General features: G+C 39.9%; 4 protein-coding genes and 1 long non-coding RNA gene across 15 annotated transcripts in view; 1 reads left to right on the forward strand and 4 right to left on the reverse strand.

Moving 5' to 3' along the window:
- Positions 1 to 6,114: 6,114 nt before the first annotated feature.
- On the forward strand, positions 6,115 to 22,606 carry LOC116230761 (uncharacterized). Of its 4 annotated transcripts, none has more exons than XR_016460235.1 (5): positions 6,115 to 6,870; positions 7,291 to 7,582; positions 12,044 to 12,132; positions 14,422 to 14,542; positions 21,433 to 22,606. It is a non-coding gene; the product is annotated as an uncharacterized LOC116230761 (long non-coding RNA). The 4 variants fall into 4 exon arrangements; XR_016460237.1 differs by having other exon boundaries at positions 7,460 to 7,582; XR_016460238.1 differs by lacking the exon at positions 7,291 to 7,582 and having other exon boundaries at positions 6,122 to 6,870.
- CLCN4 (Cl-/H+ antiporter 4) lies at positions 12,886 to 51,445 on the reverse strand. Of its 2 annotated transcripts, none has more exons than XM_090125840.1 (12): positions 49,372 to 51,445; positions 38,681 to 38,832; positions 38,233 to 38,332; positions 34,166 to 34,353; positions 28,663 to 28,785; positions 26,547 to 26,753; positions 26,374 to 26,454; positions 25,279 to 25,824; positions 22,798 to 22,984; positions 20,001 to 20,399; positions 17,137 to 17,353; positions 12,886 to 15,747 (listed from the first exon to the last, which is right to left on the reverse strand). In XM_090125840.1, the coding sequence occupies exons 2-12, from the start codon at positions 38,822 to 38,824 to the stop codon at positions 15,657 to 15,659; spliced, it is 2,283 nt and encodes a 760-aa protein (XP_089981966.1). In that variant the 5' UTR covers positions 38,825 to 38,832; positions 49,372 to 51,445; the 3' UTR covers positions 12,886 to 15,656. The 2 variants fall into 2 exon arrangements, with proteins under 2 accessions (XP_089981966.1, XP_089981962.1); XM_090125836.1 differs by lacking the exon at positions 49,372 to 51,445 and adding an exon at positions 39,248 to 40,333.
- A 1,028-nt stretch (positions 51,446 to 52,473) lies between these two features.
- Positions 52,474 to 151,422, reverse strand: WWC3 (WWC family member 3). 4 transcript variants are annotated; one of them, XM_090125871.1, is made up of 23 exons: positions 151,146 to 151,422; positions 116,339 to 116,448; positions 111,317 to 111,520; positions 108,553 to 108,629; positions 106,683 to 106,762; positions 100,073 to 100,202; positions 94,892 to 95,041; positions 93,067 to 93,140; positions 83,839 to 84,081; positions 80,893 to 80,982; positions 79,188 to 79,762; positions 73,232 to 73,280; positions 72,374 to 72,448; positions 71,402 to 71,488; positions 68,804 to 68,996; positions 64,462 to 64,629; positions 63,187 to 63,338; positions 62,315 to 62,474; positions 60,994 to 61,158; positions 59,548 to 59,640; positions 57,568 to 57,798; positions 56,748 to 56,875; positions 52,474 to 55,132 (listed from the first exon to the last, which is right to left on the reverse strand). In XM_090125871.1, the coding sequence occupies exons 1-23, from the start codon at positions 151,355 to 151,357 to the stop codon at positions 55,066 to 55,068; spliced, it is 3,513 nt and encodes a 1,170-aa protein (XP_089981997.1). In that variant the 5' UTR covers positions 151,358 to 151,422; the 3' UTR covers positions 52,474 to 55,065. The 4 variants fall into 4 exon arrangements, with proteins under 4 accessions (XP_089981997.1, XP_089982002.1, XP_089981992.1 ...); XM_090125866.1 differs by having other exon boundaries at positions 52,475 to 55,132; positions 57,568 to 57,795; positions 73,160 to 73,280; positions 151,146 to 151,421; XM_090125859.1 differs by having other exon boundaries at positions 52,475 to 55,132; positions 73,160 to 73,280; positions 151,146 to 151,421.
- Positions 151,423 to 179,894: 28,472 nt separating this feature from the next.
- CLDN34 (claudin 34) lies at positions 179,895 to 185,729 on the reverse strand. The gene is made up of 2 exons (XM_031596036.2): positions 185,696 to 185,729; positions 179,895 to 181,161 (listed from the first exon to the last, which is right to left on the reverse strand). Exon 2 carries the CDS (start codon positions 181,107 to 181,109, stop codon positions 180,477 to 180,479), a length of 633 nt encoding a protein of 210 aa, XP_031451896.1. The 5' UTR covers positions 181,110 to 181,161; positions 185,696 to 185,729; the 3' UTR covers positions 179,895 to 180,476.
- Positions 185,730 to 197,930: 12,201 nt separating this feature from the next.
- The window catches only part of SHROOM2 (shroom family member 2), a 121,732-nt gene continuing 31,304 nt past the window's right edge, over positions 197,931 to 288,358 (reverse strand). Inside the window, exons 1-10 of one of the 4 annotated variants that reach the window (XM_090125902.1) lie at positions 271,188 to 271,272; positions 263,407 to 263,674; positions 244,544 to 244,675; positions 236,883 to 239,532; positions 234,891 to 234,994; positions 215,190 to 215,951; positions 211,243 to 211,794; positions 210,023 to 210,203; positions 205,135 to 205,407; positions 197,932 to 200,786 (exon numbers count right to left, since the gene is read on the reverse strand). In XM_090125902.1, coding sequence (XP_089982028.1) covers positions 200,520 to 200,786; positions 205,135 to 205,407; positions 210,023 to 210,203; positions 211,243 to 211,794; positions 215,190 to 215,951; positions 234,891 to 234,994; positions 236,883 to 239,532; positions 244,544 to 244,675; positions 263,407 to 263,423 — 4,938 coding nt within the window. In that variant the 5' untranslated portion in view covers positions 263,424 to 263,674; positions 271,188 to 271,272 and the 3' untranslated portion in view covers positions 197,932 to 200,519. Of the gene's footprint in view, positions 200,787 to 205,134; positions 205,408 to 210,022; positions 210,204 to 211,242; positions 211,795 to 215,189; positions 215,952 to 234,890; positions 234,995 to 236,882; positions 239,533 to 244,543; positions 244,676 to 246,639; positions 246,895 to 263,406; positions 263,675 to 271,187; positions 271,340 to 288,358 lie in introns of those variants that run through there. The other 3 variants (XM_090125897.1, XM_090125889.1, XM_031596116.2) reach the window with 3 other exon arrangements.

The following is a 288,358-nucleotide window of genomic DNA, read 5'->3' on the forward strand; positions in this document are numbered from 1 at the left end:
TGTCCTTCCTTCCACCTCATTCGATCTTCCATCTCCAGGTGAAGACCAGGGAGAAGTGGTGTCTCTCAGTGGTCTGGTGACCATATTTAATATCTTTGTTGGAGACGTGGACAGTGGGACTGAGTGCACTTCCAGTAAGTTTGCCACTGATACCAAACTTTGTAGTGTGATCAGCACATTGGAGGTGAAGAGGTGCCATCCAGAAGGAACTTTAAAGTCTTGAGAGGTGGGTCTTTGTGAACAGTGGTTCAACAAGGCCAAAAGCAGTCCTGCACCTGGGTCAGGACTGTCCCAAACGTGAATCCAGGTTGGGTAATAAATGTATAGGAAGCAGCTCTGAAGAGAAGAACTTGGGATTTTTGGTGGATGAAAAGCTCAACATGAGCCAGAAATGTGCACTGGCAGCCTGGGAGATCAACTGTGTCCTGAACTGAATCAGAACAGGGGTGGCCAGCAAGGAGAGGGAGGTGATTGCTTCCCTCTTCTCTGCTCTCACGAGGCCCCATCTGGAACACTGTGTCCAGCACAAGAAAAACATGGAGATGTTGGAGCAGGTCCAAAGGAGGCCATTGGGGTGACCACAAGGAGAGGGCTGAGGGAGTTGGGCTTGTTCAGTCTGGAGAAGGCTCCAGAGAGACTTCATATTTGAAAGGGTCTACAAGAAATCTGGAGAGGGACTTCTCATGGAATGTAGTGACAGGACAAGGGATAATGGTTTTGATCTAAAAAGAGGTATATTTATATTGGATATAAGGAAGAAATTCTTCCCTATGAGGGAAAAATGTACATAGTGAAATAATTAGAGGCAAAATAAAACTGGAAATATGACATTTACGTAAATGGACAGATGTGCTGTAATCTTTGGGATTCTAGACTTTGGTTTTGTTTGTCTTCCACATTTAGCACAGTAGCCTTCTGGTCTGTGACTGGGCTCCTAGGAACGATAATGACATAAACAGTAATTAGATGGAAGTTAGAAACAGCACGACTGTACTGAACAAATACATGTAATTAAGATGTGTCTGTATCAGTGGGAGTGAAAAAAAATGGATATACTTCAAAAATTCAGATTTTAATACCTCATTAGTAAAAGATCACAAATATTAGCTTAAGGAATGGATTAAATGGAACTCTTCCCCTTACCCCATTTCACTTATTTCTTCTTCCTTATTTAACAGTTGATAGTGATTTAGACATCTACAGAATTTGTTGAGTCTTTGCCATTTTTTATGCGTAGGAGATTATAACTGCAGGCTGCCAATCATTAGGCTGAACTGGTGAAAGGGAACGTAGGTGCCTCATAGCAGCCTTTGTGAACTCAGTCTCATGCTTTCTGTGGCATTAGATGCCAGTCTTCCAATGCTGATCTCTTTAAAAACAGATACTTGACAGTGGGGTTTATTTTTAGCTCCAAGAATATACTTTTGATGTCTTTGAAGGCATGGAACTTTGGAACAAATCTGCAGCATAGGAGATTACAGACAAAGCACCGCAGCCAGCACTGCAGAGATGAAAAGAATGGGTGTATTTTCTCCAGTTTCTTAAACTGCACGCTAATCAAGTATTAAAGACCTGTTAAATACTGTTATCAGTGATTATTTAGGCAAGATCCAAACTTTTCTACATCTAGAGCGCGTTTGGGATTTGTGTATATTCAGTGACTTTGGTTAACTTTCAGAGAATGTAGATAACTTTTTTTTTAAATGGCTGTATCATAAATGATGCTTTTTTACTCCTTAATTGGCCAAGATTTAAAAGAAGAAAAAAAAACAAACAGAAAACAAAATGTTTCTGGGGAAATTCTTGGGAAGGGGGACTTGGAATGTACGCCTACCTGTCTTCGTTTTCTTTCCACTTTGGGTGCAGGTAACTAAAATATTTCTCTTTGGTACAGCAGATGGCTGTCTCCTTAATATTTGTTGGCAGCCTAGTTTTGTTTTTGTGTGCATAAAGTAGAGAGGAGCTATACAGGCAGTAGTTCAGGATGTGTGCTGTGTGCCACATGGAGCACTAGTAAAGTGGTAGTAAAGTGGTTCAGACACTGCTGGCAGCAGAGTCCGCAAAGAAACCATCATATCAGAATGAAAACAGCTGTCTGCCAGCACCATAAACATTAGGAAATGTTGTGGGTGATTAGTTGCTGTTACTAATGTGTGAAAGTTGGCCTGTTTGCATACAGGCAAAATGAACTCCTTTTTTGCTTCTTGCACTCTTACATAGAAATCACAGGACATTAGGGGATTGATTATGAGTCATAAAAGCCAGGAAGTCTAGTTTTAGAGTGAAAGCCATGGTAATAACTGTCTCTTTCTATTTGGATGTCATTGTATGAAAAGCTAAGGTGAAATGAAAAGGAACAGGAAACAAACCTCAAATGGAGAGTGGGACAGAACTCTAATGGGAAAAGCATCCTGGTCAGGAAGAAACACTTGAGCATATAATATAAGGCTTATGGGATCTTTCTTTTTTCTTCTTTCTTTTTTTGTTTAAGTTGGCAAACCTTAGTTGTCATTGAACAAGCGCAGCAGAACTACCCAATAAACCCCCATTCTGCTGAGTGCCACAGTCTTTTTCATCGGAGACATCCTCCCTATTTCTGCCATCAAACTGAATATTCTAAACAAATACCACTGCAATGATTCAATGAAAGCAAGAAAAAATCCAGAATAATTGCAAAAATGAGAATGTAGAAGCTTTTATTGTGAAACCTTTTGATTACATTTTTCCAGGATAAACTGCTTAGTAGGCAATTTCAAAATTGAATCAACTGTGACTGTAAATCTGGGAGTTTAATGTGGATTAAAATTATCCATGTTTTGTGCTTGGATCTTTTCTTTCTATGAGGGATTTCTCTCACTGAATTGATTATTAAATAGATCTGAAAACCAAGGGCAGAAGGTGGGGCTACTTAATTCTCTTTTCTCTTTTATACTTCTGAGCAGTCTGCTTTAAGCAATCATAACAGAGATAAATATTTACATAGCACCTGCCAGTCTGTGGCTTAAAAACTCTTAACACACTTCAATATATACTATTGTATGGAAATATTAAAAATACAGTTCTAGGGTGAAAGGTAATTTCTAGCTGATAACAATGCTGGCAAATAATAAGTTATCTGAGCTTAGAGTGAAGTAAAACAGAACTATTCAAATTAGGCACCCCCTGCAAGAGCAGAGTTAATACTTTCACTGCTGCAAAATCTGTCAGTGGGAATTTTCAACTCTGATTTTTCTTATCTTTCAGACACAGGCTGGTAAAGCATGGGCCCATCAAAACAAATGGATGGTTTAGTACTTACTCTTACAACGGACATCATTTTGTTCCTCAAATTTAGTGAGGTAAACCCTTGGAAGTAATAGGAAGATCTGTTTCCAAGAGCTCACAAGGGGTTAAGAGGGGCTGTAGAAATGACTGATGCTTTCACCCAAGCAATAAAACTAAGTTCTCAGGTGGAGGGAGACTGCAATATTTCTGACTGCTTTTTCCTCACAAAAATGTCACAAAAAGACTTTATTTCATTCCACATGATCCACTTCATTGTATTTGCAAGAAAAGTAAAGGAAATGAAGACTTTTACTCTGGGAAATGCCTTTTTTTGTTGTTGGTTTTGTTTTTTAAATGCTGTGCAGCAGCCTGGTGATTTAGGAGTCATTCTAAGGAGAATACCAGGACTTACCGATATAAAGGGAGCTTTAATTTCTTCTACTCTAACTGGTCAATGTTGACTAAATAATTAATGATTTACTAGAGAAATCTAATGAACAGCAGAACTACAGTCCTTAGGAAAAAGTCCTACAGGTTGTTCCATAAAGTCACTCTCATCCTGCCAGATGAATATTCAAGTATTCCACTGAAAGTAGGGCACCTCCGAGAGGAAGGCATGAAAGAGCCCTGCATCCAAATGCCATGTCTCACAGGACAGATTTATTTCATAAACATTAGCAAACTGCTAACTTTTGCATGTAAAACCTTAATTAAAGCAGAATTTAACATTCTTTCTTTTAAGCTAGTTAGGAGATTTTTCTGCTTACTAGGAAGAATATTTTAAGAAACAATTCAAATATCCTAAGTGATAGTGTGTATATATAGTACAAGTATGCTAAATTTGACCTTTGAAGGAGCTCTTAGCAATTCTACCTCCAAATCAAAACCAAGAGAATAAAACTTGCTCTGGATTAAAGCGATATACTCCTTATTTCAGACTCAGAAGAGAGAGATTTCTGTCCAGGTATCTGTTTTGTAATTTTTGTCCCTAATAATTTCACAGGAATTTCCAAAAAATCTTCATGATGTTTCTGATTCCTCGGAGTTGGCAGGAATCAATGCAATCAGCACTGGACACAGCCTAACAACCTTGCATACGGTAATATGTACTATGCCAAGATGATAACCCCAGTCCCTGGGAATTTTATCTCTGTAGATAGGGTACCTTCTGTTCATCTTCTCTTCACCCTCTGAGGAAGAGACAAGAGTAATGAGCATGCTGGCTGGCTTGCCCAAGCAATGAGTTGTGTTGTTTGTCGTTCTGGATCTGCTGCCTTAGAATCATTTGAGATGGGACCTTTAAAGGTCATCTAGTCCAACCCTCTGCAATGAGCAGGGACACCTACAGCTAGAGCAGGTTGCTCAGAGACCTGTTCCAGCTAACCCTGAATGTGTCTAGGAACAGGGCATCCACCATCTCTCTGGGTAACTTTTTCCTTTTCCAGTGCTTCATTATCCTTATTGTAAAAAAAAAAAAAAAACAAAATAAAACAACAACAACAATAACAACAAAACTTTTTATTCAGAGTCAGCTTGAGATCCCTAAATAAGTGTGTTTTGTGTTACTGTGACCTCTTAAACTTTTTAGAGATGTGCTGGAGCACATGGGAGAACTGAGTACCAGCAGGTTAGCTTGGCTAGGAGGGACCTTTAGGGATTGATAAGCCCTCACACTTCTTCCCAGCCTGGGCTGGAGCTCCAGCAATGCTGAATTTCACAAACTACTTATGCTCAGGTACATAACCCAAGGAAGAAGTGATGCCTCAGAAGAGCAGCAGCTAGCTCAAAGACCCTCCTCAGCCTGGCAATACCAGCAGCAGCCACAGAATCTTAAGGTACAACTCTGACCTTTGGGATAGGAGAGAGCAGAGAATAAAGCTCTCTTTGCCTTGTCTGTTGAAGCTGGCCCACAGGAATGCGTGATTTTGGCAGTACACAAAGGGAAACATGATTCTCTAGCCTAATTACTTTGACATCAGAGATGGGAGACTGCAGCTCTGTCCTTGCTCCCAAGCCTGGTAATAGGTTTTACGTTTACAAAAAAAAAGTAAGTAAAACGCACAAAGTTGGAAGAAGGGGTGGGACTGCAGAGCTTCCTTCTCTTGAGATCTGCAATATTATCTCTCTTCCCCTGCTCCCTCTCCCATGTAAGTTTTGCTGGAGGGAAATAAACAAAATGCACTGAGCCCTCATATGCTGCTTCCTGCTCAGTGCTTGAAGTGTTCGTGAGATTCAGACAGCAGCACCAGATGCATTTCCACAAGTTCTCAGGCTCTTTTAACAAGAAGAGAGTGCACAAGTAATCTTTACTGTAAGAATTAGCTCAGGCATATGGTCTGAAGGGACATGGGGGCTCCTGTAAGCACTAATGTAGGGAAGGGGAAATATTTTAAGAACTTCTATGGTGTTTCTCAGTACCTAGTATTGACTTTTGTTTCTTCTGTGTGCTGGCTGCAGTGAAACCCATTCCTTAGCATTTAATTCTCATTATACTTTTAAAAGGGTATTTAAGCACCTAACTTGGGGTTGTAAATTACATGGAAGCCTAGGGGTTACATGTGGAAATGCTGCCTATCAAGGAGTCTATGCTGTTTTCCAGAATTGATGAGATGCTTTGCAGGAAAGGCCTTTTATTCAATTCCCTAGTAGTATTTACATAAGTTTTAGAACTACTGTTACAATATAGGAGACTTCCATGCTCTAAGGGCCTCTGATTTTGCTGTGCCATGGAAAATGCTTATGCAAATAGAAATTATGGTTTAAAAAAAAAAAAAAAAAAGTGAAGGGAAAAAAAGATCAGAAGTACAAAACTGCATTTCATCTAGCTCCATCAGCTCAGCTATATTTTCTTCCTGACAGCAACTTTGAAACGGCAAAGGAATTCCTTCTTCCAACTCTTCCTGTGACCTAAATGCATAATTGATGAAAACGTATTGGTTACATGAAAGCCTCGCAGAAACCACCAGGAAAGCATTGCAGATTATTTTTTCCTCCTTTTGCCACTGTTTTTACAGATGTGATATGTGGTTTAAGAAACCAAAGCAGACAGGCATGCCTGAGCCCTGCCAAATCATGCAAACAAAGGAAAAGATTGCTTGCTTTCCTCTCCCCTTTCCCTCTGGAGATCGCAGTGCACCAGGATAAAAACTATACTTATGTATGTATTAGCTCTTAATTGGCACACCTAGGAAAATCCATGAGAGCAATCGCAAATTGAGAGCGAACAACAGCACAGCTTGTTCTACGGGAACCAGAAGTCAACAACAGCAGCCTCACGGCCTTTGTCAGCGTGAGCCTGAAGCAGCGCGCCCAAACCGAGGCCGTGAGTGCCGCCTGCCGGGCCTCCGCTGCCTGCGGCCGCCCCGCGAACTGAAACCCGGGCTGGTCACCAGGGCAATCGTTAATCAAGATCTCCAGCGAGGCTCACTGACTTCCCAAACACCCTGTAGGGCGACCAGCTCCGCAGCAGAGGATCCGAAGAGCGTTTATTGGGGTGCCCAACATGTCTTTCACCGACCAGGAGCGCACCACGGGGTGTTTCTCCTTCCACCGATAGGGATGTTGGCCTCTCTCGAGTCCTCAGGTACTTGAATGCCCTTACAGTAGGTAAGATCATCTCTTCGATCTCATAAGAAATCTAGATGTGGAGAGGACTGTGGGGCTGTTTTGGTGCTGGGGAGGGACATTATTTAAGGGCTGGTAGCAACAGAACAAGAGTAAATCATTTTAAATTGGAAAAGGGTAGATTTAGACTAGATATCAGGAAGACATTTTTTACTGCGAGGATGGTGAGATGCTGGAACAGGTTGCCCAGTGAGGTTATGGATGCCCCTCCCTGGAAACATTCAAGGCCAGGTTGGATGGGGCTGTGAGCAACTGGTGCTGAGGGAAGTGTCCCTGCCTATTAGCAGGAGTTGGAACTGGGTGATCTTAAAGGTCCATTTCAGCACAAACCATTCTATCATTCTGTGACAGGGTACATGTGGGGTTGTGGTAGTTGAAACGATTGGTTTGGTTTCCTGGCAGGTTCCACGCATCTCTAGGAAAATAAGCTAAATGTGATTCCTGATGTGGCTGTGCAGAGGGCAGTGTCCTGCTCAGAAAGCTGAGCAGGACAGATTGAAATGGCTGGTGAGACATTCTGAGTTCAGCCCAATTAAGAGGCTTCTCAGCATGGAGGATCCTCTGTTCCCAGAGCTCTAAAGCACCAGGACACCGGAGATAAGAGGAAGTGGCAGCAGCATCAGTCCTAGCTGTGTTTGAAAGGAGGTGACCACACTGCTGCTCTGATTTCTGCTGAAAGTTGCATTGGGTCAAGGTAAGATTCTGGCAATGTGCACATGGGGCTGGTGTGCCAGCGGTGTGAGGGAAGGGAATGATGTGAGCAGGCTTTGCTAGGACTGCTTTGTGGCAGGAGCCAAGTGCATGAATGCATACACATGCTGCTAAAGGAGCATATGGGGTGGAGGCATTAGGCAGAGGGTAGAAAGAGTTGGAGCCATGTTGCATGATCCAAAAGAGAGGTTCCTTGCTCTTTGAGAGGCTGGCCATCAGGCAGCAGGCAGCATCCCCCTTGCCCTAGCAGGGAATTTTAGTCTTGCCTCTCACTGCTGCTGTTTCTGTCACAGCTGCTGCCAGTTTTTATAGTAAAGAAAATACTGTTAGCAGGCTGACATGACAACCTCGTGCTTCCTATATTATGTCTTACGTAAATCTGTGTACCCACAACAGAAACAACAGAAGTTGATCTCATTGAGGATCTGCCCATTAGAAACATAGAGGATGGGTGTGCAGAAAACCTCACCTCTGCACAGGTCTCATTCTGGGCTGAATTTCCAGCCAGATCTCACAACATATGGTTTTGGCACTTACACCAGCCTTCTCTCACAGTTCCTTTGTTTCCCTGCACACACAGACCCATCTCCCTAACACAAACATCTCAGTGGTATTGGCAGTTCCTTGGCAGGCAGAGCCTGGGGTTCTGCTCTTGCTTCTCTATCCAATGAGATAATGTATCTGCTGCTAAAAAAGCATTTTCTCTTCAGTCTTTTTTATTTTCACTGAGAATGAAACAGCTTCTTTAAGAGAGGCAGAGATTGTTCAAATCAAGATATCATCATGAATGGGACAATCTGAGAAAAAGGAAGCTTCACATGGCAAATAATTCCCCCTCTCCCTCCATAGCACTGGAACATGAGAAGGAATCTGGCACTGTGGTCAGTAGATACCAGTCCGTCAGCTGGGTAAATCAGTCCTGATCCCTTGACTGGTTGTCTTTTACACTTCACCAACACTGAATGTTTATTCTTTGGAAATAAATAATGCTGGCAACTAGAATAGTGCTCATTTAATGACTTTCCTCCTTGCCAGTTTGCATTATGGCTGGGCAGCAGCTCCACTTCAACAGGAAGAACAAATGTAGCAAATATGTTGATTTGTCTGGGGCTTGGGTTTTCTGTTTTCTAAAATAATAACAATAATAAAAAAAAAGCTGCAGCAGCAGAAAGACAGAGTGGGCTGTAACTTGGGGCTGAAGGAAGGGAAAGGCAGCAGCATCCAGAGCTGATCAGGAAAGTAAGAAAAAGAGGAGGAAGATAAGAGTGTTACCTTCCATACCTATTTATCCTTAGAGAGAAAGAGCTGTTACACTTGGAATGGTGCCTTTGTATCTGGAAGGCAGCAGTCTGGCATGTTGAGCTTTACTAAACTCGAGTTGCTGTAGCTGTTGAAAGTACAGGGATTTCTGTTGCCCAAAACCAACTTGGCAGAGAGAAAGGGAATGATTTCATGTGTGTTCCCCCCGGCTTGGAAAGGAGAGGTACAGCACAGATTATGACTTATTCCTTGTGCTTCTGTGACTAGTGCTTTGTGGGAGCACTCCTTAAAAGTTGAGACATGGCCAAAACATAATTCAGCTTAAATGTTGAATGTCTGTGACATAGAAACCTTCAGCCAAACAGTGTATACTTCTGTTGTACTTCTAATTGTAGTACCATTTGAATAAGTATCTATAATACAAATACAAAACAGGTGATTAAAAGCAGGGTGGAGATTAAAAATCATGAATTACTGCAATAATTGAAATGATGATTGATCTCAAACAGTGATAGTGTAGACAAAGTTTAAATAATTCTGGTCAATAACAAGAGGAAGTTAGACGTTTTGTTCTTGGGCTTAATTTGCTAGAATTTTTTTTAGTTATTTGGGTATTCAGTACCAGAGAAGTACTTTCAGGAATCTAAAACTGTGAACCAAACGTTTAGAAGTCCAGATATACAGATATATTAAGAAGAAGATATAGTTTAGAAGTGAGTGACCTAAGAAGGTCAGTTGCCACTCAGTGCCCAGAAGAGCCAGAATGATGGGAATCAGCACATTCACCTAACATGCTGACTGCATCCCAGCCCTCCCAGAACACAAGAATCTCCGATCTCATGATCTTCTGTGAAAAAGGTAAGGTCTGGAGATGGCACCTCTTGTACTTCAGTTTTCATGAACTTAGTGCTGACTAGGACCGTGATTAAGTTTGATAGAATTTATGTCCTCTCTCTCATCTCTGAAGTTCAGCAGAGCTTTGGAGTTTCTTTAACCAATCTGGAAGACTTAAAGAATCTGGCTATCCCCTCTGATTTATTCAGAGATTTTGGTGTCTCATAGTGATTAAGTATGGGTGTTAGGTGAGAGAAATTTGTCGCAAACAAAATACAAATTTTATGTCAAATTCAGCATAGTTTATAAATCTTAGGACTTCGTAACATGAAAATATCTTTCCATGGCACCTGTTGGCAAACTTTAAAAGAAAAGAGTGCTATGTTTTTCTCTATGCACGTCACTTTAATTATTTGAAATGGGCTTTTCCCATGGCATAGTTATTCCAGGCACTCCTTTCTATTGCCTTTATCAAAGGCAACATGCTCAGTGTTTGATGGGCCAGCCTAGAAGCGTGCCACATCAAACTGTACAACAGTCACGGTTCTCACTAACAACCGTTAAAAGAAAGATCTTACTTCAAAGAGATGAAGAAAATTGTCTTTTAGTGTAAAACTGTAACATAGGTCAATAGAAATATCTACGATTTAGCTTTATTTTCCATATTATTCCTTCCTAGTGATGCAACCAGTAAATGTAGCACAGGGGATGATACTCTTGAGAGTTAGACACTGTTGTGGACGTTTGTAGATGTTTTTCCTGCACCCATTACTGAATCTTGGTGCATTAAGGCTGCTTCAGGTCCAGAATGAGTGCCGGCCCAAGTAGACATTGCTGCAAGAGCTGTGCAAGGCAGAGATGGACTGCAGGGGCTTTACAGATGTCCACAGGGAGCTGAGCACTGTTTGTTCAGGCTGCAGAATCTGTTCTCAAATGAAACACAGCTGAAGAAGCTGGGTGACACTGTATCCGTAGGAATACTGAGACTGTTTTGACCCTGACTATACAAGATTATTTTGAAGATAGCACGGGTCGAAATCATTAACTGTGCTCAAGCTGTGCTTGTAATACGCTCAAACTGAGCACATTAATTATGCTCAGAATGCAAGCAAGATGAAAGAAGGGATGCAGAGCTGCTGACTAAATCTGCAGCTACATGTCTGTATCTCCTGTCAAATTCTGCCTAAGAGCCAGTAGGTGCTTCAGGAATGTTGTCACAGCCACTTCCCAGCCCATTTGCATTCTTTGTAGATTCACCATTCACTGCTTGAGACAGTGAATATGTGTAGATTGAACCGTACAAATACAGCAACTATTTCTCTGAAAAGCTCATCTTTTTGGTATTGCACTAAGATATCAAGCTGAAAACCAATCAGAAAACTCAGTGCAGGATACCACTGTGAATAACACTACCAGATTTTCCACATCCTCAAGCAGGGACCGGTACAGAATCCTGTGTGCATCAATGACAGGTGCAACATCTTTGTGTAGGTTGCAGTCTGTAAGATAGTGTCTGGAAGGCTGAGCTACCACAGTGGGGAGGATCTGGAAGCAAGATTGCATTTGCAGCTGGAGCAGAGGAGCAGGACAGCATGGGGAATAATGCTTCTTGCAGCAAATAAATAGAGAGGAGGGGGCTCCTGAAGGAACAAAAACGCACATGGATGGCAATAGGCCATTTGGTTTAGTGAACATGAGCACCTAGGCCAGGATGCGTGGTGCATAGCTGTAACAGGGCAGCACTGCATTCCTCTCAACATCTCTTTCATTTCCTGGCTCTGCTATCAAAAGTGATGACAGGCAGGTCTAAGGCTCAGTCCCTCATGACCAGCTACAAACTAAAGGAATTATTACTGCTTGTTTAAGCTGCTGCGAGTGTGCTGCCTCCCAGCTTTTTGGTGTGGGCTTCTTGGGCCATGTTAGGGCTACAGCAATCCATGGAACAAGCTGTGGGCCCTGGTACTCCAGCACCAGCTTCTAAAGTAAGTAATTTATCTTAAAAGAGAATATTGGTGAAATGTCAGTCTTAGCAAATTTGTTCCATGGAGCATGTCTTGAAATCTCGAATACTTTTTGGAATAAACTATTTATCATTGTCTCATTTACATGAAGCCTTAGTGCCTTTCTGTATGCTTGTATTTGTCTTTTTGTTAGTATGTTAATCAGATAAATCTAACATTCTTTGCTACTAGACTAAAGTTCTCCTCTAACTAAGTTTTAAGGGAGGTTTCATACTAATAAATATGGACTTCCTAACTCTCAACTTCATTCTAGGTAACCCAAAACTGAATTAGATATCCTGTATTCTGAATCAGATATCCTGTATTATTCATCAGACTTATTTTTACAGGTGGGAAAGGAAAACATCAAAATTGTACAGAGCCATTAAGAGATACAATTCTCCAGTTATTAATGCATTGAAGCAACATTCCCAGTTCTGTAAGTCATCATTTTTATTTAAAAAATAGATTCCAAACATTGTTTTTGATAAGGTGCAACATATATACTGTTTTCTACCATAACGAAAAAAAAAAAATACAACAACGAAACAATATTCATAACTGTATTGTCATTCCAACACGGAATCAATGTGTCTTCTGTAATTCTTAAACATTCTTTTTCTGCTTCATCAAAGCATAAGAATTAAATAATTAGTGTCACTGTGACAGCCAAAGGATATGGCTAAACCATCCATGTCCTGCATTTTAATAGTGAACTTTCTGGTACAGGTTGCTTCACATACACATCAGAAACTGAATATAACTGAACACAGTTCATGCAAAACAAAGGTACAACACTGAATTTGCATCATTCAAAGGTTTTTGCTCTCTTGTTTAGTTTGACTTTATCAAAGTCCAGCTGTTTGAATGTGAGGATTTCACAGGCTGCATAAACAAAGCACTGTGTACTAATATATGTTTCAGATTAATCAGGCTAGGTGACTATTATTTTGAATTGTATCAATTCAAACACTTAAGGCTGAGGTCTGTACCTCTTGGAGTCTATTCAGTGACTTCTGAGACACATTTGGGAATATAGATGGAAAATGGTGAATAATAGTGGGCTTGTTATGGGGAATTACGTAAGATTATTACATTAGAACTGCTTTCTCTTCTTTTTTTTCCCTCTCTCTCTGTCCCTCTCTCTCTGTCCCTCTCTCTCTGTCCCTCTCTCTCTGTCCCTCTCTCTCTGTCCCTCTCTCTCTGTCCCTCTCTCTCTGTCCCTCTCTCTCTGTCCCTCTCTCTCTGTCCCTCTCTCTCTGTCCCTCTCTCTCTGTCCCTCTCAAACGAATTTATTTATCTTGTCTTATGAGCAAAAGAGATATTTAGAAGTGTTCAAGTGGGGAGAGTCTGCATACTTACTTCCCATATAAACATAAAAGGAGATGGAGAAAGTGTCCATCAAGTATATATGAATGTTAGGAGCCATAAGTGAAAAGTACAAGACAGTCTTTCAGTTTTAATTTCAGAAGAAAGTTGCCTCCAGAAGTTAGTCTATTTAGATTCTAGTAATTTGGAGCAGAACCTTACATTTGGGTTTAGTCTGGTGAAACCACTGATTTTTAAAACAAATTTTAAAATCCCTCTTCAGATAATGCAATCCAATTTTCGTGAGATTTGTGGTTAACTTGGTTGCTTTTTTATGAGTTTCATTGATGATTTCTTCATAGAAAAACAAAAGGAACAGCAACATTATGTTGCATTTCCTATTTTCAGAAGGGTTACTCAGTTCCATGGTTTATGTTTAACAATATGCCTTTAATAATACATCATGCTGCAGATGTTCAGTTAACAAAAAAAAAAATACACACTTCACTATTTATGGGATTTGGTCAGAGCTACATGTATTTATGTCAGTCTGTTGCAAACACTATTGTTAAATGCTGTACTTAGCAAATTAAAACTGTCCCTTTCTTTCTCTTAAACAGTTTGGGCCATACTTTACTTTATCTGAATGCAGTAGGGCACCTGCCAGAAGGAAGCAGGGTCACTGTAGATAAGAGTAGGAATTTGTAACTTTGGGCTTCTAACTTAGGGTGCACCTGGTTAGTTGTCTCAGTACAGGGACACAATGATCATGCCTTCAAGTTGGCTCAAAATTATGGCTTTTGTCTGGTTCTTCTGGCATAATCTTTTCATCTCTGTCCTTGAAAACCTTTTGGGTGCAATAGACTCGAGCTTCTGTTATCTTTATAATTTTGAGCAAAAATAGTAGAGGTTTTAGCTGCCTAAATCAATGGTTTCTTCAGAGACTTGGGCAGTCAGAAGGCCCTTCTGATGGAGATTCAGAGCATCTAAATAATCATTCAGTCATTATCTTCAAGCTTACAAACCAAACGCTGGGCAGCATGGATTAGGGATTACCGAGAGTAGAATTTGGTCGTCTATTACTGAAATCAGTAATGACTAAAGTGCTTGTGTATTAACACAGAAAATGTTGACTCCATGTATCTCATACAGGACCAGAGCAAAGGTTTAAGAAAATGTAACATTTTTTACCTGAGTGGCTTGGATGTCCCTATGTGGGGGTGTTAAATCATGTTTTCTTGCTACGAACAGATAAATAATTAAAGCCTTTCTATTGTTGGCTGCATCCTCAGTCCATTTGATCCCTTATTCCTTCCACAGTGCTGTGGGGAGGGATTCTGGCAGACACAGCATAAAGAACAAATATGCTACAGAATAAATATCTGTGGTTGTTAAGTTAACTTAAGCAATCTCTTGGCAGGTGCAGACAAGCGTCAAGAAAAGCCAGTGAAGGAAAGGAACTAAGTGGAGAATCAGGAATCAATGCAGAATTTCCAATTTCTGTGAAAAATGACAATTTCCCTTTACGCAAGGAGTGACAGGTGAAGTATTCAATCTCTTGTCACCAGCACTGATGAGAGTTGGACACCATTCTCCCTTTTGTGCCTTTTAAAATTCCTTCTCTTGCTCTCATGCTTTTTTCTATTGTCACAGCAAACCACATAATACCAAGTATTACAGTATCTATACGCAAAATTGCATAGAGAAATAGGAAATCACACACACACAATGGCTGAGGTTGGGAGGGACCTCTAAAGATCACCTATTCCAATCCCCCTGCTCAAGCACATTGTACAAGATCACATCCGAGTGGGTTTTGAATATCTCCAAAGAAAAGAGACTTCACAGCCTTTCTGGGCAAGCTGTGCCGGTGCTCCATCACCCTCACAGTAAAGAAGTTTTTTCTCATACTCCTTAGAAATAAGTCACATTTCCACATTAATAAAGAAAAGCTGATTGACAGAAATATTGAACTGTATACTTATAAACTGTATAGATATATAAATTGTAAAATTCAAAGGACTAAAGAGGGGAGCAGCAACCACTATATTTTAAAGTGAATTGAAATGTGCTCTTGCTCCTTTAATTTCAGTCCTGAATTTACTTAACTTTTACAAAAATAAGTGAAGGTGACAAAATGTTTGACTTTAAAATATGACTTTCTTTTTTTCCTCATGAAAATGGTATAAATCAATAGCAAATAAATAGCCATGGTTTCAGTAATAAAAACAACTGACGTTGCTCGTACACACTCTCTAGTTTGGAACACAAATCTTTGTTAACAGTTTATACAAAAACAGTGTCTGCTAGTCTTCACACCTGCCTCCTGAGTTCCTGTGAATGTTGATGCATCCCTCCGGTGCTCCTGGCTCTTTGTCTCTCAGCACCACATCACTTACACCCACCAGTGCACCAATTGAGCTGTTTGGAAACTCATTAAGAAAACACAGCTTGATGTCTGCAGCTGCTCAGAGCTCCTAAACTGCCTTCCTCATTAAATAAGTGCCATCCTGCATCCACGCCCTCTGTCAGAGACGTATTAGACCATTCCTCATACACGTTACATTTTCCTTTGAAATAAAAAGAAACACTGAACACCTCTGTGTTAATCTAGAAGGGATTCCTTTGGGATTACTTTCTTATTCCTTTAACAGTCTAGTTAAACATGATAGATTCAGGGTCCTGGTTTGCCATTTGAGCCATATGTCGTAATACATCCTTTTTAGTTATGATACCCAGCAGCCTCCTAGAGAAGGAAAGAAAAGGAAAGGTCAACAGTCATCTCATATATCATCCATGTTTTCCTATTCAGCTGCAAAGACATTTTGTTAGTGCTTCCATATAACGCTGTCCATACTCTTTATTTTCCAATGATTATCTTTTATGAAAAAACATTCATACTTCATGTATTTTTGCTACCTCAACTGTGATAACTAAAATATCTCCTTTTGTTGGGAAACACGATTCAGTGAGGAGCTACAATTACTGGTGCTTCATATGACAAAGTAATGTATTTCCTTGCGTCAGCACAAAACCAGGACACCAGTGACCTATGTAGGACATACATGGAGTTTAATAGTACATAAACTATATTAAAGTATGGGCTTTATGAAATTCTCACTGTATGACATCATAGTGACTTTAAATTTGATTGATAATTTCTCATTTATGTGATCTTAAATGAATTGTATCTATTAAGAAATATGAGGCCTATTGAGTATCTGACCCCAAGTGTAAAAAATTTCCTAACACTCAATGTTCCAGAGCTTTTATTTTCAATTCATGAAGGCAATGAGGCACTGAGTTTTGAAACTGTCATTGTTAGAATTATTCCACATTTAGTCTAATGTCCTAGAAATCGAGATCAAAATTTCCAAATCTGAGTACCTCAAATCAAGATCTAATTACTGGTCCTTATATTTTTATTGTTGAGCACAATGCATTGACAGATTATATGCCATATATTTAAATAACAGAAAGTGTTTTTGCAGAAGATTCAATTTTAATCTTCCTCATTTGAAATTGATAGCTCTCTTTTGCTATCTTGCCATAAAGCTTCTTATCACCAGATCATGTGATGAACAGTGCTCCTAGAATAACTGAAACCCCACTAGATCCATGAGATGTTATTTTTAGTGCACACTATACAGCTTTTTACTCTTCTAATTTCATGTTTGCTCACATTTCTTCAGTAGTTTTCATGAACTTTTATATCTTCATAAGCATCTAATCTGGCTGAATATCTGAGAAAAGACACATCATTTGCAAATAATACTACTTGCCAGATTTGCCTTTGTTGAATATGAAACTATAGTGGGAGTCAGAACTACTTCCTATGTATTTATCTATCTTTACCCTATCTAAAGGACAGTACACAAAGGATTTGGGAGAATGGTGTGAACACCTGCTAAAGGCCATTTTGGTTGTGAGTCTAATATTTTTTCTTCCCTGGAGAGATACCAGATGCACTTTTCTTAGTTTTTGCATCCAAAATCATTCATCTGAGTGTCTCAGAGTTGCTGATTAATTAGTTATTGTCTATACTTGAGTTTGAATGGGAAAAGGAGTGCTTTTATTAATGATAATGAAAATCTCATGAGATTCTTGAAGCATACTTGACCCAGCTTCTACTCACCCACTACGAGTGACAAGACACTGTCGGAGTCCAAGTTTCCGGAAGATATCTACCACAGTCTCCATCGGTGTGTGGTCAGTGACAGTGAAAGGGCTCAGGTTGAGAATACGCCGCAGCTTCAGAGGATGGGGACTATTGGGTGGCAGTTCTGGAGGATCTTCAGTGAAATACACAATGGAGTTGCTCACCACCCCATCTTGACGCTGTCTTGCATTCTCTGTGCAACAGGAAGATAGAGGGAGAGGGTGAGTCAGGCTTGAAAACAGGCTTAATAACAACAACAAAAAAATATATCCCTCTTTGGAAAGCAGTGGTAGTAGCAGACTTTTGTCTTAAATGTTCTGAGATACTGGGAGTTGAAGTCAAGGAAAAAACTTGAATTTCCTTAAGATATTATTTCCTTGATAATTCTGAAGCAAATGATATTTTTACAAATACATACTTCTTGTTTGAGATAATACTTTCCTAAATAAAAATGGAGCTCATTACATTCATTAACATCACTAATTCAATCTCTGTCAAATTCAAAAAATTATGTGTAATTTTCTCCATGTGAGAATCACAACAGAAACTATTTCATGCTGAAGGAGAGGCGTTCCAGTCATCTTAGAGCTGTATTGGAGCTGAGAAAATCTGGGTGTTGTAAAAAGGCAGCAAAAGACTAATTCACATCACAATGACCTAGGAGATGTATGTGTGTTATTCTAGACTGGCACAACTCTGGGATGCAAGGTGAACTATGTAATTTTGCACTTAATTCCTTGAGTAGAGTTTATATACCTGAATTTTAAAAGGACAGAAAAAATAAGCCTCCTGCTTAATGGAAAACAGCATAAGAAGGAAATCAGTCTGATACATTTTTTTCAACAACAAGTATTTGAACCTTTTCAAAAAGTCGAAAGCTTCAATACATACTTTGATCAAACTATGAACTTTATATTAGGAATTTACATGATCAATATAAGCCTTCTGCTTTGTGGTACGACTTTACAAGAATTCTTAGCACTGAAGTGATTTATTTTCTTGATAGTGTTTACCTCATTTTTGTTCATCATAACAGGTTACAATATTTGAGATGGATTTCCAAATGATAAGCAACTTCTCTCTCCTCAGAACTAGTGTATCTTGTGTTTGGCTCAGAGGGTTAAATTTTTCTTCTTTTTTTTTTCTCTCTGTAGAAATTCTTGGAAATGGTAGGAATTATTATCTTTGATTAATAGAACTTGCTTCTGTTCTTGAGAGGTACAGCAAATCAGACATACTCAAAGCATATGTATATATTCTTGGAGGTCATTTCCATCAATCAAAGTGCAGAAATCTGCTTCTGTGACTTGTAATGTGTAGACAGTAATGGTTTCCAACATGTTCCAGCTGTATTTTTTTTCTTTTAACGATCTTTGTCTTGTAATGTTTCTGGAACTGGAGCAGTTTTGGCTCAAACCTAATATCACTATATTATATGATTCTCAACCTTCTCACCCCACATATTACAAGCCTTATTGCAATTTATAGGAATGATGCTAACTTTGTCTCATCTTGTTTTGAGTCATACATCTAATTTCAAGTGTGAACATGCTGCATAGTTCTTTGATATATGATCTGTGGTAAGAGGTAACATTAATCAAAATTAACTCCCGCCTTTTGATAAAAACCCTTGACAGCTAGGTATTTCCTTCCTGAACACGCACCCAAAACAACAGGCACAAGTACTTTAGTTACCACTTTGCTATTCCCAAGGCAGCAATGACTCTGGACAACAGTGATTAACCAAAGCCATGACTTCACTCCTGAAAGCTAAATATCTCTCTAGAGAAATTTGAATGATGTAGTACTTTTGAGCAAATTCAGTGGTATCATAAAAATGGTGGACTTTGTGTGCAGTCTCACTGTTCGGAGAATTTAGATTAAAGGTGAAACAGATGAAAAGACAATTTTTGCAATCAGTGGGTAAGAAAAACAGATACAGATTAGCAGGAAGAGCGAGACAAATGGATGACGATGACTTTACAAAGTAATCTGTGCAGAAGGCTTTTGTCTTAGAGTGTGGATTAATTCTCCCAACTGTGAAATGGCCTCTCAAATTCAGGAGTTCACAGCCTATGTTAACTATGTTGCTCTTCCAACTCTGCACTGGGGCAGGTACATTATAGAGGCCACCTGGATTGTGTCCGAAACACAGCCTTTAGTACAATGCATCAAAAGTTGGCCAAATGAAAGAAGAGCTTTATAGAGTCAAATACTGTAAAGCAGAAGTCATCTAAGGTGGACACGTATATTCTCAGAGGGTGACTGACCACCTAAGTTTGCCTGACCTACCTACCTGCTCAACAAGGAGGTACAGAGGAATGCAATTCTCCTGAAAGTGCTTTGGAGCAATTAGAAGTGGTATTGCTATTCACTTTACAAGGACCAGACATTTTTAGAGATTGCCTAGCACTCCACAGTGTAAGAAAGATATGGTGTGGAAGTAGATCATGAGGCAGAGAGCTGTATGTGGGCCAGGATTTTATGCAGGACTCATAGTTATTGCCTTCATCTAAGAGGTCAGTTGTGCGAGGGAATCGGAGTACTTCTCCAGTGTATTCCCTCAGCCACCACACTGCAGATGCACAATTTGTCAAGCAAGAGAAAGCTGAGGCTTCTTAGTTGAAGTGCATTATTCTCATGTCAGTGACATGTCATTGTATGGTGGCTAGTTCAAACTGATGATGCATTCTGAGTGGCATAATGTTGAAAAGAAGACATATAGTTGTGAACCTGACTCTGCTTTTCAGACACTTCCATTTAACAGAAAATTGTGAATAACACAGTTAACTTCCCACGTTATCAAAATCAAAACATGTATACTGATACTCTCTACTCACTTATTGCAAGAATGAGCTCTCGTCTTTGTGCAAATCCAATAAGTCTCTCCGAGTCTTTTGAGACCACAACTGGGAAGCCATTGTAGTCAGTCTCCTTGATTAATGTCTCAACATCCTCCACAGTCATGCTGTCCTGTGTCAGAACAGAAAGAGGAGCTTCACCACGCCTTGGTCTCATGACGTCTGTTGCCAGAGTTCGGTGGGTGAATTCATCCTTCACATCTAGAAACGGGTAACCATTCAGATGAATGTGAGCTTCATAGATCCCTTCTTTCCCAAAGGCGTCTGCCACCCACTTGCTTGTGACAGCTGCAGCCATAAGAGGTACAATATACTCCAAGCCTCCAGTTAGTTCAAACATGATCACCACCAAAGAGACCGTCATTCGAGTAACACCACCTGGCAACAAAGAAAGCAGTCACATGTCCTCAGTTCTCCATAAGTATACCCACTAAGCAACTCATTTATCTTTTTGCTTCTTGCCGTTTAAAAGTCACAAAATTATTCATGCTGAATACTTTGCCCTTATACTTTGTGAATTATCTGGGGGCTTACTTAACTAAAGAAAGAAATTTTTCATCTGCTGCAATTTTCATCAAAAAGATCAAGCAAACTTGCTCAAGCCAAAGATGTAAACTTTGAAAAACAAAGAATTTCTGCAACAAGACTGAGCTATCAATCCAGAAGGCATGCAAAAACTTCAGCTATACTGGATACTTGGGAAACTAACACTGAATCCTTCTGTCGACTCTCTAAAATAACTCCAAGAATCAGCAGAGTTCCATGGCTGAGACAGGCAGTATTACAGCTCTGGGAGCTTTGACAGCTGGCCTTCACACCAGGTTACTTATAGCATTCATACTGAAAAGAAATCAAAGCCTTACCTTCAAGTATGTCACAGTTACAAAATTTGAGGTATGGACAGTTTAGGGCCACTGCAAGCTACTTACATTAGTTTAACACACAGTTTGAACCAAGACAACTTGGTTTCAGGCCATTTAGGCATGCAGCTCTACATGCCTAAATGTAGTTGTAGTTATATTTTTCAATTTAGTCTTTTCATTTTATAAGCAAACTTCTTACTCCTTCAGTTTACATTAAAGGATAAAAATAATCATATATCTGCAGACAAGTGTGTATGTATCACTGAATTATTAGGTAACGTTTCTTTGCCTCTGTTCAAAAGGTAAACGTAATAAATCTGCTATTTTTAGTCCTCACAATGCAACATCATTTTAGATGAGAGGAATCAGCAAACAGGTCATTTAACAATGTTTTTATTCTACAACATACATGAAAATTAGTTTTTGATTATTTAACATGACAATCTGGATATAACTTTCGTCTCAGGAATGTCTTAATGACTGAATCTGAGAAGTTGAGAGGAGATACCACTGTAAGGATCATTTAATACTTCCTTTGTTTCTTACAGCCTTTCCCTAAGCAAGACAGAACACTGGCCTTAAGAACAAGTGCTGACCGTGCCATTGTACGATTCAACATGCTGCTAAAAGCACTGCACCTTGATTTGAACTTTTTAAAGAGGAAGTGACTGTTGGCCAGAGGATCAACTGGAATACCACAGCAAAATTCGTGTTATTTATTTTATGAACATTAAGATCATTTACGGATAAGAGAAAGTGCTTTATGCTTGCTGAGACTAAGATTCATCCTAGCTGTTGTTACATGTCTGCATTGTAGCAGTCATCCAGATTGCTTTTATAGCCTCTGGAGAGAACAGTCACCATCAAGGATAAATTTGCCTGATGTCTTCTGCCAGATGAGACTGAACTTCGCAGTATTTCATTTTTAATGTATGGACTGTGAAGGGTATCAATGCATCTCAGGTGTCAGTGTCTACATTACAGAATGTAAATTTAGACAAGCAAATCCCACCTTCAGTTCCCCAGTAAATGATCACACAAACAATCCTATTTCTTTAACAGGACACTCTGAAACTGAAATGTCTCCAGCTCTTCTCTGAGTGTATCTTTCCCACTGTTATTTCATCATCTTATGATTCTATCAATGATGATAACAAAAGGAGGTAAAACATGCACATACTGAAAGGGAAAGTTGTGATAGGACAAAAATGCATTCAGATGGTATTCTTCAACATTCCTGTTAGATTTATGACTAGAAATTTAATATGTGAGGTATGGTTCAGTGACCTAGCATTACTAGTTAATGGGTCATTCCTGTAAAATCCAACGAATCCTAGCAATTTGGTGCAATCAGATGTTGGCATACAGCCAGAATGAAAACAAAAAGACAACTCAGTTGATCAGAGTTTGACACACAGCCATAATAAGACCCCAAATTTTTACTTCTATGTAGCTTAGGATTTGGCCAGACCTGAGAAGTTTATTCCCCTCACTAGAGAGAGAACACAAACAAGAAGTAGCTTTACTCCAGCTACAGTGGATTTCATTATATCTAAGGGAAAAAGCAAGCAACCAACATAAATTACCACCATCACTCATCCTTTGAAATCCGTAACCTAACTTTATTTTAGTTTTCTCATTTGTGCTCTATTGGCAGATCACAACGGGTAGGTTTGGTGACTGCAAGTCTCTCTTGTTGACTTGTCTACACTTGCAGACAGCTCTTATTGCCTTCTCTCTTGTAAACCACTGGGGAGACCCTTTGAAGAAGCTTCACATGCTTCAGCCCGTCACGTCTATTACATTCAGAAACACCAGCATGAAACCTAACACAAACACAGTACCCGCGTAAGCAATTTGTAGGTTCCCAAATATTGGTGTTACCCATGCACAATGATCAGCATGTACTGTACCCAAGCAAGCAGCCGCTCCCACCATAGCATAAAGTCCTGGTGTGACGCAGTCTGCCCCAGGTCTGCACCAGTTCCTGAAGATGATCCAGTCATGATGGTGATAGGCCAGCTGCTCTACTCCAATTCCAACCATCCTGCCAGCCATGGCTCCAACAGCCATACTGGGAATGAAAAGGCCTGAAGGAATCTTGAATAAAATACAGAAGCATGAGAGCACTGAAAAAAATGATCAGTAATGAAATTATACATCAAGCAATTAATTATTTATTTTTGGCAATAAGAAAACCCATTTCCATTAAAAGCTAGATCAGAAGGTCATAGTATTTTTGGCAGCTTGTAGTGACGTTCCTTATGTTTTCCCATAGGTTTATACAGTGACTTTGCATGGCTGCATGAATACTAATAGCTTTATATAATTCAAATGCATTTTAGAAGCCATTTGGAACTCTTCCTGCTGCATCACACTGAATTTGACAGTTAAATGGTGGTTTTGAGTCATAGCCTGATTTTAAAGTAAAGATGTTCCTGGTTTTTCGTTCATTGCTTCCTCGTCAGAAGCTGCTGATGGCTCTGTCAAGGGCTCGAGAATAAGCTTAACTGAAAATATCTTGAGATTCAAATCTCTATCACGTGAAGTATTTTACAGCTTTGTTACTAGTCTTTCAGGCTAAATCAAACCAGATTTTAAATTAAATGTCAAACAGAATAAAAATTTAAGGATAGGAGGCCGAGTGCTCAGAAGCAGATATTTCTTCATCTCAGATTGCTATGTATTTTCCTGGAAGATCTATGAATCATTTCCTTTTTGTCTGCTAAACAGAAAAGTCACAGATCACTAAAAAAAGACAGTACTGAAACCAAACCAACCAACCAACCAAAAGAAAAAAAAAAAAAAGCAAACACACAAACTACAACAAAAACAAGAGGCCATTTTTCTTCATCTAAGTGAATTTTTTCTCAGATGTCAACTTGGAGACAAATTTCCTGGTGGAGAAGGCAACTCAGAACAACTGCAAAGAGCCACAAGGATCAAGTTTGGGATTTTTAAAGAAAGATTTTTCTATGATGTTTTTACATAATTCTGAAATTATACCTTGAGCTTCCTAGAGAGCTAAACTAATAATCTTTGTCCAGATGCTGGAGCTATCTCACCCCCAGTATACCATTAATTTTTCTGATACAGTCAAATTAAGCCTTCTAAATTTGCTGGATATGGCCATTTTATCTGTTCTTTTTCAGAAGACCTGAAACTATCAGTTGCTACTAACAGCTTTTAAATATATCAAATTAAGAATTACATGCTAAATAAAGAACCAAAAGAACCAGAAGGTTTCGATAATAACCAAGTTTAGCAAAAACTGGCTCCCAGCCCCAGCACAAATCACAGTCTGTAGTGAAGGAATATCTCTTTTCAAGTCCTTCCCCTGTATCCCCTTTGGATATCTTTAATATCCAAGCACTCTTAAACTCCCACTCATTCTCCCTGCTCAAGAAATCAGCTGGACTTAGCCACCAATTCTGACTGACCTGAGCCCCACTCAGTGGTTCTTTTCATCAAGGGTGTCCCAACTGGAGAAAACATGAAAGAAATACAAAATTCAGATTTTTTTTTTTTTTTTTTTTTTTTGAAACTGGCCTTCTAAAGCATAGTTTTCCAAGTTCAAGCTCAGAATAACTTCATATCATCTGCTGCAATCAGATCTGGAATTACATGCTCAGATAATGGGAAGATGTAGACAGATATGTTTTTATATAGGCTCCAGCACTCAGATATGCAGAACTCTCCGCAATCAGCTTTGTATATACTGAAAGCTTGGATAAATTGTTCTTGAATCCTTCATCACCCATTTATGGGGAGAAGGATTGGAAGAAAAAGCTGTGAGTCTAGAATAATCAAATTATATATCCATCAGTCCTCCCACTCCCTCTTTTTTCCAGGTTAAAGTGCTTAAAGAGATTCAAAGACAGAAGTTTTCACCTACTTTTAAATCTTAGTTAGCTTTTAAATGTATAAATCTGTAAACTGAAAACTATTACTTCCCTGAGCATAGTTAGCTTGAGGCATATTAAGACATTAATCCAGCAAGACAAACAACAATGTAAACAGTCCATATCTCTGACAGAGCTGAAAGACAGCTGTAGTGGAAATCATGCTGAATTTGCTCCTTTGCAGCAGACAATTTAAATACTGTTCCAGATATCTTTTTCACTTAATAAAACTGAAGTTAACTAAAACAGAAATGCGGGAATTGTCGCTTTGCTGCAATTGTGCCCTGCAGAGAAAGGTTTTGGCAGGCCAATGGACCACTAGACATCACAATGGCCCACACATGGCTGAAGGTAAGTCAGAGGCACCCAAACCATGCGATACAGACGTGAGCTGCTGACTGCAACCCATTTGTGCCTTGGGATATATAGACAGCATCATTCAGCACTAAATGAGAAGTGCCATAGTGAGCTCTTCACCAGTCCCCAGTTTACCTTCATGCCAAAAGTGAATATCGTGATGACAATTTTAAACACCAAAGCCAAGGCGAGCTGCCACATAGCAGTGTAGACTCCAGGTCCAGCAGGTCTGTCAGGAATGTCATCCACTGGCCGTGTCATGTTTGGGTCATTGATATAGTCGCAGAGCTGGGAGGACTCCAGAGCACCACAGTCATTGAAGAGCTCTGAGATCAGCTCACTGGTGCTCCTCCGGGTGTACGGGTTGGGGTAGGCGATGATGGCAGTGATAGCTGTTATCACAATGACTTCCAGGACCGGGTATTTCCCAAGCCTGGTGGTTTTTCGCCTCCTACACCAGGCAATGTTGCAGCGGATAAAGAGGGTCCCCCAGAGGCCACCAAAGACGCCAAGAAGAATGAAGGGAAAGAGCTCAGCCATGTACCAGGGGGTATGGTACTCCACGTAGAAAAGGACCAGTCGGCTATTTCCAAAAGGATTGATGGACCTCAGTGTGAAGGCAGCCACAAGAGCAGCAAAAAATGACCTCCAGAGGGTTTTCAGGGGAAAGTAATAGCTGACCTAAAATCAGAGACAAGCAAACATTTCATTGAGCGTGTCAGAGGTTGCTGGCTTTAGTTATTCACCAGAGTACAGTAGACTGCTGTAGTTTGTTTCTTCTGTGACTTTGCATCTGACTCTACTAGAAGCACCAGATGTTACGGCAGCCAGAACATGTTCACAAAGGTATTAGAAAGGGCATTTTGAGGTTCGGATGCTGAGCAGCAATCAATGAAAAAATCAATAAATCTAAATTTAAAGTTTAAAGAAGGTAAGACAGATGCTTCATAGGTCTGCCCCTGCAGCAGTTACCTTAAAGCCATAGAAAGCTCAGCACAGTGACACATTTACAGACTGAATCATTTCACATTTTTCCAGAAAACCAGTGACCTTCTTTTATTTGAATTATGCTAAAATACCTGGCTAAATCTTATTACTAACAATCAGAGTTTATTTTTGCTTTACAAGAAAAATAAGCATATAAATATTTGAAAAATAAAAATGAATCTTAGAAAAAGGCATCAAAAGAAGATATGTATTTATTGAAACAAATGAATTGCCAGCTCTCACCTCTTCCAGGCTAAAAAGTACACCTCCAATTGGAGCCCCAAAGGCAACAGAAACTCCTGCAGCTGCTGCAGCTGAAAGAACCTACAAAACAAACAGTAATGTACAAAGCGTGAGTCCTTTGAAACACTGAATATCTGGAAAGGGAAATAAAGGATGATTTGAGCCAACCTCACCTCTCTTCTCTTTCCTTCATTCTTGCTGTACTTTGAGAAAAGGCTGCTGAAGAAGTTTCCACAGCAACAGGCCACATGGACTAAGGGCCCTTCTTTCCCAAGGCTGAGGCCTGAAGATACCACCAGAACCAAGGTGACTGTTTTAATCAAAAGTGTCCACTTTCCCAGGTAGCCCCTAATAATGAACCCACTCAAGATGGTTTTTATCTGGAAAGCAGGAAGAACATGTTGAAGAGCTGAAGAAACCTTTTCTACTCTGAATTTGCAAATTGAGTTAAAACCTCAGTGGAGTTAAAAATCAGACTGCTTGGGGAGAGACAGTGATGGAGGGAAAGAAACCTTAGTAGGGCAGCTATCCCATAGTGATATCTGAACAGGGGGGAACTGTTACTGTTATTATGAGTGCTCCCCTGAGTCGGTAAGGAGTCTCGTACAGATCAATAGAAACATGAAACTCTTACATATCGTCTTGGCTTACAGGATGAGAGTTAAACTAGACTGAACAATAAAAAAGCAGAGAAAAAAAAGCAAATAAACAATCACAAGCCATTTCCAGTTAAAACAAGAAATAAAATGTTCTAAATATTTGGAATGGCTGTGACGTAAAAGCATACAAGTATTACGAAATTAGAAAGCCCAAAAGATCTTATTTTAACACATTTCCTCTTAATTTGGCATGTAAGTGGCTAGGACAGAGCACAATGCACATGCATTAAACAGAGACTGCATGGGGATTTAGGTTTGGAAACCAGCCCTGGAAACAGACTAGAGTTGAGTGTCACTCTCACATGTGTTTCCCCACACAAAAACAATGACAGTGGGGATTGGAAAGCCATGTCCACTTTTAGCAGCAGTCCACTTTTAGCACTTTTAGCAGTGGGAACAAGAATAAAGAGTTGTACTGTCATTGCAAGTCAAATCTCTACTTTATGGACTATGGTTTTAAAAAACTAATTAAGACTGAGAGTGTTTAAATAATAGTCATTTTGGTGGATTCATCTTAACAGGAAATACAGTTGAAAGCATTTCTTGCAATCAAATATAGGTATCAAGTAAATCTGATTTTGAATGGCATAAATGGTTCTGAAATTTATTTTCTGTAAACCAGATTTAATTATGAAAACTTTATAAAACTACTTAGAGATGTATCAAATACAATACAAACATGTGACTACTTTGAAACATGGAAATTATTTAAATGTTTCAAATTATTTGCAGGATTTTTTTCCTAATTGGTTATGGAATATTTTCTTGCTTCTCCTACAAATAAAGAACTAACCTAGTCTGGCATTAGATATGGAGCAGGGGTTTGGAGCTTGATGATCCTTGAGTCCCTTCCAACACAAGCCATTCTATGATTCTATGAAAGAAAGTATGTAAAGACTTCTAAAATTTAAACTGTTGGCTCTTTTGGATATATTCGTAAGTAATAATCGCCATAGTTTTATAGCACTTTTAATGAAAGACTGCTCTGATTTCAAAAACTGTGAGTAGTTATACTACTTTAATTGCAAGGGTCCCCATTTCAACGACATCTGGACTTAAGCTCAAAACATTAAAACTGATCAGAGTTTCTGGCTGTTGTAATGTTGTCATATCAGGATGACATTGTGTATAAGGACACAATTTGCAGCCAGGCATTTTTCAGACACTTCAAATGATGGGCATCTCAAATCTTCAGTTACTCAGGAAATCTTAGGTTTGTTATCCTCTCCCTTTACTTTAGTTTACTCTTGCTTAAAGTATAACCTAAAAATTTCTGCTGTTTATACCTGGCCCAAGCACTTTCATCCAAGGAAAACACTGTATAATCTCTTAGTGAGTATATGCCTTAGCCACAAAAAGTTGGACTTCATAAACTGATGACAGGGAGCTGTCAATTTTTAATTCAATATACATTCTTCTTCACTGCCAGAGGTTAACAAGTCACAGTGGCATTTGAACATTTTCTACTATGAAAAATTCTGATTGTTACCATGAACACAGACAAAGGAATGAAGACACATGAGGTTTATTCCTATGCTGCCTCATAGTACAGTTCTGGAAGAAGAAAAGGCAGCAAATGATCTTTTCTTTGGCTCGGTTTTTAGATACTCATCTGTAAAGAGAAACTCACCTCTGGGATTCCAGAGCCGCAGGCATAGGGAGCAAACACCCTGACCAGGGAGACTGCCAGGAAAGCAAAACATAGAGCCCATAGAATGTACAGAAAATAGTTTAGAATGTAAGCACTCGCACCCTAGAAAAATAACAGCAATAAACATTGTTAGACAAATACAGGATAGTAAGACCCATGTTTGTTCTAGAGATGATGATGGCATGAAGCCTGGTCTTTTCATTTACATGCTAGTTGTTGCTTTGTATCAGGAAGGACAGATGACCTCATATGCTCCAAAAAAATTTACTACCCACGTGAAGAAGCAACGTACTAATATATATATCTAACCCAATCCATTCAGTCAGTTTGTGAAGGACATAAAGTGTATTCAAAGAGCAGCTCTCCGTACAAATGCTGATCTTTTCAAACTTTATCCCTGTGTATATTAGTGGCCAGTTCAGCTCACAGAGTAGAAGGGTGAAAACATAAATAAATCCTTTCTTTCTATATGATACCATCTATGACAGTGAAAATCATTTGAAAACACAGTATCTTGACAGACACCACTCTAACATATCCTTGATATTTTAAAAGTATTCCAGTCATTAATTAAAGCCATCTGCAAACTAAACGTATTTACTTTACTGACAGAATGGAAACAGTAGTAACCATGAGCTGTGGTTGACTGTTCAGGACCAAAGTGAAAGCACAGTTGGCAGTGACCTTCAAGTTTTCTGCCATTCTCAATGACCAAGTCAAAATCATTGTTCAAGGTTGTCAAACTACTCCTCCCTCTTAACAAGCATAATTATTAGATAAATTTCAAAAACCACACCTACACAGACAAAAGAGAACTTAGTTGAAGAAACTGGACTGATGCAAGGAGCTTTATTTTTCAAACAATCTCCAGCAACGTGACACTACAGAACAAAAAACAAGATGAAACTTGGTGCATGAACTGGTATGAATTCTTCACCTCTCAGTGAACTCTTCCTACCGGATGCAAGCCCAGCTGCTGAAGAACATCAAGGCACTTTTCTCTGCTCTTGCAGGACAGCAGAGTGGATATCAACATTGTGGTAAATCAAGTAGGAAAACAGGCTTTAATCAGTTGTTTCGTGTCTCCTGTTAATCGAGTTGGCCAGACCCAGTTTCCAGTCATAAAAAAATAAAAAAACCCTAGCACTGTGAAGCATCTCTGTTTGCAAGCTTGAAAGAAATCAACCCTTAACAACACGAATCCTTGCTAAGCCTCATTTTGCTGATCTCTATCCAATTGAAAAAAACAGCAAGGAAACCACTGCCCTTAACCTTGTGGATATATTTGAAAGAAGGGCAATTTGTTAAGTTCCTCTTATGCTTGCTGACATTAGCAGTTGGCCTTGCTAATAAAAACAGTACAAGACCATCCTGCAGTGCCCTGAGAACCTAGCAGTCATGGATCTGACACTTACAGTGATTGACATCTGTCTACAGTAAGCATGGATGTATGTTGCTGCAGCTGAAGACAGCCTTGTTTCTTCATGAGTGTTTTCTCCTAGCGCTTTCAATTACAAACAGCTATGGCAATATTTACTCTTCCTCCAAAGAAAACTCTGGATATGTTGTCCCAGGACAAAATACTGTGAACCTGGCTTAGTTCCAAAGACTAATGCCATCACTAAAATGTGGCCCTAGAACACTGACATAAAGCTGCAGTTCTGATTCACTTTAGTCTAACTTCATTTCTTCTTACTTCCACTTCTTTCACATCTGAGAAATTAGATGAAGACTATGTCAGCTCATTATTGCGGTCTCACATATACCTACTGCATTGTGGCAAGACCTCATAAGATTCTATGTGGCCAGTTCAATCTTATCCCTAAGGACAACACTCACATTTTCCAGATATCTGTTTTCCTACAGATCCAATTGCAGCAGTTTCTAATGATTAAAAATAATAAATCCTTTGGGAAGTGAAGTAGTAGTAACTCAGTATAGCAAATGGGTCATTTCTCATTCATTATATGCGTTGAACCAGAAAACATCTATACTGGAATCAGAGACTGAAAAATCTCATCAGTGGAGATGATCCTGCTAACATCTTTTCCAGCAGTGGCTCTGAGGACTCACCCTGGCAGCAATAGTGATGAAGCAAGCAGTGGAACAGAGCAAAACTTAGTATTTTAGTTTACAAATATCTAGCAAAATTTCAGATCTGGTTTCAGTCCAGATTAGGTACAAATTGAACATAATTGAAAACAATTCTCACAAATTTAAAATTTTGAAATAAAACACATCCCTCAGGATGCCATCCATTGCTGGCCAATACTTGTTTTCAGAGAGGCAAAGAGCTCTATTCTGACTCAACTTGAGATGTCATAGCTTGCAGATTTCCTCCTATGGACTTTATAGCAGTATGCATCCTTAAGGTTCAATACTGACAGATTCAAGGCTGCAAAGCTGGGAAGTGAGTCCAAGATATAGAGAGGCTTCCTTGGCTTGCAACCTTCATGACAGGAGATCCAGCAGCTTAGGCATAGTCCTGGGCAACCTGCTGTAGGTGGCCTTGCTTGAGCAGGCCTACACCAGATTGTCTCCAGAGGTCCCTTCCAATCTCAACCATTCAGTGACTGTGTTACAAGCCATATCCAGATCCAGTATCATGAGTCATGGAAGATACGTGGTCCTTCCCTCTAGCTTGGGTAGACATGAAGTGTTAGAATATAGCGCCCTCAGCTCCAGTGTAGTTGAAGGGCCAAGCTGGATCTGCAGAAGCTCTGAGGCACCAGCTGAACTGGGCATCTTATGTAATGCTAAACATCCATAGCTTCAGTGAATTTGAGTTTTTGAAACTCTCTTGTATTACAGCACTCTTTACATGCTTTTTGGAAGCAATTCATAACCAGAGGGTTGAAGAATACTGTTGGTCTACAAAACATAGCCTGGGATGTTTCTGATTCACTATTATGTTTTCCATAACAATTTACATCAAACCTGCTTTAGGCTCATTTAATAGGTCTAGAATTAAATCATTTTTCAAGAGATGCTATAGGAAATATCACAATTATCAGTGAGAGCATATGTACAGGGTTTATCAGTCATAAATCAGAAAAACCACAGGAAAGAAGTGGTCTAAATCTTAGTCCTCAGAATGTCAAATTTAGTTGGCTATGATGAGAAAGAGTCACAGTCACACATTAAAAAAGTAGATACATCTGATAGAGTACCCTTAGAGAAATTGCCCTGAGAACTTTTTGTCTGGAATGTAATCCAAATTAGTTCTGTGCATTGCTGTTCTACAGAGCAGCTACCCAAATGTAGAATACCAATTCAAGCAATATAGCCACGTTCAGTAATAACAATAATAATAATCCTGAAACTTAATAACATTCAGTATGTTATGATTCCTCTTAGAGTCCTCTAGAGATACAGGAATCATGTAGAACTTGCCCATAACCTTTTGCAATAGAACATAATTTTTACTTGCCAAATCCACATTTCTGTTGGAGTATTACAGGTCTTTGCCATGGATTTGTATATAATAGTATTAGACACTTCTTACTAATACCGCAGTATCCATTGGGTCATGGCATCCAGAAAACTATGGATCTTTGAGCCTCCTTTGCTGTGAGAATAAGATTAAAGCTAAGAAAGAACCCTTTTTTCTCACAGTGACATGATACTAGGAGGTCATAAGTCCAGTTTGGATATAAATGAGCTAAATTTTACATTGTCCATCTAGATGATACTTTTCTTATAAGCCATGGCATACAATAGTTGTGATGGCTAAGTTTGTGCAGCAGGTGAAAGCAATAAATTTTCTCAAGGAAATGCTCTGTTTAAATATTCCAGGTTCTCAGAGTAACAGCATGTCAAACACATGCACAGGATTTCTAAATCCCATAACAATTGTAACATTCTACCCTTTTTTGATTTGCCACATTTTTTTTTCACTTAAATTACAACCCTGTCCCCAGTCCTGCAACCTTATACCACGGTAATATTTCTTCACTGTTACAAAGATACACCCATCTGAACCATCTGTTTATGAAGAACTGTGCAAGCCTAGAAAACCTCTGGCAAAGGCAAGTTTGGCATTGTGGACTGGAAGCTGTACAGAGAGATTTCTGCCTGTGATTAAGTGGTGGGAATGTTCAGGAACAGTAAGCACTCCACTACCTTCGCTACAGTTAATAAGAAGTGTGGAAAATTGGGTTGTACATATTCACAGACACTCTCATCTTATATTACTTTAACTACAAACTTAAAGTGGCACTGAAGTGAACATAAATGACAATCCTGTACAGCAGTGAAGGTGCCCTCAAACATTTTTCTGCAGGGCTGGACCACCTCCACACTGGAGGAAGATCTGAGACAATGTCTCCAAGTCACCTATTCTCAGTTGCCTGGCTGCAGAAGGTTTATGCCATAGAAGTATGTATTTTCTTTCCTTTATTATTGCCTAAACTGCATTACCATTTATTTAAAAACAAACCAAAAGTTCTGTTAGGGACTTTGATATCACATAAGCCCTTTCTTTCCAATGACACATCCATCTCACCTAGACAACGTCGTATTCAATTTTGCCTCCAAGTCACCTGCAAAAATGGGGGATGTTTTTCAATACAATAATTTGAGTTTTGAAGGAATTGATATTATTCAATACACTGAATAGCTGAGGTGGAAACAAAATACCATGAAAGTACCGTCTGCCACAAGCAGGTAAGGAAGGCTACCATAGATGTCTTAAAATTCAAAACTTCCATACATTCTGCCTTGAAACATTATCATTTGTACTGAAAATAACTACAATAAAGAGAAGAGAAGAGAAGAGAAGAGAAGAGAAGAGAAGAGAAGAGAAGAGAAGAGAAGAGAAGAGAAGAGAAGAGAAGAGAAGAGAAGAGAAGAGAAGAGAAGAGAAGAGAAGAGAAGAGAAGAGAAGAGAAGAGAAGAGAGAGAGAAAGAAAGAAAGAAAGAAAGAAAGAGAAAGAAAGAAAGAAAGAGAGAAAGAAAGAGAGAAAGAAAAGAAAGAGAGAAAGAGAGAAAGAGAGAAAGAGAGAAAGAGAGAAAGAAAGAAAGAGAGAAAGAAAGAAAGAGAGAAAGAAAGAAAGAAAGAAAGAAAGAAAGAAAGAAAGAAAGAAAGAAAGAAAGAAAGAAAGAAAGAAAGAAAGAAAGAAAGAAAGAAAGAAAGAAAGAAAGAAAGAAAGAAAGAAAGAAAGAAAGAAAGAAAGAAAGAAAGAAAGAAAGGAAAAAAAAAAGGATAGAAAAAAGGAGAGATATTTTCCAGTTTCTATCACACTTGGTATTATAACAGTCCTCAATTATGCAGACATTGCTTGTGGTAATGTCTTTAAAAACAAACAAACAATAACAACAACGAAACAACAACAGCACCTATCAACCAAACAAAAAAAACGCATCCATTTCCATTCATAAGGTTTTCTCTTTCAGAGAATCTACATGGAGAGAGCATCAGCAAGTATGAAAAAGAGGCATTCCCCAGTCTTCCTTGACCCCACCCCAATCAGGTCTCCCATACCTCTGACTGGTTTACAAGAAGTTCAGACCATTTCTGCCACTGTGGACATTTGTCTCTGTCATCAAAGGTCGTTTCATTAGATGTCCAGCAGCACTGCTCGTGGCTGTACCAGAACGCAGACAGGCAGACACCTTCCTTCAGGTCTGTCATCCAATCCACAGCTAAATCTATCACTCCAGCTAACGTGCCTGGAAAAGGAAATGCATAAAAAGGAGATGTGGCATCGAAAAATACCAAGCCATGAGGTAAATACATCTGTTTATAATAAAAGCAAAAATACATCATCTGGGGAAGAAGCTGCAGTATATCATAGAATCATAGAATCATACAATTGCTCAGGTTGGAATGCATAGACATACCAAAGAAGTGGAAGAAACAGTGGGAGAATTGCAAAGAAACAGCCATAACAACGTTTGATCTATCAGCATTCTCTCCTAAAGCGTTTTTTTAAAAATACTGTTATTTTCATGATGGCTAATTGAGAAAGAGGGAAGGCCTAAGTAATGCTGGGACTGTTCCTGCAGCCTGTACCTGGCAGGCATACCATCTGATGGAGGTCAGCAGGGCTGTGTGTAAGGACTAGGCCACAGGGCCCAAGCCACACTGCATTTCAGGGGTGGATAGGAGGAGGACACTGCTACTTTCCTCTAGTCCTTCTGGTCCCATGACAGCAACCTTTTAAAAGGATGGTTTCAGTGCAAAAACGATATGGATGCCAAATTTTGACTTATGAACTTAATGGAATCAGACTCTTGATGTGTACATTCATTACCAATCCGAACACAGAGATTAAAATTACTCTTTAAATTCTCTCTTTGTGGACACAAACCCTGTTCAAACTTTCTCCCAGTAACTACACAGACCTACAGCGACATCCAGTGGACAGAAGACGCGTAAATTTCACGTGGTGTGACCCCAAGGGAAACATTGCTTTTCCATTGTATTTTGTCGGTGAATTTCAGCGAGATTAAAATATTTTGGAAAAGGTAATGGATCGTCTTTATAGTTTCAAGACTTTTATTTTTTCAGTTTCTGCTAAGTATCCAATCAGCTGAAGGGAGGATGTGTGGAGGGCTTGATCTTTTTTTCCCTTAGGAGTCAGTTCATTTGACCTGTAAATAAAGTTTCTGCTTTTTATTTCTGTGAAATAAGAAGAAAATAATAACAAGAATAATAAAATTCAAATAATTCAGGCATGCACAACCTGCTTTTTTTTTCACAGAACCAAAAATAATAGCATCCACAGGGCTATATGCATGAGCATATTTTCTCAGCGTCTTAGGAAGAGTACCTGTCACCACACAAACTCAACTACATTAGCAGTGTACAATTTTTATTGTAACAGAAGAGTATGAAGAACTATACACAGAATCATAGAATCACTAAGGTTGGAAAAGTCCTCTAAGATTATTTAGTCCAACCACCAACCCATCGCACCATACCCACTAACCAAATCCTTCCTTGCCATATCCACATGTTTCTTGAACACCTCCAGGGACAGTGACTCCACCACCTCTCTGGGCAGCCTGTACCACTGCCTCACCACTCTTTCTGAGAAGAATTTTTCCTAATATCCAACCTGAACTTCTCCTGTGCATCTTAAGGCCTTTACTCCTCATCACATACCAGACAAGACCACAATAAAACAGGCTGCAGGAGTAGTGATGCCCGGAATAGTGATTTTCTTTGTAGGCCTTGGCTTTCTCTTCCACTCTCTTTCCATTTCCCCAGATTTCTTTGGAAATGATGAAATACATTTTTAGATGACTAGAAACCATCGTGTTGTAACATCAGCATGCATAACTCGGTGAGATATAGTAAACTCTAAATTCTCCTCCAATTTTCTGAAACTTTCAGGAAATAGCACAAAGAATCCTCAGCCCTTGAGCATAAGCACCAAATGCTGTGCCTCTTACATCTGTTGGTGGACATTTATCATTCTCTGTTGTCACTCCAATCTTTGAAATACACATAATCTATAATCAGACAATTTAATATTAATGCTACCTAGTAGAACGTGCTTTTGAATATTTTTCCCCTAATCAAGTGAATAACAGAGTAGGAAAATAACATTCAGTTCTCTAAAACAAGCTTCCATGCGCCTCTGTGCCTCTAAGAAAACGTGCTTAATTATATACTGAACTAATCCCTTTTGCTACATGGGATCCACATAAAGAGGAAAATGCTGTGATTTACTACACATATATTACAGAGAAAATCACAAGAGGAGAAGACCAGTGCTTGCAGGATAATAGTACAATAGTTACTGATTAATAAGCCCAGTGACCAGAACTAGGTTTTATCCAAGAACTAGATTTTATCCAAGTTCTAAATCTTTGCAACTTCAGTTGAAATTAATGAAAGTTGCAGAGTGCTCAGCAACCCAGAAAGTCAATCCTTTAACTGTTAAGCTAGACATCTTAACATTGCTGTCTAGACATGTCAGTGCAAAACTGCAATATAGCATATGTTTATTTCCATATATTTACATCAAAGGAACTGAATTTGGCCCCCTGGTCTATACATCCTGCACCTGGAATGAAAAATTTAAGCTAACTTTAAACTCCTGGGCCTGAATAACTTTTCCAAGTGCCTTTGGAAATATGTGGAGGCTCCTGCCATCCCCTTCCCCAAAGTCCCACCTTACTGGCCTCTGTCCCCACAAAGGCTGTAGCAGGGGCACAGTCTCCTCATGCCCCACTGCTGCTGCTGCTTTCCCCCTCCTCACCATCCCCTGTTCTTGCCCCTGGCAATGCCTGGATTCAGCTGCCCAAGAGCTGCCTCACGGCCATGCAGCTGAGCCAAGGCTCCATTTTTGACAGACACAGAGTACATGTATCATTCCAAGAGCAGACAAAGTCTACAGCCCAGATCATGAGCACGCAGATAATTTTTTTCTCTTGCTGATTCACAAGTCCTTGCCCAACTAAAAAACAGACTAACCTCTATTCTTTGTGGTAAAACATGCTGTTCTGCACTTGTGTCATCACAAAGTTTGCAGAAGTTAATGCACCTCAGCTCCAGCTTACCCTGACCTGTAGTATGTAGGATAGATGTATGAGCATTAGAGCTTTAATGGAGGTTATCAATTCTGGGTTTCAATAATATTGCGTGTGCCGGAACAAGCTTTCATTGTGAACTGGAACTGAAACAAACCTTGAACTTTCTCTTTCTTCCCATGCCATTCACCCATCAAAACTACTGTGGAAACATGTATACAACAGAACCATTTGCCAAAATGTCACTTCATCGGTGTTTTCTCAAGACCTTCCCCAGCACTTCTAACACACCTGAACAGCTACGATAAATATATTAGGTTGACAGATAGCAGAAAAGAGATCCACACTGCTTGGAAATCGTGAAGCTTTGCATTGTGGTTCTACCAAGCACAGTCGCACCAGAGCACCCTGACATCACTGGAAAAATACAAAAAAAATGACAGGTGTTTCAACTTCGTAATAGAAGTATAGCTTTCCAAGTTGGAAGATGTGCTAATGTGTGCAAAAGACAAGAGCAATTCGAGCAATTAATGAATTTGCAATCTGAGTTCAAACAGGCTGTTAAATGTAATGTCTGTCTGGCTTGAAAGCAAATGCAGAACTGAGTTTGAAATTGTATTTTCCCTTCATGCATATATAAAAAGACAACCAAGTGGACGTAATGATTTACAAAGCTCCCTCTTGACTGTACATGGCCAACATTTTCTTTCCCCACATGACAACATTTACTTGCAGAATGCAGTTAAGTGAAGACAAGGAAAAAAAAATCTACAATAGAACTGGCTAGTTTGAATTGAAGACTCAGAAAGTGAAAGTAGTCAATTGAGAATAAAGTACTTACATACTTATTTTCAAAGAAAATCTCTCTATAGATTAATAATGTTTTTTTCCAAGTCAGCACTCAACAGGAGTGCTTTTATTAAATATTAAAACTGCAAGGATACATAACTATTTTTTTTTAGCATGAAACATCAGTGAACAGAGAACAAAGTAAAGGGAGAAACAAATGGTGCTGCAGCAAATTTGGGTGAGGTGGTTCCAGGAAAAAGCAATGTAACGCACACATACCTGCCAGTAGTCCTATGAGAAGCATTACAACCCATCCTGACCAAGCATCCAGCAAACTCTTGATGAATTCCCATATGGATTCCTTACTTTTGCTTGTAATCTGAAACAATATGTACATTGAGTTGTGGTTTTGATTCAGGCTAACACAATTTTAATGCATCATGGCAAAACAAAACAAAAGAATTTAATCCACTCAAATGTAGGTTAAAAATTCTTCTACTCTCTACTCCCTTCAGTCCCAACCATACTTTAGAGATGCTCTGCTATAAATTGCAGAAAACACTTCCGCATTTACAAACTCAGGATATATCAAACCTATATTTTTATAAGTTCTCCTCAAATGATATTCAAAGTAGGAACTAAAAGCATTGGAAAACTGCTGCTTGTTCTTGCAACTGAGATGGCCGTAACTCAGGGTCTGTGACACACCAAATCCAGCTGCCATTACCTTCCTATGGCGGTCAGTGTCACGCGATTTCTCTCGCAGCCAGTCAATAGTGTGGAAATCTTCATAAGTCCCAACATCAGGAAAAGGCTCATCCAGAAAATCCATGAGGTTGCCAGAACCATTCATTTCTCCTGCATTAACCATATTAGGGTCTGTATATAGAGGGGAAAACAAGTTTTTCAGTAAATTCATGCAGATTTGCCAGACATGTCAGAATCAAGTTTTCCAAAATCCTTCCACAAACCACAAACTTAAGAAAACATGGCTCAGCAATTCTAGTGGGCACTTACTGAAGTCTATGCATTACCGCTAGGAAAAGTGTACTGCTGAAGACTACTTTAAGAGTTTGGCAAACTCTTAAAGACCAGCACAAAAAAGTATAGTGCCCCAGTGTAGTAATACCACCTTTTTTTGCAAATAGTGCCCCAAAATCCAGGATGGTTCTGAGCTTCTTCTGCAAAGTTAAATGCTTATCACATGCTGGAAGAAGTGCCCTACCTGTGGTGAGGTTACAGAGAAGACAAAATTACTAGCTCAGAAGACAAATGATAATACACTAAAATTTACCATTTATCATTCCTCTGGGTTTTCAGACTGCAGAAACGAAAGCAGAGAACCATCCATGCCCATTGTCCTGAAGCCTCAGAAACTGTACCTACTTCATGTAGATATAGTTGACACTGCATAGCATAATCCTGAAGAACGTGGCAACATATAGCTTGGACAGTTGTACTCTTCACTGACTAAAAGACTGGTTGGATGACTGGCACAGTGAGAGGTGGTGAATGGAGCTCAATCCAGATGGTGACAGGTCATGAGCAGTGTTCTTCAGGGGTCAGTACTGGGACCTGTCCTGTTTAATATCTTTATTGACAAACTGAACAAGGGGATTGGGTGCATTTTCAGTACGTTCCCAGACAACACCAAGATGGGAGGAAGTGTCAATTTGCTGGGTGTAGGAAGGCCCTACAGAGGGATGTGGACTGGTTGGATTGCTGGCCTGAGGCCAATTGTATGAGGTACAACAAGACCAACTGCCAAGGTTACGCCTTGAGTACTGTGTTCATTTTTGGGCCCCTCACTACAGGAAAGACATTGACACCCTGGAGTATGTCCACAGCCCTTCTCTGTGAAGGAGCACAAGTCTTGTGAGGAGCAGATGAGAGAATTGGATTGATTGTTCAGCCAAGAGAAGAGGAGGCTCAGCAGAGATGTTATTGCTCTACAGTGAGGTTATAGCAAGGAAAGGAGGTTATAGCAAGGTGGGGGTTGGCCTCTTCTCTCAGGTAATGTGTAATCTCCAGTGATAGGATGAGAGGTAATGGAATATTAGGAAAAATTCTTCTCAGAAAGAATGGTGAGAGAGTGGCACAGGCTGCCCAGGGTGGTGGTGGAGTCACCATCCCTGGAGGTGTTCAAGAAATGTGTTGATGTGGCACTGAGGGATGTGGTTAGTGGGTACGGTGGGGATGGAATTATGACTGGACTCGTTGATCTTAGAGCTTTTTTCCAACCTTAGTGATTCTACGAGATCCTCATCAGCACAGAATGAAGTTACCTGGTAACTACTGTACTTCTCTTTTCCACAGAGACCTCAGAAACATTTGGCTGTATGCAAGAAGGACTGCCTCCTTTACAGGGTCAAGTCCCAAAGCATTTACTGATACATCAGGATACAGAAAAGGCTGACACCATTCCCAACATAAGAAACCTTTAGTAGCAAGAGAGTCTTTTAAATAAGTATTTTAGACACACAGGATTCAACCAACTTAATTTCATCCATCCAAAAGTTTGGTGTCTAGACCATAAGAACTACCTAGGCTGCCTCTGGAGACAGAGAAGGATGTGTTGCTCTAAAGAGTGATATAGTGTCATCCATCCTAAAATAGGTGTCTGGGTAATAGGGTCTTCTGGAGAGTACAATTTGCAACCTGAAAAGGTAAACATAACAACAATAATAAAATAATGGAAAACAGCAACAGTGTATTAGGCTACTGTCACCTCACAAGGAAAAAAACAACGCACACAGAAGAAAATATACAAGAAAACTAGTGACAGATGCAGACTTTGAGTCTTACAGAACTGACTCTGCAGAGCCAGTAATTCCTTGACAGACACACAGTAATTTTTGCAGGCTATGGATGAGACTAGTGCAGCACTAAAAACTGCAATCTACATTCCTCCTTCAGATATGGAGACAGTGATCTCACCTGCAGAATTTAGATCTTTGAAGCAGTGAGGAAATCTCTCAATTCTGTGATTAGAATAGGGAAAAAATGGCAGATGAGCTTTAAATCAAACATCCATGCAGTCTGCTGCTGTCCTCAGCCTGCTTTACTTACTGCCTTTTTTCCACACATTACCCATTTTCAAATGTTTTCTTTGAATCCTATCCATTTAATCTTTTCCCCCAGTGTTGACTCCAGGGATATAACAAGCATGAATACTCAGCTCCACCAGTGCACTCCACTGAGTAGGAGGACTTTTTGGACTACACAGCCAATGTGCTCAGTCCAAGCAGCTGAGAAAAACATTGTCTTACAGGCAAACAGCAGATCCCCATTATAACTCTGTAGAAGTCCTTTTAAGTGTGCAAACTGAGTATGTTTGCCTTCAGGAAAATCAAGCAAGGCAGTCTCAGCCTGGTGAAGGTGGCCAAATGCAGAGCAGGTGTCCCATGTGGTGCTGCAGAGCACAAATAAGGAGCCACAAGATGGAAGTGGTTAAAAACAGGAGAGACAGTTGAAAATAGCAGTACTTAGCAAAGCAGATGAGAGCACGCTCCTGCCCTAGTAAGGAAAACGAGAGTCCGAAGGTAGGATGCTGCAGCTGACACCAAGGAGCTGAAGCTGCAAGTGGTCTCAGGTTCAGCATCTTGTAAACCATGGCTGGGGGCTGAAATGGGAATGAAGCTGGAATGAAGAGAAAGAATCAGACAGTGCTATTATTTTGTAGCACACAGATCATTTCCTTCAACCTACTCTTCCGATGCAGTGAAGAAGTACCTGTAAGGAACATGCAGTCTGGACTGCTTGCCTGAACCCAGGCAATCCTGCTGCTTTATAAAAAATGTCTGGAAACTATTGTGTTGAAAGAGTTGGCAAGTTCTCCTTAATGCTACAAGAAAGTTACCCAATATGCTAGTTATATCACATAAAAAATAGCTTCTTAAGTATGCTGTCAATGCCCGGCACATGACAGTTTTGTGATGGATAATACCAGGCCAGACCACAGGTATGTGGGTAATTACAATCTTAGCCTGAATCTATCCTAAACATACGTGCTGTGCAGCATGCCCAGAGACACAAGAAAGTGTTAGAGACTGCAAGGCCATGGAAGACTTAGAAAACAAACTTTGAACTGTAGATAGCGTTCCAGTATTTGAAACTGCAGCTAGATGGATGATTATTTGCCTGAAACTCCATGCCAGCTGCCATGCTTTTGAATGCAGAGGTGTGATGTCAAATTAGACAAAACCTAATTCAGGCTCCAACACTTTTAATTGAGTTGCATAGAGATCCCACGATTCTTATGTGCTGGCACTAAGCACCATTAAGTACCACTGTCTTTCTCCTTATTGGCAATTATTTATGTCACCTTTCTGAGGAATCTGAAACAGTCTCCAAAGCTTCTTTCAGGATGGGTTAACTTGTCTTCTAGAGGTTCTTGCAGAGATCTTTCCATTCCTGTTAGCAAAACTGCAGCCTTACGCTAACAATTTAATTATGGATATTTTAATTTAATACACAAATGTTAAGGGCAAATGAATGTCATCCAAACATAGACTGTAGCCGGGTTCACAGTAGCAATCCACTCTAATGATAGCAAAAGTACAAATACTCAGAATATGTGTTATCTCATCTAGCATCACAAATCTGCACTAGACTCTGGACACTAGAATCCAAACTCCTTTTGTAGCTGATGAGAGAGAAACGCTATTCAGAAGCAACTTATCTCACATATTTGAGACATGTACATTATCACGAGATGATAGATTGTCCCCTTTAAGCAACAGTTTCTGTTCACGTATCACAGAGACATCAGAAGTAGCCATTCTGGCCCCATTAATTCGAAAGAAAACATTGCAATATCATTGCATACAGAATTAAAAAATAAATGCAACTCTTAGCCACTCCTAATACCCCAAAATTTGGATACTCCAGCAAAACCTATATACATTGAAAAGTGTTGAACATAATTATGGTGCTGAGTGCCTCTTGGATGTGCATGTTGTCCCTTTGTAGTTCTATGTCTCAGATGTTGTTGCTGTCCTTTTAACTACTTTTCCAGATGCTGATGAAACAATTTGTGCAGCAGCAAATGTTTCCTGCTTAGTCCTCTATTCTTTTCTAATAACTCCTGGCATTCATTTTGCTTAGGACATGCATCCAAAATTTTCCCTGAGCAATCTACTGTAACTCCAAGATGTACTCCATGAGAGGCAGAAGCCCATCATTCTGTGGGATTTTAGGGTCATTACCCCCATCATTTTGTCTTTATTGACCTTGAATCACATCTGCCATTTCATTCCCTGTGATTCAGCACGGAAAGAGCCTTGTTCAGCTCTTTATCACTGAATAGCTTAATATATCTACAACTGGAAGTTTTAATCAATATTCTGCTCTATCAACTGTAAACTGATTCTTGCTAAAAGTTGAATGAAGAAACAAATCTATTGGAACCAATAAACTTGTGAAGCGTTGCATGGGAGGAGACAGAGGCAAGGATCAAAAGTACAGCTCAACTATTAGTCCATGGGACTTGATGTTGGTATAAAACCAAATAATTTGTAAGTAATCTCTGAAACATCCCATATAAAGAAAGCAATGCATGGATTAGTGCAGACAGTCTGCAGAAGCCATGGTGAGCTGGCTGGTGGGCAGGGACATGTCCAGGAGCACAACAGGTACCATATAGACTGTAAGCATAGGTCTCTTCTGTTACATTTACTCCTTTTTTTTATTTTTTATTTTTATTTTTTAAGTAGTACTGTCATATGTGAGGTCATGCTTTTTTTTCTGCAGGTCCCACAGTAAGTAAACTCATCTTATGATTCAAATCAGCTGTACAATACACAGTAGCTTGGAGCTAAGTTTTATGGAAAAGCGATAATATTTATATTTATAATAAAAATGCTGACAATCTCTGAACTAAATGTAAAAGCTGCAGCTAGAAGGGGCTGAACTGACATTGTAGGTATTACATTAACTGAATGATTTGATCTGAAATACACTTGGACATGGCAAGCACAGTCCAAAACATCCCGTGGTTCAAAGAAGCTGAAAAAGTACACTGATGGGAAACAACGAGCTGAACAGTCATCAAAGGAAAAGTCCTGGCCCTTGCCTATTGCTACTAAATGTGCTACGGTCTCCTCATCCTGCTTTCTGTTTTAATTGGACACAACGTACAGTACATTTTGAAATGCATTTCTACTAAGTTTCAAGTTACTTTTAACAGATCACAGTTACTGAATTACTCCAACACTTACAGTATTTCTAGCAGATGAATGTTTCCCTATACACTTTCAACTTAATGCTGTTTTCTGTAAAAGTAGCAGTGTGGAGTTTGCTATGTGAAAAAACAGCCACGCAAACAGCAAAGCACACCTCTGTCAATGACTTCTCTGCTGTAGCATGAAGAAGTGGATGTGGCAAGAGGAGAAAGCAGAAACCCTAAACGCCTGCTGCAAGTTTCCCAATCTGTATTTGTTTAGAGTGACTTTTCCTAGGCACGTGAAAATCTCCAGGACTTATTTTACTTAGGATCTGACTATGAACAGTACAGTCTTACTGGCTTACCAGCTGACAATCATATAGAATGACAGATGAATTGCCACTCTCTGTGCTTGATTTTAGTACTGAATATTCCTAGTATTGAGTGCTCAAAAAAACCAAGCATGGTGCGCCAGCCTCTTGGCCGAGCTGAGTGCCATGCTGGCAGCAGGTCACTACTGCACCAGCAGAGTGAGTTGGAGAAGTCAGCATTCAGAAAGAGGCATAAGGGGATGAGGCTGAGGCCCACAATGCAGAAGAAGGGTCCCAGATCAGAGCACAGTCAAACCAGAGGCCTCCAGTATTGCCTGGCAGGAGAAAATAGGCTTGATAGAACAGGGTGTCAGCACGCACAGGCATTATGAAGTTACCTTGAAATAAATGAAAGAAAAGTATAGCAAGATTACTAGGGGCAAATATGCCTTTTGGGGAGTGGTGAGAGAACAAGGTTTATTTAGTTGGGAACCAAAAATGCCACATCCCTTGCCACATAGAAGATGACCTTGAAACAGCACATCCTACAGGATGTAGAAAGATGTAAATCATCACCCAACAGCATCTTACAAGAAAGATGTCTTCAGTAGAGGCAGGTTGAACCATGAGTTAAATGTGCAGTTTTCTTCAGTCTAAAAAATATCCATGAGCGATATAAAGGCTATTCATGAGAGCCTCAGGTTGAACAAGGCGATCTATTTATCGACCCTCTGCCTTAACAATGGTGCTTAAAAAACACTGGGATGGCCCAGGATCAGAGCAATGACTCCTTGAAAAATAAGAAAATGCTGAACTCAGTCACAGGCTTTTCTGGAAACATAATGTGGCATTAAAAAAAAAAAAAAAAAAAAGCATTGAGCAGTTAAATTGGGAAAATAAAGATGGATAATAAAATTGGAAAATCCCTTTCTTACAGTTCAAGGATTAATGGCTTGGTCCCAGTATATGAGTAAACCGTACTGTGAAACCCTGCCATCTCCCGCAGCACAAACACAGGCAGACTGCCATATCTGGAACATAAATTTAAAGCACTGCAGCACGTTACTGTATGGCCCCAACACCGCACGTTAAGGAGCTTTCTGCTGTGGTAGCATGGGCAAGCTACATACAGCCAATTTTGGATGCATGGCTTTACCCTGAGTAACCTCTATGGAAAAAAACGATGAAGACGCAGCCAAACTCAGAAAGCACAGGGCAGCAGATCACAGGGGAGAGGGCCTGGGAGGCAGAGGGGGGGGGGGGGGGAATATTTGGGATAAGTGGTGGAATACTGAAGCACAAAAGTCTCCTCCAGACTGAACCACAGTCTCCAAACACTCCCTTCAGCCGCTGCACGTGCTAAGGGTATGATCTCATCAGCAACATGAGAGCAGGCCTGGAGCACAGGGGACGCAAAGCCTGGGGCCCAGGGTGTGGGGCAGCATGGCCTGTTTGGAAGCCTGGGCACCCCATGCGCTCCACAGGTAGTGGGAACTACAACAAATAGCTGAGGTATCTTGCCCTTGTGGCAGAGGATGTAGCAGCCACAGCAGAGCTAGGCCTGTGCCCTTAACCTCCTGAGAGGCCTCTAGGCTATGGCACTAACCCTCAGCACTGGAGGCCTGAGCACCCAGCCGAACCCAGCACCCTCCCAGAGTGGGTCTGCCTTTGGAGGCAAGTTCCTTTGGTATGAAACATCACGTCTCTGGTCTCCACTCAAAGTTTCTTGGAAAATTTGAGCAAAATTAGTTCAGCTGCTGAGTTATGTCAGGAAGGGAGGGGGTCAGGGGGAACCTAATTCTTTCCCGAAAATGTCAAGTGGAATGTTTGCGCTCGCATCGCTCAAAATGGGCTCCATTGTGAAGAATAATACTGCTAAACACACTTCTGTTATTGCCAGCAAGCTTTAACATCCCCCCAGTAAATGTAGCTGCTAGCATTGATGTCGGGGCTGTGGAAACAGCACAAGCAACTTCCATAACGCTGTTATGGAACATAAGTGGTCTGCATTTCTCAAACCAAGCTGAAAAACCTTTATTAAAGGATGTCCCTCTGCTGACATCCCACCAGCACCACGAGCCCTGCACGCAACAACCCAGCATACCTTGATTTTTTGAAGAAGCATCTCCTTCTCCAGAAATATTCAAAACTCACCTGGATGCTTTCCTGTGCATCCTACTGCAGAGAACCTGCCTCAACAGTGGGTGGGACTGGGTGACGTCCCAAGAAGTTTGCTTGGTTTGCAGCACTGCCCTTTGTTTCCTCAGTCAGAAAACAATAGCATTAACAGAAATAAATTGGTTTCCAGGAGGAAAAAATATATATTCGGAGAGAAGAGAGCTGCACTTTTACTCCTAAAAAGCCATTCCCTTAAACGGTGCATTTAACAGCATTAAATAAACCTCTCACTGAAAACATTTTTAAGCTCTCAGCTTAAAATAAAGCTGGTAAACCTGCAGTGGAAAAGCCATTAATGTGTTCTGCCTTGTCACTTCTCATGATTTGAGTGGAGGCAGTGAGTCACTCCAATGCAGATGGAGGTTTGTGTTTTTCTGAGAGGGCACTGGTTTGTATGGCAGTTTGCTGCTGGTGGCCTGCGCGCGTATGGAACGATGACTTCATACCTCCAAGTTCCCCCACCTGCAAGATGGAGAAAATCTGCCCTTGTTATAATGCCCACAGCATGTTAGAAGTGCTTTAGGAACAGCAACCTGAAGGAAACCTGCCAGCCTTCCTCTGTTAGCATCAGCTGCACGTCATATGTGATTGTTGGTTTTTCTGGCCTAGAGATGAAGAAATCTGAGCAAACCCAGAACCTTCTGTGTATGTATGCATATGTGCTGAGAAAAGTGTTAAGACTCCTCATCTGTAACCTGTCCCAGTTTCCCTGCCTGTTTGCTCCATGCAGACCATCCAACACCATCTCTGGGACCCTCTCCAGTCCTGCTTTAGAAGGCCCAGGCTGCTGCCTCCCTTGGCAAGGGGATGGGCACTACCAGAAGCCAGATGGAGCAGTGCCCTGAGTGAAACATAACATGACTGGGCAAGCACAGCCTTCTGACCAGCACTATTTCCAGGGTTGCCATTTTATAAAAAATAGCTGTTAAAAGACTTGAGTCCTTCATTTCAGAGTTGTCCCAGCATACGTTTAGACTGATACCTTGTCCATTGTTGCACAAAAAAGGCTTGACTCGAATCAGGAGCCCAGGAGAACAACTGCTTTATACATATTTCCATACAGCACTCAGATATGATCAGGGCTGGTGAACAAAACAAGTTGTGTTTCTAACACTGGTGTGTGGCAGCTGGGGGGTTGCACACTTCATGAGGGCAAAGGGCCATGTCCCTGCATGCATGGCAAGCAAGAACTGAACTTGGTGCACTCCTAAGGCTAGAAAGAATTGAGCCAGCACTTCCTCTGATGCTTCAGAGGAAGTTAAAAGAGGAAATTCAGCACTGGTACCATCAGAATACAGCCTTCTATCTCATCAAATGACAGGCTTGTATTTCTACTGCTTTTGAGGCTTGATCTTGAAAAAGCAAAGAGTCTATTTCAAGAAATAATAAAAAAGGCTTTCTATTTCTAAAAACTGCTGTCTTCATTGGTTCCAGTGTTTCATTACTACTGCTGTTTGCTTAGTTTTCCATATTTCTGACACAACCACATACCTTATTACCTGAGATTGGAAACTACCTCCCTCCAGGATGTGCAGCCTACACACCAACACTGGAGATGCAAAATCTCCCCAGGTGTTTGGCTTTGACCCGAGCCATGTCACACTTCTATATTTCTCAATGCTGGGAAAAAAGAAAATACTTGAACAGAGAGGAGGATTTTCAGGAATAAGGGAACATTCTGCACGCTGTGACTGACATGCCACCTGTCTGCCTGCCTCTATGGAGCTGCAGCTGAGTCATCCTCCATTCTCCTTCAAGAGCACACATTTATCCGTCAGAATTCTTAATGCAAAAATAAACAAGCACAATTTCATTTCTCTCACTGGTATGAACTCAGAACATGAATTTAGCTTCTTGCTTTTATAATTCTACCGTTTGTATTAAGGATAATAATAATGTAATGCAAATAAGAAGCCAACATACATTTAAAAATACATCCAGAATTTTTTTAAAAGGCCATGAAAGCCACCCTCTACAAATCTGTGTCTTCATATATTTGCACTGTAGGAAAAGAAAACAGACTCTGGACTTTGCCACAGAAACACCACTGTCCAAAAAATCCGTTCAGTGGGGATTTTTCAGTCTTTTGAGCAGGTTGTATAAGAGCTGAAAATCTGCTTGTCGTCTCCTATGTCCTTTCTGGAATATTATTTTCCGCATTTATGTTGGATGACAAACAATACCTATCCTATACTACAGCAGCTCATGCAGGAAACCTGTCGGACTGGGTACTTGCAAACCACGTCAGCAAAAATTAATGAAGGAAAAGCCTCTTTCCCCAAATACATCTGCTAACCCCCTAAGCAAGTTAATCCTCATTCCTTTTTAAGCTCAGACACATCTCCCTCTAAAACAACTTCCTTTAGGCAGCCTTTAGGGTGAGAAAAAGCCCACAGCAATAAGGCACAAAACTGGCAATGCCACGAAAACAGTGCTGCTGCTCCCTCCTCTCTCTGCACGGCTGCATGATGATGGCTGCTCCCGCAAACTGAGTTCAGCAGACACATGAAGGAGCCATATCGGAATGCAGGGACAAAGGGCCTTCCTCGGCTTTAAGGCTCCAGCTGGCAGCCTTTCTGCTGGAGATGTCAGCTGGAAGAGCAGCACACAGCAGTAAGCAGCCACTGCACCTGCAAGCCCTCTGCTCGCAAAGAATCTGTTCTGCCTTCTTTTCTAGCAGCAACTGTGCCTAACGGAGCCGGAGCTCCAGGATGGCAGCGCAAAGCATCTGGCACGCTAATTTGTTGAAGAATTAATGTTGCTTACCTGCAATTCAACATCATTTAGCCCAGTCCCAAAGATTTCAAAAGCATCCTTTCTTTAGTGGTATGGCTGCAAAGCACTGATGTCATGGGGAGGAAGCAGTAACAATCATGTGACTGCATCCTCCGTCTATAGGATATCTGATAGGAGACGGGGCAGAGAGACAGAGCGAGCTGTAATCCTGCAGGATTACACTGCAAGCTTCTTTAGCCCTCTCTACCTATTCTTGAGCACTGCAATACCTGGTGCTTTTCTTTCCCTCTCACCTGAGAAGTGGTTGTTTTTTTCTTTACCGAGAGTTCACGAATCCTGCTGCAACAGCAGTAACAAACACATTTTTCATGAGAAAAAAAACAATTTATAGACTGTGTACAAATTAAGATGCATTCCTATCCACCCTGCAGCAGCACCCAGGTGTTGTAATTATCCTATTTCATCTTTTTGAAATATATAATCACAGTGGCCTGGAAGTCAGACAAACAAATTCCACCATCCCTTGCATTTTTCCTTCTCCTCACACTCCATTTCAAGCTTAGCAGATTGATTAACCCTCCATAGCCAAGCTTTGCAAAATGACCCCAGAGGCTTAGTCCCTAACGTTACCTTCAATCTCCACCCTGTTCATCCATTAAATCACCCCACTTGCAACCTTCTGCCTTTTCATCGGTGAAGGCATTCCTGCTTGAAAGATCCTCTCTTCCATGCCAGTCTCCTTTTCCTTCAAAACTTCGGCTTAAATCCTCCTATCAAGTATTTCAATACTAGCACATCATAAAATGTTTCATTCAAATGCAGTGATTATCTCTCATCATTTTGCTCAACTGTGCATTACATGTCAGCATTGTTTTGTTGCATTTTGTCCTGCTATTATTATACCCTGCAATGTATTCAGGCTCTATAGCAAAATAAGAATGTTGAAAGTTGATGGTACAAATGTTGCACTCCCCACGAGGATCATGCTGTGCAATGCAGGGTTATTACTATTCAAGAAGACAGTGTATGAACACTTGTGTGTGATACCTTATTTCAGGACACATACCTTACAGCTTGGTTCACCTTATCCAAACACTGCATAGACTGCTTGTACACTTGAGGGCATTCGGGGGTGTGCTTTGTATTACCAAGCAAGTGCACAGGTAGGCAGAAGAAGACCTTGTCCAGGCACACATGATAATACCCATGAGAGACTGAATGCACACGCATGGTTTCCACAAACCTCAAAGGCTGCGGAGCACAGTTCCAGAAGGTCCAGAAGTCCCAGTGTGTTTAGACAAATACCTGGGGATGCTCTAAGCAGACAGCCTGGCCCAACAAAGCAAGTCAGTTGGTACAGAGTGCACAAAATTTTTTCAGAATGGCTCCACAGCTCCACCAGATCTCGTCTGCAAACCAGAGGAAGTTCCTGAATTCCCTGTTTCTCATATGGATTCCACAAATAGAAGCCACATTTTCAATTTTATTATGAAACCTGAGCACTTGCTTCACCAGTAATTCCTACAGCCTTCTTGAACAAGGAGCATGCCTTTAGAAAAGAGATTTGATTATGCCCTTTACATAGCACAGATCACATTTCTCTATTGTTCGTGCATCGGTAACAGCTGCAGACCTACTATAATCACATCAGGAAAGTGAAGAAAAGTGAAAGGCCTAACTTCTTGCCACTGTCTGTTGTGCCCATTAGAAGCAAAATTAATAAGCCAGTTGAATTCTGTAGAGGAAGTTAAACACTAGCACTTAATTTTTTTCCTTGATAATTTATTTGCAATTTTCCTTGATCACTTTATGAGAGAGTGTAGGGAAAACAGCATGCAGCAATGAATTAGTCAGATGCAACCATAAATACTTAGGAACTTTTGTGTCATAAGACACATAACAGAACATAAATACCATGTCCTAGACACAAAATAGCTATTATATGCACTAACCAAATGAGTATTAACCTCCTTTTTCTTCCTTGATAGACATTCCTCAATTCCCTTCCCAGTTTTCCTCATCTTCCTACAGGTGAACTCACCCAGTCTTTTGCTGAATGCATATTGCACTTGGATAGTCTGGCTGTCATAGGGACAGAATACCTAACTCACTATAGAAAATGTCATTCTATAACCCAGATTCTTCTTCCAAGAAGATTTTAACTTCCAAGAATGCTAAGATGTTCCAAAGTGCAAGCAGGTCATTTAGCTGATACATAGAGATTCCAAAACCAAATCAATTTCATGCTTTGGTATTTTCTTCTTCTAATCTTAGTGAGTCAATCAAGTAGTCTCAAGAAAAGGGAAATAAGTGTTCACATACTGTTTTGTAAAAAAAAAAAGAACACAAATGAAACAGTTCTTCCTTTTGCTAGCTCACAGTTTCTGAAGTCCCTCTGTAAATATATTTTTCTTCTCATACTCCTATGACTCTACTCTTAGAAAAGAGATGGGAACCAAAACAAGCAATAAAACGCCCTCCTCCCTAAAAACACAATTTAAATCATAGTTTTGCATCATGCTGAAAACGGACACAAAGCATGTAGTTCATCTAACTCCTAAAAAACATTTGCTCTTTTTATACAGCTCTTACCTTGAAGTTTTGCAAAGCGCTCACAAGAATCACAGCAAGAAATATATACAAGACTTAATTCTTATATCAGAAGATCCATACCAACATACCCATTATAGCTTTTGTAGTTGATCCTGAGGGTAGCGAGACAGTTGGTATTCCAAATGACTATTTCAAGCAGAGCATTTTAAAAATAACCTTAACTCTGTCATACCCTTAACGCCTTGCAAATACTGCACAGAGAAAGGTGTCATATGTCAGTACTTCAATTCTGACTGTGCTACTGCAGCTCAGGGTCGTAGAGAGCAACAACAACAACAACAACAAAAGGTCTTTCTACAAATACTAAGGTGGAAAGCAGCAGTAAAGTTCAGCATGAAAATGTTAATGTGTGTTCTGTTGAGTGGTTTCCAGATTGGGACTGGTCATAAACTAAGATACTACAGGAATAACAGTATCAATTTATTTCAAATACAAACCTACCAAGTAAGAAATTCTGCTAGGAAAAAAAAAAAAAAAGGAAGACAATTCAGTGTGTGGTAGAGGAGCCACCCAGGAATCCAGAATATTCAACCATGAGTTTTAGATACAGCTGTCAACCTATTGTGAGTAGTAACCACATAGGAAAACATATCTGCCATTCTTTACGCCCTGCATCCATTTCAGGTCTTCAGTGTAACCTCTATAGAATTTACAGATTTCCTCTTTCTTTTATTTGAAAACATTCACTGTTATGCAAATATAAAATGTCTTTATGAAAGGAATCACAAATGTGGCAAATATAAACCCCTGAAACCATGTCTTCTTCCATGGCATTAAACGAAATTCTATTTGTTTATGGCAAATTATTTTATTTTGTAGAAGAAATACTTTCAAATAATACAAAAATGACACAATCATACAGAACTGTGACAAAAACAAGAGAGATGAATACTGAATATGATAACTCATTACCACATCAAGACAGAACTCATTACAGTAGTCAGAATCACAGACTCACGAGATAAACCGATGACGTCTCACAGCGGTCACTAATTAAAAACACCAACAGAACCCCCTAACAGAGAAGCCGCCAGACATCGTCCCTTTGTTATATGGTCAGAGATCAATTTAGGGTGGGAGGAAGGTTCCTATCCCAGCCCTTGCACAAGGTGGGTTTAATGCAACCAGGCTGCCCTGGAACATACCCAATCAAGTCCTCAATCCCTCCATGGACAGAGAGCTCATAACCTCTCCGGGCAACCTCTTCCAGTATTCAAACACTGTCATGAGAACATGGTGTTGTCTATTCTTAGCACAAAGCAAGTATTTCTGGAAGCACTGCATGGTAACTTAGGATAGATACTACTATGAAAGGGCCTCCACTGATCATGAGACATGAAATTCTGACCAACTGATCATTTCAAGCAACAAGCACTTGAAAGCTTGCTGTCCCTAGACTTTTACCCAAACACTAACAACTTCTTATGTGATTTACTTGTTTTTTATCTGTATAGTTTCTTAAGCACTAGTTTAAAATTGACTGTCTTTGCAAATCATCCTCATTGAGTAATGACTGAGATTTCTGTCCAATACCTGTGGCCTCAGATTGAGCAAATAAGAAGCAACTCAGCTTCACTTTCAGGTTTTCCTTACTTTTGACACACTTACAGAGTATGAGCTCTTGATACTCACAAAGAACGCTTGCAAAATATTTTAAAGTACTCCCATTGATCAGAGGTTTTCATGAGTCTGCTTAGTTTCTGACTGCTGTTGCTTTGGTTTCCTGGCATAAAAATTTGAAGCCAATTTGACCTGGGCATATCCCCTTGATGAAAAGAGAGCATGATCTTCTTTCTAGGCAATTCTAGCAATTTGCAAAGTTAGTCTTGTGTTGGGCACCTCTTTTTGTAGGTAATGCATAATTAGAAAAATACGAGAAGCTCTATTATAGTAGCTTAGTAAAGAAGTATTTTTACATACTTGCAGGATGCAAGGACACAAAACTGGCATTCTCGGGAATGCAGAGCGACAGTCTTTCATGACAATGAACAAGTAAAATTATTTTTACCAGATCTCAGCTCATCCAACCAGCAATCAAATGAGCTATATCTTCCAGAATTATAACTTCCTTCCTGGAAAGTGTCACTGTTCAAAAGAACTCACATGCAGTAACCTCAAAGCATATCCTTTAGAAAGAATACGTGTTTAAGCACCCTTCCTTACTGCAGCTGCTTTCTGAAATTAGCACGTATTCCTGAATCAGGTCAGAATCTTGAAACTGTAGGAATTGCTGTATCCCTTTAGCAGTTTAGCTAGCTCACAGAGCTCTCTTAACTCCCTTTCCCTTAAACAGCAAAACAAAGATCTGTCACCCTTTTCCTTCCTCCGTTTAAATTGAGCATCTAGTTAAGAATATAAAGATATTTTAGAGACAACTGAAATGAAAACATTCTATTAGTGCACAGTAAGAACATGCAAACGAATTCTGCAGAGTTTAACGTCGCTTCTAATCACTGTTAAACACATTGCAGGTGATAATATTTTGCTATGACAAAGACGCTGCTAAAGGATACAATGTACATAATAAGCTACAGATAATAAAGCTGAAAAAAGTGACAATTTTAGAACATAGTATTTTCATTTCAGGTATCAGAAACAAAACCAGCTCAATGGTTCCATTCTACTGTATGACAAATACTGAAGAACAAAATTTCAGTCTTAAAATACATCTTAAAGTAGGTATTTTCCTTCAAGGAAAAAAGGCACTATAAATAAATTACACTACAGTGAATTTGCCTGAACTCACTTTGTTTCTGTCTTCCAGCCTTTAAGTCAAATAAAACAGCATAAAAACTGTACACGCTCTTAACAGGATAGTCGATCTTTTATAAAATAAGTTGTCTTCAGAGATGTCAATTTCACAACAAGGAAAAACCAAGCCTTGTTGCAGTCGCTATTATAAAATATATATATGTATATATATTTATATATATGTTTTTGTTTACTTTTACTTTTTTTCCTTTTTTTATTTTTTACAAAATGTGTATATTAGCTTTTGCACTTTTGTTTGTTTGCTTTTTTTTTCTTTTTTTTTTTTTAAAGAAACTTGGCTAATCTAATAACTTCATTAAAATAAAAGCGATAAATACTTCATGTTTACAATGCAACATGTCATACATCATCAGCCGGCAGAGGAGGTATGTTAATCCTTGGTCTTGTAAAAAATGCTATCTTCTCTCTGTGATCGAAAAAGATGAAAAGAAGTCAGATGTACATCATAGAATCATAGAATGACCTGGGCTGAAAAGGACCTCAAAGACCATCTAGTTTCAACCCCCCTTCTATGTGCAGGGTCGCCAACAGAATCACACAGAATCTCAGAATCAGAGAATGGCCAGGGTTGGAAGGGACCTCAAGGATCATGAATCTCCAACCCCCTCTGCCACAGGCAGGGCCACCAACCTCCCCATTTAATACTAAACCAGGCTGCCCAGGGCCCCATCCAACCTGGCCTTGAACACCTTCAGGGATGGGACATTCACAACCTCTCTGGGCAGCCTGTTCCAGCACCTCACCACTCTCTCTGTATAGAACTTCCCCCTGACATCCAACCTAAAACTTCCCTCCCTGTCATGCTTTTCCCAACCCCTTGCAATAACCATTTCTTTACTCCTTTATTCATTATTTCTTACTTCTTATACACTGACCTCAAGGCTTACTTGAGTACAAGTAACTTACAAAAAGCCCTCACCGTATACTTTTGGAAGCACTCCCCTGAACACAATTAGTAGTTTTGAAAATTTAGGTGGAAACTTTATAGAATTGGACATCAATTATAGTTCACTCTAAAAAGGTTTAATAGGACGTAAGTCCTCCGTGCAATGCAAAGTTCACCTCTGACATTTTGCAATAATGCCTACAATAACTACAACGAAGACAACGTTAAGATTCATCTTGCTTCTCTATTAGACAAACAGTATATTCTGTAAAATAACTGTCATAAGAAATGGATGTGTGCACATAAGGTGCAAGAATGTATACAATCAAATATCCTTCACTTCATTCACCTCGTTTTTATCAATTTCTCATGTCATTTTATAAGCACAAAAATTCAGTCATTACCAGAAACAAATGATGTAAAAACAACCCTGAAATTCCCATTCTTCTTAATTCCTCTCCACATCTGTGAAGACTTTTCCAATATTAGAGAACCGACAAGTTTTCTGCTTAAGTATCTCTCATAAACAAATTCTAAAACATCTGAACATTGTGTAAAACAGGATCATGTAAAACTGCTGCCTACATCCACCCTAAAATTATTTCTAACAATTAATGCTAAATTCTTCCTGTGAAGTGCACACTGTTTATACACAAACTAAATCTAGTAGAGGACACACACTACATGAGCAGAGATGAACAGGAACCGAAGCCCAAAGAAAAGGTTAAAGAGAAAGCTGGAAGATTATTGAGCAATATTCAGAGAAACAGTGTCTCTAATAATGTATACGCATGACACTAAACAAACTGTTCGGGCCTAGAGGACAGCACTGAAGAGCTGAGAAATCGTTTCAACTTAACAGTAGCCAAGCTAAATTGAAAGAATCACCCAAGGTATGCTATATGCACTTGAAGACTCTTTCCTCACATGTTTTAGAGCTGTAACACTGTAGTTTTACCTTAACTTCGCCTCTTTGCACTACAAGTAATTCATAGGAAACTTTCATGTGCTCAAATCACTATGTGGTTAGAAATTACTGGCTATTTTCAAGATACACAGAATTTGAGCTAACTGCATTAGAGAGCTTTAACTTCTGTAATGAACTGTTGTTATTTCAGTGCACATTATCACTCACCTAAAAGTCTGCACCTGAATAGGCTCCTTCTGGTTTTTCCCACGCAACTGATATATTTCTTTTGATGCTTTCTTTAGCATCTTTTCAGCTGCTTGCTCCTGGTGATGTTCAAATTTGGTCTGCCGTGTCTGAAAATGAGACAAAGAATATAACGCTAATAATTATAATGTGAATAAATATAACAGAATAATACTCAGGTTTACATGATGGATTGTTTCCAATCACCAGAGTAAAACCACACCACCACACTGTCTGAAATAGCTGAACATTTAAGAACTATAAATGCAAGAGACTAACAGTGCTATTTAATTTCATAATGTTCTTCACAATGGTATGCATTAAATTAAAAAAATCTACTGCACATTGCTCTCTCAAGTAAGACGTCAAAATGAAGATAGGCTCACCCTGCTTCTGATAACCAATGGCTGTTTTGTTTGTTGTAATGCTTCTTGCATTTACTTTCTTTCCCCAAGAAGAGCAAAAATACTTAAGGAACATTTCAAATACTTCTAAAAAGTGAAATATCAAATTAGCAAAATTTCTTTCAGAAATGAAACTGCTAAAGTTCCAGCCATAAAACATCTAAAAGAAAGTGACATGCTCCAGTAACTGTCTTCAAACAAACACACAGTTGGGTAACAATCAATGCAATAATTTTCACTGTGGTAACTTCAAGAACATAGAGGCAACATGAATTATTTGAATTTCCGTAGTAAGTGAATAAATAAATCAACCAGTTCTTTAAAGAAGTTCTTATAATCAAGAAATTTTGAAATGAAATATTTCTAAACAAGTTGAGTGCTACTTCATGTTAGCTTACCTGCCTCTCTGCTTCCTTCAACAAATTCCGGAATCGCTCATCCCGAAGGACCCAGTGGGGCAGATCTGTCTGCCCCCTGAGCTGGGCATCTTCCAGACGCTGTCTCAACTCCCTTAAGACACATATCTCCTCGTTCAGCTGTCTCTGTCTAGTTCTGGATGCCTGGAGATCCAGCTCCAGGTCTAATGATGTTCTTGCCATAAGCTCAGCCAAAGATGATCTGCAGGACTGCTGAGTTATTAGGATTCAAATACAATGCACAGTACATTATTCTCAACATGGTGCACTGGTATATTTCTAGGTACGTAGTGCATACATTTTATGTATGTACTTTACACGAAGTTTTTCTTGATGTAAAGATTTGGAGAGATTATTTATACCTCACAGTGAAACGTTAACTAGCTGTAATATTTTTTATACAATAAATATACAATATACAACTTTTTTCAATTAATGCTCTTTACTACATTCCTTTACAGTCTACTTTTGGCTTATAAATATCTAACTAATTTAAGTTTATAAACTAAACTCTTATGTAATGAAAATAAGCAAAGTCATACAATATGCAATACCCATAACTGAATAACAATGCTAGAAAACAACATACTGAGCAATAGATTCACCTCAAAGGAATTTACTCAATATTAGTTTTAAAATACATTCTGAATCAAAATGGAAGACACAGTCATCTACCTACATATAGCAGCAAGTATCTGCTTACCAGGCTAAACTGTAAGCCATTTATCAACATGATATTAACTTCCTATATGTCTTTCTATACTCGCTTGCTCTGCATGGTGGGTAGAGAAAGAACTTTAGCTGTGAGAATCATAGAAAGGCTTGGGTTGGAAGGGACCTTGAAGTCTACCCAGCCCCAACTCCTGCCATGGGCAGAGCTGTCCCCCACTAGCTCAGGTTGTCCAAGGCCTCAACCAACCTGGCTTTGAGCACTTCCAGGGATTGAGCATCCACAATCTCACCCCAAAACATGCACACACAAAAAAAACAACCCACAAACATTTTTCCTGTTTTAAGGTCCCTTCAAGTATAGGAAGGCCACAATGAAGTCTCCCTGGAGCCTTCTCTTCTCAACACTGAACAAGTCCAGCTCCATCAGCCTTTCTTTACAGAAGAGGAGGTCCAGCTTTTGAGCGTCCCTGTGGCTCTTCCCTGGACTACAACAGCCTCTCATCCTTCCTATACTAGGGCCCTCAGGTCTGGATGCAATACTTAAGATGGGGCCTCATGAGGACAGAGTGGAACAGGACATTCAGCTCTGATCCCTGCTGACGATTCCTCCTTTGATGCAGCCCTGGATACAATTGGCTTTTCAGGCTGCAAATGCACACTGTTGGCTCACATCAAGCTTTTCACCCATCAGAACTCTCAAGTCGTTCTCTGTAGCACCGCTCTCAAGGAGTCTTTCTGCCAGTCTGAACATGTACCTGGGACTGCCCCAACCCAAATGCAATACCTTGTACTTGGCCTTGTTAGAATTCATTGGGTTCTCATAGGCCCACCTTTCAAGTCTGTCCAGATCCCCATAGTTCGTGAAACCTCACATGCTACTGTTGGGCCTCAAACACTACTGTTTGCTAGGCTGCATGGCAGGGGAGCAGGATGTTTTCCCATCATTCATACACACTTCTGTGGGCCTGCATTCTGTATCATAAACTAGATTTTACAAATTTAATGAAGTTTACATCTAAATCAATACAAATCTAGTGCCAGTTAAACAAGGTTTTGTCTGTCATACCTTGTCTTTTCCTCAACAATCATTCACAATAACGTTTTACTTTCCTATGTCTACTTTTCAGATTAAAACAAAACAAACAACCAAAACAAACAGAAAACAACCCTGCCACTACTGATTGCATTACAGAAGTCTTGCATATTTCCTAAAATGATCAGAACATATATGCTTACATAGAAGTACCACTGTTACAGCAACTTCAGTGAAAACCTATTTCCCAGCCATACCTGCTTATACCGAAGAGTACGCCTCTCCAGTGTATTCCGGACAAATGGTGATTTCCTTGGCAGAGTCGAGCTGTCACTGTCACTGCGATACAGCTGAGTAGAAAAGATATTGAATATAAAGCCTGCTAACATATACATTCAGAAATCAGGATTCTTCTTTTGAGTTTTATTACAAAACTAAAACACTGAAATTGTGTAGTTTTAATCAAATGATTTTTTTTTTTCCATTTTCAATCACAAGATTGCCTTTAGTTATTTATTAAAAAGAAACATATATAGTAGAGCTGATATTGAAAATGTATAGTCCACAAACACACTGTATGCAACATAAATAACAGGGCTAAACCAAGAAGATTCATAGAATCATAGAATGGCCTGGGTTGAAAAGCACCACAATGATCATCTAGTTTCAACCCCCCTGCTATGTGCAGGGATGCCAATCACTAGACCAGGCTGTCCAGAGCCACATCCAGCCTGGCCTTGAATGCCTCCAGGGATGAGGCATCCACAACCTCCTTGGGCAACCTGTTCCAGTGCATCACCACACTGTGTGAAAAACTTCCTCCTAACATCTAACCTAAACCTGCCCTGCCTCAGTTTAAAAGCATTCCCCCTCGTCCTATCACCACCCACCCTTGTAAACAGCCATTCCCCGTCCTGTTTATACGCTCCCTTCAAGTATTGGAAGGCCATTATGAGGTCTCCCAGGAGCCTTCTCTTTTCCAAGCTAAGCAAGCCCAGTTCCCTCAACCTTTCCCCACAGGAGAGGTGCTCCAGCCCTCTGATCATCTAGTGCCCCTCCTCTGGACCTGCTCTAAGAGCTCCACATCCTTCCTGTACTGGGGGCCCCAGGCCTGGATGCAGTATTCCAGGTGGGGCCTCACGAATAGAGTAGAGGGGGACAATCACCTCCCTCCTCACTGCTGAGTACCCCTTTTTTAATACAGCTCAGAACACAGTTGGCCTTCCGGGCTACATGTGCACACTGCCAGCTCACTTCCAGCTTCTTGATTCTTGGCTTAAAAATTACAATGGCATTTTCAAGCTCAAGCTCTCAGGAAAGCTACTTAGGAAAGACTGCAAATAAAGTCATGTGCATTCCACCAATATAGCAAAATCAATACTGATATAGTAATCTGCAATACTGAGAAACTCTGTAAAATGAATCACTAACTCAGCATCACAGGTTGCCAAGCAAAGGAGCTTTAAGTTATGGTGGGTTCTTTAATTTTAGCAGAAATAAATTCAGGTTTAAACTCTTACAATGATCAGGAACCAAGGAACCTTTTTCCCCCACCTCAATGTTTCTAATCAATGAAACATTCATTAGCATCAAAAAATAGTATATGTTTCTTGTAATTCAAGTTTTAAGAAGAAGTTATCACAACCACACAAAATACTCATGTGAAGGCGTCTCCTCCTGTCTTCTTTTTAAGCTTTACTCACTCTGCAAACGTATTGACTTCGTGCTCCAGGTGAGAAGGTCTGGGAACGAACAATTGTGCTGCTGCGAACAAAAGCAGAACCCCGTGGCCTGCGGCTAGTTCTCTCTTTTGGAAGGATAGCAACTTCTTCAGGAAACAGATCCTCAGTATTAGTTTCCTTATCCACCTAAAATTACAATGAATGAATTTTTCTTTTTTTTTTTTTCTTTTTTTCTTTTTTTCCCCTCTCCCTTTATTTCAACAACATCAAAAGTAAACAATTTGCCCTGTTAGCTAGGATAAAGTTTTAATGAGCCCTGAGAAACAGAGGATGAAGCACCTCATTGTCAGTAGTTTTAAAATTAGGTCATTCAAAATTGTAAGATTACTTTTCAGAAGCCTTTCCTGGAACAGTAAAAATTTTAAGATGCAGTTATAACGTGAATCATAGTTGTGAAAGACAAAGACTGCATTCACTGTTAACAAATGGGCATTAACTGAGCTACCACCTGATCTCCCAGCCTTGACAGAAAGAGAAAACTAAGCCACATTTCAAAAAGCAAGGTGACTCTGAAGCAAGTATCAACCTAAAAACTTCTGGAATTCAAACCAAGAAAAAAAAAACCTCAATAAAAGGGAACTAAAATATTGTTGAAACAATGACACAAGAACACACTTAAGATATTTGGAAATACAGGAAAGTTTTAAAATTTTAAGCATCTTTCTTCCTTTTCAGAACCGTAAGTTCTCAGAGCACTGGAATTTGATCATGATCTTTTATGTTACAATTTCAAGACAATAAATCATAGAATCCTACAATCACAAGGTTGGAAAGGACCTACAAATCGTCTAGTCCAACCGTCCACCCACTACCACTGCTACCATAAGCTACTAAACCATATCTTGTAGCTCCTCATCCAGATGCCTCATGAACACTGCCAGGGACAGCGACTCCACCACCTCCCTTGGGCAGGCCATTCCAGGGCCTGACCACTCTCTGAGAGAAGTTTTTCCTTGTATCTAATCTAAATCTCCCCTGGCGCAACACATTGATACACGTGCATATTTAAAACTAGATGGAGGTAGCATTAAAAATACTCCTGCCTTTTAATGTAAAAGCTGTTCTATTCAGAAGTAACTAGCAAGAGAACAAAGCAAAAACAAACAAAAAACCCACAAGCCTGAAGAGGACATTTTTAAGAACTCAAAAGGCACATCACTGTCATCAAAGCAGTGCTCATGCAGGACTGCTAGTATAATTTCTTTTCACTCCAGATCAATTTGGACTCAAACTCAACAAGCAGCAGTGTGCAGTTCCCGTACTCAGTGCCTTCTCTCATTACCTTTACTGGTGGAGGCTGGAGTTTTCCAGAACTGTACTGGCCAGCTTGAGTTGCAAACATGTGTCCAGCTAATGAATCCCCGCAAAATGGCTCCGGATAAGGAGGGCTAGTCTGGGTGCAATTACTGCATCCACTGTCAACAGATTCTGCTTGCCAACTCCTGAAGTCAGAACATGACAAGGATTTTGTAGGCATTAAAAAACAAAACAACAACAAAAAACCCACCCATCAAGTTATGGATAATAGTTGTACATTTCATTATCCTGCTCAGTTTATCAATTAGGAATATTTTTGCAGTAGAAATACAGAATACTTGTGTTTCTGTAGATGCACAGATAAACAAATAAATTTCGTGACAAAAAAAAATCAGCTTCCATAATTTTTTCCAAGTTTACATTCCAGTCTTTGTAACAGTCAAAGAAAGCAGTAACAAAAAGAAAAGCAAAACTCATGTAACAAAAGAGGACTAATATTACTATTGAATTAGAGCAGTGTGGCATATCTGCTCTGCAAGCATTGCAATGCATTTTTTTCATTCTCCCCTGTCACTACATATATATAACTTTTTTAAAAAGTACAGTGCCATTGCCAAGTCATTGCAGTTGCCTCCCTAACAACGTTTCTGCTTGATTCAAAAGAAGTGTTCTCCCTCTCCCCAAATTTCAAGTCCTATAAACACAGCTAGCTATTCAAATGAGGCTTTTCTCCTGCTTGTGCATCATCACATGATAGAAGAATTTTAAACCCTTAGTACTAACAGGGAGCAAATCTCAGAACAAGGATCTGCTGCTTCTCCTGCTGTATTTCAGATCATCATTGTAGTGCAAATATTATTCCGCTGTTAGATTAGGTATTTTAACTACTATTTGTACCTTTCTGATATGGCTTCTGCCTGGTCTTCCTTTCTCTCCATCTCCAGTATTTCCTCCTCAGTGTACTCCAGTTTCACTCTCTCTTCTGCCAGCTCTCTCTCAACTGCTTCCAGTTGGGCAGTCGTCCTAGCTAACAGGGCTGTTACTGCATCCTGAAAGGTAAAAACTAGACTTCAGACAAACCTGTTTGTACAAGCTCCTGTATTTAATGCACATTATCCAGAGAAAACAATAGAAAAACACAATCATTGTATATTCCTATTAAAAAAAAAAAAAAGCCGCCCTGAATGAAAATGATCAAGAAATAATGCAATGTCTCATGCAAACTGGGCCATAAGTAAACACTTCACAGAATCACAGAACGGCCAGGGTTGGAAGGGACCTCAAGGATCCTGAATCTCCAACCCCCTTGCCACAGGCAGAGCCACGAATCTCCACATTTAACACTAGGCCAGGCTGCCCAGGGCCCCATCCAACCTGGCCTTGAACACCTCTGGGGAGAGGGCATCCATAACCTCTCTGGGCAGCCTGTTCCAGCACCTCACCACTCTCTCTGTAAAGAATTTCCCCCTGACATCCAACCTAAATCTCTCCTCCCTCAACTTAAAACCATTTCCCCTTGTCCTGCAGTTGTCAACCCTTTCAAAGAGTTGATTCCCCTCCTGTTTGTAGGCTCCTTTTAGGTATTAAAGGCTGCAATGAGGTCACCCCGCAGCCTTCTTTTCTCCAGGATGAACAAGCCCAGCTCCCTCAGCCTGTCTTCATCGTTGCACTGAGCAGGAGGTCACAAGCTAAGAAGTTGAGTCAGAACCATTTGTAGACTGGGAGACTTTATCTCACTATGAAACACCATCCAGTGAGTTAGATCCAAAGTCCATCTCTGGAGGTCAGCTAATCTGACATCCTGCTCTAAGGAAGAATAGCTTTAGAGTCACAGCAGGTTGCTCAGTGCCAAAATGCTGAAAAATCTCCATGGATGGAAACTGTACCACCTTTCTTGGCAGTCTCTCCTAGGGCAGTGGCAGGTTTTTTTAATGAGTTTTAGTGAGTTGAACTGGAGGTGTGCATACAAAAATACTCACAGTATATTTCAAGATCATGTTCAGACAGGATTCAGCTTTTAATTATTCTTTTAAAATCCAAGTCTCGCCACAAGAACTAATTAATGTATCAGTTTATCTGCACCTTGCAAACAAACTGTATCAGAGATAAGATCACAAGCAACCACTCATCAGGTCAAATAGAGTTAAACAAATAATTTTTTCAGAGCCATACTGTTTTAACTGTGGTTACATTTCCAGAAGACCGGGGAATACTTTCTTCACACTGGTGTTTGTTCTTTGGTCTCTGGGGATCCGAACCAGTGAAGATTTGAACAGAATACCAGTGAAGCTGCATCTCACCGGAACTCTCCAAATCACTCAGGTTTATCTGAGCAATGCCCTGTAAACAATAAAAAGTATTCATCACAATAAGATAAACATACACAGCAGGATAGATAATTTCTCATTTAACGAGTACTCCATTTATGATGGCAAAAAAAAATGCTTTATCAGAAACTGACAGAGTCTTGTAATAAGAGACAGTTTTGTTCTGTTTTATTATGATGTCTAAGATGCTGAATTTCTTGCCTCCTCTTACTACCAAGAAAGGATCAGAATGGATATTATGTTTTTATTGAAAAATAAAATTACTACAGTTGATGTAGGTATGACTGTAACAGTCCTTAACAGTTTAAAAGCTCAGGTTTGCACATCTGATTTCTGTAGTTGCTTTAGTCAGTATTAATAAAACAATGTTACTTTAAGTTGATCAATTTTGTTTTAGCAGAATTATATTCTGAGATGCCTTTCTGGTCATTGAAAGCATCCTCTGAAAAAGAAAAAGCTGTCATGTAAAACTTTTTTTTTTTCCTGACTGTTTATATCACAAGTTAGTCAGGTAGACCATAATCTTGCTTTTCCATTCAAAGTCATCCTTGTATCTCCCAAATTCAGATGAAAGAAGGTTTAATGAAAGCTTTCCACTAAAAGAATTCCCAACTTTAAAGTAAGCCTACTTAATCAAGTAGTGTTCACATAAGAAATTTCTGAGCCACGTTGACCTGCCACTCTGTCTGAGCAGGTGTATAAAGGACAACAAAAAAAATGGAGTCTGTGAGATTAACAAAAGACTGGCATATTGGCTTATTATCAAGAATGTTGTTTTATGTCATTTGTTATTGGGTGCTACAAACAGAAATTTCCTTACTATATAAAACAGAGATCTCCACTAAATAACTAGCTGCTCTGACAGAGTATGAAAGAAACATCTACCACATACTCACACTTTGACACCAAAGTTAGAGAATGTTTAAGAGATGCTAGGTTTGTTTTGGGAGGTAGAAGGGAAAGCTGTTTCAAAAATGTTGGAAAAGACGTACTTGGACTTTTAATGTGTTTGACACTCCCTTACATGCTATATTTGTTCATCAGCTAAAAAGACACATCAAAGAAGCATTTAATTTAATATGGTGTTGAAAAATAGGACAAATATTCTTAAAAAAAAAAAAAAAGAGAGAGAAAATGTAGAACAATAAATCACAGTCACAAAGAATTCGAATAACTGGTTGGTCAGGGCCATAGAAGATCAGAAACAGTAAAGTAATGGTTGCAATAAAGGCAATCACATTTCTTTGAAGTTTTAGCATGAGCAATATATGCTAATCATGGAAAATAACAACTCCCTTGTCTCAACACTGATGAGGACACCAGGGAAGAAGCAAACCAACTTAAGGAATCTGTTTTGTAAAGCTACAGAAAACCAGGTGTGAAAAGCTGTAGGATCTTCCATCAAGACAGAGCATAAGGGAGATGAAGGAACTGGATGACATGGAAATTCAGTAGGTTTACTTCTGTAAGTGAAGTTTAGAACTATTTGCCAGAACATTTCTTCAATTTTTTTCTTCCCTGTTACATACAAATATTTGTTTGACTTATGAAAAACTCCAGCCTGGGACAGACAACCCTGGATATGAATGTACAGACTAGGGGACAAGAGGTTGGAGAGCAGCCCCATAGAAAGGGATCTGGGAGTTCCAGTTGACAGTAAGTTGAATGTGAGTCAGTGGCGTGCCCTGGCAGCCCAAAGGGCCAACCATACCCCAGGGTGCACCAGGCCCAGCACTGCTGGGTGAGGGCAAGGATGGCCCCATTCTGCACTGTGTGGCCTCACCTAAAAAAAAAAATTGGTATCTCAGGTGAAAGAGATTTTGAAAGGCAGTTGTAGAGGTCATCACTGCATTTTCAAAGTGATGATTTCTCAAGAATATAGTTATTTTTCAACTTAAAAGCAAGAAGGGCAACACTCAGACTATGAATGCACCTACCTGAAGAAATCATGACACTGCTTCTCCCTTTTTGAGTTGTATTGTTAGCTTATCCTAAAATATGTTACCAGACAAAGATATTTCTGACAAAACTACACTGACACTATGAAAGAGAGAAAAAAGTCTTACCAGAATAATTTTTTGCTAGTTCAGTAACAGCAGTTAGAACGAAAGCATCCTAAATTTAGATACTTTTGTGTCAGTATAAAATTGCTTTACACTGAAATGGCTATTTAGCTTAGAGGAACACTATACAACAGTATAAAACGTTTACTATCAGTATATCTAGCCCATTCTTGACATGCTTTCTCTGTTTTTAGGTTGCAGTAGTAACAACAACAAAACATCCTGCTGTAGACAAGATCTTGGATCTGCTTCTGTCAACATTAAGACCAGTGTTAATCTAAGACTCCTCTAGGTCAAGCATGTCCAACACACAGCCTGTGGGCCGCATGCCCCCCAACTACAAATGGCAGTGGCTCTTCATCATGGAGTGGCCCTGGGCATGCACATATCGCTCAGCAGCAACCAAACCATCACTGCATTATTAACACTGTGTCAACTAAAACCAGGGCAATGGGAGGGCAGTGCTGACTCAAATGATGGCAAATAATTTTATGCATTTTGATACAGTGGCTAAAGACAGATGGTGGTGGTATGGCAGCAGAGGCTGAACTTCTCACCAGTATCCCACTACATGCTGTTGCCATGTGACAGATGGGAGCCGAGGGGCAGACTGACAAAATAGTATCTGATATGGAAGTGCAGATGAAGCAAAGGTGTGTCACTGAATTCCTCCATGAGGAAGAAATGGCACCTCCTGACATTTATCAATACTTGCTGAGGGATGGGTGGTGTGTTTCAGCAGCGGGTCACCTCTGCTGGTGCAGATCTTATGAGCACAGCATGGAAGCTCATATTCACTGCTGCTGAAAATGCATAGTTCATGATGATGATTGTGTTCAAAACAGTATTTTGTAGCTGAGAATTAGCTCTAGTGTGATTGTGCTCTTTGTATCTGTTGTAGTTTACATGAAAATAAGTAAGACACTACTTTTGAAGCAACTTATGTATATGTAGTCCAAGACATCACTCAGCTAGGCTCAGGCAACCAAGCTCTAGGTTTTTTAGGTAGACTAACAAACACACATTCTCGATCAGATGTGCTCAAATAATCATCTCTTATCCACTGTTTAACCAGACACCGTGCTACTTGTATCTCTCAACTATGTCTAGAGGCTTAAAATAAATTAACACATTCAAATCCCTCAGTGAAATTCCAGGCCACTGACTTCAAAACATTCAATGAAGATTCATTTGAGCGTATTTACATTTGAAAATAATTAAATTAAATTAACTTTTAACATATTGAATGTTAACACAGCTAACAGATGTAAGCTATTTAAACAATATTATACTTCTTTGAATTCACCTACATTAGATGGCTCCATCAGTTTAATGTTAAGTAAAACAACCAGTTTGCCTGGATCACTGTTACCCTGCAGCAAAGACTGATGTAATGCCTATTACACAGTGACAATTGCTTTGTATTTGTTATATTTTTATTAGGAAGCTGTTTTACAGATACTGATTAATTGTGCATGCCTTACAGTGCCATGCAGAAGGGTAAGTCTTGAGCACAGTGTAGTTTGAAAGCATTCAGGTAAGGTCTCTGGGAAAAAGTTTACAGCATGTTCTTCTCACACCAATGTTTAGCCACTGCAGATTTTTCAGCTTTCCCCAAAGCACACATTTGTAGGAAAAGTATTAAATTAAAAAATAAAATAAGACCAACACCTCCTAATCTACTAAATCCCATAGCAATGAATGTAGGTAATATATCAATTTTAAATATGATTCTGCAATGTAACAGATATATTAATTGTTTTACTATTAGTTTATATTAATTATCGTTTTATTAAAACTATATTAATTATAGTTTTATTTATTATTTTTTATTATTTCAACACTGCTTAAAATACTCCAATTCTAAGCCACTAGTACTTCTAGTGCTAATTACTAAGTACTGCTAATTACTTCCAACTCTTTATGTAGTATAGAAGGTACATTCTTTGAGAGGTTGTCTTGTATTTTTTTTATAACACTACCATAACTATGCATGTGAACAAAGAGCCACAATTACTCTCAACCTAAAACTTCACACATTACTACAAAATATAAAGTCTTCACACTTTGATCGTAATTTCAGTTTCCCCAATCACAAGACTTTTAAGAAAATAGACCACTTACCAATAATTCTTCTTGTTGCTGATGGTCAACTGAGCAGATGTACAGCTGAAGCGATTTCAGTTTCAAAACACTTGAATGCACAGGGATGCGGAAAACTTCATTAAATATTAGTGGAGTTTGGAATTCCAAGGCTCTGGAGCAGTAAGTGGTTGGTGTGCCTGACTCAAGTGGTGGCAAATAAACTCTCACATGACTAAGAAGAGCAACATAGACAAATAGCACAGTTCAGATAAAGAAAGCTCTTTTCAGGTATTTTGCATTTCTGAAAATCAAGCTACACCTGTGTAACTTCTATATTAAGAACCTGCTTTGGGATCTCTGTTACAGGGATTTACTTTGCATTCTTAACACAGAAAAAGAGCAAAGCTCATTTGGAAAATGTATCTTTCTCTAAAACCAACTTTATTCTAACTTGGTGATTAAGCAGAGTCACCAAGTGCCACTTGAGATGCCCTGAGGTATCTAAGGCATCTACATGGGGCTAGCAAACATGACATAGGATCTATGGGAGAGCTACAGCTTTCCTGACAAGCAGCAGCTGGAGGCCAGGTGCTATGCCATGACGTTTCAAGTGGAAACGTATATCCATGTTTAAGCAACTGAATTGCTCCTCTTTCTTGTCTCCATCCACTATGCATACCGTGGCATCACAGAAAACCTATGTTACAACCATCTGCAACCTTAAAAAAAGGAAGTTTACATATCTGATATCATCTCATTTTAGGCTCCATAACAAAATCAAAGTCTGCAACCATTTCAATCTGACAGAAGGCAATACACCTACTTGAAATTTGTTTGTGCTCTCCTCATTCTGACCGCCTGTCAAGCCCTTGAATACCACATTTCATGCCATACCTTCTCTTGTGCTATTAAAAAGATTCATGTGACTACATTGTGAACAAGATTAGAAACCTCACCTAGGTTTACAAGCTAACCCAGAGGGAAAAAAACACTTGCAGATTAAAAAAAAATCCAGCTCAGAGGTTCACTCCAATTGACTACATCACTGCATGAACTCTTATGTCAAAAGCAGAGGGGGTGACACTGGAAGACACGTAAATGTTAGAGGACAATTAATAGAATTCCCTGTGGTGGAACCATACAGCTGGAGAGTACGGCACCAGTTAAACTGGCTCATGTCATAAAAAGGAAGTGATCCAATTCCTCTGCTCATCACTTGCAGCAAGTAACCTCCCACGTCTGCCCTCAAGCAATCCAGTTTCAATTAATATACAGATGCATGGAGGAACTCATTAAAGTGACTAAGAAGTTTCTGGTCTTGCCAAGATCAACTGTTCTTTTTTCTTTTTCACTAGTCAAATCAATAGATTTATCCTGCAGACACTGCAGACACACAGTTTCTCAATTCTAGCCCACATGGATAACTGAGAAGGCTGGGCTCTATTATTAGTGCCACTTAAATGCCTGACTGCCTTGATGACAATGTCCAACAAACCCCCTGGAATCATTCATTTCCTTGGTGACTATATTTGATTTTCTTCAGGTGACGTTCATTTCTTCTTCTAATCAAGAGGCAACATGGTTGAGCACTACTCAATATTCACACTTCTCCCCTTCAGCATGCCCTAGCGTTCATTCTGAAAACAAAGAACTGCCACTAATGCACTGGCCTACATGAAAAATTTCCACTAGAAGTCTGCAGCATTTGCAAGGTCAAGCTTTCTGCAGAAAGATCAACTCACTCAGTGAGACAGATGTCCATTTAACTCCCTCTTAATGACCTATTTTATAATAGAACAATATCATCACAATTCCATTTTCCGCAGTTTTAAAGCAACTTCACCCAGAAATAAAGACCAACAATTTTCATTATTTCCTTAAAATGTATTAAGACACATCACTAGATAGGTCTGTGTTTTATGGCAACATTCCTGCTATTTAAAAAATGCTTATTAAAATAAACTAACTAATGCTCTTTGTGGTATGGAATTTGAAGCAGTAGTACATGCAGCCAGAAGTTAAAAAAAAAGAATTAAATTGTTTGTACTGATTCTCAGCTAACATTTGTGTTAAAATTATTTTCAGAAGTGTTTCATAGATATTCCAGGAATACTGTCATGGCTATAAAAACCTGTACAAGTCTTATATTTTATATTTATTTAATTATTTATCTACTATTTTTTTTCCAGATAAAAATCAAGATCTCTCTATTACTATTATTTATTATAGCTGTTACCTTAGGAATTTAAGAAAATTACATTAAGCTTATCCTGAGATATATCACAAATAGACTGTAGATAAGTTCCACAGGTAATAATATTTCTAGAATACTACAAATATTGTAGATTTTTTCTTGTACAGAAGTCATGAGGCAGGAGAATGACTTGTGTTCTGAACTATCTTTTTTGTACATAATAAATACATTAAAGCATACATCACTGGAAACTATATTTGCTACCTTACCATTAGGGCAGAGGTTCCATAAAAAGGATGCTTTGTGACCATTAAATTATCCCTTTCCCCATGGAAACTAAGATAAGCCATAATGGCTTAATTTTGCATGAAAGCAAACAAACTGTAGCACTCAAGATTATAGCATAAAAGAAGCAACTGTCTTTTGGTAAAATGTAAGCTTACATTTTGCAGTTTTCCTTAACAACTAGACTAGTAAAATTCTTCAGCTGTAGTACATGGACTAAGAGACATTCGCTTCCACTGTCATGCCTGAAAAATAAATTTCTTATGTTAGTCACCATCAATATGTTCCTTAAGAAATACAGATGAAAAAGACTAAGAGGACTTTAAGAACATAAAAATACCTTTTGCAGTTAAATAAATCACTTACACAAATCAGCATGAATCAAAAGCACTTAAGGATATCACATTCAGAACCATAAAAGCACTAACTACATTAACAAACTTATCAGAACAAAGAGAATTTAACATTATTCAGGTGAAGAAGAACACTACCTAGAGTGACTCTTGACAGTGAAAAAATTTTATAAAACGTTCTTTGTATTAAATGTTTCCACCATAATCACACGTGTGAGTGATGTAACGTTAGACAACTCAGTCTGCATTATTTTCATGGATTAATGAAAATGCAAAAAAAAAATTCTTATCTTCTGCAACAGCATGAGTTTTGAGACAGAACTATCACACCTGCTTGAAATCTGAAAATTCCAGGCCCTGGGAACTGAAGGGTAGAGAGAATTCTGGAAGGCATCCCATCTTACACTGCTATAATCTGCCCTTCCCCACACTACTTGCACAATTAACAATAGCTTGACCTATGTACAGCACTTCAGAGGTGCATTTAGGAGCCTTATTTATATTTGTCTCCTCAGATGTGATTTTCCTAAGGTAATCATCTTTTATCTCGCATAAAAAACTCAGATCTTATACACTGAGACATATCCCTATATCAGTGCTCACATTAATAGCCCAGACAATGAAAATATTACTGAAAGAAGTAACTAAAGCCCCTTCATTAGCCAGCATTGAAAGGACAGCAAATGAACAGTGGCTGCTCCAGCAGAAAGTGGCATGCTGACTATTGCATCCAACCACTTTGGCTTTCAGTGCAAAAACAGTATTAACACTACTTACAGAAATCCAACGTGTATTTGTGGTTCTTCATTACTGGCAATATCACCATAAACAGGCTCTTCCATATCTTCATTCCTGCACAAGCAGAAAGTACTGTAAACTACATACTGATCAACAATGTTAAAGCACAATGAAATGAACATTTATTTCACGATTTAAGGATAAATGCAACTGTTCAGTAATACAGGGAGAAATTGAGATCTATTTAAGAGAAACAAAAGCAGTAATTCATATTTTTAAAAGTTTTTAGAATAAGTCTTAAGGCTAGTTTTTTATTTGTTCCGTTTTCCATTACTCTTCAGAATCATGAAAACCTTATCTTCTTCCCAGTAACTGCTTACTGTGTTACAACAATTGTATAAAATGTGTTTACCCTCCTTCAGTCACTTAATCAATCTGCACATTAAGCCTTGCAGCAATTCCTATACTTTTCTTCCCTTCATCACAGGAAGATGTACACTTTTAATTATGTCTCAGAACTTGAAGTACTAAACCATATCATTTTATTTTGTTATAGGTGGTTGAAATAAAATCACAACCTTAGAACTAACATCTTTTAGGTAAGAAGTATTGGATGTTAAAATGTTAGAGATAATCAAGTGAAAAAGACTTGGCAACTATGAAGATGACAGTAGAACTGTATGTAAAAACCTTCATCCACCTAACTTGATGATGCAACTTAACCAGCAATTTTGAAAGCATGTTTACTATATTTACTATAAATTCTTTCAGACCGTGTGGCAGAACAGGAATATTTCCAGCTTACTACACATTTTTACACCTGACCTTTTGCTTAAAGCTTCAAACACGCCACTGTCACTAGCCAGTGAATGATCTGAGAGACATGCTGAAACTCGCCTGGCTCTCCTCTCTGATCTTCGACCGCTGTCTCCTCGCAGAGTTACAGCTATCATGGAGAAAAAGCGAAGACAACATCAGCTCAAGGCAACCTCTTTAAGGATTAAGCAAGAAGCAGTATATGAGTGGCAAACAGTACAACTAGCAGCAAAACACTTGGTACAAATGCAGCTCATTGTTTTGTCATCTATCTTTAAAGACTACAGTACAATGGACCAGAGATTTTTTGTGAAAGAATTAAGGCTGATTTCTCTATGACATGACTAAACATAAGCCAATCTCATTGTTATTACAGTGTTTTTCTAGAGGAAAAATCACTCCTAAAAGCTTACATTAATTCAGTACACGCAAATGATATCCTAAACTTCTAAGATTTACCTACTGATTATTCAATAGTTTGAAAATAAACAGAGACTAATTCTTTTAAGAAGTTATCAGGCAACACACAGCGAGGTTTTGTTCTCATGTGTTTCCGTGTATGAATTTTCAAAGCATGTTGCTTATATCATCTCATTACAGCAACTTTTATTTACAGTCTGAGAGGTGTTATCCAAAAGAAACAGTGCTTTCCATCTCACTGACAGCAGTTCTTTTTCAAATTCTTGGTGAATAAACTTGAAAACTGACAGAGGGAAGAAAAAGTCAACCCTCCCTTCTACTCTAAATCACCAGCACCACCACAAATAGCAATTTAGTCACTTTCATGAGCTAAGCTTATCAACAAAAATGGCATTACACATCACATTTTGCAAATACAAGTAGAAATAGAATGTAAAAATCCTTCAAGATATGTGCACAAGTGATAATGCTCAAGAATTGCATAGGTAAGGTTTCAAGACTTCAGTGAAAGGCTGCAACTTGAGCTTTTCTTCTTTCACATCCTAGAGAGAATCATTACGTGGACTTATGGAACTGCAGTACCTTTCACCAACTTCTTCCCCCTTTTGCTTAGGATCAATGCTTGTCCTCAAAGCAGAAAAGCAATGGCAAAGAGATGCCACTTTTGAAGAAGGAGAAGTATCATACTTCTACCTGGGCTCATGAAGCAGGTGTCTTGGAAGTACTTTAGGTTTCAGCAGACACTATTGGAGTGATAGTAGCACAGCACACATCACAGGGAGGCAAGCAGCAGCTGCTTGTTTCCAGCTTACTACCACTAAGGCTGAAACATGTCTTACCTCTGTTAAGATATTATCTTTAGACATCACCAATAAAACACAGCCTCCTGAACAGCAAGTTCCCTTCAGCACAGTGTCAGCAAGTAACTGACACTTGCAAAGAGCTTCACTTGCAAAGGCCCACTGAAGGATGGAAAGGACATCAAGTCCCTGCTCTGTGTGAGCAAGGTCTTGCATCCTGTGCCAGCCCCATGCAGAAGACAGCAGTCAGGCCTTGAAGCTTGACAAAAATCCCCTCAAATCAACACATCTGTGCTGCTGCTGTCAACAGAAATGTCTGGCTTTGTCCCAGTGCAGGACTGGCAGACAGGATGCATTGAGTACTACCATCCTGCACAACTTGAGATGAGATCTTTGTCAGATAATCAACAGCACGAAACTAGAAGAGATGTTCATAAATATCACAGGCTTCCGTTTGAAGCTAAGATTCCTATATGTCTGCAGAACCAGTTATCTGTGCTTTTGGATCAGGGGCTCTATGGACCTCCTCTCCAAATTCAGTGAACAACTTAGCCATCTTCAGTTATGCAGGACATCTATTTGCTGGCAAGAGCATTCCATTCTGCATTTGTTTCTGTACCTGGAGAAAGAACTACCCTTTTTCTTCCTAATTACAGCATCCCATCTTATTGTCCAGTACATGTTATTTTGCCATACAGCTCATTTCATCCTCATTGCAAATGAGAGCCAACCTCTACCTGACTAAAAAAAAAAAAAAAAGCCAGAAAACTGTGTTTGAACTTTACTCTCCTCCTACCAGTTGTACAAAGTGGAGGATTTCATTTCAATTTGTTTTTTATTTTACTTTTTTCAGTCTTTTCATTTGGTGAGACAACTTCTGTAACTGTTGTCACTGATAAGCAAAAGAAAAACTAGCACTTTCTATGTAAGGGCATTTATGAATATAGAAGAGTTTCCCAGTACTTTCAGATCACTGGAAAATGGCTGACCTTCAGAAAAAAAAAGTGCAATTTTATGCCAGTGCTCATCTACACATTGTGTATTAATTTCAAAAAATTATACACTGATTGCTACATTTTCATAAGAAGTATCTGGCTCACCCTGCTATGTGAACACTGCATAGATCCAGGAGATGAAAAAGGAGGTTGGACCTCATGGACTCTCTACCTTGGAGGTTTCATGTTCCTAATTTGTCTGAAGGAAGAACTGTTGTCAAGCACCAACACACCATCATGAAAAACTGATGTGTTACAACACTTGTAACTTAACAGTGATTCCCTGCAGGCCATGGAAGCATTTGATTATATCTGGACAATCCCACAAATTTGGTTGAGATGCAAATGTCAGAACACACACTTAACTAGAAAAATGAATCAGTAAGAAAAATTCATCAAGAAAGAAACATCAGATTTTGACTTAAACAGAACAAGGTGTACCACAGCTATAGACCTTTCAATCCAGGAAGCTAAAGAACTGTTTCTAAAATACATACTTACCTTTTACTGTCCTATGTCAACAAAATGAGTGAGCAAAATACATGAATTGGAATTTCCTAATAGGCGCCAAAGCTTGACAAAGACTGGCCTGATTAAAAGAATATTCTCAGCTGCCACAAGCTCAAAACATGAACTTGAAAGAAAATTTTGGTGTCTAATATGCATTGGTGTCTAGTAGTTCATTAGCAAAAACTATACATTTAAAGCATATGTCACAGGCACACAAAACTACAAGTACTGCATGTCAGCTCAAAATACTCTAATAAAAGAGTCAAACACTGTCATAAAACCTAAAACAGACACAAACAGACTTTACCTACCATGATGCTGTCAGGCATTACAATGATGTAATAAAGCTGAAGCTTGCAGAAAACACTGTTCAGGTATTTAACCACAAACATGAATATATTGCTAAGTTGACATAGCCAACATTTAAGTATGCCATAATATGCCATGATTAAACAGATACAAGATTATATCAAACAGCATTATGTCAAAACCAAATGTAGCAAAATGTCCTTCTTTCACATGCAACTCATACAAAAACACTTCACACACAAAATCACACTGGGAATTACAAGCAAAAACAGCACGATTAGTAATTTTATGTTCACTTACAGTGCATTTTTCTGTTGTGCCGCATGAGAAATGAGACAAAATGAAAAGCACACAGTGATCAATCATCTTTTAGGTCTATGATTAGGTCAGTATTTTGCAAACTAGGTTACTTAGGCATTGAAGGAACTTTAACACTCAAAAAATTATTTTAGGACAGAGAAGAAGATACAGAAGATCTTTGAAGACTGGTGTTAGCACTTTTCCTCCCACTCCAGCTTTACAAATACAATGTATATGCCCCCAGAAGAGATACAGAAAAAGAAAACAGCAAATAAGCAAACAAGCATCAAAAATTCAGTTCCTAGAGAACTCCCGAGTATGTTTGAGTACTGCTTCAAAGCAGAGTATACACAATGTACTGAGTGTTATCCCTCTGGACCCCTGTAATTTGGGAAATCATCCCATATTTTGTTTGATGGAAGAACTGGTGAAAAATTTGTCTGACTTAATACTTGCTGGTTTTCCAGAGTAGCATTGCATTGCTAGACCATCAGGTGGCAGCAGCAAAGCATACAGCATGGTAATAAATTAGTAAAAACAAACACCCCTCAACATCTGGGGGATCCCAAACTGTCCTATATGAGGTTGATACTCCATCAAATTCTTCAAGAACAGTACTGAACTTAATCGATTTAAAAATTTTCAACTGATAGATGGAGACAACTGCATTACTACAGCAAACCCACCAACTAGGGAATGCCAAGCTCGAAGCAGTTGTGACTCCAGCCAAATACCAGAAAGGTTAGACTTGTTTTTCTTTCCCAGGCAATTGTTTCAAAAATCAAATACTTAAAAAAATGAAAATATCCATCAAGACAAACTGGTTACCTTTTAATCATACATTCAAAAAGGAATAGAAAGCACTAGGTTAAACACAGAGAAGAGTCATAAACCCTGGACTAGGAGCTAGACCCAGACACCACAGTAGTGACAGAGGCATCACAGACATGTTCTGCCAGAGGCCTTCAGAAGGAAAAAAGGAAAATGTGAAAAAACATTACAGAGAAGGGAGAAAAAGAAAACCAAAGCAGGACGTGACCCTCACCCTATTGCTCTCTAAGCCCTCAGACCAGACCTTCATTTCTAGGAAACACATATGAGCTATAAATGAACTACTAACATAGCTTTACTTACCACAGTGGGTGAAGACATGCTGTGGTCTGATCTGAGGTTTAAAGAAAGCCTCAGGAAACTTCTCCATGACACTAATTTAAGCACAGACTTACATGTTGGTCTCTAGAATTCTGTTTATTTTGGTCAGAATACTGCAATATGGGCATAAGAAATGTTTATGTCTAGTAAACAAATTCTGCAGCAGTATCTTCTGGCAGCATGAGCTGCGTTATGGAAAGTAAGTCTACATTCAATTCCATTTGAACAATGCAGGCTTGTTAGCATAGTAATGGCCTTTTTCTTCATAAAAATAGAACGCTGAAATCTTTTCCATAGATACTGTTGGTGCTCCTTTTCATTATCTCCTGACAAACAACATCAAATGGGATAATAGATTCTCTGCTTACATTTCCTAGTAGCCCTGATGTTCTAAGTCCAGAATGTAGTATTCAATACATATATTAGAAATGAGACATGAATTATAATCTTTAGAATATTCTCTAAAAGCCCTCCTCTACTGTAATGGCTTTATTAGAAATATAGCATGTTAACACACAAAAATATTGTAAGGAAAAAAATTTTAACAGCAGTTCTTCAGTTGATTAAAACAGGAAAATAAATTAACTGTTTCTTTATTTTTTAAGGTTTCTGTTTCATCTTTTGATCTCTTCAACTCAACTTTCTATTGCATTCTCATCTACAGCACCTCAGAAGCTTCCAACAACACAAGCTGAAGAAAGTCCATCGACTTCACATTCAAGCAGGAAAAGAAAACCCTAACAGTATGTGCCATGGTAACTGAGACTGTTCTGTGATTGCAGAGCTCATGCTCTGAGACAACAACAAAAAATCACTCAAGTGGATGCTCAGCTCCTCACACATCCCCAGCAAAAAATGCTTCCCAGCTGCTGAAGTAGTGAACTCAACTCATGAGCACAGCGTATCGTGCATTCAGCACCACTCTGCTGCTGTGGTTCCCATCCCATTGCACTGCACACAGACATAGGAACCTGATACTGGAGTGGGCATGAATTCAGCATGGAGCCAGCCAACCTTCAAGCACTACCACAGCAGCAATCACCTCATGCACCCCTTCCTTTTTTTTTTTTTTTTTTGTTTAAAAATATGAAACAAAGCAACCAACAATTTCCTCTGGGTTTGTGCTGCTGGAAATTATCAGACTAATGGCAACATTGGCAGAAATTGGGATGTAATTAAATCATGTGTATTTTTACTAATTGGTCATGCAAGACCAAAATACATACACCATCGCATGTTCCACTCCAACAAAAGTCTGTATTCCTGTATTCCTTTCCCTTCCCTCCACCCAAACTATCACAAAAATTCCTCATTCTTTCATCTCTGCCCTAATCAAATCCTAAATCAAAAGGTTTTTGTTTTTTTTGTTTTTTTTATTTTAGGGGAAGAACAGGGAGGGAAGTCCTCTCATTTTCTTTTTAAACACCTAACATCCACCATGCAATTTTTAACTGAGCAAAGTTAAATCAAACAGAGTAACAATCTCCGCTGTGCCAGTATGATGAGGGTTGTGTGCCTCATGTGACAAAACAATTAAGTACAGAAACTCACCTCCACTAGGTTGGACAGCAGTCAGCTGTGGGCCCATTTCTCGCACCCCTTCACTGTCGACAGGGTAAGAGGGCATCTGAGATGAACTTGTTCCTTGTGCATCATCGTCACCCAATGCTGTAGTCTGAGCCCTGAGCATTTCCAGAGCTCCCATGCCTGCAATCTCCTCAAAGCCTTCAGACATCTGAGCCAAGGGAGAATCTCGAGATGCAGAGAGAAATGGGGTGTCCAGAGGTGAGCTTGGAGGGGACAGTGATGACAAGGAGGACCGTGATGACAGGGATGCCAGGGACTGAGGGGTGTCCAGAGACCTCCGTTGCTTATTGAAATTTGAATGTCCAATGGGATCGGTGAACGGCACGTCCTTTGTCAGAGACTCAAAGGGAATGATGTCAAAGCGCAAATGCTGCCCGTAGTCTGTAACGCTGTCTGACTTGTCATACTGAGGAAGGCCGTAGATGTCCGTAAAGCTGACTGAGCTGAGGGAGCCTCTGCTGGAGGCCAGAGAACCTCGGCTGGAGGCCAGGGAACCCCTGCTGCTGCCAGATGACATTGTGAGGGTGCTAGCCGACAGACTACGTCAGGCAAAGGAAAAGGAAACAAAAAAAATGCCTTTAAAATATAATCAGAAGCACTGGCACAGACATAAAAACATCAGCCCATCTGGTATAAGCAATTTTATATGCATTCAGCACGTGACACAGGGAGATGATCTGGCTGTTTAGGGTCTAGCTTGTGTTTCTTGTCCTGGTCTCAAGTACAGACATGACTGGAAAAGCACGAGTGAAAGTCAAACCATAATCACATGCAAACCAGGCCAGAGTACAACAGGACAGGTCTACTCCTTCCTCTGAATTGTAAGCAGCCCTAATTTGGCAAAGAAGAGGAAATAGGAAGGCTTGGATAAGTGGACTCAGCATAAAGCCAGGAATGGTAGATTACTTTGATCCAGCCTGAATTGGTGTTAATGATGAATCATAAACGTATCAGGGAGAAGAAGCGAGAATGGATTTGGAAAGGCCTAACAAAATGCTGCATAAGCCTCACCCTCACAGGTTTTTCCAGTGCAAAATGAAAACAACTTTAGTATGAATCCTATTTCAGCTCCTTCTATCATTCCCAGATGGCTACAGAGAGAATAGCGTACGTGACGGACAGAGACGAAGTAAGACACAGCAGGAACTGAGCTTTTGATGTTGGCATGGTGTTGAGCTGAGGAATCCCTGAGAGCTGCACCGAAGAAGGCAGCTGTGAGCGTGAATATGCAAAACATTCTGGGCTTCTGTGTGGGTCTTAGCACATTCTCATATTTAAATGGCAAAATTTTGTCATCTCACCAGGGATGAAAATCACCTCTTTTAGAGAAGGTATCAGGATATTAAACTTCACAGAATTTAGAAGAATGTTATTTTCACATAAAGTAAATCTGACAATTTTACTATGGGCTCCTTTTTGTAAAAGAACAAAAGTGAGCATACAGAATTCCCAGATATACATAATAATCTACCCCAAACAACCATTACTAATGCTATTTACAAAACTCCATCGAAATCACCACATTCCACAGATCAATCTGAATAAATTCAGTAAAAATTTAATTTACCCAACACATACACACAGGAAGTTTTAGAAGATAAACTTCCATTACCAATATTATTCTCTGCTGCAGTTAAACTTCAAAACCTACTCTTTCTGCACAACTCACCTTTTCAATTGGGAGTGTAAATACGAGGTTAAACGTGTAGCTTCCTCCAGTTGCATAAGCAAACAATTTCTCTTTTCCTGTAACAGTATCCTGTAATTAAACAGATACATATTATTATTTTTCTTCATTACAGTAGTACTCAAGAAGTGTCAGGAGTTTTCCAAGTACAGAAAAATCCCATTGCATTGCAGTTTAAAAAATAAAAATAAATATTTCTTGTTTAATGAAAAGATTAAATATATGCTGTGCATATGCAGCAAAGGAAATTCCACCCTGAACATGGGAACCAAGACCAGCAAGACAAGAAAAGTTAGCTGAGGCACAGTGTAAGCATTGTGACGTCAAAAACACACTACAGAAATTGTCGAAGTCATCAAAAGTTTTAGGTAAAAGCATCAGACTCTACAATATTTTTTTCCCCTTGCATCAACATAATTGTGCCAGTAGAATACAGAAAACTAATATGACTAGTCCTGCCCTGGCAGGAAAAAAATATTCCAAATAGTTCTGTTATCCAAGCAAATTAATGTTACATTTCAAAGGTGGATGTGGCTCTGGGCAGCCTGGTCTAGTGGCTGGTGACCCTGCACATAGCAGGGGGTTGAAACCTTCATCATTATGGTACCTTTCAACCCAGACCATTCCATGATTCTATGAAAGTACATTTATTGTTTTCCTGAATGGACAATTACAAGTATTCCTGGTGCTTTAATCTTCCAAACCCAATCACTAAATTTCAAAATAGAATCAGTGCAATAACCCATTTCATGTTATACATTTGTACACTTGGAGCAGGAAAGATATTGCTAAAGACCTGTGTTCATAAGTTGACTAGAAACTGGGATTCTGATGGACAGTCTAGAGGCAGCACATCAAATGTATTTAAGAGTCATGTGTCAGACCTTACCAACTGCAGACAGCTGCTAGAACTCAAAATGCTAAGGGGCAGGATAGAAAAATATCATTAACAAGGAAAGCCTTTTGGATGAAACAGCAACATTTATTTCAGTGAAATGTGAATGGTAAAGGTACGAAAAAATATCTTTGCGATATTTTGTCAAGAGTAAAAACAGAAATCTCTCAATTTTGTTGGCCTCCAACTGCATTAATTCAGTATGTTGGCATGGAGTCTGCAGCACCACGCTCCAGCAAACCTTTCCCACCCTCCAAAGAGGTTCCCTTTATTGCAACCACACAGCAGAAGCTCCACACCAAAGCGTGTGCAAGATCAAAGCTTTTCTCCTGTTTCTGTGCATCACAGATCAGGTTAACCAAGTGGTGCAAGGAAGGCTGGAGCTCTGCTATATCACTCAGGTGATCATTGCCTGCAGGGACCTCTTTGTCATACAGACTGAGTTAGTTCTGATCCATAACACAGTACATTTAAAACTCCACAACAGCACAAAACTGGTAATTATTTAAACAGGAAATTTCTTTCTATTTCGTGACTAAGAAGAAATAGAAAAGTAGTACTGGGAATAGTTTGGGTTATTCTGGAGCCTAAACTAAACAAATAAATAAATAAAGGTTACTAATTTTCTCCAATTTGTTATACAAAAAAAGAGTGGCCTTAAATATTATTCTAACTTCTACTTTTTGCTAGCATTTGAAATATCAAATATCATACTGGAATGCTGGTTTCCACTGCATGAACTACATGGAAAAATAGCATGGCTTTCTTGCCAACAAAATGTGCAGTACCTAACGTGAGAGCCCAAAAACAACAAATAAAACTTACTACACTGCAGTGTAAAGTGAACTCCCTTCTCTGTCAGTTCACGCTGGAAAGCTTGTTTGACAATACTGCGAAAATTGCAAAATACACAACACCGAACTGCAGGGTGGCTGTTAATTTTCTGTTTTTATTGCCTGAATTTACCATCTAATGTAAGTCTGTCCAAAGGAACCGAAGCTCCGAGAGTCTGTAAGTGGAAGGTACTTCCAAATCTATTTAATATGCATAAATATTAGCCTTAAAATGGATCACATTAAATCTGTTTCATGTAATTTTCCCTCATATTAAACCTGGCTTTTTACCATTTATTCATGCCTGAGTTTGTTTCAGAAAGAAAAAAAATAGCAAGAGAAATGAAAAATCTTTCATGCCTCAAATAGAAGTATTGATCTGTTGTAAATAAATTAATTAATTTTAAAAGGCCACAAACACCTTCTCTGTATGGTTTTAAGTTAGCATTTCTGGCATTTACAAAGCATGTATGCATCAATTATTTAAGAGAAAGCAAGTCTGGAAAATAAGAACAAGTACTTTCATGCTTTTCACTAAAAGCAGTCTATGGAAACAAGAACACATGAAGAATTTTGATCCATTTCTTTGGCTAGAGGAAAAAATGTCTAATTTGGAAATAAACAGTGCTTCTGCTGCAATGTTTTTCTTTCTTTGTTTGTTCTCACACAAAACTTTACATTTAATTATATTTTCAGTTTACTATACTGTCAGAGTTCACATGTGCTCATGCTACAAAAACTGCAAATTAAAAGAAAAAAATTGATGAAACGGGTGAAAAAAAATCCTTTAACTTTCCCATTCTGAAACAGAAAGCAAACATAGGGAAAGATCTTTGTTCTGATGAATCTGAAGATGATCATTACTCCACTTTAAAATACTAGAAAAATCTTTCACAGGTGCTATCATTTGTCTTTCTTATCTGGCAACATCACTCAGACGACTTCTAAGTATCTGATGCAACCAACCTGATCTATTCTCACAGTTTAGATGAATGAACGAAAAGCTAGCCAGTCAACATCACTAACAGTCCTCTACAGAATTTCAAGACAGGCAGAATTAAATAATGGCAGAGTCAGGAGCAAAATGTCTCACTGAAACAAATTACTAAATTTTTTTGTTTGTTTCTGAAACACATGGAATTCTCTACTCTTCATTTTGAAACTACCCAGCAGTTCAGAAAATGATTTAAGTTCACAAACCTTTCAGTGGCCCCATGAGCAGAGGTTGCTCGAGCCCGCTGAATTTCATCCTCCAAACGTCTTTTTTCTTCCTCCAAACGTGCAATGTCTTCTGGGGATCGCCTCTGCTGACTGATGAGCTGCAGCTCCTGAAGAAGAGCCTCCTTCTCCTTGATGAGCTGAAGACGGTCCCTGTCCGCTTCAGCCATTCCTGGCCAAGATTCATTGTCTAGCAAGGCCAGCTGCTGTTGTATATTTGAAACTCTTTAAAAGAGAATAAATATATTTCAAAACACGGAAGAGACAAAGATGAAGACAAGTAAAAGGAAAAACATCGGAAGGTGAAGCCTGTCAGCTTCAGTGACTTTCATCTAAACTCTGAAACAAAAAAACTTAGCGGTCTTCATGAGGCTTATTTGTTTCTAGGCTCAAGGTATTTCTTGGTTTGTTTGTTTTAAATGTAAAGAATGTCAAGTATTCATGAATGTGTAACTGTATGAGAACTACAACACATTTATCACACGGTCAGTATCTGTCTTCTCAGATTGCTCATTTTATAGAAAAATCAACTGATACTTTAGAGCTCTTGAGTATGATGTTTGTACAAGCTGATGAATTTGAATAACTTTTTGTTACTCATTTGTCCATTATCATACCTTAACATGGGACTTGAGAAATGCAGCAAAGAAAGTGTTTGTCTTTGAGAAGTTTTGTACTGTCTTGCGCCACCTCAACAGAGGAACATGTCCTGACTGACAACAAAGTTTTAAGAGCATATTAATTATCAGTAAAACAAAAATGTTGGTCCAGAAAAAAAGATTTACTGGTTGCAAAATCCAGATGGCTTCAGATAGATCAATCATCAAATCAAACAGTTAGATATGCTAACTTCAATGTTATTTTTAGTAGTAGACTTCATTGCCAAAAGGAGTTTTTTATTTTGTTGTTGTTTTTTTTTTTTTTAAATCTCCATACACTGAACCATTACATTCTTGCAAGTATTGTTGTTTTTTGATTCCACAGTTGACACTGTGAAAAACTGAACTCTAATAAACACTATACCAACCCCTAAAGCTAAAAATTTCACAACTGTTTCTTTTGGCAAAATCAAAAGGTATATAACCATAACAGGGAGAACACTCTGTTACTGTTTGTTTTTTATGCTTGTCTTACAGTGATCAATTTAAGGCACTTCAGAAGCTTACTGTTAAAATGAAAAGTAAATAAGAAAATCCAGCTTTCTGATTTTTGAACATTTGTAAGAAACTAAGCTGCACCAAAGTTATGCATTCGTACACCTCAGTTTCATCTTTACTTTGAAATGGCAGCATTCAAAGTTAAGGGCGCAAGAAAAGATTACTGTCCTTAAATGAAAAAGCATATGGTAATAAAAGAAATGAATTAACAAAGTAATGTTAAAAGCACACAACAAGCAAGCAGAAAATCCACAGCATGATAATGTCTGCTCAAGAATAAATGAAAAGGTACACAATGAAGGTAGATTTTTCCTATTTAAACCCTAACCTACAGCAGTATTTATTTCAAACTGGAAATTATTTGCCCATCTTCTTATCATGGCAAGGGAAATAAAGTATTGATGCAAGTCAACAATTGTATTAGTTAGTTTACATGTTCATAGATAAACAGGAATCTTACTGTTAATTTTGAACAAATACCATTCTTCCCCTTAAATTTTCATTTACAGCAAGTAAAGAAAAGCAAGTATTGTGTTCCATTTTAGTCTGAAGTATGATATTTTATCAAGTCCTTCAATACCTTTTCAATTTCCTGACATCAATACCCAACTTCCTGCAAACAGCTAGTGAAAGCACCATTGTGAATCAATACATGCAGTTTAAATATTTCATTCCTCAGCTATTGTGCGTGAATTCCAGAGGCAGTTTCCTGACAAACACCTCATCCCCTCATAGGGATGTCAGGGCCACTCACCCTCCCTCTTCTCCCTCACCCACCCTGCTCAGCGGTTAAAGATTCAGGAAACACTTCTGAACATGCATACAGCATGATTTTCAAGTGTTCAGTGCCAAATGAAACAAACAGGAACCCAAGGTCTGCTCAAGAGAATTGTAAAACTCAAGCACATTTGGATGGTCATAGCTTAGTTTGGGAGTGTGAATCAGCTGAGCCTTGGCAATGCATTGAACGACCACGTTCACAAGCTCTGCCGTGGCTTGTGAATGAAAGATGAGATGTGTTTGGTGAAGACTCTGGGTTCAGTTTGATGAAACAGCTGAAGGAGTGACCCAATCACAGTTGCCTTGCTAGGCATTTTTCTAGTGCAGACTGAGCTGGTTACGATACTGGCCACTGAAGTAAGTAACTGCTAACATAGGCAGCAAAGAAGAGAGAAATGCCAGCAGACAAGATGGAAAAATGGCAGAAGGAAGGAAGTGATCTCTCCTTTTAGTGTCATTTGGCCATCAAATCAGCTTGGCTGATCAGGACAACACTTGAAATACAGGAGGTTTTAATTTAGACTCTTGTGTTTGCTAAGAACACATGACTCCCCTTGGGTATGTCATTCCAGATTAAAGTTTGCTTTTTTCCACAAATTTCTGATAGAAGATGCTTTGAAAGCAGAAAGTTGTGGTACAATAACTTAATTGTATCATTATTAAAGGAAAAAGTACTGCTGTGGACTAGGCTTGTGTCACTGAAAAGTTCCAAGATCTGATTAGGTACTTAATTTGATTCCCTTGATGCTCTCAGAATTTCTGCTAGCAGTTCCTGTCTCCATTTCTTCCCTTAAAGCAAAGAAAAAGCACTTGCATAACACTACATCATGCAGAAATCTGTTGGGAGAACTTCAGCAACAGTAAGCCAGCTTCCTGCAACCTGTATTTCCTGCAATTACAGAATCACAGAATGGCCAGGGTTAGAAGGGACCTCAAGGATCATGAATCTCCAACCCCCCTGCCACACACAGGGCCACCAATCATCCCACCTAATGCTAGACCAGACTGCCCAGGGCCCCATCCAATCTGGCCTTGAACACCTCCAGGGATGGGGCATCCACAACCTCTCTGGGCAGCCTGTTCCAGTACCTCACCACTCTCTCTGTAAAGAATTTCCCCCTGATGTCCAACCTAAATCTCCCTTCCTTCAACTTAAAACCATTTCCCCTTGTCCTGCTGTCACTCACCCTTTCAAAGAGTTGATTCCCCTCCTCTTTGTAGGCTCCCAATTCCTGCAAGCACACCAAACTTTTCTGGGGAACTTTGTTGCTTGTCTTTCACTAAGGACATCTCTATGTAGTATATTGCTCCAAATAGCTACCAGTGATAAAACTTGTTAAAATTTATTTAGTTGGCTAGGAAACATCCCTAGGGCTTTTACAGTCTCACTCACCCAAACCTAAGAAATGTATCTGAGGATAGGAGACATTTAATTCACCCAAAACCTTAATAAGAAAAATCCTTCCAAGCATGTTTCATACTTGTAGTTTGTTTCTTGCAAAACAAGCTTTTATTTCCAAACATAATAAATGCACAGATAAGCACTTTTACTGTGCTTGTCCATGACAAGTTTAGTACCCATACTACACCAGACATCTCTTACAAAAAGTGGCTATTTTTGCCTTCTTTCAATGTATATGTTTTATCTACCTTAAACACTCACTTAAATCAAAGACTTGGCAGGGATGGCAATTTAATTTCTTCCAAACACATTTTTGCTTCTTACTGTATATTTTTAAGATACTACTTCTTAAGTCTAGTCACTATGAGAGTCCTTTTATCTTGGCCTAACAGCAGATACACCAAGGTCCCTACTAATGTAGCAATTTAACATATTCCTGAAAAAAAAAAAACAGTTAATTTTGAACCATCAACATTCCAGGCATTTTGCCCATTGCCATCCTTGCATAACAAGCACAGAGGAGCTTGCATTCCACACTCGAGTAGGTGGTATCAAATAACTGGTTTCCTAGGTAGGCAAGACTGACTTGCTGTTTATTTCAATATTTAAAAATTTCTAATAGAAATGAACATAACAGTTCCTATTAAGCAGAGAAGCAGGAGTGCAAAGATGAGATAACCTTAGTGATATGAAGTAAACACAGATTTGAAATGGGAAATCTTGTCCTAAAATGGTCATAGTGAAATAGCTGGCTTGATGCATATATAGTTCACAATAACACAGGCGTGGCACAAGGGTGGAAAACAGGACAAACATTAATTTTCTAAGCATCATCCAAACTACACCATGGGATGGAAGACGTATACATTTTCAGAATAATGCAGCATGTCTCAATCATTAGACTTCTACATAGACTCCTCTAGACAAACCACAGCAACAATTCACCTACTGCAGGGAACCTGCTTTAGCAGGGAGTCAGACTTCAAGATCTCTAGAAGTCTCTACCAACTCCTATGATTCTGTGATTTTGTCATTGGAAATAACTGAGGAAAACTAAATGATTTTGCTAGCATTCAGAACCTCTACTTCCAGACTGCTATCTGAACCCTGCATGAACGAAATTATACTGATGAGCTCAAGAATTTCTATTTTAGAAGATTTTATTTATTAAAGTATAGCAAGTGATCTTGAAGTAAAAATCACTTTTTATAAGATGAAACAACCTGAACTGCAGACATTACAATTAAGTCCATTACTTCTTACGAGCAAAGCAGGTGTATTGGGGAGACAAGCACTCTGATGGAATATCAACATCCAAGTTCATATTCACTGAATGGACAAAACAATACCCTACAATAAGTATTTCCTAACCTACAAGTGCGGATCATCCTGGCTTAAACAAGTTCTCTGAAGTTACTTTGAATTTTCCAAGAAAAGAAGAAAAAAAGGAAAACATTTCCTGACTTTTGGGTGACACATCAGACTACTCTACAGCTGAAACTTTTGTTACCTGTGGAATGGGAATATTGTTAATAATAAATAAAAACAGAACCCATAGTTACAATTTGGAGGAAAATGATTGCACAAATATGCAAAAAATAAATCAGCCCAGCTTACTTTTTTCTTCAAGCAGAGCTGGGTCCTGGGACACCAGGAGGCTTATGGTCAAATCCTAACTAAATTCTCTGCCACTTCAGCTAGCAGGACTTCTACCACCATATAATACCAACGTTATGGGACAGAAGACACATAATGAATAGTTTAAGAGCCAGGTAATTTCTGGTATTTACAGGCCTTCGGGAGAGTTAATTACAAATTATATTCAAAAAGGGGAAGGCTAGGGAAAGAGGAAGAGAGAAATGGAAAGAACAAGAAGTTGGGGAACTCAGCCAAAAGCTCATAAAATTTCTCCACTGTGTCTACTTTGGCTGTTCCTGCAAGTATGTGCCACTGTGGCTTTGGCGGACAACACGAGTACACTCTGTAGAATATCCAGCCTTTCTGGCAGCCTGTTTCAACAAGGAGGTCTTAAACTGGTTTAAGATACTCATGAAATCTTTAGAGTCCATCGGCATTTTGCAGATAAAATAAGTTATTCGCCTTCAAAATAAAGCCTGCTAAAACCAATGGAGGAGAGGATTTAGGATTTCCTTAACTCACATTTATATTGGTACAGTGAAAACTTTAAAGATATAGAGGGAGCAGAGCCATGCTATAGAACTAACACAAAGAGAAAGACAGCTGTATGTTTAAAAGTTAATACTAGATTTAAATTTAGCTAACATTCCTCTGCCAGATATTTATGGGATATCAGACAAATTACTTCATCCCTAAATCAGACTTTCAGATTAGTTTAGCAGAGTAAAACACAAATCCAATGAATTTCACTAAAAATTAAGCAAATAAACTTGCTTAAACTTGCAACTTGCCTTCACAGGATGAATTTAACAGAAAAATACGTCATTATTTTGTTTTGCTTTTTCAAGCCTCCATATGCTCTAAACAATTAAACTGGAAAATAACATCTCCAAAATTGAAAATGCAGGTGACTGTAAAGAAATTACTCTTTCTATGCCCAAATTAGATAAACTGGTTGAAGATGTTTGGATGTTTCTGTTCAAGTCAGCTGCCTTCAGACTGGATTTAAAAACAAACAAACAAAAAAATCAGTTAATGCCAGTGCTTGTTATTGAAGGGATCATTTTTCATCTATTGATTAATTCACTTCCCAGGGTATGCAGCAGTGACATTTCATCATCACTCACCAATATACTTTGTGTAGTCATTACTCTAAATTGTACAACTTTGAGGTATCAAAGAAAAACAATTTGCTTTTGATTTCTCTTTCTATGAAAAAGTCCATTCAGAAAAATGCTTGAGGGGGACACTTTCCAGCATGCAAATGCTTTTCATGAGAGGTGGTCTCACTGAAATAGCAACTGAAACTGAAAACAGTATTTATCCAGGCAGCTTGGGGCTGTCTGCTCAAAAATGCCTTCCTCCCTCCCTCCTGCTTCTCTGGAGGGCCACACTGACAGATCTGAGAGAAACATTTTCACGGAATTAAGGTACAGTTTATTTAACAGTAATGGGGGGAAGAGAATGGTAAAGAGCAGGAGCCTCTCTGTTCAGCACGACTGCTGAAATAAAAAGTGCAGTTTCCACGTCTCCTCTCAGAGACTGGAGAAGACACAGGATAAAGGATGATTTCTACAGCTTTTTGAAGATGTTGGAACCCACAGCTCACAGCATCTGAAGATACTCATGGGAAAAATTAAATTGCAAATTATCTGACTTCCTTCCAGTAGGAAGCTGAAGAGAAAAAGAAAAAGAAAAAAAAAAGAAAGAAAGAAGAAAAAAAAAAGCTCTGCAAATGTCTTAATTTATGCAAAGACCAAACCACTCAGTACTGCTGGAGAGACTTTTAAAAGAGGAATAAAAATCAAAGTATGCTTTATGAAGGAGGAAAGATATTTGGGGAATATAAACCAACTTCCCCACTATCACTAGATTCATCTCCCAAATTTCTCAAGTTAGAAATCCCAACACTGCATTTTCTCACTAAAATACTACACACAGAGAATGTACTTTTATTTTAAAAAACTTCTGCACTACAGACGGCAAGTATTCTGTTGGCATCTAAAGCTATCATCAGTACTATCAATGCTATCATCTATGGCAAAAATGCAACATACTGCCCTTCAGTTAGTGGGTATATTTTCCCCTTGCTTTCCTTTAAGGGAAGAGAGACTTTTTTTCTTCCAATGTACTTTTAAAGCCCTACCTTAAAACTTGGACATACAAGCAGTTTGCCTGCTAAACTTGTTTGCTATGCATTTTACACCCTGTTTGACAAGCAAACAGTCATAATATACTGTTTTACAGTTGTGATATACTGTAGCATTTTAATTTTCTACTTTATAGATTTTAATCCATGGCAGCACATTCCGTCACCCACACTGCGCAGTAACAGTAGATATTTCAGCAGCCAAGGCAGAATGAGCACAAAGATATTTAGTAGAGACAAAAGCCCTACAGAAATGCCAGCAAGCTAAGGGGAAGGAATGCATGATAAATGAAGAATGCAACCACAGAGATAACTGTTAGGGGCAATGAGCTTTGTGCAGTTCCACTCAAAAGCTGAAAGCTGATTATTTCTGTACAACATACTGGGCAAAATAAGGCTACTATTTTAAAGGAACTAACGTGCTTTTGCTAAACAACAGAGCATTGTTGGAGCTGCTATTCTGGGACAACAAAACTACCCTTACTGCAATCACTATTCTCTGTTTGAAATGTTAGTTACCCAGATTTTCTACATTCGATTAATGTCAGAAGCCAGATCAGTTCTCATGTTAAGAAATACTGCATTCTGTGTATAAACAAATATTCAGCATTTCCACCTGAGAAAACTTAATTAAAAACTTTTAATACAATCTTTAGGGCACTGGTAGTTCTCCTAAACCGAACAGCGCAAAACTAAATCCTATTCTTTTTCCTAAAACAACTGTCATGTAATCCTAAATTACCACTGGGCTGTGATGTGCTTAAGAGTTAACCTCTGCCCAAACAGTACACATATGGCTTTTTGTTTTGCCTTTTTTCTTCCAGCTAATTAATGTTTGATAGGTAATAGTCACTGGTACCCACATAATGCATTTTACAATGAAGACTTTTATTCCAGTTACAAACGCTGAAGAAATTTAGCTGTGTATTCCTAATGTGCTTACATCAATTTCTTTTTCTATGCCTGTATTGCATCCAAATGTGGGCAAACTTTCCAAGAAAAAAAAAAAAAAAGTGAATTGCCTATAAGGCAATCTGTGCCAAGACATATGACAACATAAGAGCGTTCCTCAAAAAAAGCCATCACTGCATGAAAAACAGGCAAGAGTACTGGACTTTGTCTTTACCCCTTATTCTTAGAGACAGAAAAACAGACAAAATTGAAAAGGAAAAAAAATAAACTTGAAAAATTTAATAAAATAAGGTTCTCACAATTGACTGTAACTGGATCTTTTGAGTGCCAGTCAATTGCAAAATTAGGGAACATTCTACCAGAGCAAATTAACGTGATCATAAATGCGTAACGTTACCATGTTCAAGCTATCATCTTCACCTATACCACTGTTCTGAACATGCAACAAATAGTTTGAAAGCAGCAAGATTAAAGAAGGGCCTATTAAACTACAATGGTATGTAACACTTTTAAAATAATCCTAAATCAGGTAGACTACTTTCACAAAGCCATGAAAAAATCTGCAAGACTTCACAAAAGAAATAAGTAATTATAATAAGTAAGTAGGTTGAAAGACTTGATAAAGAATTAATTAATTCCAAGTTAATTTAAAAACATTTTTGTCATATGTTTTTCATCTTCAAAATTCATTTTTATGTGCCTTTTTATTCAGCTATGAATGTCTACTTATCTCAAGAATTTTTTCATTCTGTCTTCACACTGAATTTACTACTTCATCATTCAGAATTCAGATCACAGGTATGTAAAGGTCTGAACAAACTGTCAGAGACAGCCAGATATAGACCGAGTGTATATTAAAGTCTGTTTATAGTGAGGCTTGAGAAGAATAAAGAAAAAATAAACAGCTCAATTAAACTACTGCAGCTTTCTGTTTGTACAAGTGTAGAATAACACTGACAGTCAGTTTTATCTATGCAAACAAATATAATAATCTTATGATAAGGTCTTACGTTTACCTAAGCTTTTATTACCTCCAAAACTATCAGAAATAAGCACAGTAAGCATAATAATCTGCCTCAAGACATTTCAATTAGGAGACTGGCTCCAGTTCTACTTTGAAAACGCTGACAACATAAGTAAAAATAAAAAATATCAATTTTGTCTTTATTTACCTTTTCTTGGCTTCTTCATACTGCCAGTTGAGTCTTACTTTGTCTACAAGTCTTGTTTTATCATCGAACCCAAACTTTTGCAGAGTTGAAGAGTAAAGATGGGGGGAAAATAGATGAGATTTTAAATGAGATTTTAAATACACTCTCAAAATAAAGAGTTAAATTAGTCTCTCCTATTGGCCTAACTAAAAATTGTGAATGTTTTGAATAACAACAACCAAAATCAATTTTATGCTTTAGACATACAACTCTGGTTTGTAGCGAAACATATAAAAGATAAGTGAGCCCTTTCAACAAATTACAATACAGGAAATGAAGGGCTTGCAAACAGTATCACTTACAAAACATCAAAGCTTTTCAACTTTATGCAAGCCTAAAATATAACGAGTATGTTTTAACTGAAACATTTTATTACTTAAGGGATAGTTTAGTAAGAAATAATTCAGACTACGTTCCATATACTGTGATGTATTACCCAGCACTTAGATCATTAGTGACTTAAACACAAACACAAAAACATTATCTGTTCTTTGAATCAGTCAGTCACAAAAAATGCATGTATGTTACAAGTCCTTCTGTATACAGCCTGGTTTCTACAACAACTTCTCATCATCTTAGGGCATCAGTAGTTGCCCTCTTCATTGCTGCACTTCTGGATTTGCTATCTAACTGCTTCTTTTGCTCTCTTCATCATCACATGTGTAAAAAGCCACCTCTTCTTTACCCACATTCCATCACTAATAATTCAGGAAAATAATTAACCTCATTATACAATTTTATTTTCCTAAGGAAAAACACTAAACACAACAAAAACAATTTTCTGACTGCAGTTGGCTCGTCTTAGAAGGCACTCAGTGTATACTGTGAATGGGAAAATGTTGCAATTTTCCTTTTAGGTAATTTGTTTTGAATTCGTTAATCACATCCAGCATCAGCCTGAAAAATGGCACCCCAAAGGCACCATTTAACTAACACCCTGCAAGAAATTCTAGTGTTAAATAAATTTTCTTAGATACTTTGGGTTTAACCTATTTAAAATACAGATTTCCTCTTACACAGAGGTCCTCTAGAGATATTCAGCTTTGCTACTAGTCATCAGTAAAAGTAATGAAATAAAAACTAAGTGATAAAAGCCTATGATTAGAAGTTACAAAGTTCAATAGAAATAGCTGAAGTAACACACAAACTATGGTACTACAAAACTACAGACAGGTTTTCTTATTGCTCTGTTGTCAGTCTCATCCAAAGAAGCAAATGCTAGGCTGCCACAGTTATAGAGTAAGCAAAATTTCATTATTTCAAATTCTTTCTTTCTTCACACAGAACTATCTCTGAAGACTGATGATAAGCCATTTTCAAACAACTTATTTAAAGGCATATCTGAACGTAAAAGTATAATAAAGTAGATCAGAAACTTTTTTAGTTGTTTAAGAAAAATATTTTGGGACTGAACAAGTATCTCCTTGTCACGGGAAAATGAAAGGAACAGAGGTTTACTTTACGTCTTTGATGTGTGCAAACAATGACAATCAAGATAAAAACAAGATTAAAAGAAACAAACTTCCATCTCTATTACCAGGCTGACTGTATCTGTTGGCAACCTATGAGCTATACCATGTTCAAGCAGCAGAATGGCAAAGCCCACTATTCACATGCTCTGGGAACAATAAGAAAATGCAAATCCTTCACCATCAAATATTTATTTGGATTTTTTGTTCTGCTACAGCTAACATGTCTTGAATTAAAACAGGAAGTAACAAAGTACCACTCCAGTAGAAAAAGCAGCTGATTTTCTAAAGCAAATGGCTCACATAGGAATACATACCTCCCCAGTGATGTCAGTCTGAGAACAAGCATCACAGTGTTGTTGAGGTAAACAGGAATCACTGAGTGAACTAGAATTGTGCTGGAGATCCTGCAGGGAATCTGTGATGCAACAGCTATTCCTGAATCCATCGGTTAGCTTGGCCAGGCTCTACAAGAAAAGATATTTAAAAAAATAATAGCAACAGATTTTGATGATACCTTTATTAACAGAAAAACAGAAATGAATTCTGCCTAAAGAGCATGACTTCATACAGGCAGCTTGCCTTAAAAGAGCTGTTTGCATTAAGTAAAATTCATAATGCTATCAGCTCTATCAGCTAGTAAGAAGCACGTTTGCTTTGCAATAAATATTTTTTTTTTTACAAAGAAGCATCTAGATATATGTCTTTTAAATCTCATTTTTAGAATTTATTTTAGGTCTATGAAAGCTTTAGTTTTTGTCTAAGACCTACAGTTCTTTAAATCTATCAATTGTCAGCTTACATACCAAGTTCATTGGTATGAAAGACAAATGTGATTCACCTGCCCTTTTGCCATCTTCTGCCCAGGTTACATTCCTCAGCCACTACTGCCCTCACATACAACTTGATGAATAGCTTGTATTGATTGTGGTCTTACGGCAGTTGATTTCACCCTTGTGCTCCCTTACCCAGCATTCATAGAGATATTTTACACTTTGGGTTAAGCAAGCAACATCTCTGAAATGTCTAGACAATGACATAAACTGTGAGGGTGAAGCACAGACTTTGAGCATTCTTAAAGGAGAAAAGGAGCAACAAAGTCAAACAAAACTAGAGAAGTTTGACTGTAAGAACTTGGTTGGCAGGCTCTTAAAATTCCTTAAATAAAAAGGTGTAATTGTCATTGCCACTTATTTTCTGATTATGTATTCACTGTTTTTCAAAAATCACAGAAAATGTACTGTTTGTGACAAAACTGCTATGCAGGCTGTCACTTATGACTAAGATCCTGGGTATTCTGCATCAAAAGAACTTTTTAAAAAAATGCTTTAAAAATAAATTCTGTTCCCCCCCCCGCCTCCCTCTACCAGAGGGGAAAAAGCAAACAAATTATACAAACTGTATCAGTTCAAAGATCATAATGTAATCAAGTCAGCTGACTGCAAAAATACCCCAGAAATAAAACTCAAAACTGCTTACTCCATTGGTCAAACCAGAGAATCAGAGACTAAGCAGATGCAGCTCAATGGCAACATGCTGACCCTCAGGAATTTCAGTGCCTCTGACAACTGACAATTTGCAACAAGCACAGTTACCATGCATATCCAGTTACCAGGACAGTCCTCAATCTTCAAAGAGCAGTTTAAAAAGGATACCCTGGATCATACAGCAACACTTCCTTTTCCTACAACAAATTCAACTAATGGAGTCAGGAAAATAAGCCTGTGTAACAGCAACTGGCTGCTGCTTACAGGAGCTGCAAGACCACCTTGTTGCCACCTGAAGACAAAGGCATCCTATTACATAGTCCAGAAAGCAGCCTTAGGAATTGCAGCAGGCCTGAATACCAGGCAGCAGAAACAGCTATGGCCTCCTGCACCAAGGAGCTCAGCTTGTCTTGGGTCCCCAGAAGAATCCAATTCTTCTGCTACCTTCCAGTCAAACTGGGCCATCTTAGCATGATGGACAAATGAAATAGTCATCCTAAGAAACCAAAATTCAATTTTGGGTTATGCTGCCACTAAATCTCCAGCCAGTAGCCCTTTAACCTCTGGAGATTTGCTGCCAGATGAACAGCTCTACAAAGATGCAAAAAGAAAACCAGGGTGTCTGCCATTTTAAGATGACTGAGTATTATCTTTCTACTCAGTGCTCCAAAACTCACTGCAAATCACCCAGTCCTGTCAGTTTCTTGCTGTATGGAGAACTGAGATGGATCCCTTGTGGATTTATGAGATGGAAATAATTATTTTAAATTGTTGCTACACAAATATCAAATGTCTAATATGTTCTTTTTTCCAGTAAAGCAGAGCTGATCTCATGATCACCAGGGATTCAGAAAACCTGAAGTATCTCCCAAATAAGCTACGTCCATCTGGCACCTTTGGCTAACGTACATTATGCTACAGGTATATGTATTATGTTACAGGCACCACAAATCCTGATGCCAGAACTTAAATCTAAACTTTTGCCCATATTTCAGCTACTTCATGCACTTCTGCTGTGCTCCTGACCTCCCACTCCAGCATCTCCCTGGAAGGTAATAAGGGACTGCTTGGATGCTGGCCAGGTTTCCTATCTGGCCACAGTTGTTGAACTCTAGATTTTACTAACAAATGACATAGCATTTTGCAGGTGGCAACCACCTTAACTTACATCTACGTGCATAGGTGACTGTGCTTTATGGTAAGTATAGAAGTCCTCTGAGTCCTTCTTAATTGGATGAATTAAAAGCATACCCTCCTGCGATCACAGCATGAAAAATTACAACCTAAAGTTAACACACTTTTCCATAGAAACAATTTAGATCAGCTACTAGGAGAAAAATCCTCCCCAGCAATATGGTAGAGAAAACCTCTCTTTCATCTGAGGTTTATGGATTGTTTATGGTAATCTTAGAGAAACTGACAGACCACTTTAATGCATGGATGTGAAGCTGCAGACACACCAGCCAAAATCTATCCAAAAAGAGAACGCTGCCATCTCATCATGAATTTGTCGCTAGCTGACTTAGGTGGCACATAACATTTCAATGTAGTTCTTATCTAACCTATCTGGTTTACTTAAATGGTAAAGAAGGAAATAATAAAGAAGAAAAAAATGATAAAAATTAAAAAAACAAAATAACAAAAACTCTCCAATGCTTTCTAAGAAAGAGCATTTTTAAAGAACACGAACATACTGGAACAGAAATTAAAGCATGAAAGGAGGGGGAAAAGAGACACACATGCAGCTTTCAGGAACATAAGCACACACCTTGATTACTAATCTTATATAAAAAGTTCGTCCATTTTTTTGGAGCTGTGAGATTGTATATTTGGCTTTATTTGTAACCACAGCACCCAGTTTAAATCCGACCACCCTCTGCTTCCCTTGTCAGACTTCTCTCCCACACAGCTCTACCCAATTATCATATTTCTACGACAGCCACAATTTTCCAAGCACCTACACAAGACTGAGTCACTTTTGCTATGTTTAGTTCTGTTGCTTACACTGGCCAGATTTAAATTAAGAAGTAGTATAAAATTTTCTATTTCCTTTCTCTGAAATAAATTCCCAACTGTTTACAGAATACTTCCAACTCATCTATAAACAGCATTCAAAACAGACAATTTTCCGTAAGAAAGCTTGTCTTACCAACAATAGCTTTTAAAGATAGAGCTTTTGTGGACAAATCAATTCCCAAACCCATAGGGAAAAAAAAAAGATCAAATTCTCAACTCATTACAAAGATGTTTTAAACAGACTTTCACTTGTTTGCCAAAGCTAAACAACTCCACAACAATTATCTTCAAAAAATAATAAATAAAACAGTATGCAGGCTCTTGTCCATAGCAGGCAAAAATACATAGCTAATGGTGGTGACTATTTTGAAAAATGGAGTTTTGTAGCTGAGAATCTGCTCTATCAAATAGTGTTGTGCTCTTTCTATCTGATGTTACTTCCTTGGTAATAAACAAGAAGCATTACTTTCAGAGTGACCTATGTGTATTTAAAGACTATGCAACTGCACTTAAAATTGGTTTATAAGATGTGATTTTAAGGCGTCTTAATGTTTACCACTGGATATAGTGCCACTGGGGATTGAAAATCTAAAGAAATGGGGGAGAAAAATTAAAAAAAAAACTACTGAGAGTCAAAACAAGGCCAGTAGTTAAGCTGTTCCACGGTCTCACACACAAGACTTTAAATTACCCGTTAGTTTCCTAAAATGTGCGTCACAGCATCCATGAAGAACTGCCTTTCTAATCATTTCTTGCTAGCTAGGCATGTGGAAGACTTGAGAATCACTTTAAAACCTGGCCAACACAAAATATCAAGTATGTTAAAAGCTGCCAAGGCAGAAACTTTTAGTAGTGACTTAAGTGTTCTGTCTACTTGAACAAGGATTTGTGGTCCATCAGCTGACCTTCGGGTAATACTTTGGAGATTGAATAATTGTATAACTATGGAAATTTATTGTATGTAGATTACAAGCTACCCACATCATTTAACAGCAACAAGAAAAAATGCCAGCAAAAGACTATTGCAGAGAAAAATGAAAAGAAAGAAAAAAAAAAAAAAAAAGGAATGGCAATAATAATTTAGTGCAGTCCCAAAAACTTAGGTAATGAAAATATTTTTTTCTATACAGCATTTTCAGGACGAGGTGAGGAATACTGTATCCAGAGCATGTTTCAGCAAGTCTGTACCAAATTTCCAGCAGTGGCAAAGGATCGTGGCTCAGTCAAGTTATTGTCATACTGATAATGCAGACACAGCAGGTGAGAGCTCAGAGCATATGCAGAAGCCATTCAAAGACATGCCCAAGCAGTAATCCAGCACCTTCCCTTAATCTTCATACTCAGATTCAAAAAAAAAAAAATTAAGCTTGCATGATGATATATATCTATATACACTCTTTAACCATATGCTTTGAGGGTTTTGTGAGGACATTTGAAATTAATTTGTCTTAATACAACACTTTGGAGGAAAGACTGAAGGAAAAAAGAAAAAAAATTAAAAAAAAAGAGCTGCCAAACTGTCACATAGTGACAGAGATCCAGTTTTATGAGAAGCTTATAAAAGGAAAAACAAGCTGATAAACCTTCTAGAACATGGATTCTCAGTCTTACCTCTTCATAGGGAATGCAAGGGGACATTAAACAAAGTGAAAAATAAATACTGTTGGTCTCATTTTTGTTTTTAAATACAGCATAATAATTCCATAAGAGTCTTTGACACAGCAGCAGTGTAATGCTATATTAAACAAAAACACTGATCTCAACGTTAAGAATAGTATGCTATTTACAACAAAAATATAAAATTCATATTGTGTATACTGTGAACATAAGGCTCCATATCTACTTCTTTTGAATAGTCTGCCATTGGCAACTATCAAACAGAATAATCAAATTTGGCGACCATTCTTGTTTGTTTAAACCTGGAAACCCCAACACAATCACCAACAAGGAAATGGAAATACACTGCATATTTCAGCAGTTGTGTATTTTTTTTACCTGCATAAGGTCCTGCCTCTCTTTTTCACCTGTGCATATGGCTTTCTTTATGGTTCGTAGCTCACTCATTATAGCCTGTGCTTCATCCAGTCTGTAATTTGTATGAGCACTTGACATCTTACGATCAATCCTGTTGAAAAGACAAAGACAAGTTCAAGAATTTTCACATAATTAGAAACACCACAAATATTTTAAGACCTTTTGTTTATTCATGTACCACTTTATTTCCAAGAATAAAATGACATTCTACTGGGAAGAAGCACAGCATTCAGTGCCCAGTACACTCTGAAGCTAGAACAATGCAATTACCTACTCAGGTTTGCAAAAACAACAGATTTTCCATTTTTAACCTCCCCTAGTACAGAGTTTATTTACACAGGCAACACTTGCAGGTTACACAACAAAAGTAAAATCAACTCAAAACTAACCTACACAGTAATAACTGAAAAGACACTGGCAGCCAGGCCAAAGCTATTCAGATGCATCGCTACACATTTGAACATCTCTTCCAAGACTTCTATCTGATCCTGTTTTAGAGGTTCCTAATGAAGGCATTCTGGTTTTTTGGGAGAAATTTTATATTCCAAAAACTTTATTGTAAATGCTTTCCTGTCACTGCAGACATCTTTGAGTGTCTTCTCTAGACAATGTCATCTTGGAATATCATCTATTATCTTGGAACACAATCTATTGTCTCTAGATAATATCATTCACTAGAACAGACTGCCCAAGGAGACTGTGGATGCCCCATCCCTGGAGGCATTCAAGGCCAGGCTGGATGTGGCTCTGGGCAGCCTGGTCTGGTAGTTGGCAACCCTGCAAATAGCAGGAGGTTGAAATTAGATGATCATTGTGGTCCCTTTCAACCCAGGCCATTCTATGATCTTCCTCCACTAACATACATCTGGTAGTCAGCCTCTTCTTCCATGTAACTAGCGACAGGGCTAGAGGAAACAGCCTGAAGTTGCACCAGGGGGATTTCAGTTGCATGTTAGGAAAAATTTCTTCTGAGAAATGGTGAGGCGCTAGCATAAGGCTGCCCAGAGAGGTGCTGGAATCACATTCCCAGAGCCTCTGCAAAACTTTCTAGAAGAACTACAGGATTTAACAGCCTCCCTAAAGCAATTTGTGAAAATAATGTTAAATTCCTGTTGAGGTACGAAGGCCCCAATTTACCTTTTAGTTTAGCACACAAAGTATGTGAAGGTGTGTGTTTATGCAGTTTGCATAAATGAATATTTTTCCGAAAAAAACTTGGTACATGTAATGGTCCCTACACCAAACCTAGGAAAACATCTTCAGAAGTCATCTCTGGATAAAAAAGATGACACAGCCATCAGTTGTTACATACAACATCAGTTCATAAAAAGTAGTAAGAAGAGATGTACTAGATAATTATGAAAAGAATACTCAAATTTTGTATAATATTTAGAGTAACTCAAAGTTTCAAGGCACATTATGCTAAAAATAACAACAACAACAACAAAAAAAGCATAAAAAATAGTGCAAAAATCCTAGTCTGGACAAAAACAAAATAAAAGACCTCCTTGCATTGTAGTACAGGATAGGAGATAAATCTAGAAGCTTCATAACTGTCTTGTGTTCTTAGAATATTTAAGTGATATTAAGAATGCAAATGCATTTGCAGCTTAAACTACACAAGAACTTTTCTCACTCTCACTCAGCCTGTTCTGTCAGTGAAGCAAATCACTAAAATTCTACTTGCAGCAGATTACTTAATTTAAAATTAAAATACTAAAATCCTAGTAAGAAAAACCAAAAAGCTTGAATGAAACTCCTGTGGATTTACTGTGCAGCTCACAACATTCAGGAGAAATTGCAGGCTGTGTTTCTGCAGTTTTGCTTTGTTTGTTTTCTTCTGACAGGTCCTGACTTTGGACAAAACGCAAAGTGTAATCCTGAACCTCAACTTTCCACTTAAGCACGATTTTCCCTATGTTGCATATGAAAATATAGAAGCCTTAATGATTCAAAAAGCAGAAAATACTTCAATCGTGTGCCTTAAAGTTTTGCTTTGTTTTGTTTTTCAGATGATTGCTTGAGTCTTCATTCATTTTTACTTAAAATCCTGCAAAGATTAGGTAAAACCATGGCCAAACAACTACTCCAATTCACTAGAAGTTTCATGAAAATGATAATGTGGTTTTATCTGAAGGTTATGTTAATGTTAAAAACATAGATTCCACCCAAATTCTAGACCAGGAAATGTCTCCTACACAACTGTTCATTATACTGTTTGGCATGTACAAGGTGGCATTACAGGAAGAGGAAATTATTTAATTTCAACCAGATTTTTGTCCAGTTACCCACAAATTAATGTTCCTGGACGTCACTTTGGAGCCCAACTTAGAAACTGGTATTTGTTTAAGCAAAGAATCAGAAAAGATTCTACTGCCAGACATATCACAGCTTAAATCAGTATTGCTGTGCATCCAAACTGCCTTAAGTATTTTACAAAATTACGTTATTTATTGCCCGTTCATTTTTTTTTCTCCCCTTCATAAAGCTCTAGTTTCGAAAGCCACAAAGTTAACAGGAATCTTCCATTTATTAATGGGAAAGAGCATGATGCAAATACAGATTAGCCCTTTATACAAACAGGAAGAACATTCAACTATGAATGAAGCACACATTTTCTTAGGAAGATGTTTCCAGAACAAGTAGGCTACTAACACGCTCACAATAGTTTTGATCCCATACAGCAGTCTCCACTCTGTTTTCAGCCACATCGTTCAAATACATAAGTCTCCTGCCCCAGTCCTCATTAAAGCGTATGTCTGTAGTTGAGTTAAATCTAATTTTAAAGCTTTTGTCAGTTCTCATATCCTCTGAACTCGTGCGTAGCTATAAATTGTTTAGTCAGCCCTAATTCCCCATTTCTCCTCATTTTCTCTGAGCATTCCTTCCGCTCTCGCAGCCAACTGGCTGGGTTTTCATTTCCTTTGCTGCTAAACGCCTTCTTCCTCCAAAATCCTCTGCTCTTCCTCCTGGCAAGCAGGAGGGTCACTGAAAACACACGGGAGAAAAAGAGCTGCTCCTCATCCTTAGTCCCTAACAGCCAGGTGAAGGAATATATTCCAGAAAAGGCTCAGATTTAACTCCCTAACCCTGAGCTTTAATAGGATCGGCTGCACCTTGGGGCAAAGGCACCCCTAGAGACCAAGGAGCAGTGAAGGAGATCACACAGGCTGGGATAGAGGCAGGTCTGAAATACTGAGCTCCAGAAGGTCTCCAGTGGGCAAGGGCAGACCGTAACATTTGAAGGCTTATCATAACATTGCCAAATTTGGATGAAAGTGCAGAAAATACAGCCCAAATGAAAAGTTGCAGCACTGCAGAAATGAGAATTCTGACTATATTGGAATTGCAGAGCTATTAAAAACTCAGCAGTGGTTGAACACAGAGCCGTGTCAGTTCTGATACCTGCTCCCAGCACTATGCTGCTTAGAGGTTCAAAGCAAGCCTTCAGCCAGATATAAAGCCTGAAGTGTGACAACTCCCAGTATTGTTCTTGGCACATACTTAAAATAAAGTGAAGAACACGGCTTTAAAACAGCTGAGCAGGATGCATGCCAGTCTCAGTTTGGCAGTTACTTGACAATTTGACCTAACACAAGAAGGAACAAAAAATATGAAGGCCCAAAATTTAGAAAAGGTTACAAAAAGGGAGAAATGCCTGGAATGTGTGAGTCTTCTCAAAAGAAAAAAACAGAAAAGAAAAGAAAAAAAAAAAGCAACACGAAATACTTCTCTTTTAGAAAAGGAATGACAGGTTTCTTTTCAGACAGCACACTTGTTTTGTGGATATGCAGAAAGTAAAATTCTTCAGCTTCAGTACTTGACTGGAGTGCCCCTTTTCCCTAGACAAATAAGAGTGCAAGGAGAGAGAGGGCAGGAACAGCCCAGAGCACGGGCACGCTCATAGCCTGGGCCATCTACCTACAAAACCATCCTCTCTCCTGACTACACAAGGAGACTAGAGAAACTTCTCTCTGCAGTTGTTAGGCAGCACAAACACTCTCCAAATAGGCTCATTTCCTACTGGAAGTGTAATAATTCAAAGAAAGCACCAGAAAAGCAACTGAAAAAGTAGCTGAAAAACCAAAACAAAAGCAGAATTCACCTCAGAGAGTGGAGCTCAGCAAGGCACAAACACTAACTTCACAACACAAATCACTCCAGTACCAGAAAGAACGCTGGCAAAATGCTGTCACCAGCAACAGCAAATGGCACTGAGCATCATCCAGAGCACCACCAGACAGAGTGACTGCAGCAGCAGCAATGAGAAGCAGCACTGGAACACTGAGCTGTCATGCCTGAACTCTTAAACCAGCTGATTTATTACTACCACTAACTGATCGGGTACACAGGGCTCGCCTTGAACCAACTCCTCTCTTGAATGTCTCTCCTGTATCCCCATCCTGGAATACGGGCAACTTAACTTGGGCTAAAATCCAAGACAAACATTTGTATTCATAATCATTTGCAGACTTTACTTTTCAGTAAGTCGCACTACTTCGCTGGGCTATCTTAAATTAATTACGTTAATTAAAACAATCTTGAATTTCAAATGGCCTTCAAGTACTTTCACCTCCCCAGTCAAGTGGGTAGTCTTTTTATAAAAGCAATTGAACCTATAAATAATTGAACCTATTATCTCAAAATTGCCTGGTGGCAATGAGGAGGAAAACAAATAACTGAAGCAGAAAAGGCAAGACCCTTTCTACTCAAAGAAAATACAATAGAGAATATTATGACAAAATTGTTTTTGCTGTTACTTCTTACTTAACTGGGGTACTACCCAGAACCTTTGATCAGTCTTAAAATATTTGCAGTTTCAATACACAGACTGCTTGACATTACGATTACAAATTCAGTTAATTCTCCTACAGCTAACTGTAAATGTTTTGTGTAGTCAATAAAATATATTTATGCCTGAGAATGATTACATTATACCTGCTAATGAAGGATTTTGGCTGGACACATTTTGTTGTTTTTTTTTCACAGAATCATAGAATCACAGAATGGCCAGCGTTGGAAGGGACCTTAAGGTTCATGAATCTCCAACCCCCCTGCCACATGCAGTGCCATCAACCTCCTCATTTAATGCTAGACCAGGCTGCCCCGGGCCCCATCCAATCTGGCCTTGAACACCTCCAGGGACGGGGCATCCACAACCTCTCTGGGCAGCCTGTTCCGGTACCTCACCTCTCTCTCTGTAAAGAATTTTCCCCCTGAAGCTTCTAAAATTCATTATAGAACAAAATAGCCTTGTAAAATGGGATGAAAAATATGAAATGTATAGGCTAGTCCTTTAACAGAAAGAACTGAGTATCTTCCTTTATACAGTTTAGTATAATGTAATGCCATCTTTGGTTAATTCTGTCTAAGCTGGAAAATCAGGAACCTAATTGCTCTGGGACCTCTGAATCTTTGCCAGGATTCCCAAAGCAGAAGTGTGTGCCCATGCTTCATAGCACCAACACAATAAATCCAAAGCTTCCAAGTATTTCCACAGATGCCGTACTTATGCTGCAAAATGCATTATACATGCAACAGTTCCAATGTTTTCAAGAAGCGCTTGCATTAGGCAGTTTGTTTGCATGCATGCTGGAGAGATGGCCAAGATTTCTAAATGCACAGCCACACGTCCAAAGCAAATCCAAGAGCTGTTCAACATACAGCATAGCTCTGGGCTTGTTGAACAGATCTGGAAGTCACAACAACGTGTGTTTACCTGCCACCTTTTCCATGGCCTGGCAACCTTTCTCCCTATCACACGGGGCTTCCTGCATATGTGCTATGTGTGCAGGTGACTAAGCAGCACATAGATGGAAGTCTCTCAGTTCCCATCTGATGGCCTGCAGGAAGAGTGGCAGGTAGAGGGTTACCACAACAGTTTGCAACCTTTGCCATCAGCAAGCATGAAGGAAACAAGAGCACAGGCTGTCTACTGGTCTGGGAGCAGTGGCAAATTGCCCTGAGCTCCCTCAGCTACCTCTCCTTCCAGAGAGGAAACAAGGGGTCATATTTACATGCAGCCATTCTGCACACATGCAACAAAATCCAAGGTCCCACAGAGCTTTAGATTTACTGCACATGAACACATCAACTATGCTGCCCAGAATTGGAAAGTCTGACCATCAGGGAAAAGGAAGATGCAGTGTTGCAGTGTTCAGGCTCCCACCCAGGAGAAATATTTTGCCCTGCCAGAAAGCAGAGGTATTGCTCACAGAAACACTATCCCATTGCACAGTGGTTCTGACTGGGCTCCAGACAATACATATTTCCAGAAGATGCTTGGAGTACATTTTAAAAATGTGATTCATTTTCAGGCAGAATGGAAGGACAGTACCTATGAAACTGTTTTTGCATGTGGATCTCTGGAATCACCTTTTCATCTCATTTTGTCCAATCCTCCTTCCATCATTTCACACTTCTCAATGTGTACCATTATCATAGCAGAAACTCTGAAGCAGAGCAATTAGAAAGTTTCTACTTTTTTTTTTTTTTGGCAATAGTTTCCTGAACAAGTCATTCCAAGATGGGGAAAAAAAAAAAAACAGCCTCCCACAAACCCTTAACTTACTCTTGCAGAGTTTCCACTCCTTTTTCCTTATATTGCAGCTCTTGCTTCATCTGTGCCAATTCTCGTTTTAGCCTAGAAAGCTAAATATACCAAAATAATTTAAAGTAATGATACGTAACGGAAACTTTCATTATTAAAAATAACTCTTTCAAATACAAAAATTAAAGTCATTTTTAAATAAATGGAAGTTATAATCTATGTTTTCTCCTTTTTTGCTTTAACATTTGCAATAAAATAACACACTCTCTGAAATATCAAATGAGCCAATCACAATGTTCACCTTTTCCCTCATCTTTTCTATTTGTTTTCCACCTCAAATAGCTTATACTAATAGCTAAAAGCTTCATACGACTTCCTTTCTTCCACTGTAGCAAACAGATGCCTCTGAACTGTCAATTCTTCAGTTAACCCAAAAAGAAAAAGAAAACAAACCAAGAAACACTGAATGGTTTAATGCTATTAGTTTTTCAGTCTAGCACAATCAAATCACTGGCATCCTTCTTCCAGAAATGGCACCCTGATTTGCTATCTGGTTCCATACTATCTTGCCTTTTGCCCTCTCTGGCAATCATCTTGATCCAGTGAGTGTATATAAATCAAAAATGAAAGAACAGCAGTGACTCAAAAAATATCTACAACTACTTGATATTACACATTTTATTCTGTTTATTCTATTACCTGAAGCACTTATGTACACACATGCACACATTAAGTTGAACAGATTGTCCTATGCACTTGTGAAATCATTTTATTTTAAGATACAGGAAAAGGGACAAATAGTCTTACGAGACCTTGTTTATTTTCTTTAAATATTATTTAAATAAATAAGGCTTGTTTTCTTGTTTAGACTATGCTGACACTTAGAGTATGTAACACAAGCAAACACTGGTCAGCACGTAGTAAACATACACAAATAGAATAAATGCCTTTGAAGGGTGGTGAACGGGATTTAATTTCAGAGGCATGCATGTGAAAAGCTGTCACTACAACAGAAACAGAACACTATCCTGCAAAGATAAGATTTTTATTGATTTTGTGAGCTGAGTGCCTAGCATGCTAAATCCCATTTTACCAGTTAATGAAGAGAAATGTGCAATTTAGAAAATAGGTTTAAAGCTCAGAGTTATAAACTGATTTTTACAACCATTTGTGACTATTGTAACAATTTGCTTTAAACAACTTTCAGACTTCAAGTCTTTGCAGCATAGGATCAATTTCTAAAGTCAACTATTCTTCTTTCAGACAAGACAGCACTAAAACCATGGTTATAGTTTGTTGGGTTTTTTTTAATTATTGTTATTAATTATAACATTTTATCCCAGAACTGCCTAGAACTATCAAAAGGCCTGCATTCCTTCCATCATCCCCCAAAACTCTGGATAAAAATTAGCTTAAAAAATCTTCTTGGTCAGCATGTCTACTAAATTGTCAACAGAATTGTCAAAAGAAATGGCTAAGTCTAGAGTTCAATGATATCCATGGAACCCCACTGAAAATGGTAAATAAAAAAAATACAAAGACAGTGGGTTTGAACTGTACTCAATCAAGGCTGAATTTTGCTGCAGAATATTTCCTACTTACGGCAGTTTGCACAGAGAAAATATTTTCTGAAAGCCTAGCTGAGTGTGCCTCTGTCATCTATGACAAAAACTTCATGCTTGTAACATGGAAAAAGCATTACTTTCCAAGTCACTGAATTGCAATAAATGTAGACTTCTTTCTTTTAATGTAGCAAAGGTCTGAGCATATTTTTATATTTTCTTTTCAAAAACACATGCAGCACCCAATGTAAATGTCAACTGAGGCACGTAGTTCCCCTCCCTTCCTCATGCCTAATTCACATTTTACAAAATTAAAAAACACTACTCACCCTGTCACGACGGCTGGCTATTTCTGCTTTAATCTGATATGGGTCATACTTGGTATTAGTTGAAAATCCAGAGAATGCTAAACAGATGGAAAACATTATTTTATATTTATTTTTTTCTTTACCACACTTGTTAACATGTAGCACTGTTTAAAAGACCGTTGCATTCATTCTTTGTGTTACAAGTCACTTGTTTTTAAAATAATTCTCTCAGTTGAAGTGCAACAGAAAAATTATCTTTGGTCTGGTTGAAGTTTCTTATTTAGTCCTACACAGAAAATAAATGAACTGTATATTGCAACACTGCGTATTGCTCAAAAGCCAGCAGCTTCCACTAAAGGACGGTGGCATTTACTCATGCAAGAATTCGTGTAACATTAACAATTGCTATTTGTTTTCTAAGTCCATTAACATTACAATAGGGACTAAGGTCAGAAAACTATTGTCGGAACAAAATTCCATCAGTGAAATAGAGAAGTTGCTTCCTAAAGTAACAGTGTAGGGACCAGACATTCAGCTCAACCTCTTGCAAGTGAGTTCTTAAAACAGCATCTCTAGAGCCAGGCAATGATTTCAAGCTGTGACAGTATCAGCTAAACCCTAGACAGATGAAGTAAAAATCCTAGAGGAGAGGTTGGGCAAGACCAACCATGATTTATTGAGCGAGCCATTCATGGCAGCACTGGCCTGCTGAAAAATGCCCGGTATGCAAGTGGATTGGGTTGTGCTGTTAGACCTACCATCCTTTTGCAGACCCAAAGGCTGCTGCTGCTTTGAAACTCATATCCATGTCTGCATTTCACTGAGCCTTTCCACTCTCAAAAGAGCACTGCAATGCCAAGGTCATGTCAAGCGTGCAGGAACTTGCCAAAATGAGTAGTCACGCCTGGACTAATTCTTTAAATCCAGGATTTTCTATGGATTATTTTTATATATATATATATATATATATTATTTTTTTTTTTAACAGTGCTGATCACAACTGAGTCACAGAAGTGCTGCATGGGCACCTCCCTGCCAGCCCACGACCGCTGAGCTCATGCTGCCTCCCACTCATGAGCACACTGCACTGAGTCAATGACAGCACCCACAAGCAAAGGGAAGGAAAACAGTTTGTGTACTTTTAGTTCTTTTAAGGCAACAGATTTAAACAAGTGCTAGTGGAGGCAGAAATATTCACAATATAAGCACCCACCTTTGCCACTTTAATTGCACCCAAATTACAAGTCAAAGACTTCTGCACAAGAAGTGGAGAAGCAAGCATCTCAGAGTGCAGGGGAGTGGCAAAATTAAGAAAAACAAATGGAGAAGCCTTAGGGAATCTCAAGTAGACAGTATGAATAATCGCCAAAGGGATTTAAAAAAGAAAAAAAAAAAAAAAGGACAAAACAGTCCATCTCATTTCCTCAAAGCTGATGCATGTGACCTTAAAACAAAATAAAATATATTTTCTCAGCAAAACAACTGAAAGGTCAGTTTTACAGTATACTGTCAATTCCGCAGACACTCGGACACATGTAAAAAATCTACCCAAACTTTGAGAAGAAGTCATTTAATACAACATTCACATCTATGCTACACGTAACTTTCCACTTTGCCATTTTCAGTCATATTTTGTTGGTGTTTCAAGCAAATTGTTTTTCTAAGAGCCATAAGAATCTGAAAAAGGTTCTGTTTTTCTAACTTTTATTTTCCTCCAAAGAAGCTTCTTTCTGCATATTCACCTGAAGTACAATTCAACAAGATCTACCACTGAATTACTGCAAATTTACTTATTTTTAAAGAACTCCAAGTTCCTAGAAAATAATTGAAACAAATCAAACATTGATAGCACAGTCTTTTTATGCCATTCCAAGTCTCCATGTCGCAAACCCTTTAAATGAGCATTTCTTTAAAAAAATACAAACTTGAAAAAAAATAGTTCATTTTCTTAATCACTTGTAATAAATTTTCACATAAAAGCAAAAAATAAGGCAGTTACACCTGTTATATCAGGGGGACATATGTCACTGTGCACTGAAATCCCACTATGTTTTCACACTGCTGGTCAGTGCATCTATCTCATACCCTTCTCCTTTGAAGGGGATTGTTTTGACTCCTCAAAAACACCCCTTTTTTGTGCACCAGACATCAACAATGAAAGCAGTGCCACAACTTTGAAATTTAGAAGAAGTGTTATCATCTATTTCAAGCTGCCTCAGATGAAGAATGAAAAGAGCAGGACATCAAGACTTTGCAACCCAGTACCAGCATTAGGGTCAGAGGCTGGCATCCAAGAACATTGATGAAACGCCATTTCCTACTTAATCAAAAGAATTTTCTGGTGTGACAGTTAGAATAACTGATATCATCAGATATACTTTTGACCACAATGCCTTTCCCCTCAATCTTTATGGAGCTAATAAACTGATCACGGATCTGTAGAAGGCTTCCCCTCAGATAATGGTTTCCTCAGCTTACAGCGCAGAGTAATCTATGAACTTAGGAGGGAGAGTGGGTGGCTGGCCCAGAAATATTCAATCTTTGTTGCCTTTCATGAAGCATTGGCATGGCTGTCACCAAGATATTCCTGTTTAATGTTAAAAAGTAATATACCAGAAGACCTAGCAGGAAACCAGAGACCCTGGATAGCAGAGAGAAAGGGCTGTGCCTCACTTCTGTTTTCAGAGTCTTCATTGAGAGGAGAATATGGTAGCAAAAAAACTTTCTTACCCTATATGTTGTGTTATGTATTCATGATAAATCAAGAGAAGGATGGAAAACTCACAGCTCGCGTAAGAACGGTTGTCATCCTCACACATTTTGTGCAATTGTTGATATTCTTCTTGGGCTAGTTCGAAACGCTGCTGCTTTACTTGGTAAATCTCTTTCTTGGCATTAAGTGCCTCCTGGGCAACTATTAAATATTCCTTTAGCATGCGTTCCTGCTCCCTTCTCCATTGCTCCCTTGGGTCTTCAATTTGTGTAAGCTCTAAGGAGAAAAACAAAAAATTGATAAGACACTTTATCCCAAAAAAGGGCAAATGGTTTGGTTAAGGTCTGTTCTGCAGGTCTACATCACAAACTGAGAGTGACATGCTCAAAGATCTGGATGTTGCTGAACAATTAATCTGCCTAACACTACAGCATTCAAAATCATTCCATCCTGAGTGATTTTCCCAGAGTGAAAGAATAAGAAAATCGCTTTGAAATGTAAAAGGCATTTACATTTGTTTTCTCTGGGCGTGCTCTAGTTTGTAAAGAAAAGATTCTGTGTTTATGCTTACTTTTCCTCGCAGCCAGCTTGAAAATTCTGAGTATTACCTAAAAACCCAGAACCACATAGGAAAACAAAAGGTATCTAGAAACAGCTTTAAAATATTACACATTAATTTCAGACATCTAATATTCTGAAAGGCTAGTGACTACACCTGCCTAGAGAAGAAAAAAGTAATTCAACCAGAACTCATCGTGCAAGCACCTACATTGGCATTTGTTAATTAAGAAACAGCGCTCTCATGTTTTCCCTTTCCAGAATTACAAAATACTCATTAAATTAAAAAACTAAAAACAGTTTTCCAGTGCAAAATCTTTCTCATATAAATTGATTTTCAAAGCTAATGCATTACAGGTTGCTCTTCACAGTTACACACATATTTGAGATATCTGCAGTAATATCTAAAAAAAATAATTAGCTCATTTGCTTTGTCTTTGGGGTGATGCTCAAGCTAGCAAATATGTTTTGCATGAAGATGTCCATTTGAAGTCTCATGTTTAAGTACATTTTAATTTCTGATGATTGAAGCTTTGATGGCAAGAAGTCACTGCAGATGCTATGTCAGTGTTCAAAGCAGTAGCAGAAAGAGCAACACAGTCAGGAGGCATACCTCGTCATTTTTTCCAAACTTTGTTTCTCATAAGAGATGAAAGCCAGTTATGTTTAATATTTATCTTGCATTCAGTAATTCAGAATTTTGGTGCTCATGACTAAATGTGAAACTTATTAGAAAAGGTTGACCTTAACGAATTAATAATTCTAATGGTGTCAAGGTTATCCTACCAGTTCTACCATTTACAAGCCATTTGAAAAGTAGATAGAAACATGAAGCTGTTTATGAACAGTATTCCCAACAGAACTACTACGTTCCCAACAACCTTTATTCAGCTGTAACTCTTCCCACAACTCCTCACAATGCAAGAGTATGAAGCTTGTGCCTACAGTTTTGTCTTTTCTCCAGTATGTTCACTGTATTGCAGTGACCTTTCTAGCAGCACCTCCAGTTTCCAAAACATCTCTGCTACAATATCCCCAACCTCCTTCAGTAGTCCAGAGCAGGATGTGCTGTGACTTGTTCCAGTCTCCATAAATGCTTATGTGCCTAGTTTCTGCATGCATGGGAAGCAAAAGAAAACTGCTGAGTTCACACCACAGCCCATCCTTCAGTGAGGGCATGATAATTTGCAACACTATCACATCCATCAGTGTTCCTGAAATTTGTGAAAACATAACATTCCTAAAGCTACTATCCTGCGTGGAAACTATGCAAAAAATAACTAATATTTATGAGACAGAAAAACTGTATCATAGTAAGCATCTCTTTTTGAATGAAAAATTAATAGTTCTCCTATTAGCTAAATTACATTGTCCTGCACATTAAACTTTGAGGTCCTATACTACAGGGTACAGCATCACTTTGGAGAAGGCTTCTGAAATAATTTGCAAAGCTAGCAGCATTCTTCTGAGACAGAAAACTACTTTAGTACAGTGGTGACATTCTCTTCTGTTTTATGAGTATGGAGTCTTCACTTTGCCCTGGATTTCTACATAAGTTTGTCATGTAATAATTGAAACTAATGCGAAGTTGGATGGTAAAATTCATTTCCTTTGTTTCTCTATACACAATTTATAAGAAAATGCAAGACTATAGTAATTCAAGAACTGCCCCAGACAAATGCAGGGAATAGATTATTATTCCCCCACTGGGGAATGCCCAACTGGTTAAAGGAGACTTCAAAGGCTCTCAAGACTCTGAGGAGGAGGGAAAGGAATTCTGCGGCTGGCAGCCACCACGGTTTTTTAAGCAATGGTTGGACCACAGCCAAGAGCAGCTTAGTAAGGGTGTCAACAAAGTACTGAATTTACAGAACAAGATGGAAATCAGGGTTGGAAGCAGCGTTGAGATTTACTGAAGATTCCTCTGTTCCTGGGGATTTTCAATATAAATGGAAAAGTATTGCCTAGAAGACTTTTTACTACTTTCTAGGTAAACAAACTTAGTAAGAAACTTGAAAAAAATGAGATGCATTACTGATTTCCTTTAAAAGGGATACGGGCAAAAAGCTGAGGATACGCAAAGCATGAGAGTTCCTCAATAACCAGAGCTTTTAAAAGAATCTATTTGAATCATCTCTGGCATTTTCTCACAGGATTTCTTGGAACTAAAGCACAACTGTTTTGCCAATTAACACAGCTCCATTGTTGTTTTAAAGCATTTAAACCTGATCAGCCACTAAAGGCATCCTGAAAAGGTTTAAATAATCAACTTGTTTTCACTTGGAAGTTGCTTTGCAAGTATTTTAGACATAATTCAGAATATAACGCAAGGGAATCATTTCAGAAAAACATTTATTCCTTGCTCTACCATCTCTGCTGCCTGCCTGACACGATCTCATGGTGCACATGATTCATTAGTTCTCACTTCTACAAAAGAGGTTAATGTCACCTTGATTGGTACTTCTCTTGTCCATGGTTTAAAACTGGATCAGCTATCTCAGTAATTTCTGAGTAACGATTATCCAGCTGTACTATCAATTTTGTTTTCCCTCTGAATATAAATCTTGCTTGTATAAGCAAGCACTGTATTAGCCTAAGGGTGACAAACCCATTTTGCTATGACGGCTGAATTACCATTTAGGATAATATCTGTGGGCTGCAAGTAATTAGTTATCATGAAAGAGACAAATTTTGCAACCTGGTTAATTGCAGAATGATTCCTTTCACTCAGTTCAGCATTGGCACTATGAAGTCTTTATCCATCTGTTCATATATTACCTTTATTTATTTCATAATTAGATTACATGTACGTTCTCAGACCCATTTGTTTTAATCTTCTCTTTCTATGCCTTCCTCTTAAGCGTTTGGGAATTTAATTTCTCTCTGCAAAGACCCTCTTCCACAGCTTTTGTTCTGGATTGCTCAGAAAAAAGAATGCAAGCCAGATCTGACATGCCTACAATGATTAATATCCTTTCTGTAAGTTCAAACTTGATATCTGTGGTAAAACAGATAATAACAAAGTCTGAAAAACAAAAGGAAGTGATTTCTTTTGCATGCAATGGTGATTGTTATTCCTATCCAAGATGTCTGTTGCTAGAATACTTTCTTAACTCTTTTAGTCAGAGCAGTGCAGTGGGAGTTCATGTTCTACCTATCATCTACAGTGGCTTCTAAAGCATTTTTAAAAGTTTACGGGAATAACAGCTGCCAATATCCTCATATTTTGTTTTGTTTTCAACGTGTGCCTTCATGTACGCATTTATTGGTACAAAAGCACTCTATTACTGTACACCCAACACAAAGTTCACTTTTCATTTAATTTCAGCATTAACTAAAATTACCACAACAGTTTAAACAGCTATCCTGAAACTACAACTTCTTTTAAATAGAGAAACAATCTGTATTTCTCAACTTTCAGTAGGCTAGGATATCTATCCTTCTGATCAGTGCATTAACAGCTCTTCTAAAATTATTATTCAACTTGTGACTCTGTTCATTTATTAATTTCACAACAAATAAGCATCTATGAGGGTCAAACAATATCATGAGAAACATGAGATAAATGAGACAAATGAGAACGTTTGTTATTCTGCTGTTGGTAGTGGGATGGGTTTGTTGTTTTTTTTTCCTGTTTGCTTGTTTTAAGTAGCTGTTCAATCACAACAGACAAATACTGCCAGTGATGGCAGGAAGACAAAAACTACTTCTACATTTTAATTTTTTAATTGACTACATTTCAAGTAGAGAGTATTCAGGTGTTTTTACAGATTATACCATTTACCATTACTGTGATAGCTCACATAACCACTTTCTTCTTTCCTCCCTCCCCGCCAACTGCCAGTTCCCACAGTATTGAAAGCATTCACTCATTGGTGATAAGAAGCTTAATGATAGCAACACAGCAGTAACAGCAACAGTAGTATACAGCTGTAAAGATAAGACACAGTGTTCTAAAACTAGAACTGGAAAATGTGCCAAACAGAAGTGATATAAAGCTCAGCAAGAGTCCAAAAAGGTAAATGATGGATATCATTCCCATTCTCAAAGGGTCATGTTTTGTATTTTGTGACAGTACTTTAAAAGTACAAACTACAGGCTGCATAAGAGTGAATGACATTACTGTAATTGTTGATTAAAAATCAGCACTCCTCTCTCAGAACAGATTTTGTTTTTCAAGACAGAAGAGTCAAGCATCGATCACTAGAAAGCCATGCAAGGCAAGAGTATAGAATGGAAATTTCAATCTATGCAGAAAGCAACAGAATTACTGGCTGTTCATAGTTTGATGAAGCAAAACAAAGCAACTTTGTGCACAATATCTCTGTCATCAATTATAAAATTCTTCACAAAGAAAAGAAGGGCTGTGCCCCCGTTTCCCATTTAAAAGATGATGAAACAGATAGTGCAAGAAATTACTTGTATACATTCTCTTGCTGTAACATGAGTTGCATAAATGGTATCGGAAGCAAAGATAGTGCCATCAGTTAACATCAGCTTGCTGGTGTTCCTAAAAATAATCACACTTCTACTCACGATTTATGTGGTCCATATAATACACTCCAATCTGCTGATCGTAAACAGTTTCCCATCCTAAAGGAAGCTCATCACCAACACAGTCAGCAAATGTCAATGGCTTTGTAATCCTGTAAGAAGAAAAACATAAATGAATACAAAAGATGTAGTTTACAGTGCCAAGAGTGTCTTTATGTTTTGAATATCACCATGATCTGATCACAAAATAGTTATGCTGCTTAGGAATGTGCTAATAATCACAAACATACAGTTTCAAAATAAAATTTCATTTAAATATGCTGACAGATACTCCCCAAACAAGTAAGACAAGCTTCTCCCTTCAAGTTTCTATGTTTAACAATTTAATTACAATGGCATGCAGTCCTGCCAGTTTTTCTCCCATATTGCAAAGAACACAAATATAAAAGCTGGAGTTTGTCACTGCTAAAAAATACCAGAAGCTTCATAGGCTTTATCCTCTTTATGATGTCAAAGAGGTATAATTGTTTGTCCTTATAAAATTAAAACAAAAATAATAACACTATAACACGTTTCTTTTCAGTTATGCATTTCCAACTATTAATTATATTCTTTTGGTCCTGACCCATTCAAATTTCTTCCTATCCCCCAAAGCAGAAAGGAGGGAAAACAAGCCATTCCAGTGGTCCAGTAGGTACACCAGACAATCACTACCAAAACACATGTAACTTCACACAGTAAGCAGAACAATTACCTTAACCCACCTTCCAAAACTATCCTAGTACTTTTCAGATTAAGGTGTTTAAAACTGACTGTAGTAGGATATATATATTTATCCTCACTAGTTTTACAACTGCAATGTTTTGATAGTTTTTTTTTTTTTTTTTACAACAGTACAAAGATCAAGTTATTTAGATCAAATAAAAAAAAAGTTTGATGGATTCTCAAACATGTATAAACAATTTAATAAAATAAAGATGTGCATAAACCCATGCACCACTTTTCAGAGATCTTCCATTACTGACAAATACACAGTTCATGTCATGTACTCATGTAAACACAGAACTGCTGTATTCAAGAAAGATGTTACCATGGGCTGCCATATCCATTCTTTCAGTAATTAATCTAGCAGGCAGGCCAAATAGTGCTGAAATACTTCTGATCTCCGTGGTGTTCAGTCACATATTAAAGATACAGTGTACAGCATTTTCTCTTAAACTCTCATGGTTTTGTTCTGAAGACATAATGTTTACAATTTCTCAAAGCAGTCTAGACATCAGTTCCTAAATTACCACTCTATAGACGAAATTTTCTTTGGAACAAGTTATGAGACATGCTTGCCTATTATACAAACACACCCTCACCCTTTATTCCTACATAAAACCTGCACGTCATACTCTAACCTTTCACACTACAAGAAGTTTAATTCATCACTCCCCATGGTCCCACCACTGCTCCAGCTTCCAGAGCAAGTGTAATGCACTCTTTCTGGAGAAGGACGACCAAAGAAAGTCAATGCATCTGGCCTAACCAGTTTTCATTCCAATGTTATAAAGCGTGCATGAACAGTTTAATTAATGGTTTTGTAGGAAACTTGGTAAGAAAAGGGACATATAAAAAGCTGTCTTTCAGACATGCAGAATATTAACTTCATGTTGCTCATTTTAAATCACATCCAAAGCTGCTCCAATTTGGTCTTTCAGACAGAGCATAATATAACACTGATTCACAGCTGAGTCACACATATGTAGCTTGAACCTCCACTCAACTGGTCAAAACACACAAAGTTTAAAATAAGAATGATAAGTTTCTCCCTGTGTGTTGCACCAATTTAACTAAGTCAATTGAAAAAACACATTTCTTGTTTGATGAGCACAACTGCAGAATTCCTCTGGCACCAGTTTCCACATTAACTGCTCCTGGCCATTGGATTTACAGCTGAGGTGTAAGTAACAGTCATCCAAGAAGGCCAATTTTGCATGTCAGAGAGCCAACCATAATTTCAGATTGCTCAGCTAGGTCTTCATTATCTTTAAAACTTTACCCTTTCCAGAAATAATTATGTTCTTCAGTCGCTAGACACTCATTATTTTGGGACTCAGAAACCCTTTAAAAGCAGATACTGAAATACATAGCAATGCTTCTATCACCAAAATTCTACAAACTAAGCTAGCGAGCAACCTGTGAGCATAGTCTTGCTCCTCTCCCCTCCAACTCTGTCCAAATTAAATGTTTTCCTTAAGTAGTAGTAGAAGCGTGGTACTTGTATGCAATAAAACAGACATTTCTGAAAACCCAAGTTTTATTAATGCTTTCTGTATCAGGTCAAGCTAAACAGAATACAGACTGCAAAATAAATCTCAAAGGGTGAGCATAATGATTTCTGATTACAAGGTGTTTATTCTCTTCCTCGCCAATTTACGCTCTACCTTTATCCATTACACATACCCAGGAGGCTTCTGTAATGCATTACTGCAGCATTCTGAATATAAAACAGCCAGAGGAACATCCTGCATTAGTTCATGGCAGAGAGCGTGTGGGAAGGAAAGCAACATGCAGTGACAACATACCATTTTAGATAAATTACTGCAAAACTGTTCTCAGTTCTAACATACTTTGCTAACAATCTAATTTCAAACCCCCAAACCCCAGAAAAAATCAACCTCTAAATAATAACAAAGCACTTCTTGGTTCAAAGAAAAGGTATACTTCAACTCCCAAACCACAATTCGACTGCTAATACAGGCAGCAATTTTGTTACCAGAAGTTTTGGAAACAGAACTAGATCACTAAAAACACAGCTCTTCAGAAAATTCTCAAAGAGCTCCTCAGGCCATCCATGGCACAAAGAGGGGCCTGGCTGCTTGAGATCTCTAGGTCTGACTGAGCACAATCTCCAAAAACTTCGGAGAAATCAAACGCAAATAAACAGAATGTGCTTTTGCAAGATCTTGACCAGAAAATCAAGAAGTAGAAACTCCACAGCATACCAGCTGCCATCTCTCAGACAATATGCAGGTGCTTAAACTATAATTTCTCAGTGAATAGAAGAGAAGGCTGTGGGGTGACCTCGTTGCAATCTTCCATTATCTAAAGGGAGCCTAAGAACAGGAGGGAAGTCAACTCTTTATGTGGGTAGATAATGGCAGGACAAGGAGAAATGGTTTTAAGTTGAAGGAGGGAAGATTTAGGTTGAATAACGGGAAAATTCTTTACCAAGAGAATGGTAGGGTCCTGGAACAGGCTGCCCAGAAAGGCTGTGGATGCCCCGTCACCAGAGGTGTTCAAGGCCAGGTTGGATGGGGCCTTGGGCAGCCTGGTCTAATATTAAATGTGGAAGTTGGCAACCCTGCCTTTGGTGGGGGGGTTGGAGCTTGATGATACCTGAGGTCTCTTCCAACCCAAACCATTCTATGATTCTATGACTCTATGCCTAAATGACACCCAGGGTACCCTTGTCTTCTATGCTTGGGCCATGACTGAGAGGAAAATACTAACCCCAAAGGCTACAATTCATAGGTTTTGAAAATGCACCAACAAGTTCTCAATCAAATCAATCATTTGTATGGAATGAATGGAAGGAGAGAAGAACTATCAACAGGGCTTCTGATTTTGGACAGGTCCAAAGCCAGGAAACATCTATCAAAATTTGGTACTACTCAACAAATAAGTTGGAGAAACAGACTCTTAAGGCCAATCTCAATTTGAAGAGCAACTGCTTGGGATATTTTTTTTGCCCGACAAACCCACGTTATAGGCTAGGAAACTGTATTAATCCATACCACAGAACTGAAAAAAAATGCAATTTGTAAATAAGTAACAGTATAACTAGAAAGAATCAGCCATTCCGACAAACCTGGCAATAGTTTATCCAAAGTAAAGAATTATACCTATTACTGAAGAGCCACAAGACAAGAAAGAGGAGATAAGAAATAATGCGCATGCTGAAAGTCCTTCTGCCACAGTTTTTTTTAACCTCCTTCCAAATATGCCTTTAATTACACTCTTTGTTATAAATGTCAGCTAATCCTCTTGCCTTGCACTGTAGCTTGCACCTCCCCCAATGTAAGAGGCAAAAAAAGAAATCAAGTATCTGAAAAAGAGCAGAAGGCTATTTTGTTGTTCTACAGTTGGAGGTGAGGAGGGCAAGAGCGTCTGTTTGCCTTCAGAAGTCAGGCTCCCGTCCTGAAGGGTACCCCGGGGCCTGAGGACTTCTCTGGAAAAGGAAGCTCTGAGGCCACCCATACCCTGCCCAGAGGCCCTCCAGAAAGGCCTCTGACAACTGAGTACACACACATAATGCATATATCCTGCTGGTGCCAAGGCCTGGCACTGTCAAAATAGCTCAAAACCAGAGCCATCTACCAGGTGACATCACCACAGCCTGAGGCAGGTATCACCATGAATGCTGGGCCTCTCTCTGAGCTCTCACTGTCAATTCTACACAATGAATTAAGTAACATCTCCAAATCACAAGAATAAGTTGGATTTCAAAGCAAGGTTGGGCGATTACATACTGCTTAGTCAAAAGCATGATGAAATTTGACCAAACATTATGTACAGAAAAAAATCCCTTGCAACCTTCTTAATCCAAATGACATATATCTTCATTTTACCGCTTTAATCAATCTCACATTGAGAATAAAGTAACTTTCTGAACATATGCTTGACACATAATTAAAATAAATCCACAGTACAGAAGGCCAAATGGAAACTTGCACAAATGAGATTCTGTGCTTGGAACAAAGACTTGAAGAAGGTAACTTGTATTCAAAAGCCATTGCTGGGACATACTTCCCCTAGGAATAAAACACTACCCTACAGCAAGGAAATAATAACACTAATTCTTCTAAAGGTCACTTCAAACTCAGTCGTTTTAGGACTGCACTGTATTTTGCAGTAATTTACATTCTTTTTTAAAGCAATAAGCACATGAGAAGGATGCTACTAGCATCAAATCAGTATATTTGACTCAAAGTTTTATATAGTAACATAAGTGAAAGCATACATTAACTTACAAAATAGGGCACAGAATAGAATTAGTCATCTACAATAATGAATCAACATCTTTATGCATGGATAAAAAGATAGATAACTAAAAGATAACTTTTCTATTTCAGTGAAAACAAACAGCAGTTAACTGCTGCTGTATTACAAACCTGGACAACCTATACTGAGACAGCTGACAAGCATCTCACTCTCACCAATATCTGACCATTGCCTCCCAGGCCCAAGCCACGGTTTGCCAGTGTTTACAGTCATGGAAAATACTGGCAACAGGTCCCTCTAACCCCAGCCTAGGATTTACAATGCTGCAGGAGTTGGCTAAAACCAGATCTAACATCCATCCAACAGGACAGTGTGGATGGTGACCTCATAAGCCATCTTAACCCTCAGTCTGTTGAGGTCCTTGTTTTACAGTCACCCAGGCTTATATGGAACAGCACCACAGGATCAAGAAGTGGAACACAAGCAAACACAGACATTGCCTCTCAAATGTAACCTACAGGAAAAAGTTCTTACTACCATGCATCCATGAATGATAGTAAGTACAAAACAAGAGGATTCACTGTGAAGACGGGGTTCTGTGATCAGGACCTCACTGTTACCAGCACTGGTTGTTTTCATAGCACGTAATGCAAAAGTACAGCAAGAGAAGTGGTAGACAACTATCTCTCTTGTTTTCCCTTCTCCACTTGTTTTTTTAAATCTCATTAACACTTTTCCAATATACACCAAATGTGCATTCTGCCACATGTAATCCAAAATAGGGTAGGTGATCAGAAATACTCTGAGATAAGTCACCCATTTGTTTTTTAGTAAGCTTACATCTGGTTATTTCAGATACCTACAATAAACTTACCCAAGGACCACTCCTGTTCTACTTTCTGTTCAATGTTACAGAAACAGTAATTATCTACTAACAAGCAACAACAATACACTTACTTTTCTCCTTTATCATACTTCCTTCCAAAAATCAAAGCAGCTAAGAGATACTGGGTCACTCTGTTGAAATACAAAAATGTATGCATGTGACTTCCAGTTACAGCTCTCATAAAACTTATCTGACTGTTCAGTAACTGCTGAAATGTGCCATACCACCAAGTTTTCCAAGCAGCTATACATTTCTGAACAGTAGCTACAACCAAATTCAGGACACAAATATTACGGTAAATTCTTGCTGAAAATACACCAGTATTTCATCAAGACAAGCAAAGTTCTTCTGAAACCACAGCTGGGTTAAAAGTCAGCTATTTTAAGAAAACTGCTTTTGTTTCTATTATTTATTGTCTTTACAGAGGCTAAACAAGAAAAAAAATGGGGGCAGATGGGTTAAGTAAGGCTGTCTATGAGCACTTTAAAACATGTTTTGCTTGGGTATGCACAGACAGGCTGAAGTTATGGGGAACAAAGCAGCTGGCCAGAGTCTAAGATCAGCAGCAGGGCAGAGGCTGCAGCTGGAGGGCCAAAGTCTGGCCAGTTGGTGACATGACATCTCGAACCAGAAAACAGTCAGAAGGAAAAAGAAGGCTAGTAAGAGGTCTGCAGACACTGAAAAAAAAAGAGACGAGAATCAAAATTAAAAGGATGAGAAAATTGAAGGATGAGAAAAATTGGGAATTTTACCAGAAATTTAGGAATCTGGGAACCAAACTGTTTAAGAATAACCAGGACAATGGATCTTGAACCTGATTCTGTGAAGATGCATTTATGAGCATATTTATATATAAATGCGGTAGCGTAACCTGGCAGCAGCCCATCACCACACAGCCATTCACCCAATCTCCCAGGGCTCGAGAACTGGAAACAAAGTAGAATTCACGGGCATGCTCCCATTGCTCACCAACAACCAAACATCAGTGTGCTATTAACACTTCTTTTAGAGGTCGCTTCCAACTTTAATGATTCTATCTGTAGAGTAACACAAAAGCAAAAACAGAAGGTCTTCACAGCTGCCGTCCCATCTACTACATTTTCTCACTAACCTCAGGTATCCGAAATCCAGAAAGATTATTACAGTGTTTGCTGACAAGCTTGTTACCTTAAATCTGACCTTGCTAGACTACATTGTTCATCAAAACTTTGAAGTGGGATTTTTTCTGACAGCCACCAGTAATTCAGGCTTCCATACATCTGCTGCAGTTCACTCTGCCCTCCTGAAAGCCTTCTCCCCTCTTCAGCCCTTCATTTTTCTTTCTTTAGCAACTAGTCAGCCTGGGAATAAATATGCAATATCTATTTACTAATTTACACCATATACCATTACGTACCATTCATGTGGCAGAGATAAGGCTTAACATAAACATTCTTTGATAAAAAACAGCACTGAAAATAATTTCTGTGAATAGACTATAGCTTTAGTCAATTCTCAGCAAAACTCAGGTTACCTATTAATCTTCAGTCTGAAACCAAGAAGTAGTTACAGATGCACAGAGATTAGCACTAGAACCTTGGGATACATGCACAATTACAGTCCGCTGAGGTCTACAGCTGCTTATTATCAAAGAAAACCCTTTTCACACACTGAGAAAGCTCATCATGCTAGAAAACAGGTCAACTAACACGATGCTGATGGTATTCTATACTTCTGCAGACCACACTACAGCCAAACTATATTTAACTACTAGTGTTCCGAAGAGGTAAATTTAAGTTTAATGATATTAAAACCAGACATCTGTCATGCTACACGCACAAACAAGCTCAGCACTCCTATGAAAAAAGTATTAAGTTAGTCGATGTCTTAAAATATTTCAAGCACCAATCCTCCAAAAACCTGCTATCCTTAGAGCATGTTCAATTGAACTTTATTGAAATTAATTTCGTGAAACTACTTCCAGCAATAATTATTACTCAATTATACCTAAAAAATACAATACACATTTTAAAAGTTACCGAAAACAGTTTCTAGAGAAATAAAGCAGAAAGTGACTAACAATGGGAGGAAAAAGTAAATGTAACTGAACTAAGTATAAAACAATGGTTGGAAAAAATATATATTCAAGAGACCATTCTTTTCAAGTCTCTGAACAAAGTGATGTGTAGATAAGTGCCAAAAGACTCGGCATACCATGACTTCACATACATCCTATTAAAAACAAATTGTGAGGTAAAACAGTAAACAAATGTCTCACACTCAGAAAACTCTATACTGTCAGCTAATATTAGAAATTCAAGATTTTCTCACTTGAACTTTTGAGAACAGCTTCACTCATTCTCCATCCTCCTCAAAAACCATGCTATACGTATCCTATAAGTTTCCTAAAAGTACCATATATGGCATTTCTCAAACTCCTTTAATTACCGCATTCCTCCAAGTTTTATAGGCTCCAACACCATTTCTGCTAATGTCTTTTAACACGCACTTCCACACACTCACTGCCTGCAGAGCAGAGGAGTGTTGCCTGCAGAAGTGTCCCCTGGGCCCATACCCCCTCCCTGCTGGGCACCCATTGCCCATCAGAGAGGCATCTCATGGTGTTCCAGCAGGCCCTGTCCAGATCCACAAGACAAGCTTTCCAGCCTGCTGCTTCAGTCTTTGAACTCCATTAACAAAGCAATACTTGATGTAGGAGTGAGTGAGGGCAACCAACACGACACACACACACAATCCAAGAGTACCATTTCAGTAGTTCTCCTGAAGATTTAATAAGTTTGACATAACTCTAAGCAACCAGAGTGGAAATATGTTGACAGAAACTTTGATGCTTTTGGTTTCAGTCTCAATTTCTTTCAATATATGGCAGCCACCTTATTATTTAACTTTTTTTTTTTTTTTTTTTTTGCTCCTCCAGAAGGTGGAGGAGCAAAAATGTCAAGCAGATATGGGCACGTGCTTCAGCTGCCTAGAGGTGGTGATGGACAGGTCATTAGTGAATATTCTGTATGTTAGCACACACATAGGAAACCTCAATTCAACTGCTTAAATAAAAGCTCCAGTAAACTATATTTTAACTATTATTACAAAAACAGTTAGTGGTTACATTTAAGACACTAAACGTGGCCTGCAGATAAACTCATTAAGGAAAAATGTGCTTAAAATTCCATGATGTTCCAAATTTATCAGCAGATCTAAAGAAGACTGCATCACCATAAAATTTTTGCTCATTGGAGCAATTTCCTCTTTGCTAAAATAAATAAATAAATAGATAGATAAGATAGATAAATAAATAAATAAAAATAAAAATAATTACTTCTTTAAAGCCCTGCAACTGTCTCAGGGGAAAAAAAAAAAAAAAAAAGCAACGTTTCTGCAGTGGTTTGCAGCTTTGGCTACATTTTCTTCTCACTGCTCCCTCTTTCTCTGGACGTTAAAGTTCCATATGCAGCTGTCAAATTATTTGTACTTTACATGTTCGTCTACACACTTCCTAAGCCTTTTTTATTCTCAACGTTGTCAACCTGCAGTCACAAATACAAATACAGGCAAGATAGAAATACATAATGTTCATACAGACAACAAGGCAGGGCAAGGGGAAAGGTATGTCCAAAATTCTTAACACCTGTTAAATTCTTAAGGCCTGTTTACAACTGCTTTCACACTCCAGATTGCCACTTGCAATCAGCAATGAGCATTTTCCTAGCTTCTAGGAAAACTTAACTAAAAATTGGGAAAACAGTGGCTATCCCAATAGTATTGCAGTTTTCCAAATATACTCATCTCCTATAGATCTCCTCAATTTCCAACATGCAAACTAATGCAGTGTATTCTGCAATCAATTCAGTGAGTTAGTAATACATTCTCAAAAAAAATAGTTATGCAGATTTATATTCATGTGAAAGTTTTCAAGAGATTGAAGTTATGAAGTTTGACGTCACTGTTTCTATGGTTGCCAGTAGTTACACAATGCATTGCATTTAAATTTCAAGCTAGATCAATAAAATACTTCAAAGTAAGTAATATGAGGAATATATTATAAATATATTAAAAATTATAAAATACAGAAATAATGTAATTTTTATGATCAATAGTAGGACAATAAGAAAAACAAAAAACAAAAACAAGACAATCTGCTCAAACTCCAAATTAATAATATTTAGAAATATTAGGAAAATATTGTTTTTCAGTTCAAGATACTAAATCAAAAATTAAATCAAAATATCATGTACTTTTAGAGTATAAAGTTTCAGCACAACAAGAAATTGGAAAAGAAAAATCAATCAGCGAGAAATTACAATTACACAAGACAGCACATGTTCTTAGATCTACACTGATGTTAAATTCGTACATAAGTGAACATCCACATGTAGCAACTACCTCTTCATCAAAATAGCAGTGGAAATTAGATTAAACTTAAAGAGTAACATGCTGATGAGACTTCGACGGTAGATGGCCTCCTTTTCTTCCTCCCCATCTCTCATGACTGAGAAAGTTAAAAATAGAGATTTCCGTTTCCGTAGATTATTTCACTCCAAACCTTTCTAGAGCACTGAAATTAGCTACTTTGCCAGCTTCCTACATTTGTGTTGGAAAAGAAGTGTTAAAAACATGCTTCCATTTACAGCAACTCAGGAAATCAACTTCTGTGGTTTGCTTTGTTTGTTATTGTTTGCATATGACAAATCCCTCTAGAAGGTATGGGTGCCTCTAAGAAAGTGTCCCTTTGGATACTGCTCACTCAGAGGCGTCTTGCACTGCAGAGTCACATATTTTGGGGCTAATCTTGCTTACACTTCAATATTTAAGCATTCCTCTGCAGTTAATCAACAGAGATATTCTGGGAGCATAGTTTTCAATTCCCTATCCAAGAGAAGCTCCAGGAAAACCTATCTTCTCTGAGGAAGAGAGAAAGAGTCAGAGAAAGCCAGCTACAGACCCCTATCTTCCATGGCCCTCAGCCTTCAGAGAAGTCAGAAGCCATGGGAAGCCTCTGACTTTCATTGTCACAGCACAGTGTAGTCCCAGCTGGCAAGGTCCATATTTCAAGGTCAGAAGGAACCACTGTCATCAACTAATTGACCTTCTGCATAACACTGGCCACAAAACCCTAGCTGGTAATTCTTGCATCTAGCCCAACATCTTGTGGTTGACCTAGAGCATATTTTCCATATTGGTTAAGAGCGGTGTTAGTTTACATTGAAAAAGATGTACATTGCAGAATAAGTATCTGAACTGTTCAACTGGAAGTATTACATAAAAAAAAAAAAAATAGCAGGAACCCAAATACTGGTCTGGTGTGTAAAGTTGTATCATCTAGTTCACCTTAATGCAGTGCCAACCATCCATTTGGAAGCTAGTGTGCTTTGTAAAGCATTACCTCATTAGGAAATTTTTTGATTGCTTTTTATTTTGCTAGACTGAAATTGTTCTCAGTGAAGTTCTCTCTCCCACAGGGCATGTCTCATTCTCATCTCTGATGAGGAGTTTCAGTTGGAACAGCTCAGCCACTTGAAAGAATACAAAAAGCTGTCCCTTCTCATCTCCACACTAGGATTCCTGCAGATGCTCATAGACAATTTCCACCACAAATACTGAGCCCTGACTTTTTCAGAATTCCTACTACCCTTGTGGAAAAGAGTTCAAGTTTGGCCAAGGTACAGGGGAGTGGAAGGGTAAGAATGTATTCTTGCACACGCTCAGGGTAATTTTCTGAAGTACAAAAGCTCAGTTCTTTGTGGATTTAGATTCCACAGAACATGCACTGGCTCCTCCAGGCCTCTCCCAGCTCCCACCTGCCAGGATATCACAGAGCATGCTCCAGCAGCTGCACAGAGCTGCAAGAGAAAAAACATTTCCAGCACATCCTTATTCCTCACTCTGTGCCCAGAACTGCTGAATTCCTGGAGCAGAAACTTTCTTCACATTCTTTCTCCATTCTCAGCGTGATCCATTCAGTACCTGAACAACATAGGCAAACAGAAATAAGCAGGTACACCATGACACAGAAGGATGAGGTGTGCTGGAAGAAGAGGAGGTCTCCAGAGGAGAAAGCCAGAAGTGGTGCAAGGAGGTATGGATAGAGAAATAGGAGAGGCAAAGAAAGGGGACTAACAGCACAGCTGGAGAAGAGAATGGCTGCAAACATTGTGAACAGACTACAGTCAGGACACGACTAGTCCATGTTAGATGCTGCCCTCTACATGCCTCTGTTCTCCTCTGTGCACATTCAGCATGGCCATCAACCTCCAATCACACCATAAATTCCAACCTGAAAGCTGTGTTACCAGCTTGGTACCACTGAACTGGAGAAATCCCATCCCTCTTCACAGACCTCTTCTTCTATACAATGCCATCATTTCATAGCACTATGATGGTGAAGGATCTGGAGGGTAAGCTGTACGAGGAGCGGCTGAGATCCCTGTGTTTGCTCAGTGCAGAGCAGAGGAGCTGAGGGGAGGCCTGATGGCGGCTGCAGCTCCTCACAGGGAGCGGAGGGGCAGCGCTGAGCTCTGCTCTGTGTGACAGCGACAGGGCCCGAGGGAACGGCATGGAGCTGTGTCAGGGGAGGGCAGCTGGGACTCAGGGAAAGGGGCTGCACCACAGGGCGGTGGGCATGGAACGGGATGCACAGGGCTGTGGGCACGGCCCCCAGTGCCGGAGATCTGGGAGTGTCTGGACAGTGCTCTCAGATATTGGGTTTGATTTTGGGGGTAGTCCTTTGTGGAGTCAGGGGTTGGATGAGAAGATCCCTGCAGGTCCCTTCCAACTTGGGATATTCTATGATTCACTGCTACTTTGAGACAATGTAGAGGAAAAGGGATGCAATCAACACCTCCTAGTATTGGTAAGAAACCATTAATCTAGTTTTTGTATTACTGCAAGACTCCTTATGGGGAAAAAAAGTCAACACAACAGAACGCAACCACGTAAATAAAAGCAGTCTCACAACAATCATAGACCTTAATGCTGGCATTTTAGGATGCGTCTGTGTTTGACTATAGAACTGTAATAAAAATGAAAAGAACTTACACATATCATAAAAGCATCTCAATTAGGAAGAGTTCATTTGGGCACTGGGATATGTGCCTTAGATAGGTTTCTAAATTTCAGGGAAAGAACAAAGTTTTGTTCTTGGTGACAGTCAAGTATGCAACTGCAAATGAAAAACCAAAACCCAAAAAGCATTTCTAAATACCCATTGCCAAAGAATGGTAATAGCTCCCAGTACCAGTGATCCGCAACATGAACGCTTCTGCAATTGTCTGTGAATGTCAGGATGCAACACAGGAACTTGATACTGATGTTTTGAAAACACCAAATTAATGCATTTATTTGTAAAGATTTGTTTAAAAGCACCACCACCACCCTGGGAGCTACCTGTGGAATAATCAGATATTCAAAAGGAAATTAACTACTAAAACGATTGACAAACAACCCTTAAAAGAAAGGTGTGCAAAAGGAGACAGCTACTGTAGTTTGATACCTATCCTCAACAATATGCTCCCAAAAACAATTTTTCATAGTAACTGCAATTAAAATTTCCGCCCAGCTTCTCCTCTTTTTTTTCCAAATAAAACCAAGTCTAACTTTAATGCAGACAACACTCACATGCAACATCAAGAAAAACAAAACAAAACAAGTGTATTGATATCAAAGATGCAGATTCAATGAACTTCAGGAGAAACAGAGGAAGGAGTAAAACATTCGTATTTCCAAGAAGCCTGTCGGTATACAGCAAAAAGCAAGTTGGACAGATGGATTTGGAAGAGCAGTGAAGGTTTAGGTCAGACATATTAGAAACCTAAACTCTTCCCAGTGCTGCCAGAAGGGACATGATGCTTGCTTTGTTTCAAAATAAAAATATTACTGATCCCACAGGGATGATATGTAGCCTTATCAAAGAAAATGTTCCCTGCATTTCACAGCTCTTTGTTGTTGCTAGCAGAGGAAGCGTCTGAACTTCAAGTTTCTTTAAGTGCTACCTAACTACTTTCTTCAAAATTACTTGTGGAAAAGCTCTAACCATCAAAGACTCTCAGGCTTTGAAGTGAGGATGGTACACGGAACTGTCCTGAATTTCAGAGCTGACCAGCAAAATCTGAGGCAGGTGGCAGACCTTTCCCAACAACTCCACCCGTTTCTCATTACTGAAAGATGTAGTGATTCAATGTCCAAGCAGCCTGAAAGAGAAAATTCACAGATTTCAGAAGCACTGTAAGCCTGCTTGTTTAGCTGAGTTAAGCAATGCTTCTGGAGATCCAGTAATAGGAGGGCATGAAGCAGACTAAACCACGATTTCTATTCCAGACAGCAGACGCTAATGTGTGTTGAAAACTTTGTGACTAAAGTCCGTTTAAGGGATCAGGACTTCAAAAATTTACCACCAGCTACTCAAAGGCTATTAGGAAACCTGTGTGAACTGAAAGGGAAACAGCAGAGCATGGGGAAGGCAGGGAATCATGCAAGCATGACAGGAAATTCCAGGGAAAATGTGGTAATGACTCTTATGTAGTTATTCTGCTCCACACTTTTTTGTGTTGTATCATTTTCTAAAAACCTTTTACTATTACCTGTTAGGCAAGAGGGCGGCTGGGGGGAAGGAAAACAAACAAAAAAACAGAAAATACAACCAAACCTTTTGCTTGCGTCAAAGCCAAATAACTAATTTGAAGAAAACATTTTCTCACTATTCCCCAGTCTGAAACTGTTGCCAGAAAAACCTATCTCCTCTGCCATGACCCTTTGTCTAGCTTTCTTTTGCATGCCTTACCTAACTTTGAGTGAGCTCAGATGTTTATATACATCACACAGCTCTTCCAGAGTTAAATCCACATGATTCTTATTTGTACAACTTGGATTTTCCAATTCCTTACCGCCCCAGCAATACAAAAAGGAATTACTGAAGATGGCAGTTGTCAGAAGAGTAAAGGTTCCTCTTTAGTCCTTCCTTTCCTTCCTCCTCATCATAGTTAAAAGATCCTGAATTTTTAAACATCACAGAGATTTTAAAAACCAACATGATAACTGTGCCCTCAAACTCTACCTAAAGTACAATGAAGATACCACTGATTAAATAAACTTTTTTTTTCTGTTGAATTAAATTTATTTCGCCTCCTTTCTCCATAAGGAACTACCACTACTGCAATTTCATCTAGGTTTATTTCCCCTACAGCCATCATCAAAAGAGCAAACAATTATAAAATTAACGAGGTATTTTTACTCACCAGGCTGAAAAGGTCTAGACTTCCCCCCTTCCCTTTGGCCATATATTGAGCAATGCATCTTATTACTAATGCAGAGCATTAGCCTTTCCAATTCCTGCAAAAGTTAGTTTTCTGCAGATGATTAATTTTTCCAGGCTCCTTGCAATAGGAGCAGTGCTGATTAATACACCAAGTTAAAAAAATTAGTCAAGACTTAAGTGGAACACTGATCTTCATCATACTTAGGGGAAAAAAAAAAAACATTGAACGCAATCACAGCCAAACACCTAACTCCTCAGAACAGACTAATGGAAAAAAAAAAAAACCATATATCCTAGAGAACAAAATGCAAGGCACTATATGAGCTACGTAGGACATCTCTAAAACATGCTGCTTTCCAAGGTGGTACCACAGTGGTGCGAAGGGCAGGCATCCATGGACACAGGCACATTTCTGATTGAATAATATGTACTTCTCCAAATTCCAGAAAACGTACAAAAGGGGAACTATTCCACATTTACTTCTTCCTAGAAAATGAACACTGACAGAGCAATGAACAGGATGGCCTTGTTGCTGCCATAATACAAATCCAGAATTCTTAAAAGGATAAGACGCAATTTGGTGACAGCTGAGCCAGAACTATTTCACAATGTAACATTTTATGTGATCCAAGAATAGTATGAAAGTAAACAAAAATATTTAAAGAGTTCTCGCATATAGACTAATTGCTTTTAAAAGGAAAACAAATTACACAAATGCTGTTTTCAATAGTAGTTTGTCTAACACGTTACTGAATTCAATAGCTCCTAAGATAGCATGACAGTAAGCATGGTCAAGTTCTTCTGGCAGCTTTAAACATCCATCAGAATTTTTATGCTGAGAAAAAAATCATTGTTTTCAGAGCTACAACATTAACTCTCCTTTTATTTCTTACTTTCTTTAAAAGTAGCCATCAAAATACATTCACGTAAGGAAATTATTTATCCCCATGTCTGAGGGCTGCACCAAAAGTAATGCCTCCTATTCTATTACGCTAACTCACAATGTTGGAAGTTGGTGATACAGTAGTAGAGATTGAACACCAGTGTCTCATTATATGTTGTTCCCACGTGACAGATGGCAGCAGAGGGGCAGTCCGACACAACAGCATCTGACATGGAAGCAAAGGTTTATCAATAAATTCCTCCATCCATATGGAAAAAAATGGCACGCATCAACATTCATCAATGCTTGCTGAACACTCCGGAGACCAAACAGTAGATGTGTGCACAGTGATGGGTGGGTGGTGCATTCCAGCAGTGGTGACAGTGACAGCGTGTCATCTCTGCTGAAGCAGACTGGCACAAATACAACATGCAGGCTCTTCTTCATCACTGGTGAAAATGCATAGCTAATGCATTTGACGTGATGACTACATTGAAAAACAGTGTTTTGTTGCTAAGAATTTGCTCATTGGTTATTGTGTTCTTTGTATTTGCAGAGAGGAGTAATTTTTAATCATTTATAAATACTGTTTTTTCCACTGCACGCTGTCAATAGTCACGCTCATCCTTCTCATCTCCAAAAGTTGTCTGATACCCTTATGGCTACAGCTTTCCCCAGGCAAAATCCCCATAGGATAAGATGCTGAACCACCAATGGTTCTGCATAGATAACACCTAATACTCACCCCAACCAACGTAATAAAAAACAGCAACTCAAACTGCTCAGCTAAAAAATACGAAGTGCATATACAGAAAATGCAAGACATCTCTGTTTATCATATAATGCTTGGCAACTGTAGCATAAATTTGATAAGGTCAAAAAACTCCAACAATTTCTAACGCTCCTTTAAAAACAGTGTTTGGTAGCAAGTTAGAAAGGAGAGAAAAGAAAAAAAAAATACACAATTCTATCCGAAAATTAAGCTTGCTCATTCTAACCTTCCTGATGTCATCAGCAAAGCTTTATTTCAAATAACTAAGCAAAGTAATACACTATTCAGAAGCTGAGGCCTTCTGTCTTTGAAAGGCTATAACTGAGTGTCTAAGTATCAATGATCTTAGAAAGTAATTTGTAAGTCTGCAAACAAAGCCAAAAACAAACGTGAATCTGTACATTCCTATTGTTTTAACTGTATTCATACAACCACATTATTCATTTATATTCTGAATGCCACCATGAGGTAGAATCATAGAACCACTTGAGTTGGAAAGGGACCCTTAAAGGTCATCAAGTCCAATTCCCCTGAAATGAACAGGAACACCTATAGCTTGATCAGGGTGCTCAGAGCCCTGAGGTAAGGAATACCATCAGTAGCGCCCATGCTGAAAACGTGGGGAGTTTAGAAGTAACATTACACAAAACACCTGTGGCAGAGCTCTTTTTTGTGACTACCTCCCAAACCCCAGTCAGTACCACTGAACCCACTCTCTCTATGGACAGGGAGGCACAATTAGAACAGGAAAATGACATTTTGGGATTGGTGTTTCACAACAGCTGTGAGAGGAGATCAGAAAAGGCACCAACATTCATAAAGCTGAGAGGGCGATGAGCCTAAATCAGGGTTTTGGAAGACTAGGAAGAAAACTTTAAAGGCCCTTTTCTGTACTTCTACAAAGTATTTAAAAAGAATAATTTAATCATCCACTGCAGAGATTCAATTTATCCTTCCAAGTCCTATCGTGACCGGATAGTATCACAAACCTTCCTGAAGTTATGGCTTTACTTCAAAGATCTTCTCTTAACGGCAGTTTACTATATACAAAGCACTGTACTACTGCCAATTAAGAAATAAGAAAATTATGAAAGCATTTGTAATATTTATCACCATGGATTCATTATGTTAATATGCATTTAATGTTCATAAACACAAGACATGACTAGTATCCCGACTTACACAAAAGAAAGTGAAGGTAGCTGATCTCTAAAGAAAGTAATATTCTGGCAGAGGTACTGTAAATTCAAGCACACTGTGTTACAGGTAGACACTTCTAAAATTTGTCTAAATAGGATGTTTTGGGCAGACCTGAAGCAGCTCAGCCCCCACTTGGATGCATACAGTCTCCAGCTACCTTAGCATGGCACCGCACTTCATCTAACAGAACCTCCCCTCCCAGAGCTTGTTAGCTCAGGTTCAGAGATGCATTAACCACTACCTGGCTCCCAACCAGCTCAAAGCACGAGCTGAATTTGCAACATAGCATTTAGACACAACTGAGAGCGTTTCATAATGAAATTGCTTACTCACCTTATTCATCTCACTTACTTCATCTAGTGGAATAAACTACTCACCCGTATTGCTACATGAAGAGCATTCACATGAAGGATCTAGGGCACTGTTTATTCACACCTAAGCTCACTGAACTCCAGCTTGTCCAGGTAGAAAAATTCGTGCTCAACAAAGGCCAAAAACAACAGTCTTTGCTGACAGCAAAACCGATGTCAATCTCTATACTTGAGAGCATTTCAGACCATACACCTTTGATCCACAGGGACAAATACGGGCTGCTGTCACTTCCAGGAGGTTCATTAACAGCAGGTATTTCACCAGCAAATCTGCTGCAGAACTCTGGATCTCTTCTAACCCAAGGTTGCCTTGCTTGCTCACACCTGAGGGGAGCCAGACCAAAAAGTCTGGCAGCATAGCACAGGTCACACAGCCCAGCAGTTACACAGTAAGCTTACATTTGTCCTTTCTTTTGTAACACAACCATGTGAACACACTCTCCACAGAATGACAACAACCAGAGCTATACCATAAGATGTGGCACACTGTAATTTCAAAATGTATTTATATTAATTAATTATAGCTCTTTTTATCAAAAGACAGAAATGTTGTTTGGTTTTACGACCTGGCTTTTGTTTCAATTAATTGGCTACCAAACACAAGCAAGCAGAGACATTATATATATTGTGTATACATATACAGATATATATATATATATATATACACACATACACACATCAATGTCTTGGAGTCTGGTTTCTTACCAAAATATGGATACGCTTTTTTTTTTTTTTTTTTTTTGTAATAGTACTGTTAGAAGTCTATTTGGCTTTTATTCCTTCAATCAACTTCAAATTTTGCTGAAAGCCCCCAAGCAATTCAAATATTTATGGAGCCTGGAGCACACAGGGGGCCCAGCAGAGCGAGAAGCTCATGCTCACACCTCCTCAGGTATCAGAAAAACCACTAGGGAGCAAGTGGATGCAAATACCCCAAATGCAAGGCAAAAAGCATCCAGCAGAACATTCACCTTCCCAGACGCTGAAGTCAATCAGCTGTAAGACACAAATCCACAGGAAACCAGGCTCTGTTAGTTCCGGGACTCACGGAAATACCTGATTTATATAAATGGTGACATTTTCCACATCCACTGCAAGCTTCTTCAGCGCAGCAAGTTTGGTATCCTGCAAGGCATCTCCCTGCCCTACCCTAGACATTCACGTGCAAACTACCCAAATATTTTCCCTTCCAAAAGTTATTTTCTTTAAAAATACATTAAATATTTCCTTTAAAAATCCACAGCTAGTCCTATTTATGTGACTGTTTGCTGGGTGGAACAAAGTTAGATGCTAAGCTGGAAATACCATAACAGCTGAGTATTTTAACTGGCAACACCCTTGTAATGACATGCCTGTGTGTCATATCAGCAACAGACACCACAACTTCACAAATCTGACATCTCCCAGCTTGAAAATTAATTTAGCGTGTTTATTGGAATTTTACATGCACATTTGCACAGACATTCTTGCATAGAAAATACCTAAGAGCACTGCATCAAGTGCACATTCTGGAGTCTGATGCTCTGCAGCCCCTTTAAGACCAGTTGGTGCACCATCCCTCCAGAACTGCACAGAATTCTTGTGCTGTGCCACAGCACAATTCATGCTATGGTAGCTCTTTTATAAACTAAAAATCTGAAGTGGCGGTCATGTTTTGTTTTTAAAAGAGATTTGATCTCTTTCCAGATAAAAATCAACAGCAGTATTACCTGTACTGCTCTATCCATACAGGCGTGCAGTTTGCATACATTAGCACTGTTATACAAGAAACTTGTCCTACATAAACAGAAGCTGTGGAAGGATGCTGCAGTTCCTTCTGAATCAAACACTGTTGGGCTTGGGAGACTTTTTTTTCTCCCCTAATTTGAAAGCAAATTTATGGTGGTACATGGGAAAAACAGACACCAGATGCGTTGAGAAACTACAGGTTCATTCCCATTTTCAGCACTTCCTGACTGTTTTGCTGCCATGTTTTGTAACTTGAACTTTGCTGATGACTGTTTTGTAGCATTTTGTAAATATAACAACAGGGGGAGAGTGGAGAACTGAGTTAACCCTGGATTCAGCCACATAGTAAATATCTGAGTCTTTATTAAAAATATTTCTTCTGATTAAAAGTGACCCACCCAAAAGAATCAAAGAGATAGGAATTTGGAGACTTGCCAGTTCATACAATAACTGTGTTTATTTGTCTTAATAAATATTTAAGAAACGTGACTTGTGGTATTTGATACAACTGAGCCCGGTTAAAAGGCCACCCTCCATGACATAAGCAAATACCGTCTGTCCTCTTTATTTGTCTGACTTGTCCAACATTCAAGGCTAATCTAGTTTTAGGTCAGGAAAAAAGACTGCGGTCTGTCATTTTAAACAAACCATTGTAGTAAAACGTGAACAGGAAATTCCTAGCTACACTGCTCAAAGAACAATGATTAAAAAAACAATGCCAACTTGCAAAGTACAAGGAGCCTACAAACTATCGCAGGGCAGTTTGGGTGGAAAAAAAAGAAATGAAAACAAGAAATTTAACACACATGATTATCTCACTAAGTATTTTACAGCCCTCCTCCATCCCCTTTGCCCACCCCACTCCTGTCAATGCAGCAAGGGGTCCTTCAGCCTTTGCTAAGGGAGAAACTTTGCTATCAAAAGGGGGAAGACAGCAGTACATACAGCTCAGTCTGATACCTTGGAAATATCCTGCCCGCGAGAGCTAGAGCAGGCATGCCATTCATTCCACAACATATAAATGCCCTCTTTAGAGCCTCAGCTAAGCAGCAGTTTCATTTGGATTTTGAGGCACAGGTCTGCCTTGTTTTTCAATAAGCAGCAAGCTATTTTTACTGTAGGGAAAAAAAAAAAAAAAGGCAGCATTTTAAAAGCATGCCTACTAGCATATAGACAGTATATAAAATGGGTAAAATGTGGATTCGGGAAAAATCTCCAGTATTAACATTGTATTCATAGCACAGATTTCCTTCTCAAAAAAACCAAAACAAACAAAAGAAAAAAAAAAAACCCACAACTTTTTCTGTTTTCATTTATACCAAGGGTAGTGTCTGAAAATGTTTCAAAATTCTTCAAGTGAAGTGTTCTGACAACTGCTTGGGATTTACTCTCATAGAAATGCAGACATTTGACCATCTCCACTGATCAGGAGGAATATATCCCTTTTTTTTTTCTAACTTCAGACAGAAATCACAGCAAAAGGTAACTGTATCACTTTTAATGTAAACTGCCAACAATAAGAAATAAACCTACAGAAAGAGCTTACTAACCTTTATAACACCTCGACCTTTTTTTCCTTCACAGTAGACATATTCTAAAAATATCTGTATATGGGTGCTAGTATGAAAATCCTCATCCAGTTTGAGGAATAAGCTCTGGACTATGTATGTAAACAGTCAAAGACAGAAAAATGAGTATATGATCCCACAGAGCTGCATTTTGAAGAACACCATTCATGGACTGGAGGGTGGGGAAAGAGTTTCCACAGCCAGAATACTGTCCGCAGTTTTTGGGGTGTTTCTAATGGAACCAGAGCTTCAGATACAGGCTAATTTATTCTTAAGGAGGACAGAAAAGCCTTTTATAAATGCTCCATGACTTCTAAATACAAAGAAACCTATGGTTGTGATTAAGGTTAAGAATAAACATGATTTTCTTTATCAATCGTCTCCAAGGAAGGGACAAGCCAAATATCTGAAGAACAATGTGGGCCATCATTCACAGGCTCATAACTCCAGAAGCTCCAGATGTTCACACACAGTACAGAATTACACAAAGGAAATCCCAAAAGTTTATTAGAGTAAGTTTTAGTGACAGTATAATACAGTTGTGGTTTAACAACAGGACTTCTGGCGTTCTTAAATGTAAGGTGTTAGGAAAAAAAACATGTAACATAATCAATGTTGTAATTCAGATACCAATTCCAAAATAATCAGGTAATGGCCAAAAAGCTTCCAGAGAAAGCAATGAAGTCTTTAATCTATGGATACAAACTGAGACCTGGTCAACAGTAATGAAAACATATTATCATCTTCAAGCTGCTTGGCAGATATTGTGTAAGTTGAGAGGGCTCAACTCACCCCTAGCAAGCTGATGCCCAGAGAACACTACCAGCTCCATCATCCCTCTTACCAAACAGAAGCCACAAACGGGCACAGACTGATCTACAAGATGAATCCCAGAAGTAAGTAACTCAATGTGTGTTACAGCCTCTCGCAGGACAAGAAAGTTCATCTGCACCTGTACCAAGCTTTCTAAATGGGGCACTTCAGGTTTCAGTGGAAGGTTTACAAAAATGGACTGTTCTCTATAATCACTGGAGTTTCATTTAATGTCAGATTTCTAAGATATTGCCACCAATTTTACAAACGCTTAAAAATAATAATAATAAAATCTAATCCATATGCACCACCTGGTGTTCTTGCCTTTCACCGAGTCATAGAGAGATAGCCTGTAACTTGGCTTAGCACATACACAGGTTTATATCTTTAGGATTGCTTAAAAACTCATATTTTTTTTAAAATGCACTTCTAAGAAAAAAAAACCTTTTTTTTTTCTTAAGCACGTGACACGCCTAGGAGATAATTTTAGGGTATCAAAAACCATGCCAAAATTCCCACATTTATCATATTCGCAAATGCATTACGAGTGAAAACACTGGGTCACTCCTTAAGACACCCTTGAAACCATAAGAACAGACTGAATACAAATCATTAGGAGGTTCTTAATTGCTGTTCATAGTCAATGGTAGAAAACACTACAGTCTTTTTTTTTTTATCTTTTTTTTTTTAAGTGATCGTGGCACAGCAAAACTTCCACAGACCATTTCCCAACTCCAACTTTCAGAATTGTAAGTAGAGAGAGAATAAAGGCTACTAAAACAGAAGCAATGAGGCTGCAGCTGAAATTTCAGATGGTTAATTGACGTTGCACAAAACATTCACCTACTCCTTCCTATATACTTGTGCTTGGATACATGTACGTGGACTAGAAGACTTTTTGTTTATTTCATAATATCTTGGAGGAAAAAAAAAGAAAGCCTGTCCTATTCAAAGCAAAAAATAAAAATAAAAACCAATGCAGTTCAGTGGTTAACTTCCCCCCTTCAACACCACCATGCTGAGAAGGCACATAACCAGCACACTTGAAGGACAGCAACTGTACTCCACACTGCAAGTCAATTCAAAGGACCTTAACTGAAGCTAACTATTCATTAAAATCAAAGAAAATATTTGTTAAATTCAGTGCATTGCATGAAGTGATGGGAAGTGGAGAAAAAGTTTAGCTGAACCAGTGTGCAACGCTGCCAAAGCACGAGAACGGTTAGATGCAACAGTGAGATGGACAGGAGCAGGACAAGCACTGGGCCTTGTATGGGAACTGCTGAGTCAGGCTCTGAACCACTGATTGACTACCTGAGGAAAGAACTGGGTCAGCCATGGGAGCACAGGTGAAGGCAATTCAGCTGTGTGACCTGTGTGGAAACCAGGCTCCACCCCTGCCAGACCCCATTTAAGGGCTGTAGAAGGATCTCTTCCTGGAGATTGTTCCTTTGTGGAGTTTTTTTTGTGTGAGCCTAGATTTTCAGATATGGGTGAGCATTCTCCCTCTGTTTGTCTCTTTTTCCATTCCACCACAATAATCTTTCCAACTGTAACAGACCTCCTGTGCCTCATCTCTGCACATTCGCCCCTTGACCAAGGCTTAAGAAATCTCATAGTTTCAGACTCTTATTTATGTTGGAGCTTCTTTTGATTAATACATAAATTTATGGCTAACCAGTTTGGATGCAAAAATACCTAGTTTTGTTGTTTTTTTTTTTTAATGGAAAAAAAAGTTCATACACACAGCTGTATTTGAGGAAGGACTGTATTCAAGGAGGAATCTCAAAGCATATGAAAAATCAGACTGTGATTTCCAAGGAGAACATTTTGACCATCTGTTCTGCAAGCTGGTACTAGTAAACATTTTTCTAAACAAATAGTTCTGTAACTTGATTGGCCCATCTGAGCAGCTATATTAAACACAGAAATCAAATGTCCATGCAGAGTCTTGAGCACATGGTGTCTATTTATCACAAATCTCAGTACAGCCATAACCACAAGAGCACAAGGTCTTGCTCTGAATAAACTATAAGCTGGTGGAAAAGCACAGAATCATAGTTGTCTTATCTTAGAACTCAAACCAATGCAAAATTTTTAAATGGATGTCATCACTCTGTATGTAGATTTTTTTTTTTTTTTAACTGAAATTTGACAAGTTACCTACTGGTAAACACTATAGATGTATTTTCAATTTTATCCTATAAAGGAAAAGTCAGCTTGTATTTCTCTAGCTCTTAAAGGACAACCAACAGGCTAATTTGTGTTTCTCATCAGTCACTCTTACAGGCTAGTTAGATATTCCTCCAACTGATCTATGACCAACAGTTGTGATGCTCCTTTAATCAGATTTTCTTGAGCTTTGAGCTTAATTTATTTTGAAGTTTGGGTTTTGGAGACTTTTAACTATACACTGTATCATGTATTTAATATTTCAAGTCCTAGTTTTAACAAAAGATGGAGGGAAAACAAAAGGCACACAAGTGTTTAAACAGCAAACACGTGCAAAATACTTTCTCCGTCTGCAAATGATCCCTATACTTCCAAAAAGAAAATAAAAATGTTAGTATTATTTTTACTCTGAAGTTCTCTTCTAAGAATGTGTTCAAGTCCAACTTTGGACTGTATCCTCCTTTGAGAAGTGCATCACAATTTGTTTATGCTACAGAATTAGACAGTCATGCAGTATTTCAGCTGTTTTCCCAAGCATGGGTCAGCCACTCTTTCTAAGAATGCAGTGCATATTAAGGTTTAAAAAAAGTCTCATTTTTAGCTGTTTAAATTCCAATCCAATATCAAATAAATCAACTCTGAAATACTATATGTTTCCAGCTTCGATATGAAACTCCGCATTTTGCCATAAACAATCCTAATCCTGAATGTGTGAATAAGCTTCAGCTTAAGTACAATATAAATCAAAATAGTTTCAATGACGTTCTCCATACATATTTCATCCTGAAAATACTTCTTTCAGAAAGCTATGAAAGATAGCTTTTGAATCTCTACTGCCAGTTCAAGGGTGTTGATATCACTGTACTTTATTTTTGTTCCAATGCCAATTAAATATCCTGAAAAGTCTTCAAAAAAAGAAATGGAAAAAGAAAGAAAAACAAAAAACAAAAAACCAAAGTACAGTAATTTCAGTCACTAAGTCAGCCCCTGACAGGGATCAGCTCCGTTCACCAGAGGTCTACCAGCATCAGCGTCTCCTCAGTCCACTACCAGGGGAGACAGCAGAATCATCACTGGATACACAAGACCTTCCCACTCTAGCAAAACACCCACGGAAAAGATAGGCAGAAAAAGACTAAGTGAGAAATACTCCAGCTTACTGGAAAACGCAAATACACCTCAAGCAAGGATCATTAGGTAGGAGCTGTATTAAATGTCTGGCTGAAATGATTGAATGCACCATGAAAAGCAACAGATCCATCAAATTTTAGCAGCCACTCTCCTTGGTTTTAGCACGGAGCCCACCAAGTTCAAATTAATTCTCCTACTAGGATAGAATCAAGGAACTGTTCAGACCCTCAGAGCATGGCAGAACTAAATCTACATTCCTATTCCCTCGTCAGCGAGGAACAGTTCAGAATCAGGACTCCATCTCCACCAAATAGGCTCAGGACTGATAGATAAAACTACGGCATCAGAGTTCTTGCCCTTCTTGATAAGTAGAGAGCTAAAAGCCTTGCACATCATGCATTTCCAGAATTACAGCCCACTTCTCTTTCAACTTTGATCTATGCAGGCCCCTTAATAATACCTCAGTCAAACTGCCTTTTGAGCAGCAGCAGCCCAAAACACTGATGATGAAGGCACCATCCAAGCCCTTCCAACAGCCACATTGTTTTGCTGTCTCCTCACCATGCCTTTCCTCTTTACCCCGTCCTAAGCACCCTGTGTCTCCACACCAAGCTGAGACCCACCTTAGAGGTTCTCCATGTCCTGCTACCACCCACCCAACCTCAGATCCAAATCACTCACGCACTTCCAAGGCACTGCACAGCCATCACCCTCCCTGGATTCCCATCTGATCCTATACCCTATACACATCCTTCGTTCTCTGCCAGCAGTAGCAATGCTCACCAGCTTCACCAACCCTTCCTGAGCACTTCCAAGCTGTGACTGAAAACCCAAATCAGCTCTATTGGACATATCCCTCTCTACACTTCTAAACAGCCATTTTAACATTTCTACCCAATGGAAGAAGTTACTGTGAAACCCATTTGTGTCTCTTATATTGGTTTTTATACATCTGTCTTAGGTTTGAAAAGTGAATCCTTACTTTGAAATATACCTTGGGGCTTGCTAAGAGATGTGCTGTTTTACCATGGGAATATTTTAGAAATCAATAGTCAGGACCGTTATTCACAAAAATGATTTACAGAAGAGGGTTTAAAACTGACTCATCACTTTTGCCTAAGTCAGTTTCTTACTGAACTAAACTTAATTGCCATAAGCTATTTAAATATCCATCTGCCCTGAGGGCAAGTCAGCTCCAGGAACTAAACCAGTCAAAACTCACCCTCCCCAAAAAGAAAACAATGCAAGGCTCAACAGTTTATTTTTGCCAGTTGTGCTTTCCACAAGGTTGGACCCCACTGCAAGAGCTGCAAGACCGTGGAGCTGGAGGGGAGGACATGCTGCTTTTTGACAGCAGGTAAAGCAGTAACCACCCACTCTGCGGTGCTGGATTGCCTTGCTGAGCACACACCCTGCTCTGCAATGGGAGGTACGAAAAGTACCTACAGGAAGGATGTTCTCCTCTTCAGTCAGCTTCTTGCAGCCAGAAACAAGCTGAAGATTACATAAAGCTGTGATACTTACTGCCCAGCTTTGCTGGTGAATGTGAGCAGTCACATCTGTAGCAGATAAGACATTCAGGAAGTTCTATTTTTAACTCTGGGCAGAAAAAGTATTAGTTTTACTTTGTTTCACCAAAATACCAGCAAAATACTTCTGTTCAGCCTCACATGCAACTTCACAAAGCTCTACCTTTTAGTAAACAACATAAAATTATAAACCAACATGACATTTAACAGACACCTTCTATGGTACTTGTTAAGAGGACTTTCTATGTTATGCACACATTCCTAATTTTATTACCTACTAGTCATTTGTTCTTATGTTTGCATAGTGCTGTCACTACATTTACGTTCACTAAAAAAACCAAAAAAACCCTTATCTCAAACTAAACTTATTATTAGAATCCAAGTCTAAATGACTTTTTTTCCTCCATATAATAGAACTTAAGGCCCTGCCCTAACCTTACCACATTTCAAATCTTGCTTTCAAAAACGTGTGGATCACAGATCCTGAAAAGCAGATGGTCCCTTCAGAAGGCATTAATGCAAATACCTGATTTGCCTTTGACAACACTTGGTGGTGTTTAATGCTTATATTAACTCAGATATACATCAGTTTACACATAGAAGAAACAGTCAAGTACTTTTCTGGTAGTTTTGAGCACTAACAACTTGTGACAGATGAAGGTTTATCAGTTTATCAGATCCTCCTTAAAAGTAAGGCAGCCACAGAGCCGTTCAAGAATAAGCCCCTACAACACGTGCCATTGTATTGCTGCAGCACAATGAAGTCACAAGCCCTAATTTAGCCCTTTCTAGCCAGCACACAAACACAATAAGGCAGGTGTTTGCATTCACTATCTAATTGCTGAAAATACATCCATTTAAAAGTCAGCAAAAACTACATACCCACAGCAAAAAAAAAAAAAAAAAAAAAAAAGAACACCTTCACTTTTAACAAAGCCTTAGAAAGCTTAACAATGCTCTTTCTTAATGAGGTAATCTCAGCTGAATAGCTGCTTGGACGCTTTAGCAGACATGAATTAGTCTTGCAGATTTATGCTACCCAGATTTTCAAACTACATGTATTTTAGCCAGGAAAAAAAAAAAAAAAAGCTAAATCATAATTAACTACTATTCAGATGGACTGAAAACCTTTCATTTTTAGGAAGAAAGAATGGATGCCTTCCACCTCTACCTTCCAAGACACTGAATTAATACAACATCTTTTATAATCTTCGATGACTGAAGGCATAGCACTCATTTTTGACAATGCCATATTACAAGAACAGTTTACCAGAAAATATGAATACTCACTTCATACAGACATTTCTTTTCCAAAGCAACAGAAATTTCACAAGAAATAAAAAACTACTCTTGAAAATACCCAATTCAGGGAGCTGAGAAAAAATAACAACAGTGTTAAATTCTTTGTAATGAACCAGGTCATTAACAATTACTTGCTATCAGAATCTAACAGTCAAAAGCAAAGTCTAAGTTTGAATACACCCCTGGCACTAACGTTAATTCTGAGACACTTGCACTTATGCTTATTTTTAATCACAAACAACTTCATTCAAGTCCCTATATAAAAGTTAAATACCTGCCTGTACCAGACAGCACGACAAAACAGATACACAAACGGATCTCTCTTCTGAAAAGGCAAACAAATAGGTGTGCCGTGGCATCTATACGTGACACTTTCCAAACAAATGTCAGCTACGACATGCCTTTAAATATATTACTGAACTATTTTCAACAAGTGCATACATCAGTCAGGGCAGCCCCTTCTCACTGCACCGTGCTGCACCCGTGTTCCCAGCCAGATGCCAGAGAGCAGCTGCACGGCTTTCCCATCCTCAGCATGGATGCATCCAGGCTTGACATTTGCACAGAAAATTCAAAACATCTGGAGCTCAAGCAGTACTCTGTATGCGCTGTTTTTAATATAAATTCTATCAAGTCCACTGCATTTACTGCAAGCTTGGAGTAACTGAACAATGCGACTGCAATGTCCCAGGTATCTAAAGCGACAGAGGTAAACTGGATTTCCTCCTTGCTGGATTCAGAGGAACAAGCAGGCAGATAAATTCTCCACTTTCTAACGAAAGGATGGCTGCTCTCCCAGTCCATATGAGATATATTTAGCTAGATACGTTATATACAGGTCAGGAGATGTATCATGCAGTGTAGGCAGTAAAAATAGATGTTCATAGATAATGGGACTTCAACCGATAGCTGACTTAGGCAGAAAACCACTGAATTAGACAGTTTCATCTAAAGAGCTAAGAGTAGAAAAACTATTTCAACATTTAATCTCTCATTAAAAACATACTATATTTCTGTTTTCAACTTCTAACTGTCAGATATTATTGTAAATCTACTAACCAGAAGTGCTCTGCAGTCTCAGGTGTCATCTCTTTCTACAACCAGTACTCAAACCACTTCTTAAACACCTCTTCAGCTCTCACGGGACAGCACATCTTCTGGACCCTTACTCATTCCATTCTGTTTTGTTTTTGGACAACCATCTTCACCTCTCATATGCTTATCACTGACAGCCTAGAGAGTAAATTTATCCAATTGCAACCTGCTTCCCTTTAATCATTTTCAAGCATCACTTTAAAAAGTACTTTTCTGCACCCTATAAAAAAATTACTTTTTGACGTGAACACTCTGCATCACACAAAGAAAGCACGTGACCTAAATCTGTCTGATCAACACTCAGTTTTCTTCCCATTCCACAAATAGCATCAATTCAAAACAAAAATATGAGCTAATGCAGGTGACAATTAAAATACAATAAAAAGGAAGTGGTCAAGAGAACTCTCAAAGCACATAGGAACGCAAAGGATACTTTCCAAAATGGTAGTGGTACTATCTATGTTGTTGTCTTCATTTCTATGGTTCGATTTCTGGGTGGTTTTGTGTGGATCCAAAAGTTGGACTTGATGATCTGTATGGGACCCTCTCAACTCGGAGTACTCTATCATTCTATGAATGAAAATGCTGAATGACACTAACTGTAACTCATGGTGGAGGAGTTGAAGCCCAACCTAGAAAAATGCTGTCTGTGAAAAATCTTGATTTAAATGATTATTCTGATTGTCAGTGGGCTGCCGAGTACTGCCGACTGGACAGATATAGTACAACAGTCTAGCAGACAATCTCTTGCCTTTTGAAAGAGGTCACTGCCTTTCTGACACTATCACACACAGGTGCTCTAGAAGATCCTCTGCCTTACTAGAGAGGCACTTCTTTCAGTCGTGGCAAAAGTTTGAGCATCTGTCCCAACCTATTTCATTTGCCAGCCCTGATCTGTCTCCAGAGTTGCTCCTCTCCACGTGTCAAGCAAGGCAAGAAAATGTATGTAGATGTTTATCACTAAAAATGCTCACTTAATACAAAAGCAATAATAGTCAAGCAACTTTAATCTGGAATTTTCCAGCTTTGAATATCTGGCATAAATATCCTTTGATTAAAGCTTCTCATTTGCAATCTCCTATTCCTTCATAAAACCAAGCTGGGGAAAGAGAAACCACATCACACGGCATCACACCTCGCTTTGCCACTTGCTGTTAACATTAATTGCCAGATTACGCGAGTAGTTAGCAGTGGCAGCTTCTGTCATGCTTCACAGAAAGAAGATGCAAACTGGGTAATACAGCAAATGAGAATAAAGAACCCTGGAATAGTTTTGGAGAAACAGTCAGCACTTCTGCACTTTTCTGTCCATTACCCACTTCCTCATGCTCTTCTGCAGTTCACCCCTGATAACACGTCCCTGCTTACGGACATCCTCAGGCTGACTACTTTCAAGTCCATGAGCCTTTCCTGCTATTTCCACTTTCCATAACTTGGATTTTTTGTCAGACTCCTTGCCAAGCATATCTTGCACCTCTGGACCGCTGCCTCACGCTTCACACCTTGTTCTTATCTCTCCCTTTCCAATTCTCCTCTCCACCAAGACTCTGCAGACTTCCTTCCACTCATGTTTTCTGACTCTTGAGACTACCGTGCTCCTTTTCCCTCGGGGTTCCCTGCACGGCCAAGAAAAAAGCTGACACCCTCATACCCTGAACTCTCACCAGACCGGTTTCCTCTTACCTGTTTTTCCCTGTCCTACTGGTTTTCAGGCCAGTTCCCCTACTTTTTGCTTCCCAGGCTTCAGGTGCCTTCTTCCTACCCCCAGATTACTTTGCTCTCCTCAGCTTACTACCAAGACATCTCCCCATCTGTCAAATTCCAAGGCCAATCCTGCTTGTTCCCATTCTTCTTGCTCCAACGTCCTCTACAAGGTTCCTCCCTCTGGGTTCAAACTAAGCAGATCTGAAGTCTCAGAATTAAATCATTGCTGAGCATACAGGACAGAAAAGCTTCCTGGTTTCAATTAAGACATCAGCAGTTCAGCTTGCAGGAAGCTTCTGCAAAACGTAGTTGCTAAAAGTCCAAGTCCCTACCCAACCCATATGAATTTTTCAAAGCCTCCCAAACTGGCCCAAACAGATGATTTCTCCATGCAAAGACACTGTTTTACCTTACAAGTTTAAAGCCCTCATTCCAAAGCATGTAAATCTTCAAATAAACAAACAAACAAGACAACTCACATCAAAAAGCTGAAAGAAACAATTTACCTTCCCTAGTGCTGTCCTGAAAAAACAACACTACCTCTCAGCACGGTACAACTTTGTAGCAGAGCCTTATAACAAACAGCAATTGTAGTAAGACGTGGTGCCACCGGGATCATCAGCATCAACCACAAATGTAGTCAGTCTTTTATAAGAACATTTACAACCCTCAGTTATTGACCTACATCTCAATATACCAAGTGCTGTGCAAACAAGAGATAAAAAGGTCATTTGCCTCCTTGAAGAACTTGCAATCTATTAAGATTAAAAACTGTTATAACAAGTGGAAAGCACGCACTGAACAGTTCCAGGTTAAGATCTACAGGATCTGCCAGACAAGCACCCAGCAATCTGTACAGATCAACACAACAATCTCCATCAACCACAGATTTGATACCAAAGGTAAGCAGCTTTTCAAATCTGCTCATCTTAACAGTCTTCTACCATCCTCCCTTTTCTTTATTCATTTATTCCACTTTTTCTTACCCTATAAAAACCACACAGCATCCACTCTTGTGTTCTTTAACCCTTTCTATTCTCTACCCCCAAAGCCTTCACACAGCACAATTCTACTTCATTAACATCTCCAATTAGTACTTCCTTTTCCTCTTTGCTTGATTGGGGCTTTTTTTTTTCTTAAATCACTGTTTCATATTAAGTGCACTAATCTAACCATACAAAAGGCTGAGAAATCTCAAAGGGAATGCTGAAAAGAAAAACAAATACTAAGTTTGCTACAGGGAAAGAAGAGCCTGTGGGGATGCTTATAGAATTACTGCCCATAGGAAAGCTCGGAGGTGCTGATTCGCAGAGCCCTGATCATGTGCATACCATGGCCTGAGGTCCTATAGTTCTGCCCAGTTCCTCCTGGATGGAAAAGAAAGTGTTCCATGAACACAGAAACAACACATCCAACTACTAAACAGAGAATGTTGAGATACAATATAAGCACATTATCCTACCCCTCACTTTTTCAAGTTCTTTTTGAAGGAACAAACAAAAAAAACAAGTTTAGTACCATTTCCCCAATGCTTTTACCTTTCCTTCAAAAACTTTGGCAGAACACAACTAACCTGATCCATCCCTACTTCGCTGCTGCCCCCAGGAATCTGAACGGCTGCAATGAAAACCAGAAGACTGCGGCCACCTTCCCCTATGTAGAAGAAATGCCTCGCTACAGTAACAATAGCAGCCTATTCACAATAGCAGATCAACTTTACAAGACTAAAACTAGCTTCTGCTACTTGAATTCTGGAGGAACTACTGATGTTCATTTGTCAAAACACTCTTTTCTACCTGCCCCAGTGCAAATGTCTCAATCGCTATTCTGCAGCCTATTCTTGCCCAGTGTGAAAAATAATTTTGTTTAACAAACACTGTTGCAAAGTATTTTGAGAAATTTTCAAGTACTGTATGGAGTTTCAATTACTTTTTCAAAATAAAGTCGTAAGTTTAACAATGCCATTTAAGTTGAATGGTGCTACATTCTAACAGCCTTCAAACACTGCAGCGAATTGCTAAAACTTTTTGTTATCCACATGTAAGAGATTGCAGAAGACGAAACTACTCACCCCCTGAAACGCAATGGCAGGGATGGCATGCAGAGAAGCCACAGACAATCTGTTACGTTATTAGTTTCCCTCAGAACAGAGTATTACAAGTAACTGAACACTAGAAACTACAGGTAGGTTGTAAAAAATGCGCTATCGAAAGCCAACCAGACAGTATTTACTACATCAGCAAAACATACGTGCATGCATAAGTATGTCTAAACAGAGAGACAAAAGATCTTGATCCCATCGGTAAATATTTAGGCTATTTGAACTGTTATGTATCATTGTGTGAGAGCGAGAATTGCTGAAATTGCTGCAGCCTTTAACCAGGCTGCGCTTAAATGTTTCTGTGGCCTGCTTAACATTCCAGGCATAGCTCTGGCAAGGTAGCTCTGGCTGAGGTTCAAACTGTCCTTGTCCAACTTTCACTTACTATAAAAACATTGTTTAATATAGAAAAGCATACACGGAGACATATGTTTCTTATTTCGCAGACACCTTGAATACTGACACTTGTGTTCAGTAACTCAACGTGGAAATTTTTAGGCGAAGGCTTTCAAGTGAGGCTGTATTTACCAGACGGCCCCGCTGCAGCAGACGTTTCCACACTCCCACAGGTTTTAAGCCGTAGCACATTCCTTATCGGCTGAGCACAACCCCATCAAAACCCGGCAATACGGACTGACCGTAATGGAAATGAAGAGGCCAACCCGACCCTATGGCGCGCCCCAGGTCTGGGAGACGGCGGAACACTGTCCTGGAACGCAGCAGACAGCAATTTGTAGCAGGCCGCGTATTTGTCAAACTGAGCGAAGGAATGCAGCGCTTCGCTTACCTCTACGCAGCGATATCTTTTACGAGAAGGTAATCTACCAAATTACCGCACTGCGCCTCAAGCTGCTTCCAATTAATTCGAGCCAGCTAATAAATCAATACGGGCAATCCAAGTTACAATTCCAGCGTCCGGAAAACAAAAACACGGCTCTCCGTCCCAGCCCGCACCTCTCCCCTCCCTAGGCCGGGCCGGGGCCGCACGCCCCCCGCAGCCCTCATCCTGCCTCCCTAGCGTTACTCGGAGCCGGCGGCCGGCACCGGGAGGCCGCGCACCCCGCCCCGCCACCCGGCGTGAGGCGCCCCGGGGGCCGAGCGCTGCAGCCAGCGGCGGAGCGGACGGCCGGGCCCGGCGGGGCGCGGCACGGGGACCGGGACGGCCCCCGCCCGCCTGTCCGCACCCGGACGGAGCCACGCGCGCCCGGCCCCGCGGACCGCAGCCCCGCCGCGGGCTCGGGCCGGCGCCGGGCGGCTCCCCGCGGCCGGAGCTGAGCGGCCGGGCCGGGCCCTCGTCCTCCCCCGGAGCTCGCCCCGCCGCGGGCCCCTCCGCCCGCCGCGCTTCCCCGCCGCCCTACCTGTCGCGGGGGTCGATCCACGAGGTCTGCCGGGTGTTGTGGTCGATGTAGAAGACGCGCCCGTCGAAGTCCCTCGCCTCCTCCCAGCCGGCGGGCAGCGGCAGTTCCGAACTCTCCCGGCCGCGCTGCCCGCCCGCCGCCGGCCCGCCGCCCTGCCCCGCCGCCCCTTGCTGCTGCCGCTGCCGCCGCCGCCCGCCGCTCAGCCACGGCATGGCCGCTCCGCTGCCGGCCCGCCGCCGCCCAGCTCCGGCCGAAACCCGCTCCCCGCCCGCCGCCGGGGCAGCTCCCGTCCCGCCCGGGCCGCGGCCGTCCGCCGCCGCCTCCTCCTCTTCCTCCTCCTCCTCCTCCTCCTCCTCCTCCTCCTCCAGCACTAACAGGCGGCCCCGCGGGGAGCGGGACTCGGGCGGCTCCGGCCGCGCCGCACCGGGCTCATCCTCCCCCGCGCCGGCCCCGCTCCGCGCCGGGCCCGGCCCCGCCGCGGCTCCTGACCCCGCCCGGGCCCTGCCCCGCGCCGCCGCGGCTCCCGGCCCTCGAGCGCGGCCCTCCGGCCCGAGCCCCCCCGCCCCGCCGCTCAGCGCCCCGCCGCCTCCCCCCCCCGCTCCCGCCCGGCGCCGGCCCCGGCCATCTTCCCGCCCGCCCTCCGCCAGGGCCCGGCCCTCGCCTCGCCCCGCCCGGCCGTTCCCACGCCGCCGAGGGCCGGGCCGAGCCCGGGAGGGGAGCGGCGCTTCCCTCCTGCCCCGGCCCCTTCTGCCGGCTCGGACCGGCCGCCCCTTCCTCTCCGGCCTGCGGGAGACGGCGAGGTCGGGCCGCGCCCCGCGCCGCGGAAGCCGGGCCCGAACCCAGGCACGTCGGCGGCGGACGGGGCGGCAGCCTCCGGCCTGGGCTCGGGCCGAGCGGGCGGCGGCGGCGGAGCCGGAGGGGCTGCGGCCCAGCTGTGCCTGTCCCGTCCCCTTCCCGCGCCTGTGCTGTCCCGGCGGCCGGAGGAGGAGGGCAGCCGTACTGTCACCCCGGGAGGCGTTCGGTGCCCCGGCCCCCGCCTGCCTGCTGTGACCGGTTTGAAGAAGACGTGGGGGCAGCGATGGTGCTGGGTGTGCCCAGGCAGGGGATGGGGAAGAACTGTGCCTCTGCCCTGCCTGACAGCCTAACCTTGTCCCTTAACCCACGGCGCAAAGAAATCTGTGTCAGACCTGAACTGAGCCTGCTGAAGGCCATAATGACCGGTGTGTGCTTCTATATGGTGGTTCCAGTGACTGTACAGAAAAAAGCTCCCCCAAAGCACGGTACTCTGTGCCTTCGTAGCGTGCTTAAACTTTAAAAGCCAGGAAATAAAAGAGTTAAGAGAATGCAAACTGAGGCTCTGAAAGCTAAGAAAAGACTTAGCAACTCATTCTAATACAACCTTAACTCAGCCCCCTGAAGCCAGTAAGACCCTGTCAGGGTTTGTACTGCAATCCCAATTATGTTCCATTTGCATTTGCTATTTTAAATTATAGCTGTATGCACATTAACTGCAGCAGTGTGGTTATAAATGCAGGACTGCTGATCCTGACTTCTTAGGCCTTTCTTACTCTTTTTTTTTTTTTTTTCTTTAAAGCATTAGTTACAAAGAAAGGAGAAGCAGATAAGAAGAGCTACCTGGATCAAAGGATAGATTGGGTACTTCACCTGTGTTCTGTGGATTATTTCAGCAGCAGCAGCAGCAGGCTGTGGTCTTCTGACCAGGGCAGCAGTGAGGCGTGGTAGAGTTGTACATGGCCTTAATGTGCTTTGCTCTGAGGGCACTGGTGAAGTCCATTAAAAACGAGGTAAAGGAGTAACATTTGCAAAAATAAGGCTACACCTGTGCAGAAGATTTGACCTTCCAAACATAAGAGCTTAAATATGGGACGAGCTCATGTCAGTGGAGGTTTCAGCAAGGAGTGGTGTGAGGCTGTGCCATGGTCAGAGTGCAGCAGGCACACAGCACTCTCCAAGAGCCTCAAGCTGTCTTGTGCTGTGGGCCTCTTCTCCCAGTCTGCACAAGTCTGGGATGGCCTCAACCCACGTTCAGTACCTTGCACTTGACCTTGTTGAACTTCACTAGGTACTTGTGGTTCCTCTTTTCTAGCCTGCCCAGGTCCCTCTGGATGACGTCCCTTCCTTCTTTGGACTCTGGATTTTCTTGTTTAAAGTAAAGAACCCTGTCCTCTGTGTGCCACAGCTCAGCTTTCCCTTTTGTTGCCTTTTAATGACTGGCAGCAGTTACCTCAGCACCATGTCTGGGCAGACAGCACAGCAGCGTGTCAGGACACTGCACTAGTTCATGGTACCTGGAATTGTTGTTATAATAGTCCACCAAGACTAATTAACCCTGCTGAGATAAATGCAACATCGACCTGCAGCATAGGCTGATTCTTCCTCACCCCTCCTTGCAGACCCAAGAGAGGATTGTGTTCAGTGAGGAACTTGCAGAACAGCATGGGATTGACCATGGAGACAGCAAAAAGATTCTGAGTTGAGCATGTGGGGCTAACACAGCAATGGGCAAATGACAGGACTGAATGTGGAACATTTCATTCAGCTCATAACACTTTGACTAAATTATTGTCTTATCTATGACAAATTACTTCATGTTAGAGCCAGAAAAGGCCTTGGCTGGTTTGTGGTTTCTCAGGCAGAGATATGACATACCTGTTCCATGTAAAGCAGGAGATGAATGTGTCCATTATGGCTCAGATCTCATGGATTCCTTACAACTGCAGTTTAGGATGTATCCTCTGCTGTGTGAAGGTCCAAGATTTCCAGGTGCACAGCAGCTGCTGCTCCAACTGGTAGGTTACACCTCCCTAAATCTTCAACTAATGTGGAAAAAAAAAAAAAATTCCTGGTGAAAGTCTTAGGCTAAGCAAGAGAAATTGTCTTGAAAAACTTAGATTTAAAATTGTCCTGGACTTCGGATTTAACTTCTAGACTATCCATATTCATATAAATATATTAAAATATATTAAAAAAAAAAAGTTTAGTTTAGGAGCTGAAACTTCTTAAAAACTTGTTAATAAAGGTGTGGAAAAATGTGATTCCAAGATTCCAGCCAACTGCACTCAGAGCTGCCTGCAGCAATCAGGAGGAAATGATGTAGGCTGTGGTTGCTTCATGAAAATAGAAACTCCCTCAGTCTGCAGCACACTCATGCCAAAGTGCCAAGCAGGAACTCTCATTTATTTTTAAGGCCAGAATGGTACCTTGCATCTGATGTTACCTCATCCTTCTCCCTGCTCCTCAGGAGGAGATGAACAAAGCACTCAGGAGCCAAGGGTTTGGTTTTGTGTGTGTGTAACATGAAGAGGCAAGAAGAAAAGAACCTGGAAAAGTTACCATAGTTTTAATGCCAGAGCACTAATTGGCAATGTATTCTTGCCATCCTCACCCTACAAGAAAAGCCTACCAAACCTGCATCGTTTCTCCCTCAGTTTGTTTTTTCTTTCTCTTAGATGTCTGTCATACTTCATTAAGAAAAAGAGAAAAATGGATAAAGTGGTCTAACACAGCACTCCTCCGTTTTGGGTTGCAGGAACAACTTCTGCCAAACGAAGATGGCCTGTAATATGTAGCACGTAAATCTGACAGATGGCTTAGAAGAGTGAAGACTGCTATAGGAAATGAGATGTGGGCCAATGTCATATTTCATATATAAAGGTATATCTATTGACATAAATTGACAGAAGTCCCTTGTCTCACTCACTTCTCCATTTATTTGTAATATTCTTCTTGATTCTCACGTCCTTCACACACCTACATTCCATACCTATTTTCCTTTACTTTTTTTTTTCCATCTTCAAACATTGTTCACGTGTTCGCTGTTCCTCAGGCACTCCTGTTCCCATTACCTCAAAGTGAGTAGCTTTTCTTCATACGTGCTCCTTTGACATGTTCAGTTTTTACTGTCAAATATTCTATGTACACATCTGCTCCATTAGACATGCTTTTATAATCAAGTCCATCATTATATATATGTTATGTCACAACATTTTCAATCAAACATGTAGATAACTCTTCTAACTGTGGATGGTAGGTAACAAGTTCCAGCTTTCTCACTTCTCTGTGAACACAGATGTCTTTGAGAATGGCAGAATGAAGGCTCCCTCATGATCATTGCCATGCTGATGGCCAGTTATCAAACTCATATAGCAAGCTTGGACAGCTGTGGGGGGCTCACCTCTCCAAAACATATAAACCTGCATGCTGTTTATAGCAGCCCATTAGCTGGCTGAATTGCTTTTCTGCTGAGCAATCTGTCCTGGATAGCAATAGAGATGGCATGGAAAGGGAACTGGTCAAGCACCAGTCCCCATGGGTGACATAGGGGTTCAGCAATGGTGTAAGAGACAGCATGAAAAGATGCAGTATGAAGTAGGATGTGTAATCAACAGTCACCCACAATGAAGGAAAAATAATGCTCTGAAAATCTCTTTAGTCTAACCAAAACCACGAACTCTCATTTGCTCCAGAAGCAGAAGGCCTGTCAATGATTGTCCTCCAGCCCAAGTCCAGGTGTGAAGGGTGCTGAGAAGCAAAGCAGAAATGTAAAAGTCACTGGGTGTGACAGAGGGGGGACTGTGTGTATGTATAGGGGAAGGAGGCAAGAGGCTCTGCACACTCAACAGATGTGGTAAGGTGTTCTTGGGCTGGGTATTTTCACACAGGGAATAGACAGAAAATCTAAAATCAGTGGAAAAAATAGAGGATAAGTCTGAATCTCACATGAAATCTTACTGCAAGATTTCACAAACAAGGATATTTTATCAGGAGGCGTTAATTTAGGAGAAGGCTTATTCCTCCAGTAGGAACAAGACCAACTGAGAAGAAGGAGCAGTAGTTTGATTAGTTTTTGTAGCCATTGATATTTTTCTCCCCATTTCTTTTCCTTGTGGTGATTCCAATTAAATGGAACAGGGAAGATCTACAGTTACAGCTTTCTGGGTCAGTGGTCCACATGCAGACAAGGAAATAACAACAGGCTGTTATTTGGTGCTTCATTTTCTGGTAGGGAAATAATATTAAAAGGCCTAAGAGTTGTGCCACCGTAGTGCAGTGTATAAGTAGATGACAGGTGATGTAGAAGACATGAAAAGAACAGTCCCTTCCAGTGTTGTTAGTTCAAAGGTTGAGGCTGTAGTTAGCTTTTGCTTGAGTGCAAATTAAGTGCTTAGATACTCGGTGCAATAAAATGTATATGTAGCTATTTGTTCTCACACAATTATGCCCGTAAACACTGAAATATGTGTGTAATGTGCTTTTGTAATGCAAATTTGAAATTCCATGGCATAGCCAAATTGATTTAATACACATTATATAGGTAGAGTTATTGAATGGAACATTTTACAGATACCGTATTACATAGAAACAGTGAGATATGCTACTCCTCCGTGCTTCACAGCTTAATAAGAGTTTATCAGCTATAAGCAGAGAAGTTATGAAATATACAGTGGTCAGGTATTAAATAACTGTAGCAATGGATTTGACTATAAATCATTTTTTCTGCATGAGCAAGCCTGCTTACAGCCAGCTTTGACATCCTGCTCCATTTCATAGCACCTACTCATTTGTCTCCAAAAGGCCTGGGATAAAGACAATGTAAATTTCTCTTCCTCATTCCCAATATACCATTTCTCTGTGCTTATTTATCAGTTGTCAGTATTAGCTGAGACCAGTGTAAGTTCTTGTACTCAGGAAATCCCACTGGCCATGTTTCCCTGGACAAATTCAGTTATTCATACTGCAGCCCAGCTTGCTAACCGTTTACATGTACAGATTCAGCATTTCATCTATCAAAGCATTTTGGATGTTTATAATTATGTGGAGTTTGTTTATTTATTTATTTATTTATTTATTTATTTATTTTTGTCCTGGAGACACAGGAAATGTTTTGCGTGCCTTCCTGGGGGCTGTTCTGTCCCAGGAAAATTCCAAGTTTGAAGCTCATTGGTGAGTTGTGCAACATTTACAATTTCGAATTTCTGAAATTCCATGTAGGAACTTGGTGAGCTAAGGAGCTGGTCCCATCAGCATGGAATTCCTGCACCAACATCCCACTATGGGGACTGGAAAGGCGGGGGGGGGGTGAGGATTGACTCTCCCCTCTCTGTCTTTGCTGAGAATACTCACCCACTTACTCTGTTTGCAAACTTAAGCCTATTTCTCTTAAGTGCTTTCCCAGACAACTATAAATAGGCTCTTGGAAGTGATAATTAAGTCAGGACCGCATTCACTCACAGGAATTTAACAAGTTCTCCTGGCAGAATGCGATTGTTTTTTCCTCCTCCATCCAGGTCCCAGCAATTGGCCACAGAGGATCAAGAATGGTTTAATGGTTTGAACCATTTACAGCATGATTGTATACTGGCATGTTATTCCTTTTTCCTCATTATTCATGCTGCTATTAATTTTTATTAAAAAAAAGTTGAGAAACTTTCTCAGTCTGAGCTCAGACTTGTCACGTGCCCAGAACAAAATGGGTTTTAGAGAGCTAGAGGGCCCAAGGGTGGGAGGAGGAGGTGGTGAATGCAAGGGAGAACCTGTGTTGATGCAAGCAGAGAACACTGTAAACTCAAAAATACACTGCAGTATATGAAATACATTTCAACCCCATGAGGTTATAACTTTACATTTTAACATATAACTTTTACATTACTGTATTTAGCCCATACTATACTAGCTTCAGTGACTGCAATGATAGTTTTATGCTACTTCTGTCACTGTCACAAGTTACCATAAGGAAAGAAACTTTCTTCACTAGAAGGAAAACTGACATTTCATGCCAGCATGCTTTAATACACCTGTCAGTCACAGTCCCCACATCTTGGTCCCAGCAGGTCCTGGTTTTGCCTCTCGACTTGTCCCTGGGAGCGAGGACCTGCCTCTCTGTTGCAGTGCTTGCTGAAAGGCTGTGGGGGCTGAGGGCTGGTGCATGCCTTGTGTTGCCTTGAAAGACATATTCGTTCTCCTCCATAAAGCTTTTTAAAAACAGAAATGGGGAAATTTCTAGATAAATTACCATATATAGGCTTCTGCAGTGTTTGCCGGCACATTTGCTCAGTGACTTCCAATTACTTCAACAACACTGTGGTGCTTGTTCTCATATTGACATCACCCGAGAGATATTTATTCCAGCACAAGATGTTTGCTGTGCAGAATATACTCAATTTTGTTTTACAAAAGCACATTTTTCATTTCCATCCAAAGATGTATTGTCTGTGGCATTGCATACTCTTAGGGAAATAAACAACATAAAACCACCTCCCACAATCTCCTCCATTCTTCTTCTAGAGAAACATTCCCATTTGCATGCACATCAGTAAATATACATTCCAGTTCAGTAATAAGAGAATAACGCTTGCAGTGCACGTTGTGATTGTGGTACTGGAGACATGCTATGAAAACTCTGTAGACTGACTGTATCAAGTCAAACAAAAGTTCATCCAGCCCAGCACCATGTTCCTAAATGCAGCTGCTGGCAGCTGCCCATAGAAGAAGAACAAATCAGACCAACAGTGATTTTTTTCATCAACTGTCTTCCAATCTCCAGCAAAGGATGCTCCAACCCACAGCTGATATCCTTGTACTTAACAGCTCCGATGGGATTTTCCCTGTTGAATTAATCCAATTGTTCTATCATCCACATTCATATGGCAAAGATCTTTATCTACTCATTTTGGGAACATTCCCTCTCATTTGCCCACAGAAACTGTGGGTGCCCCATCCCTGGAGATGCTCAAGGCCAGGTTGGATGGCGCCTGGGCAGCCTGAGCTGGTAGAAAGCAGCCCTGTTTGCAGCAGGGGTTGGGACGGGGTAGGCTTTTATATCCCTCCCAACCAAATACATTCTGTGATTCTATGATTCTGAATGTCTGTCATATAAGTAGTCGATGCCTCCTATTTGCTTCTATTCATTCTCTGTCTTCTCCATGCATATCCGTCATAGCTCCTTCCATCATTTCTGTGACACTTTCTGCGATTTTCCCAGCTACAGCAAGAAATCTCCCCTTTATTTCATTCAGCTTGGATTGAAGTGATCATTTTTCCTTAATTTCCATGATGACTGGACAACAAATTAGCAATTAAGTATGGGAGACAGTCCCTACTATTCTGTCCTTCCTGAAGTGAAGGCAAAATCCAGGTTTCAGAAATGCTTAATATGGTAAAAAACACAAAGATACTTAGTATGACATTAGTACAGACTAAGGAAGAGGATCTGCTGAGTTCATGATATTGAATTAAGATCAGTATCCAGCAGTGAGCTTCTATCATTGATCAGAGCAATGTGGCACAAAGTAAATGCCTATTTTTTTTTATTCCTTGCTTGATTAATTACTCATCTGCTCAGGAAAAAAAAAAAAAAAAAGTCTGGCAAAGTCAGTACCTTCAGAGCTGTGTGATGCTGGAGAGAGCAGTGCTGAGTTACTCCTCGCTTCATGCTGATGTATGAAGCTGGAGATTTAGTCCAGTTTCAAGCAAGAGAACTTCTCTCTCTAGTGCCTGTCTAGAATATTAATGTATTTCCCTCTCTTGTTTCTACCAGCAGTGAGGGCCTCAACCTCTGTATCTGGAAGCTCTGGATTTTTATATGTCAGTCATACTTTTCAGTTGACTGAAGCCGATGATGCAAGTGCTCTCTTCAGTAATGTCTGTAGTAGATGGTTGGCCATCAGCATGAGGAACTGAGAGTGCTGTGGGAAGGGCAAGGCCATAGCCCACTTCTCTGGGGCACGGGGCAGCTGACTGAATCACCAGACTTTCTCTTTGTGCAGTTTCTTGCTTCATTTTCCAGACGCTTGCAGCTTTTGGAATGCATAAATGAAACAGGAAAAGTACTATCAAAACCAAAGCTGAAAAGTTTAAAATGGCAGCGAGTATGCTGCAGACCTTTCTGGCTCACCAGCACAGCACTGATTAGTGCCTCTGATGTTAGTCTTTGTGTAGTCCAAGGGCCAGGTGTTTCCTTCACAAGATCCAATGCCAGGATTGCCAGAGGAAAGCTGTGGGGAGAAGGTACTGCAGCATTTGCAGTTGCTGGTTCCTACATACATCCAGTCTGCCATGCACAGCTTTCTGGCCTCAAAAAGTGGGCTGCACACAAAACTATTCCTTTGTTTGCAGGTTTTGGACACTGCTGCTGCCAATTGCTGACATGACTATGGAAACAAGTCTTTAGATCACTGCATGTTTTGTGGAACTGAATCAGTGCAAAAAACCCAAACGCCCGAAAAACAGCACCTGAGATGTGAATGAGAAGCAGTGATACATCATTTTAACCTCTGCCTAAATTGGAAATCAAGGATTGGACTGATTTAAATTCATTATCAGTTCTGATAGAGCAATATGGAAGTCACAATCATTCAGAATGGGGAAGTGGTATATATGAAAAGCATGGCAGTCCGTTGGGTCTCCCTGTTACCCTCCACTTGGCATACATTATTATTATGTGTTTTACTGTCACCACTAGCACCTCTGCAGTTTTGATCAGCTTGGTTAGGATGGCCTGTACTCTGCTGTGGGAATAAAGGAAAGCCTAGAAAATGAGCCGTGACCATTTCAGGTGGTGTTCTCTTTTCTGTTGTGAGACTCCTGACTTTGGTTTCCTTGTTTGCAACAGCTTTCAATGTTCTGATAAAGTTTTAGGATTGTACTGTAGAAAATGTGCCCCTTGACGCAAATGTCATGGTACACTTTGGGGCTTTTGGCTGGAAAAACTTATAAATGTCATTTTTCTTTCCACAGAGTTTATTCCAATACATTTCTTTTTTTCCCATCAAGACAGACTATATATGAACTAGGTTGACAGCAGCTAATTTTCCTCATATCAATATCCTTTGGGAGTATCAGTTTTCTAGAACTAAAATGACATATATTCCTCCCTGCTGCCACCATTATTTATTACTGCTCCACGAATAGATCGTGTAACTTGGTTTTATTAACAAAAGATATGACTGCATATTTGGTACTAAGTCTCTTGATATCAAGGCAAAAAGCCACAAGATTAGAATCATATTTTCTCAAAAGCACTTTCTAACAATAGATAGAATTCACACCAAAGAACATCTCGCTAAGAATAGATGGAATTATTGTGTAAAAATGCTACATGCACAATGGAAAAAATTCCAACAATTTTGGCTGTGAGACGATGACAATTTGTGACAGACAAAAATAAATAAATAAATAAATAAATAAAAATTAAAAAAATGCTGTCACAAACCCAGCAAAATGTTTTAGCTCTGCTTGATTGCTCACCCCCAGCTGAGTGTTTTGCAATTTTTGAGAAGAAATTAACTTATTTAACAATTTGCCACTTTTAGGTAGTCGTCTATCTCCTGCACTAAAAATGTAACTGTGATTACAAGAATAAAAATTAACCTTACTTTTAATTTAGAACTGTGTTGTTATGAGCGTACCTCATCTCATTGTAACCTCAATCTTCAAAGCTACCCCTCTAATCTTTATAAATCTTAGAATGGTTTAAGTTGGAAGGAACACTTAAAGGCCATCAAGTCCAACTCCCCTGCAAAGAACAAGCACACCTACAGCTCAGTCAGGTTGCTCAGAGCCCCATCCAGCCTGACCTTGAGTGTCTCCAGGGATGGGGCATCCACCACCTCTCTGGGCAATCTGCCAGTGCCTCACCATCCTTATTCTTAAAAACTCCTTCCTTATATCCTCTCGGTTTGAAACCATTTTCCCTTTTTCTATCACAGCAGACCCTGCTAACGAGTCTGTTCCCTTCTTTCTTACAGCCCCTCTTTTGATACTGAAAGGCCACCAGGTCTCCCTGGAGCCTTCTCTTTTCCAGACTGAAAATCCTCATCTCCCTCAGCCTGTCCTCACAGGGGAGGTGTTCCATCCCTTGGATCATTTTTTATCTTCATAACACAGTTTTATCATAACTGGATCCCATGGGGGTATGAGAGTGGGAGCTGAGCTGCTGGCCCTCAGGCTGGCTTGGGGCAGCCAGAGCCCACTAGGTGAATCCAGTGCTCGGCCTGCACTCAGCAGCTCTACTGGTGGAAGCATGGGACCACATTCTGACCTAGCAAGCCTCTGCTGTGTCTAAGCAGCGCAATGTGAATGTCCTTGAGCAAGCTGCTTGGGAACATTTAAAACCTGCTGTAGACAAATAGCTGCTTTTTATTAGTACGTTCTCATTTAGGTATATTTTACTTAATGCCTATTGAATTTCATTTTGTTCATAAATTTGAAATTTTCTAAAGAAATCTGTTTGTGGAAATTCAAACTAAACACACCAGATTGAGTGTAGACAGAGCCACGGTGTCAATTTTCCTGCTGCACTCTACAGTTGATAAGAAGGTTGAGTTGAAGCTCTCCAGAGGGCACACCTATGGGACATAGCTTTATTCCCTTTTTCCGCTAATCACTGTGGGGTTTTTTTCCATGCAAACTGCTTATTCTTCAATGCCTTTTCTCATCCTGTGTGCAAAGCACTCCCGTATTTCAAAACCTTTTTAAAGAGTCACGTCTGGAAGCCAAATTTCCCTCTGCAAGGTTACAGCTTCAACCTTCACTTCCTGTATTGGCCGCAAACTGTAGAAGTACTTCTTTAAAAAGAAAAAACAAAGTTAACGAGTGCAGCTTGCAGTGATTTTTATGTTCCTTCACATTTTCCTGCCACACTTCCTTTATTTTTGTCTGTCATTAGGTTAATTGTAGTTTCATCTGGTTTAGGCATCTGTCATTTTGTTTATCTTTTCTGTGCTATGCATACCAGTGGCACTGCATAAGGAACTGTTCAAGTGTGTTTATGTTAATAACAGCAAACATACGAGTGATTGTTCTATGTCAGGTGCTATCTTACAGTATCCCATTAAAAGAATGGGTTTCCAATGAAAAGGGAACACCTGTTTTTCACATTCTTTAGTAAATGACTAATGTTTATATACAAAGAAAAGGTGACATCAATTGCAGACCATAACAGCTGGTAATCACATTGCCAAACCCTTCAGATGTTAGCCAGTTACCAAAAACAACGCTTCTCTTTTCACAAATTCCAATCTTCAGCTTCATTTGCTCACAGCTATCTCAAATTTTATGTGCTGTTAACATAGAAATATAGGATTACAGGCCAAGGAACTTCCTGCCTCCAGCTCTCGGACCAGAGTGTGCCTTTCATAACTGATATCTGACGTGTAGCAAACACCAGATTTCTCACTTGTCATCACAGAAGACTTTGTAGATTATTGGAGAAAGATCCTGTAGGTAAGTGATAGGAAGCCACAGAGATCTGTAGAGGATTAGCAAAGCCAATTTCCTGCCTTGCAGGGATGGAAAGTAGGCAGAAAAAAGGAAGAGAGGAGATACTTCCACTGTTTAGAAAAGAAGAGAAAATTCAGCTCACTGGCACCAAGACCTGAAGGTTTGACACAGTGAAATTCATGAATTCCTGCCTCACACATCCACTTCAAACTGATCTTTGAGGAATGTTTCCCTAAATACAAGGGCTGCTCCAAAAGTAATGCCTCCTATTTTATTACATTGGCCCATGACATCAGAGGTGGATGTTGGTGGTATGGCAGTAGAGGTTGAACCTTCCTGCCAATATTCTGTTACATGTTATTGCCACGTGACAGATGGTAGCAGAGGGGTGGTGTGACACAATGGTCTGTGACAAGGCAGGGCAGATGGAAGAAACGTGTCTCATCAAATTTCTCCATGCAGAAAAAATGGCACCCAGTGACATTCATCGACACTTGCTGAACATTTATGGAGAAAAAACAGTGGATATGAGCATAGTGAGTGGGTGCGTGGTGCATTTCAACAGCAACGTGAAAGATAAGCTGTGTTCTGGATAGCAATGCAGATGAGCAAAGCATGTAGGCTCTTGTGCATCACTGATGAAAATGCATAGCTAATGATGGTGACTATGTTGAAAAATACTGCTCTGTAGCCGAGAATTTGTTCTATCAGTGTTATTGCGCTCTTTGTAACTGTTGCAATTTCCATGGAAATAAATAGGAGGCATTACTTTTGGAGCAGCCCACATACATTCCATGAAAGGATGATTAAAAGAATTCCCAATCTTCCCAAGAAACATACTTGGAATGCAAGAGTCTGAACATGCATGTCTAGATGGAAGAACTTTTCATTGAAAAGAAAATCAAGGCGGCACACTACATAATACTCAACAGACTGCTTCAGTTTGGAGGGAAATGGATTTTCCATATTCCTGCCCAAGCAATGCCAGAGGCAAAGCTAGTGGCATGAGTCACCAACCACAGCCTTCAGTTTGCCTGCTCATGGTGCTGCAGGTTAAAGTCATCACAGAAAACCAAGGAAGAAACCAACTAACTGAAGGAAATCACTTTTATTACAAGGAGACATTGAGTTGCATTCTTCAGGAATCATTAAAGAAAGCCAAATAGTCTGATCCTTATGGCAGCACTGAAGTGAAAAACAAAGCATTGTCTTTCTATACGTGCTAATTTAAAGTAAACCAGTTTAATTACTAATATGGATTGTGGGATTTTATTTCCTGTTTTTAAGAAAAAAACTTTTTTGAATGTGTTTGCAGTATTGGCCACGGTCCTACAAATTCTTTAACACTAACTTTACTCTTTCAAATCTGTGCAGCTGCTCACTCACATAGCATACACATTTTGCTGACCAGTCCATGATTTGAAAAGTATGAACACAGAAGTTTTACCTACACCATTATTCAGTCTGTTGGTTGAATTCAGTATTTCACTACATATTTAGTCATCTTTCATATCACTGTAATTATCGACAGCTGCCTGTATATGTCTAAAATCTTTTCCCCGTATTAATGTTCCTTAAGGCTCCTTCTTTACATCTCAATCTATTTTGGAATGCAGACTTAGCCTGAAAACTTTCAGCCAGGAAAAACATTTATGCCAGTAGGCAGTGCACAGCACATACCACGCACACACAAATGCTCCCTCTTGCTGCACAGTACTGCAATTTCTGTCCAGTTTTGTAGGTCTATATTAGAAAGAAGATATATGGGTAATGCTTCTGCAAGTGAGAGCTGTCATGAAAACATCCAAGACAAACTGGGTGTAGCCCCTTTCATTTCTTTGGCAGCATTAGTCTTGCATAGCTCGTTTTCCACTCTGTCTTGCACTACTCTATTAGTGTTACCTGTTAAACAGTTCCCTCCTTCCATCTCAGTTGAATTTCTGATGTTTTGAAAATCTGAAAGCCGGAATGCAAGGGAACTTAGAGATACAGACATCCAATACCAACTTCTAGTCTAAAAAAGCCTCTAAGCTTCTGGTCAAAAGCAGCTTAGCACCAACCATTCTTAAACTTCTGAAAAATCCCATCCCAAAATACACGTGAGTATACTGTGCAGCTAGCTTTCCCCCCCCAGCTTGCTTAAATCAACATGCAATGCATCAGCTCGAGTAGCATGCAGTAAAATGGAATGGCAAAGAACAACTTGGTATCTGTCCTTGCTAACAGTAAGATTTCTGCACTGACTTTTTATCTTAATTCCGCAATATATAAATACCCGAGTCCTTCTGAAATTTTGCCACAGCTTCAAGTGCATGTCATACTTAACTCTGCTACCCACATACTTTAAAGGCAGGTTAAAAGAAGAGAGAACGTAACAAACCAAGTGGTTCCTATGTCAAGGCTCTTCCTAATTGCATCTGTGAGAGAACCAAAAGTTATTATAAAACAAAAACGTCAAGCACCAGGAAAATGAAAGCACTAGAACTAAATATCTAAACAGTAAAAAGTGTAACAGCTTTCATGGGAAGGGAAGGGAAGGGAAGGGAAGGGAAGGGAAGGGAAGGGAAGGGAAGGGAAGGGAAGGGAAGGGAAGGGAAGGGAAGGGAAGGGAAGGGAAGGGAAGGGAAGGGAAGGGAAGGGAAGGGAAGGGAAGGGAAGGGAAGGGAAGGGAAGGGAAGGGAAGGGAAGGGAAGGGAAGGGAAGGGAAGTTTCTTAAACTATCCATTAGCCTAGGGAAAAAAAATAATGATTGAGTGAACACTGCTAATACACCTTGCACTGTATGATGTAAAAATTCAACAAAACTCCATAAGAATCGAAAAGAAACACCCCCCAAAAAGCTGTGTGTAACTATATGAGCTACGTGACAGGAACCACGAGAAGACGAGCTAGAAGGATGAGGAGGATTTATCGCATTTATCGTGACACCCATTTTCCAGCATGCGTCCATCAGAGGGCGGCCCGCCTGCCCCCTGCCGCCGCCACAGCGCGGGGATAGCGGGAGGCACCGGGTCGCACCGCGCCTCCGGCGGGAGCCGCGCTCTGCCGCCCTCTGCTGGCGCTTCGGCAGCACTGCACGGCGGCGGCCCCAGCAAGGCCCCGTGGGGCTCGCGCGGCCACGCGCCGTGTTACACACGCAGCTTCTTAGGCGTTGTCCACACGCTTTTTGAACTCTGGCGGCTCAGGGCCGTGCTCACAGTACCCTGATGGGCTTCACTGCGATGCAGCCCACCCCGTGTTTCAGGTCTGTTCAGCCTCACTACGGATTTATCATTTGGTGCGTGTTTGGGGTGGCTCTTCTGACTCAGCCTTCTCAAAAACGAAGCAAGATCACGCTTACCAGAACCTCTCTGCAGTACCACACAGTGGTGCTGATCGTACACAACATATGTGACTCTACATTGAGCAGCATCTTTATGATGAAGTTTGTCATGTTCTGGGCATGCTGTGTCAATGACAGGTGCATACTGGTACCTGTTTCCTGAACTGCCAGCTGGTTTTCCCGCTGGGTCACTGCAAGGTGTGTATCTTCTCTTGCAAGTTCAGCAAAGGGCAAGAAAATGGAGTACTAAAGCTGCTTATTTGTCCTTTACTGTAAAGACTGGGTTTGTGGCTTGACTGCAAAAAGAAGTAAGGCAAGTGCAACAGGCTCACAACCGTGTAAGATTTCATAGAATGACGTGTGTTGGAAGGGACCTCGAGGATCATCAAGCTCAAATCCCACTGCAACAGGCAGGGCTGCCAGCCTCCCAATTTAATACTAGACCAGGGCTCCATCCAACCTGGCCCTGAACACCCCCAGGGACGGTGCATCCACACCCTCTCTGGGCAGCCTGTTCCAGCACCTCACCACTCTCACAGTAAAGAACTTCTGCAGCTCCTCGCACCATGCACTCAAAGCAACCCCAACAGAACCGCAGTGGCCTGGTGGAATGCAGAAAACAACTCTCCTATCCCCTGCTCCTATCTGGATAAACAATGATGAATGAGTTCTTGTAGTCCTCACATATTCTGAAAGGTGGGGATAAACACTAAGCTGTGGCTGTGGACATATATGTGAGTTAAGATATATGGGAAGTAAAGCCTGCCTAAAATCCTGCAAATGTTTGTCATGTCTGTTGGAGGACAGCATTTCCCCATCCCCTCTTTACTATGAGGGTGACAGAGCACTGAGTAGGCAACCCAGAGAGGCTGCGGAATCTTCTTATCTGAAAATATTCAAAACCCACCTGCTGCAGAGAACCTGCTTTAGCAGGGAGTGGGACTACATGATCTGCAGAGGTCCCTTCCAACCCCTATGGTTTCGTGATTCTGTGATCCCCGTCTTGGCAAGTTTGCCAGTTTGGTGATGTTTCTCAGATTTGGATTCCACACTTTTGAAGAAAGATTACTCTTTGCACTACGTGTGGGACATTAAAAGGTAGAAAGACTCGAATGGAACTCCATCAAGAAAAAAACATATAGACATTCATTCTCTTTTTAAAATTGCTTAATATTTTAATAAGGGAATAACTAGTCCGAGCAGGCAAATGTTGAAAGTAAATGCCAACGATAGAACTAAACAACTTCTTGCATCAACTGTAACTTGAATTTTTCATAATCAATCACTGATATTATTTTCAAAGACAATTTAATGAGTTGCAAGATACCACCCTCCATTAACTGTAATGATGTAAAGGTGTTCAGTCTTTCAGTGCTTGTGCATGCCAACAGTATCTGGAATTTAGTGTGGTGATGCTAAGGCAAGGACCAGCTACAGGATGCTGGACTGCTCAGTGCAGGAAGCACATCGCTAGAGAACACCCACAGCTGAATTCTTCTCTCAGTTATATAGGTGCAACACCTGTGTTATGAATGATAGAATTTTCTTACCCACAGTGTAGATATATTTGAGCAGGTAGAAGAAAGAACGTTAATGAAAACAGCAGATAGAAGGCCAAATATATTAGGGCTGGGAAATAATGTGAAATGTCATTCCATCTTCCGCCAAGCACAGATATCCTTCACTTCGATAACTAATCTTCAGGGATTTTGTGAAACTTTTGTTTTACAGTTTCAGTCTGAAACTGGCCATTAAAACTAAAGATTCATAGAATCAAAGCTTAATAGAATGATTTGGGATGGAAAGGAGTTCAAGAACCCCTCAGCCCCAATCCCTGCCATGGGCAGGGCTGCCCTCCACCAGCTCAGGTTGCCCAGGGCTCATCCAACCTGGCCTTGAGTGCCTCCAGGAATGGGGCACCACAGCTTCTCTGGGCAGCTGTGCCAGGACCTCACCAACCTCTGAGTAGAGGATGTCCTCTATTAACTGTTGAAAAATCTGTGCTAGCCCTTATATATGTATAGTTTTGCCACAGAAGATAACCAGTAAGGATGTGAGAGAGGCTGGGCTCAGGTTTTTGTTGCAGAAGTTCTTTTAGAAATGCACAATCTTTCTCCAAGATAATCTCAGGAAAACTTTCACTAGCCAATAATTTCTCTGAATATCGTGAATAAATCCATAGCCCAGATCCACAAGGAAGACAGATTTGTGCTGAGTTCATAGAAATAATTTTCTTTTTTTATTGTTTGCAAAAGCCCACATTTGGTTGAGTGCAGTATTACCATGCATAAAAAAATAGACATTCAATGAAAAAAAAAAGGGCATGTGATGAGTCTGAACTTAGAGAAGGAAAGGTTTGAGTTCTGTGGTGGTCCAAAGAGAGCATGTAGTGTTTTTCTAATCTGCAAAGATTTAATGATGCCCGAAGATCCATACTGAACAAGAGCTCAGTGCTTTCCTGGCCACGTAGGTCACTCCTGCTAACACCCCACACTCTAGAAGTAAGATCCACTCAAATCTCAGGAATACCTGAACTCCAGCAGCTGCAGACAAAACACAACTGTCTTTCATCAAGCAGATTGAGTCCTTCACAACACATGCTCATGGCTGATTTAAATAATGTAGGCAAGGATATTAATCACCATTTTCTATCATAAGAGCTCATTTCTTTTTCAGGTGGGGGAATCTGTGGTCGAGGCTCCCCCATTCTTGGGCAATAAGACAGGTTCTGCAGCTAGCACTGCTGTTGTCTGTGCAGCCCTGCTGTCTTTTGTGATCCCAGTCTTGCATTTCTTGCATTACTGCCGGGTAACCCACATTCAGCAGGAGGAACAGAGGAGTAGGATTTCCCCACGGTTTCCAAACATTTAACTCTGTGTGTATTTTGCTCTGTGCATAAGGTTTGAAAGTGTGCTTAGTAGCAGTAATTCTATCTCATTTCAACACTGATGAATTGTATTCCCACTGTGCTGGGAACAAAGTAGTAAAAATTTGGTTTGCTGGGCTTCTAAAATTCACACCTTAGAGCATGTTAACTTGTGGGCATCCTAACTTGTGACAGAAATTGTCACCACAATAATCTTCATCCCAGCCCGGGTTTTTATAGGATGATCCAAGAAAGGAGTTGCAGGGGGTTGTAGCAATAATGAATAATTGCTTGACTTTTCTGCGGTGGGCTGAATCTAAAAAAAGCCTTAAAATACTTTGTTAATATTTTCATGTTGATACTTAACCAGAAAATGATAAAGCAACTCATTTAATCTGCCTTGAGATGGTTACAGAAAGCAGATTTGCATCAAAGGAACGTGGCAAGGAGCCGAGGATGGCAGTCACAAGTCAACAGCGCTGTGATTGCATCTGTGGTTTAAAATACTGAACCAAACTATTTTAACAGGAATTTTTCTCTTTTGACTATTTTGCTTAAACTCGTAAGAAGAAAACTTTCTTTCATGCTTTTCATGAGAGCAGAGACTTTCTCAGTCAAGATCCACTTTTTAGATTTTACAGCTTCCATCTGCAAGAGTCCCCAGGCTCAGGTCTGTTCCTCCTCTCGGTAATAACCTGACACTTCCCAGTCTAATGTGGTATAATTCAGTCCATTAGAAATAACCATAATAAAACAGACAAACAAAAACAAACAAAACACGGGAAAAAAAAGAAGACAATTAGCTCACATGCAAAGTAAGAGAAGCATTACTTGTCAAGTGATAAGAAAAGAGGGTTCAGATAACTAGCACAGCCGCAAATTACAGTTTTTTTAATCATAATGTTGTTACTAGATAGCTACTTTAAGGCTGAACTGTGGTTAACAGAGGTGTTAAGCATATTTGATTTTTGTGTGTGTCTACTGTGTGACAGGATGCAGTTTTTCAACTAATGTTAATTGGTTTCATTTTATGATGTCAGCTGATAATTTTTTCCCGGTGATGATTTGGCAAAAAGCAGCCAGACCTAAAACCAAGCTGGTATCTGTAGATACTTGCTCACTACTCACTCTTAATGGCATTAAATCACCGATCCTTAGTTGACAGCCCAGGTGCTGTCTGAACAATGCAGACAATTCTATGAACGCTTTGCAGACACAGCATTTCCCAGCAGCTCCATCCAGCCATTGCTCAGCAATGAGATCACTTACCACAGGAGCTGGGTAACTGCATTTTTGTGGTTCCTAATCCGGACTTTGGTCACCAACACCACTCTGCCAAGACGATCTGATACAAAACACTTGTGATCCGTAAAACCTTGAAAGCAGAAGCTGCTCTTATCAAGTCCATCCACTGTGCTGTAAACCAATTCTGCTTTTAAAAAAATAAAGTTTATTTTACATTGGGACTTTTTATTCTCTTTCTTACCACCGGCACTAAAACCATCAGGGAGAACATTTGTAAGCTCCCTCTGAGAGCTGTGCTACCTCGGGCTTTGGGGCTGAATCTTCCTATTGCATTAGCATCTTCATTAGCCTACAGTGAATGGACAGACCAAGCTGCTAGCTGAGAACAAGCAGCACAGATATACCTTCTCAGGATGAAGAAACAGGTACCCCAAATAAGATGTTGGTCATCTCATTACGTACCTCTCTAACTCCAAAAGTTAATTCCCAGGCGAGACTTTGGCAGGTCTGTACAGATGAATAGTAGTATGAAGACAGGAATTGCCAAGGCTTGTGTGTGCTGTGAAATATACCTCATAAGTCTTAGACAAATCTGCAGTCATTTGCCTTTTTCACTACCAGATGTACTAACTCAAAGCACTCCAGGTTTGTGTGCTGGGTCTCCAGTCAGCCGTGAGATCACAGCTAACCTACATTATATCTATCTTTGTGTAACTTAATACTTTTGTGTTCATTTTGAATCTCTGAAGTAAAATTGTCCCTTCTCATTTTCTGAGTAAAAGACCGTTTCAGTTAGAATTCTGCATGGAAGAGGTGGTCAAATCCTGTTTTCTCTACTCCCCAATTCATCTTTATCCTCCACTGTTCCCTGTCTCTGTTAAACCACCTTCCTCTTTCCATTCTGCTTCTCTTATTTGCATTTTCCTTCCTTTCTCACAGTCCAGGTCTTAGTGACTCATTCCAATTTCTTTTCTCTTACTCCTCAGAAACCTTTTTCTTGTTATCTTTCTGTTTGGTGTTAACATTCCCCTATACCTCTCATAGTATCTCCTTCATTCCTCGTATGCTTCCATCTTCTTTTATCTCACTTTTAATCTTCAGGTTGCGCCAGTTGTTTAGACAAGAAAAAATCTTTTTGATCTCTTCAGGCACAGAAGTGGCCATTGTCAAAAGGGTTGTTTTGATTTAAAACATCTTAAAAAGAAATGGAGTTCTTTTTGTCACATTCTCTAAAAACAAGATGATTTGCAAATAGAATAAGGAGATAATTATGGTGGCATGGCCGTCTGTATCTCATCTGCTCCAAGCACCTGTTCAACTTTGGATTTAGATGCGACTGTGCAGTCCAGTTATGAGTGTCTATAAAAAGTGAGGTTTTTTAGCCTCTCTGGGAAGCCTGTTCAGTGCTTAGCTGCTATCATGGCAAAAAAAAAACAGTCCTTATATCTGTCCTGGTTTCAACTGGGGCGGCATTGATCTTTTTCTCAGAGTATCTGGTGTGATGCCATCTTTTGGCTTTAGGAGAAAAACGATGATATTGATAACAGACCAATCTTTAGTTGCTGCAGAGCAGCATTGCCCAGAGCCAAGGCTGTGACAGTGTCTCAACTTCTCATACTTCCCTGCCAGTGGTGGAGATGAGTGTGGACAAAACCAGCACGGCTGATCTAAACTGCCTAAAGGGATATTCCATGCAATATGGCATCGTGTGAAAAAAAAAGCTTGAAAATTGGTGGGAGTTCATCCCACACCCAGAAGAAAGGAGCAGTATGGCCCTCTTGGTACTTGGTAGGACGGAGGACAATGCTCAGCAGCCCCTCCCGACATGCCATGCTCTGAGCCACCAGGCTGGAACCAGTAGTTGTGTTCTCCTGGGATCCCAGCACTGGGCCTAGCATCACACCAGCGCCAAGGAGAGGGGAGTGGTTGGTGTCCTTGGCCTGCAGGCTGTGCTTGATGTAGGCCCACGCTCAATGTGCTGCCCATTGGGACCACCTGACTTCCACCCAATGGTTCTCTGGACTCTGCTGGTGTGTGGGACTGCCCCAGCACAGCTGCAGGACTGTGCTCTGCCTTGGTCAGACTTCACAAGGCCCCATTAGCCCATGAGCTCCTATAGTCTATCAAAGTCCCTCTGAATGACAGCCCCCGCCTGCCTGCATATCAATTGCTCTTCCCAGTTTACTATCATCTACATAAGAGGCAATTTTCTGATGAGAACTGTGAGTTCAGCTTCATTGGACAGTTGAAATGTTCATGCCAAAGCTCATGGAATTTGTGTCCAGAAATTGTTCTGGCACAGAGCACAGGTGCTGCCAATGCCATCTTCAAATTATTTAGTGACCAGTCTCAATGCAGAGAGAACAGCACCTAACAGCCACTGTGGAGGCCTGGACCGAGCAGCCTGGAGGCTGGAAGGACCCTGGAAGCCACCAGTTTTGGTGACAGTCTGCATCAACTTCATAGCCATTTGGGAAGTTCATACTATTAGCAAGCCAAGCAAACTTTGCAGTATACAGCTGCAAAATGTAACTCTCAGAATTCCTGAGTTATCACTGAAAACGAGGCTATTTATGGCAAGAGGTGCTGGTGGATGCAAACATTTCTGAGAGGTAGCAACAGGAAGATAAAACGTTAACACTCGTAGCTAATCACATCAATAGGTTCACGGGGGATGCTTCCACTGTCTTCAGTCAGAAAAGCAGGATGGATTGGCCTGTGATGAGCCATTCATTTCCTGCCAGAAGGTTATTACACCCGTTAGCTTTAAATGCATTAAAAAGTACAGACATTTCAACAGCACCATTTTACTCCTACCACATGTTGTTTTTTTATTTAAAACTACGCTTATCACATCTGTCCTTCAGGACTGCATGAACTGGTGCAGGTTAGTCCTAAGAAGATGCAATCAAACAAAATGTCTCTTAGCTACTTTCCAGCAAAGACTTCACTCGCACAGTAGGCAAAATTCAAGTAAACAAACACTGAATTTACATACATCTGAAAAACAAAAACAACCAACCAGATAAAAACAACAAAGTCCCCATGTGCAGAAGGTCACTTCAGAAATAACATGAATCAGTAACACTCAGCTCCCCAGCCAAGACACGGCAGTGGTTCAGAGTCCTGGAGCTAGTTAATAAGGGGTAGTTCGTTGAATAAAAAGCATTCATCATGTGGCTTGTTTCTGTTCCCCCGAATTCAAACAGCAAATTACAAATGTCTCTGAAGAGCTATGGCTGAACCCACCCCGAGCTCCTGGTGCAGGTGGAGTCACTCAGCTGCTGTGTTTATCATGTAGTTACACCCATTTCTCACAGGCATCAGGAGTTGGTGATACCAGGAGGAGAGCTTTCAGCATCCCTCCGGCATGAAAAAGCTGGCATATGGATTTTGAGAATTCCTCCTATTAAAATTGCTTAGAGCAAGAACTATAATCTTTTCCAAGTGCTGCCAATTGATACTGGCATATCAGCCAGTGGAAGGACCTGAGCAGCAAATATTTCATGGGGGATAACATCTTGGCTGAGCCCAGCTCTGTGGCAGACCTATAAACACGGGAGAAAATGTTGAAAGTGCTGGTATGGAGCACTGAGCCCTGCATGCAGGAGGTGTCCCCCAGCTTCCAGCCCAGCCCACCTAACAATAGAGGAGGTTCTTGGTAGCCAAACAGGGCATGGTCTGGTGACTTCTATGAGCTCCCTCTTGTCTTCCTGCTTTCCTCAGACGTTGGTGAGGGGCTGGCACAGCCACCCAGAGAAGCTGTGGTGCCCCATCCCTGGTGGCACTCAAGGCCAGGTTGGATGGGGCCCTGGGCAGCTTGAGCTGGTGGGGGACAGTCCTGCCCACGGCATGGGTTGGGGTTGTATGATCTTCAAAGTCCCTTCCAACTCAAATCATTCTATGATTCTGTCTGCTTTGTAAATATCATCACACACGGTTTCATGCAGGGGATATATCTGTATATCTTAGCAAGGCTAAACAAAACCTAGTGGTCCAGAAGACCTATTTTAGTGCCTTCTGCAGCACCTACTATACTTATCTTTTATGTATTTATTGGCATAACATTTTAAAATTTGATACTATCTTTAGGTTAGATATTAGGAGGAAGTTCTTCACACAGAGGGTGGTGATGCACTGGAACAGGCTGTCCAAGGAGGTTGTGGATGCCCCATCCCTGGAGGCATCTGGGCAGCCTGGTCTAGTGGTTGGCAACCCTGCACAGCAGGGGAGTTGAAACTAGGTGATCATTGTGGTCCTTCTCAACCCAGGCCATTCTATGATTCTGTGATTCTATGATTCTATGATTCTATGATTCTATGATTCTATGATTCTATGATTCTATGATTCTATGATTCAGTTTACAAATAGGAAACTGTTACACAGAACACCTATGGGTCATATTTTACACATACGTGTAATAACAAGGCTCAGATGGAATAAAGTACTGAGGTACAATGAAATCAATTATTCTGCATGTTGGAGATGGACAGCTGGCAAGCTTTTCAGTAGGCATTCTGAAAGTCCATTCTGTTGATGGCCATATTTTTACATGAGCAATTCACTAGGAATTTGGCTTTGTGTGATCTCAAATTCCCTCTGGGGCATAGTCCTTTCTTTTGACAATGGCCAGCTACTTGATGTTACATAGATCCTCCAAGAGTGTAAAGATGAGAAGCTGTTTCAATTTGCACTTCCAACATCTCCAAAAGTAAAATAATTTCAGTTCTACATACAGTTTTTGTTCACACCTGCTAATCTCAGATAACTACCGATATTTTGGCAACATTCAAAGCAGAATCTATTTTTTCAAATGTGCCACTTTATCCAATAATGGGTCTGCATATTCAGCTGCTGAAAAACATCTTGTATGAGTAGTAATCTTGGATGGTGTTGGACATAAAATCCCTCTTAAAATTTACGTGTTTCTTCAAAATATAATTGTGGGTGTTAACTTTGCACCTCGTCTTTTCCATATATATCCCAGGAGAAAAGCAGAATGTGACTTTGCGGGAACTGGGGCTTAACAGTGCATACTATACTCCATTCCAAATTACAAGCCAGTATTTATTGGTGTTTATTGGCTTTGTAATTCTGAGATGAGATTGACTTACATTTTCTTGATTGGAATATAGTTGGTTTTGACACAGTTACTGGCAGCTTCAAAGCATCATGGTAATTACTGAACAATTCACCTTTCTTATGCAAGGGAAATAATAGAGTAGATTACATGAGGGAAGGGAATATGTTGGTTGAAAAATATGTATTTATTAGCTGATACTGGATCTGACCATACACATATTGACAAGAATGAAAGGAATTCCATTTCAGTTTTGAAAAAGGTGCATTTTCACAGAGAACATGTCTCTTCTGAGAGCCTTTAATTTAATGTACGTTGGTTTCTTATTTTAAGAAAACAATTTGCTGTTAAACACTATGCCAGCTAGACTTACATTTTTCAAGTAAAAAACTCTTTGTCCTGAAGTATTTTAAGGACCTAAAGAGCAGGAAATCGCCTGTGACATTTCAGTTTTTCCATTCTAAGGGAAAAATGTTCCAAAGTCTAAAAATAGCTCTCTTGAATAACACTCTTAATCTCGTTGTAATATACCATAAGCCATGTGACAACAAAGACATTGCTTTCTGATACTAGCATTGTTTTCAAGAAACTGAAGAACCTAAAGTCAGCAATTAAGATTATTTTCATGTAAAACTGCTGACTTTTGAATTGAAAAAACGTTTGTTGGTGTAACCCAAATAATTTGATGACCTACTTTCTAATACAGTGTCTGTTTGTTCCTCTTTCTTCCTTAACATTAACAAAAATGATATAGGTCAGAATTACACATTCACCTAGGCAGGAAATCCCAGTAGACATGTACCATTGGCTTGTTTCACTGTCAGGTGTTTTCAACTTCTTCCAGTACTATGTATTTTTGGAGGAATATTTAATGTATTCATACACATTTTGGTCTGTGGCCACAACTAAACAGGTACGGTAGACAGAAATAGAAATAAGGTTAACAAAATGCATCATGTGGTACAATAGCATCTGGGAGTATGTTCTGCAGGTCAAAGATGGATGCCTTATCATTATGCCTGGATATCCAGCAGAATTGAAAGAGGGTTTTTTGGTATTCAGATAATTATCCCAGCAGTGCGTTCAGGCATGTGAGCTAATCACAAGACACTTGTTTATTGTCAACTCAGAAAAATAAAGAAAGGCTGACTTACATGTAAGCTGAGGCCACGGTGGAGACATTCCTAGACAGGGTGGAACCCACAGAACGAGCAGAGCTGTCACTGGAGATGCAGCAGGTCCCAGTTTGCACTGAAGCTGGAGATGTAGCTTTGTGATATCATCTGTTCTGTGGTGAAATTTGCTTTAGCGGTTCTTAGTCTTATCTCTCTCCCTCGAGGCCCTGACTGCTCACTCCTGGCTTTGAGCTGCAGCTTGTTGCCTGTCCTCAGTTGTCCTTCTATAAATGATGGTGGGGGCAGGCTGCAGAGTAGCTTCCTAAAGTCATCAAGATTAAAAATAACCTTTTGGAAAAGTTTTGCATTTTCTGGGATTGATTAAATCCCAATCATTTCAGCTGTCTGATTTTGCAGACATCCCTAAAATAGCTGTACGAGACCAAGTGAAATGGTAACAAATGGAACTACTGAAAGGTAATTTAATTTTTAAAATTCTCTGAATGATGCATCACAAAGATTTGCACAGAGTGACTGTGCCTCCTCACTCACAAAGTAAAAGCACAGGAAATTTACTTTCCTCCAGTTCGAAAATCTTAATGAATGTAAACATCCACTAGAATTTAATGAATCACTCAGCCTGGAGGGGTCAAGATTAGACAGGCTTGATCCCATGAAGACCAATAGGAGTTTTGCCTCTTCCTTATTTTCAGCTAAAATTTATTCTCTCCTATCTATTCTTCATGGAATGACTGAGTTTTAATATTCCCTGGTATTTGACCATAGGCTACAAGTTAATATATACCAAAGTATAATCTGGACCATGTAACTATCAATAGTTTCCTGCACTAGAAACCTTGGAAGTACAATGGGAAAGGACACCAAGAGCTCCACTAGACCATTCATCTCCCCTGAGGCTTAATTATGCTGTGCATAGCAGTATTTATCTAAATTTATTTTTAACAAAACTGAATTTTTAAAATACACGTACCTCCTTAGGTAGTCTATGTCAGTATTTAACTAGGGATTTTCCTGAACACCTCATCTACATTTGACCCACGGTGAGTGTTTTACAGTCATATATCAGGACGGACCAACAGAGGGAAACAGCTATGCGGTGCTGTTTGTTGCTTTCTCCTTGAGCTAAGAAAAGTAAATGTGGACCCAACCCAGTCATTTAGTAAATATACTGAATTAATACACATATAAATTTCTGTATATATGTGAGCTCAGAAAAGGTTGTAAAATCAGTGATTTGCTGTTAAAGCTCAAGTTCCTTCTGAGGAAATATTGGTCTTGTATTTGTGCAGGGAAATGTTGGCATTGACACATGAATACATCTTATTTGCCTTACAACAGCAGAAAGATAATATCTAATATCATTGTGATCCCTGTGGGAAGAGAAAACAGTTCTGTTGGTGTGCACATTTAAAAAACATACCGGTGTAGTACAGAATGTACAATAGAAATTAAAGTAGAAACAACATTGAATAAACGAGCTACGAAAACATGAGCCTTTACCAGTACACCACTAGAAAGCTCTGCAGCACTGCAAACAGTCCAAAGACAAAAAACTGCACCTCATCAATTGCAAATGATGGCTCAGAAAAGAGAGAAGACCGGAGGGAATGAATGTGCTGTAGGGATTCTGTGTAGGAAATCAGCAGAACAAAGACAAGACCATGTGGAAGATGCAGAAGAAACAATGGAATGGTAGGAGAAAATGAGGTAGTACTGCATTCCTTAGATCTATATACATATATGATAGTTTCAGTGGTAGTGACACTTAAGGCAGAAGTGAATAAGTAACAGCAATCTTGGTGGGGCAAAAAGAGGCAATATTAAACAGGATCCTGGGAGAAAGCAAGCATAGGCAGCAGAGCTGATGACAGTTTGAGAACCTGGAGAGTTACCTTTTCCCTGAAGGTGAGAAAAGGGGAGGTTTGCCAAACACTGAGTTGCTTTTCGTTCTTTGTCTCCACAACTTAAAGATAGCAGGAGTACTTTTCATGGGTAACAGCCACAAGCAATATGAGCCGGCTTGCTGGCACTTTTTTTTTTTTTTTTTACATTTTCTTTTCTTTTTTTTCTAGCTCCATGAGAAAATCAAGGATAGTTAAACCAGTACAATTAGATCACTTAAATTCTTATTACATTTCTTTGAAACTGTAATCACTTTTTGTAGAGCCTGTTTTCAGCGGGTCATCAACTTGTCAGCACTATCTACTCATTCCTGCCATACAACCTCTTGATTTTTTTTTTAATTTTATTTCCCTTATTGCTGTGTTTGGTGCATTTTTTTCCATCCTTCCTCTCTTCTTTTCTTGTTTTTCAGTGTCACTGGCACAGGAAATGTCACTCAGATGGCAGTTTCTTTTCATCTAATTTTATCTGGCTTAGGTAAAGTTTGGTTGTGTACTCCCCTGTTAGCAACATAGTTATTAGTCATTACAATGAATTAAGAGAAAGAGAGATTTTCTGGGAGCATGTCATCTTCCAGCTACTCTAGGCATCTATTTTAGACAGATGTCTTTTTCTGTCTAGACTGTCTTTCTCTTTGCACTGACTATAAACAAAGACTAAAGTGACTGGTTTAGGTACAGATGTCTGGGTCAGGTTAGATGAATCACACTTATAAAGTTCTACTGAATATTCCCAGTTACTAAGAACACTGATTTTGGCAGCAGTTTTGCAGTAACTTGTAGACACTGCTTCCATCTTTTGCAATACCTTTGGATTCAGGTAAGCATCTGATGAGGAAACATACCCTTGCAGACTTTTTGGCTCTGCACAGGTGAGGAACTAAAAGCGCACTTTGCCTACAGGCAGACGTGTTGCAACATAAGATGCAAATAGCTTGAAAGAAAAACATAAAGAAACAGCTCTTTATGTGCCCTGGAGCAAGAGGGGAAATTGGCTAGATATCTTTGTAAGACAATTCAGGAAACAAACACTCATTTGACACAATCATGATGACACTTATTTTGTTTGTATCAAAAGTCTCAGCTTGCCATAAAATGTACTTTGCTACAGATATTAACAATGGACAAAATGTTTTAGTACAAAGAAGGAAACAAAATCACATTTCACGTGTCATTCCATGTATTGCACATGTGTTGTTCCACGTATTTCTAATAGGACAATGAAATCAGAGACGGCTCTTTGAACACAGTAAATATCTGGCACAAAAAATAAGTTAATCAATAGAGTTTGTATATACATATATGAAGAGGACAACTGATAAAGCTTAATAATTAGCATTGCTGCTCAACAGCAATGATCTCAAAGACAAACTTCTGGTCACACATGGCAATCAACATGATAGTTCAGTCTTATAACAACATATGCTGGCTACTGTGGACTACAATGCTGTAGTTTCTTGTCTGAAGAACCACTTGTGCTGCCATCCTTATATTTTGACCATACTCTGAAAATGTATGGAGCAATTCATCCCATCAGGATTTCATGTGTTTGTGGTTACAGGAAATCTATAGGAGAGAGAAAAGACCCCGCTCAGCAGCAGCAGGATGGCAGCTATAATCCCAATGGGAATGGCAGCACCAGCTTCCTGTGCCACGGGGCTGGAGGGCATGAGGTAGGAGGGAGGGAAGGCGATGCTCTGGTTATGCGTTACAGAATAGAAGTTATAGCTCACTGGAATCAGGACACACAGACCAGCAAATACGTAGAAGAAGCCACCCACCAGGAAGAAACGGGTAATGGCAGTTTTACGACTGATTCCCATATAAATATTTCTCAGAGCACATATTGTGGCGATCAGTCCCAGCAATCCCATGACCATGGCAATCACCAGGAGACCCTGAGCAGCATAGATTTCGCCAGGGATGGAGGAGTCATAACCACTGAATTTATGGCAGAACTGCTCTTCATAGCCAGGTGAGACATGAATATAACTGATGAAGCAGACTTTCCAAATCCCCACCCAGGCGATGCCAGAGGAGATGATGGTGGTGTTGTCCACATGCCACACTCTCCACTCCACAAGTCCCATGGAAATGGTGCATAGAATCCAGCCTACTGTCCCCAGTGCAAAGGAAGCCAGCTGGAGGTAAGAGGTGTCAATCAGGGAGCTCATCACGTGGGGGCCTTCTCTGCCACAAGCCTTGCCATGCAGCCAGAGACGAATGCTGGAAGGAAATACAGCATAGAACCAACACAGTGTGACCAGGTGCACCCGTCAGTGAAAGGCAAGAGAGTGCATGGGCAGAGGAGGCTGGCAATCTCCCCTCCCTAACTCTAGTGAAGTGCTAAGCTCAGGATAGACAAATAACAGGCTTTAATTCTGTATATCTCACTGCATCAGAAGCAGAAGAAAAGGTCTCTGTCCAGCACCCATCACAGTCTCTATTTTACACCCACAAGAGGAAAATTCACTTCTTTTTCCAAGTTATTTTCTCCCTCTATTTAACTGCTATGTTCCACAGGCCCTGTATACAATCAGTACCCCTGGGGGCACTTGGCTTCTCTTGTCCAGTCATCCTAAAACTGTTGTGAAAAATCTCTGGCTATTTCGTCTAGCAAAAGGTTTTGTCTTTGTTTGCTGACTCTGTAGTCTGAGTGTGAACTAAGGGTGCCTTTTTAAAATGAAAAATATCTGAAATTTCCCACCTCTTTCATACAGCTTTCTGAATAACTACAGGAATGACTCATCAGAAGGGAAGATCTGGCTTTGAATTCATTGTATAGACCTGAAAGTTGCAGAGATCTTCATATTCCATAAATAATCTGAAACACCTTTTGTCCTGTTTCCATTGCACATAAGACAGAATAATAGAATCATAGAATATTTTGGGTTAGAAGGGACCTATAAGATCATCTAGCTCCAAACCCCTGCTACAGGCAGTGACATCTCCCACTAGACCAGGTTGCTCAAAGCCCCATCCATCCTCACCCTGAATGCTTCCAAGGAGGGGGCATCCACAACCTCTCTGGGCAACCTGTTCCAGTGTCCCACCACCCTCACAGTATAGAATTTCTTCCTAAAATCAAACCATTCTATGATTCTATGATTATTACAAATGTACATTTAATCCTTTCTGGTATGGAGAATGTTGCTCCAGAATATCCTCTTGTGTTTGTATCTACTTAAAACAAAACCAATTTATAAATGCTTTCTTAATCTGATATTTTATTTGCAGAATGATTATATATGTATGCAAACAATGACAGCTATTAATAGCCATACAGTATTGTTGCCATCACATGAAGTTAGAAATGGCTTTTTTTTTTTTCTGACACATTTCCACATTAAAATAGTGTTATTTCTGTAAGCATCAGTTGACCTTAGACAAAAAAAGAGAGCAATTAAGATATTTTTGTGTTTATTTCCTTCTACTTTTGATTGAATCAGTTGAACACAGAGAGGCCAAATCTGAATCATATTAAAATACACAGGGCCCTGTGTAACACTGTTCCTAAGCACTATTAACAGCCATTTAGTCAACTGATTGATATCAAGTTCATAAAAGACAGACAGTGTCACTGAGAGCTATTAGGTGTATGGTGTCAAAAAATATGGGTTGAATTTGTCCACCTTCCCACAGAATTAAATTAGATGATTGTATCCATTACTGAGCACTCTATATGCTGCATTACTTAAATAGTGTCAAGAATTACATTTTAAAACTGAAAAATAGGAAAAGTTCTTTTTTTTTTTTTTTCCCTGTGAGATTCAGCAAAATTCAGAACAAGAAAACACTTAGGATGAAAGAATCTAGTGCTTACACAAAAATTCTAAAAACAATGGAAATTAACCAGATAACAAAATCTCATGCTTAGATGAGGTACAAATGTTTGGAAACACATGAAATTACTTATCATGGCATCGTATAAGGCAAATGGTTCATTTTTTGGCTCCTTTCTCTACCTGCTAACTGGATCTCATCTGATCTAACGTAGTAGTGCTGACTTAGAGAAAAAATCTGTATGGAAAAGAAGTACTTTGGAGATCAGTGGTGAAGCTGAATTACAATTATTGTACTTGGCTGTTTTGAAAAAAATGAACAGAAGCCCATACTCATGACTACTCATATTGGGACTCAGCAAGAATATAACGAATGAAATGTTGAGATTGGCAAGGAAGTGGCTTGCCATACAAAAAATACTAGAATCAAAACAATGATCTGTTTTCTGTTTCCTGCCTCTATTGTTGAGAACTTAAACATAAATTCTGTAGGTTTTGCTGCTATCTTCAAATTGGAATGGGTACGCATCACTCGCCAGAAGGATTGATTTAAGGGCAGTCTTTGGATAAGACCATATTTAGTATCAAATATCTCACTAAATCAGGAGCCTGTGCACAGCCTTAGAAGGTATTTCCAAGCTTATCTTTCAATACAGATTTAATAATTTATATTTGTTGGATCACTCAGCGCTTTGCCTGCAGGTCTGGCACACGGCATTTACGTGACCCATCCAGCACATTCCTCTGGGCTGCATTGTGCCTCTCTCAGAGGAGCTGCATGTCCCACAGGAAAAAGCAATTAGGGAAAGCCACTCGCACCCAGCAAACCCTGTTCCTAGGGCCTTTGTGGCATTTCTGAAACCACGGAGCATGGGCAAAGCAGCCATTTCACTCCCAAGTCCCTGCAAAGCCAGGAGCGATCTGCAGAGGGCATTCCAACCTCCTTTGGGATGGGAGAACCTGCTGCTAACTTGATATTCTCATTAAACAGATTTTTAGTTAGACCTCTTGGTCCTTGTGCAAATGTCCTTTCTTGACCTGTGAGATGAAAACTTGAATGTCCAGCCTCTGTGTGCTTACAGCTATAGTGGAAAGTTGAAAGCACAAATCACTGGGCAGCCTGTGCTAGCACGGAAAGCAATGGCATCATCTATTGACTGATTTTGTGCTTCAGTAAGGACAGAAATATCTGGAGTTAATTTAATTAGCATAGTAAGATTACCTATATGATCTGAATAACACAATGATGTAATGTGATGACTGTAGGAAATCTCCTAAGGCAAATGAACTCATATTCTCTCAGCTACAAGAGATCTTCTGAGCCATTAGCTGCTTTCCTGGTGGGAACTTCTTGACTGGGAAGTTCACTCAAAGCTGCAGATTTCAGCAATCAGAAGTTACATGCCAGATACCTCATAGGAAGGTCAGCTACAAAGCCGGTGGGGCAGGAGGAGGCAGCTAGGCTCACGTGGTGTGTGTGCCAGGAGACACAAGGCCTGACCCAAAATGTTTTCCCCCAAAGAAACAAGAGGAGTGCGTAAAGAGTGGGCTACAATTCCACCTTCAATGCCCCATGGTCACATCAACAGTATCATTCCAAATATCTGCAGCACTTCTAGGAACATTACTTTTCAAACTCTGGACACAGCAGCCAAAAAAGGAGAGCAGCTTACACAGGCTCACAGAATCATAGAATGACCTGCAGGGTCGCCAACCACCAGACCAGGCTGCCCAGAGCCACATCCAGCCTGGCCTTGAAAGCCCCCAGGGATGGGGTATCCACAGCCTCCTTGGGCAACCTGTTCCAGTGCATCACCACCCTCTGAGTGAAAAGCTTCCTCCTAATTTCCAACTTAAACCTCCCCTGTCTCAGTTTATAACCATTCCTTCTTTGTCCTATCACTATCAACCCCTGTAAACCCTCTTGCTTTTATGCTCCCTTCAAATATTGGAAGGCCACAATGAGGTCTCCCAGGTGCCTTCTCTTCTCCAAGCTAAGCAAGCCCAGTTCCCACAACCTTTCCTCATAGGAGAGGTTCTCCAGCCCTCTGATCATCTTAGTGGCCCTCTTCTGGACTCACTCCAAGAGCTCCACGTCTTTCCTGTACTGAGGGCCCCAGGCCTGGACGCAGTACTCCAGATGGGGCTTGAAAGAGTTGAGTAGAGGGGGGACAATCACCTCCCTCTCCCCGCTGGTCACCACTTTTTTAATGCAGCCCAGGATATAGTTGGCTCCCCCTCTCACAATCCCCTGTTATCACTTGCAATCTTAACTACATCTTTAATTTCTTTTATTTGGAAGGGATTTCCTTCATGGATATATTTTTAACCAAATGCCCCACTCTATTAAAATTAAAATGGAAACTTGATTGTGTTCAAGGGAAATTTGCACAAAGACAGAGGTTAATGAAATGTGGTACATGCTAGTGAGTTAATCAATGTAAAATCTTGAAGGATTCTTTCTGTTTTACTGTGGATTTTCATTTATATCAATCAGTGCACAGTAAGCAGCTGTTTAAGAAGTCTGTGGAGCTATTGCTCATGTATTTCAGGGACATGATGACATATGGCCTACCCCTCCTCCTTAAAAGGAACAGATGAGGATGCCTGGAGCTGTGGTGACTTTCCTGCAGCCACAGGCTTGCTTCTAGGAGAAAAAATGGAAGTAAGCCACTCTCTCAACTACCGCATGGCTACACAGTGATTTGGGGCGTCACAGTGCTTCAAGCTTACCTTTGAAAAGAAAAAATGAAATACTACCAGCTGAGAGATAAGGATCATTTCTTGGTCCCATCTCTTGATGTTTGCAGGAAAAATGAAGCTGCATTTCACATTTTGTCAACACTTCTACTTCCAGTTACCAGTAATACTGACAGAGGGCAGTGGCTGTGTTAACAATTCTCAGAGCTGTGAAACACATTTCACTTCTGGAACTAATACTAGGGCCCTATATAAACCATTTTTCCATTTTTAAATACCTTCAGTGGTTTGTATGCATCAGCTGGGTTTCAGATCTGCTTTCTAAAGGTTCTGTCTTAAGGTTCTGAGGTTCTGAGAAAAAAAAAAAAAAAATTAAAACCCTGCAGGTGAATGAGGGAGCTAAAAAAAGAAAAAAAAAGACACTAGCTAGCATGCTTCCTTAATTAGTTCACTTAAATGTAAGTGAGCCTTTCAGGTTACTGGGTCTCAGCCTCCCTCCCAGAGTGAGCTCCTGTGACAGGGGCTCAGGTCGTAAGGTGGCATAAGAGAGTGCCCTCAACCACTCAGTCATCCACAAGCTTGAAAAATGGGCCCACATGAACATAAGGAGATTCAGTAAGGCAAGGTGTTGCATCTGGGCTGGGGCAATCCCAGAAACATGCACACTCTGAGAGAAGAACTCATTGAGAGCAGCCTGGAAGAGAAGCATTTGGCAGTTCGTTTCTGGTGGATGAAAAGCTGGACATGAGCCAGCAGTGTGCGCTTTAAGCCCTGTATCCTGGGCTGTATCAAAAGAAGGGTGGCCAACAGGGAGAGGGAGGAGATTGTCCCATTCTGCTCTGCCTTTTTGAGGCCCCATCTGGAGTACTGCATCCAGGCATGGGGCCACCTGTATAGGAAGGATGCAGAGCTGTTGGAGTGAGTTGAGAGGAGGGCCATGAAGATGATCAGAGGGCTGGAACACCTCTGCTATGAAGAAAGACTGAGGGAGCTGGGCTTGTTAAACTTGGAGAAGAGAAGGCTCTGAGGAGACATAAATGTGGTGTCCTTGTACTTGAGGGGAGCTTATAAGCAGGAAGGAGACTGACTTTTTACATGAGCAGATGGTAATGGGACAAGAGGGAATGGTTTTAAATCAAAAGAAGGGAGATTTAGGCTATAGGAGGAATTTTTTTACTCAGAGGTTGGTGAGGCTCTGGCACAGCTGCCCAGAGAAGCTGTGGTGCCCCATCCCTGGAAGCACTCAAGGCCAGGTTGGCTGGGTCTCTAGGCAGCCTGAGCTGGTGGGGGGCAGCCTTGCCCATGGCAGGGTTTGGGGCTGGTGGTGGTTTGTAGTCCCTTCCAACCCAAACCATTCTGTGATTCCACACACCCTCTTCCTCTCATATGTTCACATCCAGCGAACTTCACTGCTTGCCCCTCTTTGTGTTTCAAAATAAACAAACCAAAGCAGCCTACACATTTGTTCCACCAAGGAAGAATACAGTGAGATTGAGCTGTGTAAAAGCTCTTTGCCCATTTTGGGAACAGATTTTGTTTGGTTTGCTTTGATGCCAGAAAGAAGAGAAACCAATAATTCTGAATATTGCTCACTGATTTTTCGGGCCCTACTTTACTTTCCCGAGATTGAGCCCATCTTAAGCTAAAAAGCAAAGTGAGGAAACATTGCAAGCTTGCATGGGGTGTGATGGTAGTAGGTTTGAACCAGGACACATCCTTATCTTAGGTTTTACTATGATTTACATAGATTTTACTGGATTGTTTCGCCTTTGCCTTGAGGCTTGAATGGAGCCAATTAAAGGCAAAGTAGAAGAGTAGAATTACGACTGCTGGAAAAACAGGACAGCTCCTCTGGCTATGTTGAGATGGCATCTGCTTGGGAAGCTTTATTGAGGAGAGGGAAACCCACTGGCCTCCCTGGCACAAAGCAAACACACGTATGCCATCAGGAGGCAGTCACGGCCAGGCCCCGGGAGCTCACAGAGCAGAAAGAGCAGGGCACTGAGCATGGACAGAAGGCACGGGAAGAAGTTTCTTAGACAAGTCAGCATCCAGCCAAAGGAATTGGACCAGATGCTGTCTGTGAGAGAAGTGAAGAATACTGGCAACATCATGAGCATCAGCCTAGGACACACTGCACGGCATCCAGTCAGGAGCTGTAAGCACTCCCTGTACCCCATAAGGAACTGCCAGTGAAGGGAGAATTGAAGAGCACACAGCCCTCACACAGCAACTCGAGATTCTCTTTGTAGGCAGAGGGTGGGTGGTTGAAAGGAGAGCCTTCCAAAATGGTAAGAGACAATACTTCTTTGGTAACAACGGAAGAGCAAAGATCCTTCCTTTGCCATCTGCTGCTGAACAGCCCTGCTATAGGAGTTCTGCTGCAGCTGTAACCACCTTGACGAGAAAGTCAAGCCTGATAAACTCTTCCTATACAAAATATGCACAAGGTTATTTTTCCCAGCTTGTGTAAGCAGGAATTAATTTACTTTAGATTTTTTTTTTTAATGTTTTAAGCAAATATTTTAACTGTAGATGTTGCCAGGCACCACATGCATTTTGAAATTAACATTCAAATCCCACTTTTGTGAAGTTTTATAGCTGAGATGCAGCTTTATTGGCCTATACAGGGCAAGGCTTACCCACCAAATCCTTTGCTCAATCCACGTCTTGCAGCAAAAAGGAAGTAGGAAAAAAACAACAGCAAAGCAATTAAGAAGGTCTCTTCCTAGCAATATCCCCGTGATTTAATGCTCAAAAATTTAATTCTTCAATTCTCAGTTGGGAAAACATTCTTTATAGGAAACAAATAAATATTTAAATATCTCCCCATCTGTTCTTCATCAGCACTTCATAAAATAAGTTGTATAAAAAGCAGAGCAGACTTACTTCTGTGGGGCTGAGCGTTGTCCAAGGCTTTGAAGCAGTGTCAGCTGGGTGCAGCAAGTTCCAGAAGAGAGGTGAAAATAAATACCCCTGCAAATCTTGTGCTACCAAACAGGTACCTCGCGGTTCCTTGTCACTCTCCCACTAAGTCAATAAAGATGGAAGAAGTCAGTTAATCATTAACATATTATAAAAATATGTAAGCTTTACCATATGGCATCATTTCTAATTGCTGTGAAACACTACCAAAGTATTTTAGTAACTTTCACATGAAACTCAGTTTTCTGTAAGTCGCTCTTTCAGAAAAACTGCCCTTGTGATTACATGCTTTTCCTATCTGAGACCACCAAGGTGCCCCTGGTCTGACAGCCCGAAGGAAACAGAATCTTCATTTGAAAGAGAATAAAGTGATTTCATAACCCTTTCTTCTTTGTTAGTTTTCTTCTGTATTTATACAGGTAATAAAATCAGTGCAGCTCTGCAGGAGGGAGAAATGCAGGGGAGAAGGATGAGGTTTCCCAAGGCTAAACTCAAGTGAAATGGCTCTCTTGTTGGTCTGTGGTTGACAGTACGCATACTTCAATGCAAATAGTGCCACACTTGGTATTTTTACTAATTTATTTCTTTAATTTAATTTATATTTTTGTCTCGCTTTGTGGCTTTCCTATGAATGTAAATATTTCTCCTTATGAGAAGAGCTCTCATCTTCCTTCTGGTTTCCTCTCTTTGAAACCTAGGATAAATTATTCTAATCTCTAAAAGATGCACTGGCTCCTGCAGAGGGAAGGAATTTCCAGGGCTGGTATTGAAAGATGAGGAAGTTTATGTCACAGGAGAAATATACTGAAAAGGGAAGCCCTCCTTGAAAAACTCTTCTCACCTGTAATTAGCACCATGACTGTTCATTACCACCACCAAAGAAGGCTGTAAAGTGGCATTAAGCTGTATCCTTCAGTTCTTCACATCACCTTTAATCCAGTTCCTGCAGTATCTCCCAGCTGACGATGATTCACCTGCACCAGAAGACACTGCCAGGTAACAGCCTGGCTCCATGGGCCGTGGCTCTTCTGCAGTGCATTGGGGCAGAAGGTGGCCAGATGGAGGTGTTTCATCACTACTGGCTGTGTATGTCAAATGCACCAACACACTGAGTCCCTAATGGGCTTGCTGTTGTATATTAGACTTGAGTACGGCTTTTTTTGACATTATGATGGGTCTCTTGATTTGGAAGGACAGCATCCTTGGGCAGTAGGCAGCTGGGAGACGGGTTCTTTTTTCTTTGATTTAATAATGGTGTGAGACAAAATCTGCAGGCAAATCCATTGCTGATTTCACGTGTGAAGATACTGCACGTAGGCTGGTTGCCTAACCAGGCTGTTGAAGCAGCAACAGAACAACTCCTCTTTGCTGCTCAAATCTGTGTACATCTGTATCTCTGACCTAGTTCTTCCCAGTCCCAAAAGACCACTGTAGTATTTAAAGACTAAACTGTATGCAAAAAAAAAAAAAAGTAAAAATTGTGATGTACTTGTCAACTGACATCAGTGCAATGAAGTGTAAATCAACTGGGAGTCTATAGCCCTTCGATAAAATAGCCAGGAAATCAAGCTTCATCACATTAATGAGAAATACAATGCACATAAAACAGAATGGAAGCAGCAAATGGAAGTGTACAATCTCTTTCCTCATTCATGATTATGACTTCTGTAGACATTTTATTCGTTTTTAAAGAAATAGTGGCAAATTGCTGGGAAGTAGGTGAAAATTAAATAAAGTTTCTGACTGCCTTATTTGAAGGAACACATTTTACACGTCAGATTTTACTGTTCTTTAAACACCAAAGGTTAATGCTTTTTCGAGCAGGAAGCATTTGCTCTCTTCCTCCTTTGGCCAAAGTGCACTGAAATCAGTGGGAACAGTTTTGCCGACTTCAAAGACCTTTAGATCAGGCCCAGTCCCTTTTGTGGTTTACAGTTTCATTGCTGAATACCACAGAACAGGAAATATTTGTTTTAAGTTAGTTTTCCTTTTGCTTGCCACATTGAAAAAAAAAAAAAAAAAATAGGCAGAAACCAGGATGCTTTGCAAGATATATTGCTGAGCAAATGGTCCTAGATAAGCAGCAGGCAGACCCTGTGGACCACTCAGAAATTGAGGCACAAGTATTTTCTTGCTATTTTGTATTCTTTATTTATTCTATTTTCTTGCTTTTTGTTTCAAGACAAACGTTACTTCTACCAGGAAATCCAGCTGTGTTCCTGCATGCCAGCAGGTGATGGGTGAATTGGGGATTAGGGTTGTTGCATCCTCACTCTTTGTCTGCAGATCATCAGACAAACTTCTCTCCAAACCCAATGCTGTGCCTGAGGACAGGTGCAACACGATGAAGAATATTTGCACAAATGCCTGTCTGACTGTATCCCTTTATAACCAAACTAAATTGCCTCATGAAGCCAGGGAAATTCAGAGATGAGACAACTTTGTCAAGTGACTCCTGTGACAAAGTGCTTCCTAGCCCAGAGGTAGCAGATTATCTGCCCACTTTGTGCGGGTCTCCTCAAACCCAGATCGCTAACATATTGTCAACAGTACATTAAATAACACTGAAAGGCACAGAAAGGTGAGGTTTTACATGATCATAGAGTGCACAGTCGCCTCGCAGAAAGTATTACCTCAGTGCTGCGGCCTACATTCGTAAACAACCCTCTGGACACCTCTATAACTGCTGGACAGTTGCAAGCTGTTGCAGTAGTAAATATCCAAGAGTAAGACGGGCTTCTGAAAGGTTAAAACCCCTGACACTTCACTGTGTGTGCCTTAGGGGTGGGGTAAAAAGCAGAAGGAGAGCAGGCTGGGAGTTCTCCAAGAGGGCGGGTCACTCCCTGCTGCTGCAGCCAGGTGAGGGTGGCCACCAGTGGTGGGATGGATGGGCACAGCATCCTAATCCCAATCCTAAACATGACACTGGGCCTGGGTGCTCTTTTTTAGCATGGCAAAGGTTGTTGGGCTTGGCTTTTGCTCCCTGGCAGTTTATTACTGTGACTTTGCCCTGCCAAGCACAGCTAAGGCTGGGAGTATGCAGTGGTCAGAGCTTGCCCAAGGCTTGTCTTTAAAGAGAGACTGCCTCACTCAGTGAGCAAATGACACAGTATCAGGTACTTCTCACCACCCCAAACCATACTCACCCTGTTATTTGGTGGTAGCAGATACTGCTTGCTTTCATGGTTGACCCAATCAGCTGGGAGGTTCTCTGGCTCAAGGATGGTCAAGAAAAGAATGATTAAAATCTTCATTTGCACATATAAGGGGACTGAAGATGTCTCTCAGTACAAGCTTCAGATGTAGCTCCTATCATCGTCATTGCATTTTGGAAGCTTTGGTTTCTCTTTTATAGAATCATAGAATGGCCTGGGTTGAAAAGGACCACAATGACCATCTAGTTTCAACCCCCCTGCTATGTGCAGGGTCACCAACCACCAGACCAGGCTGCCCAGAGCCACATCCAGCCTGGCCTTGAATGCCTCCAGGGATGGGGCATCCACAGCCTCCTTGGGCAACCTGTTCCAATCCATCACCACCCTCAGTGCTCGATACCTACTATCCTCTGCTCCTTCTGTTTCTGAATTTCTGACCAGCATTCTAGTGTAACACTCCACCAGACTCTGACATTGAGGCATTAAATATGTTTTCCCTCCTAGCAAAGGATACAGTATTCAATGGTAATTTTAGGTACTTAAAAGCTGAGAAGCTCATACCAAACAAACTTGCACAGCAATAATACCAATACCAATATTTGTTTATTGTTACACAAACTGTGTCAGACACCTTTCATTCACCATCACTGCTACCTTACCGTCCTCAGAGTGACACAGAACAACTGTTTTTTTTGCGCTCAGCTTATCCTGAATTGCCCCTATAGATGAGACAGAAGACTTGCAGGAATTTCCACTGGGCTCAGTTTTTGGAAGCAAAATTTGTGTGTCAATTACAGAGTGAATAATTTTGAGAGGTGTGACTTTGCTGTGATCACAACTCAACAAGGGGCTGACTAAAATCAACAGATTTTTTCTTTGTCCTGAGGGGAAATTGCTGTGTTTTTTTTTTTTTTTTTTTTTTTTTGTCTGGAGATGCAGAACACAAAAGCTTGCACGCACAAAATGAAGGGCTTCTAAAATTAGATACGCTCTTGTGGCTTGGGCAGTTTTGTGCTTATTCGCAGATACAAAAAAGTAGGTCACTGAAAGCTAATGAAGACATTTTCCTCAGACTTGTTGACATGCCAGAGCCAGTGGAGAAGACCGCCTGATGAGAGAAGGATATCAACATGTCACACTCAGTTTTCACTCTGCCCTGGCTGTATTGCTGTGCTGTGAAAGCACTGCAGTTCCAAAACACCAGGCTTTTTTCCCTTCACTGGAACTGACTTTGCAGCTTCTACTTATCAGTTGTTAGAAGTCACAAGAAAATCAAATTCCAATAAATTTCCAGTAATGGGAACACAAGTGAGATATCAATACAGACCTTTACCTGGTAAAGTATGGCGCTTTAAAGCTTTGAAGTGCAGCTTCCTGCTTAAATAATAGGGCACTGTTAAAGCACAGCTCTAGGAGAACAACTGATGATTCACGATTCATTAGCTGAAGCTGAAGCTGATCATTTGAAGATCTGGAACAGATTGCCCAAGGAGGTTGTGGATGCCCCATCCCTGGAGGCATTCAAGGCCAGGCTGGATGTGGCTCTGGGCAGCCTGGTCTGGTGGTTGGCAACCCTGCACATAGCAGGGGGTTGAAACCAGGTGATCATTGTGGTCCTTTTCAACCCAGGCCATTCTATGATTCTACGATTCATTCTATGGTTACGATGCTGGCTATGAAAAGATCCTCCTGATCTTTACTGACATCATAAAATTTTGTTCCTGCCTTTACACCCCCCCAGTTACCATAGCTGAACAAGAATGCTGAATGACTGTGATCTTTCAACTGACCAATTCCTGTAGTAGCACGTGTGAAGGTGGTCTGTAATGGAAGAAAAAATCACAAGATTCTTGGTGAATTTAATTCATCAAGAAAAAAAAAACTGACCAAAACATGCTGCCCAGAGCACTCCAGCATCACCTGAAAGCTGAGGGCTCACAGTCTCCCACTGTTTGCCTTACCTGTTATTCTATGAAAGCCACATGTCGTAATCAGCTCTGCTCTTGTAAGACCCCAGCTATAAAACCTTTGGCAGTATAAATATTTACCAAAGCAGTCGCACGTTGGTATGTGACCACGCAAAATAAGAACTTCAAACACGAATAGTGGGTTTATGATGACTGTAAATTTTTTATTCCAAGTTTCCTGACTTCCAGAGGCTTAAAATCTGACCTTCGTACTGCATCATTCCCTGCAGTTCCTGACACCACTACTGTATTCCTGACAAGGGCATCTGCACCGAATTTTTATTTTCACATTCTGACTTGAGCTCAATGGCTCTTGCTATGACTTTCTCTGCAAAGGAGTTTCCTTTTGTATGTGATGCTGCATGACACGTACACTTTAAATTTCAAGTTTGATCAATGAATGCTCTTTTGTTTTTTATTATAAGATAGACTCTTTCTAATAACCTAAATGAGTCTTTTCTCACGTTTTCCATGTATCTTCATGTTGGATGTGAATAACAGAATTAAATACAACTTATTAGAAAGTTTTCACTAGTATTGTATGGCAAGATATTACTTTCCTCATGATCCTGTTCCCTTTCAAGGTACTATTTCAGCACTTCTACTAGAGTATAGAGTTTGTATTAGCTGACAATTCACTGTGATCCCATGCAGTTTTTAAGTCCTTGCTTCTGGATGTAATTGTCACCCCATCCATGCAATGTCTGCTATTTGCTGCTCGACTAATTGCCTTACATGCCACCATACAGAAGTACAATTTGCTTTAGTGCACCCAAACAACAACCTTGCCTTCTACAACTTTCCTCTTTATCGTTTGCCACACATGTGGCAATACTGTTCTGCCTCTTCTGTAATCACCTATTTGTGTGGTGGAACTGCCCATTGCATAAAACCGGTGTGAGGATAGATTCCACCTACAACCTAGGTTGTATTTTTTTCCCACCCTGCAGTAAAAATAGGAGTATTTGCTGTTTTGTTTAGCTCTTGAAGTATAAATACATACAAAGATGCAAGGAGTATTATGAAAACAGAGTAAAATAAGATTCCCTAGATCTCAGACCCTGGGGAACATAATCTGTATTCACACCAAAAGGGTTCAGTGCGTAGAGGCGTTTGACATATGGACCTGCAATTAACACTGTGCACCACAGCAGCTGGGCTTTCAGCTCTGACACTAGAATTGAATGGTGAGCTTGGCACCTAAAGTAGGGATTAATCCCATTTTTTAATTTATTTCCATGCCTAAATTAGGAGTTTTATCTTGCTCAATCAGAGCCTGAAGTTTGGAGGGTAGTTGGGGCAATCAGGTAGATTTTGAGGATTCTTCTCCCTAGACTACTTCTGTTTTTTAATTCACCAATTGCCTATCATGAACTATGCAAGTGGTCCAGACAGCCAGGATCCTCCTCTCCCTATCGATTCCCAAGTGCTCAGGCTGAATATGTTGGCCTTTCCTTTGCTTTACTCCTGGTTTGCTTTCTGGGCATGCAGCTTAAGCTGAATTGGACATTGCTCTGCCCTCCAGCAGAGGCCTAATGATAAAGTAAGCTCTTAATAGGTGGCAATTGTGCAAGCAAAATCCCAGAGAAAAGCCTGGTTGCTCACTTGGTAAGCGATCTATTAGTGGCAACAGACAAGATGGAAAATGTGCACCACACAGTGCAGGCGGTTCAAGTACCTTGCATGCCTAGCAAACAGGGCTGCTTAGAGAATTTAGGATAGACTGAAAGAAAGGATGACTTCTTCCTCAGGGGTGAGTGCCCATGAGGGCCTCTGGAGTCAAGAAAAGGTGCTCCTGAATAACAGCGCAGTGGTGTCCTCCAGACATGGCCGAGGCAATGCAGAATTCTTCTAAGTTTTTCTCCATCCATTTAAATTTCAGTGATGCTCTGAGGATTTTTTCCACAATAGTAATGAGAAATGCCTGCTGTACCAAACAGCAACAACAGGGCTTTTCTGTCTCATATGTAGAGAAAGAGGCAAGCAGGAAATTCACAGCCTGACACACTTTCATGCTTGTTTAGTTTCTCTCCCTTTGGAATACCTACTCTGTTTTTTTTTGGTTTTCACTTCCTTCAGATCCGTATCATCCTGTTATTAATAAAAAGCATTTGACCCGCTCCACCCCTTTCAGATCAGCTTTGGTCACCTCGATCACCACAGTCCCATTTCCCTTTTTATGTGTGGAGGAACTACACCTGAGTGTGAGAGCTGCTGCAGTTGTAATCCTTGGGAGTGGCTGTGAACATTGTTCACACGAATCATGCTTTTATATGTGGACACTGAGATAAACAATCTCATCTTCCACTGCTTATTATTTATTCTACATTTGCTCACTGTATTCCCATTTAGGAAAGACACAAGCTTAATTTATCAGTCAGTTTTTTGAGCCATATTACAGAGGATACTTGGAGCAAGTAAGGCCTAGTTAACATAGTTGCAACTTAGCATATACTTAAGAGAAGCCATTCTTTCACTAACCCCATGGAAATAAATTAGCAGAGATCTAAAATTCTTAAGTATTCTCACCTGTGACATGCAGCATGGCATCCACTTAAACTACCATTTTGCTGGAAATTTCTCTTACCAAAAAGAATTATTCTTTGTAAATCTTTGTAAATCTTTGGAGCTACTCTCACAAAACCCTTTACTTAAATGCTCTCATTTGTCAGGACGAATAGCAAATAAGAATGTTTCAACAGAGGTGGATTTGTAGTAGGAATCTGATCATTCTTTAATGGTGCCAGGGTATTTTAGGCTATGGACTCACGCCTTTTGAGCAGGAAGTGCATAGAATTCTTTGTCCTGCTTCATCCCAGGAAAGAATGTCAGAAAGCACTGCATTACTAGTCCACATATTCCCAGTGCCCCATCCATAGCTTTGTGAGAAGTAGCAGAAACAATGGATAACATTTGTGGCTAAGTTTGCTTTTAACCTCATCAGCTAGCAGCTTATTGTAACCAGAAAAAAGTTAAGAGAAAATGAGTATTAGAAAAAAAAAAAATGCACTTTACTAGAAATGTTCTCAGGAAGGACTGAACTCTCAGCTTAGGATAAACAACAGCTGTACAAAGCACGTGCCCCACAAGGTGACGAGTGAGAACAAGGTCCTGAACAATAGCCCATCTTGAAAAGATTATGCCTACTCTGCTTGTAGGTGCTATGGCAGCCTGGGAGAGAAACCTTGTGCTATTTGAACTACATTGAATTTACTTCCATTCAAATTTTCTCCTGAGATACATTAAATTAACCTACTTTAAGCAGAATAGCGTTATTCATGGAAAAAAAAATATATCAAAACAGGAGGTAGGGAGAATGAAACCCAGGATTTTAGAGGTGATATTTCAAACCACAAGGGTAACACAACTTATTACTTGCGGATCATTGTAATTAGTTAAGTTATAGCCTAGAACTGTGGTAAGTGAATGTGATGACCAATTTACTACTGGTGACATAATTGACAACATGTAGTCTAGTCCTTTTAAGCTGTATTTGTTATTATTTTTTAATAACATCTACTGTGTGGGTAGGCTCTGTCCAAGTAAGCTGGGTAACAATTTATACTCTAAAACCCCACAACTGAGAAACCTTAATGAGAACAAATCTATGAACTTCTGCAATAAATGACTGGTCACCATTAAATATGTACAGTTTTACTGCACACCCCTTGCAAGGCTTTGCTTCTGGACTGCCAAGAGATTACTTAATCTGTAGAAACTGAGACAAGTACTCCAAAATTGATCAACAGAGGTTCACTAGGTAAAGACCACAGTCTCAAATAGCCTAATACATAAAATAAAGAGCCTGAGTTCAGTTAAGGAGCCATAGTTTTTTCCCTAGCCTATGGCAGTATACAATGCTAGACCTGCCTGTAGCTGTAATGCTGTATTAGACCAAGTGACCAGGAAGCCTATCACACTGAGAGGCATACGTGTACTTGCACACAGAGAGAAGAATGATGTGTAAAAGCACCATCGGAGATTTACAAAAATCCCACAAATACCCACGTATTTTACCTTCCTTTTCCCACATAGTTCCTACAACGAAGTTCTTTATGGACAGTTCACATCCACGGTGATTTATTAAGCCGTAATATGTTATCTGTGGTCATCTGTACTACAAATATGCATGCACTTCTTTTTGTTTCCCACAGAAGATGAAATTAAAAGTTGCCACGGAAGCCCATTACAGATGGAGAGTTCACAGTCATCTTGCAAAAAACTTTGAGAACAATCAACTCCAAATAGTTCCACACAAAGTATTATTCTAAACGCGGGATGAAGGTGAAACTGAAACTGTAATCACCTAAGCAGAAAAATCTGAATGCCCTGAATTTCTGGTACATGTACTGGGGATTTGAGAACGACCAATTAATCTACATGTTGAACAGTCTGTGAAGAGAAAGCAAACTGGCCTTTAAAGCTATAAGCAGTGTTGAAATGGACCACAAAATGGTTAGCATCACACAGCAGAACAGCAGGGTTTCACAGTTAAAACTGCACACACAGGATATGTCCGTACATTGAAATATACAGTTTATTTTCTCAAAGTCAAGCAATACCATTTTTCAGTAGGTAAGTGTGAAGTGTTAAGCAGGAAAACTGTACATTTTCACTCTGGGCTGCAGGATCCAAACAATTGGAGGAACATAGTGGAAGTCTCACTATACAAAGAGATCCTAAAATTGAGAACAATATAAGGTGAAAAAACAGCCATCTCCAGGATGCCAAAGGCAAAACATTAGCACCAGATTTTTTCAAAAAAACAACAGTGGAGTTATTTACAGATTTACATACAACATTGGGAGGCAACCATCTTCAGGCTCCTGGGGTGAGAGACTTTCAACAGATTTATAAAAGGAAAGGAGAAAATGGTGTCTACACAATCGTCCTGTGAAAAGGAAAATATATATAGCATTCACAATATTGCTACCTTTATCAGAAAGAGCTAAATCAAAGTACTGTATACAAACACATTGTAATTATATTATTATTCACATTTCACATACACATTTCAGAGTAACCACAATATGTAAAATCTTTAAAATGCCACAGATAAAACAATGCACACTTCTCCAAGCTAAAGACAAGCATAATTTATTTGGGAATTGTTTAGTTTTGGGATTGTTATGGCTAAGGGATAAGTAAGGACAAAAGGGATCACTTGTCCAAGTAACATAGCAGCAAGTAATTGTGAGATGCCAAAGAGTAAATTTCAGAACTAGGAGAAAGAAACTAAGGTCAGCTGTAGGTCCTTTAACATGGTAGCTCCATGCGACCTCAACTCAGACAAAACAATTTCATTACAGGTTTGGTCCGGGTAAACAACACAGTGCACTACAACGGGGTAATGGTCCTTTTAATGTTTGCACCTGTCTGCAAAGGAATTGCTTCCAGAAGAGTTTTGCACCAACTCCCAGAGAGAACCCCTCTGGATCTCCCTCCATGAATGAGATTAGGTGAAAAACAGGAACCTTCTGTGAATGCTGCCATTGCACCAGTAGTTAAAAGAATGCTTTTCTCTCTCTTTTCAACATCTAACTACTCACATCTCCAACCTGTTTCACCACAGACTGGCATCCACATTGGCCTCAAAAGTGGGTTCCATAATTGAGCAATCTGTTTAACTTGAGGAGAGATAAATGGTTTCCTTACTACAGTGAAAAGGAATATACAAAAGTCATCCAAGGCTCTCCTGTGCCTACTGAACTTTATCTTTAAAACATGACATTCAGACACTACAGAATTTCTCTGTAGGTATCCAAGCAAGTCAACATAACCTACTACTGTGCTAAAATACAAGTTAGCAGCTCTTCTTAGAGCTACTGGAAATCATACCTTACAGTCAGTGGCAATATTACTAAAACATAACCAGTAATCCAATACTGCAAAATTGCATTCTCTCATTTATCACTGTGTAATGAAAAAAACAAACAGAACCCACTTATGTTCACAGTTACAAAGCAGAGTTGCTCCAAGTAATGCACAGTATTTACATGGCAGACACTGTTTATATTGCATTTGGTAGTCTGAGAAAGTAGAAAGAAAGAACAGCATCACATAGGTCAACTTCATTATAATTTAACTGTCTATAAAAAAAAATCACAATGTTCAGTAATCAGAAGAAAATAGAAGCAGTATCTTTAGCCTACATTTATTTTCATAAAATGTAGCAGTTTGGAGGGAAGAGAAAGAAGAACATGCATTAAAAGCACAAGAAAGAACAACTGAGCTTTCTAAATAATTTAGATGAGAAATGTTTTGGAAAAAAATCAGCACAGCATTTCCAGCCTGTTTCTTAGATCAAGTCTAATTTAGTAAAGAAGGTAATGTGTATTACAGTGAGATGGTGTAAAATTACATCCTGGAAATTAATTTTTTTTATAAAAATCTTCAGCAAGGTAGCTATTAGGTGATTTGCAAGCTGGTTTAAGAACTGTTCAACTGAAACTGATTTCAGAGTTACTTCTGTGAGGGGGCAGTGCAATCCTACAAACAATATTACAAAAAAGTGTCTGATGCCACAGGATCAGAGTGACACTACATTTCAGTAATCTGAATATATTAGCTATAAGATGCACATTTCCCCTGTTTAACGTGTCTTAAAAAAATAATACTAAAAAGCCACTACAGAGAGAGCTTCTGTACTTGTGTGCATTCAGAAATTGCTGTTGGGTTTCCCAGCAATCTGTACAGAATCTGAACATAAAGGAAGTATACATTCTATTCTAAAAAAATGCTTGCATGCACAACTGCTACAGACTTTCAGCTTACTGAGTAGAAAGGTTAAGAGTCTATCCGTCTCTGTGGAGCTTTCTGTAACTTAAGCAATGACAAGTGGTTATGGAGTCCAGCAATAAAAATGTATTCTAAAAAATTAAATACGTCATCCCAAAAATGAAAGATTATTGCTGTTGTGAAAGCTATTTTTCTCTTATGCACTTGTTTCTCTATCTGACACTCAGAAAAGCCAAGATATTCACGTGTACACTTGGAAACGCCCCCATCCTTTCCTTCTTCCCCATATTTGACATCCTTGGTCAAACTCTGTCCTCTCATTTGAGCCGTTCAGGTTGGAGGCTGTCGGTCAGACATTTAAGCTGCTCTTCCCCCAGCTTGATCTTGTCCTCAAGCTCTCGCTGCTCAATGATGAGGGCTGACTTCATTTTTACAAAGTGCTCATAGTCTGCTAAGTTCTCCTCACTCAAATAGTTCGCCAAAATGTCAAAGACAATGCGCTCTCGGCGATCCAGGTTCTCCTTCAGCTCTTTTGCATCTTCATGTTGCTGGGTCAGCAGCTTCTGCTTCTCTACCAACGTCCGCTTAGGAGAGAAGAAAAATAGTTAAAAATTCACTGGGCTCACCAGCTTGAGACAACAGCTTCAGAGTCTAAGTCGTCTATTTTAATTGCAAAGACAAAGGTTTTTCTAAATGCATGGAGAGGTGGAATAAGATTGCTTCTTAAAGTTTAATCTAATAAAACATATTAATAAACAGGGATAAGACTCAGTCAGTGAAAGATGCACCATGACTTTTAATTGGCCTTAGCAGCATGAACTTTAAAGACTACTTTACTAAGTAGTTTGAAATAGTTGTCTAAGCTCTCCAAAATGAGATTTAACTCATCTACATCTTACATCTTCAATACACAGCACTGAACTTCCACGCTGTAATAACTGGTGGTTAGGGAACACAGAAGCATTCTAATTAATGGAGCAATTTATTCTTGCGCAACTTGGCAGTTCTGCTTCAGTCTGCACAACTCTCCCATGAGATGTGAAAATGTGTGGTCTCGAGAAATGATCAACAGTGAGAGCTGGGGAAAGATGACAAAAGCAAGTAAAGGTTTGCTGTCGTTGTTAAAAAGCATCATCTTCCCAAAAGGGCTGTACACTTTCTGCTTCGTGCCTTCACAATAATCAGTGACTCTCCACTACAACAGGAGGATATCCGAGACGTTGCTGTGCCACAGAGGTCTGGTTTGTCCTAAGGTTTATTCTGGCCAGGTAGAAGCCTCCTACAGTTTGAGAGCTAATCCACAGAAGGTACAAAAGAAAAAGAGAGGCTGAATAGAGAACCACGCACATATATGTACAAGAAAGGTGAGGTTCATCTGACCGGTCTCTTCCTGTCTCTTCCTAGCAGGCAGCCATGCCTGAATCATTCAGCTCTGCTACTCCTTCAGCAGTACATGGAGTGAAATAAGAGTGTTGTTAATCTAACCTCTTTCAGATGTCTGTCTATAAATGGTTGTATTTTTCCAGCACTAATGAGTAGCCTACTAGATGTCAGGAATTCCAGTATAGACTTCTCAACCTAGTCAGAAAGTGCCACTAAGAAGTACAATACTGTAAGTTTTAGCTTTGCTTCAACATTTTCTTTGAGATCTACGTTTTCCAAAAAAACATGATCTGCTTTTGTGAAGCTGTTCAAGTAAATCTGCCAATTTTTTTTTTTTCACTTGGACTTTACATGCTAAAGGACACAGCCTAAAGGATTTACAGAAAATTATTTTTGTAGACTACAGAAATTGTCCTTTCAAGACAGAAGTATGAGACAAAGAAGGATGCACAACAGTGAGCTGTAACAGATGTATGTCAGTTGCACACATGTCCTGTGATGTCTCTTCTTGTACAGACCACTCAATGCTTAGAAGGTGAAACTAAGACTTCAGCTATTAGTACACTGAAAATACGCAGATTAGATTAGCTCAAGGTTCAAGATAGCCACTGAAAAATCTGAACAGAAATTATACATTATCAGACAGTTCATTTTGCCTTTGAGTGTATTGCCAGGGAAAAAAACAAAAACCAAACCATTTCAAGTAATTTGCAAGAAGAGCTATCTGCTGCAAAGAAATGGAAAGACTCCTCTCCAAAATTCACTAGCAGCCAAGCCCAGACTTGGGAGCAGAATACCTCTGCTGTTTATGTACACATACAGAAGCAGCAGGAGAATCAGGATTTGATGAACACAAGAGGTCATATATCAACCTCTGCTAGCTCAACTGCACAGTAATGTGCCTAGTTCTGTGGTGGGATGTTTATTTCTTTTAAAAAATCCTGAGATGTAAGTTGTACCATTTCTTCTTACCATGCCTGTCACATGACTCAAATAAGGGGATGCAGAAAGGCACAAGGCAAATGGAGACACATCTCAAATTTGATTTCACCACTGTCAAAGACGACAGACACCAGAAAGCTTGTTTTGAAGGGTAAAGTGAAACAGTAGTAGGCTCAAGATGCCATTCTTGAGGAGACTCTGAGTAATGGTTCAATGGTTCATTAGGCCTATAGGCATAACTGCTTGTACACACCACACTGTCATATGGGTTAGAGGCTGGAATCATCTGATGGACTTCAACTGATTAGAGCAAAGTGGAGTGCAGAAAGCTTTTTTTTTCAGTTAGCATTGATTTGGGGCTCCATCCATACAAAGGATTATCTGAAGCTGCTCTTATGGAACTATTTTTGGCTCTTCCTATTGAAAGCCTTTCTCAGTTACTGCTGTTTTGAACCACAGCCATATGAAAAGGGACTTCTTCCACCTATGTGACTTCTCAGCATCCATTTCCTAAACTGCTACCCTTGTCACTTGTCCTTAATCTAGCAATAACAAGTCTTGTGAGCCTATACACCTGATAAAACCTGTGAGCTGCTCATTCAGTGCTTTAGGGTTCTCACTATGCTCTGACTTTGGTTGATAAGGAAAGTAATGGGAAGACATTGGTCCAGTTGTGTAGAATGAAGGGGGCTGGTAGCTATTTCAGATTAAATCACTTCCAGAAATTGAAACACCTGATATTGTTTTTCATAGCAAAAGAGACCTACGACAGACCATCTAATAGAAAGAATATTAATTCTACAACAATCATTTACTTGCTGGTGCTGCTTATTTACAAGTCCACTGAACTGTTGGCTGGTTCCTAGAATGTGTGTTTCCTAGAGAAATATTTAATAGACAGCATCAGCTTACAGAAAAACAAAACTCAAAAACCAGTGATCACTAGGGACATGATCCCAGGATAGAAGTAATCTCCCCTGTATTTTATTCACATGATGCATTAGTAATACACCAAATATAATCATGTGAGCTACAAAATAACAAATGATAATCAAAAGAAGCCACACATGCCATCCTAAATTCAAAGATATACATATGTACCTCTGTACAAATTGTATTTATAGTCACAAGTATCTGGGGACATAATCTGAGAAGCATCTCTTACTGACACTTTGGACATGTATCTGATGTTACTATGGTAAAACTATGGTATAAGTGCATGAGAATGCAAATAGGGATTGGAATATATTAGGGGTTTGGATTTTTGTCAGTCTACATTTGATAGCAGAAAACACAACTTCTGACCACCTATACCACACCACCTACTTACCTGCTTTTTTTTCCATATCTAGCTAAAGAAGTTATTTTTATCAGCTCTCAAGTTGCGCTTCCTATGCACTTATATGATCTGGTAACTCTTTCCCCAGCTTCCACTCCCATCTTTGAACCCATTAAGCAACTGCAACCACATTTAGAAAAAATCAGTCTAAAAGAGCATTAAATTTCTCTAAGTTTCAGAAGCTTTGATCTGCCCTCTAATAAGCTGCCAAATACCTTCCCTTTGCATCTATCAGAAAGGGGTCTAGACAGCCATTAAGCAAGTATGCTTGGCAGCAGCTAGAGCCCAACAGCAAAAACACAGCTTCCTACTACTCACTGCACTTACTGATGAGACAATGGAGTATGCTGAGGAAACAACATAAATCCACAGCACACGGACAAAAAAAATTGATACAATGCTGCTAGCACTTCAACTCTCAGCTACAAGCCACAAATCCCACTTCACATTCATTTAACTGTAGAGGCTAAACTCACTTGACACATAATCCCTCCTATAGTCATTCTGACCTGTAATTTTCCCACATCTAAATCTCTCCTTCAGTGCATATCTGTATCCCTAGATATCGCCCTCCTGGATAAGGCCTGCTGGGATCTTAAACTAAATTAAGTGGTGCACCATGCCCATAGGTAGGGTCCAACAGGTAAGAATACCATGAGAGTTTCTGAAATTTTCACATCTGCTTGACTCCTTGATTACCAGGCTATTTCGGTTGGGTAAAATATGTTTTGTACTGAAAAATTATTTTGGCAGTGCCTCCCTATCCCCCTTTTTTATTTTTAAGACTTGTCCTTTCTTGCTAGGCATTGTAGAGGAAGCTGGTGCACACAGGAAACTTCTTTGTCACAGTCTGACAATTTTTTTTTTAAATCACAATCCTTGCTGAGCATAAAGAAATCTGAAAGCTTTCTGTATTTCAACACAAAGTCACACTTACTCCTTTTCCCATCTTTTGCATTGTCAGAGAGAATAGTATTTTTATTTCATAAGTTATGCTCTCATTAGTAGCTTTCTTCTTTTGCTAATATTTTTCTAAGGAGCTTCTTTTCCAGTTACGTTGGCACCCAAAACACCACTTGACTGTCAAGCCACCTGTAGTTTTAGTATTCCAAGCAGAAGCAAAAGAAAGAGATAAGTCTTAAGAAATCTAAGAGTAATGGCCTTATGAGATCTATCTATTCATTATCCCTTTATATTTTAGATGAATACAAGGAAAAAACCTTATCAGATACATTAAATGTAGCTACATTACTCTTGTACTTTCTTACCCGCTCTTCAGGAGAGGTGTTTTCATCCAGGTTGTTAAGAGCATTTTCCACCCGGGCCAGACGACCTGAGAGTGACAGCAGGAGGTTGACTACTTTGTCCAGGTCTCCGATAAACATCTTGAATTTGTCAAACTCATTTGGTTTGCAGACTTCTTTCACAATGGCCTCCACCTCCTCCCCCAGAATATTGTTTGCTTGGATGTCTTCCAGGAGTGTCTCCCGAGCTTCCCTCAGCACTTGTAGCTTCCTGCTAATGCTGTCAATAAGTTCTTGCTGTGGAAGATAAAGGGGATGAGAATTTATTAGCACTACTCAATTTTTCCCCGCTTCTCATTCTGAAAGGCACGTCAGAAATTTAGCACTGCTATGTGACTTTTTTAATACACTGAAACTCCCAGGTGGCTTGGACAACGAGTGCATTATACATAAATACATGTCTAAGGTAACTATAGCATCACTGGATTCAAAGGTTCAGAATGCACATCTATAATGCTCAGCTTGAGACCTGTGTTAAAGCAACTCACCTCTGTGGAAAAAAAACATGAAAGATGTTTTCTTAAGTAAGCATTACTGCTGCTCCTTTGAACGTCTTCAAAGCCTACTATGGAGCAGCATGAAGTACAGCACATCCTTCTTCTAAATACCGTGCCTAGAGTACCTTTCTGAAGAGCTACACTTCAAGAAGGTAAATAGCACCAGAAAGACAATCCTGCATTTTCCCCATGACAGTTAAAACTAGGGCACTACCAAGCTTTTTATTCCTGTCTATTGAATATTAACATTCCCCCCCCAAACAGCAGCCCTTTCACTGTCAGAAAATCTTGAGAGTTATCACTGTCATACAGCATTTCAGTAGGGAAACCGTAATCCCTATGGCACAGAACAGGAAACAAAATCTGGTTCTGCAGCATACAAAGCAGCCCTGTGCAAAGTGGCTCTCACAGAGGACCGCACAATTTTTGACTAATGTTGTCCTATGCCAGCAGAAAATTCTATTTAATTTACAGTTTTGTCAGTCTCTCCAGTATAATGTCCCATTGCCTGGAATGTGCATGCCTTAGCTTGGAACAATCATTCTAGGTGGGTCACTGGTAGAGCCAGACCAAGAATCCCAACGTCCTCCCTTAATGACCTGTGCTCCACCCATGCTGCCTCCCTGCATCTGGGTGGGAGGGCCTTGTCTCAGATATCCCCATTAGCTTTCAGTTGTGCATGAGGAGTGGAGCTCCTTACAGTCAGTTGTCTACCCTACCATGACATGAATCAGACTCCAAAAATACCCCATTAATTTAAATGTATATGCATATTTGGTATTCAGCTAATTTCAGGTATGAAAATTCCCCCAAAGCATTCTTTAAATATACACCTATTACTGACATTTATAAGTGAAAATTGAATAGGTTAAAAAAAAATCATTACTCCTTTTTTTTCGTATTTTTTTTGCAAAAAAAAATTACTCATTAAGATCTTTAGGAAGCCTTTCTAAATAAAAATCTGATTGCAAGCCTTAATGATTACAGAGAAATATACTGGTAGCAGCTATTGCTTTCAGATGTCATAGAACAGTCATTGCCAACTTATTCTGGGAACAAAGAGAAATCTGCCATCTTAACCAAAGGCAATCATACTCTGAGTAATCAAACACTTTTTTGAAGGTAGAAATTCAAACACATGGATTATCTGGGCTGGTATTCTCCTTTTTGATTTAATATACTAGGCCAGGTTAATCTGGTTTTGGGTTATCTGTTAGTCTGGGTGTCCAAAAGATTAAGGTAGTAAGCAGTTCTACAGATGCCTGCTTTACTGACTGATTAATCTCAGGATTTGATTTTTTTTCCCTCTCTTCTTTCAGTGCAAATGCACAGTTTGATTTAGATTATGTAGGTCACAGTGCCAGGCTCTTATTTCCCCCAGATGACATGCACATACACTGCTGCTGTTTTATCACACGGAACAACAGAATACTATTCTACTCTATTTTATTACCTCAGATTTTTCATTTCTGTAGCTGTTCTGTGACTTTCACTAATGAAAAAAGATTGTAAATGTGCACAATATTTACCAATCAGCACAGGCAGTCCAGATCAGGAATCCAACCAGGTTCCTTTCTTAAAAAATAATAGTTAGAAAAAAATATCTTCACAGAAGCATCCTAATTACATGTCTGCTAGTAGCTGAAACAAGGCTCTTACGGAACACTTTTGCAGGTGAGAAGATATTTAACCCCTCTTTAAGACTCTCGTATCTTTTAAGATTTGGTTTATGATCACTGGCTGCTTCCTGTCCGGGTAAAGCAGTCTTTGCATGCTGCAACTCTGAGCTCACCACATGCTTTGGCTAACCAGCAGAAAACCTGTATGATACTCAATACTCAATGAGCCAAAAGATTTCCAATCTACATCCAAAAACTGGCAGATGAATAATTTACTGCTGTGAGTTCTGAACAAGAAAACAAGAAAACCTGATCTTTTCCCAGTAACTGTTGCTGATGTAACTAGCAACATAGAAAGTAGCAGAACAGCGTGCTTCTCAGGTGGTTCACTCAGGTGCTGCTTAGCATGTTTACATAAGTTATTCTCCTTTTAGCTCACTGCTTCATTTCACATAAATCTCAGGCCTAAAAAAGAAACTAGCTTTTCTTCTATTAATGCTGAGACTCTCCAGGAGCTACTGATGTTTTCCTATAGGCACACAGGACCTTTCCTACTCAGCCACACATAGATTTTTTTAAGTACTAAAAACTGTCTTGGTACGTCTTCAGTGTCTGCTCAAGATTTTATAATTGTGGTAAACACACTTTATATTCAGCACGACACACAAACACCATTCATGATAGGCATCACCCCAAATATATGTTTTTTTTATTTTGGAACATCTATGTAAAGAATTCCCACATGCTTTTCAAAGTCATACCATCACTACAGCTCATAAAAGAAAAAAATAAATAGGAAAAGAACCCTAAACATTTCCGGGTTGCAGAGCAGAGAGTCATTCTACAGTTGACTGAAATTAAGATACTGATAAGACTGAAATTAGGAAATCAGGAAAGAAGTTCTGGCTCTGCATCTCTAAAATAACTGAAGCATTTGGATCCTTAATGATCCTTTGTTAGCCTGTTGCTAAGATGGGCCAAGTTGCATATCCTGGCTGTTTAATAATGATGCCCTGACCCACTTACCACAAGTTATATATGTTTTCTGACAAGATCCAAGCTGAAAGCCCGCTGAACTGAGTGCTCACATCCTACTGCATGCAGAGGAGCAGGGAGAGAAGTAAATAGCAACATGTGACAGTATGTATAGACTGAGAAGATAGGAGAGCTCTGCTAAAAGCTTTTCATGAAGTATTTCCCTTCTCATACTGCCAGTGGTGTACACTGAAACCAAGGAGCAGGAAAATATAAAGGGCAATACACTTCCTGTTTACAGACACAGAGTGGTTTTGCTTACAAATGTTTAATGTCCCGTTTGTTGGGCACTCAAGAAAGGCTTAATTTTACCTTCAGTTCACCTCCGTTATATATTTAATGAGAAGGAAACTAAAATGATAAACACGACCATCACATGCAGCAGCAGATAAAAATGAATTATTCCAAATGCAGTGAAATCCTTAATTTGTCTAAGTAGTACAGCTGTCGGATGCAGGGTCTCTGGCAAGAGGGCAAGGGCAGCTCTCCAGCAGCAGCCATGTCATGCCCCTGGCAGTACATGCTGTACTGAGCTGTGTGATGTGGTGGGGGCAGAGAAAGGGAGGGAAAGACAAGAGTGGTCACAGAAAACACTGAAGCAGAAAACACAGAAAACTCCTCTAATTTAATGCAGGAGTTGGATGCCACTGAGGCAGGGGTGGGAGTCTCCTATGGAATGTCTCAGTCTCAACCGTAGCAACTAAATATATTCCTAGTGTTTAATTCAAAGATACTTCTCTGGGACTAGATCACAAAATTGGAAGTTGATTATTAGACACAAGGTTAACTTGAGTGAAAAAAAATGGATCACCATTGCATTACTGGCTTAGGCAAACAGAGTTAAAATACATCACTTTAACTGAACAAACAAACCATTTCCTCCAGCTTATCTGTACTGAGAACTACATTAAAATATTTTGTGCCAAATTACAAATGAGACAAGGGTGATAATTTTAACATAGAACAGCACTATCTGAAACCACTGAAATGCCAGTATATTGTTATTTTCAGACTTAGCATACTATGTCGACCTTAGAGCCGAACCACCCAAGGATGGGAGTGACAGTGGGGATGAACAAGAGTCAAGAAGACTCCCTCCCCTGTGATGAGTAACTTCCACATCATCCAGCAACATGATTAGCTCTCTCCCACCACTACTACTTCTGTTTTGTGAGGTAGGAGAAACTCAGAGCACAGTGATTTGTTGCTCATAAAAACAAATGAAAAAAAGAGCAAGGGAGGGGAGGAGAAAGTAGACACCTTCCCACTCATAACACACTGAAATCCCTGACCTAAATTTTGAAAATGTAGAGCAACTAAAATCACCACTAATTACAGTGGGATACATAAGAATTAATGTTTTTTTCTGCACAGTAAGTGAGAGGAACGACTAATATCTCAAATGAGAAACAGTAATTGAGAACAAACCCCTCTAATGGTCTCCCCTTGGGCCCTTCAAAAACGTGTCTCAAGCTGCAGAAAGCTAACATGAAATTCCTAAATTCACAGCTGGACACGTGCTCTCCTCCCTCTCCACTTCCATCGTCCTTTCAGTTCCCTCTAAAAACAGACTGATTTTTCAAGTGGCCTTGAACAAGTGGAAGATCTTTTATTTAGAATTCTTTAGCTATCAAATTCCTCCTTAATGAAATGCATGCGACTTCAAGAGCACCACGTTAACCATTTAGAAATGTCTTTTACCTTCTTCTCTGACAAATCATGATCTAGCTCATCTTCAGAATCATCTTCGCTCTGTTGCTGTTGCTGCTGCTCTTGCATGTCCTTCATTTTAATCAGCAGTTCAGCCTTTGGTGCAGATGTGCTGTAGTAAGTAGAATTGGTTGTCAGGGAGATGGCAGATGGTGCATTCTGCTCTTCTTTCCTGGTAAAAAGTCAAAACTCTCATTAAGTGCCTTGACATCCTAATCACTGAAAAGGAAGGACAATATTCTCAAGCCATCATTTCACCAACAAGCAGAGGGCTCAAGCTGAAAGCAATTACGTATGGAAACAGGATAAACAAATACTGTCTGTGAATAAAATTTGTGTGAAGTCAGCACATACCCACTAAAAAAGGAAACTGAAGTAGCGAAGAAGAGCTTTCACCATTATGATGAAGGAAATGGAATTAAGACATTTCAAATGGAATTCATAGAAATGTAGAATCACCAAGGTTAGAAAAGACCTCTAAGATCATCCAGTCCAATTGTCCACATATAACCAACAGTTCCCTCAAACCATGCCTCTCAGTATATTTCTTGAACACCTCCAGGGTTGGTGACTCCACCACCTCCCTGGGCAACCCAGCACCTGACCATTCCTTTGGAGAAGTATTTCCTAACATCCAACCTGAATCTCACCTGGCACAACTTGAGGCCATTCCCTCTCGTCCCATCGCTAGTTACATGGGAGAAGAGGATGAACACCACCTCACCATAACCTCCCTACAGGTGGTTGTAGGAGTGATAAAGGTCTCCTCTGAGCCTCTTCCTCTACAGACTAAATTTGATAACTCTATTCAGGAAAACAAAAGACCCATAGAACATAAATATATTTCTATGGAATTTTACATCTTTAAGTTGTCTTTATAAGTTTTCATCACATAATAATTACTAAAATATTGATCTTTTTTCTATCAAGTTACCAAACTGGATAATCTTGGTAAAATATCTAACTGCTACGACAGGGAAGAAATAAATTATTCCTTAAATTGTCACATGAATAGTTTTCAGCCAAGTGTCAGCTTGTACAACACTTCTTTTTCTGAAATTAATTATATTTATTCTTGATTGCTATTCTAGTGGAAAACTCTTATAAAAGTTGCAAGGTTGAACAGGGAGTTCTTCATCCCTCCCGGAAAATTGATGCACCATGGACAGCAGCTTGCAAGGAACTACTGGCCTACAGAAAGTGATACTCACTTCTCTTCTGAAATTTTTGGAGAAGGAACTTTTGGAAGGAGCTTCCTGCGCTGCTGAGCTTCTTCTAGGAGGTGTTCATCTTTTGGGAATATTCCAACCATCAGATCCATCGCTGTTTTTATTTTCACATTAGGATCCAGAATGTCTGCTAGAGATTTATCTCTTCCCACAATCTCTCTAGCTAGTTCCTCTGATTTCCAGTCTTCCAAGGTCTTCTCTTTGGCCTTTACGTAGCTGACTGCTGGCACAGCAGCACTGCCATCCTTCAAGTTGTTCCCAGGTTCTTCAGCTGGTTGAGGGTCAGTTGGTTTGGTTTTGGTTTCTGGCTCTGGCTCTACACCTTGCCTGGTGTAAGCACAGAATCGTGAATAGGACTGCTCAGAAGTGCTGAGCGTTTTAATTTGGTCCTTTTCCAAACCACTGGGTAAAGCAGGTGGTTCCATTGTACTCACAAGACTTTGCCGGCTCTCCTTTTCTGCACTGCTCTCTGAATGAACTATCTTGATGGGAACCATTTTCACTGTAGTATTGTTGTCTATAACTCTTTCAATTCTAGAAAATGAGAAAAATTAATGAGAAACTTAAGAACCTTATATCTTAGTTCTCATCTACAAATCAGGGGAAGCCCAAATATAACAATAGGCAGATGAAATCTAAGTGACAGAACATTCCTTGTACCACATCTCAAACCCTAAAATTGCGTGTTTTCCTTTTTTGCCTACACATTCTTAATAGCATTAGTTCATTTGTAAGTAATTCTAATATCAGCTTGGCACGATACTCACTGAACAGGACTTCTGTTCATTTTTGTGAACACAAGGGTCAAGCCTCAGGCCCTAGTTTTCAAATGGTGCTGTTGAACATCCTTTGCTGCCACACATTCAGAGGACAACATGCCTCAAGCTCAAACTCATTGGCTTCTTGCAGACTCAACAGCAGCTTCAGCTTTTGGCCTGACAGTTATTTAGCTGTCTGGGTAGTTTCTGCTGCTCTCACATCAATTCCTAGCTCTTCCAAGGGAAAAGACAGCAGACCGGATGGAAGCATTCTGCATGCTATGCCTTTGCTGAGCTGCAATAGTTGCACACTAAAAACTCAGAAATCATTCAAAACATAGCTATATGATTAAAAAAAAACTGTATTTGTATAATTTTCTAAGAGATACAGAAGTTTAGTAGTAAGATCCCACAGCTGCATCCTAGTTTTTTACCTAAAGGATTAAAATCAGCCGCACTAAAGGATAACATACACAATTCTGCATATCCCTTTTAAAGGAAGCTTCCAGCCAAAATCACGTACCGTGTAGTACAAAGGGCCACCTTGGACATTCAAGAAAGAAAGCTACTTAAAGAGGTGGCTAAGATTTTAAATTGGACAATAACATGTTAAATAACATTACTAAAACATTTGTACTGTATGTAAACCATATAAGAAACTAAAGTCTAGTTTGGTGGTTTTGAGTTTGCAGAAAGTTTAAAATTATTGTCATAATGTGGGTTTGGAAGCCCTACAGTAAGTAAAGGAACATTGCCTACTAGCTAAAATATCTAGTTTCATCTGGCTTGCTTGTTTGCCGCCTTCCATATAAGTGACCAAGACATACTACAGATTGTTTCCTCTAAACACGGGTGTGTCACTCTTCTTAAATATAAACTTATACTTTTCCGTGCTATACTTTTCTTTTGCAAAGAACAGAAAAATCTATCTGACTTTGTCTTTTCCAGAAGAAGCATTTTATATTTTAAAAGTGTCTTTGCTTCCAAATAGCCTCCCAGTTGATATTTATTTTCCTCAAGTGCTTTGGAGGCATAGTTTTGCACACATTTGGGGCAGATTTTCTATCCCATGTTGAACACTAAACAATTCTTAGAGGTTTCCAAGCAAGCTTGCATAAGACAGTGAGGTACAGCAGTGATAGCAGTGTAGGCACAGGCCCCCATTTACTATTAATTTTCTGACATAGCCAAAAGAACACATCCTTAAAAGTGCAATCCTCCTTTGCACACCCTTTTGCCCTGGCTCCTCCACTGCCATCAGATGAGGGTTTTTGCATTCAGGATGACTGTTATTTTCAAGAGCTTGCTCATGTCTCTGCTTTTCAGTCTGAGCTCCCTTTAAGTATAATTGCTCTCTTTGTGCAATCTGGTGAAAATGTTCTTAGCTGAACCATGTTAAGTCACCCCCTGCCTTTTAATTTTTTTTATTTTATTTTTTTTTTTAAATAAAGCCTTCACCTTTCAGATCCAACAAGACTCCAAGAGGAATGTATTTTGAATCTGTGGGAATTATAAAATCTGTGCATAAGTGTGGGAGGGGCAGCTGGGAGAAATTAGATTAGTTGATGGCAATTCTTTACTTAAAATGATCTGCATCTCTTTTGGTTCTCTAGGTACTTTCCTCTCAGGATAGCATAAGATTGTATATATTTCTGACATTAACACCTGCTTTATTAAGTAATATAATTAGCAACTGAGCATGGATTTTAAGATCTTAAAATCTCAATGAAAGATATGCTGGGTTAAGCACTTTCAAAACTACTTTCAAAATATCATTCAGATACAGGCATGTAATTTAGCATACATCAGTGTGCATTTCAGCATTAAAGCTCAGTGAAAAGGAAGGCCACATACAATTAGCTTTTTTTTTTTTTTTTTGTGTCTTTTGTGTCTATTCCTAAACCAGTACCTTACAGAAGTCACTACTGTCACCTCCCTTAGCAAACGGGTGCTAGAGATCACACAACAACACCTTGCACTTTGCTTAGGATACTGTATTCTCTTTATCTTAAAAACACTGCAGGGAGAAATTTCATTACTACCTCCTTTTTAAAGAGGAAAATTGTCAAGGCATGCTTAACATCCACAGAGAAAATGGAGTCAAATTTGCATCCAACATCCCTGGCCTCTCTCAACCTCCAAACTCACTTCATCAACTCAGGGCCTCCAGCTTGTTATTCGGGCAAAAACAGAATAAGAACTGATGTTGGCTTTAAAAGATTTGTTAAAAGCCAAATTAAATCACTTTCTGCTACTGAAAACATCCAGGAAAAAAAAGAAAAAAGAAAAAGATTTATGCTTTCCACGTCATAAGGCATTGGAAAACAGGATGACTGAGTCTATTGAATCATTTGCACTACAGTAAAGAAAAGTAATTTCAACTGCTTTAGCACAGAGAAACAATCTCAGCATTCAGATAGCCTGGATTTTTATTTTCATTCTTTAACCATGAATTATAGTGCTGAAAGAATAATGAAAACTACCATTCTTGAGCTTCATTGACAAGTTTGTTATCTGGCAGGAGAATAACCTTTTATGATATGAGCAACATACAACAATCACAGAAATCAATTAATTTGAGCTGGCTTGTCTAATCCTGAGTTTATCTATTCTCTTGCAAAACCTTCAGCCCACTTCAGTATGAATAGCACTACAGTCATCTCAACAGACTACCTGGAATGCCAAATTTCATTGTAAAAGGAACATGAAAATAGTCATAATTTCACAGTACACCTTACTGTGTGAGCTTTCAAACCAGATGTTCTCACAAAAGATTACAGCTTCCCTTCCCATATCTGCTTTGTCCCTAAACTGATTTGTATTCACACAGAGCCTGAGGTAGAGGAAATGACAATGGTAAACATTCTGATTCTACCCAGATGTACATTGGAAAATCCATTAGAATCTAACCTTCTGTTTTCTACTATCTTTACCAGCTTTAACTCCTGAGCAGCATCCCTCATTATTAAGCACCAGCCACCTAAAAGAAACCCCTGAAGGATTTTAGTGGAATTTCACGGAAGTTTTAGGTCTTTTTAGGATATACTGGAAAGCTTTATGCTTAATGAACCCAAAAGATGTGCTTTTACTGAAGAAATAGGATAGTCAACCATTAATAATGCCTAAGTGGGCAAAAAGGTATTAAAATTATTAAAGAATTAGGGCTAGTACCTGGCTGGGTTGTCATCCTGTACAGACACAGGAGGTTTATCAGTGAGCTTCTGTGGTGCAAACTGAGGAGAAGGGGACCTTGATGTCTCCATGTCAGGTTTCTGAAGGTACCGATACTTGCTGGAAGTTAACACAGATTCGGACTTAAGGTGCGTTTTTTCTTCTAAGTGCTGACAAACATTCTCTGTGGATGACGCCTGCAGAAGTTCCTGTGGATTATCACTCTTTAGTTTTCCATTGAAAACTGCAGGACTCTGACAGAGAGATGAGTGACTCGTAAACACTTCAGCAGAGCTGGGGGAAGAGGACGGAAAGGGGTGGCTGGGTGCTGCCAACAAGGATTCAGAAGAGGCACCAAGCGATGGTGCAGAATTATCTGGTCGCCTGTATTTATCTCTTTTGGGTGGTGGAGGCCTCTGAGGAGCAGGTCCACGTTTCTTATTGAGCAGTGCCGGCTCTGTTCTGTGATTTTCCTCTCTGGTGCCCTGGGACAGATAGCAGTGGTTCTCGTTCAAGGACTGCGGCTCAGAACACGCGAGGTGAGGCAAACTGCAGTCCTTGCTCTTCTCATTCACGTTTTCCTGAGAGTATCTGTAATCACTAGGCAATGTCCCAGATCTCCCGCGGCTTTCGTGAGACAAAACCGTCGGCTCTCTTGCATGCAGAGGTCTGACAGATGCCTTCCACTTGTGGCCTATATTCTGGCCCAGCTGATCCCTTTTTTCCCGTGGGTTTTCTCTTAGGGCCCCGATACCAGCTTGCCTAGGGAGAAGAAAACATCATTAGCATGCTGCTGTTTTATTTCTGTGAGGCCACAGATGATCTAGGAAGCCTGAAAGCTTGAATACCGAGATCACAGCAAACATTTAATATTAACTCCTGCAATTCAGAGTAAGTATACGGCACAAAAACATTCTCTGTGTATTTAATCTAACATGATGAGTCAAAGCATAATGTCACGCTAAATTAGGGTAAGTGGCGTCACAGGATGCGACACAACCTTGAGTTAACCTGAGGCACTGCAGTGTACATGGCAGAGCTAAATGCATAGCAAAGCTGAAGCACTAATGTATGTGGCACAGCCAAACGCGCAAATGTTTTTCTTCCATTTCTGTTCTCAAATGCAATTCCACTTCTATTCCAGAGTCACCAGTGAAATGCAGAAAATGTGTTTCTTCTGTACATGCAAAATTAATACTTTGATGTCACTTTAAATAAAATCTGAACACTGAAATTTAATTATGAACTTTTGAGGTTGAATTTTTAGATCTGCATAACTGTAGAAAAATGAAGTAAAAGTGCAAACAAAATGTTTGCTGAAGCTACACGTCAGCATAAATGACAAACAGTGGCCAAAATGGCCTTATTCTACACAGTAATATTTTTTATTTTATTCCAATTGTGTACTCTCTGCTTCTATAGTCAGGAAACAGGCATTAGCAGCTCCAGGCCACAAGAAATGTAGTTCATTTGTCTTCGCCAGATAGAGAGAGATTGAGAAAGAAAGAAAAAAAAAAAAGTACCTCTGGAGCCCTAAAAGGAGACAGGTTTGCTCTCTGCTAAAGGAGGCTGAGGAGACACAGAGATTAGAAAAGAAGCAGCTTAGAAAAGTAAAAAGCTTCAGAGAACTATTAATGTCTTGTGCTGCTGACAGCTCTGGGCTCTATGTTTTGATGGGTCAGTCCGTGCTTTAGATGAGCACTGCCCAAGCTGTCCTTTGAGGGGACTCATCTTTCCCAGCCTATTTGTAAAGTAAGGTTACCTGCAATTTTCAATATAAGCAAGTTACTGAACTTACCGTACCAGTTTTGAATGTAAGTATGTAGGTGGTTAACATCAGTATATATGAAAATTACATTTGAGACAAGAGAAGACCAAACAAGTAACAGGTTAGAGACATCATGAATTCAAGACAAAAAGAAAAGGAGAATTAAACACTGTGTTATTATTTTAATTAAATTCAAAAAATAAACTTAAAAAAAACAAAAACAAAACGCTTTATGACAACAAAACTAAAAGTTTCATTTTTCACACCTGTATGATCAAATTACATTCAAAATTATTCTGTTTAGTCCTTGGATCTGTGATGTTTTAGCACTTACATAAACAATTCTAAAAAAACCCAAACCTGGACATTTTCATTAAGCTGCCTGATGGGATGGGATTTTTAAAAATCATAATTCATATGGATTTTTATGTGTCAGTAACAAAATAGTGTTGTCCTTCTAAGAGAGATGGCTTTTTCTCAATTTACTTCCAAAGTCTCTCTCATGTGGTGTTAAATTTTTAAATTCAATTTCAACATGTACATTTTTGATTTAACATGAATTAAGAGATGAATACTGTTTCAAGTTACATCTCCTCATATTGCTCTTAACTAAGTGCAGCTGGTTCAGAAAACTTCAAGTTGTCTGACAAATTCTGAGTTAATCCTATTTTATAAAGGCAGTATTTATTCACTCTCATTTTAACATCAGACTAAGGATAATGTTGTTAAATAAAATGTTTTAAGGCCAGAAAGACCAAGGTCCAAGCCTGGCCACTGATATTCAGATTTGGTTATGTGGCATCTCTGGAGTCAGCTGGTTTTCCCTAGAGTGCTCAATGTAAGCAGAACTGAGCCTGTAAATGGTTCCCCTAATTTTAATGGAAATATTTACCAAATGAAGTCTTCAGGCCTTAAGTATGAAGCACTGTGTTTAAATCAGCATTCTTCCTTGTCTTGATAACCTATGCACAGCATAATTTTCTTCTAGTTAACCTGTGCCAAAAAAAAAATCATGCCTCCCTATTCATCTTCACATACATAAACCATATTATTACACAGTATAATAGCTGCACTTAGGTACACATAAAAATCATGGGCACGGCACAAAATGTTGCAGACAAATGACATGCACTACCTCACCAGTCTGCAAAGTACACACTGAGTTTAACATGCACATCACAAGTGGGTGTGCTGGTGGAAGCAAACAGGAGCACACCACTAATCTGACACGTTTACATACCCAAAGCAAGTAGCAAAATTTGTTTACTGTTACCCTGGCTCACAAGGAATGAATGCTTTGGTAGTTCTGTCACCTTACAGAAATAAAGTACAAGGAAATAAGGAGTCACAGCACAGATGAATTTAGATACACTATGGTTGCAAACGTGGAGATAAAATTAAGTGATTCCATACGTGCTTTCATACCCTTTCCAGAAAATTAATCAAGCATTATGCAGCGCCACAGAAAATGGGTTTTGGAAAAGGTGGCTACATTCAACACTGAGGCTGTTTGCATTCAGTGTGGGTGGATCTTCATGCAAAACATGCTTATCACCTTATTTTGGAAAGATTTCAGCTTACTGTTCAGAAAGGAGGAAAAGAAAACAAGCTTCAAGCCCCAGGAGAACACAGTGGAAAGAACCTGCAAAGGTGTTAGATTATTATCAATAAAAGAAGTCCACTGAGCTACTGAGAATCTGTCTGTACTTTATGTAATGGTACACCCAAAATACGGCCAATTCAGAAATGAGGCCCACAGAATTATTCAGGGATAACAAACCACTGAAACAACCTCTTCTACAAGCAAACATCACAAAGCAAGAAATCCCACAAGAACACGACTACTGATTTAATTACAGTTTTCATTCTAGATAACAAAATGTTCATAATAAAAAAACTTTAAAGTATCTTCAAACCTAAAGCTTCCCAATCCCCACGACAAAATGCCACAATATCCAAGTGCCAAAGCCCTTCCAACACAATGAAGACAGGATGGCTACCGCCATGTTCTTCATCCTTAGCAGGCCATGATGTTCCAGGTTTGATAGTCAGGCTTCTCATACCGTGCACTTACTCTGAACTGTAATGGAAGTATAATCAACAGATTTATGCTGAGGATACTCAGCGGTATTCAGGAAGAGCAAATCCAGCACAGAGGGCTAACACAAACGTTCCCTACTGTACCTGCTTTGGGTATTTAAGGCATGCAAGTGCCCAAGGTAATTAAGTACAGGAGCTTTCATATATCTAAACTGGGATGGAGGTGGAACAAAAGTGCTTCCAACTAAAAAGAAAGCAACAGCTTTGTTTCCAAGAACACTGTTTAGAATAGGGTTCAGCTCTCCCAGAGGCTCACAGCCATCCATCAGCTGCTTCAGCTCTGTGGCTCACGTTTCCATCATTGGTTATTGTCACTTAGCAGAACAAGGGAGCCCAACACGACAGTGGAAAGATACATCTTAAAAAATGACATTAGTATTTTCTTCCCAAATGGAAAAGCATATCTCCCAGCTTCCTTTCCTTTGCTAGCTCCAGGCATATACACTGAGTGCTGAAAAGCCATGGAAATTCTCAGGGAAACCAACCAAGCCTCCTCCTCAATCCTGCCACCTCCCAGTATTAATATAACAACAATGTATAAGATACACATGCACGTGCTAACAGGAGCATGCTGGTGGAGTCAATGAGCAATTACCAAAATGAATCATTAACTACAGATACCTATCAGATGGATAACATTTTTGGTTGACGTAAAAAAACAACCCCAAACTATTTCCTTCTTTTGTCCCACACTCAGGATTTGACTAAATCAGGACATAAATGTAGAATGGTCTGATTGAACGCTGTGTCTCAATAAATGGGAATCAATCCAACATATCTGATGCTTAGGTATCTTCACAGTTTCTTGAGAATGCTTCAGGTCAAGCCAAACAGTGCCAGAAGATGGTCCAACTTGAAAATCCCAGACTAAATAACCTTGGCAAAAATTGATCAGCTAACATTTTAAGAACAGAGTGTTTTGTTAAAGACTTCAACTACATGCAAAAGTGTAACCATAAAACTTAAGAATGGTTATGTAAGCAACAAAGTGTACTCCAGTGCCTTAATTGGCAAAAGAAAGCAAATGGAGTAGCTGTTTCCGATTTAGCTTAAATTCCTTCTGAAACTCCACAAGCTATCCTAGAAAAAAGGCCTTCCTATCTACGCAAAAATCTTTCCTAAGAGTCCTCATTCTACAACAAGCTCCACATACTCAAGGCCACAGTTTTGCAATCCTTTCAAGCTGATTTTAATGCAGATATTTTGCCTAAAGAGGCAGTCACAGTCTACTCCAATTTTGTCTTCCTGCTCTCTTCATTGTATTAACAGTAGAAATTTCACAGCCCCACAGAAAATTGGATCAAGGAACTGACCTGGCTCAAAACAGATAATTATGTGGCTTACAGCAATTGTGAAACAGTCTTTGCTTATGCCAAAACCCTGTTTATAGGCAGAGTCTTTGCCGTTATGCCGCTTTTTCAGCTGTGAACTTTATGCGCTGAAACTATGCTTTCATTGTGTATTTGCATAGCACTTTGCACAGTGGGATCCGAAAGCACTTGTGCAATAGATACTGATACAGCAGTGCAATCTAAGAGATTCAGCTTACACTAAAGTAGCCTCTACAAGCTAATTGTCCATTGGTAGGAGATTGATGTAGTTACCTAATTACACGTCAGAAACTTTAATTACTGAAAGACATACATCCCTCTAAGAACTGGCAGCTCCATGCCAAGTGGGACACAATTGACCAGCTCAGGTCTCTCCAGACACCTGCATTTCTCCAACTGAATCAAGCTCGAGACTTCTATGGGTTATACTTACAGTAGGCACTTCACTTTCATGCAGATATCTACTTAGATTAGGGACTTAAATCCCACTTAGTCCCACATACTTTTTCTTTCAGGGGCTCCAGTAGCAGCCATTAAGGCTTTGACACTCAAACTGGTTTTGCTGTAACAGTGGTATGGAGACAGTGACACTACAACACCACAGTCTGAATGTCCAAGGGAAATTATTATCAGTGGTCCATTTTTCTGACAAGCACTGTGTCTGCTATTAAGACTGACTCTCTAAAATATGCACTATACACAACATAGAGGATATGAAAAATACTCCAGAGACAATAAATCAGACCTTGGATTACGAAGCGACACAGAGATTTTAAACAAATTCACAGAATAGAGGATCCTCTAGAAAATATGTAATTCAATGACCATGATGATGACTGTACCACAACAACTACTTCTAAAAGAGGCACAACACAAAAGTCACTACAAGGAAGGAGACCTGTTCACTCCCTTGGCCTGAGGAGACAGATGATGGCAACTAGCATCCCAGAGCCACTATCCATGCAATAGGTCTTAAAACATGCCTTGAGATTAAAAGAATAATGAATGCTGACCTCTTGCTCTTTTTCTCTCTATCAAAAAAGATGCCCTGATACACAGCAGAAGACAACATAAGGTACAAAACCAGCAAGATATTTCACAAAGTTCACCCCATAGCACATCACTGTTACACTACAATCCACTTATCATGATGTACCCTGGTTTTTCAATTCCTTTTTACAATGCCTCTTAATGTTATCTGCATTTGATGGTAGCTATCTGTTCAGTCACACTACATACTGCTTAGCTGTTGCACCCAATGTGATAAAACAAAATGTCACTCTATGTAATCACCTAGCTTTATCAGAGAAATATAACGGGTCCTGCTCATCATTCTGTCTGTCCAACCAGAATTTTGTTCATGTCCTGCCAGCATGGCAACATACACGACAATGGATTTTCATTTCACATTCTTTCTAAAAGCATTACCTCTCTCCCCATGAAAGTCAGATCTAAATTTAACAGACCTACAGTAATTCTGCAGCCTGTATGCAAAGACACTGTATTGATGAGTAAAATGTAGGCCAGTCAGTCAGGAATAACAGCACAATGCGTAGGTCCACAGAACAAAAAAAATCAAATGTGATCAAAGAGAATTTTCATGCAGCATAGTAGCCTTTATGCAGGAGGGAAGAATACTGTGGGAAAGGGTAGAGGAAGAGATGCTATTCTTTCATTAGATCAGAAAATAACAGCACCTCCTCCATTTTGCAGCACACCAAATATCAGTGATAAAAAAACCCACGTTTTTATAGCTGTTTTCTTATTCCTTTATCTATTGCATGTCTGCCCTAGCACACAGTGGACTGCTTGCATGAATTTAAAATGACTTCTGCTCCCATGAGCAAACCAGTTAATATGCTCTGTACTTACACACTGAATTCAGTCACTAGAATATCCCAACAGTATAACCAGAGCCATCATATTACAGAAATGGCAACCACTGCAGAGACAAAAGGCAATACTTTCAAAGAATGCTAACAAGGAAATCACATTCCTGTTAAAAATAGCTGAAAGAAAAAATGAATTTTTTTGTTAGTTTATTCAAAAAAAACTACATTCCAGTTGCCATTCTTATGATTTTTTTTTTAACCTCTAGGTTTTTTTCTTCTGACATGCTGTTGCTATTTTCTTGTTTCTATTACTAATGAAAACAGCTGCTTGCAGCTGAACAAAAATGCAGTAACAGGAGCTATAAAATGAAACACGTTGTGAATAATAGCTAGGTCACCTGGGTTACTCAGTCAAGCACCAGAATGAACAACACACAGCTCACCTCTAACGACAAAAATGCCAAAGAGTTATTGAAATTAATTAGCATGCACATGTACCCATTTCAATAGCCACCTTTCACTCAGCGCTGCACTCACCGCTTGCTTCCAGCAGTCACATCCACTTCTGCTCTCCCAGTCACTATCTCCTGCTGCTGAGGAGCGCTCTCCGGGTGAGCCTGCGCTCAGAGCTTGCCAGGAAAGCGATGGGCTGGGAAGCTCCTGTACCACCCCTCGCCGGGAGGTACCCTGAGCTTGGCACCCTCAGCCAGAGCAGCAGCTCTGCAGCTCGGTGCAGAAAACAAACGTTTCTGAAAGGCACTGCCGTCTAATTCCAGGGTGCGTTATGCCAACTGTGAAAACAAAAGCTGCTAAAAACAGCGCGTGTGCAGGGACACATGCACACAGAGCATCTTAGCTGGAATCAGCACACATTTTCTCCCCTGTTCTCCTAAAACATCACTCAATACAACAGGCATCTACACTAAGCGAAATAAAATCCTGCACTGAGCATTGCATCATTCCTACTTTGTTACTGTAGCTTCTGCTGATAGAGACAGAAGACACAGCGTGTACTCGGAGAACAAAAGAAATACTGTATGAATCCATACTGCAATATTCTGTCCAGAACAGAGGGGAAAAGCTCCCCAGGGCTCACGCATCCCACTGTCTCTCTAGCACTCAAGCACCAAACATAAGGCAGCCTTACCAGGATTACAGATGTTTACCCGCATTCACTGGAGATGGGAGCTTTGCATCCCTGCAAATGCGCCAGTCAGCTCGAAAGCTTCACAGAGCTGAACGCGTCTCAACCTCTGCCTCTCATTTACTGTAACAGAGGATTTTCAAAGCCATGCCTCACAACAGCTGGCTTGTTTTTGCCTGCTTCCTATGATTGACAAGTTCATACAAGCTCCGTCAACTTTAACCTTGATAAGTGAAGGCTTGGTCTGTATTGTATGTTACATCATCAGAAACTTCTGACCTCAGGGAAAAGATCTCAGAGACTTCAAAGCTTTTCCCTTCCCCCACTTCCCCACCCTCATCTCCTGGTTTTGGTTATAATAGAAAAAAAAAGAAAAGATTCTAAAAGTCCTTTAATTTTTTAAGGGTTTTTCATCCCATTTGTGAAAATCACAATCTGTGCTTCAGCAATAAGAGCTCCACAAATGTGAAGTAGTAGTTTAAAAAAAGATCATAAAAGATCGGCATACTACCAAGTTCCTTTCTGAACAACATTCAAATAAGCAAGTCTTTAATTTTAGAAGTAAGTCTTCATTAACAGCCCTCCAGCATGATCTTTTTTGCATTGCTGTGTGTACAGGCGCTCTCCCTGCAGAACCTCCTGCAAGAAAAGAACTCAACGGCGTTCGTGCATATTACCACCCCCACGCTCCATCTTAAGATGCACCACGGCCTTCATGAGAGCAAAGCTCCAGTTTTGTTCCTTTTTTCTGGAAGAACACCTCAGAGATTCAGAAAAGCTGTGGACAAGGCTTTAATATGCATTATAAGGTCATTTTAAAGGATGACTACTCGAAGAGGAAGATATGATTTAAGCTGTACATAAAGTCGTACGCAGTGGTTTGGTATTATTATACAATGTGGAAAGACAGTTAATCCCTTCCACTATTTTTTTTGTTTCCCAGTGCTGTTGATCTGATTTCAATATACAGAAAGAAAGACTTCAAGAAAGCTCATTCTGTTTTCACTGTTTACATAAAGCAAAGCAATTGGCTAACAGATGATAACTGTTGTCCCATACAGAGAAATGGAAAGTAGAACTGTTACATTATTTTTACACAAAGCTTTACTGAAATTTATTAACTGCCTCATACGTGACAGAAAATCAGAGCTCATGCTGCCTGAGGACCTATCAGAGATGGCAAACATCTTACAGGCTAACTCTTACTGCAAGGACAGTAAGTCACTCCATGTGTTCTGCAGTACTGAAGAAACAAATCAATCACCTGTTTCCAAAATGTTTTCTGCCAAGTTATTTAGGGGAAAATAAAATCTATACTATATCAGCTTATGATGCTTTTATATCTAGTATAATTGCTAGAGAGTACCTCTAATCCCCCTACTCATATCATTAGAATAGCTGCTAGAATATAGCTGGATATCAAGTGATGCAACAAAAACTTACTCTCTGGATAGTCTTCATTCTAATCCGCTTACCAAGAAAAGCACTACAACCACACCAGAATAACAGCAAAAGGAATGAAATCTTACAAAATGAAATCTTACAAAATGACGACACCAAGCTGAGTGGTGTGGTTGACACGGTTGAAGGACGGGATACCATTCAGAGGGACCTCGAGAGGCTAGAAAGGTGGGCCCGGGTGAACCTGATGAGGTTCAACATGGCAAAGTGCAGAGTTTTGCACTTGGGCCGGAGGAATCCCAGGCATCCCTACAGACTGGAAGGAGAGGTCCTTGAGAGCAGCCCTGTGGAGAAGGACCTGGGGGTCTTGATAGATGAAAAACTTAACATGAGCCAGCAATGTGCCCTTGCGGCTCGGAAGGCAAATGGGATCCTGGGCTCCATCAGAAGAGGGGTGGCCAGCAGGGACAGAGAGGTGATTATCCCCCTCTACTCTGCTCTTGTGAGGCCCCATCTGGAATACTGCGTCCAGGTCTGGAGCCCCCAGTACAAGAAAGGCAAAGAGCTGTTGGAGAGGGTCCAGAGGAGGGCCACGAAGATGATCAGGGGTCTGGAGCACCTCCCCTATGAGGACAGGCTGAAAGAGCTGGGCTTGTTCAGCCTGGAGAAAAGAAGGCTGCGGGGTGACCTCATTGCAGCCTTTCAGTACCTAAAGGGAGCCTACAAACAGGAGGGGAATCAACTCTTTGAAAGGGTGAGTGACAGCAGGACAAGGGGAAATGGTTTTAAGCTGAGGGAAGGGAGATTTAGGTTGGACGTCAGGGGGAAATTCTTTACGGAGAGAGTGGTGAGGTACTGGAACAGGCTGCCCAGGGAGGTTGTGGATGCCCCATCCCTGGAGGTGTTCAAGGCCAGATTGGATGGGGCCCTGGGCAGCCTGGTCTAGCATTAGGTGGAATGGTTGGTGGCCCTGCGTGTGGCAGGGGGGTTGGAGATTCATGATCCTTGAGGTCCCTTCCAACCCTGGCAATTCTGTGATTGTGATCTGTACCTCTCTCCAGAAAACTTCTCATATGACAGTTCTCTTGATCACATCCAGTTTTAGTGCATCCAGGATGACACCTTGGGCTTCTCCAGCTTTTAACACTTGTCAACACTCACTTTTGGGGGTGAAGAATCATAGAATCCTTAGAGTTGAAAAGGACCTTTAAAGATCATCTAGTCCAACTCCCCTGCAATGAACAAGGACATGCACAGCTAGATCAGGTCACCCAGGGCCTGATCCAGCCTCACCTTGGAAATCTTCAGGGACAGGGCATCAACAATATCTCTGGGCAACCTGTGCCAGTAACACACCATCCTCACTGTAAAAGCTTTTTCCTTATATCCAATCTAAATCGATCCTCTTTAAGATTGAAACTATTTCCCCTTGTTGTGTTACAGAAGACCCTGCTGAAGAGTCTGTCCCTTTCTTTCCCGTAGCTTCCCTTTAGATATTAAAAGGCCACTATCAGGTCACCTTGAAGCTTTCTCTTCTCCAGGCTGAACAATGCCAGCTCTCCCAGCCTGTCTCGTAGGAGAGGTGTTCCATCCTTCGGATCATTTTTGTGGCCTTCCTCTGGACACGCTTCAACAAGTCCAATGTCTCTCCTATACTGAGGACTCCACTTCTGGATGCAGCACTCCAATTGAGGTCTCACCAGCACAGAGTAGAGGGGCAGGATCACCTCCCTTGACCTGCTGGCCATGCTTCTTTTGATGCAGACCAGGATATGGTTGGCTTTCTGGGCCACAATGTGAAGGCACATTACTGGCTCATGTCCAGCTTCCCATCCATCTGTACCCCCAGGGTACAGGGCTGCACTCAATCCTCTAATCTCCAAGCTTGTATTGGTAGCGAGGGTTGCCTCGACCCAAGTGCAAGACCTTGCACTGGGGTTTGTGGAACCTCATGAGGTTCTCCTGGGCCCTTTGCTCAAGGCTGTCTAGACCACTCAGGATGGCATCCCTTCTGTCTGGTGTGTCAACTGTATGGAACAGCTTGGTGTCATCTGTAAACTTTCTGAGGGTGCACTTGACCCTACTGTTGATGTTACTGATGAAGATATTAAAGAGCATCAGTTCCAGCACTGACCCCTGGGGGATACCACCTCCAATCTCCATCACATCCGACACCAATCTCCATCCAGACATGGAGCCATTGATCACCACTCTCTGGACTCGATCCTGCAGCCAGTTCTTTGTCCACTGAATATTCTGCCCATCAAGTCCATATTTTCCCTATTTGGAGAGAAGGATGTTGTGGGGTACCGTGTCAAAGGCCTTACTGAAGTGCAGATATATGACATCAGTGGCTCTTCCCTTGTCCATTGATGCAGTGACACCATCACAAAAGGCCACCAGGTTGATCAAGCAGGATTTGCCCTTTGTGAAGCCATGCTGGTTCTCCTATACCACCTCCCTGCCTTCCTTGTACCTTAGCATAGCTTACAGGAGCATGTGCTCCATGATCTTTCCCAGCACAGAGGTCTGACTGACAGGTTGGTAGTTCCCGAGGTCATCGGTTTTACCCTTCTTAAAATTGGGTGTGATGTTGCCTTTTTTTCCGGTCACCAAGGACTTCACCTGATTGCCATGACCTTTCAAATATCATTACGAGTGGCTTCGTGACTACATCAGCTAATTCCCTCAGGAGTCTGGGATGCGTCTCAACAGGACCCATAGACTTGTGGATGCAGACTCACAGACTGGTGTCCTAGTACACTAAAACATGCATCTGACCATCTCTGGGCAGAACACTACTAGGAGGGTTAATGGGAAGACAACAGGAGTAGTCTGTTAGGATGGAAAGCTGTCTGGATTGCAAGACTAACCCATCATGTAAGATGAAAAGAAAGGATGGATGCATCTTTCAAGAGAGATAGGGAGGGTAAATACTGGAATCAAGAAATAACATTGACAGAAAGAATCTTCCTTAGCATTCTGGACAGCAGCAATCTGCAAGACAGACTATTCAGACTTCTAGAAGATTCTCATCATCAGAGGCTCCTAAAAATTTAACTGCCATGGGACAAGATGAATGTCAAGGGTTTCAGTATCTATCTGATTTACAACATAAATGAAAAAGAACGCAAGAGGTGTTGCTAAGAGAAATTCCTATAGCTGAGTGAATGGGCTATAAAACAATAGATTAAATTCAGATTTAATAAATGCAAAGTAGCCCCCAGGACTTTGGTGTGTGACATTGCATTGGCTGAACTTCATGAGGGACCCACTTCCTAAGCTTGCCCAGGTCCCTCTGGATGGCATCGCTTCCCTCCAACAATTGAGCCACACCACTCAGCTTATCATCCGTGACAATGAAACATCATAGAATCGTAAAATCATTAAGGATGGAAAAGAGCTCTAAGATCATCCAGTCCAACTGTCCACCTATCATGAATATTTCCCCACTAAAGCACCTCCAGGGTTTGTGACTCCACCACCTCCCTGGGAAGCCCATGCCAGTGCTGGACCACTCTCTCAGAGAAGTATTTCCTAACATACAACCTGAATCTCACCTGACGCAACTTGAGGCCATTCCCTCTCGTCCCATCGTTAGTTACACGGGAGAAGAGGTTGACCACCACCTCACCGTAATCTCCCTTAAGGTAGTTGTAGAGAGTAAAAAAGTCTTCTCTGAGCCTCTTCCTCTACAGACTAAATAATCCCAGCTCCCTTAGCCTACTTGCGCTCCTGACCCCTCACAGCTTCATTGCCTTTCTCTGGACATGCTCCAAGATCTCAATGTCTTTCTTCTAGTGAGGGGCCCAAAACTGAACACGGTACTTGAGGTGAGGCCTCAAAATGGCTGAGTACAGAGAGATGATCACTTCCCTGCTCCTGCTGGCAACACAATTTCTGATTCAAGCCAGGATGCCATTGGCCTTCTTGGCCACACGGGCACACTGCTGGTGCTTGTTCAGCTGAGCGCCAATGAAAACCTCCAGGTCCGTTTCCTCTACACAGTCTTCCAGCCACTCTGCCCCAAGCCTGTAGTATCACCTGGGTTTGTTACCTTATGAATTCATAGTGCACCAAAGTTGTTGCAGTTCTCCTACAGTTTCAAAAGAGGAGGCTGTGGATATACAGAGAGGGGAACATTAGCTCTCACAGAGGAGACAGACACACTCCCCCTTTCAAAAAGAGATGCTTTTCCTCACATCATTAGAAAAAGCTACCGATGGATGTTAAAAGTCAATGTGGGTCTAAAACCAGTCAGATACTTTTCTGAAAGACAAACTTATCAAGTGCTGTTAACCACAAATACTTAGGATTGTGTCTCTTAGATGAAGGTTAGCAGAGGCTGGGCAAGGATCCCCAGAAGCATAGTTCCATGTCAGCCTTGTTTTTATTTTATCTGAGCATCTGCTACTGTTCAGTCAGACAAAGGAAACTGGAATGGGCAAATGTTTGGCCTGTCCTAGCATGACTTTTAAGAACCAACTTCCATCAGCTTCTCTCATACACTAGTGCTTCTACATTACAGTATCTTAAAGTGTAATAGTTATTTAGCTATTATTAATCAGTCAAATACATCAGTATACTGGAAAGGCATAGTGGTTCACGGCAATGAAACATGTAACAATTATCAGTATTTATAGGTAACTCAGGAAAACAAAAGATGGCTGGAAACATCTAATACATGAATACAGGCTGGTGGTTGCTCACTCCTTTGTAGTCTCTACACATGTGAACCACAGAACTTTTTTTCAGACTAGGAAAATACATACTTTAAAACAGCTCGAGACAGTACTGAATCATTCATTAAACCATACCACACATACCATGAGATCAGTGGCAAAAAGGTGGCCTGACAGATGCATTACCTATCCATATCTTAAAGAAATGCTAGCGTAAACAATCGGGCTTCAGCAGCTCATATTCTTAGTCTTGTCAGCAGCTAAGAACCCATGAGGAGGATAAGCATCTTGGCTCTCCTTCACTTCCTCCAAATGATGACAAAGAGCTGCACACAACCTGCGAGTAGGAGAAAGCTGCATATTTATTTATTTATCTTACTTCTTTAAAGTCAGGGATTCAGACACCCGAAGCATTACCTCAATCAAACAGGTATGTTTGGGTTGTGTGAAAAGCATGTCTTCTCACTTGAATTCAAACTAATTTCTGTCAAAAAAGATACTTAAACCTTTATCGAAGTCCTCATTGTACTTAAAACTGATTTTAAAAAGAAGACACTTCACATGCTCTTGAATGAAATGATTACACAAAATTGTTATTACACTGTACATTAGATCAGAAAGTAATTGTGTATTCTTTTTTCCTGAGAATTACTACATGCTAGGTAATTCCATACTCAGCAAACCAATAAGGAATAGTTATTAACTTTAGAAGAGTTCATGTGAAAAATATCAGTAGCTGTAGGTAACACATAAGGCAGAGAACTTTGATCTTTTGCACCATAAAATATTGAGACTCATTATGCCATGCAGAAAATGTTTACTATAGTCATTTTTCACTCATGTCTAAGGAACCAGTTATCCAATATGACAATTTTTTCCTTGAAAAGAAAAGGTAGGAGGGTGAAAATATTTTGCTTTTAAATCTGTGGTGATGTCTGATAAGCCCTCCAATGACTGAGATTCATTTATCTCGCAATATTCATTCGACTTGATACTAGCAATACATAGGCAGTAAAACAGATATTAAATTTGTATTCTTTATTTGACAGAATGCCTGCAGCAGAGTTCTGCTTAACTATTTAAGCAAATGGTCCTTTTGCTATTTATAAAAAGGAAATTCCCTTCAAGTCTTCTTGCATTTCAATACCTAAAGTTCAGTTAAGTAGATATTACTATTGCATATTGCTACTTTTTGTTTGACAGTAGGGTAAAAAAAATAACCTAAAACTTAAAATTAGTGGAGCTACAAAAAAATGGGTGGTTTCTAAGAATATTTCCAGTGTCTAATTTATTTTCCAGTGTCCAACTTACATTGTTTTTCCACTGTAAACATGAGATTACATGAGAACTACAGTTGTCCAAATGTGTCATGTTGATTTTTCGTCTGCTAGCCAGCCCTTACAGCTATGTGGTCCCAACCCCCATAACAGATACAGAACAAGCTCAGAGAAAATTATCACAGCACACATGCATGTTCTATAACCGTGTGCAGCATAAGCATATGCGTCACATTTATATAAACACATGTAAGTGAAGTATCATCCCTTTGTAAATCCTTTTCCATCTCACTCAAGTCAGAAGACATGAGATTATTCACATTCCTGCATAATGAAGATCCTTCAAGGATACAAGGGCATAGTGCAAGGGCTGCTCTGAAAGTAATGCCTCCCATTTTATTATAGTGGTGTACAACGTCAGAAGATGTTGGTGGTATGGCAGTAGAGGCTGAACCTTCCCACCAATATTCTGTTACATGTTGTTGCTGTGTGACAGATGGCAGCAGAGGGGCACTCTGACAAAATAGCATCTGAAATAGAAATGCATAGGAAGCAAAGGTGTGCCACTGAATTCTTCCATGTAGAAAAAATGGCATCCATTAACATTCTTTGACAATTGCTGAACATTTATGAAGTGAATGTGAGTACAGTGAGGTGTGAGTGGTGCATTCAGCAGTGGTGACAGCAACATGAAAGACAAATCACGTTCTAGACAGCCATGCACAGCTGTCACACTACAAAATGAAGAGTCAGCTCATCCATTCATATCAGCTAATGGTGATGACAACGTTGAAAATCAGTGTTTTGTAGCTGAGAATTTGCTCTATCAAACAGTGTTAGAATGCTTTTCATATTGTTTCCCTCGTAAGAAGTAGGAGGCATTACTTTCAGAGTCATCTCATTTTCTTTTGCTCTGCCCAATACATGTGGAGGCTCTTGAAAAATAAGATTCCTTATGAAGCACCTGGTATTGAACTTGTCGAGCTCTTATTTCTTAATGGTGTCTTGTCAAAGATTTTATTCTTGGTTTTTTAGAATATTAAACTTGGGCATTTAGTCCACTTAGGCATTAAGAAATGACTTTCATTCTGTTTTTGTATGGTAAAGGCTGTTCCTCTGTCTTGAAGAGTTCAGGTAGGAACAACTACGAAGGCATGCAAAGTCAAAAAGAAACTTCTTACAGTGTTTAATTAGAGTTCAGTCATGCTTTGGTCCTGTACTTGACATGTACGTATTCCTTTACTTGTCACCTACTAAGTGTTGAAAGACTTTCTGTGAAAGAAATCCTTTCTCAGTTTCAGAAATTGTTTAATTTTTACAGACACTCTGGAAACAATAATAGAGGAATACAAGTCAAATGTTTTTAGAAAGTAAATATAAGCAGTGGCTGTGGACATCTCTAATTGGTGAGAATCTTAAGAATTACATCATTAAGTACTGCTCTTTTGATGCAGACTGACTTTTATGTCTGCCATGTCATACTGCAGGAAGCCAGACTACAGGCCAGATTACACATTTCCATCCTTAACCTTTTGAAGGACTATACTGGTTTAGAAATTCTGGAGACTTACAGGGAAGTAAGTTGTATAAGCAGCTTATGTCATTCGACAGAGTGAGATCTGCTTAAAGAAGGAGGACAGTCTTTATGTATAAGAAGCTAAACTTTGATAACTGGTTTGCAAGAGACTACAGTAGCATCACTAAAAATATAGAAGTATCCATTTTCTTTTACAGAGCAGCAGAATCATGCTCTACTTTTAAAGCAGTCCTCAAGAACATACCTAAAATTGCAAAAAAATCCAGGAGAAAAAAAATGCTTACAAAGCAACTTTTAAATTTTTCTTAATCTTCACTTTAACCATTAGATGTTACGATACTCCAGCCTTTTTTTAATTCTAGATTTAATGTATGAAAATGACTTGTATTTCTCTGGAAAATAAACAGGAATGCTGCAATGGCATACTTTCAGAGTTTGTTTAAAAATCAAATTATCTATCTTTTTTGCCAATGCCCTGCGGGGGAGGAAGGCCAGAGGCATTGTGCAGTGCTGGATAGTCTCTAACCTACAGAATGCATCCATGAATTCCAAATCTGACTCTCAGCACTCTCTGTGCATGTAACACAAACACTGAAGGGCTGCTCCTGTGTCCAACACAGTCACGTTGTCTCTGGAAATACAAAGGCAACTGTAGTACACTGGCCTCAGCGGCACAAAGTGAGGGACATTAGCAATATAATCCAGACCAAATATTCAAGAGAAGTATTAAATACATCCATTAGGAAGATTTTTAGTTTGGTTAATATTCATTTTCAAGAATGTGTCACAGATAGGGTCAATTTGCTAGCTGTTTGCAGATTTCTTGCTTTTAAAAGTAGAAAACTAAATGTTTTTAGAGCATCACCAAAAAAAAATATCACACACACACAAAATCACAAAATTCATTCATTCACAATTAATCTGTTTCTTTTCTACCAGATCTGTTATAGTGGTTGGCAGCCCTGCCCATAGCAAGGAGCTGGAGCTTGATGATTTTTAAGGTCCCTTCCAACTTAAGCCATTCTATGATTCTATCACAGAAAAAAAGGAAAAAAAAAATGGCACAGAAACACATATTCTTCCATAGTATAGCCATACATCATCATTCAGTGCCAGGTCACAATACAGGAATTAAATGTCCGATTGAGAGATTTCATTTTTATGTTTGTTTTAAATACAGAAGGCTCACAGCCCTCTGCATAGCACAAGTAGTGAGGGACAGACTGTGTCAGAGACCATTTTATAAAACCCCCCATAAGGCACTGAAATGGTCAAAGCCTACATCTGAAATCGCATGTCAAAAAAGGCTTCGGCTCACAAAAAACAAGTTACTGCAGCTGGTGCCCAGTCATGTGATATTCATAGATTCCATGACTATAAAGCAAGAATTGTGCTGCACAAACACTGTTAAAATGCTGGCGTAGGTGTATTATGCACATGCTTTTGTGACTGGTTCAGCAATGCTGGATGGAGCCGTTTCACTTGCACAGAGATGCTGCCTGCTCTAGGCTCAATGTGCTGCTTCTCCCTCTCACCCTTCCTCCTTCCCCATCTCCCTCCACACATGCATGCGCTCACCCTCACGTGCTCCTCATTAAGAAATCACTACACTAAGTACAAAGGGCTACAAAGAATTAGAAAAATAGCAGATGGGCTCTTCAGATGGGCAATACGCATGCAAAAGCCTTACCAAAAACACAAATACTGTTTTTTTACAAGCTTTTATGGCCATGCCTTAGAGTTCCAGCATTTGCTGCAGTTCAGAATTTTCTCTCTCCTTGAGAAATTCGTATCACTCACAGAATTAAGGAAAGCAGTAATTTTTCCAATACACATGCTTCTTGTTACAGAAGATGATATAAAACCTGGTGACTGCAATATGTGCACAATCCCACTTGCGCTGTCGCACATCCCCTGGGCAGCTGCAGTATCAGCATTGCTGAAATCACTGGTTACATTACAACAGCTCCAGCACACTGCCGGCCAGAACGAGGGCACTCTGCCACACATGAGACCTCGAGGATTATAACTCTGCTGTGCACTGTGACAGACATACATTTGAGGAAGGTCTAAAAAAATTACACAGTTTAATTAGAACATGAATTATCAGAGAAGTAGAGCTGGTCAAATGGGAAAACAACTTCTGAGGGGTTCTGTTCACGTACTGCGTTCTGCAAAGGCACAAAACAGTCAAGTCCAATTTGCAGTGCTGCTGTGTTCCAGTAGCACACCGTCTTTGCCAAATACAATACTGGAAGGCTTCTGGGAAATCTCAAGCATTTCCCTTCCCCCCCCACCCTCCACCAAAAAACCTGTTACTGATAAATATGAAACATAAAAATCTGAATTGTTTCATGCACACTAATAAGAATCACCTGACTGTGAACTGTAATGTACTCAACACTTGATAATTTCTTCAGGCTCACTCTAGGGTCCCCCAAAACATCAGTTCCAAGATTAATTATATGACGAACATAGGAAAGATGTGGGAAATAAAGGTAAAAAGGTATTGTAAAAGCTCTGAACACATCACAGCAACATCCAACCTTCCAATTTGGGTCAGGAAAATATCAGATCAGAGGAGCTGTCACAAGAAATGCTTTTAAGCCAGAAATCAAGGAACACTTACCTTACACAGTTGTTCCTTTCATCCAGATTGTTAATTTTAGAGAAAATACGCTCCCCATCTTCCTTTAAATCCTCTGCTTGCCTCCTTACTTCAACTGCAACTTCCTAAAAGTGGTTTATAGCACAAGTAAGACAGCAAGTCATCATGTTACAGACTCCTGAAAAATCTGTCATTATAGAACCTCTTATTTGTGGCTTTGCTCTGTTTGAATATACATGAAGTCAACAGCATAGCATGCCTCGAGCTTGTTTGGCTTTAAGTGGAGCAGTGTGCTATGTGACCTCTTGCACAGCACTACAGACCTGTACTCAAGCTTCTAGCTTAGTTTGCTGAACTACTGAAGGGTTTAACATTTATAAACCTCTGCAACTTCCAGTTAGCAAAGACAAAAACGCAGCAAAGAACTGACAGAAGAAGATTTGCTCACATTTTAGAACAGACAAGTATACAATGGCTCTTGAATCCCCGAGCGCGTACTTCAGTTTCTTAGTACAACATACAGCATTGCTGTTCCAGAAATGCATTATCTCACTACCTTCAAACAACCACACCCAAAGTATAGCTTTGCATTACAAACACCAAACCTACAGGAAATTTAATTGCACATTAGCCCTGAAATCATCCGAATCGTATATGTGAAACAACATCTTTATTTACTTCAGTCTGTTGTAAGCATCTTCAATGTACTTATCACCATGCTTTCCAGGTGCCTAAACAGGTGTCTGCATTTTGCCCCAGGAGGCCTATACTGAACTTAAAGGCACTGACTAATAAACCAGAAATGCATACATGGAATAGATTACACAATGATTTTCTGCTGGGTAGGCAATTATCAAATAATTTAGTTAATCTAATTTTCAAAATAACTTCCAGGTGAGTATTTCCAGGGCTGGAATCTCTACTCTTGTAAATTATCTGCATAGTTAAGTCTGCCTGCAAAGTTCAAAAATAACTTTTGCAAAACCTAAAGAAAAAAATGCATAAAAGGAGTCCACAACTTTAGAAACCAACCTATTTTCTAAGCTATTCTCATTTTGCATGCACATACGTGTATGTATATATGCATGCATTGTTTTCAACAAGAGAAGAAAAGGAAAGCATAGTATGCCTCCCTTTTTTCTTACAAAAGGTAAAGTTCAAGCCAAGTTGTACACACTTCAACTCAAGACATATCAGACAGTTTTGTAGCAGCTTTCAACAACATATTTTAAGCACAGAACTGAAGAGACTAGGTTTCTCTGTTTACTTCCCTTGCCACCTGCCAGCCATTCCCTGGCCCTGCTCTGTTAAAAATTAACTTAATATTTACTTGCAAGTTGAACAGATATTTGGCATCTCTCTGTGGAATACATTTATAGTTCTTAAATCAAGCAAGCTGACAAAAAATAAAACACTGAGCAGTTTCATTTTTTTCCCTGCAGTGTAGCTTTAACATTAGCAGATACATTTTTTTTTAGATCTCTAAACTTTAGCAGGCTGAAGTTTTGTTCTATGTAGCTTCTCCACAAAGTAAGTTTAGAAGAAAAGAGAAAATGCATAGAAAATGATCAGACCATCAATAAAAGTGGAAAAACATAGGTATTATTTCTCCTTAGAATATTTCAGCTTATAGTTCCAGAGAGCAGCTTTAAGAATGAAAATGGGAAAGGGGGGAAGCAGCCACAAAAACAAAGTGCTCCAAGTGCAAGATTGCTTTGATTCTCTCATATCTCTACTGTAAAATAGAGGACATCATCAAATCAGCCAGTTTTTTTCTTCCAGTATATACAAGAAATAATTTTTATCCAATTGTTCTTTGCTACACTCATTGCCTATGCAACACAGTCTTTGATCTCACTAGAGCTACATGTAACATTTACACTATTACAAAGGAAAGGCTAACATCATATTACATGCAATCCTAAACTGAAAATTTTCACAAAAATTATCTTGCTCTCCCTTCCCCCTCACCTCCCGTAGGCAATGAAAAGATAATACAAAAGCAGCTTGTACCTGTTTGTAGAAATCAGTTGAAGGAGATGATCTAGATCTCTCATGGGTGTACTGGGCTTTCTCATGCTGTTCGTGGCTGACATCAAGGATGTTATCTGCTGAATGGTACCTTCCTGAACTCCTTGCCTCAATGGGCTTCCGCTGCTCTTTCCATGATGCCTGATACTCGGCAAAGGTTCCCAGACGCTGTGGCTGTTGAGATTTCACAGTCCTATCTGCAGCCTTACTGCTGCTGCTGTGGTGGATGCTACCTTTTGGAGCATGTGCAGTTTCAAGTCCAACAGAAGCTGCCTGACCTCTTCTCTCATGCCAGAACTCGTCTCCCTCCTGCCCGCCGTAAGCTTTCCTGTCCGCCCTCTCAGGCAATCCCTCAGTTAGGCTGTGGGGAGTTGGTTTCTGTGCGGGCTTTCTACTCGCAGGCTTACTCGTTTCTTCAAAGAACTTCCACCTGTCTGCAAATGAACCCAAGCCTTCTTCAGATGTTTCTGGATGGCAGTGGGCACGACACTCATCCTCTGACATCCCCACTTCATTCATCTTCTCCGGTTCAGAGTAAGATTTCAGTTTTTGTTCTGTTGTGAACCTCTTCCTGGCTCCAATGCGAGAAACGTGATGAGTGCCACTCCCTGTAGGATTCGGTTTAGCTTGTGTAGCCTCAAGGAATCCAGACACATCTTCAGAAACCAAAGCCAATAATGAAGAGTTGTAACTACCAGCTTTCCGTTCTGGTGACCTGGGGGGATATTCAGCAGGGCTGGGCTCCAAGTCCCGCCGTTTGAAGGAAGTTGCCCGCAGAACTCTGGCCTGTGCTTCCTTCAGGTGATCTTTGTAGGTGCTAGTAAAGTTCGTATCTGGGGAGGCGTTCACATTTTCTGCTGCATCTGGCTTCCCGTTCTCGCTGCACTCCTCCGTCTCAGATGACCCTATTAAAGTAGCCGTGCTTCTACTTTTCTGTAGCTTTGCCCTTCTCATTTGGATCTCATTTCTCAGGGTTGTTGCAAAACGGTCGCTCCTTCGTGCCTGTTTAGACAAGTGATTGTCAAATGGGGGCTGACGCTCTGTTACAGCTTCTGGGCTGCCATCAGAGTGCTTTTTGCCTTCCTGAGCCAAAGAATGCAACATTGGGGTCCTCTGAGGAGAGATCTTGCTACTCTCATCTTTTCCCCACCTGAAGTCTTTCTGAGCGGGCCTGTTCTCAGTAGTAAGGGCACAGCCCTTTCCATACTCCTGTTGACAGTACCTCATCTCACTTTCCTCAAAGCTGCTCTCAAAGCTTTTCTTCTGCCCAGATTTTTCAGCGTGATTCATTTTTATAATCTCTTCTACTACAGCAAACCTAACATCCCCCTCTCTGTCCACTGTGTAATGACTACTGTTCTCACACCCTTCCACAGAAGATTCAACAGACTGTTGAGGTAGATAGCATTTTGGTTTTTGGACCATTGTGACAACTGCAGGATTTTCATAAGGTCCAAGAGAAACATCAGCTCCCGCTGCAGGTTTCCAGTTGTCATCCTTGAGCTGCAGTGGCTTTGAACTTCCCTGAGCAGGCTGTTTTGCTGTCACACAATAATAGCGACTCTGTCCAGTGTTGTCTGCCTTCTGTTCAGCAGCACTGTTTGAAGAAGAGCAAGCGTTGAGCAGCCTGGTGTGGTTTAGATTGTATCCATGAAAATGATCAGTAGGCAACTCTTGAATACCACCATAGGAGAGAAAAGGTTGCTGATCTTTAGGCGCAGCTAACATTCTTGTGTTATGAAAAAAAGTGCTTTCATCACTGTACTGGTGCTGGTGGTGGTAACTGTAAGCAGGCTGTGCAAAACGAACATCAGTGCTGGACAAGGATGACTGCAGCTTGCTCACAGTTCCTGCATTACTATTGTACCTTTCACCAACTGCAGAAAAAGCATGTTCCGAACTGAGATCTGATTTATAGTTTGAGCCACTGACCTTCCTGTCACATGCTCTGGAAGGCCGCCGTTGCTGTTCCACAGTTTCTGAGTTCCAGTCATTCCTGGTCTGAGATCGGTTCAGGGCTGTAAAGTGCTGTGTGCTGGCACTCTCTGAATATGCAGGGCCCTGGGCCTTCTCATGTCCTTTGGTAGCAGCAAAGCTGTCACTACGGAGAGGTGGAGGTGGTGGGGGAGGAGAGGAAGACTTCCTTTTATCTGGAACATACCAGACAGGCCCAAAACTGGATCTTCCAGAGCCAGCAAGCTTGACATCAGGGTGTTCCTCTATTCTGGGACTTCTGTTATTCTCGTACTGGATGGGAGCTGGCAAATATCCAGGTTTGTCCTCTATCCCACTGTAATCGTTCAGAAACTGTCCAGACTTATTTCCATGTTTAGATGTCTCCCAGTGGCTTACTTTATACAGCATATTCTCTGTTGAAGAAGTGTCTGAATTGGATAGAGTGTGGTCAGGGGTGCTAGAACTTGTGGAAAAAGACCCGTAGGCTGAATCCCGCTTATTTTGGCTCCCTAGATGGTCAATGCTACTATTAGACCTTGCAGAAGAAAGTCTTCCATACTGGGCTACTTGTGGTGTTTGGTCCCAGCTGTCCATACTGCCCAAAGAGCTGAACTGGTCAGACGCACGATGGAGACTTGACTGATCCCATGAGTTTGACAGGTCATGAGAAGAACAGCTGTGGTAGGAAACAAACAAAAAAAAGCCCCAGTATAAACACAACAGCCAAAAAATTCCATGATGCAATTAAAAATATTTGATCACTAATTTTATTAATACTGGTGAAATCCATCTGTATAGCAGTTACTTTGGGCAATCTAATAAAACTGAGAGTATAGAAACAAAGTCAGGGCTTTAATTTTCCACCAATCTGCCACCAATCCAGAACTTGAAACCTCAAAAAGTAACTGGTGGATCCTTTCTACCTATACCACTAAGTAATATTTACCTCCTTCAAAGGTCTCCTTTTCCCTATGCAAACTGATGATTTTGCTGACTTTTGAACAAATTCAGTTTCATCTCCATTAGCTCTCTTTTTCTCAGGACAAACATCAACTTATTTTGCAGTTTATTTTCCAAGCACCTTGATACTTCCAACTGCTAACCTTGTGCACTTCCCTGTTCACCTTCAATAAACTCACTCTAAACAGAAAGTTAATCCTTTGTCTTGATTAGCCAAACCCGCCCATTCATACAGTATTTTCATTTCAAAATGAAGGTTTACTAAAAACATTTGCCTCAAATTCCACCATTTCAGTTCTGAGCCTCCAAATGAAACTTGCCAATACGCTTTCAAACCACTCTCAGTTTGATGTTTTTACAAAAAAGTCGTTCAGTTACACACCATTGTCAGGAATCTCAAACAATTTACTTTCTGCTTGGACAAAACTAAACCTATGACCTTTCTTCAAAAATCCTTACCATCACCTCTCTGTCACTCCTTGTACAGAAGTGCCATCTTTGACATTGCACTTTCTCTGTCACATTTGTCTAGGTACTATTTCAAAACCTTGCTGCTTATGTTCTCTTCCTCACCGCAATCAGCTTTGCTTTGTTTCTTCAACCTCTTTTCATTATTATTTTTCATAGCACCCATCTCCTGTCAATCCAACACACTGATGCTAAGATGACCATCCTTCCAATTACTCTCACATTTTCCTGTCTGAACTTCACTGCCAGCCCTTATACATCAATTCAAATTCCTGTCTTGGTAGAAATCCCAGAACTGTTCCAATTCCCTGCAGCTATAATTATATCAAGCATCTATCAAACCTTGCACACTAAAGGAAGCATCTATTCAATCTTGTGCTGTAAAGAAATTTGTGAACACTAATACTGAAATAAGATTAGTCCACATAAAATCAGTACAAAGAGTGATACAGGTCTTTTTTCTTTGTCAAAAATACTGCAAAAAGACAACTAAACAGTTCTTTGGGATTCAGTTTTTATGTAGGAATTACATTATATATTTTATATTACTATAGCTTTAAAATTTTTTTATACAACATGATCAAAAACAACTTACAGGAAGTAAGGGGAGGCATACTTTGCATTTATTTTCTAAAAGTAAGTTTTTGACAAGATGACCCAGCAGTGACCTCATCCCGTATTTTTATTTGTTCTTTCTTTCATTTTCAGCATTTCACTAGATACTTAATGAGGTCTTAATTTATCTCTTAAGCAGATGCTGTAGCTCATGCAAAAAGTGTCTCAATCATTTGGATCTCTATTGTTAATGAAGAATTTAATCTAGATATAGGTATGAATTGCTGTGTTTTGAATTGCAGTTTTCTTCCCCCTTTTCAGCACTAAGACTACACATGGCATTGACTGAAATAAAGATGACACTTCTGTTTCTATTTCCAGTTTACAGATCCGCTGATATCAAATGTGAAGCAGAGACAATCAGTGTAAGAGCTCAGAGATCTACTAGAAAACACTTAATGGAAACCTAATAAATGCAATAAAAACTTCACAGAAAGATCAGCAAAGTTTCTAATGATGTGTTACTGCAAAGCCTCCTGTGGTCCTTAGTTGAGGGCTAATCCTCCCACATACTCTGGCACAGAAGGCAGTCCAAAACCACTTCCAGTGGCATTTCAGACTATCCTTCTCTCAATTTTTTATTTTTTATTTTTTCCAGCAGATTCACAAAAGTATCTATTGAAGATTGGGGAATAAATGCCAGGATTTTTTTTTTCTCTTTGGCCAACAAGCCCATCTCAAACCCGAGGATGAGTTTCTGCTTCTGAGTTCTCCCACAAATGATATCATTTCAGCGAATCAAGCAACATTCAGGCCACATGGACTTACAGACCAGTCATACATGACCCTAATTTTCCTCAAAATCTCAATTTAAGCAGCATTCTCAAAGCTCACTAGCCTTACACTCACATTTTTAAGGCCATAACAAAGTAACTGAGATAACTGGTTTCAGATACAGTTCTGGGCAGAATGAAAAAAAAATAGTTATATGTTCCTCTTTTATAGCATGTCCTAAGGGAAGAAAATGTGGGGTCTAAACTCTTACCAACTTGATACACCAGCAAAATGCTATCAGCTGTAGTCTAGGACAGGTTAGGAAAAAGCTCTGCATCCACTTTGTGAAGGCATTTGTTAGTCGGAAATTAAGGCACTGAAGCCTTATGAGATCTGAGTCAGTAGCCCTGCCATTGAAGTGTTTGAAGCTCCCACAGTCAGCCCAGCACTCCCAAGACTATTTACAGCGTTTGCACAAAAGTCACATGATAGAAAATACACATAGAATGGTGGATGTGGACATGAGGGCTCCAGAACTACGCCCTCTCCTATTTACACAAGTCTCTTCTGCTCTTTACTTCTTTAGCTTCATGCACCTTATCAAAGGTCCGAGTTCAGCAAGCGGGCCAAAAAAGAAACAAACCAAAACCAGCCAACCAAACCCGTGCCCTAATCTAGCATCTACCTAGGTAGCAATAACAATTTCCAGAGGGTTGTTTGGATCAGCTGCCCCTGATCAAATCCAGACATATCCTGCTTGGAAAAGAACAGGCACCTCTCCTCTTGGTTGAGCTCACCATGATTTACAGGTCATTTAGTTCTCACACTCACAGAGAGAACCACATTCAGAACAGATTTTAGGCTGTGAAGATCAGGCTCAGATGCTTAGCTCAAGGAAGCATAAAAATCTCCAGAAGTAGCACCAGGATGGATCTGGATCCTCTGGCTAGAAATAGCCCCTCCTCAGGCTCCTGAGATACTGCTCCTTTAAGCTACTGAATACTGTAAAACACCTTCACCTCGGTGCCTTTCTTTCTTTCTTTCTTTTTTTTTCAGACTAGCAAGTCCAAGGAAACCCACTTTGCAACTGGGATTCTCAAAATATCCAAATCCTTTGGCTGGCACTCTGGGACTGCTAGAATTCCAGGAGCCACCATATGAATTCAGCTCAGTCCTAGAAATGGTCTTGGACACCAGGTGTGACAAATCTCCAAAGTAAATCATCTTTCAACAAATAGGCTTTCAAGTGGGCAGCACAGGTGATTGATGGGTTCAGAAACAGCAATACTCTGGAAATCCTGGTATTAAGACTGTGCTGAAGCCTCTACCTCTTCTAGTAGCATCTGAGAGAGCAGAATTTGCCCTTTTTATTAAAAGTCATGTCTATCAGGAATTGCTGATATTTTTCATACGTAGGAGGAAGGAATTGCAGCACTCCCCTCCCCCTTTTTCTTTAGGCTAAAACATGCTGAAAACTGCACGCAAACCATATTAAAAACAAATAGAAACTTTAAATATTGCCAGCTCCTATTAAATCACGCTTTCAGAGGTGTGTCTCATAGTATGTTACTTTCACAAGGTACAAGGACAACCATAAAGAAACACAGGAAGCATGTATCAATTTACATCTCAATCAAAAGATTCAGTAGGCTGAAAGTAGAAATATTTTTAAGTTAGCTCTGCAATTCAGATCTCTGAAGATTTTAGGAATTTCTAAATTTTGTTTCTTGTACAAGAAATCTTACTATCTACATATCTATAACTCTAATTCAGCTTATTTACAGGAACCTTAAATACAAACTCTACAAATAAATGTAAAACAGAAACAATTATAATCAAGGATTAGGGAAATATATAATGTGCTAAAAATTCTGCTAATGAAGTGTTACGAAATACATTTTGAAAACTATTTCTTTCTAAATGTTAACTTTCACATTTTATGCAATGGCAGATAGCAAGTTATTTTTAAAACATCACGGAACTTCAAAAGAATTCAAACAATGTAAAAAAGATTTTAATAATGGCATAAAATACAATCTTAAATTATGATTTTCTTCCATTCTGTTTTAAGGAGAATATACAATTAATAAATAGAGAAACACAAGTCTACTTTCCAAACTGAGACTGTAAGACTGGTTTTCTTTAATGCCCAGCATAACTATGGCTCAATTGTGAACAGACTGAAGAAAAAAGCAACAAAACAAGCAAAAAAAAAAAATCCTTGTGAAAATACTGAAGAATGTTACCAACAAGCAGAAATCACACAAGAACCTGCAACCATATGCAAGCAGGCATTATTTCAAATTTCACAACTAGAACTGCCCAAGTGCCAGCATTTCTTCCATAGTGTTGCATGAGACCTAACAAATACTAAGGTGCTTTAAACAACAGCCGCAACAACTTTCCGCATTTATCTCTCTCCACAAGCAAGAACAGCCATAGGAAGGATCAGATTACAGAAAGATAATTTAACTAATAAAACCAGTAACCACTTTAAAATCAAACAGGAAAATACTCTGTATCCTCTCTTCAGGAAAAGGCTTTCTAGTATTCAGTAACAGTATTTTTCTATTTGTCTTTCCTTTGCTATTTCATTTCAAGTACGTTAATTTTGATGGTTTCTTTTTGCTTAGAAAGGTTTAGGACTTTGCACTGTCCATGGAAACAAAATGCAGAGCTACAAACACAACTTTTTTGACTGCCTTTAAAACTAACTTCTTACCTTTCAGTCACATGCAATTATCACATATTGTTTCTGAAAATATCCATACGTAAAGCTTCCAGGTCTCCTTCTTCAAACATTGAGAGGACAGGAAATAATAAAGTAAAACGCAGTACTGCATTTGGGGTTTAAAAAGCACTCAACATGACCCACACTAATCGTGCCTTTCCATCGGAGTTTAATGCACGTAACTTCAGCAGAGTCTCACCTTGCATGATACCGTGAATGCCAAGAAGTGCAGGCATTGGATGAAGGAAGGTGTGACGTGGCTGTCTCAGGCTGACTTTCTGTAAACTTGGTTGCGTGCCAGGAGTGAGGCCTGCAGGCTAGGTCATTTCTTCTGAAAAGAGAGAGGAAGAGTGTATGAGTCAAATGCAAACAGTTCAGCAAGGTGACATGAAGCAATAAAACAGTAAAAAAAACAACAACAAACCAACAAAACTATCAGGGTAGTAGTCACACAGACAGCAAAGATATACAATAACTTCAAGTGACTAGGTCGTGTTCTACATGCATGCCAGTTTTGAAAAGCTAACAAACATTCCTTTAAAATGCTTGGGGCAGTGAAATACCAGTATTCTCCAAGGTTTCTGTTACTGTGGGTTTTACTGCAGTTTTTATGTTGGAGGGGAGACTTTTTTTTGTTGGTTTTTTTTTGAGTGGCCAAGACAGACAAACACAAATTTTGGAGTACCTGAAATGTTTACAGAGCTTTAACATCTCAAGCTAATAATGAGCTTCAATTACTCTTTCAGAACATGACAACAGTATAGTAGGGCTTCAGTAAGGTTATTCTATAGCCATCTGCTTATAGAAGATGGGAAGAAGAATTAATGACATTGCTTCATACAAGTCAGTAAGAGAGATATAACTAATAATTCCAACAGTAAGCTCTCAGGGCATGTATTCCAAACCTTTCTGCAAAGCTGTTCTAAGCCCCTCTCCTCTGGTCAGGAACTAATATTATGAGCTTTCATTTCTTTCTCCAAGGGCTTTATAATGCCTCTCAACACTCCTGAAAGAAGCATTCTCCTTCTCCAGTGTTATATAAGTCTTCTGGATGGGATTCACCTATTTCTGTCTCAGCGAATGCATACCCAGTACAGGCCATTTGTCTAGACTCACTCAATAGCCTTGGGTATAAAACAGAAATCTCCTGAAGAAAATTCATTCTGTCTTTCCCTTTGGATCTTCCTGGGAAAACTGTAAGCTAAAATTTGGATCAGATTTAAGATGACAAATCCCATCCTTCGAAGTCACAATCTGAACCAAAAGCTTACAGAACCTCAACTCTTATGGTTTTTTTTTTTCAATGTTCTTATGTATTTCACTTATGTAATTGTGGTTCTTTAAACAGTAATTTATCTAAGTTACAAAATGATTCACAAAGCATAGAAAGTGCTCCCAACTCTCAATTTACGCTCTAAAGGCAGTTCCACATTTTTTATTCATCTCTCTTTTTCAAATGTGGGTTATCAGACAGCCACTAGAAAACAAAACCAAAGCTCATTATAAGCCCAGTATCTTCAAAACAGATCCAATTTGACCACATGGCTTTTTGGAGTGCATTCAGGAACATCTGATGAATTCAATGATGAATTGCCTTTCCAAACTCTGCATGCATGGTTATAAAAGAAGAATAATAATTCTACAGGGAAGCTGTAATTTCACTAAGAAGTGTGGCATCATTACTGTCACTAAAAAAAGAAGTAATTGTTTCTGTAAACAAAAGCCTACTCTTCCACACACGACAAAAGAGAAAACAGCTGAGCAGAGCATCAGTATGTTCCTCCTTGGTAGAATATGAAACTAAGAGAGTGAATGGAGAAGACAAAATATTCTCTGTGAAAACAAGTGAAGATTCTTCAGGCCACATGGTGCTCAGCTCCAGACAGTCCTTACATATTCCAAGCACCCCAAGTTTATATTCAGGTATGGGGAAGAAGTATTCCATCATTCAGCTGCACAGAGCATTGAAGAGTTTCCTTTCCACCTAACTCTAATGTTATTGATATATTGTACAGCTAGGCATACTGTAAATGCACATTCAGGCAAGTTCAATATAACTTTCAGACATCAATTCAGCAAAAAAGCTTGTTATGAGACAATTACTACAGCACTGTGAACAAAGGAAACACAAGACTAGAAAACTAGCACAACACAAGCAACGTTTGGATCATGAGGAGACCACAGTTAGGGAAGGAGGACTTCTGTGATGGTTTGCTATGGATTTGGCATACAGCAGGAGGAATTCAGTCGGTGGGAAGGAACAAAAGGGGTGCACTTGTAAAGCCAGTACTGTACCTCATGGAACTTCTCAAGATCTTCATAAGATAATTTCTCGCCTCATTAACATCATTTTCAGACGGCATTTCCTGTGCTACAATATCCACCACCACTTTCATCTTCCTGAGCAGCCAAGCAAAGGGAGGAACAGACTGAACTGAGTTGTGATATGAGAGGCAAGTCAAGTGGACAAGAACTACTAAGTTCTGTTTCATTTCGGTATCAGTGGGCACATATACTACTGAGGGTGGTTTTTTCATAATGTTGGGGTTTTTTTTTGCATGAACGGTCTAAAAATACTCTACCTGCAGGGTAGAATCAACTAGACACCTGCTTTTGATGAAGTCTGCAACATGACTAAAAACTAATTTACTAAACATAATAAACATTGCTTTCTGTTGGACTCACATCATTTAATTACATTTAGTGTTTCCTGCATTTCAAGAAACTGCTTTTCTAACAATAAACAGAGCAATACTTGAATACAGATTCCAAACCTCAGCACAAATGAGTAGGAGAACTGGAAATAAAAAACTAAAGCTTGAAAAACAGAATATTTTGCAGGCCAACTGAAGATGCTGGAAGCAGAGCATTTATATTCTAACATAACATCTCTGTTTTAATTCTGAGTGACAGAATGAGATCATCTGAACCTACAATGCAGAAAACCTCAAGCATAAATGGAAACATTAATAAAAGTGTTTCACTGACAGTGTCTTTCTACCAATACATTTGCAAAAACTGCTGGAAGGAAAACGCCATTAAGTAGTGAAGATATGATATGGAGGGAAAACCAATTTCTATCAGTTATAGGCAGCGTGTTAGAGTTGTATCAATGACATGTGGTGTGTGAATAGTTAAGCAATAAACCTACCTTTCCTTTATTGTTCTTCAGAATAAATCTGTCCTTTTATACTTAATGTTTGGAAATCATTAAAACATTCTGAATTTCACAGGATAGAGAGCTTAGTGGCTTAAATTACAGTAGCAATACTGATTCAAAATGAGGAGAACAAAAAAAAGAGAGAAAAAATAAGCTTCTTTGACCAACAATAAAAACCTAATTAAACTGGGCAATTGTGGGAAAAATAATGAAAGTCAAAAAAGACTCGATTAAGTAAAAATTTACAAATTCAGGTAATTTTTATTTTCAGTTCATAGAATCATGGAATCACCGAGGTTGGAAAAGACCTCTATACACCTATCACTAGTATTCCCCCACTAAACATTTCTTGAACACCTCTAGGAATGGTGAATCTATCACCTTCTTGGGCAGCCCATTCCAGTGCCTGACCACTCTTTCAGATGGGAAATTTTTCCTAACTTTCAATCTGAATCTTGCTTGGTGCAATTTGAGGCCATTCTCTCTCACTTATTGCTAGTTGTGTGGGAGAAGAGATCAAACCCCACCTCACCACAAACTTCTTTTAGATAGTAATAGATAGCAGTAAGGTCTCCCCTGAGCCTCCTGACCGAACAATCCCAGCTATTTCAAGTTGTTCCCCATAAAAGTTGTGCTCCAGACCCCTCAGAGCTTCATTGCCCTTCTCTGGACATGCTCCAAAGCCTCAATGTCTGTCTTGCAGTGAGTGTCCCAAAACTGAACACAGTACTCAAGATACGGCCTCACCATGACTGAGTACAGAGGGATGATCACTTCCTTGCTCCAGCTGGCAGCACTATTTCTGATTCAAGCCAGGATGCCACTGGCCTTCTTGGCCACCTGGGCATACTGTTGGCTTTTGTTTAGCTGAGCATGGACCAACTCACCCAGGTTCATTTCTTCCAGTCTTCCAGCCACTCTACCCCAAGCCTGTAGCATTGCATGGGGTTGTTGTGGCCAAAGTGCAGGACCCAGCACTTGGTCTTGTTGAACTTCCTCCCAGTTCATTTGAGAATGCACGCAAATGCATTTTTAATTTTTTCATGAAGGCTGTCTCATTGCAGAAAGGAAATCAGTCCCTCAGAATGAAGGAATCTGGCTACTTTCCTCCTGGAAGTAATACAACTCAAATTCTGCTCTCCTATTTGTGCACTTTTTTTCTTCTTCCTTTTATTTCCTACAATAATCTTCCTTAAGACATGAAAATAGCATAATGTTCTTCTGCGATCCCCGAACAAATCATATGATTGCTTTTTTTTTTTTTTTTAATCTGCAGGTCTGAATGCAGAATTCACTGCACTGCTCAGATCAGTAATCATCACTTGTAATTAGGACTTCCCTACGTCCAATGAAACCAAAAATAAGCATTGTATGCCAGTATATCTGAATGCAATGGTTTATATTGTTCATCTCTATTAGCTGCACCAGGAAATAAAACCTGGCTTTACACTAAATTGCTTTTTTTTCATTGTAATTTTATTTTTATAGGAAGGATGAGTCAGTGGCTTCAGTCAGAAATGAACTACAGCTGCAAAGAACTGATACGTACTGTTCAAGAGTAATTTCCTGAGTTAAAACTGTAGTAGTAATTATCACAGAATAACAGAATGGCCAGGATTGGAAGGGACCTCAAGGATCATGAAACTCCAACCCCTCTGCTACGTGCAGGGCTACCAATGTCCCCATTTAATGCTAGACCAGGCTGCCCAGGGCCCCATCCAATCTGGTCTTGAACACTTCCAGGGACGGGGCATCCATGACCTCTCCGGGCAGCCTGTTCCAGCACCTCACCATTCTTCCTGTAGAGAATTTCCCCCTGACGTCCAACTTAAATTTCCTCTCCCTCAACTTCAAACCATTTCCCCTTGTCCTGCAGTTATCTACCCTTTCAAAAAGTTGATTCCCCTCCTGTTTGTAGGCTCCCTTTAGGTACTGAAAGGCTGCAATGAGGTCACCCCGCAGCCTTCTTTTCTCCAAGCTGAACAAGCCCAGCTCCCTCAGCCTGTCTTCAGAGGGGAGGTGCTCCAGTCCCCTGATCATCTTCATGGCCCTCCTCTGGACTCTCTCCAACAGCTCCCTGTCAATTATATTAAAGTTTCTTAAAAATATGTTATTTGATGTTCAGCCACTTCACTCTTGTTTCTACAGAACATTTTTAGCCCCAAGGCTGCAGACTAATGCAGTTTTGATGGTACAACTTCCCTGCAAGTTCCAGAATTGGCTTCAGCACCAAGATAAAATCACAACCAACAGGTGCCTGACATTCAAGCACTCAATTCAGCTGCATTTTCAAGCAAGAAGGGAGCACATTTGGACATGCTACCAAAACGCAGTCACTGCATGCACTGAATGTTATGGCTTACAAGGTAACCTCCGACTGTTTCACAGACAAACCAACCCAGTCATGCCACAGCTGTTGGTCCCAGGGAAAACAAACCTCTCAAATGTTCTTACAGTTGCCAGTTACCTGCCCCATGGCAGCCACACAAGAATTCAGTTTTGGGGATCTCCTGTGTGGTTCTTTTTCTCCTATTTATTTTTTTTTTTTCTGTTGACAAATCCATGGATTAAAAGACACTAGTAGAGCAACTTATCATGCAATTAAATGGATACATAAGAAAACAGTACAAACAAACTATCTAATCACTCAATTTATGGGAAAAAACATCAGATTTTATAGTATTTCAAATCCTTAGAGAAAAAAACAGATGCTGAAAACCACCATGATGATATGGTTACCCAAAGGGTTCTCAAATAACAAGAAATAGCAATGTCACCATATTCCATATGAAAGGCTCTGAAAATTTTCATTCAACAATCCCATATTAAAGGACCTAGACACACACAATTAAAAAACTCCTGCAATATATTCTGAGGCAAATGTATCACTGTCTGTCGTTCATCAGCAATACAGTTAGTGCAAATAAGCTTATTCCTCTTCTTTCTTCTGTCATACATGCAAAGTCACTTTCTAAGCTTGCCAGTGTACCATGACTTCTCTGTCCAGGTTGATGGCTTTGTACTTCCAACACCTGGTTTTGTCCTTCCCTACAAACTTAGTCCCTGCTAAACCTGACCCACATTTGACTTCTGAATTTGTCTCCCTGCTTGCCTGCTACAGCTGATTCCCTTTTCTCTCCTTCTGTAAGGCTGCCTACTGCCTTTCACTCAGATTCAAATCTTGGATGCCCTAAATCCCTGTTATCCTGAGACTAGAAATCAGCAATTTTTTTACTTTTTTTTTTTTTTTCCCTTAGTACACTCCATGTCACATCATCCACACAGGAGAACCTTAATTGTCCCTTTCAAAGAAGGATGGCAAGCTTAGGCTTTGTTTGGGTGAGCCACAGCAGAGACTGCCTAAATCCCCCTACATCTTCCTAGCTAAGGCACACAGATCACACCCTCACTTTTATAGATATTGAAATGAAAATGTGCAAAATGCTTCTTCACAGTGAAAAGTATACCTGAAAAACTAATGGTAAATATCAACTATGTATTCTAAGGCAATGCCTTTTAGAACTACAGCTTTCCTCTGAGCTTCAGAAAAAAAACCCAACAGTACTTCTCTTTCAGATGTACTCCCTAAATACAGAGAAAGCCAGAATGACACTTTATTTAGAACAAAATTTGTTGAAAGCATTAATATTAGGTGTTTTGCAATGATTAAATGCAAATGCTTTAATGTCATAACTGACCACGAGCTGCTAAGATGAGATTTAAAAAGCTGCTCTACTCTGCCAGCAAGATAGCATTAAAAAGTGATGTAAAAGATGACTCTCTTAACATAAAAACAAACAAAAAAATCTCAATAGCAATTTTAATGTTAGATTACAAGTGCTGCATTACGATGACATGTATGAATCCAAATTACTATTGAAAACACTCAAAATCATGCTAGGGATCTTCATCTAAAGACTGTTTTTCTCCATTAGCAGCATCACATAACCCATCTGCTCGTTAGAACATACTCTGCTGGAATATTAGCATTTTCTTTATTCTTCCAGGAAAATCCCCTGTGACAGATTTCATTGGAATGGGATGAATCAATGATGAAAACTTATCAGCCTGGTATATGAGAAAACTCTCTTCTGATAGCAGACAGCCAAGCCCTGCTGCGCACACCCCCTTGTCTTTTGACAGCTGGATAAGCCACAGGCTGATCCCAATATCCGGCACTGTGTATTTAACACACAAACTGCAGTAGGTGATCAGCTGAGAGAGCAAGCAGATGGGAATCTCAAGGAACACAGAAACCCATGAGTAGGAATCAAAAATAAAGAATTTTCACTCTCACCTACTTGATGTGCTCAATCTTTTTAACGTTAAAGTGATTTTGATGAGAGCAAAAACCTAAAGAAAGTCAGGCTCCATGAATCCTTCTATCTTACCAAATACTAAGCTGTTCTCCTTCCTGGTTAAAATGTACTGGAAAGACACTATTATTAGAAGAAGATTGACTCTTAATTAAGCAAGCTGTTAATGACGCAATAACCATGAAGTAATGAGCAAGACTTATTTAAGAGCAGCCTACCCAGCTCCTGATGTCTGCACTACAGAAGCTCCTCGCAGGCCACTTTCATATCCTCATCTCTCACACAGAGAGAGCAGCTCTGCCACTTCTTTGAATGGAGGCAACAGAGATGGCCCTGCCCTGCTGCCACATGCACCTGCCTCAGCCTTTGCTTCCTTTCCTCTCTCCAACCCACAGCCCTGCCCAGTGTTCTCCTGCCCAGGTTTAGTTGCAGTGATCTGTCCTACCCCTCCAAATGCATAGCCTGTCTTCATTCTGGCAGTAATACTGGCTTGTTTTGCAAATCTACTTGCAGGGTCAGATGGTAAGTTACAATGATAGAAGATGGCACTGCAGACACTTAATAACTCAGTAAAAATATACCTAGAATATATATCTATAAAACATACATAATATCTATAATATATCTAAAATATATCTATAAAATATAGGAGCTGGCAAAAACTATTGGGGAGATGGTTTAGCCTAGCAGCTAGAGAACTCACCCAGCTCTGCTCTTGTGGACTGAATGACTTGGGTTTGAGTCCATGGTTCTGAATTTTCATTTATGCCTTTTTTTTAAGTTGTGCCATGGGAGGTTCAGGTTGGACATTAGGAAATATTTCTTCTCAGGAAGACTGATGAGGTATTGGAGCAGGTTGCCCAGGGAAGTGGTGGAGTCATCATCCCTAGAGATGTTCAAGAAATGTGTGATGTGGCACTGAGCGACACGGGATGGGTTGGTGGTTGGACTAGATGATCTTAGAGGTCTTTCCCAACCTTAGTGATTCTATGACTCTATGATACAGAACATGTAGTAAATTTAGTCTATCAGTCTACTTAATTATACTAGATGGAAGACCTCAGTTAGGAATAAATTAATGGTTTATCTTTACAATGTTTTCAAAATTTATTTGGTGAAGGATAGTTTGCAGGGGTGAATTAACATTAGGCTTCAGAGCAGAATTTCCCAACAACTATGAAATTTCCATGCATCTGCATTCAAAAATACCACATTATGTACAAGCTAGGAATAATCAACGCAGTACAGCTAAAAAACTCTAACCCACATACCATGTGTGAATGTGTGTGTGTTGACTGACTGATGTATGCATGATTAAATAAAACAGAATCACAGAATTGTAGGGGTTGGAAGGGACCTCCAGAGATCACCGAGTCCAACCCCCTGCCAAAGCAGGATCCCTACACCAGGTCACACAAGTAGGCATCCAGGTGGGTCCTGAATATGTCCAGAGAAGGAGACTCCACAACCTCCCTGGGCAGCCTGTTCCAGTGCTCCGTCACCCTCACCGTAAAGAAGTTCTTGCGCACACTGGTGCGGAACTTCCTACGCTGCAGGTTCTGGCCATTTCCCCTTGTCCTGTCTCCACACACTGCTGAAAAGAGTCTGGCCTCGCCACTCTGCCCCCCACACCTTAGATATCCATAGACCTGGATCAGGTCCCCTCTGTCTTCTTTTCTCAAGGCTAAACAGACCCAGTTCACTCAGCCTTTCTTCACAGGGGAGATGCTCCAGGCCCTTCACCATCTTTGTGGCCCTCTGCTGGACTCCTTCCAAGAGATCCCTGTCTTTTTTGTACTGGGGAGCCCAGAACTGGAAAACACAAGAAGTCCAGAATTTGCCTCTTTCCCTCACAGAACGTTACATCAGCGACAACACTTGCAATCAGAGAAGCCATGGCAGAACAAGTGAATTGATGCCATGTTTAAATGGGAAGAGAAAACTCAGCTGAAAATCAGAACAACTGGCCCAGCAGCAATCTGTCCTCACCCTTGAGAAACCTCACTGCTATGGATTCATCAGTACATTTCTCAGCAGCATAGCATCTAGTTAGGTAAGTAGCTTACTGGAAGTGATTTTTTTTTCAGGTGATGTGTATTGTGTACACACAAGATGGACTAAGGATAACTCCATAAATTTTCTGCCAGTGGATGAGGAAGAGAGTGTGCACAAACGTACTGCCTTGCTTTAGAAATAGGAAAATAAATCTTCAAGAGTGAGAGAACAACAACAGTAGGTTGTTCTGCTGTTTATGAATTTACAAGTAACTACCAACCATAACATGTTTCATTCCATCAAAATCCACAGGACATTTCAGACACAGTCAAGATCATCAGACAAGATGCTCTCCTCAGAAAGAAATCCCTGATTTCACTTAGCTCTCTCTGATCCAGTTCACCTCACCCTATTCACTCCAACAAAGCCCATGTTGCCAGGTGAGCCTTCTTCAGCCTATAAACTTAAAAATCAGCATAATGAGCTCCATAACATCAAGCTGGCTTCACCATACAATAATTCTGTATTTCTAAGCATGAAAATGAACCCCAGAATACATTTTTTCTTTCACATGGGCATTCTTTATCTTGCTCTGAAACTGCACGTTTCCATACCTGCTAGGCAGTTTGAAAACTTGAAGTCAGGAAGAGGATGGCAATAATTCATTTTTAAACGTCTTGTCAAATATTTTAACTTGTGCTCAAATTTTCCCGATTCTCCACTCTGGGAAGCTGGATGGTACATTCTTCTGAATCTTAGAAGCTACACTGACACACGAGGATGCGGCACTAATAACCTCTAGCTACTTATTCCTAATCTGAAACTGGTGCAAGCTGATCAACAACAGCTTCTGTTTTCTTCAGGGAATAAGTAACGCCTCTTATCTGTTTGAAGCTATCCTGACATTTCAAGACCAACAGTGCCACACCAAGGAATGAATACAGTTCTGTTTCCCATTTCTTGTATTTCTTCATTAGTACTATAACTCAATTCTCCAACTACATCACTCAGAGCAATAGGAAAATTCTGGCTTTTCACAGCTATTCTGACACCTCCTCAAGTTTCACATCACATCTTTTCCTCCCAAATAAAATGAAATAAATGACCAGTTCAGCAAGAACTAATAAAAGAAATATCAGAAATAATACCAGTCAAAAGATCAGCAAGGGAATTTATACAGAATGACAGACTTGTGGCCTAACTTAAGACTTCTCTACCTGAAAGCTTTTTCTAAACCTCAGTTGAAAACACACATGCAGTAGTGGTATAGAAACACTGAGATTGATAAAACCTCAGCTGCATTCTGTGTGGTAAAATTGTTCACAAAAAGGAATGGCTAAATCAGACATGTTGCAGGAATGGTATTTCATGAAACAAATATTAAACAATAACATAGATCTCTATTACCAAAGATATAGTCCCGCAAGTCAGAGAAGTCACTGGAATAAAAATTAAAAGTAACTCATAGGCTCAACATGAAGTCTTTTTGCTCATCTGTTTAAGAGCTTGCATTTGCTAACTATTCCAGATTTATGCCCAAGTTTATTCTCACAACAACCAAGCTTCTCAAATGATCTTCCAAATAAATTCCACACCGCAAAGCATCCAAGACTCATCTAATACAGCTTAGCCACAACTTAGCCACAAAGGATGAGTGCAACACTGTTGAAAAATCACAGTATATCTCACACTAATAAATAACTGAGAAAGTTTGTTTTTTTTTTTCTCCAGACAGTGTCCCTCAAGGCATTTTGGTCTCAGAAGGGCAACAGAGATTTGAAAGGAAAAAACTGCTGTGCTAGAGAAGAAAAAAACACAAATAGGAAAACCACTTCTGCAGGACTCCTTCTAGACTACATATAGTAAACATTTATAGTACTTCCATTGGATATGGTATTTGAAGATAGCTATGCAACTGTAAATCACTAAGAAATATATGGCACTACTTTTAAAAAGGGATTTTTACTGCCATAATAACTATTTTCAGATTAAAACAGACGTTAGACCTAAGTCTTGGCAGATTAGAGTGCTCATAAATTTGGGCATGCAGTCTCAGCTGCCATAACATGTTGGAAACCTGAGGCGTAAGATAGAGTTGCACAAGCTTCTGGGTTAATCTCTCCTTCCTTATGTCCCACGTGTGGTTCAGATTTCAGGTTGAGAAGCTAATCGTTCAATTCCAAATTCTATCCTCTCCTTGTCTCCAGTGGATAACTGAGGCCATAGCAGCATTATAACAAGAAGCAGGACTATTTGAAACACTTTTCCATTTATGATTTCTCCATTGGCAGAAGATAGGTTTACTACTATACCTTCTTGAGCTACCAGCTCTTCCCACCTATGCGCATATTAATCTGGGCCCAGTTTCTTCAACACCTTGTGCAGACACTCTTAAGTGAAGTAGAGGTGCTCTGCCTGAGGAAGGTAGGGCCACCACTTCCATCCCTGAAGGCAGAGGTTGGCTGCAGGGAATGGGCTGAAAGCAACTGGCACTTCTGCTAAGGCTGCTCAACATCCCACTTCATCTCTTACAACTTCATTCTGTCAGGAACAGAGCTAGGCTCCAGCTTCAACCCTTCCTGCTACAGAACAGTGCAGGTAAGGACACGGTGGTTAGGTAAGACTAAAATCCAGCTGATGGCCACAGAAGTAAGAATGGGTAAGAATGACTCTTTTTTCACACATCATCTTTTTTGGATAAGTAGGGGTGCTCTTCCTTCTATGGCTCTGGTGAAGAAGGATCCAGCAGCTGTGCTTGAAGAAGATGGATCCCTTTGCTATCCTGCACACAGTGCTGTACTTACAGGATTACTGAATTCTCCATGTGTCCTCCCATCCAAAACTTCCTCCCTCTGTCACACACATAAACAGAGTAGTATGTCTGAATCTCGAAAACAGCGTGCTTGAGTCCTCCACTCCTCTCAGTAACCAGATGCTGTTAAAAAAAACTCAGGCACCAACTATGACTGAATGCAGTAAATGTGAAAACATTGATCTGGCAATACTTCTGCCAAAGCATCATCCATTACAGCCACCTTACTACGCACTGCCCCAGGACAGCAATAGTGGATGCAGACAAGTTGTCAGTCTGAGTTGCTGGTCTGGGTAAGGAGTCTGAGTACAAACACACTCGAGACATCAGTAAATTTATGCTGATCAAAAAATCCTACTTGATCTATTAACGGCAATGCTGTTTCCCATGATTTGGATGCCTGAGGAATACAGACAAGCCTTATACTGAACAGATTTTGGCAACCTTAAAACATTTAAAACCCATTAGAATTGGAAGTTTGAAAGTTATCAGAAAACTCTGATTTCTGAGATTCCTGGAGTAGGGCTGATATTGTTTAGTGGATAACATTCTTGCAGACTTTAAGGCTTATTTTGCAGAAACAGAATGTGCCAAGATACACACCCAATTTAACATCATTAGATTTGAAATCTGAGTTAAATAATTTCATAGCAAAATAAAAGCCATTTTCCAAGCAAGCCTGGAAACAGAATCACCTCACTGCAAGAACAACACAAGTCTTCAATATATTATTCCTCTTCTATCCCACCTCACACTACCCCTTCAGATCTCAGTCTTTAGTCACCCTATTACCACTACATTTTACAAGAGAGTCAAACTGGCAAAAATAAAACTAAAAAAACCTGCAGTTGAAACATCTGTTTGAGTACAAAGAGACCAAATTAGAACCCATATTCATGATTTTCCAATGCCAGATCAGTTACAGTGGATGATGAAATACAGAAAAAAAAAAAAAAGCTGTAACTAATATTTGTAATTACTCCTACTGCCAAAAACTGTATTAAAAAGCAGCAACAAGGCTTATCATCTTCATTTACATGACTGAGTAGTTTACTAACTGAATTCATCTGCACACTTCTGCACAAACCAAGATACGGATCCTGATGCAAGGTATTTGTGGAAAATCTCACCATCAATAATGATACTGTATCCATTTTGCAAGTCGTGACTACATCACCATTTTTAAATCCAGAGTAGAGAATATGCTTTTTTCTGTAAGTGACTTCTCAGCTGTTTGAATTTTTTATTCTTGATTTACCCTCCTTTTGCTGTAAAACAAAACTAGGTTGTAATAACAGTGTAAGGACAGTATAAACTTCCCCAACTGAGCTTTAAGCAGCCTCAAAGAACAGAAAAGATGCCTTTGATATATAACAACATTCGCTGAAGGAGACACAATAAATACCATGTATGTTCTCCAAGTGATTAAAGAAAGTTCAATATTTTATAGCTTCACCTGAAGTTCAGTGGGGTTAGCAGAAATGTGTGATGTGTTTTCACATGCCAATCTCTACCATGCATTATCACGCCTTATTATAAAACAACAAGAACGAACAGAAGTTGACCCTAACTCTGCTGGGATCATTCCCCACAATTGCAACAGGCAGTTCCTGCATGAGCAATTCATGCTGGAGGGAAGCTCCATTAGCCCCACGAGATTAATGATTTTTCTAATGGAGCAGTCTGGTCACCACTAAGCAGATAGAGACAGAAACACACCCTGAGCCCCTGCTCCGGCACCCCACCTTCACAGCATATGTTCCTGAAGAGCAGGAAGCAGTGACAGTCCTGGGAGCAATAACAAAACTCCCCTCTGTCAAATTTATCATTTAACAGCTCTCTTCCCCAAAACTGCAGAATTATGTTCACTTTTTTCTTTTTTCCAGTGCTACTCACTATCACACGCACTTCTCCTACCCAAAAAGAAATCTCACAACCCCTTCTTTAGATGTGCAGGCAGAATACAAAAACAACTACTCTGGTCTCACACCATGTACATGCATTCTAATTTCCCCCTGCACTGTACCGTAAAAATCCTGTGCATTCCTATGTGACCTCAACTCGAGCTGTGCCCATAGCTGGCAATACATAGCCAAGGAAATTTTTTCCATCGGATTTGCTTTTCACATCAGTGAAAGCTAAAGACTGAACTCTCTAGCCTTAACACTTCAGGTTTCCCCAAAAGACCAACTGCTACTCTGCTTGTCTTGATTATCAGCACTTGCACACCAGGATGAAGAGAGCAGTCCAAGAAGATGGGCTGCAGACCTCTTAGATTCTGAAGTAGCAGCCACAACCAGCCTCAGCGTGTGGCCTCACTGCGTGTCAAGTGGTTCTGCTCAGTGACAAGGAACACAGAGACACTGGGTCTGTCAGAAACAGGAGGCAAACAGGCAAAGAGACAACAAAAGACTCCTCTCAGAGTTACCTCTCCTCTTCTGCACCTGTCCACTCCGCTTCAGCAATCCTACTGCAAAATTTTAATCAGGCACAATCAAGACAATGCAGCGTGGCTTCTCCTCTTTCCACACAAACAAGCTACAAAAAAACAACCGAGGTGAACCACAAGCACTTGCATTCCCCAGGTTCGATCACCAGCTGCAGTGCTGGAGAACTCTGGAGCTCCATTCCTGCCAGCGCAGCAGAGCTCTGTCCCCTGGTACCTACCCACAGCCCTGACCCAGGCAGCGGCTCCTCCTGAGGCCCCAAGTACAGCTCCCGGCCCTGTGGGTCTGCCTCAGGCCTGCATGTCATATGTGGGTGCGTGCCTGGGTCCCAGCCCCCAGCCAAAGTAGAGCAGAGCCAGGACCCCTGCCGCCCTCCAGACAAAGACTGTCCTCCTCTCCTCCTCCTCCTGCTCTAATCCATGCCACCGCATCAGCTTAGAGGCTATAATTAGATTTGTGAAGGAGCCTTGTTGCCGCTCCACGCCAAGGGGCCGCAGCAGTTTTGGTTAGTCGCACCGGGGATTCCACCAGATAGGCCCTGGTATGCACTGCCTGCCCTGCTCATCTGGGAAAGCTGAGGAAGGCTGGGAAATCAATCCAGGGGACTCCTGGGGGAGCAGGAAGGCAGGGCAATTTCCACTGTTAAATTGCAGTGGTGCTTGAAATGCCACTTGGAAAACGTGTTCAGATTTCACCATTTAAACTGTTTCTTTCAGTTCCCCCTCCCTTTGCTTTTGCAGTCTTCAAAGCAAATGCACAAGGTAATGGTCCCAGCTGGGACACTGAAGTTATCGTTCACCTAGGACATTGTGAATCTGTCCAATCAGCAAAGCTAAAAGAAATCTCCAGAGCATCTGGATCTCTTACGATCCAACGGCTTTTCAGCAGCATCTAAGTCATGTTCTTCCTATAAAACTCTTTATGTTAAAACCAGCCAGCCAGTCCTCTCAGTGAGCAACACTGCCCCAAAGGGAGACGCAGCCAGTGATATCCCTAGAAATTAATAGCCTAAGTATGCAGAAAGGCACTGGGAATCATCTCTGCCAATGAAGAAGTCATAGCTATGTCTTCCCATTCCAAAGGGAGACTTACTATAAAAATTCTGAGGAACTCTTCCAAAGGATAATCTATTCACGCCTTTTGAAAACAGCAACTTCATTCCATATTCACACTCCTACTCCCCTGTAACTGGCCAGATTTATATGTATAAGCTTGTTATGGTTGTTGACTACCACCATACCTGAGGATGTAGTGAAAGGCTGCACAAAGGTTATTTGGGGGAAGGTTAAAAAATACATTTATTTCTACTTTGCCCTTAAGGACCAGTCCAGGAGGAAGAGAAACATTCTTCTGACACACTGGAATATGCTCAGACAAGGTTTTCCATAGGTTCATGTAGGACCATGCATTTGTATTGGTTCTGTCTATAATGCACCAGTGATTGCCACGTGAAACTTGCTTCCCCACAGCATTCTTAACCAATTGCTGGACCCACTTGCAAAACAAACTGCTTTTTATAGGTCACAGGAGAATGTGCTTATAATTGCAAATGAAATGCTGGAAGTATCATTGCTTTCCCTAAGTCCCCAAATTTATGAAGGAGTAGAAGGTGGTCAAAAGGACAAGAAGTGATCTTATTTTATGAAAGAGTATTTGCATTTCAGTCAGAATTCTAGTTAAAACAGCATATGGCAGAATTACACAGATGCAAAATTGTCCTGTAGCTCCACTGTGGGAACTTGCTGGAAATTAGATGGTGTAGGGCTAAAACTTTCTCAGCCAGATTGCAATGTTCTATCCAAAAATGACTGCATATTATATAAAGGTGAAGGTATTACATTCTCACAGATGTTAAAGCTATTACACTGAGTTGTTCTTGTGAGTTACCTGAATGAGAGTAAGTTAGCATGATCCCTTGCTTATCAACATTAACACACTTGCACACCCATTGAATCCACAAACAGACTTTCATGTCATGGGTCACTTTTCCAACATGGCTTCTAAAAGTATAAAACCTACATCATCATTATTATTATTATTATTATTATTATTATTATTATTATTATTATTATTATTATTATTATTATTATTATGTGCACAAGGAATTGCAGTGACAAATACTATTCTCTACTTGGTGACTACTCAGCAAAGGAAAAAAGTAAAATCATGCAGAAAAAGGGATTGTTTCTGGAATTTCCAGCAAGAGGTGCATCTTCATTCAACCTAGCAGAATAATAAATTGCATATTATTGAATGCATGATCTGAAAAGTTAATAGTATTAGAATTCCATTGTTACAATGTCAAAAAGAGGAAAGAAAGTGAAAAAAAACAAGTGTCCCCATAATGCTGAAGGAAAACCTCATCCCCCAAACACAGCTAGCTAATAGGATTTTTAATTTGGCTTTCAGAGGCTTTTTTTTTTTTTTTCCAGACAAATGCCATGCACAGAGATTTAAGCATACTGAAGAACTGAGACTTTTCAGTATTTTGAGGTGAAACGTCCTCTCACTCAAGACCTTCTCACTCACGAACCTGCTTCTCTCCAAGAGAGGAGTGCTAAGTAAGTACCTTGGGATCAATTTTTTAGTTGTAGAAGGAAATGGAGTCTACAGCCAACTTCACACACTCAATATTAATTCTGGCATGACAATAAGGTTTTCACACTGGATTTGTAATCAAGATGGTATTCAGTCTACACAGTAACAAATTACACTTTTCATTAAAAACTACCTTTTTCTTAGGGCAGGAAACAAGATTTCCTAGCTCAGTGAAAATTCCTGCATGCCACGATCTGAGCTTCTAGAAAGCTTGAGCTCCTTACTGAGAATTAAGATCCTTTTAACTTGAAAACAGGACAGGCCAAGAGTTAACTCCAGCTTTACTGCCATCCCCGGAACTAGAAAACAGTGATTCATTCTAAAAAATCTTTACCAGGAACACACTTATCAGTTTTACTGATAAAGGTTTCTCAGATCCATATTTCGCTTGTTTTAGCAACCAAAGTTATGGCAAGTGTTCTGTTTATCACGGGGAGCAGAGGCACAGACCAGCAGCATCTGCTTTCCAGTGGGTTGCTGATGGTGGCAGTCCCAGTCCCTCTGCTGCCTGACTGTGGCTATCTACACGAACTTCACTTCCCACTAACTTCATGGCCACCTTTCCTCAGGGATATAGCTTGCCACTAGAAATACAAAGACAAAAAACAGTTTAAAACCTGAACAGGCAGTAGGTATGCTCCCCCTTTGACATCTCTTGGGAAGTACATTAGGGATGCTTTTTTCTAGACTGACCTTCCTGCATCATTAAAATATACATTATCCTATTTAATTTAGGAACTCTTATCCAAAAGAGATCATATTCTAAGGAAGAAATCTCTAACTGAATACATTTATCGTTAAAATTTAATTTTCACATTGTTTCATGAAAACAGCCACAAGAGAGCGCTAACAGCAAAGAATTAAATCATGGGGAGAACTAAGGACTTACACCTATTCAGAAAATAAAAATAACTCTTTTGTGGGGGCAGGCAGTATTATTTGAACATTTAAGTTCTCAGACACTTAACTGCTACAGGCACAATCTTCAGATGCCAAGATTCTAGATGTCTTAGCTCTTGAATGCTGACTTTGGGACACATTGATTGCTCTTTCTCTTTGTTTTCAAAGGAAGATTGATCAGCAGTTTTTTTTCATGTTACGCACCTTTAAAATGGCTCACTTAAACTGTGACTCCTGAAATTAACAGGCCGTTTTCTGATATCACCATATGTTTTCTCTGAACATTTCTATCTCACTAAAACTCACAGCAATGAGCTAAAACATCAAAACTGTGTTTGTGGTTTTGCTTTTTTGGTCTCTATGCCCTGACTAGCTGAATATCTTGTACTCCCTTCTTAGTTGCCTTTCCAAGAAAAGCACTGATAAATTCTAACCACACACACAAACAGAAATAGTCAGCTTACATTTCTGGAAGCAGCAAATGGAACGGCAGCATTTTTTTCCATGCAAAGTAAGAGGAGTTCCTGTTTTCATATTTTCAGCTCCTACTATCTTATCATAAAAGGAAATGACTTACAAAAAGTTTCCCTAAAAAAACTGACCAAAAATTTGAGAGTAGAAAAATAAAATAAAACCATGCTTAGCTTATGGGCTTCTGGTGGAAATGAGGGGGTTACAAAGAAAGAGAAGGAGTAATAAAATCAGTCTCTTATTACTGAGATGTCTTTAAATGGAAAATTGAATCAGTATTTTGACAGAAAAGTTACTGATGTATTTCTATGATACAGATATCTATCCCAAACCCTAACATTTCAGCAGAGACTCATATCCTACCTTAAACACGTATTCATGCCTCCTAAACTCACACAAAGACTAACATAATTGTTCTTGACCACAGCAAGACTACAGGTAGCATTGCTCTTTGCTTTCTCCTCTGCATTTGTCGGGTAGCCAATCCATCTGAACTCTGGTCTACTAGTCACCACGTCTGAAAATGGAGCAAAGAAGCCATGCAGGAAGGAGAATTATCTTGTTGCAGCAGAGAAGAGTAGCTTTTTGTCTTTCCCACGGCCGAGGAAGTTGCACTTAACACAGAAAGAATCTGAAAAGATATGTAAAATTCTCTGCTTCAAACTGTGAGAACAAATAAACACAAGTACATTATCAAGTCTTACTGCCCTTACAAATAATGGGAATTCAGTCATTAACTTGGGCAAATCAGGATTTAACCACCATAGTTTCCTTCAGTCTTTTTTGTACCTCAGCCTAACTGTACAGGCTAGAGCAGGATGGAACAGCAATTTCATTTCTGAGTAAGACATGCACTGCTGATAATGAGATGTTAAGCTGTATGAGGTAAGAAATCAATCTTCCTGTCTGGTAAATTCACAATAGGCTACCATGATAAAGCTTTCATATTCTGGAACTGTTTCTCCTAACTCTGTCTTGGGGAACTAGACAGGCACATCTGGATGTCTGAGATGAGATAAAAATGTTGATCATGGGACTTGTGTTATATATAATCACATATATACTTTTTTTGTCATTGTTTTGTGTATGTTCTGCTATCTTTTGATTTCTAGATAGTATTGAAGTCCTGAAGCCATTCTTCTACCTCAGTTTTTGCCATGATTTATCAGAATTCCTCCAAAACATAATAATAATAAAATATTTTTTTTAGTAAGTCTTTATCATCTGGAAACGTCTAAAATGTTTCACATATTGAATAATTGGCTCCAAATGCTGCTTCAAGTTGGGTTTACATTCAAATATTTCAGAAATTATCATGCTATGTAAGCAAAGGGCTAAAGAAATTAACCTTTAACATGAAAACAAAAAAAGGCTTTGTGCACCAGTAATGCTGAAGAAAAATGCAGACTCTCACAGGGCAAGCACCAGCAACAGCAGAAGGAATCGAAATGTACTGGGAATTTCCGACTCTCTCACTGTAACCAAGGTGAAAGACCAGGAGCTAGAAGCAGGCAGCACAGCAGCCTTTGGACTTCACTCTCCACCAACGCCTTTGTCCAAGACAGAGTTAGAAGCAGCAATGTGCAGCCAACTGTACCAGCCCAACCTGGTGCCCTCAGCAAGAAGGAACTTGTCACCTCCTTGGAGCATGTGACCATGGAAACTCTGCTTTGCTCGTAGCCAGAAGGCATGGCTGTGCGTTGCCTCTGAGATGCTTACTGCAATGAGCTTACAGTTTTATGGCTAGCTTAGATGAACTGAACTTCCTTACAAACCACATTCCCAATATCGGCGTTTCTATGTAGATGTGGTGCTTTCCCACACTAGTTTCAGCTATGATTTACCTAACCATGTACAAGGTTATCCAAAAAATGGGATTGGGGAAGGAGAGTTCCTCCACTCCCAGGGCATTTTAAGAGACAGCGTGACCTCAGTTTGTCTCATTCCTGATTGAAACCTTATGGCCACACAATGCAAATTATTGAGTCTCCACAAAGAACAACGCCACAAGCTTCAGGTTTTATGTGGGAAAGGTATTTTGCTCAGACATGCTCTAGGCCAGATCATACTTTGAAGACATTCCCATCTCTTTTTCTTCCCATCAGATGTCATGCCCCAGCCTGGCTTCCCGCCTACCAGCAAGGCTACTCCATGAGCCAGACCAGTGAATGGATCTTGATTCGAATTGCAACTCAGCCAAAATTCCCCCAAACCCCGACTCTGCAATGGAGTAAAAGTACAAGGGAATGTAGCTCAAGAGTACAGTGCTGCAGCTGTGTCTCTAAGAGACCTTGCTGTGCCAGGTAAACCAGTATTATGAAAATTCAGCAACCATGACCATAAAATAATGGTGTCTTGTTTAAGAGACGAGATGAAACTTTGTTCAGTAATTCAGTAACTGAAGTTGCAATATTCCTGTATTTTTGCCCTTCTTTTAAGTATTCATATTTCTGGAGTTAGGAGTTGGACCCAGAACTTTTAAAGAAACCTTTTATGATCTTTGCAAATTCAAGGGTGTTACGTGTAGTTACACAGCCAAGTACAGCACAAACACTCCACGCTCTACACTTAACACAGTAGGCTACCTGACATAAAAACATTTAAGCACCCAGATTTTCAACGTAGTCAGTCATTTACCTCCAGGAAGTGAAATATGTAATTTAAAATCCAAGCAGCACAAGGAGAACTTCAACATACTGGAACAGAAGCATTACTACCCCACTGGACTTGTGCGCATACACATCAAAAATCTTAACTAGGATTTTAAAAAAACAACAAAACAACACAAACCAACCAAACCTCTTAAGTGCTTAAAAGCAACCCTAAACAATTAAACCCCCAAACTTAAAAAAAAAAAAAGCATGTAACATACATTGAAGCATTTGCTTCACACGGAAAGATTCCTGAAATAGAAAACGATTCATTTAGTCTTTCATGGACAGGGGTATGACTGTTACAGTCAGGAAACAGAAGAGATGTACAGTGTTTGCTGCTATCCAGCACAGTTAAATTCTGTGTGCCCATGTGAAAGTATTATGTGAAATTAAGTCTTCAGACCACGAATTTTGGAATGCGCACTTGCTTCCCCTCTTACTCAAAGGGCTTCCATACTGCAGTCTACCCTTAAACTGGAATTCACCTGGGGAAAGTAGTGTTAAGAACAAACTTGATGCTACATATTTAAGGTTAAATCCTGTAAGCACTTCATCTTCAATATGGTGAGCACTCTCACTAAAGTCGGTGGGACTACTCATGCTCAAAATCAACTATTTCAACAAGTGCTTGCAGGACTGAAGGAAGAAAAAAAACATTTGTGACTCACAGATTATACTGGATGCATATTCCATTCCACAAAATAAGTGGTATTATCCAATTTTGGTAACTGCTTCACAAAATTGAATATCATTGGCACAAGTAACTTTTTGAATAAGTGTATTAGAATGATACAGGATTCCTTTAACCCCACAAAAAAATTTCTGTGCCTTTTCTACTACTCCAAACATCTCCCTGGTGGAGATGACTTAGTAAAATACGGTGATGTTTGTCATATTTTTGGCTTTCTATTATTCAAACTTGACAGTGAATTTTTTCATATTTGTGAAGAATGAGATTATGAAAGTCACCACAACACAAAACATGCCAGTCACAACATACGTATCAAGAGAGTCGTGACAGTTGTACAAGGCAAACATTCAAAAACACTAAACTATGATTTGCTCTTTAAACCAGGGACAACACCTCCAATTCAAGGAACTGAAGCTTATGTTCACTTACAGTGTCAACTAGAATGTCACTAACAAATCATGTTAAGACAACTGAGAAACTAATCAGCCAAAAAATTAAGAAATAAAAGCGCTTTTTGACTAAACAACCCACCCAAAAAACAGTTGGCATGAGAAACACCCAAATACCTGAGTGGAATTGCTACAATGGAAGTGAAGGGAACACAGATTTGTACCATTTCTGCGTATATGTAATTAAGTAACTGTGCCAACAGTTAGACAAGGAGGTGAAATGGTCCTCATCAGGAGGCTTTCAATGTATAATTTGTTGAAAACATGAAGGTGCATGTACATTCTGTTCTCATGTCCATGCCTTACTGTCAGTAGTGCAGGGTCAGGCAGTTGAAGAAGTAGGAGAAGGGTGATGGCAGCCTGGCCAGCCCCAGGCCTGCCCACACAGCCAGCCATGGACACGCTGGAACATGAGAGGGGCTCCTTGCCAGCTCCTTCACAGTGTCCTGCTGAGTACACAGAGGTTTATTCTGCTGTTACTTGGAGCTCCTTTACAGGAAAGCCCTGATCCAAACCCCTCTGTATTCACAGGAAGTGCGTCTGAGATTGGCTTATTATGCACTGTGCCACTGAGAGGACAAGTTTCCTTTGCACTCATCTGGTTTCTGCCTCCACTTCTTCAATCTTGGTAACTTGCTGGCAGCAGGACAGGAGATACTAGAAAACACAGCTCTGAGCTGGAGACTGGGGCAGGAATGCATCCTGCTGCACAACCTGACACACATATCTTGCTCCTTGTTCAATCACAAGAAGTGAAAAATAATTCCAAACTTTCAAGGCTTTGTGGCATTTGCTTATGTCTGGCATGTACAAAGCAATGGAGATTATATTTTATCACTGGAAGAGATTATAACTACAACCACCTCAGTATCGACACTCAGGGCAATTTTACATGTTTTTATATAGACACATACGCATCTATTCTGAAAGAACAGAAATTCAAATCTTCTGTAAGAAATGTCCTCAGCATAATTTGTATCTTCCTAGGAAAGGAATCTACTCAAGAAATGATTCAGTATTATACTGAAGAATTAGCATGTAATTAAGATGTGTTGTTCTGACAAATCCACTTGAGAAAACAACACAAAGTTTCCTGAGTTCTCTATTAATTCAAGACCAAAGGTATATTGCTCTTGTTCAGTTATCAGTACTTGCAAGCTACTGAAATGTTGCATTTGTTGCTGAGCCTGTTGCACAGTCCTCATTTGGCTTAGAATGCAAGTATGCTAAGTTCAAAAAGGTAAAAAATAAAAAAATAAAAAAATAAAGCAAAGCATATGTGCTGGTAGACAGTAAATCTAGGCTTAGTATTTGGTACCACAGGCAATTTACTTAGAAAAAAGTACTTTCACCTCCTATACAGTTCAATGCATAAAAACAATCTTGTGGAAGCCAGGAACCACTGCTGAACCACAACAACCACACCAGAAAGATTTGCTACAGTTGCAAGTTAATTAAGTGAATGAAATGTGCTACTTACTAAGGCAGCACTTTTTTACTTGGTGTTATCTTTGTGTAAATTGGACTTCTGAAACAGAAATGGCATGCCCCATTACTTCCCAGGTACAGAAAGTTAGATCAATAAAAGATCAGGACTTGACATTACTGCATGAAATAGTGACCTGCACAGAAGAATTTCACATAGATCTTCACCTCAGAAGCAATGAATAAAAACTTAATATTCCAGATATCAGGAACTTCACAATGTTCCAGAAAAATTTTGTTAAGAAGTAATTTTGTCACAACATCTTTTTTTTTTCCATGCCTGGATGAGTTGAGAAATAGTTGGGAAAAAAAAAAAAAAAAAAAAAAAAGGTTTTCGACATAAAATCTAGAGCTTGCCTTTTCAGGCTAATTCCAACCAATATCCAGGACAAATGTTGTTAAAACTAAGATTCTTTGAATATCCAGGACTGGGTTGTTGAGTTTCAAACCATTTATCAGCTTTGCTTCAGATTATCACACTGGCATCCACAGGAAATAAAATGTTATTAATGCTACAGAAAAGCATCACAGTGTTAGACAAAGAACGGAGAGCAAACAAACAAAAGGAAGCTATGAGGAAGATTAATACATCATCTTATGCATAACTCAATGAAAAGGAATTGTGGGATTTTTCCCATTCTCCAAAGAGAACAGTAAGGGTGGATCTAAAGAAAACTGAAATAGTCTACAAATGCTAAGGCAGCCAGACATTTCAAGATCACTGTAAGTAATTAATGTGGAGACTGCCTCCAAAAGTGGTGGTTCTATCCAGCTGAAAACCTGCTTCCCCAAGTCATTTTGCAGTCAGATCAGTTCCCTGATCCAATTCAATCCAGATCTGCAGGAGTGCTCATACAAAGACTACACAACTGGCTTGCTTAAAGACAGGACTGTTTAAAGCACTCATAAAAATTCAGCCTAAGATTTAGAGCAAACAACATGAAACAATACTGTTGTTCAAACCATAACTTCTGCAACAGGACTTTTATAAAAAAACCTGCATCATTTGAACTTCCAACAGGAAAAGAAAAGCTGTTTCGGCACACAGAGAGCAGTGCATGAGAACAAGTTGGCCAGGAATAAAATGAGTCTGGGTGTTTAAAGGTTTCTGACCGTCAAAGGACTGATGTCCTAAGGCAACTTTCCAACAGAAAGAGCAAAGCTGAAAACACCCAAACAAAAACTCTGGCTAATTTCATTCAGTACTTTTTATTAAATTTTATCTAATATTATGCAGGCTTGCCAATGACCTAAAAAGCTCTTGCCTGTTTAAGCAGCTATAGAATTCTTCACTAATTTAGGACAAAAATGTTTTCCCTAACAGCCACTAAATCAGCCTCTTGGCCAGAACAGCTAGGTTGACTTGCCCACTGCACATGGGCTGAGGAAAGAAAAAGAGGAGTGACGAGAAAGGAGTGATGAAAATCCATCAGCTTTGCACCAAACTGCATGCAGGCATGCATAGCAATGGCACACTGTTGCCTGTGAAGTGCAGCACAAATCCCTAGACACAGATGAGTGCTTGATTAGCTGTATGAAAGTTCTCCAAAAGCACGTGCATGGAGAGAAATACTGATGACTGATGAGAATGGTTTAGGTGTGTCTATTGCTAGGTTATTTCAGGAATAAGCTTTCGGCCATTTCCAAGGACAGACCAGAATTCTCAGATTTTTAGCAAATTACAAGCACACAACTGAAAGCATTACAAAAGAGGGAATATTTTCACTTAAAGTTACGCATTCTAATTAAGACTTGCTGTCTTGGCAGATTCTTCAGTGTCAATAAAGCTTCCCAATTCTGAAATTCTCCATTTCGTTGACAGAAACAGCTGCTGTAATCTTCACTCTTTTTTTTTTTTTTTTTTTTTTTTTTTACAGGAATAGCCAATATAAGTTGAAAATGCTGAACATCAGTATGATTTCCAAGTTGCAAGAATTTTATTAGCTTAAGATCACAAACATTTGGGGAGAGCTTCTGGAAAGTCATTTCTGAGGACAGACTGTTTACCTGCAAAAGAAATCCAAGCTGCCACGACTGCATCTATTAAAAACACCTTAAACCACAGGTGAAAAGCATGTTTATACTCCTGTCCTCTGTCAGAGCTTTTTCACAAAACATGGTCCCTATTTGAGACAATTTCAGAAAGCTCATTATATTTACAGACTGGCTTTATCATCCACGTCAAACACAATTCTCAGCATTTTCAGTGTTGCAACAAAATTCTTTTTGATTCTAACAAAGACATCAAAAATTCACGCATGAAAGACCGCTTGCAATATTTTGATAAAATCAGAAAGTTCATACTGATTAGTGACAAAGATTATTTCTTGCTCAGTTTACCAGCTTTCTTTCTTTTTTTTTTTTTGTAATTATTCAATTTAACCTGATTTTAGCACCTGTTCATAACGCTGGAGACCCTAAGTATTCTCACAAAGCAGGGAAACACTTCTCCAGAAGCTTCATACACAACTCACACCTCAGATTCAAACTGGCCTGTACAGTAACTGTGCTAAAAAGCATTACCAATGTCAGCTTACAAACAAAGAGGAAGCAGGGAAAGGTGGACAGTGTGCTTCAGTATTCTACAGTATTATATCTGTATTCCAAGAGGGAAGAATGGAGCAGAGTACCTACTCCTCCCATTACAGCAGTATTCAAAAAATGCACTGCCTCAGTTTTTGCTTTGATCAACAGGCCACCTCTACCCATGTCTTCTTCTTTAAAGATTCTGTGTTCAAGAAGGAAGCAATGCTACTCATCATGAACTAAACGAGTCATAGCCTTGACAAGCCTTGGCAAATTTAGTTGTTCAGCAGATGAGAGACTGAAATACATTTGTTTTCCAGCTGATTATCGCAAGCTTACCTTTTTACTACAAGCTTTAGTGTCTTGTGTGAGCCTTTCACCAGACAGATTGCTTCTTGTCGGAACCCAGAGAGGCCCACATCATTGATGCCAACAATTTCATCCCCTGCCAGCAACTTGTCCACAGAAGCAGCTTTACTCCCATCTTCAATCTGAAGAAAAATCAAACCAAATGTGTAGAATTACTGAGGTTGCACAGTGACACATTTAAAATAAGCTAACGGAGTTTCAATACTGGCTTGATGCAATAATTGCAACAGTAATTAAGTGGCTAAAACACCTTAAAAAAAAGTTACAAACACTATAAAGAAAGAATAATGATACAGAGAAAATCAGAACAGGAAAGAAAAATAGGGGGAAACTTCCTGAGAAAATTAGAAAACTCCATGGAAATTTGGAATTCAAAAGAATATGTGATTTGGAGATCTGTTCAATACAGTACAGGTAACAACACTTGCAAATAGTGCTCTGGGCAGGCATCTTAAAATCTAGTTCTCCAGAAAAGGTAACCAATTATAGTAGCCATACAGTCAACAACATTAACCCACACAGTCAACTTCAAAAATCCAGCATCCTGTAAGACCTCAAAATATTGCATCACCGTCTGGTTTGGAAAATAAGCTTATTTTTATAAGACATTTAACATTTTAGAGAATTTACAGTCCATATAGATAATTAAGAGCTCTAGCTAGAGGAAGAGATTATGATCTGAGATCTAAACCATTCATACAGCATGTTTCACTGCCAAAGAATACAGTCATGCCAAGGGATACACACTGGAAGATTGTTTTGCTTCTATTACATGCACTGAATTTTTACTTATTTAACTATTGATAATATGTGGTGAAATATGTACACAACAAATTTAAGAGTCACTTTTTGGCAATTCCAAGAAGAAAACACTCCCATTAGAAGCTGTCCATTTTTAGAATGTAAAAGAAATCCCAAAAGCTCAATCTGCCAGACTAACAAGTACTAACAGTTTAAACTGATTTCAAACAAATGTTGAAGACCTTGCAATTCAGGTCCCAAGCTTATTTGGTTTGCTCCTTTCTCTTCCCGCAGACAAACGCACCTTTTGGCCTCTCAGTTGCTTGGAATCATGACCTATGCATTTAGGTTTCTTTATTCCTCCCTCACTTGCTCATAATCCATATCTCATCTCCTCTTACAGACTTGACACTTCATGTTCAAAGCAAAGATTTTAATTTATGTCTTCATTTTATTTTGCCTCCATTACAGTATCTCTAAGTCCCTTATTATTAAATGCCAGTGAATCTACAAAGAAAAATTCCTTGTAATTGCCGCAACTACAGAAAGCTTCATAAAGAACAGCCAAAGTCAATCATCAACAAGATAAATCCTGAGGAAGCCTAACTTCATGAAATCCAGAGCTCACGGTACAGGTTATCAGGATACTCCAGCAGTGAAAGTCTAAATTAAATAACCTAATAAAATAAGCAATATCTCTTGATGAAAGTCCATTAGGATGATCTCATGCACCACAGCAATCTCATTTCATACACATAAAAGCTCTCTTTATGTAATTTCAGGATAGATGTTCTTAAAAATCTCCAGACCTTTAAATCTAAGCCCAAAAGAATGTCACGTAAAAATGCTTAGTCTTATACACCATTCCAAAACACTCACTATTCATACTAATTGAGTAGCTGAATTTTCAGAACTTCTTATCTTAATAAAAACACAGATAATTAAAGACAGAGTAAGTTTCTACATGCTGATACATCTAGCTCTCAAGCTGTGACCCGCCTGTGACCTGCCTGCCTATCTTCTGAACATCAAGAATTTATGAAAATATTCAATTCTCAGACCAAATCTACAGTAAAGTTGAAAGCTGGGGAGCAGCAGTGGAAATCACTTAAATGCAGGTCAAGATTTGAAATCAGCATTGTTGAGAATGGAGTGTCTGCCCTACTAGGAACACCAAAGCTAGGCAGAGCTAAATGAGAGAACAAACAACAGGGGACTCATGAATCCCAACCCTCCTCCTAAGTGGCAATCAACAGTCTTTCAATTATCCAGATGCATTTCTAGATTGCTTCTGAGGTCTAAAACCCAGCAGGTCAGAATAACAGAGAGAAAATGCTAATGAAAGGCAGATTTGAATCAGAGAGATGTAAGGAGAAGGTCAAACAGAGGTGAAAAAAAGGAAAATAAGTTGCAGGAGTACACATTACAAACTACAGAATGTAGATGCCAACCCACTGCAGCTCAGTAAAGTACCAACTCAATAAGAAGGGGTGAGAAGTCCAGGTGCCACATAGATGTCAACAACTCAGAAGACAGGGCTTGAAGACCTTGACAAGGTCTTTTTTTGCCTTAAAAAATAAAAAAATAATTTAAAAAATTCTGTCTCCTGGGGTTTCAAGGAATGTTCATTGTTCTCTGTAAGGATGTTTGTTTTTTCTTTAGGGTGGCAATGCACTGACTGCAGGGAATATTCAGTTACCTCCTCTGAGTTTTCATTTCAGCAGGGAGGCTACACATTCCACACAGAGTAAACTTTCCAAACAGACTCTGTCCAAAACATTAACCACTCCCACAAATAACAAAAAATAATAATTAAAAAAACAACACATACAAAAAAATCAAACACTAGAACCCAGAAAAAGGTGTACCATAAACTAAGCACAATCTTGAAAGCAAATCCCCTGAAAACTGGAAGCGGCTTCCATTAAAATGCTGCCTCCAAATCAGTTGTTGATAGGGAGAATAAAAACTACGTATCCACTCACAGTAAAAGTCTCCCTGAGCTGAACAAATTCAAACATAAATCCTTCTTACTGTCTCTACCTCAGGTCACTGTATGGCTGCATGAATGCCATCATTCCACTTGACAATGCACTTTTACTGGAAACGGGACTGTTGGCTAGACAGGAAAAAATAGTTCCTTCAGTTACACTACAGGTGATTTAGATATAGTGACTGAAAAATGCAGTGGATTTTGCACACATCTAAGGAAACACAGCCATAAAGATTAATAAGGCAAAGATCTCAGAAAGTACAGTGCTTATCTGCCTCCTCTGCTCACACTTTCACAGTGCCATTCCAGTTGCTCTTCCAGGTTTTCTCTTTTTTTTGTTTACTATGTTTTGCCCCCCTACCCTCCCCCTTTTTTTTTAATTCAACTCTTTACATATTTTCCATCTTCAGTACTGTAAATCCCAACCAACATACATACACTTTCTAGCAATAGCAACTACACTTGAAAAACTCACCCTTATTTTTCACACCTCAGACCTGAATTTATTTCACTCATCCACCCACAACGTTAAATATGCCATGCTACAGCAGAATTTAAACCCACATTTTAAGACTTAAGCTTATATTGCTTATTTAACCAACAAACAATTTCTTTCCGAGTTTCAGGTGCCCAGAAAGACCTTCAGGAAAGAGCTGAAAACAAAGGCTTGAGGGAGGTTTTTAAATGAAACCTTCCACAAAAAATCAGCAAGTCATGTGCAGCAGGCAGATGTGATGGGGAGACAGCCTCAAGCAAGACACAATCAAGAAAACTAATGCTTTATTTTCTTATAAATAAGAAACCTAAACCTCTGAAAAACAAGCACAGTTTTACTTCTCACCTTGGATGATTAAGAAAGAGTTCTAGAAATCCCCTCAAACCATCTTTTCAATATGTATTAACAAATTAGACTTCTCTTATTATGCTAAGTTAACAAGACGAAACAGCGTGACTTCCTATCCTTAGCAGGGACGCTGATATTGCAACAAAAAAGTGTTTTCAAGAGGAGAGGAAGAGGATGTTTGCTGACAGAAAGCCTCTGTTTAGACAGCCTCCAACTCTCACTCTTCTGTCCTTGATGACCTCCCTATGGCCAAGAACAAAGGCAAATTTCAGGACCTGTGAATGAGTGAGGGTTGTAACCACAGGCTTCTGCTGTCATAGCGATATGGACATTAAGTGCTGTATCCCAAAGTCATTCTTGGCTATAAAATATTCTGACACTGGAAGAGGGATAGAAGAGATATACGCAGGTAATGCTTAAGACAATGGTGTGAATGAAAAAAAAAAAGCCCACAAACATACTGCAGCATGTGCAGTTCTGTCAGTGTACAGGAGAGAGGGTTTCAAACAGGGCAGTGGAGAGAAGTGCAACAGCTAGACACACCAACACATTCCAGGGACATTTAGGGTCTGGATTCCCATTGTTGGTAACACATGTAAAAGGGAAAATAATAGCTTATGTCTGCAGCTTTAAAATGTGGTAGTGTTGAGGGGATACACCACTGCTAGAATGTGACCCATTAACTTCTATGTTTACCAGAGCTGACGCTTTCTGTTAAATACCCACATTCCTCTATAGGCACCTGTATAAACAAGCGGGAGGCAGGTTGGGGAAGTGCAGTGTCACACCAGATATCTCGTTTCATTTACCATGACGACACCGGGACAGTCTTGTCCAGGCTCTGTGGGCAGGGTGGGAGACGGGATGGAAACCCAAGCCCAGAGACAAACACAGGAAAAAACAGCTCCACTTATCAACATTCTGCCATCAGCTGTGATAAACTATCATAACTCACTTCTCGTGCAGCCAAGAAATCATTTTGTCTTGTGAGCATCTAATATGGATTAAAAAAAGAACCAACAACAAACAAACTTCGTATGAGATCTTCAGAACCAGTGAAATGTAGGAAACGTTAGCTATTTTGAGTTGCACGGAGTTAAACAAAGGAGAAATATCTTTATAGCTAAAACTTGCCATTTGTGTAACTTGGAGGAAACAACAGAAGTACAGCACAGAGCAAATCCATTCCAAGTGCTTCACTGGCAGGATTCATGGCTCAAGCTGGGGCAGGATGAAGTGGGGCTGCAAACTGCATCAGGCCCAAACTGAAGGGAAGGCAGTGGGTGCACACATACATAAGTAGGCCTCACGCAGGCATGCACACAAAGCCAGCATATGCAACTATTCATTCTTTCATATCATCTCTTCCCATCTTCAGATTTAGTACCTGAACAGTAAAAGAGACTGCTGGAAGGACATCTGAGCAGGGAACTACCTATGGCCCCATTTGCAGATAAGTTCAGAAGCCAAACTGGAAAAAACACCCCAGCGCGGTCTGTGGCAAAGCAAGGAATTCACACACACCTTCAGGCCACCAGCTGGTTATCTCTCACCAAGCAACCACTCCTCAAGGCTATCAGTCTTATGCTCTGCGTCAGCCACCAGACATGAGCTTGGAGGCACAGCTCCGGAAGAAGAATGCCTAACTAGGTGGTACCAACACACAAAGAGCAGGTCTATCCACTGCCAGCCATTGCTATCAATCTGGTGATGGCTGCACTTTTAGCAGCCAAACATCCGCTAACAGTGATCCTCTTCAGCGGCACTCCATGTCAACAAAGAAGCCTGAGTTTCACTGCTGCTTGGTGTCATCCTTCACATCCCACTAGTTATTGCCTATGCTTGCTCTTGCTTGGATTATTATTAAATTTCACAGCAAACTGGGTTAGATTTTATGGCTATTTGGACCAGGACAGTGTGCTTCTCTAAAGGCAGCTTCTTTCTTCCCTAAACCTCAGTGCTAAGGCAGACGTGAAACGCAGGCAGGGCAATGCTCTCAAAGCTCTCAGCATCACATGGCACAGACCAGCTCTGGTCTGACGGGAACACTGCCTTCTGTCAGTGGTGCTGCTTCACAACCAGGCTGGAGACAGTTTTTAAAGGGCAGAGTTCAGCAGTATGGCACTGTCTTTCATAGCCATTTCTAATTGCTTTATATTTGGTGTATTTAAACAGTTGGATATTTGCCCAGCATTTTTCTTAAAACAAGCATTCTATTTGGAAAAGCTGTCACTCGGTACAGTTCTTGAGTATTTGTTCAATCCTTGTGATGGTGTCCATTCTACTCTTGGATTAAGGGCCTGCAGTCACTTTCCCTCAAGCAGGCTGCTCTTGTAGGGGATTTATTATAGCTGTAAGAACTGACTCCAGGCTGAAACATGACTTCAGAGTTCCTCAAACCAGAAGTGTTTGAGGAGCATGGCAAAAACTCTAACACTACTCTTTTTAAAAAGAGTTTGAAGTTTGAAAAAGTGAACATTGAAGGTTTGTAAAGAAGGTTTGTAAAGACTTTTTTTTTCTGAACTGATTCCATTGTTACAGCAGCATTTCATCCATGTTCAACACTGGTGCAGAACAAACAAAAAAAAACAAACAAACCACCCCCAAATAGTTGACCTCGATTGTCTTGAAAGCACAGAGTTAATGTATCAGAAGAAGGAAGAGGAGCAGTCTAGTAGCAGAGATGCCTGATTTGCCATTAGCACCTGAGGTTTCCTGCACAAATGTTGCAGCTCCTAAACAAATTTACTTTTTCCAATTCAGCGTGATTTATCACAACAGCACGTAGAAAGCACATCTAGGCCTCTACATCCCCACACCACCCATCCCAGCAAGCCTGCCATATACAACAATCTCCTCAGGGTAAATACATATGTACAAACCCAAGGTTTTAAGGGGATCTTCCTATGCAAGAGCCCCTCTAGGGCAGTGTACATCAGAAAGGGAAGCCCCTGAGCTGGCAGTGGTAACAGCTCACGGTTTAATTTCTTTTTTCCTAACACATCATCAGCATCCAGACATTCTCCTACTGCTGTTAATTAGTACAGCATTAGTCCAGACATGTGCATGCCATGTTTAAGAATCACTTGAGAAATGCTAACTCATTTATTTTCAGCCAAGAGCTTGCTCTTGTATTTTACAGAGGATAATGACACGTGAACCACAAAAACTTATCTGAACTTATGGATATGTTTTTAAAATGCATTTCCATCTTTTTTTTTTCAAAGTGACAAAATGTAAGAAAGGAGCTACATGTCCATGCTGTGAAAGGCATACATATTGGCAGAAAGCCAAAATAGGACTTACTTTGCTATGTAGGGTTCACTTATTCTCACACACCTTCCATCAAAGAAGTTTGAAAGGGTTAGCTTACAGGTATTTTCTTGTGCAAATTTACTTACAGATGATTATATATAGACTGTTTATGTATGTAATCTCTGCAGTTACCATTAAGCATTCTTTATAGGCCTACATTTTTGTACTTACAGCTACCATGAACAATGATAAGAACAGATAAAAAAGGAGGTTATGCATAGAAACAACTTGCGTTTTATCTTTTCAAACTGATAACAAGAACAGAATTCCAAGAGGAAAAATATGACCTGACAAAGTAATCTTTACAATCATAAGGTTCAAGGCTTTTTTACTTTGCAGCAACCATATACTTCCACAAGGTTGACTTTGCTTTCTGCCTTCCTGTTCATCCCAGGAAAATAACATCACAGCTTGCCAACGTGCCCTTGACAGTAACATGCTGAGTGCAGCCCAGCAGTCTGTGCAATGCCACTGCTTCACTAGGGAAAAGGCATGACTTACTGACAAAATAAAAATAATTATTATGGAGTGTCTGTGCAGTCATGCAGGTATGACTTTGCAATAATTACAATAGAAAAGTCCTTTTTCATTTACTTTATAGACTGTGAAGAACTCCAACAGGCCTCAGAAGAAGTCTCTGAAATATCTATTAGGCAGTAGTTGAATACCTACTGAAGAATGCACCTATCTTACTCGTGAGTCTAAATGTTAACCTTCTACATAAAATTTAAGTTGCATCTATGCCTATGTTTACTGACTGCAGTATCTTCCAAGAAAAAAAAAAAAAAAGCAATGCTTCCAGACAAAGGTAGCACTAAATAAGACCAAGTAACAGAAAAAAACATCCTCATTCCCTGTTAGTTTCCAAACTAATGACCTACTCATACAAAAACAGAGATAGCAATTTCTTGAACAAGAACTTCCCTCTGAACTATTAGTCTCTTAAAGTCTCACTAAGGTGCTGACTTTCAAAACATGTCTTATTTTTTTATTCCTCTGCCGATTCTTCTGCCAAAGAAAGTCTCAAAGGAAGGGTCAAGTTCCTCCTAACATTTCAGTTTGCTGACAACAAATTTTGTTCTTTGCATTAACTATTGCTCACTGATCAGAAGTGGTATTCAGTCAGACTCACAAAGTACGCAAATTACAGACTGATGCCATATTTTTGCCACTATCTTCCTCAACAATTCTAACATTTAAAGCCAAGCTGAAACAAGAAAACATACTTACTCCTCCCTCCCCAGTGCTCTAAGGTCCTTTCCAACCTAAGCCATTCTATGATTCAATGAAACAGAATCTATCTTAATTCATCATTACACAATCTGTTCAACCCCTCTCACTACAAGTATGCAGTACTTCAAACTGCACAGATGCAAGTAGCTGTTGTCATTCCATCAGACCCACTTATCTGCTGTATATTCAGTATGCAACCTCAATTCTCCTTTCTTACAGGAATAAAAAACCGGAAGTTAGTGGGAAGACTCAAGAAAACAAAAATAACTATTATTACAGAAGCAAAAGAGGTCAAGGTAACCTTGTCCTTAGTTTCTCCTCTGTTCAAGTTTATTCTGTTTGCAGCCCAGTAAAGAAAAATCTTCCCCCATTCCAGTTTCACCCAGTGTTCAAAAATAAAAAGGCAAAGCAAGCAAACGCTAAAGATGATATAAAACATACTTTTCTAGGGCACAAACTGTCAGACAACTGCTTCCCAAACAAGGATAGAAAGTCCAGAAAGCAAATTTTGGAAACGACTGCATGTTGGTTTTTGCCCAAGTTGTTTCACTTTCTGAATTTGCAGTATCTGAACCTCCTGATGCAGGCACCACAGAATTGCTCTTACAGGGAGAGACTGCTAACACAGCCCACGTGAATCTCTCATGACACCATGGCAATAAAAGTCAAAAAGCTTAACAATAAAAAGCTTGGCAGTATTTTTATTCAGTATAATGAGAAGATATTTCATGGTACCCAACCACCTTACCTAAGGCGTACATTCATATGAGCAGGGTGTGAAACAAACATCATTCATCTATTGCTAAGCACCAACTTCTTAAGTCTACTCTGAGTCACAAACCATAAACAAGCAAAATCCAAATCTACAGAGGACTAATGCATAGCAATTTGCACCCCAAATCATCACTCGCACTGCCCTCTTCATCTCTCCATTAGTGTTCCTTTGAATTCCAGCTCTGAAAGATATGCTATTAAAAACAAATAAATTCCCTCCCCTCCCTCCTTTTTTTGTTTTCTAAACAGACCTAGTTGCTCACTACTTCAGCTCTTAAACTCTGCTACTCAGTATCACCACGGAACATCAGAAGAAACTCCTTCCTCACGGAAAATTTACTGTAGAAATCAGACGTTCAAGCACTTTTGGCATCTCTGGGAATATCCTGTCACTTCCTATTTTAGAGCTCTAATTCTTCCTAGGATAAATGAAAGATAATTAACTAATTAGATAATTACACTGGGGCATTTAATTCACACTCACATGAGAAAGGTGATATTTTTTTTCTTAAGAAATTCTAGCATTGTGCTGTGGATTTGCAACTAATGCATTAAAATCACCATAGAGTAAAGTAACATAAATTTACAGAAAATATACAAATAAGCATTTCAAGAAGCTGCATGTATTTAGCAAATCTTGATGGAACACAGGAGAAACTTTTATGTTCTGAAATTGGAGCATGCTTACTACTCTAACTGGACATTTTCCAAATTGGCTTTCATTTGTAGCTCTCCTTCAAAAGCTTCAACATACAACAGATGTTGATGACATAATTAAGAGCAAGCACATCAATTGAAAAAAAAAGTTGTTTTAAAGAAATACCAAAACTTCACACACTCATGCAATTAGCTGCTCTTCCTGATTAAGAGAGTATGCACTTAATTACATCAGAATTACATCATTTTGCCTAGTGTCTTTAGTTCTATTTGGCAAAAGAACTGATCACATGTGCATACACACTAATGCAGCTCAACACTCACCAACCCACCACACAGCACTTGCAGAAGTATGAGTGGAATTTCAGGGAAGGATGTTTGTACAGCAGTTCTTGAACCAAAAGAAAAAGGTTGCAATTATCCTTCTATTTTTCTCACGAAGTGATCCCACCACCTATATATGCACATGTGCATATCATAAGTGTGGCTTATGTCTCACACTGCCGCGTACGCTGGTGAAAAAGAACACTTCTCAGACTTGTGTATCCCAGCATAATGGTCTTAATAAAAAAAATATTCATGTCTTATCACGCCGGATTAGGATGTCAGCATTGCCAAGACTGTTTTAAGTACTGTACTGAACAGGAAATCTTGAACTCATACATCCTGGTAACTGACAGACAATTAAAGACGGCTTATACCACTGCCTTAAAATGAGTCTGACACTGTTAAGGAAACTGAGAATATTGTGGAACCCACCAGATACTGTCTGTATTATTTATGAACACCATGGAACAGCTGTTTTCCTTTGAGACAAGACGGATCTTAAAAGCATGAGCCAAAGAATGCAGAGAGCTGGCAGCAAAGCAGTACCTTTTCCACTCTTTGGTCCTCTAGAAAATTTCTCTAAAGGCAAATTCTCGCGACCACCTTCACAGAAAAGCCATGCAGACTTCTGAAGGGTCACTGCAGGCTTAACACCCAAAATTTGCCTTTCATTCCCACGACTGTCACCATAAGCTTTTTTCCCCCAATAGGATAGCCTGAACATATCCTAATTCTGCAAATGGCAAAGCGCAAACAAAGGATTTCCTAGGCAAAAATACTGAATTTTGTTTTACGTGTAAGATCTATGCACCTAGGAGGAGATTCAATAGCAAAGTAGCATTTCTGTAAACACAGACTCAGAGGTTGCAACTTAAAGGTAAATCAAACTCATTGTTGAAGATCACTAAGTCAAAGCATCATAGAACTCAGCTACGTTTTGATTTGACTAAACTGGTAAGCGAGCTTTCTTCTTCCCAATGAAAAAGACAACAGGTTTTTGTATCATTTGTTTTGGAAAAAGGGGTTCACCAGACTTCTGTAGAGTAATACAGCGTTTTGCAATTAAGTGAACAGCAGCACCTGGTAAAGCTTGTTAAGGATCCAAGAATACGATCAACACTGTGTTAGTTGCATTATGAACTCAATCATGAAAACAGTTCACTTTTATTTTTATAAATAAAAACTGTATTCAGAGTCTTGTAATTTCAATAATATTTAGGTTTGGAAAATGCCTCCTGCTTTTGCCTCATGTCTGCCTTCATTCTGGATTGTTAACAGTGCAGTTTTAAGCTTCACAAAACTACCCTTGAGGCCAAATCACGCCACTTCCAAATGCTTGAGTGATCTCTCACTCTTAGGTAAATCCACCACACAAATGGTCTTCAACCATTTCCCAGCTGAAGCTTAAAATCTACAACTCATGCTTACTTCAAGCTTTCCAACAATCTTTCCAACAGGAAAGTTTGTTGCTTTGTTATAATCAGAAATACCCATCTCAAAACTGCTTGAAAATTTTCACTGCGTGAATTTTCAGCCAAATAAACCCGAGCAAATTCTTCCTAGGACTGTTCATTCATAGGTCTCTTCATCCATAGGTGCTTACATAATGAGTTGAGGTACTGAAAAAAAAAAAATCGTTGGAGATTTTTTTCATCATATCATAGAGAGAGTGGCACGCACACTGCTGAGTGGATCGATCCCTCAGTAGTGCTCAGAACGGAGCTGCTGCTCAACAGGTTGGCTTTTTGGAGATGGATCCTTTAATTGCTAATGACACGGCAATATGTTTTAGTCACAACTTATTAGGAAGGGGCTTTGGAAAACATGCTCTTTTTAGTCCAATATCTGACAGATGTGGCATAGTAACAAAGAAAAGTAATTACAGGATTCTCTTACTGCTTTCATCAGTGTTTATGCACTTCACTTTACTTATTATTGCTTCAATACTAGGAACTGAAATCTGTACTTAAGTCCGCTCCCTCATCTCTCCTCCAAAAAGCATCCTAGCCACACTCCTCAAAAAAGAACATGAAGGATAGAAAAGCATCACTTTTGCCACTGCCTACTTCAGCCTGGTCTTTATAGAGAGTGCAATTTGTACTTCGCAACTCTAAAAGACGAGAAGAGAAATGGGAGGTGAAAAAAGAATCGAGGGTTCACTCTTGTGGTTTGCAAATTCACTTTGTTACTGCAGTCTTGACTCTGGCTTTTGAATCAGCTGGGCAGAAGTCTGAATTTCTGCGCACAGACATTCATGCCGAGCTATTTCTGTAAGAAGCTCCTTGTTGGACTGAGAAGTTTCTGGGTTACCTATTTCAAGCACCTTGCTACCATAAACTCTAGGCACTAAAAGTTGATGACCAGCTTGTATTTATTAGAGGGTTTTTTTGTTTGCTTAAGCTATCTATGCATCTGAAGATTTGTTAGCTCCTGAAGATGAACTTTGCTATTTTGCTAATAACTGCAATTCCACTTTTAACAAACAAAACAAATGGTATACTTAAAAGCAGACCTCAGACTTTTGCCTGTTTAATATTAAAAGGGTATATTATTATTATAGACCAAAATTTAAGACTGTTGAAATTAAGAATATGTTACAAACTTCTTAGTAAGTAAACAGCTTGATGATTTTCTTTTGTTAGAGTTACCTCTACTCTCTCTGTTTTTGTTAGCTCCTTTATCAGCTGAGGACTATAGGAAACATGAATTCACATGACTTAGTTTCTCCTGTATATGTACAGCTAATGTTTCATAAATAAAGTCTGCACCTCCCAAAGACACTCTGGGAGGGGAAAAACACTACAGACACACCAGAATGACAGGTAGCCCTAGGAACCTGGAGGAAAGTTGCACTAGTGTCCTTGTTTTTTTTTTGGTTTGTTTGTTTGTTTGTTTTCTTATGTTTCCAGAAGTGCAGATACACCTGCTCGGGAATACATCCCAAAGTTTCCTGGCAAGCTGAATGAGCTCTGCTTCCACTGAACTGAGGAGAAAAACACAAGGAAGCAGAGATGGGCTAGCAAGAGCTCATTCAAATTGGCCTGGATCCATTTCACATCACAGATATGAACAGCCAAGGTATTGTACCAGTATGGTTTGCAATTGGTGCTTCCTCACATGCTCAACAGAAGGAAGAACTGCAGCTTTTTACACTGGGGGGTTTCCAAGGGATGAGTAAGACTGAAGTGCAGGAAGTCAGATAACTGTGCTATGAAAGACCCGTAAATCCCATTTATTTATCTAAGGAAAGCTGTAAGGACTTCCTGCATTCTTATTCTTTATTTTCCAAGTTACACAAAATAACTGTAAGAAGAAACATTTCATTAAACTCTCTGAAGCGCATATGTTAGTACTACTTAAATAAAGCATAGTGTACCTAAAATATCTCTAATTTCCATCATTTTCTAACCTGCTGGTTTCTTGTACAAAAACGCAGAGATTCTCTTACTCTAACACGTTAATTAGTTACATGAAGCTGGAAAGACTGACTACAGCCAGGATTTTAGAGCTACAACAGATCTGTTATGCTTAATGGTCACTGGTCTTTCATTTTCCACGCAACACTCAAATCTCCCTGCATCTTCCACGTGGTTACCCAAGCCACAGATTTGTTTTCATCTCCTAGTCATAATTTCCTCACTACAAACAAAAATCCCCTACAACAGATGGCAGCAGAGGGGCAGTTTGACAAAATCACCTCTGAAATGGAAGTGCACATAAAGCAAAGGTCTACCATTGAATTCCTCCATGCAGAAAAAATGGCACCTACTGACAAGCATCAATGCTTGCTGAATGTTTGTAGAGATCAAGGAGTGGATGTGAGCACAGTGAGGCAGGGGGTGGTGTACTTCAGCAGTGGCAACATGAAAGACAAGCCTTGTTCCAGATGGCCATCCACAGCTGTCACACCATGAAATGACGAGTGTCTCAATCAGCTCATCTGTGCAAGTTGGTAGATTACAAGCAGAGAACTGGTTATGGAGTTGAATATCAGCTTCAATACATTGGAAACTAGTGGCAGTGTTCAAGTATCACAAAGTTTCTGTCAGGTGGGACCCACAAATGCTCACACAGGAACAGAATGAACACTGTATGCAAGTTTGTTAACAAGCTTGTGAACAAATACAAGGCTGAGGGTGACAGTTTCCTTGCTCACATCCTTACAGGTGGTAAGATGTGGTGTCATCACTACAAACCAGATTTAAAACAGCAGTCCATGGAATGGCAATATTTGCCCTCAGCAAGTAAAGTGATGTGCACTGTCTTCTGGGGGAGCAAAGGGGTGATCCTTTTGGGTTATCTGAAACCCATAAAAAACAGTAACTCCAGCGACTTCAGCACAATCCTGACTAAGCTTTAGGCTCAAACTAACAGAGTCAAGCCAGAGAAAAAGACAATTTTTCTCACGCAACATGGTAATGCCAGACCCCATACCAGTTTGAAGACCGTGTAGAGTACTGCCAATCTTGGCTGGACTGTCCTGCCACACCCACTGTGTAGTCTGGATTTTCTATCTCCTGACATTCATCTCTTTGGGCCATTGAAAAATAGACTGAATGAGCAACATTTTCCTAGCAACACCACCATCATAGTAGCTGTGAAGCAGCGAGTCCCCTCAACTGGTGCAAAGTTTTTTTTTTTTTAATTATTATTATTATTATTATTTGTACAAGCACAGCACATGGGTTCTTGTTCATCACTGTCAAAAATCCATAGCTAATGGTGGTAACTTGTGCTATATAGTGTTACAGTGCTCTGTGTATCTGCTGCAGTTTCCATGGAAATAAACAGGAGGCATTATTTTTTAGAGTGGCCTATGGACTATAGTTATTATTTGTATTCCAAAGTTGAATGTACTTGCTGAAAGTACAATCATTTTCAGTATATATCTTCTGAATACTTCACATCTTTACTACTCATATCTTCAAATTTTTTTTTGGACAGTGGCCTTCCCATGAAGTTTAAGGCTCCTCTGCGATTCAGAATATACACTCTTCCTAGAATACTGCTGTACTTCATCTCATACTGGATTATTGCATTTCATATTTATCTGAAAGACACAAGATGCAAAGAACAGGCCTCTCAGTTGACTAGCTTAATTATTAAAAGTGACTGAAGTACTTTTGGGGTCCAATACACGGTCATGCTACACAGCAGTTTAATCAGGAATAAGAAAGCAAGCCTACAAAGAGTCCATTTGTTCTGCTTCAGAGGTTTATCCTCCCAGTCCTACACACACAGCCACTACAGTGATGACTGTATTAAAGGCTACCAGTTTTCTCCCTTCGCTGCTTCACTGTAAGCAAATCTCCAGGAGCCAAGCACTGTAAGCACTACCACTCATGCGATGCTCTCCACAGCGATCTAAGAGATACACGACCAGACAGTCTGCTGCCATAGAGCCAGCAATATCATCTGATATCACAACTATGGCTGGGTAGCTCAGTATTAATTTTTCAAGAGCTGAGAACAAAGCAGTGAGTAAACAGGTAACTCAATGTACTTAATAATGTTATGATTTGCTCACTAATATTGCTGTAGAAATGTAGTTCGAAAAAAAATAAAAGGAGAAAACTTCCTACGAACGGGGAACCAGAAGTTCAAAACTCACTAAAAATGTTGCTTACTTCACCCTAAATCCGAATGTGCATTTCCAGGATTCTTATAGAGAGCCTGTCAAATGCAAACAAGGAAAAACTGGCTAAGCTTTCAAACTTGCGCAATTTAAAAAATGGTCTCCTGATAAGGAACACAAGCCTCCTTCTCTGCCAGTACTTGGTAATGCTATTCCTCTGTGCTGGTGTTACATTGCACCTCCCCAGCCTTTCATTCTTTTATTTCTTCACAAATTGAAAACACTTTTCTTCAGGATGATAAGCTAGATTAGGAGGCAATACAAGCAGCTTATTAATTATACATATGCACAAGGAGCACAACAGTTGCTCTGCTTGTCAAGAGGATTTAAAATATAAGCAGCACAGGGCCAGAAACACACCTAGTGAACAGCGAGTCTCTGTCACAAGAGTACAAGAGTGAAGGTCTTTTACTGACAAAAAGTCCTAGGTAAGACTTACCAGCACATATTCAAATTCTGTGCAAAAAGAGAAGAAAAGTCACACTGTAGTCGAGTTTAACATGAAAGAAGTTTTCAGTACGCTGAATGATAAATACATTTTTTAAAAAGCACATTTAATGCAAGCCCATTTTGCAGTGTGTCACAATTTTCTAAGAACAAATTTCCTGAACTCCAAAAGCCTAACCATCAGCCTCCTTCATAGAGGAGCACCGTCTGGAACCTCAAAGGCTGTATCAACTTTTTTCAGAAGTATGAGCTTTATCCAAACTCAAAGAAAACAAAAAAAAAGAGAAGAAGAAAGTAAACATGAAGAAGAACACAAAGCTTACGTTCTTACAAAAATCCACTTGTGACAAGGCCTGCTTTTATCCTGTGCTACCACTGAACAGAGACAAACAAAGGGTAATTCTATGACTGGGTGTGCAGCAGCAGAGACCAGCCCCTGGCACTGCACTGGCCAGCAGAGGAGCACAGGCACTGTTGAGAGCACTGCCATTGCTACTGGCCTCACAGCATCACACACCTCCTTGCCCCGAGCTCCTTCCTGCCTGCAGGCACCTTGCGGTCCTGCACGTGTGGGCTTGCAAGAAGATTTATTCTGTGCTTCCATGGCTGCGTTCCTATGTGAACAAACACATGGTACAGAAGGTCCTGAACACGGCCTCCTACCTACCCTGAAAGCTCTCCCCCACCCATCTTGCTCCAGGATAGGCCTATTGTGAAATATTCAGGTTCTCAGATCAGTAAATTGCAACGTGAACCTGGGAACAACTAGACAACACTGAAGGCAGTGGATTAGCCCTTTCAGCCTGAAAAACAACAATAACAAGAAAAAACAGAAAAACTTCTTTTAGTTTTGTTTGTTTGTTTGTTTTAAGTTGAAGCATTATTTTACAACAGTCTATTACAGCCTCCTAACCGCCTCAAATACAAATTGTGTTGAAATAGTTACAATACTGCTGCATTAACAAGGTTGAAATATTTACAGGTTCACTTAAGCCTACCAAATCTGCAGCTCATCTTTGTGGGGAAAGAGTTACGCTGCGTAACATTTGAGTTAGGGATTACTTCTGCTGTTTTGTGGCTGATAAATTCAGAGCCATTTCTGTCAGGCTGTGCCTTGCTTGTGGATGATCCCTCCCAAAGACTCGACAAACACACACACACGAAGGTGAAGCACA

Source organism: Phasianus colchicus, chromosome 1, assembly GCF_987193195.1.
Source record: "Phasianus colchicus chromosome 1, bPhaCol1.hap1.1, whole genome shotgun sequence".
In the NCBI taxonomy this organism is placed as follows: domain Eukaryota; kingdom Metazoa; phylum Chordata; class Aves; order Galliformes; family Phasianidae; genus Phasianus; species Phasianus colchicus.

Coding starts and splice junctions, on each gene's coding strand:
- CLCN4 (XM_090125836.1), bottom strand. Junction 38,333..38,680: donor ACACTGACCGCCATAGGAAG/GTAATGGCAGCT, acceptor ATATTGTTTCAG/ATTACAAGCAAAAGTAAGGA. Junction 34,354..38,232: donor TCTCATAGGACTACTGGCAG/GTATGTGTGCGT, acceptor TTCCTTTTCCAG/GCACGTTAGCTGGAGTGATA.
- WWC3 (XM_090125859.1), bottom strand. CDS start 151,357: ATGCCGTGGCTGAGCGGCGGGCGGCGGCGGCAGCGGCAGCAGCAAGGG. Junction 106,763..108,552: donor TAGCCAGCCGTCGTGACAGG/GTGAGTAGTGTT, acceptor TGGTATATTTAG/CTTTCTAGGCTAAAACGAGA. Junction 62,475..63,186: donor GCAGAAGCCATATCAGAAAG/GTACAAATAGTA, acceptor TTCTGACTTCAG/GAGTTGGCAAGCAGAATCTG.
- CLDN34 (XM_031596036.2), bottom strand. CDS start 181,109: ATGAGCTCCCTGATTGACACCTCTTACCTCCAGCTGGCTTCCTTTGCA.